The sequence below is a fragment of the Mirounga angustirostris genome, unplaced genomic scaffold (assembly GCF_029215605.1).
Source record: "Mirounga angustirostris isolate CCGP_5_RB_7025 unplaced genomic scaffold, mMirAng1.0.hap1 SCAF_18, whole genome shotgun sequence".
Taxonomy (NCBI): Eukaryota; Metazoa; Chordata; class Mammalia; order Carnivora; family Phocidae; genus Mirounga; species Mirounga angustirostris.
The window spans coordinates 94,901-383,258 of record NW_026991726.1 but is presented as its reverse complement, the minus strand read 5'-3'; the positions used below and the strand labels follow the sequence as shown (position 1 = coordinate 383,258).

At 46.6% G+C, this 288,358-nt stretch overlaps 1 protein-coding gene and 1 pseudogene across 1 annotated transcript; both read right to left on the bottom strand.

The window, feature by feature from the left end:
* Positions 1-34,567: 34,567 nt before the first annotated feature.
* On the bottom strand, positions 34,568-35,228 carry LOC135363085 (histo-blood group ABO system transferase 2-like; annotated as a pseudogene).
* A 41,559-nt stretch (positions 35,229-76,787) lies between these two features.
* On the bottom strand, positions 76,788-220,232 carry LOC135363099 (alpha-mannosidase 2-like). The gene is made up of 22 exons (XM_064583784.1): positions 220,103-220,232; positions 216,924-217,181; positions 214,442-214,586; positions 200,497-200,668; positions 181,299-181,426; positions 172,562-172,735; positions 169,632-169,818; positions 165,158-165,335; positions 159,138-159,340; positions 155,388-155,570; positions 150,966-151,080; positions 149,691-149,758; positions 131,229-131,394; positions 129,689-129,907; positions 128,806-128,928; positions 124,952-125,066; positions 111,644-111,777; positions 108,697-108,838; positions 105,867-105,997; positions 91,396-91,590; positions 81,177-81,287; positions 76,788-79,590 (listed from the first exon to the last, which is right to left on the bottom strand). Exons 2-22 carry the CDS (start codon positions 217,167-217,169, stop codon positions 79,438-79,440), a joined length of 3,288 nt encoding a protein of 1,095 aa, XP_064439854.1. The 5' UTR covers positions 217,170-217,181; positions 220,103-220,232; the 3' UTR covers positions 76,788-79,437.
* Between the last annotated feature and the right edge of the window lie 68,126 nt (positions 220,233-288,358).

The window sequence follows — 288,358 nt, the reverse complement described above, 5'->3', positions numbered from 1 at the left end:
ATCAAAGGCATCCAAATTGGCAAAGAAGAAGTCAAACTCTCACTCTTTGCAGATGATATGATACTCTATGTGGAAAACCACAAAGACTCCACCCCAAAACTGCTAGAACTCATACAGGAATTCAGTCAAGTGGCAGGATCTAAAATCAATGCACAGAAGTCAGTGGCATTCCTATACACCAACAACAAGACAGAAGAAAGAGAAATTAAGGAGTCGATCCCATTTACAATTGCACCCAAATCCATAAGATACCTAGGAATAAATCTAACCAAAGAGATAAAGGCTCTGTATTCAGAAAACTACAAAATACTCATGAAAGAAATTGAGGAAGACACAAAGAAATGGAAAAACGTTCCATGCTCATGGATTGGAAGAACAAATATTGTGAAGATGTCAATGCTACCTAGAGCAATCGACACATTCAATGCAATCCCCATCAAAATACCATCCACTTTTTTCAAAGAAATGGAACAAATAATCCTAAAATTTGTATGGAACCAGAAAAGACCCCGCATAGCCAGAGGAATGTTGAAAAAGAAAAGCAAAGCTGGCGGCATCACAGTTCCGGACTTCCAGCTCTATTACAAAGCGGTCATCAACAAGACAGTATGGTACTGGCACAAAAACAGACACATAGATCGATGGAACTGAATAGAGAACCCAGAAATGGACCCTCAACTCTATGGTCAACTCATCTTCGACAAAGCAGGAAAGAATGTCCAGTGGAACAAAGACAGTCTCTTCAACAAATGGTGTTGGGAAAATTGGATAGCCACATGCAGAAGAATGAAACTGGACCATTCCCTTACACCACATACAAAAATAGACTCCAAATGGTTGAAAGACCTCAATGTGAGACAGGAGTCCATCAAAATCCTAAAGGAGAACACAGGCAGCAACCTCTTTGACCTCAGCCGAAGCAACTTCTTCCTAGAAACATCGCCAAAGGCAAGGGAAGCAAGGGCAAAAATGAACTATTGGGACTTCATCAAGATAAAAAGCTTTTGCAAAGCAAAGGAAACAGTCAACAAAACCAAAAGACAACCGACAGAATGGGAGAAGATATTTGCAAATGACATATCAGATAAAGGGCTCGTATCTAAAATCTATAAAGGACTCATCAAACTCAACACCCAAAGAACAACGAATCCAATCAAGAAATGGGCAGAAGACATGAACAGACATTTTTCCAAAGAAGACATCCAAATGGCCAACAGACACATGAAAAAGTGCTCAATATCGCTCAGCATCAGGGAAATCCAAATCAAAACCTCAATGAGATACCACCTCACACCAGTCAGAATGGCTAAAATTAACAAGTCAGGAAACGACAGATGTTGGCGGGGATGCGGAGAAAGGGGAACCCTCCTACACTGTTGGTGGGAATGCAAGCTGGTGCAGCCACTCTGGAAAACAGGATGGAGGTTCCTCAAAAAGTTGAAAATAGAGCTACCATATGATCCAGCAATTGCACTACTGGGTATTTACCCCAAAGATACAAAAGTAGGGATCCGAAAGGTTATGTGCACCCCGAAGTTTATAGCAGCAATGTCCACAATAGCCAAACTGTGGAAAGAGCCAAGATGTCCATCGGCAGATGAATGGATAAAGAAGAAGTGGTATATATATACAATGGAATATTATGCAGCCATCAAAAGGAATGAGATCTTGCCATTTGCAACGACGTGGATGGAACTGGAGGGTATCATGTTGAGTGAAATAAGTCAAACAGAGAAAGACATGTATCATACGATCTCACTGATATGAGGAATTCTTAATTGCAGGAAACAAACTGACGGTTGCTGGAGTGGGGGGTGGGATGGGAGGGATGGGGTGACTGGGTGATAGACACTGGGGAGGGTATGTGCTCTGGTAAGCGCTGTGAATTGTGCAAGACTGTTGAATCTCAGATCTGTACCTCTGAAACAAATAATGCAATATATGTTAAGAAAAAAAGAAGAAGAAGGTAGCAGGAGGGGAAGAATGAAGTGGGGGAAATCGGAGGGGTAGACGAACCATGAAAGACGATGGACTCTGAAAAACAAACAAGGTTCTAGAGTGGAGGGGGGTGGGAGGATGGGTTAGCCTGGTGGTGGGTATTGAGGAGGGCACATTCTGCATGGAGCACTGGGTGTTATGCACAAACATTGAATCATGGAACACTTCATCTAAAACTAATGATGTAATGTATGGGGATTAACATAAGAATTAAAAAAATGTGTAGACTTGATTCATGGCCCAACGTATCATCTATTTGGATAAATATTGTAGGACCACTGGAAAATAATGTATTCTGCACTTACTATGTAATGTTCCATATATGTTAATTGAGGTCCCATTTGTTACCAGTGTTTTGTCTGCTTTTTCTATCAGATATTGAGAAAGGTATATTAAAATCTTCAAACAATGCTACTCTAGTCAACATTGCATTGGAGAATCTCCGAAGTGTTATAAGCCAAGAGAAACAAAAAGGAATAAGAATTGAGGAGCTCATTATGACTATTCACAGATAATATGATGGTGTACATAGAAAATTCAAAGTAGTCTATTAATACACTATTAGATTTAAACATGGAAAACTTGTAAATCTTAGAACCAAGGAAGCAATCCAGAAAGCAGCCAGGGGGAAGAGATTTCTTACATATGGAGAGAGGAACATCAGATTAACGTCACACCTGTCCATAGGGACCTGGCAAGCCAGAAAGGGCTGAAAAGGCATATTCACGGTACTACATGAAAACATGCAGCCAAGGATACATAGTCAGGGAAATGTTGCAAAAGAAAACTAAACCTGGGGGCATCACAATGCCTGACTTCAATCTATATTACAAATCTGTGACAGGATGGTATTGGCTCAAAAACACATAGATCAATGGAACAGAATAGAAACCCCAGAAATGGACCCTCAACTCTATGGTCAACCAATATTTGACAGATCAGGAATGAATATCCAATGGAAAAAAGACAGTCCCTCCTATAAATGGTGCTGGGAAAATTGGACAGCCACATGCAGAAGATTGAAACTCGACCATCCTCTAACATCATACACAAAGATAAACTCAAAATGAGTGAAAGACCGCAATGTGAGACAGGAGTCCATCAAAATCCTAGGGGAGAACAGAGGCAGTAACCTCTTCAACATCGGCCACAGCAACTTCTTTCAAGACACGTCTCTGAAGGCAAGGGAAACAAAAGCAAAAATGAACTTTTGGGACTTCATCAAGATAAAAAGCTTCTGCACAGCAAAGGAAACAGTCAACAAAACTAAGAGGCAACCCATGGAATGGGAGAAGATATTTGAAAATGATATTACAGATAAAGGGCTGGTATCCAGAATCTATACAAAATTTCTCACACTCAACACCCAAAATAGTAATAATACTAATACTAATAATCCAATCAAGAAATGGGCAGAAGACATGAACAGACATTTCTCCAAAAAAGACATACAAATGACTAACGTTTAACATCACTAACCATCAGGGAAATTCAAATCAAAACCACAATGAGATACCACCTCACACCGGTCAGAATGGCTAAAATGAACAAGTCAGGAAATGACAGATGTTCTGAGGATGTGGAGAAAGGGGAACCCTCTTTACACTGTTGGTGGGAATGCAAGCTGGTACAGCCACTCTGGAAAACAGTATGGAGGTTCCTCAAGATGTTAAAAATAGAACTACCCTACTACCTGACAATTGCACTACTGGGTATTTAACCCAAAGACACAGACATAGTGAAAAGAAGGGGCACCTGAACCCCAATGTTCATAGCAACAATGTCTTCAATAGCCAAACTGGGGAAGGAGCTCTGATGCCCTTCAACAGATGAATGGATAAAGATGTGGTCCATATATACAAGGGATTACTCAGCCATCAGAAAGGATAAATACCTACAATTTGCACTGACGTGGATGGAACTGGAGGGGTTATGCTAAGTGAAATAAGTCAAGCAGAGAAAGACAGTTACCATATGGTTTCACTCATATGTGGAAAATAAGGAATAGCATGGAGGACCGTAGTGGAAGGGAAGGAAAACTGAATGGGAAGAAATCAGAGAGGGAGACAAACCATGAGAGACTCTGGACTCCGGGAACCTAACTGAGGGTTACAGAAGGGAGGAGGGTGGGGGGATGGGGTATCTGGGTGATAGGAATTAAGAAGGTCACATGTTGTGACGAGCGCTGGGTGTTATATGCAAATAATGAGTCATTTAACAATACATCAAAAAATGAAGATGTACTATATGTTGGCTAATTGAGCATAATTAAATAAGTAAATAAATAAATATGCTTTCTACATGAAAAACAAATAATGGGTACAGAATTTCAGATTTGCAAATGAAATGTTCTCAAGATACGTATCACAGCACTATAAATATACGTAACACTACCGGACTTTATCCTGAAAATGTTAAAATGGCAAAATCAATGTTATGATTTTTTACAACTTTTTCCCCTTTTTTATTATGTTAATCACCATACATTACATCATTTTTCCCTGCCTACTATCTTCTTTTTTCTTAACATATAATGTATTATTTGCTTCAGAGGTACAGGTCTGTGATTCAACAGTCTTACACAAGTCACAGTGCTCGCCATAGCACATACCCTCCCCAATGTGTATCACGCAGCCGCCCCATCCCTCCCACCCCCCACCACTCCAGCAACCCTCAGTTGGTTTCCTGAGATTAAGAATTACTCACATCAGTGAGATCATATGACAGATTTTTTACAACTTTTTAAAAGTACATTCTGTAGGATTCCATTTTTATAAATATTTTATTAATTTATTTTAGAGAGAGAGAGTGTGGCACGGGAGTGGTAGGAGAGGCAGGAGGTGGAAAAGAGAATCATGAGCCCACGCTGCCCTGAACACAGACCCTACATGGGGCTCCATCCCACACCATGAGATCACATCCTGAGCCCAAATCAAGAGTCAGCGGCTTAACGGACTGAGCCACCATCCATCTCCTTGGGCATTACTGCTGTTCCATTCCCTGCTCTCTCCACCACTGCTGTGCTGAACACTCCTGAAAACACATCTGTGAAAAACCAGGCCAGAGTTTCCGGGGGTGAGTCTGAGGCCAAGCACTGCCAGGTGATGGGTGCACGTGTGGCCTGGGATGGGTGCTGCTCACTGTTCTCCCAGACAGGGGTGCCCGTCACTCTTCTCTCCAGGGGACCTGCGGGGAACCCCCATGTCCTCAGGCACCCGAGGGCCACCCGGCCCAGGAATTCACCTTCTCTAGCAGAGGACAGATGGGACTTCTTTCTCTGGCCAGGAATATGAACCCTGATCCTGGGAAAGGAGAGCTCTCCCGGACTCCTCACCCAGCCAGGCAGCTGTGGCCACGATGTATGTGATGGAGCCAGAGCGGCTGGGCCTTGGAGGGAATGAGTGCCTTAAACCAGCCTTGCGCAGGGCATGTGGGAGCAACAGCCCCTGCTTCTGGGGGAGCAGTGATGTGTGCGGAAGGAAGGAGGCTGGGGTGGAGCCTTCCAAGCCACACCACAGTCTCTCCCCTGGTCCTGAAACCAGCAGGAAGGGAGCTCCGAGAGCGGAGACGAGACTCCAGGAGGATTCCTATCCAGAGAAAGGGTGCCCTGAAGCAGCCAGCCCTACCGGCCCACAGACCATTTGCACAGGATCACCTCCTGTGCTTCCTTAGCAAGTTGTCCGTCTTCGTGTGTGGACAGTGACTGGCTGGTGCACTTCCAGAGGCAGACTAGAAACTTTTCAGTGCTTGCTCGTGGGTCAGAGGACCACCGCCCAAAGAAGCAGAGGATGTCACTCTTCCTCCGGAGCTGGGGAAGGCAGCCACCGTCCTGGAGCAGGACCGGGTCCAGGAGTGTGTTCTTTCTGAAGCGCCCCCTTTCAGTGGGCGTGGCTGTGCCTGAGAAAGGCCCACTGAGCCCCAGAGTCAGGAGCAGTGAGGGGCTGTCTCCAGCCCTGGCCCAGGATCACGACCCAAAACCATCCTGTCTTTGGGAGGACAGGTCTCCTTCAGGAGCCAGGGAGGGGACTGGCCCCTCTCCCCTCCCCAGGTCCAGGACTCCCGGGACCTGCAAGAGCTCTTCATCTGAGGAGGAGTCATGGAGAGTGTGTGTGTCTCGTCAGCCCAGCAAGTGAAAGAACCGAACCCCAACGCTCAGGTTCTAACAGCAGCAGAATTTCAATGTACCATTTTGGGGCAGCCTCCTCCCTTCTTATGTGGCCTTAGGGGACCCCAGGGAAAGTCTTTGTTCTCCTTCCGTCAGAGACAGGAGCTGGCGCCGTGTCACGGGGTCCCCACCACATCCCCATTCCTGAGGAAGAGCCACACACAGGGGCCTGGTGTCTGGAGTGTGGTCAGCCACTTCTCCTGGGCTCCCAGCCAGGGGCCTGGGGGCTGCATGGAAGGGCTGGATTGCTTTTGGGGGGAGGGGTGCTCACTGCCGACATGGCTCACCATCCCCCACTGCACTCTGCAATCCAGGTTCTGTGCCCAGCACCCCACATGTTCCTGCCATAGGAGCAATCATTCAGCATTGCCCCATTGCACAGAGGAGGAAAGTGAGGCCCAGAGAGGGGAGGTACATGGCTCCAGTCCCAGGGCTGGTCAGCAGAGAAGCTGGAAGGCCAGCCCTCCTAAGCCCCTGCTAGCCCAGCCAGAGGCTCCCTGACCTGAAAGCAAGCCCTCCCCTGCCTGCCCAGCCACACACTGGCCCCTGAGCTTCATGATGGCCTGTTCTTGGCCCTGAAGTTGTTGCTGGCCGACTAGGAGGGGGACTCCAGCTCAGGAGACAGGCTGTAGATACAGGACAGAGGGACACGTCTGAGCTAATAGGAGCCACACTCTGGTCTCCCTCCCAGAGCCTGCCCGGGAGCTGAAATCTGGGTGCCCTAGGGGCCAGCACACAACAGGGTCTGCGCTGAACAGGGAGCCATGGCCCCCAGGGAGAGTCCACTCTGCCCTCTCCCCGCTCCTGCCTGGCCTCACCTCTCCTCACTGTGGGGCTGCAGGACCCGGAATCAAGCCCCATTGAGCTGGCTCTGCTCCACCTTGTAATGAGTTTGCAGCCCCCGGAAGAGCTGGATTTCCTGGGACTGGAGGGAGGACTGGCTGCAAACAGGGACTGGGCTGGGGAGGATGCGGGCCTTGTGGAGGGTGAAGGATGGGGCAGGGGCCGGGTCCTGGGGCTGAAATCCCTGAATGCCCATGGGGTCCCTGATTACAGTAACTACCACCTTCACACTCGGGCATCCTGCTGGGGGGCCCCTCCTCCCCGGCCTCCTTCCCGCCCCTCTGACTCCAGCCACGCCTGCAGCCAGGGACAGGCTGGACCTCTGTGCCGGGTCCTGCCAGGAAGACAAGGCATAAGAGGGAGAGGAGAAGGGGAAGGGGAGGACTGATCTTCCCCCTGCCCTGACTTGGCCTCCACGGATGCCTCCAGATCCTCTGGCCCAGCCCTGCACTTAGCTGGACCCTGAGAGGGTATCTGCATTCCAGGCAAGCTGGGTGGGGGGTATTCAGTGACTTTTGCCTCCGCACATGTCCACCCCACCTGGCCTTGCACCCTAAGGCCTGCTGCCCAGGATGGGTGTGGTTGCAGGGCTCAGGGGACTTCAGGGGCACAGAGCAGTTGGCGGTGGTGAGAGAACGTGGGGGACTGGTCAGGTGCGGGGCCATGGGTCTCGCGCACATCCGCCGGAGGGCTGGGTCATGGTACAGGAGCTGTGGGCAGGTCATCTGTGCACACCTGGCCATGACACACCTGGCTGGCCCTCTCGGTGGGGAGGCCTGTGTGCCTGGTGCACCTGTCCCCCACCTACCCCTGGAGGAGCAGCCACGTTCAAGCCTTTCCATGTCGGACCCTCAGGGACAGTTGAGAACCTGGGTCAAGAGAGGCAGGGACTGGCCCAGGACAACTGGGGGTGAAGAGTCCAAGGAGCTGCTCTCCAGTCCCAATCCTCCCATGAGGTTTGCTTTGGGGGTGAGAGCCCCTCAGATCCTCGGGAAGAGCTACCCAACCCGTCCCATGTGGGGACATGACCTTGGCATCCCCAGGCACGTAGAGGCACATGCACCTGCACACCCACCCCCACACACACCACTCTGACTTCCCAGCTGGGGGTCAGAAGGAGAGGACACCCTGGGAGCGAGGTGGGTGACAGGGGGGAAAGAAGAAACAGGTTGCAGACAGCTGGGCCATGGGGCAGGGCATCAGGACTCCTGGCAAGCACCCAGATCCATAGCATGGGGAGGGGAGACAGGCCAGGCTGAGGGTCAGGGGTCCCCAAGGGGCCCAGGTTGGTTGCCAGGGCACTGGGAGAGGACAGGGTCTGGTTTCCGGTGTCCATCACCAGCCTGGGCACTTGGAAGCAGGAAGAGATACCCACCCCCAAGTCCAGAGGGGCTCCAGCACAAAGGCCTCAGCTTACTCTTCTGTCACTTGGGCTGTAGAGATGCAGTGTCCCTAGGGTCCCACAGACTTGTGGAAGAGCCTGTTGGCCCTGGATCTCCATCCCCGACCCACTGTGCTCCCATTCCTGGGAAAATGCTTTGTATTCCCTCGAGGTCCTTCAAAGCAGGGGACAGACTGGGGGCGTGGGGGCTGAGGACCTGGGTACACAGAACGTGGCAGAGCACTGACCACTAGTCTGGGGACCAAGGCCAAGACCCTCCTTGTTGCAGCCTCCGGGTCTCCATTTGGAAGAGGTTCCAGATTCACTGCTCTGGTCTGGCTGAGGAGGCCTTAGGAAGGAATGGAGCACCGGGACAGAAGAGGGAGACACGGACAAGGGAGGCTTCTGAGGTTTCTCACATCACCCCTGGAGTCCACAGATCCTGCTCCTGTGAGAGACACAGAGACAGAGACAGAAACAGAGAAGGAGACAGAGAATGAACACACGACAGAGGGAACCAGAAGAAGTCACAGACTTTCCTCCATCAGCTTGGAAATGACATCCCAGCATTTGGCCCCATTCTCTTCCTGAAAGCGCGGTCACACAGGCCATCCACCCCGGAGGGGAGGGGATTCCACAGGGATGTGTGAGCAGGATGCGGGAATGCCCGGGAACCACTGTGGGGACTGCCCAGCACATGGGCACAGACGAGGCCCCGGGGCCTGAGCCTAAACCTAATGGGAGCCCCTGGAAGTGTGCGTCACCAGAAGACAAGGTCGGAATCCTTTCATTGCAACCTTCTCACAGGGGCTGGGAACAGGCAAGAAGGGGGTGGCTTTGCCCAGACCCCAGAGCAGACCCAGGCCCCTCTGAGCTGTGCTCCATGTCCCGCCCAGCCCCTGGCTCCTCCTTGCATTGCCAAGTGTGCCACAGCCTCCTGTGATAGCAGGTCCGGAATGTATGTAGAGGTCCTACCACTGATGGCGTCCCTAGGAGTAGAAGCCAGAACACCCCACTGTGCAGATGGGGAGCCTGGGGAGGCCCTGAGAGGCAGAGCGTCTGTCCAGGGTCACAGCCCTGGGCACGCACAGGAGCCCAGTCTGAAGCCAGCTCTGTGTCCTCACAGCGGGGACACCGGCTGCACCCAGGCCTTGGGAAGGCTGTGGGGGGGCTGTGAGGGAGTCACTGTATGGATGGGGAATGGGGGGAGGGGGAGCATTGAGCAGCCGCGGGAGGGGGCCCTCGGGGGCGGGGGTCTTGTGTGAGGAGGTCGTTGGGTAAGGGGACCACAGGCACTGGTAACCTCACTTCCCTGACAACAGAGTCCAACAGAATTTGGAACCCAGGTAAGAAAGGCACCCACATTCCAGAGACAGCCCCCTGCCCAGCTCATTTCGTTGGAGATCATCCAACCATGAACATGTGGGCTTGTTGCCTCCGTAAGTCTGGATGCTGCAGGCTGAAGAAAGCCCGCCCTGCAAACGCTGGCCCCCGCTGGGGATGACCGAACAGGGCTCCCCACTGCCTCTGGCCGTTTGGCCGGAAGGCCCGAAAGGTGACACCAGGAGGCCCAGAGCCGGCCAGCAAGCCCCACAGGGTCTAATCCACCTGTCCAGCCCCAGGTCCCCTCCCCGCCGTGTGTGTGTGTGTGTGTGTGTGTGTGAAGAGGGGTCATGTGGGGTGGGCCAACGCCTTTCAAGAGCAGGCTGATGAGGGGTCAGATAACCTGTGGGCAGTTCATGTTCAAGGTCAAGGCTGGCTGGGTGGGACGGGGTGTGGGGGGCTGTGAGCTTCTGCCCAGGGTTGCTCTCGATCGCCCTGCAGGGATGGGTCATTGTCCCGCATGCAGGGCTGTGCACCCACAGGTGTGTGTCTGATATGGGAGCAGCAGGGCGACTGGGCAGGGGACAGGGAGGTTGGCCGGGCAGGACTGGGGTGCCTCCGAGCCGGCTACCCATCCCTGTCTTTGCAGACCTCCGATGAGATCGGCACGAGGCTGGCGGACACCCACTCCATGTCCGGGATCCGGAGCGGGACCCCACAGGACTCCCCTGGAGCAGGTGCTGGGGATTGCGGGGAGAGGCCTCTGACACCACCCAGACCACTGTCCCTGGTGGTCATTGACTCCATTGTGCTCCAGGAGCCGGAGCCCACGGAGGCCGAGCCTGAGGCTGAGAAGCCCGGGGCTGGGTGCCCGTGGGTGTGTGCGGAAGGGTGGGGGCTGGCCCCACAGGGAGGAGCCCTCAGAGCCTGGTGTGGGGCCTGGAGCAACGACTGGGCTTAGAGCGCCCAGCGGGTGGACTGCGGTCGGGGAGACGCCCCGGGGAGGGCTCCTTCCTGGCTGCGGCTTCTCTGGGAGGCCCTGGGCTGGGTTCTGTCTCCACGGAGAGCAGGCTCGGGCTGAGCTTTGCTCCTCTCACAGCTGCTCCACCACCTGAGGAGCTAGAGCCGGTTCCAACTCCATCGGCAGCTCTGGACGGAGGGGTGGTGGCTGCGACTTCAGCAGGAGACCAGGAGCCGGCAGGTGACCCAGCACCCGCCCACGGAGAGCCTGACGGGGGCCAGGAAGGGCCTGCTGGAGAACCTGCCTCCGGAGAGCCTGCCCCTGTGCCTGCCAGAGCCGCCGCCCCTGCGCCTGCCCCGAACTGTGGCCCTGCTCCTGCCCCCGACCCAGCTCCTGCCCTGGATCCTGACCCATCCCTACCCCTGCCAGTGCCTCGGTTCTTGCCCCTGACCCAGATACTGCACCGGTTCCTGTACGTGCCAGTGTGGCAGACCCTGTCCCTCCCCTTGCACCTGCCCCCTCCCCTCCCCCGGCTTGTGCTCCTGTTCCGGCCCCTGCCCCAACTCCTGCCACTTCCCCTGCCCCTGCCCCTGCTAGAGCCAATATCCCATCTCCTGACCCACCTCCTGCCCCTGCACCTGCCCCTTCCCCAGCACCTGCCTGTGCACCTGTTCTTGCCCCTGACCCAGCTCCTGACCCTGTACCAGCCCCTTCCCTTACCTGTGCAACTCTTCTTGCCCCTGATCCGGATCCTGACCCTGACCCAGCTCCTGCCCTGGATCCTGCCCCTTCCCTTGCCCCTGCCTGTGCGCCTATTCTTGCCCCTGACCCGGGTACTGCCCCTGCCCCTGCCTGTGGTCCTGTTCCTGTCCCTGACCCACCTCCTGCCCCTGCACCTGCCCCTTCCCCTGCCTGTGTTCCTGTTCTTGCCCCGGACCAAGCTCCTGCCCTGGATCCTGCCCCTTCCTCCTGCCCCTGCCTGTATTCCTGTTCTTGCCCTTGACACGGCTTCTGCCCCTGCAACTGTCCCTTCCCCAGCCCCTCCCTGTGCTCCTATCCTTGCCTCTGACCCAGCTCCTTCCCCTTTCCCTACCCGTTTCCCTGCCCCAGCGTGTGCGCCCATTCCTGCCCCTGGCCCACCCCCTGCCCCTGCACCTGTCCCTTCCTCTGCCTGTGTCCCTGTTCCGGCCCCTGCCAGAGCCGATGACCCTTCCACTGCCTGTGTCCCTGTTCCTGCCCCTGCCAGAGCCGATGCCCCTACCCCTGCCTGCGTCCTTGTTCCTGCCCCTGCCCCTGCCAGAGTCGATGCCCCTTCTCCTGCCAGTGTCCCTCTTCCTGCCCCTGCCAGATCCGATGCCCCTTCCCCTGCCTGCATCCCAGTTCTTGCCCCTGCCCCTGCCAGAGCTGATGCCCCTTCCCCTGCCTGTGTCCCTGTTCCTGCCCCTGCCAGAGCCAATGCCCCTCCCCGTGCCGGTGTCCCTGTTCCTGCCCCTGCCCCTGCCAGAGCCGATGCACCTTCCCCTGCCTTCCAGGGCCGCTGCCCCTTCCCCTGGCACTGCCTGTGCTCCTCTACTTGCCCCTGACCCAGCTCTTACCGTGGATCCTGCCCCTGGCCCTGCTCTTGTGTCTGGCCCTGCCCTTGCATCTGGCCCTGCCCCTCCTCCTGCTCCTGCAGGGCTCCCACAACCACATCCAGAGCCCACATCCTCACGGGGAGAGGTCCTTGTACAATTACCCTTAGCTCCATCACCCGACCCCGATGCCCCGCCAGATTGTTTCATCCCCTCCCCCTATGTTCTTTCTCTCTGGTTCGTATTAACAGTTCTATTCTCTTTCCATGTCCTATATGCTGTTTATTATTTATTTTAAATAAAATTCATTGATTTCAGTTGAACAAGTCCTGAGCATCAAGTACATTCCCAACGCTGGGCCACCACACCACAGAACATGGCTGTGGAATATCTGCTTCCCCAAAGGAGTCCCCGAACCAGAAGGCCTCCCTGGAAACCCCTAAGCTGCTTCCTCTCTCTGTTCCTTTACCTGTTCTGGAGGTTTCCTGTACGTGGGATCATACAGTATGGGCCTTTGTGTCTGCCCCCCTATTTTCAAAGGGGACTCCTTCTTTTCTGTGTTGACTTGACATAGAATTTCCCTTATTGGATGTTGAAATCCCCGATGGATTACAGATGAGATATAACCATAGAGCCCCCTTTGGTAAATATGGACACAATCTCGGGGCGGAGACCCTTGTTCCTGCTGGGACACCTCAGCCTGACCCCAGACAAGAAAGGGCTGGTTCCTCCTGTGACCCACAGAGAAACCAGGGAAATGCAGAAAGCTGGAAGACACACCCCAAAGGGCCAAAGCATTGCTCACAAGCCAAGGCCACAGAAAGGTTTCCCATGCCTCTGGTCCAAACCATGCTCCAAGTCACTGGGTTCCACAGGGACAGAGACGAAATGCATGCAAGTCCAAGGGGAGGGGGAAAGGCATGGGGGCAGTCAGAGATGCAGGAGCTCCCGGGGAAGGACTCTGGCAAAGGAAACCCTATGGAGGCAGCACTGGTCACCCTCAGACTGGCAGGTGTCTGGTCTGGGGACCAGCAGCCCTGGCGAGAACGTGAGGAAACGGAGGTCCCCGGGAGAGAAGGGTGACGGGCACCCCTGTCTGGGAGAACAGTGAGCAGCACCCATCCCAGGCCACAGGTGCACCCATCACCTAGCGTGGGCAGCTCACTCCCACCGTGTCGAAGGGAACACCGTGTCCATCAACCTCTCTTTGCAACAGAATCCATAAAGTGGAGTTTCTGGGTCAACACGTATACAGTGTTGAAGGTACAAGCCTCAATTTCCAACATCCCAGGTCTGCTTGTCCACCTTGAGCCTTGTTTGGGAAGCAGGGGTGGGGATCCCTGGGGCTGTGACCTGTGGGAGGGGTGGGGAGGGGGAGCTCTGAGTGGAGTGACCAAGGTACCCGCGGTGACCTGCGCAGCAGGGACCCTCCCGCTCCCAGCCCCTCTCCGGACCTCGTGCACGATGGCGAGGGTGTGACGGTGAAGGTGCTGGCCCTTGGCTGGCGAGTTCCCTAGCTGGTGCTGGAACTGCTCAAGCTCCAAACCGGGCTCTGATCCCAGAGGTGGCGCGAGAGCCGAAGCTGCAGCTGCCCCAGTCTCGGGAGCTGCGGCACGCATCGGGGGAGGACCTGGCTCGAGCTCTGGGGCAGGTGCTGGAGCTGAATCCCCCTCCAGAGATGATCCAGACCCGGTTCCGCACTTGGATAGGGCTCTTGAACCCACGAACGGCTTTTCTCCCCTGCCCACTTCATGGATGACAAAACTCGGGACGGTGACGGGACCGGCTACATGGGGGTAATGGCTACGGGGGGATTCAGACCAAGGATCCTGCATCCCCTTCACCACGCGCCCCACGCGGGTCGGTCCTGAGCTGCCAGACGGGGACAAGGGCCTGACCCGCTGCTCCCGGCAGCTGCCCCCAGCTGAGCAGAGACACTTGCCGGGGACCTGAAGTCCTCGTTTGACCTCTGTTCCGGCCAGCCCCACGTGAGCAGGGACCGTGCTTCCTCACCGCTGGGTCGCCAACCCCCAGAACAGTGCCTGGGAGGTGGTAGCACTTCACAGTTTAGTGAGTCAGTGGGATTCCCCCAGCAGCCCCGGCATGCGGGGTATGTTGTTACACATGAGAGGTCTGGGCCACAGACTCTTGTGTTCACGCTTTCTTCCACGCGGGCATCACCCACACCTGTGTCTGTTCGCTGGAATGCAGAAGGGACCCCCAGACACCCTCCCTGCCCTCGGAGCTCACAGCCTAACCGGTGGGTCAGCATCCCACCCACGGTCAGCAAGTGGGCGATACAGAGCTAGAGCACCTCGAGCACGAGACCTTGCACGAGCCGTGGGGCAGCTAAGATCTCGAACCATCTGACGCACCAGAACGTGCCCCGGCGCTGACTCGAGCCAGCCATGGAAGCAGCTCGAGAGCCTGAGTCAGGGCCCCGCACACTAGAGCCCCTCCAGCTCCGACCCGCAGTCCCCCTCCGGAGGCAAAATCACCTCCGGGGTGAATTCCAGAGCAGAGCCACCTCCACACCAGTTCTCCCACCCGATCCGGCACCACTGGCAGAGTGAGAGGCAGCCCGAGAACGAGAGCCAGGTCCCGAGGCAGCTCAGCGCTGCTGGGGGAGGCCGGTTTCCTCTGACAAGGCACAGGGACGGGCTGTGGGGATCAGCACAGGGTGATCCCCCTGGCAGGGTGGTGATCTTCTCTCCCCCTGCTGCTTCGGCACCATCTCGAGACGGAGAACTGGCCTCTGCCCCGGGGCCGGTCACCGCTGCAGAGTCGACGCGGCTGCAGAAGCAGCTACAGACCCAAAGCCCACTGCAGAGCTCGAGGCATTTCCATGTCCTGCTGCGGGGCCTTCGCCAGGAGCTCGGGAGCTGGAGCCACGTGTGCCCCAGTGGGAGGAAGCCCCTGGACCTACGGCTCCATCACCGACTGCAGAGCTAGAGCCAAGGCAAGACTCCGAGCTGGACCGGCTCCACAGTCAGCTCCGGCGGCACCTCCGACCTGGAACCAGCGCTGGCTCCCCCTGCAGAGCTAGGGCCAGTGGGAGCAAGACCCAATCCAGCACCAGCTACAGCCAGCTCCGGCCCCACCTCCCGGAGCAGCTGATGAGCTCCAACCAGGGCCAGTTCCAGCACCAGAGTCGGCCTGTCCTCACCAGCAAACGCATTCCTTTTCTTCTCTTTTGGCTTTGGTTTCTTTTCATGTCTCCAGGTATATTTGTAGCTTAAGATAAAATAAACTTTATCTTTTTAAACATTTCAAAGTGTGCAAACCACTGTTATCAACTCCATTTCCCATGCTGGCACCATCACCCTATCTGTCGCAGAACATTTAATGCCCTGGAGAGAAACCCCGCACCCTCTGAGCAGGCAGTCACTGGCCATTCCCCATCCCCCTGCTCCCAGGCAACCACTGATCTGGCACCTGTCATTTACCTGGGACGAATTTTTCATACACGTGGGATCATACCGTATGTGGTATTTGGGGTCTAGTTTCTTCCACTGAGTAGGATGTTTTCGAAGTTCACCCACGTGATAGCGTGTATCACTACTTCATTCCTGGCGTGGCTGAATGAATCCCATTGTATGAACAGACCACGTTGTGTTTGTCCATTCAAGTGTGGGTGCACCTGTGGGTTATTTTCATCTTTCGGTTATTGTCCAGAGTGCTGCTACAAAGACTTACGTGCAGGCTGTTTTTAGAGGGCCTGTATTCCATTCTTCTGTTTAGAGAATAAGTGGAGTTCAGCCAAATGAGAACAGTATGCTCAACGTGTGGACGACGTGCCACACCCTTTGCCACAGTGGCTCCGCCATATTACATCTCCCCCAGCAATGGAGGAGGCTTCTGTTTCCCCAGATCCTCTCCGACACTTGTTATTTCTGCTTATTCACTCGAGCCCCTCTTCCTGGGTGGGGGAAGGCATGTGACTGTGGTGTTGGCTTGCATTTCCTACGACCTCATGAAGAAAATCGCCCCATGTGCTCACTGGGTCGTCTGACTATCTTCTTTGGAGAAATGTCTATTATTTTCAGTGCGGTTGTTTAGGTTCTTAAGTTGGAGGAGTTTTGTACACATTCTAGATGCAAGACTCGTATGAGATTTGCAAGTATTTCCTACCATTCTTTGGGTTTCCTTACATCCTCTTGAGATTACCCTTTCATTCACAAAAGTTGTTAGCAACATTGAAGTCCAGTGTCTCTGTTTTCTCTGTTGTTGCTTGGGCTTCTGGTGCCATACAAGAGACACCATATTGCCAAATCCAAGGGAAAGAAGATCTGCCCCTAGGTGCTCTTAGTTTCCTTCTGAGTGTTAAGAATTATCGCTCTTAAAGTTCATTCTTGGATCCATGTGGAGTTCATTTTTTATAGGGTGGAAGGGAATGCTCTGACTTCACTCCTTCGTATGTGGATATCCGGTTTCTCAACACCGTTTGTTGGAGACACTGTTTTTGCCTCATTGAATGATCTTGGTCTCCGTGTTCGAAAACAACTGACTGTACATGTATGTATTCCTTGATTCTCAGCACTATCCCATTGATCCATATGTGTTGGTCTTCTCTGCTCATACCTTTCGGGAAATATTATAATCTCGTACAGAGTTTTTCCAATTCTAAGGATTATTTGCATAGAAGATCATGTCATATATAAATAAACATTTTCTTCTTCCGTTCCATTTGTGAGCTTTTAGTAACTAATCTTGTATAATTTCTCTGACCAAACTTCCATGACAATATGGAAATGAAGTGGTGGACATGGGCATCCTTGACTTTTTGGGGATTTTAAGGAGAAAACTCTCAGTCTTTCACCACAGAGAATGATATACATATGAGTTATTTTTCATAAATATCCTTTATCATACTTTTTAAAGAATTATTTATTTATTTATTTATTTATTTATTTATTTATTTATTTATTTAAGAGCATGCAAACCCAGGAGTGGGGAGGGGCAGAGGGAGAGAATCTCCAAGCAGACTCCCGACTGAGTGCAGAACCCTCGCTGGAGCTCAATCTGAAGACTCTTGAGATCATGACCTGAGCCCAAACCAAGAGTCGGACACTCAACCCACTGAGCCACCCAGGCACCTCTCCTTTATCACAATTTAACCTTCTATTTCTATTTTATTGAGAACACTTGTTATGAAAAGGTTTGGATTTTGTCAAAGCTTATCCTACAACAATTTACATGATCATGTTTCTTCTGGATGTGGTCTAGGACACTGATTAGCTACGTCGAACAGCCTTTGCATTCCCGGTGTAAATCACACTTGGTCATGATGTAGAGTCCTGTGAATGTGCTGCTAGATTCTGTCTGCTAGAATTCTGTTGAGGATTTTTGCCTCGCTCTTCATAATGGATTTTGGCCTGCAACTGTCTTTTCTTGTAAGGTCTTTGTCAGTCTTTGGAATCGGGACAATGCTGGCATTCTAGGGTGACGTGGGAAGTGTTCCCTCCTCTTGTACTTTTTTCAGACTTTCAGAAGGATTGGTATTCTGTCTTCTTTAAACGTGTGGGACAAATCAGCAGGGAACGCATCAGGTTCTGGACTTTTCATTCTTGGGAAGTTCTCATGACTGCTTCAGTCTATTTACTTATTATAGGTCTGCTCAGGGTTTCCATTTCTTCTGGAGTCACTTTGGTAGTTTGTGTGCTTCTCAGAATGATCTGCTTCATCTCAGGGAGCCAATTGGTTGGTATAAAGTGGTTCCATTTTTGTCTCTTTGTCAATTTTGGTAAATCTGCAAAAGAAAGAACTGTTGTTTTCACTGATTTTTCTCACGTGCTCTTCTCTTCCATGTATCTCTGCCCTAATCTTCATAGTTTCCTTTGCTCTACTAACTTTGATCTTCTCCTTCGACTGAACCAGAGGAACCTTCGAACTGTTCCAGATGCCAGCCAGCCAGAGGGCCATTGTCTAGGTCTGGGTTGTTGGGTAGAGAAGCAATACAGACTGGAGTGGATCAGGCTACCTGGGCAATTTCTACCTCACCTGGCATTCCAGGTCACCCCCAGACCGTCATTTCAGGCAGAAGCTCTCCTCCTGCCAGGCATGATGCCCAGCAACAGACTGACCTGAATTCCCATGAAGCACTCACGACTTGAGGGGCCTTCTGTGCTCTAGGAACAAGCAGACTAGGTGAATTTGGCCAAGGAGCACTGCCCATGAGCAGAAAACCTGCATAGCTCAGGGCACTGTCTTCTGTGTGCTTCCTTCACACCTTCCCATGTGTGGGTCACAGCCACCTGTGCCCATGGACACCCTAGAGCACCCATTCACCCAGGGTGTCGGATCAATGCAAAGTCAGCCCTTCAATTCTGCCACCACACCCCCAACACAACACCCAAGACCAAAAGGAGCGCTCACTCCAAGTCCTGGGACCAGCTCAGATGCAGCCCCTACCTGCGCAGCAGGGACATCGCCTACCCGCTCTGCATTCTCCTCCAGCCCGATGTAGATGTAGACGACGTTAGTGTGGGTTTTGTCCCAGGATCCCTGATGGCCAGGAAAAGGAGGTGACTGTCCCACCCTTTCTCCCTGACAGACATCCCTTCCTGGAGCCTGGGTCCCCACTCCACAGCCACAAGGGGCCAAGAAGACTCAGTCTCTAGCAGCTTCTGGGCTAGATGCTGACCACAGTTGCCTTACACAGTCTGGTGTTTCTGCTGGCCTTGCCGTTCCTCAAGTTCCGGAGTTGACCTCCCAGTCGTCGCTGGAGACCTCAGGCATCATCTCAGCCTCTGTCAGCACCTCCCCCTCCTCAGCGTCCATCACATCTGTGGCAGCCTCGGACTCACACGAGCGCCGTGTCTCGGGGTCTGCAACCACGGCTCCTCCCTGCCGCTCTCCATGCAGCAGGTGGGCGCCGCTGCCTCAACCCCATCAGCCTGGACATGAAGATCGGCACCATGTCCAAGAGCATCCTGCTGAACTGGGCACGTGGGGCGTCCCTTTGGTCTCCTGACTCAGACGTCTCTGAGTAGTGACCTCACGGGAACAGCTAGCTACTCTGACAAGAAGCCAACTCTGGACCTTCCAGGCAGCATGCCCAGGCCTGGAAGGACACAGACGACCACCACGGCCCCCACTCTACACAGGAGGAAACTGCGGCAGCCTCCTCACCTCCGGCTGGTGCTTGCTTGGTGATCCATGCTTGGGTGGGGACAATAACATGCCCACCAAGCTCCTTCTAAATCTACGATGCTTTGGCTCTGGTAAGACTGCCCGGATTGTGTCCCGTGAACCCCCCAACCCTCAGTGTCCCCTGACTCCTTGCCCAATATCCAGAGAGCCCTGCGTGATCTGGTCTAGACTTGCTCCCAGTGTGCACCCCTCAGCCCACTCCAGCCTCTGTAGGGCTTTCGTCCCCCAGGGAGCCCGGCAGGAATTTGCCCCTCAGAACCACTGCCGTCCCTCCCCATGTCCCCCATCCAGGATGGCCTCACCTCCAAGCCTGGGCTCAAAGGCTCCTTCCTCTGGCTCTTCTGTAAGCTCAGGCTTTGGGTCAGATTGACATGGGTTCAAACCCACAGCAGGGCCATGTCACAGCCCTGTGACTGGCAAGCTCCTGTGGGAACTCCTGGGACCTCCGTTTTCTACTTTGGAGATGGGGTCAGTGACTCCCACCTCAGGAGGACGGGTTGGGGTTGAAAGCAGGGAGATGAAGGTGTTTGAGTGCCGGATTTTGGGGAGAGGGGCTGCTGCCAGGAAGACAGGGGGAGGGGATGTAGAGGAGGAAAAGGCGGCCTGACCTCCTCCCTGCCACACGTGTCCCCATCACCCTCCCCTGACCCCCCCGCCATGCACTGAGACAAACACTGAAGTGGAACGTGGGGGCCAGGACGGCAGCGGGGGTATATTTCATTTCTCTCTAGTCCCCAGGTCTCCATGTCCACTCAGTCCAGCGGCCCTGCCTGGCGGGACTGGGTCTGGCCCCCGGCCTAAGAGGATGTGAGGGTCAATGAGCAGGCAGTGGAGATCGGGACACGGAGGACCAAGGCCACAGCCAGCCCCTCGGGGTTGTGCAGGCCTGCTGGCAGGTGGGGTCCCGCGCAGGCGCCGTCTGCTGGGCCGTGTGCGCCTGCGCAGGATCCACCTGCCTCCGACCCACCGTTGGTGGGAGGGCCCCGCCCACCCAGAGTGCACCTGCGCCACGTCCACCCAAAAGTTGGGAGCCGACCGGCCATGCCGAGCCACGCTAATGAAGGTCCTCCTCCAAGCCCTCATGGGACAGTCGGCAAACTGAGGGCAGGAGAGGCAGGGACTGGCCTGGGACCCACCAGCTGAGCAGAGGCTAGAGGAACAGGGAGGGTTCCAGCTTCTGAGGCCAAGCTTCACCTCGCAGGGGGTTTCCTTTGGGAACGAAGGCCCCTCAGATCTGGGGGACCCCTGCCCACACTCCCATGTGGGGCCCTCTCTTTTGGTCATCCTCGCGCGGGCACACGTACGCACAAGGCTCTCTGCCTGTGCACATGCGCGTGCACACACACACACTCACACACACACACACACACACACAAGCTCCCCATGGGCGTCCAAGGGGGCGTGCAACCTGGAGGGGACAAGGGGGAAAGAAGGAGGAGGTTGGAGGCAGCTGGGCCGTGGGCTGTGGGCATTATCTCCTGGGAACATGCCCGGGGCCGTAGCATGGGGCTCGGGGCAGACATGCCAGGCTGATGGCCAGGGCGTCCCCAAGATGCCCAAGGGCTGTCACAGGCACCCACATTCTAGAGACAGCCCCCTTCCTACTCAGTTCACTTGGCTGGAGATGCTGCAATCCTGCTGTATCCCGATGTCCCCAGGATGTGGTCTCAGCAAAGCCGACAGTGAGAGCCGTTGCCTACACTGCAGACCTGGGGTCAGGTCCCACCCCTGACACCTCTGGCCATTTGCCTGGAGGGGCCCAAAGGGAACACAGGGAGGCCAAGAGCCAGCCAGGCCAGCCAGACACCGCTGTGATCCGACCGTCCAGCCCAGCGCCCCTCTGTCTGTGTGTGTGTGTGCAGAGGTCTCGGGCAGGGTAGCCCACCCTGAGCAGGAGCAGGGTGATGAGGGGTCAGATGCCTGGTGGGTGGATCATGTTGACACCCCGGGTCAAGGCTGGCTGGGTGGGACGGGGTGTGCTGGGGCGGCCTCCTTCTCCCCAGGTTTGATCCGGAGACCTGTCGATACATGTCACTGCACCCCGGGCGCAGGGCTGTGCCCACACGGGGCTGTGTCTGATCTGGGGGCAAAAGTGGGGCTGGGCAGGAGGACGGTGAGGACGGCCGGGCAGGGCTGTGATGCCTCCGGGCCGGGCGCCGCTCACTGTCTTTGCAGAGCCCCATGGAAGAAATTGGGGACAAGCTGGTCAACAGGAGCCTCACTCGACGGCTCCCCGGCGTGGGGCACGTGCACCAGGCAGTCGGTAAGGGCTGGTGAGGACTCAGGGGGAGTGGGGGAACGAGGGCGCTCCAGGACCGGGCTCGGGGAGGGCCGCAATGGTCTCCTGCCCCGACGCCATCCGGGACACTGACGACCCGGGGTGCCACGATGGCTGTGCCCCTTACGTGGCCTGATCTCAACCCAAAGGGTCTGGGCTGCTCCCTTCACAGACACACACAAACAGACACACACGCCAAACACACACACACACCCAGTCCTTCAAACACACACACACACACACACACACACACACACCTGGTCCTTCACACACAGACACACACACCCGGTCCAGCCCCAGCCTTGGCCGGGTACAAAATCACCCTTCACTTACGTGGACGATGATCCGAACCAACTTGGATATTCTGTTGCACTTCAGGACACGGACAGAAATAGTTTTGCAATTTCTGTGTTGTGAATTGTCCCTCCTTTACCACAGATCATCCCCACCGTGAACCTGAGTGGGCCCTGCCGCTGGGGGCGAGCCAGAGGCTGTGGGCGGTCCGTGCTGACAGCCTGAGGAAGCTGGTGGAGCTGGGCCAGGCCCTCTCCTGTGGCCCCTCTTCTGGAGCACCTCCCAGAGGAACGCCTCCCCAGCCCTTCCCACACCTGCTGCTCACCAAGGTGAGCAGGGCCCCCCGTCACGCTCGGAGGCTCCCCCTCACCTGCGGGCTCTGTGTCTCGGGCCTGGCACGTCCCCTCTCCGAACCTCAGGTGTCTCCTGGGGACCCTGCGTGCCACGAGGCCAGGCCCCACACACGGGGTTGCCGTCGGGCCTGTTGGGACCGCTCCCCGACCCTGTGGCCGGCCCACGGGGAGGGTCGCCTCGGGCTGAGGCGGTTCCTCTTCACCGTGAAGGAGCTCTCTGCCCCAAGCCTCCGTGTCCTGTGTCCCGGCAAAACCGCATTCCTGGCTGTGAGGAGGTTTCAGATTCCATCTGGGGCTCCCATCCTGGGTGGAGCCAGAGCAGGGATCCCTGGGGACTGGCAGAGGGGCCCCAGAGCCACTCAGACATCTGAAAGGTGCTGGCTGGGTTTCATCGACTCCACACATGGACAGGAAGCCCCTTCTAGACATTTTCCATAATTCAGGGAACAGGGCAGACAAATGTCCCTGCCCCGCGGGCCTCTTTCTAGGTGGGGGTCTGCCACTAAGCCTAGACGACAAAGCAGAGATGGGCACATGACGTTCCGTGGGACGCTCTGCCGGCCTCCTCTACATACGGATCCCTCTGTTCTCATTGTCCGAAGGATGACGGGCCCTAGGACGAAGAAGAGCCCTTGTCTTCGAGGTGGTGAGGGAACGCGGGGGACCGGTCAGGTGCGGAGCCATGGGTCTCGTGCACATCTGCGGCAGGGCTGGATCATGGTACAGGAGCTGTGGGCAGGTCGTCTGTTCACACCTGGCCATGACACACCTGGCTGGCCCTCTCGATGGGGAGGCCTGCGTGCCTGGAGCACCTGTCCCCCACCTACTCCTGGAGGAGCAGCCACGTTCAAGCCTTTCCATGTCCGACCCTCAGGGACAGTTGGGAACCTGGGTCAAGAGAGGCAGGGCCTGGCCCAGGACAACTGAGGGGCGCAGGGTCCAAGGAGCTGCTCTCCAATCCTAGGCCAGTCTCAACCCTCCCTTGAGGTTTGCTTTGGGTGTGAGAGCCCCTCAGATCCTCGGGAAGAGCTACCCAACCCGTCCCATGTGGGGACATGACCTTGGCATCCCCAGGCACGTAGAGGCACGTGCACCTGCACACCCACCCCCCCACACACACACCCCCCCACACACACACCACTCTGAATGCCCAGCTGGGGGTCAGAAGGGGAGGACACCCTGGCAGTGAGGTGGGTGACAGGGGGAAAAGAAGAAACAGGTTGCAGACAGCTGGGCCATGGGGCAGGGCATCAGGACTCCTGGCAAGGACCCAGATCCATAGCATGGGGAGGGGAGACAGGCCAGGCTGAGGGTCAGGGGTCCCCAAGGGGCCCAGGGGGGTTGCCAGGGAACTGGGAGAGGACAGGGTCTGGGTTCCGGTGTCCATCACCACCCTGAGCACTTGGAAGCAGGAAGAGATACCCACCCCCAAGTCCAGAGGGGCTACAGGACAAAGGCCTCAGCTTACTCTTCTGTCACTTGGGCTGTAGAGATGCAGTGTCCCTAGGGTTCCACAGGCTTGTGGGAGAGCCTGTTGGCCTTCGATCTCCATCCCCGACCCCCTGTGCTCCCAGTCCTGGGAAAATGCTTTGTAGTCCCTCGAGGTCTTTCGGAGCAGGGGACAGAATGGGGGCTTGGGGGGCTGAGGACCTGGGTACGCAGAACGTGGCAGAGCACTGACCACTAGTCTGGGGACCCAGGCCAAGACCCTCCTTGTTGCAACCTCCGGGTCTCCATTTGGAAGAGGTTCCAGATTCACTGCTCTGGTCTGGGTGACAAGGCCTTAGGAAGGAATGGAGCACCAGGACAGAAGAGGGAAACACGGACAAGGGAGGCTTCTGAGGTTTCTCACATCATCCCTGGAGTCCACAGATCCTGCTCCTGTGAGAGATACAGAGAAAGAGACAGAAACAGAGAAGGAGACAGAGAATGAACACACGACAGTGGGAACCAGAAGAAGTCACAGACATTCCTCCATCAGCTTGGAAATGACATCCCAGCATTTGGCCCCATTCTCTTCCTGAGAGGCCATCCTCCCTGGAGGGGAGGGGATTCCATAGGGATCTGTGAACAGGATTCAGGGATGCTGGGAGCCACTGGGGGACTGCTCAGCACATGGGCACAGATGAGTCCCTGGGACCTGAGCCTAACCCTAATAGAAGCCCCTGGAATTCTGTGTTGTGAGAGGACAAGGTCAGAATCCGTTCATTGCAACCTTCCCACAGGGGCTAGGAACAGGCAAGAAGGGAGTGGCTTTGCCCAGACCCCAGAGCAGACCCAGGCCCCTCTGAGCTGTGCTCCATGTCCCGCCCAGCCCCGGGCTCATTCTTGAATTGCCAAGTGTGCCCCAGCCTCCTGTGATAGCAGGTCCGGAATGTATGTAGAGGTCCTACCCCTGATGGCGTCCCTAGGAGTAGAAGCCAGAACACCCCACTGTGCAGATGGGGAGCCTGGGGAGGCCCTGAGAGGCACAGGGTCTGTCCAAGGTCACAGCCCTGGGCACGCACAGGAGCCCAGTCTGAAGCCAGCTCTGTGTCCTCACAGCGGGGACACCGGCTGCACCCAGGCCTTGGGAAGGCTGTGGGGGGGCTGTGAGGGAGTCACTGTATGGATGGGGAATGGTGGGAGGGGGAGCATTGAGCAGCCGCGGGAGGGGGCCCTCGGGGGCGGGGGTCTTGTGTGAGGAGGTCGTTGGGTAAGGGGACCACATGCACTGGTGACCTCACTTCCCTGACAACAGAGTCCAACAGAATTTGGAACCCAGGTAACAAAGGCACCCACATTCCAGAGACAGCCCCCTGCCCAGCTCATTTCGTTGGAGATCATCCAACCATGAACATGTGGGCTTGCTGCCTCCCTAAGTCTGGAGGCTGCAGTCTGAAGAAAGAGCGCCCTGCAAACGCTGGCCCCCGCTGGGGATGTCCGATCAGGGCTCCCCACCGCCTCTGGCCGTTTGGCCGGAAGGCCCGAAAGGTGACACCAGGAGGCCCAGAGCCAGCCACCCAGCCCCACACGCTCTGATCTGACCTGTGCAGCCCCAGGCCCCCCTCCGTGTGTGTGTGTGTGTCTGTGCGTGTCTGTGTGTGAGTGTGCGTGTGTGTGCGTGTGGGTGTGTGTAAAGAGGGGTCATGCGGGGTGGGGCCACCCTGAGCAGGAGCAGGCTGATGAAGGGTCAGATTCCCAGTGGGCAGGTCATGTTCAAGGGCAAGGCTGGCTGTGTGGAATGGGGTGTGCGGGCGCTGCCCCTTCTACCCAGGGTTTATCCTGATAGCCCTGCAGGGATGGGTCACTGCATCCCGGGTGCAGGGCTGCGCACTCACAGGTCTGTGTCTGATCTGGGAGCAGGGGGACTGGGCAGGAGGACAGTGAGGATGGCCGGGCAGGGCTGTGATGCCTCCAGCCGGCTACCCGTCCCTGTCTTTGCAGAAGGCCACGGATGACCTCCCGAGGCGGCTGGCGGACAGGTCCTCCTCCCTGTCGGAGCGGTTGACCCCACAGTCATCCCCAAAAACAAGTGCTGGGGATTGCCGGGCAAGACCTCCAACACCACCCAGACCACTGTCCCAGGTGGTTGGTCACCGGACAGTGGTCCAGGAGCCGGACCCCACGGAGACCGAGCCCGAGGGTGAGAAGGCTGGGGCTGGGTGTTTGTGGTGTGTGGGGATGGGTCGGTGCTGGCCCCACAGGGACGAGCCCCCAGAGGCTGGTGTGGGGCCTGGAGCAAAGACTGGGCGCAGAGCATCCAGCGGGTGGACTGCAGTCGGGGAGACACCCCAGGGAGGGCTCCTTCCTGGCTGCGGCTTCTCTGGGAGGCCCTGGGCTGGGTTCTGTCTCCGCAAAGGCCCACGGAGAGCAGGCTTGGGGTGAGCTTTTCTCCTCTCTCAGCTGCTCCACCACCTGAGGAGCTAGAGCCGGCTCCAACTCCATCGGCAGCTCTGGAGGGAGGGGTGGTGCCTGCAGCGACTTCAGGAGGAGACCAGGAGCCGGCAGGTGACCCGGCACCCACCCACGGAGAGCCTGACGCGGACCAGGAAGAACTGGCACCTGCCCCTGACCCAGCTCCTGCTACTGTTCCTGCCCCTGACCCAGCTCCTGCCCTGGATCCTGCCCCTGACCCAGCTCCTGCCCTGGATCCTGCACCTGCCACTGCTCCAACCCAGCTCCTGATCCTCCTCCTACCCCTTCCCCTGCCCCTGCCAGAGCCACTGCCCCTTCCCCTGCCTGAGCTCCGGTTCCTGCTCCTTCTCCTGCTCCTCTCCCTGCCCCTGCCAGACTCCGCTGCCCCTTCCCCTGACCCTTCCTGAGCTCCTGTTCTTGTCCCTGACCCTCCTCCTGCTCATAACCCAACCCCTGCCAGACCTGCTGCCCCTTCCCCTGCCCCTGCCTGAGCTCCTGTTCCTGCTCCTTTTCCTGCTCCTGCTTCTGCCCCTTCCCCAGCATGACCTGCTGCCCCTGCCCCTGCCCCTGCCCCTGCCCCTGCCTGAGCTCCTGTTCCTGCTCCTTTTTCTGCCGCTGCCCCTGCACCTGCACCTGCCGGAGCTCCTGTTCCTGCTCCTTACCCAGGTCCTGCCCTGGATCCTGCACCTGCCATGACTGCTGATCCTGTCCCTCCCCTTGCCCCTGCCCCTAGCCCTTCTCTTACAAATGGCCCTGCCCCTGGCCCTGCTCTTACACCTGGCCCTGCCCCTAGCCCTGCCCCTATCCCAACCCCTGCCCCTACTCCTGCTCCCGCAGGGCTCCCAGAGCCACATCCAGAGCCCACAGCCCTGCGGGGAGAGCTCCTTGTACAATTGCCCTTAGTTCCATCATCGGACCCTGACGCCCCGCCAGATTGTTTCATCCCCTCCCCCTATATTCTTTCTCTCTGGTTCATATTGTTCTGGTTCATATTGTTCATTTTCATGTTCTGTATACTGTTTATTATTTGTTTTAAATAAAATTACTTGTTTTCAACTGAACATGTGATGAGCATAAGTACATTCCCAACGCTGTGCCACCACACCCCAGAACATTGCTGCGGAATATCTCATGTCCCAAAGGAGTCCCCGAACCAGAAGCCCCCCTGCCCATTTCTCCCCCAGCCCAGACCCTGGAAACCCCTAAGCTGCTTTCTCTCCCTGTTCCTTTCCCTGTTCTGGATGTTTCTGTAAGTGGAATCACGCAATAGGTGCCTTTGTGTCTGCCCACCTATTTTCAAAGGGGACTTGTTTTCGTCTGTGTTTATTTGTCATAAAATTTCCCTTATTCGATATTAAAATGCCTGATGGATTACAGATCAGATGTAATCAGAGAGGCCGCTTTAGGAATTATGGGCTGAGACCCCTGTTCCTGCTGGGACACCACAGCCTGACCCCAGACAGAACAGGGCTGGCCCCTGTGGCCCACACAGAAACCAGGGAAATGCAGAAGCTGGAAGACACACCACAAAGGGCAAAAGCATTGCTCACAACCCAAGGCCAGAGAAAGGTTTCCGATGCCTCTTGTCCAAACAACACACCAAGTCACTGGGTTCCACAAGGACAGACACCAAACGCATGCAAGTCCAAGGGGGGAGGACAGGCACGTGCAGAGTCAGAGATGAGGGAGCTCCCGGGGAAGGACTCTGGCAAAGGAAACCCTATGGAGGCAGCACTGGTCACCCTCAGACTGGCAGGTGTCTGGTCTGGGGAGAACGTGAGGAAGCGGAGATCCCCTGCAGGTACCCTGGAGAGAAGGGTGACAGGCACCCCTGTCTGGGAGAACAGTGAGCAGCACCCATCCCAGGCCACAGGTGCACCTGGCATGCTTGGCCTCTGACCAACCCCTGGAAACTCTGGCTCGGTTTTTCACAGATGTGTTTTCAGGAGTGTTTATCACAGCAGTGGTGGAGAGAGCAGGGAATGGAACAACGCTAATGCCCAAGGAGATGGATGGGATCCACAGTCCCAGTCCTCATGATAGAATGTCCTGTATCCACTGTCACATTGTCATTTGGGGCACAGGATCCGGGAAGCCCCTCCTGAGACCCCTCCTGCCACCCTGTTCCTGGGAACATTCAGAATTGGAGGAGGAGGAGGTGGAGAGGATCCAGGATAACAGAGGGCCAAGGAGAAGGAAGGTCAGCACTGGGAGGACCTGAGCCACCATCCAGGGCCGGGGCTGTCGTGCCCTCGGACCTCACCCCAAATAAGGGCTCCTGATGGATGGACCCAACTTCTGCGGTTTCCCTCCCTCCCTCCCTCTCTCTCCCTCCCTTTCTCCCATCCTCCCTCCCTCTCACTCCCTCCCTCCTTCCCCCCTTCCTCCCTCATTCAGCAGAGGACCACGGGTCCCTGCTGTGTACTGAGCAATGGGGCTTCATCAGTGAGCACCCCCCAACCCACATGATCACGTCCACTGTGGGAGGTGACAGGGGTCAGTCTCACGGCTAGGAGTGGTGATGAGCACCAAGAATCTGTTCCTGAAAACAGAGGCCAGTTACACAAAGAATGGAGAGACCCATGCTTAGCACTTCCTCTAGAAAAATCGAGTCCTGAAAAGTGATGAAGAGTGAGTATATCCTAGACTTCCTGCAGTGTGAGTTCTAATGGCAGGTACGCACTGATTCTTAGAACAAACAAAGTAAATTACCCAGTGTCGACTGGGGGGTTGTGACTAACTTTTCTGACCCAATGACAGCATTTCAGCTAACATCTCCAGGGCTTCCAAGTTGTCCCAAGGGTCTCTGCGATCCTCTGATCCTTCCATTGACCTCCTTGGGAAGCTCTGTCTTGTCGTCTTCCTTGTCTCCTGCCCCTTCTGGGACCCTTCTCTGGCCTCCCCGCCAGGGCCACCCCCACCAGGACTTCCTGTGCCCCGTGGCCTGGCGCCCGCATCCCATGGGGGTCCTGGGAGCCCGGTGCATTGTGCAAAGCCTGTGCGCTCCCTCTGGGGTCACTTGGCATCTCCCCTGCAGCTGCCTGCATCATCCTGCACTGGGTCTCCTCCAAGCGTTCTGTGAGGCCAACCTGTGTCCGTGTCACGGGCACGGAAGCGAGAGTCCAGAAGGTCCAGATGACCTGCTCCCAGTCCCAACGTGTGGAGCCTGGGCCAAGGATGGTCAGCGAGCAGAGGAGGACTTAAGCTTAGGAAGCCTGAGGGAGGACATGGCACAGTGAGCCTGCAGGAGGAGAGTGAACACCGTGGGGACCTGGCGCTCAGGCCTACTGGGAGACCACATCCCATCCTCACTGGCTCTGTCCCCAGGGCTGGAGGTCGTCCAGGTACCCACCCTCCCAGCCTGTAGGCTGCCAGTGGCTGCCAGTAGAGGAGGCACCTGGTGCAGGAGAGAGCCTTCAGAGAGGAGGGGACAGGTGCTCCCCCAGCAGCTGGAGGAACTCGGGGTATCCACCCTCCCAGGCTGCAGGCTGGCAGTGGCTGGCAGGAGAGGAGGCACCTATGCAGGAGAGAGCCCTCAGGCAGAGAGGAGGGGGCAGGTACTCCCCCAGCAGCTGGAGGAACTCAGGGTAGCCACCCTCCCAGGCTGCAGGCTGGCAGTGACTGGCAGGAGAGCAGGCACCTAGTGCAGGAGAGAGCCCTCAGGCAGAGAGGAGGGGCAGGCGCTCCCCCAGCAGCTGGAGGAACTCGGGGTAGCCACTCTCCCAGGCTGCAGGCTGGCAGTGGCTGGCAGGAAAGGAGGCAGCTGGTGCAGGAGAGAGCCCTCAGGCAGAGAGGAGGGGGCAGGTGCTCCCCCAGCAGCAGGTGCACTGGGTCGGGCTGAGGGGGCATCATTGGACAGCAGTGCCTGCAGCTGGGGTCTCCACACAGACCCTCTCCTTAGGCTCAGCACAAGCTTGTCTGGATGGCCTTTATCCCCCAAATACAAAGTCTGGTCCAGGGCCACCCCACCAAGTCCTGACTCCCAATCCTTTGTACTCAGCTCAAGTGACAAGAAATGGCCAATAGTTTAGGTGGTGTTGGGTGCACAGGGAAATTTGCTTTTCTGGCCCATGCTGTAACATTGCTGGCATTTTAAGATCTCAGGGCTCTGAATCAAAAACAGTAGGATGCCGGGGACCCCAGCTGGCTTTCTGGAAACCTACCTCTGTGCCTTCCAGCCTTCCCATCCCACCAGCTCTGCTCAGAATCCCTCCGGGCCACAGACCCACAGTCTTGGGTCCTCAGATGGCCCAGGCGACGTGCCCTCAAAAAGTGATCCCGGTGGGGCAGTAGGACACAGTGCAGATTCCAGCAAACCCCCCTCCCAGAAACTGAGGGTACCGCTGGATGAGCTGTCTGAAAACAGCCAGGTCAGGGTTCCAGGAAGACACCAGAGGCACAGGAGTCACTGAGGGGCATCTGAAGGTCAGGTACGGGTAGTCAGAGCTTCCAGGCCCTTCTTCCCTAAAGCTCCTCATTCCTCAGCCTTTCTTCCAGTGATTCTGCTCGGTTTCTATCTGCCCCAACTGTTATCCATTGCCTAGGCAGCAGAGACTCACATATGCCTTTAATGTTTTGGACAATGGATGTCCACTTCAGTACATAGCCACTTCACTACTGGGAGAGTTGGTAGAAAGCAAAAAGTCACAGAGGACTCCAAGGGTCTGGACTTGGTGTTTCCCTCTCCTGAGATGGGGACACCTGTGGGATGAGCAGGTGGCCAGCTGGTGGGGGGTGGGCAGGGACCTGACGTGGACAGATGGGGTAGGTGAGGCCCGAGGTCCCCGGGGAATGTGCCTGGCATCTGGACTGAATAGGTCTTCAAAGCTGCGGATTGGCTGGGATCATCTTCAGGCGGAGGAGGAAGGTGAGGGGAGCAGAAGGGACTGAGGAGGCTTGGCTTAGACAGGAGAGGGCTGAGACACTGCTTTGGGGGGAAAGTGGGTCAGGTCCAGGCTCACAGGGACAGACCTTGAGGCCATTGGGCTATGTGAAATAAGCCAGTCCCTAAAGGACCAATACGGGAGGACCCCACTTGTGAGGGACAGAGAGCACTCCGATTCATAGAGGTGGAAGGAGCTGCTGGGTGCCGGGGCTGGGGAGGGGAAATGGGGGGTTAGTGTCTCCTGGGTAGAAGTTCAGTTTGGGAGGATGACAAAGTTGTGGCAGTGGATGGAGGTGGCAGGTGCAAAAGAGTGAATATACTTATTGCCACAGAATTGTACCCTGAAACGTGCTTAATGGTATCAGGTGTATGTCTATTACACAATAGGAGAGTAGTGAGTCAGGAGGACGGGTCCATCGAAAGTCCCAGGAAGGCCCAAGAGCAGGGATCCTGTATCTTAGTTCTCGCTCTCATGCTCTGCGCCTTGTTGGGTGTCTAAGCTCACAGTAGCATCACTAAATGCTTGCTAAGACACAGTGCAGGCGGATGGTCCAGAGAGAGTGCACAAACCATCTGTGGGCACTGAGGAATCCCAACGGCACATGCATCCAGACTGAGTGAATGCCCACATTTCACAAACACCAGCATAAAGAGCCATTTAAAACGAAGGCAGACGCCACTCTGGAAAACACTAGGGAGGTTCCTCAAAAAGTTTAAAAAAGAGCTACCTTATGACCGAGCAATTGCACTACTGGGTATTTACCCCAAAGATACAAATGTAGGGATCCGAAGGAGCACGTGCACCCCAATGTTTATAGCAGCAATGTCCACAATAGCCAAACTATGGAAAGAGTCTAAATGTCCATCAACTGATGAATGGATAAAGAAGATGTGGTGTGTGTGTATATATATATATATATATATATATATATATATATATATATATATATACAGAGAATATTATGCACCTATCAAAAAAATGAAATCTTGCCATTTGCAACGACGTGGATGGAACTACAGTGTATTATGTTAAACAAAATAAGTCAATCAGAGAAAGACAATTATCCTATGATCTCAGTGATATGAGGAATTTGAGGAACAAGACAGAGGATCATAGGCGAAGGGAGGGAAAAATGAAACAAGACGAAACCAGAGAGAGAGACAAAACATAAGAGACTCTTAATCTCAGGAAACAAACTGAGGGTTGCTGGAGTGGAGGGGGTTGGGAGGCGTGGGGTGACTGGGTGATGGACATTGGGGACGGTATGTGCTATGGTGAGCACTGTGAATTGTATAAGACCGATGAATCAAAGACCTGTACCCCTGAAACAAATAATACATTATACGTTAATTTAAAATTCACTAAAATAATAAAAATAAAACAAAAGCAGGTGACCTCAAGCTGTATTACAAAGCTGTCATCATCAAGACAGTATGGTACTGGCACAAAACACACACATAGATCAATGGAACAGAATAGAGACCCCAGAAATGGACCCTCAACTCTATGGTCAACTAATCTTCCACAAAGCAGGAAAGAATACCCAATGGAAAAACGACAGTCTCTTCAATAAATGGTGCTGGGAAAATTAGACAGCCACATGCAGAAGAATGAAACTGGACCATTCTCTTACACCATATACAAAGGTAAACTCAAATTGGATGAAAGACCTCAATGTGACACAGGAATCCATCAAAATCCTAGAAGAGAACACAGGCAGTAACCTCTTCGACCTCAGCCACAGCAACTTCTTGCTAGACACGTCTCCAAAGGCAAGGGTAACAAAAGCAAAAATGAACCTTTGGGACTTCATCAAGATAAAAATCTTCTGCACAGCAAAGGAAACAGTCAACAAAATTAAAAGGCAAGCCATGGAATGGGAGAAGATATTTGCAAATGACATTACAGATAAAGGGCTGGCATCCAAGATCTATAAAGAACTTCTCAAACTCAACACCCAAAAAACAAATAATCCAATCAAGAAATGGGCAGAACACATGAACAGACACTTCTCCAAAGACATACAAATGGCTAACAGACACATGAAAAAATGCTTCACATCACTAGCCATCAGGGAAAAAGAAATTAAAACCACATTGAGATACCACCTTACACCACTCAGAATGGCTAAAATCAACAAGGCAGGAAACAACAAATGTTGGTGAGGATGTGGAGAAAGGGGAACCCTCTTACACTGTTGGTGGGAATGCAAGCTGGTACAGCCACTCTGAAAAACAGTATGGAGTTTCTTCAAGACGTTACAAATAGAACTACCCTACCACCAGCAATCGCACTACTGGGTATTTACCCCAAAGATACAGATGTAGTGAAAAGAAGGGGCACCTGCCCCTCAATGTTCATAGCAGCAATGTCCACAATAGACAAACTGTGGAAGGAGCCGAGATGCCCTTCACCAGACGAATGGATAAAGAAGATGAGGTATATATGTACAATAGAATATTCCTCAGCTGTCAGAAAGGATGAATACCTACCATTTACATTGACATAGATGGAACGGGAGGGGATTATGCTAAGTGAAATAAATAAATCAGAGAAAGACAATTATCATATAGTTTCACTCCTATGTGGAATGTCAGGAATAGCACAGAGGACTACAGGGGAAGGGAGGGAAAACTGAACAGGAAGAAATCAGAGAGGGAGACAAACCATGAGAGACTCTGGACTCCGGTAAACAAACTGAGGGTTACAGAAGGGAGGAGGGTGGGGGGATGGGGTAACTGGGTGACGGGTATTAAGGAGGGCACATGTTGTGATGAGAACTGGGTGTTATAGGCAACTAATGAATCACTGAACACTACATCAAAATATACTGATGTACTATATGTTGGCTAATGAATTTAAATTTAAAAAATTAAATAAAATTAATAAATAAAAAATAAATCCGCGGCAGGAAATGGAAATAACCCAGAGGGCGCCATGCTGCTGGAGGCTGAGCTAGCGGTTACGGCCAAGGCCTCTGGCGGTGAGGGCACCGGGGTTCTGAGAGGTGGCTCGGTGCACCCCTGACCCTGAAGCCCCATGGCCATGGCAACATGCAAGGACTGGGAGGGAAGACCCAGCCAGGACCCGTTCTGGCTCCATGGCTGCTACAGGGCTGTACCAGCCCCACCAGGCGGTGTCTGTTTAGAACTAGAGAGAAAACCTTTTCCCTCAATTGTTCTTTTTAAAAATGGTTGCTCAGCATCGACACAGAAAAACATCTGACATAAAACTGGAGCCGTTCACAGCTGCAAATGACCCAGAAGTGAAGAAAATGTAGTGAACGCAAAGAGAGGACGCTGTATCCCCAGGCAGGCCTCCTGTGAGCAGGTGCGGCTGGGGCACTGGACGTGCCCGTGCAGACAGTACTGGACTCCACAGTGTCCCTCGAGGGGACAGAAGTGGGAACCTGCTCTGATGGCTCTGCTGAAGTCAGCACCCCCTGCTGGAGACGGGGACAGCCCCTCATGAGTTCCGGGTGTCCTGGTGATTCTTGGGCATGGCCCAAATCTCAGCTTCTTCATGACCCGGGGCCAGCCCAGCAGCTGCACACAGGTCCTCCAGGGCCAGCCCAATAGCTGTGGGTCCCGCAGGTCCTCCAGGGACAGCACCTTGGTGGGCTTGTGGTCCAGCAGGTACCTGTTCAGGTGGCTCTTATTGTACCACATGGCCTCGATCCCATTGGCCCAGTTGACCACCATCACCTGGTGACAGGCTAAGGTCAGTTGGTGAACCTCTGGCACAACCCCCCAAAAAAGGCCCCCATGTAGTAGAAGTCACCCTTGTCCCTGGGGATGTGGGCCTGGGACTGGGACCAGCGCTCATAGCTTAAGTCCTCACGGGCCACCCAGTAGAAACCGGGGTGCAGGGTGCCAAAGAGGGGGGACAGGATCTCCATGCACACGTGGTCACAGAACTTCATGTCCACGTCCCCGCACACCATGTCATCCACCTCATAGAGGAAGCACTCCTCATAGAAGCAGCTCATGATCGCCGTGTGCTGCATGGACACATCCTGCCAGTGTGGGGCACCGCGGACCTCAAGAACCACCACCCTTCAGTGCTCCTGGAGGGGCACACGGGACACAGCAACCAGCTGGTCGGTGAAGACATAGTAGATGACCCTGTGTCCACCATGAAGTGATTCTGCAGGAACAGCTCCAGGAAGACCCCGTATCCACAGGGGCAGGGGACAGGGCAGGAAGAGGGTCACTGCCAGAGGCTGGCAGCAGGACCCCAGAGCTGGGGGTCATGGACGTGTACACCTTCTTCATGGGGACAGGCCCTGTGCTGCTTTAAGCAACAGCCACCCTGGCGTGTCCTGAGCAAGTCCACTGGCAGGGCCTCCCTACCTTCTGCTCCCAGAGATAGGGGCCATCAGCACCCCATCTTACACAGGGGAGCCTGAGGCTTAGGAGGCTGGAAACCCATGCAGCCCCACTCTCAACATGCTGGAGCCAGGAACACCCCCCTCTCCTGAGCTCCCAGGCAAACCCTGCAGGTGCCCTACCCTGGCTGAACCCCTGCAGGTTCTGTCCCCACCTGCCATGAGTTGAGCACCTTTGGGCACAGCCCGTGTTTCTATGTCCTACAGACTGCGTAGAATCAGCAGGGCCGGCCAGCTGCCCCACTTTACTTTGAGTGGGCTGTCGCTGGTCCCCAACAGAGCTGTCTCCACCCCCTATAGGGTCCTCCCTTGAAGGCTACTGGGCCTCTGGCTGACAAGGTCCATCAGTAAACCACTGGTATTTCTAGGAGGGGTCACCCTCGAACTCCCCAGATCAGGAATCAGGTTCAGCCCATGGGCAGGGAAGGGGAAAGATGACCCCTGGAAAAAGGGGGCTTGCTTAGGCCCTAGCCTTGAATCCAAGGGGGTGAGCTTCTGGGTCCAGGTCTACATCTCCCTGGCCCCCAAACATTGGAAGTCTTGTCCAAATGCCTCACATGGCTGGTCCCCCGTTGAGGGGACTACCTGCCCCTCACTGTGGGGACAGCAGCTCCCCCATTGTCAGCAAGTGTGGTGAGCCCCTCTGAGACTGATTTTTTTTAAGATTTTATTTATTTGACAGAGAAAGAGACAGCTAGAGAGGGAACACAAGGAGGGGGAGGGGGAGAGGGAGAAGCAGGCTCCCTGCTGAGCAGGGAGCCTGACATGGGACTTAATCCCAGGCCCCTGGGATCACGACCTGAGCCGAAGGCAGACGCTTAAGGACTGAGACACCCAGGCGCCCTGAGACTGGCTTTTTTACACAGGCACTAAGACTACTTCCCTGTGCCTACCCCATTCCTCGCAGGTTAGTAAATCGCTCACACAGGGAAGGTGGATACTACATTTAAATATGGGACGAGCACATCCGCCCAGCAGACATGAGTCAGGTCACCAGGGGGCAAGTAGAGGCCCAGCCAATGGGGAAAAAGCCAGACATGATGCAAGGGGAGAGAAGAGTGCTCCTGGCAGAGGGCACAGAGAATGCAAAGGATTGGAGTCAGGCCCAAGGAACATGTGGGACAACCACACAGCTTGGTGGCCCACAGAGGGGGGCTGCAGTGGGAGAGGTGAGGCTGGAGAGTACAGACAGGTGGGGAGCGGATCGCAGAGAGCCTCAAAGGTTATGTTCTGAAATGATCAATCTGGTTACCGGAGGAGAATGGTCTCTATACAGCAGAGGACAGGGAGACCCTAACCCTAACCCTAACCCTAACACTAACCCTAAACCTAACTCTAACCCCTAACCCCTAACCCCTAACCCTAACCCGTACACTAACCCGTACCCTAACCCTAACCCTACCCTAAACCGTAACCTAACCTGTACCCTAACCCTAATCCTAACCCTAACCACTAACCCCTAACCCTAACCCTAACCCGTACCCTAACCCTAACCCTCGCCCTACCCTAACCCGTACCCTAACCCGTACCCTAAACCGTTCCCTAACGCTAACCCTAACCCGTAACCTAACCCGTACCCGTACCCTAACCCTAACCCGTACCCTAACCCGAACCCTAACCTGTACCCTAATCCTAACCCGTACCCTAACCAAGCCGTACCCTAACCCGTACCCTAACCCGTACCCATACCCGTATCCTAACCCTAACCCGTACCCTAATCCTGACACTAACCCGTACCCTAACCCGTACCCTAACCCTAACCCGTTCCCTAACCCATACCCATACCCGTAACCTAACCCTAACCCGTTCCCTAACCCGTACCCGTCCCCTAACCCTAACCCTAACCCATACCCTAACCCGTACCCTAACCCTAACCCATACCCTAATCCTAACCCGTACCCTAACCAAGCCATACCCTAACCCGTACCCGTACCCGTACCCGTACCCTACCCCTAAACTGTACCCTAACCCTGACCCTAACCAGTACCCTAACCCTAACCCGTACCCTAACCCGTACCCTAACCCTAACCCGTACCCTAACCCTAACCCGTTCCCTGACCCGTACCCTAACCCATACCCGTACCCGTACCCTAACCCTAACCCGTTCCCTAACCCGTACCCTAACCTGTACCCGTACCCTAACCCATACCCTAACCCTGTATATCCTCCCCAGGGACAGCGAACAAAGTCAACACATATCTGCACACTTTGAAATGTGAACAGAAACCTGCAAACTCAGGTTCTCACAGGAGCTAAATGTTAATGACCAGGTGACAAAAAGGTGACACAGATAGCAAGTAACCAAAAGAAGATGTCATGTGTCTGTGAGCTGGCCACCTTCTCTACCTGTCGGAAGGAAGCCATGCCTGACAGGAGGGAGCCACACCTGGACCTGGTCTCTCTAGGCTGCTCTTGAGCAGAGCAGAGGATTTGCTGAGCTGGGTGTGGGTGCAGCAGGGAGAGATGGGCAGCTGGCCACAGATGTTACCTGCCAAGTACCTGTAGGACCAGCTCCCGGTCCTCAGCCAAGGTTAAGCAATACTTATGTTTAGTTACATATTTACTGTGACAGGAAAGGTGCTCAGTACTTTGAGTGACTATATTCTCTCCCTTTTTTTTTTTTAAATACACTTTATAGAGGTATGATTGACATACAAAAAGCTGTACATAATTAATGTATTCAGCTTGACCCTGACCCTAACCCTAATATCAAGTTAACATATACTCTGATTTAGAATAGAGCTCATAAATTATTTCATGATTATTAGGAGCTAGGGGATCCAAGGACCAACCTTCTTCTATCTTATTCTCCCTTGAATTTGACAGGTTGGAACACATTCTGCCACATGCTATCTGGAGAGTGGCCACGCGGGGGCAACAGGGAGTAAACATTAGGGCAAACCCGGCCACAAAGCCAATTCTTCCCTCATCCTGTAAAACCTTGCTCATTCAATGTTTACAGATCATTCTATAGAGTATTAAAAGTGTGACTTTCTGGAATTTTTTAAAAACCAAACTAATTCTTTGAAACTGCTAAAAATATAATGTTTTTAAAAATCTCAGCGTTGGTGAGCAGATGAAGACCCAGGGGCCTGGGGAAAAGCTGTTATTATTGAATATGTTCAGATCTAATTAGGAAACAAGTAGGATTTATACTCCACTTATTTTCACAAAGAATTTGTGTCAACTAACAGTACTGAACCCACACAAAATAGTGCACTTCAGAGGAAAATAAAAGGAGATTCAACAGCCTCAAGAGGCAGAGAAAGAGCCACACCCGGGAGCAAAGAAGACATACCACGGATGCTAGCCTCAGGCTGATTTGCAGCCTGTGGATCCTCTGGAGCTAGAATGCCCCCAATGCCCCTGGGGGTCGTGGGTCAAGCAGAGCTCAAACCCTGATGCTGCACTGTTGTACCTGGTGACGGGTCTCCTTGGTCACTTCCTCCATGAGCCACCCCCCACCCCCTGACTCCTCCAGCCTGCTTCTCGAAACTCCCATTCCTCTTTCTGACCCCGTTGTTTACTTTTCCCTTCACTTACATAGTATATAGTATGTTTACCTACATCCTATTCTGTCATGTAAATGTTTTTGTCATGTTCTCACTGCACTGTACTTTGCATCATCCACCCTGATGTATAATCACTTGCTGCACTGCATGACTTAATTGGGGACTGGGAACACCCTCACAGTGTCATGGGGCTAGTGTCCTGGGCAAGGTCCTCACTAAGCCGGCTCATCCTGCAGCTGTTGCACTGAAGGCCTGATCCAGGCACTGGAGCCCAGTCTGAAGTCAGCTCTGTGTCCTCACAGCGGGGACACCGGCTGCACCCAGGCCTTGGGAAGGCTGTGGGGGGGCTGTGAGGGAGTCACTGTATGGATGGGGCATGGGGGGAGGGGGAGCATTGAGCAGCCGGGGGAGGGGGCCCTCGGGGCGGGGGTCTTGTGTGAGGAGGAAGTTGGGTAAGGGGACCCCAGGCAGTGGTGACCTCACTTCCCTGACAACAGAGTCCAACAGAATTTGGAACCCAGGTAACAAAGGCACCCACATTCCAGAGACAGCCCCCTGCCCAGCTCATTTCTTTGGAGACCCTCCAACAAAAAGCATGTTCGCGTGCTGCTTCCCCAAATCTGGACGCTGCAGGCTGAAGAAAGAGCGCCCTGTAAACGCTGCCCCCCGCTGGGGATGTCCAATCAGGGCTCCCCACCGCCTCTGGCCGTTTGGCCGGAAGGCCCAAAAGGTGACACCAGGAGGCCCAGAGCCTGCCACCCAGCCCCACAGGGTCTAATCCGCCTGTGCAGCCCCAGGTCCCCTCCCCTCCGTGTGTGTGTGTGTGTGTGTGTGTGTGTGTGTGTGTGTGTGTGTGTGAGAAGAGGGGTCATGTGGGGTGGGCACACGCCATTCAAGAGCAGGCTGAGGAGGGGTCAGATAACCCGCGGGCAGGTCATGTTCAAGGTCCAGGCTGGCTGGGTGGGACGGGGTGTGGGGGGCTGTGAGCTTCTGCCCAGGGTTCCTCTCGATCGCCCTGCAGGGATGGGTCACTGTCCCGCGTGCAGGGCTGTGCACCCACAGGTGTGTGTCTGATCTGGGAGCAGCAGGGCGACTGGGCAGGGGACAGGGAGGTTGGCCGGGCAGGACTGGGATGCCTCCGGGCCGGCTACCCGTCCCTATCTTTGCAGACCTCCGATGAGATCGGCACGAGGCTGGCGGACACCCACTCCATGTCCGGGATCCGGAGCGTGACCCCACAGGACTCCCCTGGAGCAGGTGCTGGGGATTGCGGGGAGAGGCCTCCGACACCACCCAGACCACTGTCCCTGGTGGTCAGTGACTGCACTGGGCTCCAGGAGCCGGAGCCCACGGAGGCCGAGCCTGAGGCTGAGAAGCCCGGGGCTGGGTGCCCGTGGGTGTGTGCGGAAGGGTGGGGGCTGGCCCCACAGGAAAGGGCCCCCAGAGCCTGGTGTGGGGCCTGGAGCAACGACTGGGCTCAGAGCGCCCAGCGGGGGGACTGCGGTCGGGGAGACGCCCCGGGGAGGGCTCCTTCCTGGCTGCGGCTTCTCGGGGAGGCCCTGGCCTAGGTTCTGTCTCCACGGAGAGCAGGCTCGGGCTGAGCTTTTCTCCTCTCACAGCTGCTCCACCACCTGAGGAGCTAGAGCTGGTTCCAACTCCTTCGGCAGCTCTGGACAGAGGGGTGGTGGCTGCGACTTCAGCAGGAGACCAGGAGCCGGCAGGTGACCCAGCACCCGCCCACGGAGAGCCTGACGGGGGCCAGGAAGGGCCTGCTGGAGAACCTGCCTCCGGAGAGCCTGCCCCTGTGCCTGCCAGAGCCGCCGCCCCTGCGCCTGCCCCGAACTGTGGCCCTGCTCCTGCCCCCGACCCAGCTCCTGCCCTGGATCCTGACCCATCCCTACACCTGCCAGTGCCCCGGTTCTTGCCGCTGACCCAGATACTGCCCCGGTTCCTGTACGTGCCAATGCGGCAGACCCTGTCCCTCACCTTGCACCTGCCCCCTCCCCTTCCCCGGCTTGTGCTCCTATTCCGGCCCCTGCCCCAACTCCTGCCCCTTACCCTGCCCATGCCCCTGCCCCTTCGCCTACCCCTGCTAGAGCCAATGTCCCTTCTCCTGACCCACCTCCTGCCCCTGCACCTGCCCCTTCCCCAGCACCTGCCTGTGCACCTGTTCTTGCCCCTGACCCAGCTCCTGACCCTGCACCAGCCCCTTCCCTTACCTGTGCACCTCTTCTTGCCCCTGATCCGGATCCTGAACCTGACCCAGCTCCTGCCCTGGATCCTGCCCCTTCCCTTGCCCCTGTCTGTGCTCCTATTCTTGCCCCTGACCCGGGTTCTGCCCCTGCCCCTGCCTGTGGTCCTGTTCCTGTCCCTGACCCACCTCCTGCCCCTGCACCTGCCCCTTCCCCTACCTGTGTTCCTGTTCTTGCCCCGGACCCAGCTCCTGCCCTGGATCCTGCCCCTTCTCCTGCCCCTGCCTGTATTCCTCTTCTTGCCCTTGACTCGGCTTCTGCCCCTGCAACTGTCCCTTCCTCAGCCCCTCCCTGTGCTCCTATCTTTGCCTCTGACCCAGCTACTTCCCCTTTCCCTACCCGTTTCCCTGCCCCTGCGTGTGCGCCCATTCCTGCCCCTGACCCACACCCTGCCCCTGCACCTGTCCCTTCCTCTGCCTGTGTCCCTGTTCCGGCCCCTGCCAGAGCCGATGCCCCTTCGCCTGCCTGCGTCCCTGTTCCTGCCCCTGCCCATGCCAGAGCCGATGCCCCTTCCCCTACCAGTGTCCCTGTTCCTGCCCCTGCCAGAGCCGATGCCCCTTCGCCTGCCTGCGTCCCTGTTCCTGCCCCTGCCCCTGCCAGAGCCGATGCCCCTTCCCCTGCCCGTGTCCCTGTTCCTGCACATGCCAGATCCGATGCCCCTTCCCCTGCCTGAGTCCCAGTTCCGGCCCCTGCCCCTGCCAGAGCCGATGCCCCTTCCCCTGCCTGTGTCCCTGTTCCTGCCCCTGCCAGAGCCAATGCCCCTTCCCCTGCCGGTGTCCCTGTTCCTGCTCCTGCCCCTGCCAGAGCCGATGCCCCTTCCCCTGCTTTCCAGGGCCGCTGCCCCTTCCCCTGGCCCTGCCTGTGCTCCTCTACTTGTCCCTGACCCAGCTCTTACCGTGGATCCTGCCCCTGGCCCTGCTCTTGCATCTGGCCCTGCTCTTGCTTCTGGCCCTGCCCCTCATCCTGTTCCTGCAGGGCTCCCAGAACCACATCCAGAGTCCACATCCTCACGGGGAGAGCTCCTTGTACCATTCCCCTTAGCTCCATCACCCGACCCCGATGCCCCGCCAGATTGTTTCCTCCCCTCCCCCTATGTTCTTTCTCTCTGGTTCATATTAACTGTTCTATTCTCTTTCCATGTCCTATATGCTCTTTATTATTTATTTTAAATAAAATGAATTGTTTTCAGTTGAACAAGTCCTGAGGATCAAGTACATTCCCAAAGCTGGGCCACCACACCACAGAACATGGCTGTGGAATATCTGCTTCCCCAAAGGAGTCCCCGAACCAGAAGGCCTCCCTGGAAACCCCTAAGCTGCTTCCTCTCTCTGTTCCTTTACCTGTTCTGGAGGTTTCCTGTACGTGGAATCACACAGGATGGGCCTTTGTGTCTGCCCCCCTATTTTCAAAGGGGACTCCTTCTTTTCTGGGTTGACTTGACATAGAATTTCCCTTATTGGATGTTGAAATCCCTGATGGATTACAGATGAGATGTAACCATAGAGCCCCCTTTGGTAAATATGGACACAATCTCAGGGCGGAGACCCCCGTTCCTGCTGGGACACCTCAGCCTGACCCCAGACAGGAAAGGGCTGGTTCCTCCTGTGACCCAGAGAGAAACCAGGGAAATGCAGAAAGCTGGAAGACACACCCCAAAGGGCCAAAGCATTGCTCACAAGCCAAGGCCACAGAAAGGTTTCCCATGCCTCTGGTCCAAACCATGCTCCAAGTCACTGGGTTCCACAGGGACAGAGACGAAATGCATGCAAGTCCAAGAGGATGGGGACAGGCATGGGGGGAGTCACAGATGCAGGAGCTCCCTGGGAAGGACTCTGGCAAAGGAAACCCTATGGAGGCAGCACTGGTCACCCTCAGACTGGCAGGTGTCTGGTCTGGGGACCAGCAGCCCTGGCGAGAACGTGAGGAAACGGAGGTCCCCGGGAGAGAAGGGTGACGGGCACCCCTGTCTGGGAGAACAGTGAGCAGCACCCATCCCAGGCCACAGGTGCACCCATCACCTAGCGTGGGCAGCTCACTCCCACCGTGTCAAAGGGAACACCGTGTCCATCAACCTCTATTTGCAACAGAATCCATAAAGTGGAGTTTCTGGGTCAACACGTATCCAGTGTGGAAGGTACAAGCCTCAACTTCCAACATCCCAGGTCTGCTTGTCCACCTTGAGCCTTGTTTGGGAAGCAGGGGTGGGGAGCCCTGGGGCAGTGACCTGTGGGAGGGGTGGGGAGGGGGAGCTCTGAGTGGAGTGACCAAGGTACCCGGGGTGACCTGCCCAGCAGGGACCCTCCCGCCCCCAGCCCCTCTCCTGACCTCGTGCACGATGGCGAGGGTGTGACGGGGAAGGTGGTGGCCCTTGGCTGGCGAGTTCCCTAGCTGGTGCTGGAGCTGCTCAAGCTCCAAACCGGGCTCTGATCCCAGAGCTGGCGCGAGAGCCGAATCTGCAGCTGCCCCAGTCTCGGGAGCTGTGGCACGCATCGGTGGAGGACCTGGCGCGAGCTCTGGGGCAGGTGCTGGAGCTGAATCCCCCTCCAGAGATGATCCAGACCCGGTTCCACACTTGGATAGGGCTGTTGAACCCACGAACGGCTTTCCTCCCCTGCCCACTTCATGGATGACAAAACTCGGGACGGTGACGGGACCGGCTACATGGGGGAAATGGCTACGGGGGGATTCTGACCAAGGATCCTGCATCCCCTTCACCACGTGCCCCACGCGGGTCGGTCCTGAGCTGCCAGACGGGGACAAGGGCCTGAACCGCTGCTCCCGGCAGCTGCCTCCAGCTGAGCAGAGACACTTGCCGGGGACCTGAAGTCCTCGTTTGACCTCTGCTCCGGCCAGCCCCACGCGAGCAGGGACCGTGCTTCCTCACCGCTGGGTCCCCAACCCCCAGAACTGTGCCTGGGAGGTGGTAGCACTTCAAAGTTTAGTGAGTCAGTGGGATTCCCCCAGCAGCACTGTGATGCGGCGGATGTTGTTACAGATGAGAGGTCTGGGCCACAGACTCTTGTGTTCATGCTTTCTTCCACGCGGGCATCACCCACACCTGTGTCTGTTCGCTGGAACACAGAGGGGACCCCCAGACATCCTCCCTGCCCTCGGAGCTCCCAGCCTAACCGGTGGGTCAGCATCTCACCCACGGTCAGCAAGTGGGCGATACAGAGCTAGAGCACCTCGAGCACGAGACCTTGCATGAGCCGTGGGGTAGCTAAGATCTCGAACCATCTGACGCACCAGAACGTGCCCCGGCGCTGACTCGAACCAGCCGTGGAAGCAGCTCGAGAGCCTGAGCCAGGGCCCTGCACACTAGAGCCCCTCCAGCTCCGACCCGCGGTCCCCCTGCGGAGGCAAAAGCGGCTCCGGGGTGAATTCCAGAGCAGAGCCACCTCCACACCAGTTCTCCCACCCGATCCGGCACCACTGGCAGAGTGAGAGGCAGCCCGAGAACGAGAGCCAGGTCTCGAGGCAGCTCAGCGTTGCTGGGGGAGGCCGGTTTTCTCTGACAAGGCACAGGGACGGGCTGTGGGGATCAGCACAGGGTGATCCCCCTGGCAGGGTGGTGAACTTCTCTCCTCCTGCTGCTTTGGCACCATCTCGAGACAGAGAACTGGCCTCTGCCCCGGGGCCAGTCACCGCTGCAGAGTTGACGCGGCTGCAGAAGCAGCTACAGACCCAAAGCCCGCTGCAGAGCTCGAGGCATTTCCATGTCCTGCTGCGGGGCCTTCGCCAGGAGCTCGGGAGCTGGAGCCACGTGCGCCCCAGTGGCAGGAAGCCCCTGGACGTACGGCTCCATCGCCGACTGCAGAGCTAGAGCCAAGGCAAGACTCCGAGCTGGACCGGCTCCACAGTCAGCTCCGGCGGCACCTCCGACCTGGAGCCAGCGCTGGCTCCCCCTGCAGAGCTAGGGCCAGTGGGAGCAAGACCCAATCCAGCACCAGCTACAGCCAGCTCCGGCCCCACCTCCCGGGGCAGCTGATGAGCTCCAACCAGGGCCAGTTCCAGCACCAGAGTCGGCCTGTCCTCACCAGCGAACGCATTCCTTTTCTTCTCTTTTGGCTTTGGTTTCTTTTCCTGTCTCTGGGTATATTTGTAGCTTTAGATAAAATCAACTTTATTTTTTAAACATTTCAAAGTGTGCAAACCACTGTTATCAACTCCATTTCCCATGCTGGCACCATCACCCTATCTGTCCCAGAACATTTAATGCCCTGGAGAGAAACCCCGCACCCTCTGAGCAGGCAGTCACTGGCCATTCCCCATCCCCCTGCTCCCAGGCAACCACTGATCTGGCACCTGTCATTTACCTGGGACGAATTTTTCATACACGTGGGATCATACCGTATGTGATATTTGGGGTCTAGTTTCTTCCACTGAGTAGGATGTTTTCGAAGTTCACCCACGTCATAGCGTGTATCACTACTTCATTCCTCGCGTGGCTGAATGAATCCCATTGTATGAACAGACCACGTTGTTTTGTCCATTCAAGTGTGGGTGCACCTGTGGGTTGTTTTCATCTTTCGGTTATTGTCCAGAGTGCTGCTACGAAGACTTACGTGCAGGCTGTTGTTAGAGGGCCTGTATTCCATTCTTCTGTTTAGAGAATGAGTGGAGTTCGGCCAAATGAGAACAGTATGCTCAACGTGTGGACGACGTGCCACACCCTTTGCCTCAGTGGCTCCGCCATATTACATCTCCCCCAGCAATGGAGGAGGGTTCTGTTTCCCCAGATCCTCTCCGACACTTGTTATTTCTGCTTATTCACTAGAGCCCCTCTTCCTGGGTGGGGGAAGGCATGTGACTGTGGTGTTGGCTTGCATTTCCTACGATCTCATGAAGAAAATCGCCCCATGTGCTCACTGGGTCATCTGACTATCTTCTTTGGAGAAATGTCTATTATTTTCAGTGGGGTTGTTTAGCTTCTTAAGTTGGAGGAGTTTTGTACACATTCTAGATGCAAGACTCGTATGAGATTTGCAAATATTTCCTACCATTCTTTGGGTTTCTTTACATCCTCTTGAGATTACCCTTTCCTTCACAAAAGTTTTTAGCAACATTGAAGTCCAGTGTCTCTGTTTTCTCTGTTGTTGCTTGGGCTTCGGGTGCCATACAAGAGGCACCATATTGCCAAATCCAAGGGAAGGAAGATCTGCCCCTAGGTCCTCTTAGTTTCCTTCTGAGTGTTAAGAATTTCCGCTCTTAAAGTTCATTCTTGGATCCATGTGGAGTTCATTTTTTATAGGGTGGAAGGGAATGCTCTGACTTCACTCCTTCGTATGTGGATATCCGGTTTCTCAACACCGTTTGTTGGAGACACTGTTTTTGCCTCATTGACTGATCTTGGTCTCCGTGTTCGAAAACAACTGACTGTACATGTATGTATTCCTTGATTCTCAGCACTATCCCATTGATCCATATGTGTTGGTCTTCTCTGCTCATACCTTTCGGGAAATATTATAATCTTGTACAGAGTTTTTCAAATTCTTAGGATTGTTTGCATAGAAGATCATGTCATATATAAATAAACTTTTTCTTCTTCCTTTCCATTTGTGAGCTTTTAGTAACTAATCTTGTATAATTTCTCTGACCAAACTTCCATGACAATATGGAAATGAAGTAGTGGACATGGGCATCCTTGACTTTTTGGGGATTTTAAGGAGAAAACCCTCAGTCTTTCACCACAGAGAATGATATACATGTGAGTTATTTTTCATAAATATCCTTTATCATAATTTTTAAAGAATTATTTATTTATTTATTTATTTATTTATTTGAGAGCATGCAAGCCCAAGAGTGGGGAGGGGCACAGGGAGAGAATCTCCAAGCAGACTCCCGACTGAGTGCAGAACCCTCCCTGGAGCTCAATCTGAAGACTCTTGAGATCATGACCTGAGCCCAAACCAAGAGTCGGACACTCAACCCACTGAGCCACCCAGGCACCTCTCCTTTATCACAATTTAACCTTCTATTTCTATTTTATTGAGAACACTTGTTATGAAAAGGTTTGGATTTTGTCAAAGCTTATCCTACAACAATTGACATGATCATGTTTCTTCTGGATGTGGTCTAGGACACTGATTAGCTACGTTGAACAGCCTTTGCATTCCCGGTGTAAATCACACTTGATCATGATGTAGAGTCCTGTCAATGTGCTGCTAGATTCTGTCTGCTAGAATTCTGTTGAGGATTTTTGCCTCGCTCTTCATAATGGATTTTGGCCTGCAACTGTCTTTTATTGTAAGGTCTCTGTCAGTCTTTGGAATCGGGACAATGCTGGCATTCTAGGGTGACGTGGGAAGTGTTCCCTCCTCTTGTACCTTTTTCAGACTTTCAGAAGGATTGGTATTCCGTCTTCTTTAAACGTGTGGGACAAATCACCAGGGAAAGCATCAGGTTCTGGACTTTTCATTCTTGGGAAGTTCTCATGACTGCTTCAGTCTATTTACTTATTATAGGTCTGCTCAGGGTTTCCATTTCTTCTGGAGTCACTTTGGTAGTTTGTGTGCTTCTCAGAATGATCTGCTTCATCTCAGGGAGCCAATTGGTTGGTATAAAGTGGTTCCATTTCTGTCTCTTTGTCAATTTTGGTAAATCTGCTAAAGAAAGAACTGTTGTTTTCACTGATTTTTCTCACGTGCTCTTCTCTTCCATGTATCTCTGCCCTAATCTTCATAGATTCTTTGCTCTACTAACTTTGATCTTCTCCTTCGACTGAACCAGAGGAACATTCTAACCGTTCCAGATGCGAGCCAGCCAGAGGGCCTTTGTCTAGGTCTGGGTTGTTGGGTAGAGAAGCAATACAGACTGGAGTGGATCAGGCTACCTGGGCAATTTCTACCTCACCTGGCATTCCAGGTCACCCCCAGACCGTCATTTCAGGCTGAAGGTTTCCTCCTGCCAGGCATGATGCCCAGCAACAGACTGACCTGACTTCCCATGAACCACTCACGACCTTAGGGGCCTTCTGTGCTCTAGGAATAAGCTGACTAGCTGAATTTTGCCAAGGAGCACTGCCCATGAGCAGAAAACCTGCATAGCTCAGGGCACTGTCTTCTGTGTGCTTCGTGCACACCTTCCCATGTGTGGGTCACAGCCACCTGTGCCCATGGACACCCTAGAGCACCCATTCACCCAGGGTGTCGGATCAATGCAAAGTGAGCCCTTCAATTCTGCCACCGCACCCCGAACACAACACCCAAGACCAAAAGCAGCGCTCACTCCACGTCCTGGGACCAGCCATAGTTGCAGCCCCTACCTGCGCAGCAGGGACATCGCCTACCCACTCTGCATGCTCCTCCAGCCCGATGGAGATGTGCACGACATTAGTGTGGGTTTTGTCCCAGGATCCCTGATGGCCAGGAAAAGGAGGTGACTGTCCCACCCTTTCTCCCTGACAGACATCCCTTCCTGGAGCCTGGGTCCCCACTCCACAGCCACAAGGGGCCAAGAAGACTCAGTCTCTAGCGGCTTCTGGGCTAGATGCTGACCGCGGTTGCCTTACACAGTCTGGTGTTTCTGCTGGCCTTGCCGTTCCTCAAGGTCGGGAGTTGACCTCCCAGTCGTCGCTGGAGCCCTCAGGCATCATCTCAGCCTCTGTCAGCACCTCCCCCTCCTCAGCCTCCATCACATCTGTGGCAGCCTCGGACTCACACGAGCGCCGTGTCTCGGGGTCTGCAACCACGGCGCCTCGCTGCCGCTCTCCATGCAGCAGGTGAGCGCTGCTGCCTCAACCCCATCAGCCTGGACATGAAGATCGGCACCATGCCCAAGAGCATCCTGCTGAACTGGGCACGTGGGGCGTCCCTTTGGTCTCCTGACTCAGACGTCTGTGATTACTGACCTCACTGGAACAGCTAGCTACTCTGACAAGAAGCAACCTCTGGACCGTCCAGGCAGCATGCCCAGGCCTGGAAGGACGCAGACGACCACCACGGCCCCCACTCTACACAGGAGGAAACTGCGGCAGCCTCCTCACCTCCGGCTGGTGCTTGCTTGGTGATCCATGCTTGGGTGGGGACAATAACATGCCCACCAAGCTCCTTCTAAATCTACGATGCTGTGGCTCTGGTAAGACTGCCCGGATTGTGTCCCGTGAAACCCCCAACCCGCAGTGTCCCCTGACTCCTTGCCCAATATCCAGAGAGCCCTGTGTGATCTGGTCTAGACATGCTCCCCAGTGTGCACCCCTCAGCCCACTCCAGCCTCTGTAGGGCCTTCGTCCCCCAGGGAGCCCGGCAGGAATTTGCCCCTCAGAACCCCTGCCGTCCCTCCCTATGACCCCCATCCAGGATGGTATCACCTCCAAGCCTGGGCTCAAAGGCTCCTTCCTCCGGCTCCTCTGTAAGCTCAGGCTTTGGGTCAGATTGAGCTGGGTTCAAACACACAGAAGGGCCATGTCACAGCCCTGTGAATGGCAAGCTCCTGTGGGAACTCCTGGGACCTCAGTTTTCTACTTTGGAGATGGGGTCAGTGACTCCCACCTCAGGAGGATGGGTTGGGTTTGAAAGCAGGGAGATGAAGGTGTTTGAGTGCCGGATTTTGGGGAGAGGGGCTGCTGCCAGGAAGACAGGGGGAGGGGATGTAGAGGAGGAAAAGGCGGCCTGACCTCCTCCCTGCCACACGTGTCCCCATCACCCTCCCCTGAACCCCCGCCATGCACTGAGACGAACACTGAAGTGGAATGTGGGGGCCAGGACAGCAGCGGGGGTATATTTCATTTCTCTCTAGGCCCAGGTCTCCATGTCCACTCAGTCCAGCGGCCCTGCCTGGCGGGACTGGGTCTGGCCCCCGGCCTAGGAGGACGTGAGGGTCACTGAGCAGGCAGTGGAGATCGGGACACGGAGGACCAAGGCCACAGCAAGCCCCTCGGGGTTGTGCAGGCCTGCTGGCAGGTGGGGTCCCGCGCAGGCGCCGTCTGCGCGGCCGTGTGCGCCTGCGCAGGATCCACCTGCCTCCGACCCACCGTTGGTGGGAGGGCCCCGCCCACCCAGAGTGCACCTGTGCCACATCCACCCAATAGGTGGGAGCCGACCGGCCACGCCGAGCCATGCTAAGGAAGTTCCTCCTCCAAGCCCTCATGGGACAGTCGGCAAACTGAGGACAGGAGAGGCAGGGACTGGCCTGGGACCCACCAGCTGAGCAGAGGCTAGAGGAACTGGGAGGTTTCCAGCTTCTGAGGCCAAGCTTCACCTCGCAGGGCGTTTCCTTTGGGAACGAAGGCCCCTAAGATCTGGGGGACCCCTGCCCACACTCCCATGTCGGGCCTTTCTTCTGGTCATCCTCGCGTGGGCCCACGTACGCACAAGGCTCTCTCCCTGCACGCGCGCGTGCGCACACACACACATTCACACACACACACACACACACACACAAACTCCCCAGGGGCGTCCAAGGGGGCGTGGACCCTGGATGGGACAAGGGGGGAAGAAGGAGGAGGTTGGAGGCAGCTGGGCCGTGGGCTGTGGGCATTGTCTCCTGGGAACATGCCCGGGGCCGTAGCATGGGGCTCGGGGGAGACAGGCCAGGCTGGTGGCCAGGGCGTCCCCAAGATGCCTAAGGGCTGTCACAGTCACCCACATTCTAGAGACAGCCCCCTTCCTACTCAGTTCACTTGGCCAGAAATGCTGCAATCCTGCTGTATCCCGAAGTCCCCAGGATGTGGTCTCAGCAAAGCCGACAGTGAGAGCCGTTGCCTACACTGCAGACGTGGGGTCAGGACCCACCCATGACACCTCTGGCCATTTGCCTGGAGGGGCCCAAAGGGGACACAGGGAGGCCCAGATCTAGCCAGGGCAGCCAGACACCACTGTGATCCGACCGTGCAGCCCAGCGCCCCTCTGTGTGTGTGTGTGTGTGTGCAGAGGTCTCGGGCAGGGTAGCCCACCCTGAGCAGGAGCAGGGTGATGAGGGGCCAGAGGCCTGGTGGGTGGATCATGTTGACACCCCGGGTCAAGGCTGGCTGGGTGGGACGGGGTGTGCTGGTGCGGCCTCCTTCTCCCCAGGTTTGATCCGGAGCCCTGTCGATACGTGTCACTGCACCCCGGGCGCAGGACTGTGCCCGCACCGGGCTGTGTCTGATCTGGGGGCAGCACTGGGGCTGGGCAGACGGACGGTGAGGACGGCCGGGCAGGGCTGTGATGCCTCCGGGCCGGGCGCCGCTCACTGTCTTCGCAGAGCCCCATGGAAGAAATTGGGGACAAGCTGGTCAACAGGAGCCTCACTCAACAGCTCCCCCGCGTGGGGCCCGTGCAGCAGGCAGTCGGTAAGGGCTGGTGCGGGCTCAGGGGTAGTGTGGGGACGAGGGCGCTCCAGGACTGGGCTCGCGGAGGGCCGCGAGGGTCTCCTGCCCTGACGCCATCCGGGACACTGACGACCCGGGGTGCCACGACGGCTGTGCCCCTTACGTGGCCATGATCTCAAACCAAGGGGTCTGGGCTGCTCCCTTCACACGCACACACACACAGACACACACGCCAAACACACACACACACTCAGTCCTGCAAACACACACACACACACACACACACACACCTGGTCCTTCACACACAGACACACACACGCGGTCCAGCCCCAGCCTTGGCCACGTACAAAATCACCCTTCACATACGTGGAAGATGATCCGAACCAATTTGGATATTCTGTTGCACTTCAGGACACGGACAGAAATAGTTTTGCAGTTTCTGTGTTGTGAATTGTACCTCCTTTACCACAGATCAGCCCCACCGTGAACCTGAGTGGGCCCTGCCGCTGGGGGCGAGCCAGAGGCTGTGGGCGGTCCGTGCTGACAGCCTGAGGAAGCTGGTGGAGCCGGGCCAGGCCCTCTCCTGTGGCCCCTCTCCCGGAGCACCTCCCAGAGGAACGCCTCCCCAGCCCTCCCACACCTGCTGCTCACCAAGGGGAGCAGGGCCCTCAGTCCCACCCGGAGGCTCCCCCTCACCTGCGGGCTGTGTGTCTCGGGCCTGGCACTTCCCCTCTCCGAACCTCAGGTGTCTCCTGGGGACCCTGCGTACCACGAGGCCAGGCCCCACACACGGGGTTGCCTTCGGGCCTGCTGGGACCGCTCCCCGACCCTGGGGCCGGCCCACGGGGAGGGTGGCCTGGGGCTGAGTCGGTTCCTCTCCACCGTGAAGGAGCTCCCTGCCCCAAGCCTCGGTGTCCTGTGTCCCGGGCCAAGCCGCATTCCTGGCTGTGAGGACGTTTCAGATTCCATCTGGGGCTCCCATCCTGGGTGGAGCCAGAGCAGGGATCCCTGGGGGCTGGCAGAGGGGCCCCAGAGCCACTCAGACATCTGAAAGGTGCTGGCTGGGCCTCATCGACTCCACAGATGGACAGGAAGCCCCTTCTAGACATTTTCCATACTTCAGGGAACAGGGCAGACTAATGTCCCTGCCCCACGGGCCTCTTTCTAGGTGGGGGTCCGCCGCTAAGCCTAGACGACAAAGCAGAGATGGGCACATGACGTTCCGTGGGACGCCCTGCCGGCCTCCTCTACATACGGATCCCTCTGCTCTCATTTTCTGAAGGATGACGGGCCCTAGGACGAAGAAGAGCCCTTGTCTCCGAGGTGGTGAGGGAACGCGGGGGACCGGTCACGTGCGGAGCCATGGGTCTCGTGCACATCTGCCGCAGGGCTGGGTCATGGTACAGGAGCTGTGAGCAGGCCGTCTGTGCACACCTGGCCATGACACACCTGGCTGGCCCTCTCGGTGGGGAGGCCTGCGTGCTGGTGCACCTGGCCCCACCTACCCCTGGAGGAGCAGCCACGTTCAAGCCTTTCCATGTCCGACCCTCAGGGACAGTTGGGAACCTGGGTCAAGAGAGGCAGGGACTGGCCCAGGACAAATGAGGGGTGCAGAGTCCAAGGAGCTGCTCTCCAGTCCCAACCCTCCCATGAGGTTTGCTTTGGGTGTGAGAGCCCCTCAGATCCTCAGGAATAACTACCCACCCCGTCCCATGTGGGGACATGACCTTGGCATCCCCAGGCACGTAGAGGCATGTGCACCTGCACACCCACCCCCACACCCACAACCACACCCACACACACACCACTCTGACTGCCCAGCTTGGGGTCAGAAGGGGAGGACACCCTGGGAGCGAGGTGGGTGACAGGGGGGAAAGAAGAAACAGGTTGCAGACAGCTGGGCCATGGGGCAGGGCATCAGGACTCCTGGCAAGGACCCAGATCCATAGCATGGGGAGGGGAGACAGGCCAGGCTGAGGGTCAGGGGTCCCCAAGGGGCCCAGGGGGGTTGCCAGGGCACTGGGAGAGGACAGGGTCTGGGTTCCGGTGTCCATCACCAGCCTGGGCACTTGCAAGCAGGAAGAGATACCCACCCCCAAGTCCAGAGTGGCTCCAGCACAAAGGCCTCAGCTTACTCTTCTGTCACTTGGGCTGTAGAGTTGCAGTGTCCCTAGGGTCCCACAGGCTTGTGGGAGAGCCTGTTGGCCTTGGATCTCCATCCCCGACCCCCTGTGCTCCCAGGCCTGGGAAAATGCTTTGTACTCCCTCGAGGTCCTTCGGATCAGGGGACAGACTGGGGGCTTGGGGGGCTGAGGATCTGGGTACGCAGAACGTGGCAGAGCACTGACCACTAGTCTGGGGACCAAGGCCAAGACCCTCCTTGGTGCAGCCTCCGGGTCTCCATTTGGAAGAGGTTCCAGATTCACTGCTCTGGTCCGGGTGACAAGGCCTTAGGAAGGAACGGAGCCCCGGGACAGAAGAGGGAAACACGACAAGAGAGGCTTCTGAGGTTTCTCACATCACCCCTGGAGACCACAGATCCTGCTCCTGTGAGAGACACAGAGACAGAGACAGAAATAGAGAAGGAGACAGAGAATGAACACACGAGAGAGGGAACCAGAAGAAGTCACAGACTTTCCTCCATCAGGTTGAAAATGACATCCCAGCATTTGGCCCCATTCTCTTCCTGAGAGGCCATCCTCCCTGGAGGGGAGAGGATTCCATAGGGATCTGTGACCAGGATTCAGGGATGCTGGGAGGCACTGTGGGGACTGCTCAGCACATGGGCACAGATGAGTCCCTGGGACCTGAGCCTAACCCTTATCGAAGCCCCTGGAAGTCTGTGTTGTGAGAGGACAAGGTCAGAATCCGTTCATTGCAACTTTCCCACAGGGGCTGGGAACAGGCAAGAAGGGGGTGGCTTTGCCCATACCCCAGAGCAGACCCAGGCCCCTCTGAGCTGTGCTCCATGTCCCGCCCAGCCCCTGGCTCCTCCTTGCATTGCCAAGTGTGCCCCAGCCTCCTGTGATAGCAGGTCCGGAATGTATGTAGAGGTCCTACCCCTGATGGCGTCCCTAGGAGTAGAAGCCAGAACACCCCACTGTGCAGATGGGGAGCCTGGGGAGGCCCTGAGAGGCACAGGGTCTGTCCAGGGTCACAGCCCTGGGCACGCACAGGAGCCCAGTCTGAAGCCAGCTCTGTGTCCTCACAGCGGGGACACCGGCTGCACCCAGGCCTTGGGAAGGCTGTGGGGGGGCTGTGAGGGAGTCACTGTATGGATGGGGCATGGGGGGAGGGGGAGCATTGAGCAGCCGGGGGACGGGGCCCTCGGGGGTGGGGGTCTTGTGTGAGGAGGAAGTTGGGTAAGGGGACCCCACGCACTGGTGACCTCACTTCCCTGACAACAGAGTCCAACAGAATTTGGAACCCAGGTAACCAGGCACCCACATTCCAGAGACAGCCCCCTGCCCAGCTCATTTCGTTGGAGATAATCCAACCATGAACATGTGGGCTTGCTGCCTCCCTAAGTCTGGGTGCTGCAGGATGAAGAAAGCCCGCCCTGCAAACGCTGGCCCCCGCTGGGGATGTCCGATCAGGGCTCCCCACCGCCTCTGGCCGTTTGGCCGGAAGGCCCGAAAGGTGACACCCGGAGGCCCAGAGCCGGCCACCCAGCCCCACACGCTCTGATCTGACCTGTGCAGCCCCAGGCCGCCCTCCGTGTGTGTGTGTGTGCGCGTGTCTGTGTGTGAGTGTGCGTGTGTGTGCGTGTCTGTGTGTGTAAAGAGGGGTCATGCAGGGTGGGGCCACCCTGAGCAGGAGCAGGCTGATGAGGGGTCAGATTCCCAATGGGCAGGTCATGTTCAAGGTCAAGGTTGGCTGTGTGGGATGGGGTGTGCGGGCGCTGCCCCTTCTACCCAGGGTTTATCCCGATAGCCCTGCAGGGATGGGTCACTGCATCCCGGGTGCAGGGCTGTGCACTCACAGGTCTGTGTCTGATCTGGGAGCAGCAGGGGGACTGGGCAGGAGGACAGTGAGGATGGCCGGGCAGGGCTGTGATGCCTCCAGCCGGCTACCCGTCCCTGTCTTTGCAGAAGGCCACGGATGACCTCCCGAGGCGGCTGGCGGACATGCCCTCCTCCCTGACGGAGGGGTTGACCCCACAGGCATCCCCCAAAACAAGTGCTGGGGATTGCCGGGCAAGACCTCCAACACCCCCCAGACCACTGTCCCAGGTGGTTGGTCACCGGACAGTGGTCCAGGAGCCGGAGCCCACGGAGACCGAGCCCGAGGGTGAGAAGGCTGGGGCTGGGTGTTTGTGGTGTGTGGGGATGGGTCGGTGCTGGCCCCACAGGGACGAGCCCCCAGAGGCTGGTGTGGGGCCTGGAGCAACGACTGGGCTCAGAGCGCCCAGCGGGTGGACTGCGGTCGGGGAGACGCCCCGGGGAGGGCTCCTTCCTGGCTGCGGCTTCTCTGGGAGGCCCTGGGCTGGGTTCTGTCTCGGCAAAGGCCCACAGAGAGCGGGCACGGGGGTGAGCTTTTCTCCTCTCACAGCTGCTCCACCACCTGAGGAGCTAGAGCCGGCTACAACTCCATCGGCAGCTCTGGAGGGAGGGGTGGTGCCTGCAGCGACTTCAGGAGGAGACCAGGACCCGGCAGGTGACCCGGCACCCACCCACGGACAGCCTGACGCGGGCCAGGAAGAACTGGCACCTGCACCTGACCCAGCTCCTGCTACTGTTCCTGCCCCTGACCCAGCTCCTGCCCTGGATCCTGCACCTGCCACTGCTCCAACCCAGCTCCTGCCCCTCCTCCTACCCCTTCCCCTGCCCCTGCCAGAGCCACTGCCCCTTCCCCTGCCTGAGCTCCGGTTCCTGCTCCTTCTCCTGCTCCTCTCCCTGCCCCTGCCAGACTCCGCTGCCCCTTCCCCTGACCCTTCCTGAGCTCCTGTTCCTGCTCCTTTTCCTGCTCCTGCTTCTGCCCCTTCCCCTGCCAGACCTGCTGCCCCTGCCCCTGCCTGAGCTCCTGTTCCTGCTCCTTCTCCTGCTCCTGTCCCTGCCCCTGCCAGACTCGCTGCCCCTTCCCCTGCCCCTTCCTGGGCTCCTGTTCTTGTCCCTGACCCTGCTCCTGCTCATAACCCTACCCCTGCCAGACATGCTGCCCCTTCCCCTGCCCCTGCCTGAGCTCCTGTTCCTGCTCCTTTTCCTGCTCCTGTGTCTGCCCCTGCCCCTGCCTGAGTTCCTGTTCCTGCTCCTTTTCCTGCTCCTGCTTCTGCCCCTTCCCCTGCAAGACCTGCTGCCCCTGCCCCTGCCTGAGCTCCTGTTCCTGCTCCTTTTCCTGTTCCCATTTCTGCCCCTTCCCCTGCCAGACCCACTGCCCGTTCCCCTGCCCCTGCCTGAGCTCCTGTTCCTGCTCCTGCTTCTGCGCCTTCCCCTGTCCCTGCCTGAGCTCCTGTTCCTGATCCTTTTCCTGCTCCTGCTTCTGCCCCTTCCCCTGCAAGACCTGCTGCCCCTGCCCCTACCGCTGCCCCTGCCTGTGCTCCTGTTCCTGCTCCTTTTCCTGCTCCTGCTCCTGCCCCTTCCCCTGCCAGACCTGCTGCCCCTGCCCCTGCCCCTGCCTGAGCTCCTGTTCCTGCTCCTTCTGCCGCTGCCCCTGCCCCTGCGCCTGCCGGAGCTCCTGTTCCTGCTCCTTACCCAGGTCCTGCCCTAGATCCTGCACCTGCCACGACTGCTGATCCTATCCCTCCCCTTGCCCCTGCCCCTGGCCCTGCTCTTACAACTGGCCCTGCCCCTGGCCCTGCTCTTACACCTGGCCCTGCCCCTAGCCCTGCCCCTATCCCAACCCCTGCCCCTACTCCTGCTCCCGCAGGGCTCCCAGAGCCACATCCAGAGCCCACAGCCCTGCGGGGAGAGCTCCTTGTACAATTACCCTTAGGTCCATCGCCGGACCCCGACGCCCCGCCAGATTGTTTCATCCCCTCCCCCTACATTCTTTCTCTCTGGTTCATATTGTTATTTTATCTTTTCATGTTCTGTATACTGTTTGTTATTTGTTTTAAATAAAATTACTTGTTTTCAACTGAACATGTGATGAGCATAAGTACTTTCCCAACGCTGTGCCACCACACCGCAGAAGATTGCTGCAGAATATCTCATGTCTCAAAGGAGTCCCCGAACCAGAAGCCCCACTGCCCATTTCTCCCCCAGCCCAGACCCTGGAAACCCCTAAGCTGCTTTCTCTCCCTATTCTTTTACTTGTTCTGGATGTTTCTGTACGTGGAATCATGCAATAGGAGCCTTTGTGTCTGCCCACCTATTTTCAAAGGGGACTCGTTTTCTTCTGTTTATTTGTCATAAAATTTCCCTTATTCGATATTGAAATCCCCGATTGATTACAGATCAGATGTAATCAGAGAGGCCACTTTAGGAATTATGGGCACAGGGGCGCCTGGGTGGCTCAGTCGTTAAGCGTCTGCCTTCGGCTCAGGTCATGCTCCCAGGGTCCTGGGATCGAGCCCCGCATCGGGCTCCCTGCTCCGTGGGAAGCCTGCTTCTCCATCTCCCACTCCCCTTGCTTGTGTTCCCTCTCTCGCTGTGTCTCTCTCTGTCAAATAAATAAATATTTTTTTTTTAAAGGAATTATGGGCACAATCTCGGGGCAGAGACCCCTGTACCTGCTGGGACACCACAGCCTGACCCCAGACAGGAAACGGCTGGTTACTCCTGTGGCCCACACAGAAACCAGGGAAACGCACAAAGCTGGAAGACACACCACAAAGCAAGGCCAGAGAAAGGTTTCACCTGACTCTGGTCCAAACTACGCTCCAAGTCCCTGGGTTCCACAGGGATGGAGACCAAACACATGCCAGTCCAAGGGGGAGGATAGGCATGCAGGGAATATGTGTCAGAGATGTGGAGCTCCCAGGGAAGGATTCCGGCAAAGGAAACCCTATGGAGGCAGCGCTCATCACCCTCAGACTGGCAGGTGTCTGGTCTGGGGAGAACGTGAGGAAGCAGAGGTCCAATGCAGGTCCCCTGGAGGAAAGGGTGATGGGCACCCCTGTCTGGGAGAACAGTGAGCATCACCCATCCCAGGCTGCAGGTGCACCCATCACCTGGCATGCTCGGCCTCGGACTCACCCCCGGAAAATCTGGCTCGGTTTTTCACAGATCTGCTTTCAGGAGTGTTCATCACAGCGGTGGTGGAGAGAGCAGGGAATGGAACAACACTAATGCCCAAGGAGATGGATGGGATCCATGGTCCCAGTCCTCATGATAGAATGTCCTGTAGCCACTGTCACATTGTCCTTCGGGGCACAGGATCCGGGAAGCCCCTCCTGAGACTCCCTCCTGCCACCCTGTTCCTGGGAACATTGAGAATTGTTTGAGGAGGAGGTGGAGAGGATCCAGGATGACACCGGGTCCAAGGAGAAGGAAGGTCAGCACTGGGAGGACAGATGGACGTTCCCTGAGCCATCATCCAGGACCCAGGCTGTGGTGCCCTCGGACCTCACCCCAAATAATGGCTCCTGAGGTACAGATCCAGCTTCTGTGGTTTCACTCCCTCCCTCCCTACGTCATTTATTCACTCGTTCATTCCCCCCTCTCTCTCCTTCCCCTCCACTCCTCCCTTCCCTCCCCCACTCCCTCCCTCCCTGCCTCTCTGCCTCCCTCCCATCCTCCCTGCCTCCCTCCCTCCCCTCTACCCCTCCCATCCTCCCTTTCCTCCTGCCTCTCTCCCCTCCCTCTCCCCATCCTGCCTCCCTCCCATCCTCCCTTCCCTTCTCCCTCTCTCCCCTCCTTCTCTCCCATCGTCCCTCCCTCTCTCTTTCCCTCACTCCCATCCTCCCTCATTCAGCACAGGATCTGGGGTCCCTGCTGGGTACTGAGCACTGGGGCTTCATCAGTGAGCACCCCCCAACCCACATGGTCACGTCCACTGTGGGAGGTGATGGGGGGCAGTCCTCAAGGCTAGCTCTGGCGATGAGCACTAGGAATCTGCTCCTGGAAACAGGCCAGTCGCACAAAGAAAAGAATGGAGAGACCCGTGTTTAGCACCTCCTCTAGAAAAATCTCGTCCTGAAAAGTGATGAAAAGTAAGTATGTCCTAGACTTCATGCCATGTGAGTTCTAATGGCAGGTACGCACTGATTCCTAGAACGAACAAAGAGTAAATCATCCAGTGTCAACTGGGGAGTTGTGACACAATTTTTCTGACCAAATGACAGCATTTCAGCCAACATCTCCAGGGCCTCCGAGTTTCCCCAAGGGTCTCTGTGATCCTTTGATCCTTCCATCGACCTCCTTGGGAAGCTCTGTCCTGTCCTCTTCCTTGTCTCCTGCCTCTTCTGAGACCCTTCTGTGGCTTCCCCCTCCCCCACTTGCCAGGGCCGCCCTCACCAGGATTCCCCATGCCCCTTGGCTGGGCGCCCGCATCCCACACTGAGCCCCATGAGCCCAGTGCCTTCTGCAAGGCCTGTGCGCTCCCTCTGGGGTCACTTGGCATCTCCCCTTACAGCGACATGCATCGTCCTGTGCTGAGTCTCCTCTGAGCAGTCTGTGAGGCCGGCCTGTGCCCGTGTCACGGGAACAGAAGCGAGAGTCCAGAACGTCCAGATGACCCGCTCCCAGTCCCAGCGTGTGAGCCTGGGCCAAGGATGGTCCACCAGCAGAGGAGGACTCGGACCCAGGGAGCCTGAGGGAGGATGTGGCACATTGAGCCCATAGGACGAGAGTGAGCAATGTGGGGGCCTGGTGCTCAGACCTGCTGGGAGACCACATCGCACTGACTCTGTCCACAGGGCTGGAGGTTTTCAGGGTACCCACCCTCCCATGCTGCAGGCTGGCAGTGACTGGCAGGGGAGGAGGCACCTGGTGCAGGAGACAGCCCTCAGGCAGAGAGGAGGGGGCAGGCGCTCCCCCAGCAGCTGGAGGAACTCGGGGTAGCCACCCTCCCAGACTGCAGGCTGGCAGTGGCTGGCAGGAGAGGAGGCACACCTGGTGCAGGACAGAGGCCTCAGGCAGAGAAGAGGGGGCAGGCTCTCCCCCAGCAGCAGGTGCACTTGGGCAAACTGAGGGGGCATCAGGGGACAACAGTGCCTGCAGCTGAGGTCTCCACACAGACCCCCTCCTCAGCCTCAGCAGAAGCTTGTCTGGATGACCTTTGTCACCCAAACACAAAGTCTGACCCAGGACCCCCCTCAAGCCCTGACTCCCAATCCTTTCTACTCAACTCAAGTGAAAGAAATGGCCAATAGTTTAGGTGGTGTTGGGTGCCCAGGGACATTTGCTTTTCTGGCCCATGCTGTAACGTTGCTGGCATTTTAAAAATCTCAGGGCTTTGATTCAAAAACGGCAGGATGCCGGGGACCCCAGACAGCTTTCTGGAGACCAGCCTCTGGGACTTGCAGCCCTCCCATCCCACCAGCGCTCAGAATCCCACCCGCTGCTCAGAATCCCTCCAAGCCACAGACCCACAGTCTTGAGTCCTCAGATGGCCCAGGCGACGTGCCTTCAAAAAGTGATCCTGGTGGGGCTGCAGGACACACTCCGGATTCCAGCAAATCCCCCTCCCAGAAAGTGAGGGTCCCACTGGACAAACTGTCCAAAAACAGCCAGGTCAGGGTTCCAGGAAGACACCAGAGGCACAGGAGTAACTGAGGAGCATCTGAAGGCCAGGTAGGGACAGTGAGAATCTCTGGTGTTTTTGCCTAGGGGCAGCTCCGGTCCCCCTAAACCCTCAGTGGAATGGCTTTACTGGGGGCACTGGGGGGGAACCATGCCTGGAGGACCCGTGGCTCCACTGTCCGAGGTCGCCGACTTGATCAGTGCACAGGTGGGGAAAACTGGCCACACCCCGAAGAATTTCTAGAAACAGTAGCCATCTCAGTGGTAGCTGACCTGGGAGGTCAACCTTTCAGCTGCCTGAGGTGAGATTGAGCCACAGACCAGCACACTAGCCAGAAATGGAAGAAGGAGAACCAGTTCTTCATTTCATAGTTTCTAAGTCACCGGTTTGTTCCTACGGTTAGTATATTTTGCATCCTGGGAAATCTCTGTCTGTCTAAGGTCTTGAAACTGTTCTCCTCATGTTCTCTGCTGGAGAGGTTCTTGCAAAATCTCTGGTTTATAGGTAAAAATCATCTGGAATTGACTTTGGTTGGCACACCCATGCTGGGAAAAGGATGAAGCTTCCCCAAAATACTAAAAATAGAACTCCCGTATGATCCCACTATCAGGTAGACCTTTTCAGGAAATAAAGTCAGTTTCTCGAAGTAAGATCTGCATTCTCCCACCCAATCTCCCTGAGGAGGGGCGGCCACCCTTAGCGACCCTCCCCTTGAGGCAGGTGCCTCCCTGGACAAGGGGCTACCCCAGGGCTGGAAGGTCTCCACAGCAGCACATCCAATGTCCTGGATACTAGGAGACAGAGTACAGCACCAGGCCAGTGAGGGTCAGGACACACTACCCCAAATATGGCACCTTGGCAAAATAAATACAGAAGCTAAAAGAACTTTTGCATAGAGCAAAGCAAGAAGGTCTCTCTGACCCCCAGCCATCAGCGCTTTTTCCCTTAAGCAGGTCAGAAGACTCCCATGTGGAACTTTCTCGCCCCGGACCACAGGGATGACGTGCTTATCACCAGAGTCAAGGAATTTAGGACCACGGGGTCTATACAAACACACCCGGTTAAATGAACCCTTATCTTCCTAGTTACTTCTTTACTGTTTACGAGCCCTAGTCCAAACCCCTGCGTCTGTCAATTCTTCACACACTGACTGCTTCTTTGTCTAAAAGGTAGAAGAGCTGTCTGCTCCAGTCACCTCTGCTGGTCTTCATGGTCTTGTGAGGCTCCCACCAAAGCAATCAATACATTTTGCTGGCTTTTCTCCTGTTCATCTGTCTTTGTCAATTTCCAGACTCAGCCGGGGACCTTAACAGGGTTGAGGAAAACTTTTTCCTCTCTTGCAGCACTGGGGGCAGGGGGTGGGGAGTCAGGAAAACCCATCCCATCTCCCTGGCTTTGGTTAAAACCGACCTCTGCTGGGAAGCAGCACAGGACTGTGCACGGCTGGGGGAGCCAGAGAGAGGCACGTGGAACATGTAGGAGCTACCGGACCCCCAGCCGGGGGACTTGGCCCCAGTGACAAGTCCATGGTGTGATTATGAATATTATAATGGAAGCATCCTGAACATCAGACCTTCCCCACTCCAGGCCTCATGATTGCTGCTCGTTGTAGTTGCTACTGTTGGCTTAGTGACTTTTCTGAACTCACTTTGTCAAGTCTGTATTCTTTGCTGTGTGTGGTCACTGAATCCCTGTGCTGTTAACTCAGTGGTCAGCCAGTGGCTGGGCAGAGAGGTCACCCCTGTTTCCGAGCTATGGGCTACAGACTGGAAGTCCCCACAACCTCCTCTTCAGGTTTGAATAATCTGCTCCAGTGGCTCATGGAACTCAGAGAAACATGTTACTTACTAGATGACCAATTCATTAAAAGGACAGAACTCAGAGCCAGGCAGCTGGAATCGATGAGCAGGGCAAGGTGTGTAGAAGAAGCTCGGGGCTCCCCCGCTCTCTGAGTTAAAGAGGCCTTTGCCCACCTCCACTCTGACCTTCGTCTGTACTTCCTAACTGATGACGTCCTTCCTTCGGGCTCATCTGTTAACTCAAGTGAAAGACCCGGTGGGCACCAAAATGTCTCCTCAAGTAATAACCACTGCTGATCTCCTGGTGATTCTTGGGCACAGCCATGAACCTCAGCTTCTTCATGATGGGGCGCAGCCCAGCAGCTGTGGATACCACAGGTCCTCCAGGGGCAGCCCAGCAGCTGTGTGTCCCACAGGTCCTCTAGGGGACAGCCCAGCAGCTGAGGGTCCCATGGGTCCTCTGGGGACAGCACCTTAATGGGCTTATGGCCCAGCAAGTACCTGTTTAGGTGGCTCTCATTGTGCCACACAGCCTCAATCCCAGTGGCCAGGTTGACCCCCATTGCCTGGTGACAGGCCAAGGTCAGTCGGTGAACCTCTACCACCGACCCCCCAAAAAAGGTCCTCATGTAGTAAAAGTCGCCCTTGTCCCTGGGGATGTGTGCCTGGGACTGTGGCCAATGCTCGTAGCTGAAGTCCTTGTGGGGTGCCTGGTAGAAACCGGGGTGCAGGGTGCCAAAGAGGGGGGACAAGATCTCCATACTCACGTGGTCGCAGAACTTCATATCCACCTCTGTGCATACCAGGTAGTCCACCTCACGGAGGAAGTGTGGAATTATTCTTAGAAAATATATTGTAAGCCCTCAGGAGTGATTGTGGAAGCAGCTGAAAGGTCAACAGCGTTCCTGTTCTCAGACTATTGAACGCAAGGGCCCAGTAGGAGCAGGATCCCATGATCCCCAGGGGCAGGGCACAGGTTAGGAGCTAGGAAAGAATGTAACCCTCAGGTCCCCTTTCTGCACCTGGTGCTTGCTAGCACAAACATCCTGCTTTTCCCTTATCCCATGACTGCCTCCCTGAGCGCCTGCCCCTAGGGGAGGGTGCAGGACTGCTTTACAGCTTCAGGATACTTGCCATCCCTTTGTCCTCCTTTCCCACGCTTTGAGGCAACTGCCCTTGCTTTTCTGATAAAAAAATGAAATAGGGCGCCTGGGTGGCTCAGTTGGTTAAGCGACTGCCTTCGGCTCAGGTCGTGATCCTGGAGTCCCGGGATCGAGTCCCGCATCGGGCTCCCTGCTCGGCAGGGAGTCTGCTTCTCCCTCTGACCCTCCTCCCTCTCATGCTCTCTGTCTCTCATTCTCTCTCTCTCTCAAATAAATAAATAAATAAATAATTAAAAAAAAAAAAATGAAATAAAAGAAGAGGCAGCCCTGCATGGTCACTCAGCTGCTGGGCTGCCCCCATCATGAAGAAGCTGAGATTCATGGCTGTGCCCAAGAATCACACATGTTTCTCTGAGTTCCATGAGCCACTGGAGCAGATTATCCAAACCTGAAGGGGAGGTTGTGGGGACTTCCAACTCATGGCAGGTGGGGACAGAACCTTCAGGGGGTCAGCCAGGGGAGGGGACCCGCAGGGTTTGCCCGGGAGCTCAGCACAGGGGGAGTGTTCCTGGCTCCAACATGCTGACTGTGGGGCTGCATGGGTCACAGGGTCACCTACCCTAACCCTAACCCTTAACCCTAACCCCTAACCCAACCCTAACTCTAATCAAACATCATGCTCAATTTAGAGGACTGACAGCTCTACTCTGAAATCACAAACAAGTCCATCATGCTGGCTTTCACTCATTGCTCAGTATCGTACTGGAAGTTCTACCCAGAATGATAAGGCAAGAAATCCACATGTGAAAGAAAACAGTAGAACTACGTCTATTCAGAGACCAGAGATGACATCATCTTATATAGAGAGCTTCCTAAACAATCAACAAAAAATGATTACAGCCAGTTAATATCAACACACAAAAATCTCTCTTATTTGTATACATTAGCCATGAATCATCCAAAAAATAATTTAAGAAAACAATTCCAATTTAGGGAACATTAACATTGACAAAATACTCAGGAATAGATGTAATCAAGGTGCAAGGCTTGTACACTGAAAATTACAAAACATTGCTGAAAGAAAGGGAAACCTAAATAAATCTGAGGACCCCATGGTGATGAAAAGGCATACTATTGATAAGATGGCAATAGTACACAATGCAATGTGGAAATTCATGTGTTCCCGAGGAAATTCACAAAGGCCTTTGGAAAGAAATGCACAAGCTAATCCTAACAGTCATATGGAATTTTAAGGGACCACAAAATAGTCAAAACAATCTTGAAAAAGAAAATCAAAGGTGAAAGGTCATACTTCCAAAGTTCAAATATTAATACAAAGCAACAGTAAATAAAACATTGTGATACTGTCATAAAGGTAGCATTCACCCTGAAACAAATAATACCTTATATGTTAATTAGTTGAATTTAAATTTAAAACGTTTTTAAAAATAAATAAATAAAATAATTTTTTTAAAAAGATATGCATACAGATCAGTGGGATTTAACTGACAGCCCAGAAATAAACCCCTTCATCTATGGTCCACTGAATTTTGACAAGGGTGGCAACATTACACTGGGGGAGAGAATGGTCTTTTCAACAAAGGGTGCTAGACAATTGACTATCCATGTACAGAGAGATGAAATTGGACCCTTACCTCACACCACATATAAACATTAACTCAAAATAAATTAAAGGCTTAAATGTGAGAGGTAAAACTATAAACTCTAGAAGAAATAAATGGGGATAAATCTTCATAAGCTTGGATCTAGCAATGCTTTTAGATCTGACACCAAAGCATAAGAAAGGAAAGGAAAAAATAGATAAAATAATATCCTCAAAATTAAAAATCTGTTCTGGGTGCCTGGGTGGCTCAGTTGGTTAAGCGTCCGACTCTTAATTTTGGCTCAGATCATGATCTCAGGGTCATGAGATCGAGCCCACGTCAGGCTCCACACTGAGTGTGGGGCCTGCTTAAGATTCTCTCTCCTTCTCCCTCTGCCCCTGACCACTCGCACACTCTCTCTCACTCACTCTTAAAAAAGAAATGTAAAAAAAAATAAAAATCTGTACATCATAAGATACTATCTGGAAAGTGAAAAGAAAGCCCCCAGAATGGAAGAAAATATTTGTACATTATCTATCTAATAAGAGTCTGTTGCCCAGAATATATAAAGAGCTTTTACAACTCCTCAGCAAAAAGACAACCCATTTTTTAAAATAGACAAAGGACTTGGATAGACCTTCCTCCAAAGAAATCATACAAATGGTGAATAGCACATGAATAGATGTTAAGCATCCTTAGTCTTTATGGAAATGAAGATTTAAACCAGTTAGATGTCCTTTTACACACGATAGAATCGCTATAATCAAGAAAACTAAAATAACAGATTTTGGAAAGGATGTTGAGAAACTGAAATCCTTACACCTTGCTTGTAAAAAATGGTGAGTCTACGTATAAAATATTTTGGCATTTACTCAAATAGATCAAAGTAGAATTACCATATGGTTCAACAATTACACTCCTAGATGTATATCCCCAAAATTGAAAACACTGATACAAACAAAAATGTACAGAAATATTCGTAGCAGCAGTGTTCACAATAGGCAAAACCCAGAAACTATGCAAATGTCCATCAATGGGGAAAGGATAAACAAAATGAGGTAGATCCATAACTGGCAATCTTGTTCTGCCCTATGAAGGAATGAAGTAAAATGGTTCATTTGTAGAAAAAAATAGGGTGTCTCCTCAAAATATTGAACGCAGAATTCCACTGCAGCCTATATGCCCCCCAAAACTGAAAGTACAAGTACCCTTATTCAGAGCAGCAATTTTCACAACAGCCAAAAGGTGGAAGCAACCCAAGTGCCCACTGACGGATGAATGGATAAACAAAATGTGGCATATACAGTGTGGAACTCGATTCGGCCTTAAAAACGAAGGGAGTTCTGACACAGGCTACAACACGGACTGACCCTGGAAGTCGTTTCGCTGACTGAAATCAGCCAGTCACAGGAGGACAGATACTGTGTGATCCCACTTACAGGAAGTATCCTGAGACACGAAGTAGAATGTGGCTGCAGGGGCTGAGGGGAAGGGCAATGGGGAGCTGGCGTCTCAGGCACAGAGTCCCCCTCGCGGAGAAGGAAAGAGTGCTGGAGGATGAGGGACAACCGCGCAACTCGGCTGAGGCCAGAGAACTGTGCACCTGCAATGTTGTAAGTGGTCGATATTATTATGTTTAGTCGCAGTGAAAAGATGAATGAGGGACTGAGGCAGGTCACAGCGTGGGTGGACACTGAAAACAGCCGCAGGGACAGAAGCCAGACAGGAAAGGCCAGATTGCAACCAGCTTGCTCTTTACATCCGCCAAGGTTACCCGCATAAGGCAACGTGTCGGGAGCAGGTCCAGAGGAAGAAAACCGGACGCGAGGGGAAAAGGACGCTTCAGACAGTGGGGCAGGTGGTGACCGTGGAAGCGGGCCTGCGGGCTGGGTTGCAGTGTGGACACCGGATGATCTCCGCACTTAGGGTCCTGTGCCGGTTCCGCGGGACGGCGTCCCTGTTCGGGGTCCAAGGCACCCAAGCGCCCCGTGTGAGGTGGTGAATGTGCTGAGCCAACGACAGCTGGGGGCCTGAGTGCGGAGACCAAGCGTTTGTGCCGCTGGGACAGGCTCGCCGCAGTCGGTGACTCTTCCGAACACCCACGTCAGCACCTCCCAGAGAAGCAGAGACGCCAACCTCCGTGACGGAGCCGGAGCCCCACCCAGATCCTGACCGCGTGGACGCGGGAAGGAGCCCGCAGGGCCGAGGCCCGGGGAGCATGAGCCCCGCGGCGGGTGTCCCCTCCCTGCCTGCAGACTGTCTGAGCAGCCCCAGGAACCGAATCCGAGTGGCCCAGAAACACAGACCCCGGGACCTCGGAGCGGATCCAAGCTCAGGAAGGGGAGACCCGCCAGCCCCGCGCCCAGCCCCGCGCGGGACCCCACGGCAGCGCACACAAAGCCCCGCATCTACACAGCGCGCCCTTCCCCAGCGGGGCCCCGGGAGCTCGCACCCCCCGCCCCCCCGGCAGTCCCCGCTCAGGCGGCTTCTCCTCACCTTCTCCTCCCCGGGGGGTCCTGACGCGGCCGGACTCCTGTCAGCGTGGACGCCGCCCCACGTCCTCCCGAAGTCTCCACAGCGGGTCCGGAGGAGGCCCGGCTCCTATCAGCGTGGCCGCGGCCCCACGTCCTACCGAAGTCTCCACAGCGGGTCCTGACGCGGCCCGGACTCCCGTCAGCGTGGACGCGGCCCCACGTCCTCCCGAAGGCTCCACAGCGGGTCCTGACGCGGCCCGGACTCCCGTCAGCGTGGACGCGGCCCCACGTCCTCCCGGAGTCTCCACAGCGGGTCCTGAGGAGGCCCGGCTGCCGTCAGCGTGGACGCGGACCCACGTCCTCCCGAAGTCTCCACAGCGGGTCCTGACGAGGCCGGACTCCTGTCAGTGTGGAAGCGGCCCCACGTCCTCCCGAAGTCTCCACAGCGGGTCCGGAGGAGACCCAGCTCCGGTCAGCGTGGACGCGGACCCACGTCCTCCCGAAGCCTGGGCGTCAGCACAGTGGGTTCTGCGGCTTTGGAACGCCGGTCCGCGCCCCGAGGAGAAGGGCTGAGCGCGCATGCCCCGCAGGGTCTCGGAGCGGGACTCGGGCGCCCCCTGCGGGAGGCGGGGGCAGTGCAGGATGCGGTGCCCGCAGTTCAGCCGAGGCACCTGTCCTGGGGTCCAGCTGAATCCATTACATTTTGGAAATTCGAACTGAAATGGAGTCCCATTGTCCCCGACTTCTCCAGAAATAGAAACAATTAATTAGAAACCATACGGAATTAAGTGAAATGCAGACACAGGCTTTACAACTTACAGCAAAATTCATTCAAAACTGTAGATAAATTTAAAATGTAAAACTATCAAAATAAAGGGGACGCCTGGGTGGCTCCGTCGGTTAAGCGTCTGCCTTCGGCTCAGGTCGTGATCCCAGGGTCCTGGGATCCAGCCCCGCTTCGGGGTCCTTGCTCAGCAGGGAGCCTGCTTCTCCCCTGCCTGCTGTTCCCCCTGCTTGAGCTTGCTCTCTCTCTTTCTCTCTCCCTCTGCTAAAATAGCTTTTTGCAAACCAGAAAGAAGTGTTTAGGACACCTTCTAATTTGGAAACTTGGCAGTGTGGCTTTAATTAGTAGATCAGAAAAAAGATTTCTTAGGAGGTGGAGTGACTTTTCCAAGGTCCCATGGCCACTTTTTACAGGCTCCCAGTCTAGTGCTCTTTCCACTACTGATACATTTTCCATTCTCCCTCTTTTTTTAAAAAAATATTTTACTTATTTATTTATTTGAGAGATAGAGAGAGCATGCACACAAGTGGGGCGAGGGAGAAGGCGAGAGAATCTTGAGCAGACTCCACACTGATTGCGGAGCCCAACGTGGGGCTTGATCCCACGACCCTGAGATCATGACCTGAGTCAAAACCAAGAGTCTCTCACTCAACCGACTGAGCCACCCAGGCACCCCATCCATTCTCTTGTAACTAAAATACTCCCTGGAGTGACAGCTCTAGGGATTCTACACCAAGTGGACTCTATGCTTTCTCTAAAGGACCATTAGTAAATATTTTCAGCTTTGGGGGCCATATGGTCTCTGTTACAACTGTTCAACTCTGTCTGTGTAGCCGTACAGCAGCCATGGAAAATATGTAAACAAACGGCATCACTATGTTCCAATAATACTTTAATTACAAAAACAGGCAGTGGGCTAGCTTTGGCCTGTGGACTGTAGTTCTCAGGCCCCTATATAGACTAAGGTTGGAGTCCAGTTTCATTAACCCTCACTTTCGTGTTCTGTAAAAAGGGTATAATAATCAGTATAGCTGTATAGGTTGGTTGTAAGGCTTCAATGATGTGAGTAGGTCATCTGTTTATAGCACCTGGCACATAACACTCAATAAATGTTGGCAATTATTATTAGTATTATTATTATTTAAAGACTTTATTTATCTATTTGAGAGAGAGAGAGAGAGCTTGAGTGAGGGGATTGGGGGGCAGAGGGAGAGGGAGAAGCAGACTCCCTGCTGAGTAGGGAGTCCAACATGGGGCTCAATCCCAGAACCCCAAGATCATGACCTGAGATGAAGACACTTAACCAACTGAGCCACCCAGGTGCCCCTTTTATTTTTTTTTTAATTTCACTACAGTTAACATACTGTTATATTAATTTCAGGTATACAGTATAGTAACTCAACAATTGTATACATTACTCAGTGCTCATCATGATAAGTATACTCAATCTCTTTCACCTATTTCACCCATTCACCCCTATTATTATTTTTTATTATTATTTTGCCACTAGTTTACTTTTTACCATACCTTCCAAAAAAAGGAAGAGAAACAAAGGAATCAACATTTAGTGATCTTTCTTTTTCCCTTGCCCCACACAAACCAAAATGTGCCCACTGCCATGAGCCCCCCACTGCTTCACGGACATTATCGGGTAGCTGATCATCACAATCACACAGATGGTAACATCACACTCTGAGCTCCCAGGGCTCCGTATGCCTCAGATAGACAGTGTGTCTTCTATTTGGAACCCTGGTAAGTTCTGAGCTCCAACAGCCTCCTGGCTCCCTGACACCAGGTGCTCAAATAGGTAGTTTCTTTTAAAATATTGAACAGCTTTCACTTTCACTGTTTATTTCTAGAGATTTTAATGAAGCCAGGTGCATAGTTTCAAAGACCAGTCGTTTTTGCTGGTGCCACCCTGCCCCTTTTGTTCCCTTCTCATTCGAGATTTTGTACTTCACAGAGCTCCATCTTTCCAGTGCTTGTGAAAGCTACAGGAACTGGGGCTTCAGCTTTGTTGAAACCTTACTCATCTCTCCTCATGCAAATAGGGTGGGATTCAGGATAAGGTGGGCTATCTTTCACCTGCTGTAGTTTTTACTGAATTATAAAACTTCATCATTATTACATTTCAATGACACAGGCCCCAGAGATTGCATTATGACAAGGTTCTACTAAACTTTAAAATACTAAACCCTTTTAAAGCTGAAAGTATTTAATAATGTGTCTCATTAATTCTTTAACCTCTTATCTAGGTGACAAATATTCCTGAATTTATGGTTGACAAATTAAACCCTAGAGACAGTCCTGAAGTAGATTGACTGTAAACTAATGAAATACCCTGTAAAATTGTTCTGTCCAAGCTTGGATTCGACACTGGAAGTCTTCACTGTATCATTGCCACGGAGCTCTGAAGTCAACACGTTCATATATAAGAAATATCCATTTCATAATTGCCTTAATGCACCAGAGCATGGCTCCAATAAAAGTATCACAAAATCAGGGCGCCTGGGTGGCTCAGTTGGTTAAGCGACTGCCTTCAACTCAGGTCATGATCCCAGGGTCCTGGGATCGAGTCCCGCATTGGGCTCCCTGCTCTGCGGGGAGCCTGCTTCTCCCTCTCCCACTCCCCCTGCTTGTGTTCCCTCTCTTGTTCTGTCTCTCTCTGTCAAATAAATAAATAAAATCTTAAAAAAAAAAGTATCACAAAATCAGAGATACAGGTGTCCTTTTCTTCACAATTTTGGCAACTATGTGACATTGCATTAAAGTTTCCTGAAAATGACACACGTGTTTCTTTCCTTTCACTTTCTTCAATGTGCCAACAGATCAACCTTCATGGGCACACTACCACATATCCGTCCTCTTCGGTGGGGTCCAAAGCTTAGATACACATTACAGAGGGTCTTTAAATTCAGCAAAGACACTTCCAGTCTAACTTCCAGTGATTTCCCTTCATGAAACTTCCGCCAGATTTGAGATAACTACTTTTGGTGCCGTTCGTGCCTTGCCACCTCCTCTCCCACACCTGGTAGGTGATATGCGTCCATCCTTCCGGGCTCAGCTCAGAGCCTCCCACCTCCCTGCTGTCCCTCTGCATCACTCGGGGCAGAAGCCAACTCTCCTTCCCCTGTATCCAAATATCCATCACCCGTGCAGTCAGCGCTGAGGTGACTCCCTTGCTCTCTGATCGTATGGCTTCTTGACTCCATACAGGACTTCTTCTCTCCTTTACTAGACCACAGGGTAAGATTATTAAAATCCTTTTCCCTCGGAGCCTAGCACAGGTACCCTGCCCAAATGACAACTTCAGTTAATGTTTATTGAAAGCTCAGTGCAAAATCTAAAACAGATTACCTTCAGGCTCTATTAAGGGGAGCCCCATAAATTAAATGGGATTAATTTGTAGTTTTTACCTAAGAAAATAGATTTTAACTTCAAAGTAATCTTATTAACTGCACTTAAAAAATCCATTTAGGAAGACAAATGAATGAATCAAATTGTTTTCCTTGAAAACTCACTTCCATACAGGCAGCCCAGAATGATTTCAGTCCTGCGTGTGGCAAGGAAATCTGTCTCAAGAAAAGCAAGTGCTCTGATCTTTTGCTCCAGAGGGGAGTTTTGGACCAAAACAAAGACCTTGCTGAAACTTCAGATCATGCTTTGAAAGCCAACCAACGAAGGCTACCTTTGGTTTAGTGAAGAGTTTTATACATCCAGACCCTAGAGACACATCTTGCTTGGTAGCAACGCTACTCAGATTTGGGACCAGAAAATGAGCCCCAAGGCTAAGCTTGTGAATAAAAAAATTGGGAAGCTATATGGAGCATGGGAGCCAAGAACACTAGGCTCCATCCAAAGCCCTTAAAATATGCCCTTTTAAACAGCACTCTTCCAATTTCCCTCCTTTGCCTGTTCGGAGATTCAGAAATTCACTTATAATCTTTCAATGATAGACATTTATTGGGAAAAAATATTAAAATATTTAAAGCGTTAGCTGGCGTACTTCAAAGGAGCTAGTCCCATTGACTCGTTGTTCCCACCCCAACCCCTTGGTCCTTTTCTCCTCTGCCTTCCAGATTTTGTTTGACATTTGGAAGGTTCATCTCGGTACACAGGAGCCAGCCCCAATCCCACACTTGAAGTGAATCTGACTCTGTGCCAAAGGAACTTTGCAATCTTTGGGCAAGTTGCTAGTACACACATCCTTAACTCACTTATCATTTTTTAAAAACCTTCTTCTTCCTTACATTTGAAAAAAATTCCTTCACGATATAATGAATTAAACACAATTTTATTAAACATATTGAGCAAAATATGCAAGGTGGTGGGAGCAGCAGGGACAACGTAAGAGGATGTGTTCTGAGGAACCTACTACGACCGAGTCTTAGTTGTGCAAGTACACACGCCCCCGTCCAGGAAAGTACCTAACGGAGAAAGCACAGCACTGGGGCAGTGGTGAGAACCACCAGTTTAAGTGTTTTTAGCTCTTTCTAACAAAACACTAAGCTCAAATGGCTTAAACATTTAGCAAGGTGGCATTATTTCACATCACGAGAAGGTTGGAGTTGGTTCATTCAGCTGCTCAATATCATCAGGGACCCAGGCTCTACTCATTTTTGACTTGGTCGTCTAGTTGACTTTTGTCCTCAGGCTTGCCACCGCAAGGTTGCAAAAGTGGCTGCAGCAGCCCAAGCATCAACACTTACACCAATACTACCTTTAAACATTGCGCTCTGAGGGTAAGATGCTCCCTCCTTCTGAAGAGGAAGGAGGCCTCCCCCAGGAGTCCCCAACTGACTTCCCGTTGGCCAAAATTGTGTCACATGCCAATTCCTAAATTCATCATCCAGCCTGGAGAAGAAAATTCTCATGACTAATTTAGATCAAGAACAATTCACATCCTGAAGCTCCTGGGTATCTGATTATGAATAAAATCAGGGTTTATTAGCATGGAAGGCAGAGGGGCAATGACTGGTCATTAAGCAACGACAGTATCTTCCATAAGGAGGTCACATACTTCAGGGAGATTAGGAATGCAGTTTGAAACCTCTATACTTTAATTTCTGGTAATGGGAACTTCCTGAAGGCTTTTGAGCAGGAAAATAACATGAGCAGATTAAGATGTAAGGGATTTGGAAAAATTGTAATTCTGAAAATTATAATTCTTGTTTCACAACATTTACTGGTGGTACACATATTTTCATTCATTTATTGAACAAATATCTTCCGAACGCCTGCTGTTCCAAGTGTGAGGATGCAATGCTGAATAAATGCTGGGGTTCTTGCCTTCAGGAGAGCTTATATTCTGGTGGGGAAGGCAAACTACATCATTTCAAATTTGACTCTGTTTAAGCAGAAAGGAAGCAGTGTAATAAAAATACTCAGTGAGGGAGTGGAGGTGGGACTGGTTTAAATTGGCTGGTCAAGGAAGATTCTTGAGAAGATGATGCTTGAATTAAACCAGAATAATAAGGTGCCTGCCAGGGGAGGATTTGAGAGCAAGTTTGAAGCAGAAGGAACAAGTACAAAGCCCCCAAGAGGGATAATCTTGGCATGTTAGAGACCCATAAGGATCCTAGACAACAGTCAGAAGGGGGCGTGGTGGGAGATAAAGCTGATTTGGGTCGGGAAAGGATTTCTTAAACACCCTCGCCCCCTTCTCAGAGTTGAGATTGAGGAGAAGGACACGGACCAAGCCAGGCACGGCTTCTGGCCATGGTGAAAGGTTGTATGTTATTCCAGGTGTAACGGGAAACACCCAGTTTTCAAGAGGGAAGATATTTTTCAAATTTTACTTTCTTTTATTTTCTGGCTTCTGTGTGAAAAAAGAGAGACATAAGGGGCAGGAGCCCTCTTACAACTCTTTTGTAAGGCAGAGTCCCAGGTGCACGAAGGTGACTTGGAATTGGGTGGCAGTGGGACAAGCAGACAGGTATTGTGGGATGCTTCCTAGAGACTGTGAGGTATAGGAGTTAGAGTCAAGAGCTACTTGGAAAAGTTCGGTAAGAGCAGAGAGAAATTACTCCCTGGGAATGTTCTAGGCCAGTGCTTTAGTGTGCATGTGAATCCTCTAGGGATCTTTGTAAAGTGCAGATTGTGACTCGGGAGGTCTGAGGTGGGGCCTGGGATTCTGCTTGTCTAACCAGTTTCCAGGTGATGTCACAGCTTCTGGTCTGAGAACCACACTCAGTAGCAGGATTCTAGCACAAGTGACCTTAACTTACATATTTGGTTGTATTTCCTACTACTGTCCTGTGCATACCATGTACAGACCGGTACTGAAACAGTGGCTACATGTTGCTAAATTTAATTAAGCTAAAATAAGACATTCAGTTCCTTAGTTGCACTACTACACCTCAAATGCTCAAAGCCACAGGTGGCTAGTGGCTGCTCTATGGGACAGCCCATGGATGACGAACTTGCCCTTATTAAAGAAAGTTTTACTGGGTGGCGCTGCTCCAGGCAGAGGAAACTATTTCTAGTTCTCTACGCCTCCTGTTACCATCTTTCCTTATTCTGTCTTTTCCAAGGAACACACCTGTTGTCTCTGTTCGAATCAAATGCATCTTTTAAGAACTGTCTCAAATCTGTGTCTTCTACGGAACTTTCCTGGAACTGAAACTGGGTGAGCTGCTTCCTTCCGATCTGCGTATTTGGTTTTTCTCCGCGATGTGTTTCTACTGTATTTTGTCCACCTCGTATTCAAGGTCCCCAGCCCTTTTCTCTGGTTGTAGAACCCCATCTTCTATGGGTGTGCACGTTGTGGGGGGGGGGACTATTTCTCGCTCACGCGATTCCGCGGGATTCATGTGAGCCGAACGCCGCCCTCACCACGGTCATTAGCACATGAGCCAGAGGAAGCGATGTCAGTGCCAGGACATTGGCTGAATAATTAAGGGTGCTTTCTCAGCGGGGCACCCAGGAGACGAGGACAGATCCTGGACGACGTCATCTCGTGCTTGGCTCTGCCTGTCTCTGGAGCTCCATCGACCCTCGACCGTTCCTTACCGGGAACAATCCATCTCCTCGTTCCGCTTCAGCCGGGGCCTTGCTGACGCTCGGCCACCCCCCGTCCAGCCGCCCGTTCAGCCGGCCAGTCGCGCTCGCGCTCCCTTGGTTGCCGCTCACGGGTTCGCGGGAGTCCGCGAGCAGATACCTACCGAAACTACGTGTTTCTTTACAAGTCTTGATAGCCAAATTATTTTGATGTGTTGATAATCAAATGTGATGGAGCCAAACACAATTTTCCTTATATGCTGATGAGATGCTTATGGAGAGTTCTCTCCCAAGTTTTTAGCTTGGCACATGCATACTACAAATTGACTAGCCTCTGTACTACGTCACCCAAAACAAGCCCAAACTCCCCAGTTAGCACGTTCTCACTTGCCTGGCTAACCCACAGGATCCTCCGGCGTTTTTGTCCTTCAGCCGCCCCACCTCCCGCCTTTGAAGGAAGTCTCTGAAAGCCACCGCCCTGGGCGCCGGGTGGGGCCGGCGGGGTGCCTCCAGATCCTGCTCGCCCTCCTGATCAGCTCACGGGAAACTTCTTGGCTACCTGTGTTGTCTTCCTCTCACTACTGTCCTGTAATATATGGAATCTGACCAGACCCTGCTCCTCCAATTGGCTCAGAAGGCCCCACAGGTACCACACTGTCCGGAAGGTTCCCACACCCCAAACTCAAAGGTGGCCACAAACCCAGATGAACTCATCACCACCCCCGCCTGCCACTTGCTCTCTAAAACTGTATTTCCCAGCTAGCACTGGGTAGAAGGTGGAGTGATTCATTCTTGAAGGAACAAAGAACAGACCCTCACTCTTCCACCCTACCCCTCAAAATGGACTAATTCTTGTTGTTTACAAAATAAGACTTAAGCAGCACTCTGGAGGACTACGTACATGGTAAGATTTATCTTTTATTAGAGATCTTATATTACATATTCCCAAAAAGATATAAAACCTTCCAAGAGAAAAATATCAAAACCTATTTGATTCCAAGATAAGCAACATAATCAAAATGAAAGCAAAGATTTTCTTCCAAAGGAATGTGAAAACATTTCGACACAAGTACAACAAAGACATGGGAAGGTAATTAAAATGTTTCACAACACATTTTATAGCATTTTATTTTAATCAGTATTTGAAGAAAACAAGAATGCCGAGTTCTCAAACACTGCAGGTAAAAAGCTCAAATTACCAAAAAAAAAAAAAAAAATCACAGGAATGACCTACTCGCTCAACCGAACATCTGCAGTAACAAATGTAATAAAACCCAAGCAAACAAATATGCCACCGAGATCACAACTGAAATGTATGGTTTTTAGGTGTGCCAGAGACACTAAATTAATCAGTTCGTGACCGCAACCCAAAGCAAAAGCATCCTCTCCTCATTTCCCTGATGATTTATTCTAAAAATAAAAAGCAGAAATTTGCTGGTTTAAAGAGAATTTCTGCTTTACCTGTGAACGGTGGCAACACACACTAAGACCCCGACTGACATGGGACAGATCCATCTCAAACAACCAGAAGTGGCAAAACCACTGTTATTGCATCAAGATTTTTTATTTCAACTGATCAGAATTTCCACAATGATTAAGCACACCCACTTAACCACAGAACACAGTGAACTCCCAAAGGAAGGTTTTACATTTAAGATGCAATGAAAATACTGATCTTATTCCTGGGATTTGCTTCTGGCAATCTTAACATCTATAGATGTCCACAAAAAGGAAGTGCTTTGTTTTTTTTTTTTTTCTTTTAGTTGTTTATCCCCCAAAATGAGGAAGGAAACTTACAGTACATGTTTATTGCATGACATTACTCCCTTATAATATCTTCATCAACACCAGTATTGTTTCCTTAATTATTAAAGGCGAAAAAAATTTATGAACTTAACATAACTTAGCAATAATTGTAGGAGCTGCATCTTGGTAAAAAAAAAAAAAAAAAAAGGATGATCATCAGACTACCTGGTGAAACAGAAATTAGGTTTCAACTTCTCTATAAAGATGCTGGAATGGCAGGAGGTAAAAGGAAGTTTAAAGTCAGAGAATACTAAATTTATTAGGTAACACAAAGAGAATTTTCAAAAGTGTACATACTCAGTGAATCCTTTCTATCCTAAAACTGAATATTCTAAATGTTTCTAATGTTGCTTCAGTGTTAATGTCATGTTAATCATGATCCCAAATAAATTTTATCAAAAGTACTGTAATGGCACATAGGCTTGGAACTTCACTTTGAGGTTAGCACGTACAAAAGTTTGGAATTCACTCAACACACATGTTCTTTAATAAAAGAAATCAGGATGAGCTACCTATAAGTGGATTTCAAAACAGGGTCCCTTTTAAAGCATTCTTTCATAGAGTTACCTCCTGTGAAATGGAAACAGTGTATGGATTTTGCATGTCACAAAATCCTTGCTTCAAGCTGCCATCTTCTTGGCAGCAGCGGATTTTAATGAACAGTAGTTTTTCTTCCTTGTTTTGTTTTCTGACATCTCAGTACATTCAAATAGTCAAAATGTTTAGAATAACATCACCACAAATTTAATGAAACAGATCAGAATGTGGCCAGCATTGTCAGGCAAAACCGATAACACTTTACGTGTCATAGAAAGTACCCACCTCCTCCCCACCCCCGCCCTCTCCCCCTTCCTCAGTCATATGGACACCAAAAGATTTAACAAGACTTATAAAAAAATAAGGCACATTTATTTTGATATGGTTATTTTTAAAATAGAAAACCCCTCTCCGAACATCTGTATTCAAATGAGCTGTGTAAAAAGACACCTTGTGGTACCTAAAAGAGGTTATGGTACCTATGGGATTGCTTTTTCTATCTTAGTGACAATGGAATAAATTGCACCTATCCCACATTGTCAAGTAATGAAAATATGCCTCTTTTTCTACTATTGAATGATTCAAAATCTGCTATTTCTGGAAATACAAAGAGTGAGAAGGGAGGGGTCAAGTGGTACATTAGAAAAAGGTGTGAAGATCAATGATGTACAGATATCATAAGGGTTGATGGATTGCACTTTTCCACATATTTCAATACACAAAATTTTTCGAATGCGTATGAACGATTGCAACCATTTTGGCCATTAGCTTTTACCCTTCAGCTTTTTATTCCATTTTGGTAAAAATGGGTATTTTTGTAAAACGAATGAAGGATCAGCAACATGAATACTTATAACAATCTCTTCACAACTCCCGACACAGATATAGTTAGTTAGCATTTAACCTGAGATACAATCTGTGGAGAGGTTGTTTTAGACATTTCTTCCTTCATTGTTGCATCGATTCATACTGATGGTGGTGATTCATGGATGGAACTTAAAGAAAAACTGGCTATAGCATGGCTTTTTTTTTTTTTCTTTCTGTACTAGTAAAAAAAAAAAAATAATAATAATAATTATAATAACAATCACAGAATTCATGTCCTCACAGTAGCCAGAAGCTAAAATAATGTGCTTCCTTATTGCACGTCAAACCAAGAAGTGTATAAAAGACAATGCTTCCCAATCCAAATTTGAAAGCCAGGTTCATCTCAACTGGATTCGGAATGTGCTGATTTCCATGGGACTCAAGTTGATCTCACTTATATTTCGGGCGTCTGGAGGTGAATGCATCAAGGATAATGACGAAGGTATGAGACTTGCAACAGTAAACATGCTAAAAAGCTTCTGTACCAAAATCTAGAAAATAAATGATAAAAAAAATTGCACAGTTAGGTCAACTTTGAAGAAAGATTAGTAGCACATCTATATATTTATTCAGTGGAAAATAGTAGGAGAGTAAAACAGTGTATTTGAAGTTTCCTTTTAATGATAAAAAGAGGAAGAGGAAGGAGATTAGATACAGCTATGCGAGCCTGGACACACAGACCACCCTGGGAGGGACACCTAGGAGAAGTGTAACCAGGAGAGGACAGCTCACTCTACATTCTTCTTCTGAATTTCTTGAGAACTTATCACGTGCAGGGGCCACTTTTTCAATAAAAGAAAACACATCTATGAGCCAGCAAGCTTTAAAAACATCCGTATCCTCTTACACCCAACATTTACACCTAACAGTTGTCGTTCTTCTTGTTCCCAAAGAGCTGAGAGAAAGGACACAGGCTCCTCATGTCAGTGAGTCCCATTTTCAGGGTTGGGGGGTTGCTGAGAAAGTACTACCCTCACCCCATGTCTCTCTGGACCATATAATCCCCTTAAAACTTGACGCCTTAATGTCTATATACAAATGCTTACAACCAAGTACACTCACATCATCAGTAATAAGGTAAAGCGTAAATATCATGAAAAACAAACCCCAAACCATCAGTGCTTTCTTCGCACCAATTCCACGGAGGGCATGATACGAGAAATGAAGAAGCTTATCTGCCTAAGTGGATTTTGACCCCCTACCATATTGTCTTTTCTCTCCTTTTCAGACCCTATGCACATTCTAGTTGGTAGGGTTGGAAATGAATCTCTTAAGTCTGATCTACAGGTTATCTGTGAGGTTTTGGAGAAGAGCTGGGTCAGCTGAGCTGCCCCGTGGGACAGACCTGCCTGTGTGCCATCCAGCTGTCTTCTCTGAGCACAACCTGCTCAGAGCCAGAGGCAGAAGGCTGGAGGTTCATTTCCTTCCAAGGAGAGCCTGAGGGAACTATCAGAAAGACGAGCTCAAAGGAGACAGAAAAACTGGGCAGCCGGCAGGTCAGCCTGAAGACCTGTTTGGCTGGCACAGTGAGGACTCCTATGCAAATCTGTCTTGATCAGGAGATCTAGACCCTCATTTCCCCTGGGACAACAACTGACTGGAGCTAAGTAAGGTTGCTTCGGGGCCGTGGTGAAACTCCCCGACTGGCCAGTGTCACCACTTCCCTACCCCACCCCACCCCACCTTTAGTTATTATAAAACCTGCTTTTGCCCCTCTGAGACTTCATGGACCTAGATCCTACATGAGCATGTGTGAGAGAGGAGGGAATATTGGGGGATGGGGGGCGGGGAGAGGATGTTTTGTCGGCTGGCAACGGAAGGCCTAGGAATGGAGGAGAATGTTGCCCCTACACGTGCCCATGTTCCAGACGTGCATTTTGATGCTGACAAGGAGAAGAGATCGAAGGTTGAGAAAGTGCTTTCTTAAGATGGAGAGACTTGAGCTAAATTACAGCAGCTGAGGGGAATGAGTCCACGAAGAGGCAATGAAACGTTATCTTATTGTCAGAATGATTAGCAGAAAGCAAGGATTTCAAAGCACATGAAATCAACAAGCAAAAACCACTTTTCAGCTCACCTTTCCCTGGGTTGTGGAACAAAGCAGCCCCGTGTCTCTGCTCGAGAAGTGGCAGTCAAACCCCTTCCTGTGGAGGATCAAGGCTGCCTCATCGGAATGCTTGCCATCCACCTGCAGATGAGCATAGAGTGACAAGACGCCACAGCGACATTAAGGCAAATAGCGACACCACTGTATACTCCACTGTTTTAAAGTCAGCGTCCCCAAACCAAAAATGCTCACTTTATTTAGCAGTGAAGCCAGGAAAATTCATTTCCCCTCCAGTCCCACGTTCACTGTCACACCTGCTACATCCCCTCTACCTCCCCCACAAGGAGGCAGGTGACAATATGTTTTAAGTCACCTCATGCCCTGGTTTCTGGCACAGTCCCCAAGGACCTGCGTGTCCTTTTGTCTACATGCCACATACTGTTTTATCAAAGTTTCTTCAAATAAAGCATTTACTTTTTTTAATTTAAATTCAATTACTTAACATATAATGTATTACTGGTTTCATGTCTAGGTAGAGGTCAGTGATTCATCAGTCTTATATAATACCCAGTGCTCATTACATCACGTGCCCTCCTAAATGTCTATCACCCAGTTACCCCATTCCTGTAACCCCTCCCCTCCAGCAACCCTCAGTTTGTTCCCTATGATTAAGAGTCTCTTATGGTTTGTCTCCCTCTCTGGTTTTGTCTTGTTTTATTTTTTCCTCCCTTCCCCTATGACCCTGTTTTGTTTCTTAAATTCCACATACGAGTGAGATTATATATGATAATTGTCTTTCTCTGACTGACTTATTTCGCTTAGCATAATACCCTCTAGTTCCACCCACGTCGTTGCAAAGGGGCAAATAAAGCATTTAATTTTTATTTATTTGGTTTTTAACATACACGCCAGCTGAATAAAGTGTACCTGAATTTAGTCCTTATCTGGTCATTGAATGATGTATCATCCATCTCAAAACTGAAACACACTTCTTTATTGAATGCTAATTTTTGCTAATTGCATTAACATTTTTAATCTTTAATGCACTGGTTCATTATTTTTATATAAAAGACATTTAAATTGAGTTAGTTATGCTTATCACTTGCTAGGCCAACCACATTTATTAGCTTGACGTATCATTTAAATTCACATTACAGAAGCTATTCTTCTTGTGCAAAGAGAAAAATACGAAACATGACAAGTCAGCTACAGGGATCAATATATACTTTCTTGCAGTAAAATTTCTTGCATCCATTTAAGTAAAGATGCCAGGAGTGCTCTGAATATTTTAAGTTACAATTCTCTTAATAAATTTTATGTTTCCTCAAGGGGGGAGACGCTTCTGATAATAAGCAAAATAAATTAAGAATCCTTGGACGAATTAAGAAAGGGACAGCTATTCAAAGGAGTTCAGTGTGCTCAGCACTGACCTGTGATGAAAATGATCCCTTTTTCTCCTCTGTGGCCACCGATACGAATATGTCCAAGTTCTTAATCATCTTCACTGGGGGATATGATTTTTAAATGTGCCACAGAGACATCTTTTCTGAGGAGGAGCTGTCAGCATTCTCACCACTGATTTGACTTTAATGTGCCTCAACAATTTAAAGCTGGCCTCACCTCGGATTCTTGGCTGGAATAACCTGCTTTATGATATTTCACACTGGTATTCTGCAGTGGTACTGCTAAGATTTTGTTTGAAGGGAGAGGAAAAAGTCATTTAAGGAATTCTGAGTCATCACAGGACCAACATGATACACATAGCAAGTTTAAATCATATGACAATGTTTTCTAATAAAATTTCAAGGTGGGGCGCCTGGGTGGCTCAGTTGGTTAAGCGACTGCCTTCGGCTCAGGTCATGATCCTGGAGTCCGGGATCGAGTCCCGCATCAGGCTCCCTGCTCGGCAGGGGGTCTGCTTCCCCCTCTGCCCTCTTCCCTCTCGTGCTCTCTGTCTCTCATTCTCTCTCTCTCAAATAAATAAATAAAATCTTTAAAAAAATTAAAAAATAAAAAAAATAAAATTTCAAGGTGTTTCACACAGTCCCAAAAGAGCATGAAAAGAGCATAGTAAAAAAAAAAAAAAAAAAAAAAAAAATCCTTCATTTATGACATACATAAGGTCTCCAGAAGGACAAGGACAAGTCTCTCGTGTGCTAAGTGTATAGGCTTGGAATAGTTACTGATCACCTAAGCATCAGTTTCTTTGCCTATAAAATGGACCTAATGCAGGTTTCCCCTCTTCATGGAGTCATGGCGTCTAGTAAGACGTTGAAAATACGAGGTATGGTGGCTTAGCTTATAGGACAGAATGTGTTGGTGTAGAAGCTACAGAAAATGGATCAGAACCTGGGCTGGGAGTCAGGCAGCTCGACATCTAGATCCTAGCTCTGCAATTTCCTAGATGCTTTTAGCAAAACCTGGTTTCTCCTGTAGCATAAAATGGAGATGAAATTCAATTGTGTAACAGAGACTCAGCCCAGTGTCTGCAGCAGAGGAAGCCCTTGGTACATTTTAGCCATTATTCTTTCTGTCATTGTAATCTATCAGATAAGTACTGGTGATTATTTTCCCAATAGCTCACTTAATTTTTTATTCACAAATTTTCTTTAGTGACATTATAACTCTGTAGCTGAGGAATCAGAGACCCTCCAAACTGTATGTCAACAATTATGCATCAAAATCATAACATAACAAAATCATGACTAAGTCCCAATTCAGATTCACTATTTACATGGTCTATTGATGAGGCTCTTTTAAAAGCACTTATCATTATAACCTGAAGCATTTAGCCATTTTAACTCACTAAACCATCCTTACAAAACCACCAGACAGCAGGCTTTGTGAAAATTCCTGCAACACATCTGCTCTTGAAATAATGAATGTGTGAGGCCTTTACCAGACTGGAGGTGATAATAAAAAAAAAAAGCAAAAGGAAGCATCTTTGGAATTTTGCCATTAGTTTTACAAGAGATTTAAACAATGCAAAAGTAGAAATTGAAGTCATAAAGAGTAATTTTCACTGATGGAAAAATGTTACACTTTCTCTAAAAACCAAAACTGCATCACTTTCGTAAGGACCAGAACACCAACTGAAATAGCAATCATCTTGTCCAAGTTTTTAAAAATTAAATATTCATGAAAGTATCAGTTTTCAAGCAAAAATACCTGAGGCAAAGCAGCAGTTTTTCAGTTTCAAAGTCTGTCTCGTCATTTTATTTCCAAGAAAACTGTTTTTCAAAGTAGGGAAACTGTGAATTTAACTTGAATATGCATGCAAGAAAACAGATACCTTCACAAAAAAGATGCTGTTCACTCGAGGAGAGTAAACAGACTCTGAAAGACCTGTTTTTATATTCATTAATGTATGAGTACTATCCGGACCTCAGATCACATTTGAGACTGAATCCCCTCGGGAAGGCCTGGGTGTTCCGAAGTCACTTGGAGAATCCACCGCAGAACTTACTTCCAGGGGATAAAGCAACCTGTGGCTCTGAGGCTAAGCAGGGCCCGGGAGGTTTCTCTGGCAACGGGGTGGGGTGGGGGGGCACGGAAGATGGTGCGGCTGGCAGAACGACGCCATCAAGGCTAGAAGAAGCTGGACTGGGGGCAAAACACACGAACCAGTCCTGTGTCTGCAGATACGTCATTTAACCTCTCAGAACTCAGAAAACTCGGGAGACTCGTGAAGCGCCCCTCTGAGGATCAAGTCCCAACCACAGTGACAGTAACAGTAATCGCAGCTAACACTTTTTGAGCACTTGCCGTGTGTGGGACCCTGTACAGAATACTTCTCACGGAAGAACTCAATTCATCTCATAACAGCCTTTGAAACAGTGGAGGTGGTATACAAGTTTGTATTATTATATTTAAGTGCACATGAACATCGCAATCATGAAGCATGCCTTCTCATAGTCAACTAGCAATGATCACTGACCGACCCTACATTAGTCCTTCATGACCTTTCCCACAGATGGTGGATCCTTCTGAGGGTGTCCCATCATAACTGAGTGGTCAAGAGAAAAACAGGCAGAGCATTCCCTAACATTTTCAGCACTCTCACTCCCCTTTGTTTCCATACAAGAGGAGTAGAAGGTTCTGGGCGGGGATCTGGAGTCAACATGCTGGGGTGCGCCTCTCAGCACACCATTTACTGGCTGCATGACCTGGGAAAGCTACCTACCATCTTTAGGTCAGCTAGTTTCCTCTTCTGTAACAGGGGGGCACAATATTGCCTACCTTCACAGTACTGCTGGGAGAGCTAAATAAGGCTCTCTTTACAAAGAAAACACTCAGCATAATGCCCGGCACACAATTTTAGGTATCTTATTAACTTTTCAAAAAATATATACGGAATACAAGTCAAGGTGACATCGAGATTTACTTTGGGAATAAAATTCAACCTCCAATTTATTAAAAAAAAAGTGCCTACATTTTATTTCATTTTTAGCAACAATCACCACTGCTCATGACTGAACTCTCACTGTTGACAACCTTCATTCGTCACGCACTCAGTGCTTAGTACGTGCCAGATACTGTTCTAAGTGCTCTACAAACATTAACTCATTTGATCCCTAGGACACCTCTGAGGTGTGTCCTGTTATCATGGCCACGTTGCGAATGAGGCAAATGGGAGAATGAGGGGCTGTGTGCTAAGCAAACTGGCCGGTAAGCACAGGTGATGTGCTCAAACAAAGGCAGCGGGACTCCAAAGTGCTCTACTAGCTTCGCCCCCCTGCCTTCACGCTAGCTATGGACTGGCGCTCAAGGACACCTGCTAGGAGGGGAAAGAGAAAGATCACTTTTAATGTAACAGAAGAAAAGGCTATAACCCGAAGGAGCTCACTCTCTGATCTGAGCTTAGAAAAAGGGAGTATTTAATCCAAGGTTCCAGCAGCCTAAAACCACGACTTATCAGAACATACATTAGTTGAGAAAGGAAGGCATGGACACTGTCATTTCCACCCACCCGCCCCATTTTAAACGGGATTTAAAGCCATTCTGAAAATCATATATGCACACGGCAGTGTCCCATAAGCAGAGCAGCAGGCAAGTGTCCCTCCATCGACATGGGTGAGAACCCAGAAGAGAGAGCTGTGGCCGTCCCATCTCACACCAAAAGAAATCTGACTTGCTCATCAATAAGGTGAGCTTCACAGATAAGCACACTCCTGGAAACTGTAGTCAACGTTATGTGTGCACCCTTTTTTTCTGTGGAAGAGAGAAGCCATAACTTCGACTAGATTCCCTAAGAGAAATGTGTCTCTATCCTCCTCAAAGAATGTCTAAGGTCCATACAAATTAAGGCATGGCTAAACAGCTGGTGGAGAAATTTCTCCAACCTGCCCAGATTCCTTGAAAATGCCGACTGACATCCATCTTTCCCTGTATTCTGGCAACTGGAAAGGTGGGAAAACTGCACACTGCATTTTAAGTCCTGAGACAGGAAGTAACCAGTAGGAATTCATTTTCCAGGGCATTCATTAAAATGTCCAATAACAGTTATCCTGTTTCGATCAACAAGATAAGATGACAGAAAGAACAGAGAAGGTGAAGGGCTGTACAACGAGGAAATTTTCTCCACAATTTTCACCTTTCCAGAAGCCAGGGAGATTAATAAAGCACCGATCAATTCTTCTAAGAAAGGCAAAATGAAGTAAAAACCTTAAACTGCCTCTTATAAGAAAAGGGGGTGTGTAAACAAGTGGAGAGAGAAAATCTTATTCAGTAAGTGGTGATGTTGAAATGATAATATTTAACTATTTGCAAGAAATCAGAATAAAATGTCAGAGATAGAGCTAAATGTAATACACAGAGAGAGAAGTAGATACAGATATAAAGATACATATCTATAAATGAATTAAATAAAAATACATCTGAACATAAAAGAGGTGGAAATAATCTGGGGGAAAGAAAAAGGTTGAACAACGTATCATTGTGCAAAACATCAAGGCATCATGGCTCCATGAAGCCTTTAATTAAATGGCTTAATCAAATTCCTTCTGGTCCCTGGAATGTCTGCATTCCAGGCTGAAGCTATCTCTCCAGCCTACAGAACCCTGACCGATGATCCATGCCCCTGTGAGATTCTCCCAGCATCCTCTCTACCAAGACTCCCTTCCCCCCTAATCAATACCCTTTCCTGAGGATGGCATGGTTTTCCTGTTCCCGACCACTTCACTGGTGCTCCTGTTCCCCAGCTTTCAAGCCTTTACAGAATCTTCTTTTTAATATCTCAAGCTTCTGACAGTACAAGAAAAGGAGATGGTAAAGAGAAGAGAGGGGGGCCGATCCTCCAGGAGGAGAAGGCTGACAGTTCACTGCTAGACGGGACTTCACTGGCACACCCGGCGGTGCTGCGAGGCAGGGTTTAAGAGATGCCTGCTCCCATCGTCCTCTGACTGCAACTAGATGACATGCAATCAGTTTTTTCCAAAAACATATAAAATAAGAGCAACATATGCTTATATAAAACCATAAACTCATCTACCAATACAGAATAATTCCTGAAAAACTGGACTCTGAGGAACAGATTTAGTAACTCTTAAGAAGTCAAACGCCACCCTCTGAGGCCCTGTACAGCACCCAGATTCAGAAAACCTGCATGTGGGCCCTAATTCTGCCATGTACCACTGTGTAATTTTATCTTAGTCATTTAATTTCTAACTTTTACTTTCCCAACTTAGTCAATGGAGATAACAGTAATTTCTAGAATCATGAGAGTTTTTGAAAATTACTGATTCCTAAGTTGCCCCACCCCAGACCTAGGGAATCAGAATATCAGAGATGGGGAAATTTGTAAGTCTTCTCTATTTCAAAATCTCCCTGGTGTGATCTGGACACATAGGACTCTGAGGACTGGTAGCTGGAAATGCTGCAGCACCTTGATGGGTTAGCAACACCTCCAACCCTACCTTGCCTCTCTCACTGTTGCTCGAGTCCATAACCCCTTTCTCCCTGAGGAGTCAGGCTGCCCATGTGACGTTTAGAACTTGAGGAACCATCAGACGGTGACCCGGGAGCTGGGCAAGCAGGGGCCTCCTCCATCCCGCTGCCGACGAGGAGGTGCGGCAGAAACAAAGACATGCCTCCATCGTGTGAAGGTGGTTCTCAGACATGTTTCTTGTGGGAGGTGGTAGTTAGGAAAATGCTTACTTACATACAGGCCAGTGGAGACCCTGGTCTGGCTTGGAAGCTAAGAGCTATGTTCACACTACTTCAATGGGAAAAATGCTTTGCAACCTCCAGAGGAACAATTCATTATTATATGTTTGGAGCTGCCAGTACACAGAAATAGGGATACAATCCAAAATGCTGAGGTCTGGTTTCTGGATTTCTTCCAAGTGATTTTTGTCTTCTTTTAGTGTAACCATGAAATTACACTTGACACCTTTTTAAGTACCGAGCTTTCTTTGATTCAATACCTACGTCAGCTTCTTTCAATGATTATTTTCCTATTATCAGAGGTTAAGGGACAGAATGCAATTCTTTAAAGAAGTGATTTTGAATGGACAAATCAATCCCCTTGGATTACCGGTGAGCTTTTAACCAACTGTTAGAAATATGTGCTAAGAGTCAAAGACTAACACAGGAACTGGCACTGATTGATAGGATAAAGTAAAACAGCCCCCAATAATACCGACTTCTGATCATGTGCCAGTGTGCTAGTTATGGTTACACATAATATTTCAGCCTTTATTCTTCCTGGTCAAATTGTTAAATTGCTTTCTATTTCCTCTGCTAAAACCCTAGTTTGCACCTGAGCCGGCAAGTACCATAAGCACCATCAGGACAACGTATGTTTATAAAGCACTTCTGTTTCCAAAGGGCTTTCACAAGCATTAGTTTATGTGTTGCTCACAACAGACCCGCAGCAGGCAGATCTGATATCAGCCCCATTTTATAACGGGCAGCTGAGTCGGCACTCAGCCAGCCATCAGGGAGTGGAGGTGGGCCACCTGTTGAAGGGTGTGAGGAACAAGGGGAAGCCAAGCGGACATAGTGAGTGGAGACCAGACCACACGGAGCCGAATTCTTCAGAGTGTGAACCAACTGAATAGCAACATTCATTGACTCCAGACAACTGGATCTGCTTCCAGAAAACAATCATGGGAAAGAGTCATCTAGAAACGAGGCTAAGGAACAGTGGCCGCCATGTGCCCCAGAAGCCTTCAGATCCTTAGGTTGCTAATGTCCTCTACCATCATGCCCAGAGGTGGCAACCTGAGGCTCAGCGTCTTTAGTACCACCCCCCCATCCCCTCATTCCCTTTGGCTTATGAATTAATGAGAGGAAAAGCTCAGGGAGGCTATCCATCGCTGGTGTGTTCTTTCCATGAGTCAAAAAGTTGACCCACAAAAGACTAGCAGAATCCTAGAAACAGAGCTCATGAGATTCGCTCAATCAGCAAATTGTTGCTGAGCCCCTTCTATGTGCAACCATTCTTCTAGGCAACAGGATGCAGCAAGGAATCAAAGAAAAGACCAGCTCACATGGAGCTTCTATTCTCACCATGGCACCCACGTTTAGGCCTTTCTACTTGCTTGTAACTCTTCCTGGACCACTCTACCCCCAGAAATCTGCATGAGTCACTTACTCTCTAACCTCCTTCAGATTTTTACTCCATTAACACCCTTTCTGCAAGGTCCTCTTCCAACCACACTATGCAAACTCGCATCATCTTCCAGAACCATCCTTCCCTATTTTCCCTAACACTTATCACCATCTAACACATTATATGTTTCTCTTATTTTTTCTTATTTTTCTCCTCCCACCAGAATCCATGCTTCAGGAACGCAGGGGTGATTGTCTGGTTTGCTCATGACAGTATCCCTAGTGCCTTTAGCTATAACTGGCACGTAGTAGGCATGAAATAAATCCTGGTTCGTTCGCATGATCAAACAAGGCTTTTGACACATGCAGATATGCGCAGGCCTCCTGTGTTCACCTGTATTCATTATCATAAGCCTCATGGATATTCCTACATAGGCCTAAGTTCCTTCTCTTGGTCATACAGTTTTAAAAGCCCTATATGTCCCAATTTGCAGGCATTTATCCTTACTTTACTTGGTTTGCTTTAGTTCTTTGTGCTTAAACGAAACATTTTTCTCTTCTTATGTGGTCTTCAACATGAGCATTCTCTTCTTTTCATACTCAGACCATTTATTACATTCCCTGCAGAATTCCTAAGCACTTAAGACTATTTGTAGCTACACATATGTCAATTCACAATATCACAAAACAGCTCTACAAAAGATAAAAATGATGTCAAATGTCTAATTTTTATTCTTTTCAAATGCAATCTCTGACTTTAAAAGTAGGCATACATGTAAACAAAAGCAGTCTAACTGAATTAAAATTCCAAATCTAATAAAACCTTCCCCTCTCTTCCTCTAGTATATCTTTGGATGTCTCTAAATAGTTGGGTTTCTCAATGCAAACATCTGAGTTGCAGTGATTTTCAAGAGAAAGATATGAATGTACAAGGCCTCTGATACAGAAATAATTAAATGCTATGCTTCTTAATTCTCTAACTCCTCAAGAAACACTGGCTAACAAGGAGAAATGAATGGAAAATGCCAGAAGAGCTGATCTTACGGCCTGTTCTCCCACCTACTATAATGTGACCCCAGGGCCAGTTTTTGCTTTCTTATCTGTACAAAGATAATATACCCTGACCTTCTCACCACATAGAACTTTTCCGGGAATAACATAAATTAGTAGTGGGATGTGCTCTAAACTACACAGCAACAGTCAAATGAAAGGTAGAATGATTTTGCCTAAAGGCCAAGTCCTCTTAACGGCTCCTTGAGGCGCAGTAAAACCCACAGTACAGTTGACCCTTGAGCTGTGCAGGGGGTTAGGGGCGATGATCCCCCTCCCCCGAGTCAAAAATCCGCATGACTCTGACTCTCCCAAAACATAACGACTAATAGCCTACTCTTGGTTGGAAGCCTTACTGATAACATGAACAGTTGATCAGCACACATTTTGTATGTTATATGTATGTTACACTGTATTCTTATAATAAAAGAAGCTAGAGAAAAGATGATGTTAAGAAAATCATAAGGAAGAGAAAATACATTTTCAGTCCTGTAGTGTGTTTATGGGAAACAATCTGTGTAAGTGGACCAGTGCAATTCCAGCTCATGCTGTTCAAGGGTCAGCTGCAGTTCTTTCTGCTTCTCATCCCCTTATATCAAATACATCACAAAAAAGTAATTCTTTATAGATACATTTTGGGATATACCTTTGACTGTATTGTCCTCAGATTAACGAGATGAATGTCACAAGGCAAAGATGACAGTAACGGAGAGAATTCACCTAGCAGCTGAAGGGTGGGCACGGGGATCTTTTCTGTCATTGTAAAGACAGGATGATTCAGGAAAGAGGAAGTTATGTGGCTAACGAGAGAAGGATAACTGACTGACTTCTTTTCTTCTTCCTATCAAGAAAAAACAGGGGGGGCGGAGCAAGATGGCGGAGGAGTAGGAGACCTGGATTTTGTCTCCTCTCAGGAATTCAGCTGGATAGGGATCAAACCATTCTGAACACCTACAAACCCAACAGGAGATCAAAGAAAAGAAGAGCAACAACTCTCTGAACAGAAAAGCGACCACTTTCTGGAAGGTAGGACGTGCGGAGAAGTGAATCCGAGGCGATATTCGGAAGGATAGACGGCGGGGGAGGGGCCTCCGTCGGCCGCTTCTGGCAAGTGATAGAGCCGCGGAGCACAAAATCGGAACTTTTAAAAGTGCTCCGCCGAGGGACGTCACTCTGGTGGCTAAGCGGGGGGTGGAACCCTCCGGGACAGTGTGGTCTCAGGACCCTCGGGGTCACAGAAAGACCGGGGGTGCCCGAGTGTGGCAGAGCTCCCAGGGATCGGAGCAGGGAAGCCGGCGGCAGAGGCGGAGCCCAGGCGCGGGCTCTCAGCTCGGGGTGGCCATAAACCGTGATCCGCGGCCCAGTCGGGCCCCTGCTCCTCCAGCAGGGACCCCACAAGCGGCAGATCCGGGGAGACTCACCTTCCTCCCCCGGGAGGAGCCGCGCGGGAGTGCACCGCAGGGATCTGCTGGGTTTGAAGACTCCAGACCGGGTCGGGTGCCAGAGATAGAAACGCGCGGTCACAGGCCGGTTGAGCACGGAGTGCAGCCGGAGACCGGGGAGACGGGAGTGACTGATGGCTTTTCTCTGGGGGCTCACTGAGGAGTGGGCCCGAGTTCTCGGCTCCTCTGGGGCGGAGATTGGGAGGCCGCCATCTTCACTCTCCGCCTCCAAAGCTGTGCGGAAAGCTCGCAGGGAACAAAAGCCCCGGAGAGCAAACCCGAGCAGATGACTTAGCCGGGAGGGGGCAAGGGCGGGGCAATTCCGCCTCTGGCAGAGACATTTGGAAACCACGGCAACAGGCCCCTCCCCAGAAGATCGGCGAGAACAGCCAGCCAAGACCAAGTTTACCGATCAATGAGAATGGCAGAACTCCAGCGCTAGGGGACTACTGCACATAGAATTCACGGCTTTTTTACCATGATTCCTTAGTCTTTTAAAGTTAATTTTTTTTAACTGTCTTTTTGTCTTTTTATTTCTTTTTGAATTTTTCTTTTTCCCTTTTTCAAACAACATCTTATCAATCCCTTTTTTTAAAAAAAAAATTTATTTTTCATTTTTAGAGTCATATTCTATCCCTTCATAGTAGTTACCCATATATTTGGCTTATATATATAAGTTGTTCTCTCTTTAAAATTTTGAGATAGTTTCTTCTAACAGATTAAAATATACACTAAATCTCTAGTATATGGTGTTTTCTATTCCCCTGCCTGATCACATCCTCTCCCTTTTTTTTTCTTTTTCTTTTTTCTTTTTTTAAATCCTCTTTCTTTTTTCAAACAACTTCTTATCAATTCCTTTTATAAAATTTTTTATAATTTCCATTTTTACAGTCATTTTCCATCCCTTCATCATATCAACCCTTATTTTTGTACATATATGTTTTTCTTTCTTTAAAATTTTGGGAGACACTTTCTTCTAAAAGACCAAAACACACCCCTAATCTAGTGTGTGGCACTGATCTATATACCATATAGATCATATTTGATCACATTCTGGTTTTTCTTTTGTTGTTGTTGTTTTTTTTTGTTTGTTTTTGTTTTTATCTTTATCTTTTTCTTTTTTTTTCTTTTTCTTTTTTCTCTCTTTCCCCTTCTTATCCCACTGCTTCAGGTCTTTTCTGATTTGTTTAGAGTATATTTTCTGGGGACGTGGTTACTCTGCTAGCATTTTGTTCTCTCATTAATCTATTCTCCTCTGCACAAAATGACGAGACGGAAAAAATCACCTCAACAAAAAGAACAAGAGGCAGTACCGACTGCCAGGGACCTACTCAATACGGACATTAGTACGATGTCAGATCTAGAGTTCAGAATCATCACTTTAAAGATACTAGCTGGGCTTGAAAAAAATATGGAAGTTATTAGAGAAACTCTTTCTGAAGAAGTAAAAGAGCTAAAATCCAACCAAGTAGAAATCAAAAAGGATATTAATGAGGTGCAATCAAAAATGGGGGCGCTAACTGCTAGAATAAATGAGGCAGAAGAGAGAATCAGTAATATAGAAGATGAAATGCTGGAAAATAAAGAAGCTGAGAAAAAGAGAGATAAACAACTACTGGATCATGAGGGCAGAATTCGAGAGATAAGTGATACCATAAGACGAAACAACATTAGAATAATTGGGATCCCAGAAGAAGAAGAAAGAGAGAGAGGGGCAGAAGGTATAATGGAGCAAATTATAGCAGAGAACTTCCCTAATTTGGGGAAAGAAACAGGCATGAAAATCCAGGAAGCACAGAGAACCCCTCTCAAAATCAATAAAAATAGGTCAACTCCCCGACATATAATAGTAAAACTTACGAGTCTCAGAGACAAAGAGAAAATCCTGAAAGCAGCTCGGGAGAAGAGATATGTAACCTACAATGGTAGAAACATTAGATTGGCAACAGACCTATCCACAGAGACCTGGCAGGCCAGAAAGGACTGGCAGGATATATTCAGAGCACTAAATGAGAAAAATATGCAGCCAAGAATACTCTATCCAGCTAGGCTGTCATTGAAAATTGAAGGAGAGATAAAAAGCTTCCAGGACAAACAAAAACTAAAGGAATTTGCAAACACAAAACCAGCCCTACAGGAAATCTTGAAAGGGGTCCTCTAAGCAAAGAGAGACCCTAAAAGCAACATAGACCAGAAAGGAACACAGACAATATACGGTAACAGTCACCTTACAGGCAACACAATGGCACTAAATTCCTATCTTTCAATAGTTACCTTGAATGTAAATGGGCTAAATGCCCCAATCAAAAGACACAGGCTAACAGACTGGATTAAAAAACAAGATCCATCGATATGCTGTCTGCAAGAGACTCATTTTAGAACCAAAGACACCCCCAGATTGAAAGTGAGGGGGTGGAAAACAATTTACCATGCTAATGGACACCAAAAGAAAGCTGGGGTGGCAATCCTTATATAAGACAAATTAGATTTTAAACCAAAGACTGTAATAAGAGATGAGGAAGGACACTATATCATACTTAAAGGATCTATCCAACAAGAAGATCTAACAATTGTAAATATCTATGCCCCTAACATGGGAGCAGCCAATTATATAAGGCAATTAATAACAAAAGCAAAGAAACACATCAACAACAATACAATAATAGTGGGGGACTTTAACATCCCCCTCACTGAAATGGACAGATCATCTAAGCAAAAGATCAACAAGGAAATAAAGACTTTAAATGACACACTGGACCAAATGGACTTCACAGATATATTCAGAACATTCCACCCCAAAGCAACGGAATACACATTCTTCTCTAGTGCCCATGGAACATTCTCCAGAATCGATCACATCCTAGGTCATAAATCAGGTCTCAACCGGTACCAAAAGATTGGGATCTTTCCCTGCCTATTTTCAGACCACAATGCTTTGAAACTAGAACTCAATCCCAAGAGGAAAGTCGGAAAGAATTCAAATACATGGAGGCTAAAGAGCATCCTACTGAAGAATGAATGGGTCAACCAGGAAATTAAAGAAGAATTAAAAAAATACATGGAAACCAATGAAAATGAAAACACAACTGTTCAAAATCTTTGGGATGCAGCAAAGGCAGTCCTAAGAGGAAAGTATATAACAATACAAGCCTTTCTCAAGAAACAAGAAAGGTCTCAAGTACACAACCTAACCCTACACCTAAAGGAGCTGGAGAAAGAACAGCAAATAAAACCTAAACCCAGCAGGAGAAGAGAAATGATAAAGATCAGAGCAGAAATCAATGAAATAGAAACTAAAAGAACAGTAGAACAGATCAACAAAACTAGGAGCTGGTTCTTTGAAAGAATTAACAAGATTGATAAACCCCTGGCCAGACTTATCAAAAAGAGAAATGACCCAAATCAACAAAATCATGAATGAAAGAGGAGAGATCACAACCAACACCAAAGAAATACAAACAATTATAAGAACATATTATGAGCAACTCTATGCCAGCAAATTAGGTAACCTGGAAGAGATGGATGCATTCCTAGAGATGGATCAACTACCAAAACTGACCCAGGAAGAAATAGAAAACCTGAACAGACCTATAACCACTAAGGAAATTGAAGCAGTCATCAAAAATCTCCCAACAAACAAAAGCCCAGGGCCAGATGGCTTCCCAGGGGAATTCTACCAAACATTTCAAGAAGAATTAATACCTATTCTTCTGAAACTGTTCCAAAAAATCGAAACGGAAGGAAAACTTCCAAACTCATTTTATGAGGCCAGCATTACCTTGATCCCCAAACCAGACAAAGACCCCATCAAAAAGGAGAATTACAGACCAATATCCCTGATGAACATGGATGCAAAAATTCTCACCAAAATACTAGCCAATAGGATCCAACAGTACATTAAAAGGATTATTCACCATGACCAAGTGGGATTTATCCCTGGGCTGCAAGGTTGGTTCAACATCCGCAAATCAATCAATGTGATACAGTACATTAACAAAGGAAAGAACAAGAATCATATGATCCTCTCAATAGATGCAGAAAAAGCTTTTGACAAAGTACAGCATCCTTTCTTGATCAAAACTCTTCAGAGTATAGGGATAGAGGGTACATACCTCAATATCATAAAAGCCATCTATGAAAAACCTACAGCAAATATTATTCTCAATGGGGAAAAACTGAGAGCTTTCCCCCTAAGGTCAGGAACACGGCAGGGATGTCCACTATCACCACTGCTATTCAACATAGTATTGGAAGTCCTAGCCACAGCAATCAGACAACAAAAAGAAATCAAAGGCATCCAAATTGGCAAAGAAGAAGTGAAACTCTCACTCTTTGCAGATGATATGATCCTTTATGTGGAAAACCCAAAAGACTCCACCCCAAAACTGCTAGAACTCATACAGGAATTCAGTCAAGTGGCAGGATCTAAAATCAATGCACAGAAGTCAGTGGCATTCCTATACACCAACAACAAGACAGAAGAAAGAGAAATTAAGGAGTCGATCCCATTTACAATTGCACCCAAAACCATAAGATACCTAGGAATAAATCTAACCACAGAGACAAAGGATCTGTACTCAGAAAACTATAAAATACTCATGAAAGAAATTGAGGAAGACACAAAGAAATGGAAAAACGTTCCATGCTCATGGATTGGAAGAACAAATATTGTGAAGATGTCAATGCTACCTAGAGCAATCTACACATTCAATGCAATCCCCATCAAAATACCATCCACTTTTTTCAAAGAAATGGAACAAATAATCCTAAAATTTGTATGGAACCAGAAAAGACCCCGCATAGCCAGAGGAATATTGAAAAAGAAAAGCAAAGCCGGTGGCATCACAATTCCGGACTTCAAGCTCTATTACAAAGCTGTCATCATCAAGACAGCATGGTACTGGCACAAAAACAGACACATAGATCAATGGAATAGAATAGAGAGCCCAGAAATGGACCCTCAACTCTATGGTCAACTAATCTTCGACAAAGCAGGAAAGAATGTCCAATGGCACAAAGACAGTCTCTTCAACAAATGGTGTTGGGAAAATTGGATAGACACATGCAGAAGAATGAAACTGGACCACTTCCTTACACCACACATAAAAATAGACTCCAAATGGCTGAAAGACCTCAATGTGAGACAGGAGTCCATCAAAATCCTAAAGGAGAACACAGGCAACAACCTCTTTGACCTCAGCCGAAGCAACTTCTTCCTAGAAACATCGCCAAAGGCAAGGGAAGCAAGGGCAAAAATGAACTATTGGGACTTCATCAAGATAAAAAGCTTTTGCAAAGCAAAGGAAACAGTTATGAAAACCAAAAGACAACCGACAGAATGGGAGAAGATATTTGCAAATGACATATCAGATAAAGGGCTAGTATCCAAAATCTATAAAGAACTCATCAAACTCAACACCCAAAGAACAAAGAATCCAATTAAGAAATGGGCAGAAGACATGAACAGACATTTTTCCAAAGAAGACATCCAAATGGCCAACAGACACATGAAAAAGTGCTCAATATCGCTCGGCATCAGGGAAATCCAAATCAAAACCTCAATGAGATATCACCTCACACCAGTCAGAATGGCTAAAATTAACAAGTCAGGAAACGACAGATGTTGGCGGGGATGCGGAGAAAGGGGAACCCTCCTACACTGTTGGTGGGAATGCAAACTGGTGCAGCCACTCTGGAAAACTGTATGGAGGTTCCTCAAAAAGTTGAAAATAGAGCTACCATATGATCCAGCAATTGCACTACTGGGTATTTACACCAAAGCTACAAAAGTAGGGATCCGAAGGGGTACGTGCACCCCGATGTTTATAGCAGCAATGTCCACAATAGCCAAACTGTGGAAAGAGCCAAGATGTCCATCGATAGATGAATGGATAAAGAAGATGTGGTATATATATACAATGGAATATTATGCAGCCATCAAAAGGAATGAGATCTTGCCATTTGCAACGACGTGGATGGAACTGGAGGGTATTATGTTGAGTGAAATAAGTCAAACAGAGAAAGACATGTATCATATGATCTCACTGATATGAGGAATTCTTAATCGCAGGAAACAAACTGAGTGTTGTTGGAGTGGGGGGTGGGGTGGGAGGGATGGGGGGACTGGGTGATAGACACTGGGGAGTGTATGTGCTCTGGTAAGCGCTGTGAATTGTGCAAGACTGTTGAATCTCAGATCTGTACCTTTGAAACAAATAATGCAATATATGTTAAGAAAAAAAAAAAGAAGAAGAAGAAGGTAGCGGGAGGGGAAGAATGAAGCGGGGGAAATCGGAGGGGTAGACGAACCATGAGAGATGATGGACTCTGAAAAACAAACAGGGTTCTAGAGGGGAGGGGGGTGGGAGGATGGGTTAGCCTGGTGGTGGGTATGTAGGAGGGCACATTCTGCATGGAGCACTGGGTGTTGTGCAGAAACAATGAATCATGGAACACTTCATCTAAAACTAATGTTGTAATGTCAGGGGATTAACATAAGAATAAAAAAATTAAAAAAAAAGAGAAAACAGAAATGCTTAAGTGTTATATATATATATATATGCAGTTTTCACAATATTAATGGAATTACCTGACAGGGTTTAAATAGAAAAGAAATATAAACAAAAACAAATATTTTAATTTTATATTTTGTAAATAACAGTCTTAGCCAACACAGAGATTACCAAGTCCATTTGTAAGCAATACAAGAAAATGAACAGTGTCCACCTAACTCATGTTTAGAAAGGTCTTTTTTCCATTGCTTTAGTACTAAAAATCCTGATAACATTTTCCAAAAATCATTTTAGGACAAGGCATAACATTTTTTGGAAACTCTTTCTCAACCTACCACAAAATTCTTAAATAGATGGGCTGGAATATTCACACATCTTGCACATCATCAAATGTGATCTCTTCTCCCTCAGGTTTTACCCACCATATACTCATGGTTTCATTTATACACTCAACTAGACCATAACATCTTGTGATCTGAAGCTATGCTCCATACATGTTACCCAATGACAGGATTTTTTGGGGAAAAACTCTCAAAATAAATAAGGTTTTTAAAATAACACAAGGAGTATACCTATATCATCTGTTAAATTTGGTAAATCACTACCACTGAACTGAAACTGTTAAATTATGTTATATAATAGTTAGTACATATTTACCTAGTACACAATTATTCAGTAGAATTTAAAAGTACTTTAGTCATTGCTATGGTATATACTTAAAGACAAGTGGTTCTGCATGTTCAAACATTAAACAAGTCTGCCAGGGCTGGCAATAGGCATATGGTAGATGACACACTTAATTAACTAAATCGATGACTAAGTAGAATCTTAACCAATAATGCCTAAGGTATAAGAGCACACAGAGAAAAACACTAAGAAGAGAAAATAATTTATGTGGAAAGTTTTTTTGATCAACAGTGACATGTGGAACAAATTTAATTTTGTATCTTATTTTTAAACTGTCCATTTCACTGATATCCTCTGATTTTGCATCCTTTCTGCAATACAGGGCTCAAATAAAAGGCTTGGCTACTTATCTGGCCGAAAAGGTAGGATTTATAGGAGATACGGGGCTTAAAATTCAGAATGTCAGATTAGCACTGAACAGAGGGTATTGAGCAAAGAGTGACAAGCATCTTGCCAGCAGCGAACTGTAGATGTCATTACAATTCAGACTATGGAGAAAGAAAAAAAAATAAAGGCAGTAGAGGGACAGTGCATACTGAGATACTGACACAAGGTCTAAATGACTTGTAAATAAAATATGCACCCATCCCACACTTTTTTTAAAAGAAAGATTAAAAAAGCATATATAATAATATTCACCAACAATACTGAAATTTAATGCATGTTGTTGAATACTGAGGGAACAGTTTCAACTGGAAACTTTAAATGTACTCCAAGATCAAAGGACTTCATAATCTAGGTCAGGATTGCTGACAAAATCACTTTTCAATAATAAAAGATAAAAGATCCCAACAGAAAAGAAGACACCTGCCGTATCAGAATCAGAAGGCATTAAGTCCATTCTAGGTCAAGTAACATTCAGAGAAAGCTCTCTGGCTTTGTTCTATGCTCTTGGAGGAATCCCTGGACACTTCAGTGAATAGGTGGGATACTTCTTGATGGATTATGTATACCTTTCAAACAGTAATGTGCATATATACTCTTCCTCCCAACCACACCAGTTCCCTTGACTCTCAGTGCCCCCCTGCAACCTACCATACATAAAAATGGCTTGGGGAGCTTTAAACATAGATCCCCGAACCCTAACCCAAATCTACTTAATCAGAATTTCCAGGGGTGAGCCCTAGGAAGCCAAAGCTTAACAGCCCCCAGAGTGAATCTCAAATCTCGGTCAGTCTGACACAGCTCTGTGGACACGTGCTGGGAACCATCACCCCAGACATCCTCCCAACCTTGTAGAAGAAACCGCTGCCTTTGCAATCAAATGTCTGAGTCTCATCCTTTAACTAGTTTTGGATTAAGAAAATGATTCAGACTCAGAAACATGTTAATGCTAAGTCTCGTCAAAGGAAACAATATCATGACTGTAAGTGCTTCGAGAATTCAAGAACTGTGCCATTTACTGTCCTAAGCAGGATAAGGGAGAGAAGTTTAGGGAAGATTTGTGGTTCAGAGCTATAAAAGCACCACGAACAAATAACGCTGCTGGAAGCTGGCCAGGCAGGGTGGGACAAAATCTCACAGAAGGTTCCATGATTCATGCACTTTCTTAACATGTTTATAGCAACGAGGGGCTCGACAAGATATTTAGCTGGTGAATTATCACCTTTTGATTAATCTCCTGGAAAGGTAATCTTTTAACTGTAACCTTTATGATAAACCCAAAGCTTATAACACATGTTTGCTATAGGAAATTTTAAGCTGTAAATGAATTCTCCAGCCTTGCAGTACTAATATTCTACTCTAAACATTATTTGGTTCCTTGTGGGTTGGAAGGCTTCAAGCTGTTCAGATCTAGCTTTCTCCTTGCATTCTGTATGAAATTATAAAGAGTTTATAGCACATTCTGATCCAAACCACAAGAAGTTGAGATCTCCATTGGGTTCCAGCCCTTATTTTATAAATCAGAACTTCCTGCTAGGCTCCATGGTGTCCTTCATGAAGCCCATTTAAGTTATCTGATCCCTAAACATCAAAGGTTTCCATCCATCTACAGCAAAACTTGCTAAATAAATTATCTAAGACAATAAGAGATGATATTTTGAGTCACTTTGGCTTATTCAGTATGACCTGATACATGGTGAGAACTTGATAAATGTTTTTTTTAAACTTAATCTATCAACAAGTAAATGTAATATAAATAAAGGAGAGAAAAATACAGTAGGAGAAAGGATGTGGTAAAAAGAGACAGAAGAAATAATTGATGAAAATTAATGAATCATAAGATTTAGAAATATATCTCATTTAGCGCAGAGGTGAAGCCTGGTGATCTGTGAGCTAAATCTGCCTACAGATAGGTTTTGATAGGTCTGCATGGTATTAAAAAGTTGTCTGTTTTTTGGCCAACTCTCAAAAAAGAAAAAAAATCCAGGAGATTTCACAGTGAAATTGTCAACAACAACAAAAAAACTCCCTAAAACAGGTAACTTTTTTTTTTTTAACCCAAAACACTGGAAACCCAAGTCACCCTGGGCCCCCATATTCCCTCAAGTGCAGCTGAGTTGTAGCTCCTTGGTGGGATGTGTCCTCACTCATCACAGACCTGGGGTCACCTCACTTACGCGTTTGCCCTTAAACCTGACCAACCTCCCTCATGCCATCACTTTTCTGAGTCCTGTCAGCATTTGAGCTTTTCATCTGATCTCTCCTAGCTCCTTTTCCTGACATGTAAAGAACTGGTATCCACAGGTAAAATGACACAACTGTAATACCTGAACACTTCCCAGCACTTCTAATTCCTGGTTCAATGCCCTCTACCTATAGCAGTCTTCAGCAGGAAGGGATAGGGAGTAAGTGTCAAAGAAACAAAACCTAAAGGGTCAATGCCAAAGAGACAATTCCCACTTTCCGCTTCCATTGGTCATTACACACGGATGATAGTCCACCTCACATAGCTACAGTAACCCACTGGGCATCTGCACATCTCACAGCAATTATCATTCCAGTCCTTGTTCTCACTGCCTCTCTGCAGAACACTCACGAACAGGATTCGGTTCCACTTAGTCACCCAGATAACTCCTCCCAGAGGCTCTGGCAGGCTGAAGACTTTCTACTAAAATGCCTTCCTGTACAGAGACTGTCTCCTCACCATGGTTCCTACCATCGACATCTTAAACATGAGAGTCTGAGTTGAAAATAAAAACACTTTCTGCAAAGTTTAAGTTATAGGAGATGGAACATTCCTTAATCAAATGCCTTTTTAATCAATTGCACTAGAAATTAAAATGTATTTTCTCTTCTCTAGTTCATTTTTTATTTAAAAGAAACTATTGATTTAAGTCCAAGAATCTATAGTTGAGCAAAAAGAAAAATTTAACCAACATAGGATTATACAAACACTGGATCAAATTTCAATCAATTACTATCCAAGGAGTTTTGAATGGGAATAAACAAATTATTTCACTTCTAAGTGAAAGCTTTATAGATCTGACATGAAAATGCTTATTGCCATAGTTAATAGAAGCTTTGCAAATTAGTGTCTATATAGAGAGAAAAAAAAAAATCATAAAAGCCAGAGACATTTTCGGGAGGAGAAAAAGACAGTAGCTGCCAGCACTCAGACAATGATTTTCCTGTGCAGTTTTAGTCCTCAAATTAAGCTATCTTGTCAGTAATTGATTTAAACCATGAGTCCCAAGAACTGGTTTAAATCTTGACATCTAAAAATGGATATTAAAATCTTTTTTCCTAAAAGATTCTAGATACTGAAAGAATTCTTGGCTTTAATGAGCTGTTGCCATTTCATTCAATCAACCAGTGTTTTATTTATAGAATAGCTACCATAGGCAAGGAGCCCTGTGGGGTACATAAAAATGAAGCAGACAAGTCCCTGGAATGGAGCAGGGGAAGAGAACATGCCGAGTATGACAAGGCAGTAAGCAGGGGCTGGGATAAATGCGGTGGCACCATGCGCTATTACAGCTCACTCATTTATGCATTTGTGCATTCATTCATGCAACACATATCGGGTGCTTCCTCTACCAGGAACAATTCTAGAAGCAGAGGAACATGGCCCCCACTCTCATGAAGTTATGGTCCAAAAGAGGAGAGAGACAATGATCAAATATAATCACATCTATGCACGGAGGACAGATGCGCAATTCTGAGGAGGCACTGAGGATGGTGATCTGGCCTGGTCAAGAAAAAGCAGTTGACCAAGGCAGCTTTGGCCTGAACTATTATGAAGAGTTCCCTGGGCACAGAATGAAACCACAAATGCAAAGGTGCTGTGGGCCCCAGGTGCGTAGGGAGCACTTGGGACTGAAAGAAAACTAGTGGGCCTAGAGCAGAAATAACACGAGTCATGCTGGATGAAGCTGGGGGACAGGCAGGGCCCAGATCATGAGGGGCTCTTCAGGCCATGGGAAGGATTTTGGCTTTTATTAGGAGAGCAATGAGAAGACACCTGAGGGTTAAGAAGGGAGCAGTGAGGTCAGATTGAATTTTGAAAAGATGAATCACTTTGCTTACTTGATTTGAGAACAAATATGGCAGGAAAAGAAGAGCAGAATGATTCAGGAAACACATGATGTTTGTTTAGATAATGGTGGTCAAAATAAGCGAGTTTATAGATTTGAAATATTTAGGCAATAAGATAGTCAACACTGGTGATCATTGTTTTAAGAAAGGGGCAGGCAAAGGAGAAGTATCAATGAGAGATGACTGCTATGTATGTGGCACTGGATGGAAGGTGGTACTAGTCCCCAAGAGAGCAAACACTAGAAAAGAGCAGGTCTGGGGGGAAGGGAAGAGAGATCATGAGAGTGATCATGGATATGTCGGGTCTGAATAGCAGGATGCAGCTAGGTAGATGGGTCTGCAGGTAAGAGGTGAAATATATGTGTGGGTTTCATCTGCGTAGAGGTGGTCACCAAAGCCACAGGAGTAGGAGAGATTGCAGAGGGAGAACATATAAAACGAGAAAAGGAGAAGGCGTGGGGCCAACCCTTGAGGACTCTGACATTTAATGGCTTAATAACCATCAGAGAGATAAAGAACCCCTTGAGAGCTAGGAGGAAAACCAGATGAGCATGGCACCACGGAAGCCCTGGCTAGACTGTCTTCTAAGAAGTGACATGGTCAGTGTCGAATGCTGCTGCAAGGTGAAGTAAGATGGTGGATCTCGTGACACTGGCAAGGGTGTGTGTGTGGTGGGGGAAGCTAAAGCAAATCCGAAATGAGTTGAGTGTGACACGGAAGCAATGAAATAAACCCATCTTCCAAAGCGGCTCAACTGGGTGTGGAAGACAGGACGGGAGAGCAGGGCAAATGGACATGAGTCTGTGTGGAGGTTGTTTTTGGTATGTATGTATGTATGTATGTATGTATGTATGTATTTATTAAAGATTTTATTTATTTTTTAGAGAGCGAGCGAGCGAGAAACAGCATGAGAGGGGAGAGGGTCAGAGGGAGAAGTAGGCTCCCCGCTGAGCCGGGAGCCTGATGTGGGACTCGATCCCAGGACCCTGGGATCATGACTCGAGCCGAAGGCAGACGCTTAACCATCTGAGCCACCCAGGCGCCCTTGGTTTTTATTTTTAATAGGAGAAAATGAAGAGTGTCTAAAAGCCTGCAGAAAGGGTTTCTTTCCTAGGGAAATGTCAGCTATGAAGGGCAGAGAGAGGGAAGGAGGATGATGATGCTGAGGAGGGCGCTGGGGTACGTTGCAAGGACAAGTGGAGGTACTGGCCTGGGAGGAAAGGAAGGTAAAAATGTCTCTATTGCAACATGAGGGAAGAAGGAAAGGGTGGGAGGAGATGGTTGATACCCAGAACAGAGAGCCCTGTCAGATGTGAAGTCGATGGTGAGGCCACCAGCTAAAAAGAGTAGAAAAGATCTGAAATGGATCAGTGAAGAAAGAAGGAGAGCAGAGTGAGAAAAAAAGGGCTGTGTACAGATCATCTGAGGTGGGAAATCAGTAAAGCACGGAGGACTGTGATGATGACTTTTGTGTAGCCTTGAAGAGGCGTATTGTCATGTTGGTTTACATCCAACTGAGCTTTAGCCAGATTTTTTTAATGGAATGCTGAGGTTTTGTCTTGAGAAATGAAAACTGAGCAAGAAGATAGACAAGTAAATCCATTTTCAATTGAGGAGTCTAAGACTAGAATAAGCACACTAAGGTTTCCCATAAATTTTACTAATCAAACTTAATCTAAGTATGTGATTAAGTTCTATTCTTAAATTCAACTCTTATTTTCTTTCAAAATAATCTCAGAAAATCTCACCCAAACTGATTCTTTAACATTTTACATCTACATAATAAGGAAAAATAAAAAATAAGATGACCTACATGCAAATCTGACATATGTGTAACTGAAGTTCTCTTTTTTGTCAATATAGGCTACACCTATTATAAAGATATCTCAATCCTGGGAACTGAAAATCATAAAAAAAGTGGACAGTCATAATTTCAAATTTTGGGTGGCAAAGAACAAACAACATCAGAACGTATGAGTTATTATTTTTTTTCCTACCGTATTCACACTTCTTTTTTCCAGTAGTAGTCGAAATAAATTAGCTGTTACCTTGTTATCATGGACACCTTGCTCAAGGCCGCGATTATCATCTTGCATGAGTCTTCGATCCATGATAACTTCAATCTGACCTAACAAACAAACAAACAAACTGGCCAGAGTTATTTAATACAAACATCCAGTGACAATCACATAAGTTTAGGCACGGTCCTGATTTAAGCCAAGGAGACAGATCCATATAGCCCAAAGTACCAAGGGCTTTCTCAAAACAGCTAGGATAAATGCAAAAAACAGGACTTTATTTCCGTTCTTCTTCATAAATGTCTGGTAAAATTTGGTAAGAAATTTAAAAATGAGACAGATCAAAACTTAAGTGAAATTTAAAAAGAATTAATCTGAAGAGTAAATTATGTCCTCTAAAATTTTTAGTGGTAGCACCTGGAATTTAAAAACATTTACGAGGTTCATTAGGAAACATACATCACACCTGGAGTAACAAGGCAACTACAGATGTGTAGAATCTAAAAAGGATTTGAAAGACTAAGCGTTTTGGTTACTTGGTATCTGGTGATTCTCTGAAGAAACCCCAGGATTTGGAGACACCCAGCACGTACCCCCTTCCCTCCCTGGTATTAAGTTAGTGGCATCAACTATCCTCTCTCCTCTAGTTCAAGAAGAGGTCATATTTGGTTCCTTCATTGGCTGTGCAGTAATTCCACACCTCCTCTAGGTTAAGTTGTAAGCTAAGAATTAGGCTATGAGACTACAAACCAAAAAACCCTATCCAAAACAAAGCAAAAAACCACCCAGAGCCACAGTCATATATTTACACTAAAAAAAAACCTAGTCATACATAAAAATATATGCATATTCATCCATCCACTCATTCACATTTGTTACAGTACTAAATGATCTTTTGGCATAAAAGAGCAATACATAAAATATTTTAATAACTATTATTTTTACACAGTCAATCCAACTCTGTTTAGTTCTTTCTTCTCAATTTAGGTACCCAGTACATAAAACTGCCAGTGATGGTCAGAATTTTCGTTGTTACTACCTCCATATTTATTTTAGAACACAACTGTCTAGAATGTGCTCCTCAGGCACTGGGACGAATTGGCCATCTAGAGCTTGATCATGTCACACCCAAATGAGTACATCAATCTCTTGGCAGTTTCTCTCTTCTCCCTGCCTCCAAATGTTAGCCCTCATAATATGTGACACTCAGTAAATCTCCTGGGCTGTACTCAAATTGTTCTTCTGTTTGTAGGTACTGAAATGCTAGGGTGCTTGGATGCCTGTAGCAGGGGCACCTGGGCCAGGTGTGACTCTTGAGCCCCCCATTTTTAAACGTTGCCTTAAATTCTCAAAGCTGGGTCCTTAAATAGGGAACTAGACATTAGGACTGGAGCAATCATGGAGTAGACAGTTATGTCACTTCCCTTGACAAAGGCAAGCTGAGAAATAAAGCTCCTCTGTCCCTAAACCACATTTAGGAATTTTATGTGAAGTTGTCCAATCTATAAATAGTTGACTTAATTTTTTAAAAATCAGAACATATGGAGTGCCTGGGTGGCTCAGTCATTAAGCGGCTGCCTTCAGCTCAGGTCATGGTCCCGGGGTCCTGGGATCGAGCCCCATATTGTGCTCCCTGCTCCCTGGGAAGCCTGCTTCTCCCTCTCCCACTCCCCCTGCTTATGTTCCCTCTCTCGTTGTCTCTCTCTTTCTCTGTCAAATAAATGAATAAAATCTCCAAAAAAAAATAAAAATAAAAACATAAAAAATTCCAGACTCCTGGGCTCTTCAGAAGCAGAAAAATTTGGCAATCCTGGGCCCCTTTCCTCATGGTGACAACAACCTGGCGCTGAGCAGCGGCTGCCCCACCGTTCACTGGGAATGGTGTGCCCCAGTTTGCCGAAGCCCCACCACTCCCCGCTGCATCCCTGATGTGAGGCCATTATTATTTTTCTAACAGCGTTAATGTCTTTATGGCATCATCCCATGAGTCTGTGTAATGAAAGCCACAAAAGAAGATGAGTAGTATGCTTTTTTGTGTGGGTGGACATATGGAATGTATGTATATGCCCAATTAAAAAAGTGGGTTTGGGGCAAAGGGTACGTCAGGTACCTGCACACCTTTATTATCTGCCTGGCTCCTTAAGACATTTGTCTTAGCAACTCTTAATATGTAAGAAAGAAGAGCAATTTGACTACATATAAATGATAATGAAAAAATATGTATTATAAAGGACATACGCCTCTCCATAGAAGGTTTTATAAAAATTAATCTGTGTTTACGATTTATTTTCTCTTTCCATCTTGTTCTATCTTTTGGAATCCTTAAAGTTGTGTCTGTCACCTCTTTATCTGCCTAGCTGTATCATTGCAACTCCCTTTCTTCTTTCGGGTAGAAGTGCCCTAGAACGATACGATTCAGAGAAGCACCTAGGTTTGAACTGTTACGTCCCGCCTTTGCGAACTTAGGCAACTCTGGGAATTTCTAACTTTTACCCCAGCTCCCTCTCCTCTTTGGCTTCTGGGAGAGTTTCCACAGCCATTCCATTATGACAATGACAGAGGCTTGTGCAAACAATGAGCTATCAGGAGAGAAAAATTATCTTTAAGAAGCCATGGTTTCATGGAACTTTAGGTCCCTCATTCTTCATCAGAAGATTGAAGAAATACATTATTTTATGTTATTCTCACAAAACCAAAATTAACTAATAGCTGGTGTCTGAAGATGATAATTAATAATATGACCAACAGAAAAATTATACATTTGGAACTGAAACTTGTAAGAGCAAAAAAGAATCCAAACAACACGCACCACTTTTCAAACTTGAAACCCCTAAAGACTGAGCTGAGAGTAATGTCAAGCAATGCTTGGTGTCCTGTATATAGGCCATTGTGGTCATCGGATAGACATTTGCTTGAAGAGGCAATTTGCTCATCGTCATTCTGGGCTGAATCTATAAGACCAAACAGTTCACTTTAAAAAAAAGAAATCAAGGGATATTTACAGATGTACTTTAAAAAATTAGTACTGACTACAGATGACGTTTCTTCCAAAAAGAAAAAGGTATAGCTTCCTTTCTTGTTCAAAGGAAGAGCTAATTTAGGAATTAAAACATTCTTTCAAACAATATGAAAAAAAAAAATAAGGAGGATCTTAGAAAACTTTTAGGTGAGAAAGGTAGAACTCATCCAGGTTCTTAAAATAGGCATTCCTATTTAAATTCAGAATAAAAATCCTTAACAAAAGTCTTCTAGCTTTCCAATATTTGCATAAAACAAATTATAAAGGTATCAAGTATTCATTTCTCATCTAAATCTAACATACTGCTTTTGTAATGAATGCTAAGCATAATAGCTCTCTATCCCCTTTCAAAAAATCTCTCTTATAATTCTTGAATCAGTTTTAATAAATACCACAGATCCCCTTATCAAATCCTCTAACATATTACATTAAAATAATCAAATTAATATTTATATTTAAAAACTCTTCAGTGCTTATTCTTCCTGTTTAGTGTCAATGTAGGTAGTTCCATATTTTAACTTTTCTTGGTCCGGTATGTGAATGCATGAAATACATTATTTTATTTTTTGACCGAAAATTCACTAAGCTGGTTGGGGCTGAGGAGAGTCCCTCAAACCTCAGGAGGAAACATCAAATAGAGACTTTGTTATGAGGTATCTTATTCACACCACATAAAAATGACATCTCTCCTGTTCAGCTCATGCAAGTGTGACATGACACTCAAGAAGAAAAGGAGTACAAAGTTAATGTAATAGTATTGAGTGCCCATTATAATGAGACAAAGTACGGGCTTTCACAAATATGATCTTTAATCTTTACAACAACCCTGTAGTGCATCCTTTAACTTACTGGTTGTACTTAATAGTGTCCCCCAAATTCATGGTCATCCATAACCTGTGAATGTGATTTTGTTCTGAAATAGGATCTCTACAGACATAAGGTATAGTGGATTAGGGTGGGCTCTAATCCAAGGGCTGGTGTCCTTCTAAGCGGGAAACCTGGACACGAAAGGACACACACGGCAACACAAGGAGAATACGACAGGGACTCTGGGACAGCAGAGGCAGACAGTGGAGTGATGGGTCTACAAGCCCATCAGAAGCCCCAACAGGCAAGGAAGAGTATTTCCCTAGAGCCTCTGGAGGGAGTGTGGCCCTGAAGACATCTTGATTTGGGACTTCTGGTGTCCAGAACTATGACAGAATAAATTCTTGTTGTTCTAAGCCACCCATTTTGTGGTAATTTGTATCACAGGCCCAGGAAATTATGAACCTGAAGAAACAACTGCAAAATGTTAAAAAAAAAAAAAAGAAAGAAAGAAAAAAGAAGAGAGAGTTTCAAAGAATTTTCCATTTCTCCTTTCCAATCTGGATCTTCCCAATCAAATTAACTTGTATACTCACTGAAAAGGACATTCACACTGTCATGACTATAGGGCTGCCACCCTCACTCCCTACCTGTTGGTCTAGATTTCTAGTTTTGCTCAAGGACTACTCTTTCCAAGGCTTAAAAAATGGCCTATTTTAGAAGCAGAAATATTTAGGTCATAAATTTAGAAATTTAGAAGTTTAGAAATAATATTTTCCCATTTATTCAAATGCTCGATCCTTGAAAAGAAAATTCACATGTTTATTCACTTTTACTAAGTTTTTTTCATTCATGTATACACCCACACATACAAATAATTGCTTTTGTAAGATTTTAAGAAAAGAGTTTCTTTTGTACACAAGGAAAATGAATCACCATAAAGTCAGGGCTTCATTTGAAAACCAAACAGCTGTGGTAGAATTAACATGTAAATTCAAAGTGTATAATGCAATTTTTATGCTTTGGAAAAGGTTTAAATTTAACCTTTGCAGGAAATTGTAGAAGAGAAAATTATCACAACCCCTTCCACTCATCCCAGTTGAAAATCAGACAAAGTAAAAGCATTTGTTGTGAAATTATTTCTATTCATAGCCAGAAATTTCTAAAATGCTAATGTCTCAAAAACATGCTAATGTTTTTAGTGGTAGTATTTCAAAGCTATGTTGTCACACACATATACTCTGAATATAGAAATTTATGTAACAATCAAAAGAGCCCTATTAAATTAGAGAGCTAACAATCTGAAAAAGATTGAGTCAATTTTCTCATTACTATTTCAAACTATTTTGTGAACATTTTGATTAAATACATACCTGCCCACATTTCTATATATGTGCTTGTATTTCTTTGTCTATGTATATGTACACAAGTGTGTGCATAAAGGTAAATACACATACATTATTGATAAAAAGAGGGAAAGAGCTTTCCTGAAATTTAAAAGAGCCCATTATTACATTATACATTTAAAAGTATATATGTAATAAATTAAATACACACATACCATTTCTTTATGAGGGGAAAAATACATACTCCACCAATCCCTAATTATGTTTCCTTTCTATTAAACAAATTCAGATATATTTTGGTGTCAAGGCATTTAACATGCAAATGGTCACCAAATCTGCCTTTGAAAAAACTACCTCCGTAAATCAGATGCTCTACAAACCAATCTCTCAAATATCTGTTCTAACTTTGGACATCTGGTTGAATATAGAACCTATAAGTACCTGTTAAAATTCAGTTTTCCTTTAGAAATAATTTGTAAACTTAAGCATATTTTTCAAAGGATCCAAAATTAACTGGCCCACTACCATATATAAAAGTTACACACTAACACAGCTATTACTTAGACATTTTAAGGGAAAATTACCTGATATCCATTCAGGTCAGTATAAAATTTGTTTTGACTGTTTATGCTAGAAGAAATTCTCATTGCAATCTCACGGTTATGTTCTTTTCGGATGTCCACGATATTGGACACTTCCACAGACTGTCCGTCTGTTCCTAAATTTAAAAGAATATATATGTTAATAGAAATTGATTGCTCCACTTTTCTTATACTGTACAGAACTTCCAGAGTGACATACATTTTCCCGTTTTCTATTCCTATCTTCACCATTTTTCATGCTAACTGTGCCACCGTTCACCTTTTTCTTTCTTTTCTTTCTTTCTTTTTTTTTTTTTACACTGTCAGACAGTAGAAAACATTTACTCCAGAGAACATGTAACTCAACAGAAGGATGAAGAGCTTGGGATGAGATAAACGCAGATGAAATATAAGATGCAAATGATTCTCCAATGAGTTCTGGAGGGAAAAGAGAACTTTAAATGAGAAAAGGTTAGCCCACTCCAGGCCAGGCCGCCTGTCACGTGTACGGCCATTCTCCAACAGAGCCATGTGAGCCTACTTCTTCATGGCTCGCCTTCCGTGCTGGAAATCTGAAGCAGTGAGATCTACACTCTGTTGGTTCGAGAGACAGTCTATTACTGCCCATGATCTATAATCTAGGAAAAGAGACACGAGATCCAATGAGATGCTTTATGGCTAAAATGGATATTATCATATTAGTATTTGTGGAGTATAATCTGGACAGCTCCCCAGAAGTTAAATCAATTTTTTTTAAGATTTTATTTATTTATTTGACAGAGAGAGACAGCGAGAGAGGGAACACAAGCAGGGGGAGTGGGAGAGGGAGAAGCAGGCTTCCCGCCGAGCAGGGAGTCCGATGCGGGGCTCGATCCCAGGACCCTGGGATCCTGACCTGAGCAGAAGGCAGCCGCTTAACCGACTGAGCCACCCAGGTGCCCCAAGTTAAATCAATTTTAATTGAGTTTGGTATCTCTTAGGACCCCTTGTTATGGAGTGATTCATTTTGTCCTTTGCTATATAAAGCAGAGGACAGCTTGAAGAAGTCCCATATGTATCAAACATTTATTTTTTTGGATAAGCCTAAACTTTTCACTAATTTCTATCTGTCATGCCACCCTAACTATATCTTCTGGTCCTGAGTGAAGCCTTGGGTCTATTTCCGAGACGGAGAGGGGAGTTATGGAGAAATCCAACACTCCTAATACAGACTGAGTATGTAGAAGAGATACTGGATCTTCTACAAAAGAGCAATCAGGAAAGCAAGCAATCAAAGGAAGAAAGACTGGCCCTATCCTATTTCATACGGCAGAAGGTTTTTAAGGTTCTAAGAGCCCTGGACACGTACCTGCAGTTGTCAGTCGTTACCCACCAGGCCTCACACACACTCTGTCACAGCGTGCTGATCACCAGGACACTCTTTAGACAAAGAAGGCTATGTAAAGAGAAATGGGGAGTGGGAGAAGGGAGTAAGGAGGACTTTTTCTGGAAGCCAAGAAGAATCCCCAGGGCTTAGAGAAGATGAAAGCAAACAGTTAAAGGAAGGAAGTTTGAATCGGTGGGACTGGTGGAAAATAATGAAAATGCAGCTAGCTGAGGCACTATAGGTTTATGTGAGAAGTACACCGGAAATTGTAAGACATCAACAGTAATATGCTGACAATACTAAATGGGCAGAAGCCTCCATCAACAGATTTTTCAGAATTCTCACAGAAGTTCTTTTCTGGGAGATGTTACTCCTCCAACTCGACAACCTCAGTCAGAGATGACTTCAGTTTCTTACTATGTTCATAAAGCTGTGATGAGCAGTATGACCTCATGTGTGGGGGAAGAAGGTCCTTTTCTTTTCCCTCCCACTTTATGGCCAGTCTGAACCACTAACCAGTAAAATATACATATAACTTTCCTTCTGACAATTACCAGATAACTGACCCAAATAGCTTCACTACTACTGGGAAGTTAAAAGAAAACAAAAATCGCATCCACTGATGCCAGAACAATGGTGTTTTCTTTGACTAGGAAATGTATTACTTTCGATGCAAACTTTCCTTTCAGTAGGTTTATGTCAACCCCAATATCTTTCAAAGCCAATGAAATGTATATGGAATTCTAACAGACAAGCTTCCACAAATGAACCAAAGATGCCAAAAAACACAAAATACAGCATAGGGATGAAGTCCCCCATGAAGCATTCAGGCAAACACCTCATCTACTGGAGGCACTCGTGGCTGTTTGGCACCACGTCCGTTTTCTCCTCTCTAGACTGGATATTCTCCCAGGGGGTCAATAGAGTACATGAAATGAAATAAAGTCTTTACAAAGGAGAGTGTCATTAATTTCAAGTCACGTATCTCTGGAAAACATTTACAAAAAACATGCTTCAAGAAAAAATAAATAATTTCACATTACCTCTGGCAATAATAAATTATTTCTGTTGAGAAAATGATCTTTCTTGAGCTCAGTATTATGCTCAGATCCGGTTGTGGCAACAAATGCTTAAGTCTCCTTTAAAAGGAGCCTCGATGTCCATTCACAGTTCAGCAAGACATCTGTGCCAGGACAGGCTTTTAAAGTAAGATCAAACCTAATACACTTATTATGAACAAACCAAATAAATCTTGTAATGGTAATCAAAGCAAGGAGGTATCCCTGAGTCATCAAAGGTAATTTATTACTTTTTAAAGAAGAATCTATGTGAGGGGGATAAAGGACTGCTACCTTTTCCTACTCTAGGTCAAGAATTCCCTAAAGTGTGCCATTCCCAAAGAAGCTCATGGGATTGAGGGGAGAACTCCCTGGGAAGCATGGGTATGAACCGATCGGTCTCAGTGACCTGCAGAATCTTTGCAGCAAAAGGTTCTTTTACCAAATTGGTTCCACCTGGGCATGGATGGCCAGGAATTTCTAAGCCCCTCTGGTTTTTCTTCAGTCCTGGGAAAGAAAACAGCTCCTACCTAACAAGCGTAGTCCGAAGAGTTATGTCATTGATAAAGACAGAGAATTAAGAACTCCCTTGCTGCTAACACCTCACCCTCTGTCCCCAGAAAGAGAGAATGGAGATTATTTATCTTTATTAACAGAGGCAATGCAAGGTAAAAACAGAGCAAGTCCACAGGTGGAAAGCCATCATAGAGAAGCGGAAAGAGTCTTGCAGAACTCTGAAGTTTTGTTTGTTTTTTTTTTTCTCCTCCCTGGAGCCTGTTAGCTCCTTACAGATTGTCTTACACACCATCTCTGCATTCCAGTTTTTAACAATAATTTGGGGATGTAGTAGGTGCTGAATCACCATTAAAGAGAATGAGTTAAGATGTGAGAGGCTGCCCTTCATGATGCAGAAGTCAGCTGACATGGGAGGAAAGCAAACTAGGCCATGGACAGAGTTTAAATAGAAAGAAAGGAATAAGTACTTAGATTTTGAGCAAACACATGCATGTTAGAATGTAAGCTCCTCAAGCACTGGGACCATGTCTTATTTATCTTTATGCTCCCAGCACATAATAGGCAGATAGTGTTTGCTGAGTAACGGGCAGCAGCTACATGGAAGAATCAGCCAACAATTACTGAGTCCTCGCTATGTACCATATGCCCCGCCATATGCTTTACATACAGTAACTCATTCAATCCTGACCCTAAGCCTAGGAGAACATACCTTGCCCCAGATCACAAGGCTGACAGAACCAGCACTAAGCCTCTCGGCCATCATGTCTCACTGGCAAATTGACCACTAGAGAATGTTAAAGTTACTTTGGGACCATGGATTGGAGAAGCTTTGCAGTGACTCTAAGTAGAAAGGAGACCTCCAGGTTATTTTTTAAGAAAGGGAGAGGGTACTGATCTGGGATGATATGCTGCAAGTGCTACCTAAAGGAGACAAATACATTATCAGTAAAATAAAATAAAAATAATAAAAAATAATTATGGGACAGGCTTGCCAGAATACAAAACTTCTTCAAAACAATCCGAAATCTTTTCTTTAAAAATGTCACGGTCACTTTAGAAGCCAATAAAGTAATATATACTAATTAAAGACACTGTGATCTCACGTATTTACCTAAGATGAACACTAATCACAAGCACAAGCATGTTCACTGTGCACTGGTGCCAAGGGTAGAAACATGGGGAAACAGGCTAGATGCCCACCAACAGACAAATGAATAATAAAACCAGTACATCCACGTTTTGGACTGCTCTGTAGCAAATGAATGAGGTAGCTCTCTGCCCCGGCAAAGAAAGATATCTGATGCAAGAGGTGAATGGAGCATTTGTACAGTGTGATGAACTTTTTGCTAAAACCAAACACAATACTATACCTTTCTGCAGATATGCATGCAAGAGAGGTGTGTGTGAGAGAGAGAGAGGAGATAGAGAGAGAGAATGCAAGTGATCCGAGGGTGCACACAGGTATCTGATTACCTCTCTTGAGTAGTGGATAGGGACCACGCACAGATTCTAGAGGGATTTTACATTATATACATATACTATAATGTGTGACACTTTTGTCAAAAGAGTATACATATATATTATTTGTATACATAAAAATTATTATCTTTTTTATTCTATTTTTTTTTTTAGATTTTATTTATTTGACAGAGAAAGACACAGCAAGAGAAGGAACACAAGCAGGCAGAGTGGGAGAGGGAGAAGCAGGCTTCCCGCTGAGCAGGGAGCACGATACGGGGCTCGATCCCAGGACCCCGGGACCATGACCTGAGCCGAAGGCAGACGCTTAACAACTGAGCCACCCAGGTGCCCCCGAACTTACCCAACTTAACCAGGAGTTGACTCTTAGGGTTATTAACTAATACACACTGCTTCACTCAACACATAAACGACAATTCTCACAACAATGATAAATTTAGTAGGACAATATGGAGATGATGTTTCTAAAAAAGCAAATATTATCATTTTTAAAAACTGTACTCATATCTGAAAGTACCAAGAATAAAAATGGTAATAACTCCCATAACTAGATGACCTTTTTGTCCATGTTGACTTATTCAACTTGCCTATCCATTGTAAGATCTAATTTATCCTCTGAGGTACTTGCTGATTTCCAGGTCTGTAAATGTTCATATTGACTATTTCTCCACAAGTGAAAATTTTAACATCTGCTTTCATGAATATAAATTTGAGTAAATTTCATTCCAAGTCTTGAATTTAAGAAAATGATGATGCACCACTTCGTTTCATTTCTAAAGCACTTGATAAATAACTACTACGACTTATTGATCAACTTATCATGAGCAAGGCACTAGTCTACATATTTTAGGCTTTTCATTTCAGTAATTCTTAAAATGACACAAAAGTAAATGCATAATAGGAAAAGTAGAGCATTTTGATTCCATGGATTGCAATTTTTGGTTAAAGATGACACAAATTAACTACAATATACTTGAAGACCTAGTAATAGAAAAAAACACACAATAACACTGAAAGCTGTCTTTTTTTTTTTTTTGTCCTATTAAGCATTGATTTTAAGAAACAATAGGTTTGGGACGCCTGGGTGGCTCAGTCGTTAAGCGTCTGCCTTCGGCTCAGGTCATGATCCCAGGGTCCTGGGATCGAGTCCCGCATCAGGCTCCCTGCTCCTTGGGAGCCTGCTTCTCCCTCTGCCTCTGCCTCTCTCTCTCTATCTCTCATGAATAAATGAATAGAATCTTAAAAAAAAAAAAAAGGAAACAATAGGTTTTTTGGAAGCTCTCTCTTGGAGGGAATACAACATCTACATCAGTAACATTTTTTTTAAATCCAAAACAGACAAGATCTAACGAAAGCACTTCCATGGGGAGTGAATAAAAGAGCTCACAACACTGTAGAGCTTTCCTGTTCCCTTCCCAACGATCCAAGCTGGGGCTGGTCCAGGACAAGCGAGGGAAGAATGCTAGAATACTCATAATGGTCTGTTCGCATACTCTCCACACTGACAGTCACTCTGAACTTGCCTACTTCCCGCTCTCCCAAACATGCTCCTTTCCAAGGTAGCTTAATGCAGGAAGCCTGGATTCTGTGTACTCTTACTTCTCAAGTTGATCTTGCTATGGAGGCAAGCAGTTCTTCCTTGTTTTTTTCTTTTTTTTTTTTTTAAATCACACTTTTACCGTTCCTTCTCTTGAATTAACAAAAAAGAATCAGTAGCATACCACTCATTCATCCTAACTCCAGTGGACGCTGAACAGAGACAATTTGCAATACTGGTGTTTGGTTGAACTTTAAAGGCTGGGTAACAAATATTTTCCAAAACATGTGATTTTCTATTGTTTGCCTTCAACAAAACTGAAGGTGTATCTAATCAATTTGTCAGGCAGTAGATCATTAAAAATAATTGATTGAAACTCAAGTTTGACAATAGACAATTCTGTGATTTATGGACCATAACTCATAAGGAGTTCAAGGGACTGAATGACATTCTTATAATAGAACTCCTTCCATTCCCACCTATTTATGGTAACATCATTTTTTGGCCTTACCTTTATAAAAACAAAAATCAAGAAGAAAATCGATGCTGAAACCTATCTCATTCTAGCAATAAGTAACATTCACCAATGGATACATGAACATATGGGGATACAAAGGGTAGAAACGATTCATCCACTGAGCAAAAAGTTTCCTATAAGTTCATGAAATAAATGACCAAAATGGCAATATACAGGAGGCAGACGCTTAACGACTGAGCCACCCAGGTGCCCCTATACAGGGACTGTTTTGATCAACTGTATACTACTAATAATCTTTATAACTCAATCCAGAAAAAAATTAATACTTACTTTTAGGATGATAGAATTTTTAAACTTAATATACACATACATATGTATTTCATAAGAGTAATGAAAGGTTGATGAATAACAAGACTCTCAAGCATAAAAATATTACATTAAGATAAAATTCTGTGGAAGTAGAATGGAAATACGAGTTCAAGGAGAAAATAAGGATGTGAAATTTGACTGTTAAAGATCTTATTCAGGCCTTTTTAAAAATGCATGATTTGGAAATCAAATTGCTACTCACTGGATATGCTTATTTTAAAATGTCAATATTTATTATATTCCAGAAAAAAAACATCTGCAATTCTTTAAATGTATAAAAACTAGATGCCAACTTAAATATATGTAATAGTTTTTCAAATTCTAATAGGAACAAAGGAGTCTGATTAAAAAAAACCCCACTTCACGCTTTCTAATGTTCTTTCCCTCCTTTCTGCCTATATAAATGACATTTCTCTAAGACATAGCATCTCAACAGCTCACTTTCTTTATCAAATCTTCCCCAACACCCCCAACCCTCAATGGCTACTGTCTTTTGTAACACTTATGTCTAATTCATCTGGCCCACATCCTCTTTTTTTTTTTTTTTTAAGTAGACTCCACACCCAGCACGGAGCCCAATGTGGGGCTTGAACTCACAACCCCTAAGATCAAGACCTGAGCTGAGATCAAGAGTCAGACGCCTAACCGATGGAGCCACCCAGGTGCCCAAAGCCTACACAACCTCTTAAGGAGACACAACACTTAATATGTGCCAGGCTTTATGTATATTAACTCAGTTAATCTTCCAACACTTCTGTGAGGTGGATTCTATTATTGTCACCTTTTTCAGTATGACAAAACCAAGGACAGAGAGGTAATAACTTGTGCAAGGTCAAGCAGCTAGCTAGTAAGAGGCAGAGCTGGGATAGGAGCTGGAGATGACATGCAGGTACGTGGACTCTGGAGTCTGAGCTCTTAACCACCATACTCCCCCTATATTTCCCATCCCCCTGCCCTTCATCTGAGTTTAGTACAACACTTATTTGTGGGGGAGGATGCTTCCCTGCTAAGAAGCTATGCTTTCAACACAGCAGCTGCTGTCAACGAGCCCCCAAGATAACCTCTGAGTTCTCAATTTGTGTAGCCAGAATGTGCTTATAGTCCCTTAAAATAACCTCCTCTTTCATGCCTGTAGGGAATAATCAGATTCAACACATAGCTACTTATTTCAATTTTTAAAAGTTCCAATTAACAGGAAAGAAAAATCCTTAGCAGTCAATTGCATATTATGGTATTCCAAAAATGTCTGAATTACCTAAGTCTGCCTAGCCATAACTTACTTAATGCTTTTTACTCTTAAACTAAATATGGAACGCAGTCCTGGGAAAAAATGAGAGATTGATTGCAAACCATTTTAATATCCTCATGAATCTTTTCATGGGAATAAAAACAACTTCAGTGAAGCTCTGAGACCTTGTTTACAAGGAGGAGGACTCCAGGGATGGAAGGCCCAGATTCAACCATCCTTAGAAGATGAATTTAGGAGCAAGGAGTTAAGCACAACAGAGACTTTATGTAATACTAAGTTTTGTGAAGACTCTTTAATGGTTATACCTAATTGGCCATCTATCTAGTCTTTCTACAGTTTAAGAAACTGAGTCCGTAAGAAATCTAAGGACAAACTCAAGGTCACTGGTTGGCTTCAAGGCACAACTGAGGATTCAGACCTCTAATTCCCAGTGTGATTCTCTTATGTGTTTAACTAGATGGAGTTCATTTTGACTTTCTAAAAGTCAAGGGTCATGTTATGAATCCAATCACATTACATATTCAAAACAGAGAAAAACTAAGCGACCTCTTTTTGAATGCTAAATGTGCCCATGCAAGGAAATTACTCAGTCATTGCAGCCAAAGGAAAGTCTTTTCTTCCATACTTTTTGATGGCAGTTCATTACATTTTACCTCCAGGCTACTTGCTTTCTTTTAGCAAGATCCATTACATATAGTACTTTCATAGTATGTTGGTGGAAAATAGGCAAAAGTATTGCATTTAGATATTTCTCTTAAGGGTTGAAACATGGTTTGCACACATACTCATTCATTCACAAACACCCGCCTAGGAGAACGTAGTCCTGGGGCGGAGAGGCGGGGGGAAGCTTGAAGGTATATATTTTAACCGATCTGGAACCTGAACCTTGTGCTAGTGAAAATGTACAGGACACACTGGTAACCCATAGCAACCTCATTCTTCAAAGTAGCTGTTGATGTCAAAAAACTAGGGCACCAAAGTCTAATAATTACAACTCCAAAGACAAATGAAGCCACAGCTAGCAAATGTCACTTACTGATCATGATGTCACTGCAAGGTATGCACTTGTTGTGATGAAACATATATAACGTAAGGGGATACAGGGGCTTCTGCCTGTATCACATTCTATCTTCCAAATCAAGATTAACAAAGAAAAGCTAAAGTAGCCTTAGTGACACGAAAAGCTTCAATTTAATTAAAGATGATTATAGTGCAAGAAAAATTAATCCTCATTTCTCCCATCTTTTCCTCCAGAAAAATGTTATTTTCTACAAACTAAATATAATCTTTGAAAAATTAAAAAAAAAAATAGTTCCAAAAGGGCATTTCATTAAATTATGGGTGCTACAAAATGGATTTCTTATTTAACCTGATAGAAGGTGATACATTGTGTTGCATTAGAACTCTTTCAAATCCCTCTGATCTTGTAGAGCTTTTAAAGCTAGTGAGCACAAGATTTCCTCTAATTTAATATTTCTAGAAACGTTTTGAATGTAATGTTTGAACAATAATGAAAAGAAACACAAGAGTGTTTTTTAATAGCTTAAATGATGTTAAGAGAGGACTCTAAACTGCACCTCTGACCATTTTCAGAATCTGGAGAGAACACAAATAGACACTAAAACTTAAATATAAAACACCAAGAAAAAAACAAAAAACAAAAAAACAAAGTTGGTTGAACCTACGCCTCCCAACTCAGTTTGTTGCAAAATCAATGATGACCACACAGTTTTTATAATCTGGGAAGTGCTGTTTGATTTCTGTTCTTGCTTTTGTTTTCTCTCAAAGCTTAATTGGAGCCAAAGGTTACTTTGGGGGAGAAAACGGTCAAAGAGTAACTAAAATAGAGACTGAGGAATTTAAGGATACTTTATCAGGTTTGTATTACTTTAGTTTTTTTAAAAGAATATTTCAAGTAAACTGAATTTGAAACATTTAATATAGACTCTCAATAAAGACAGATATTCCATAATATCAACTCTTTCTGTTTCTTTATCCTTGTTGCTGAGAGGTAATAAAATCTTTTGTATAATTAATGGTTTAGTAACCTAATACCATTATAGTACCTAATCATAAAATATTAATAGTTTCTCTCCCCCAAGCCCCATTTTTTCTGGCTCATAAATTTGGTACTAACAACAAACAGGCTCTATTCATTAATACTCATCCGAATAACTGCATCTGGTCAGTTTATTTAAAGGGGGCACAATTAGCATACATCCAAAGACAATTTAGAAAGTTAAATTTGAAAGTAGGTATTTACGTTCTTTCAAGAAATATTAAACACAAGCCACTCGACAAAAGCATGGAAGTTGGCTGATGTTTTCTCTACACCTAAGACGAAAAGCTACATCCTGTCCATGGATTTTGATCAATCGCCCAGATACCTGGTTTACATGAGGCCGAAGTTTAAAACACCGAAGAGCTTTCAAGTATTTCACAGTATGGCTGCTTTGGTGCAGCATAACCAGACCCCATTCAGGCACTTTGAACTCGTCGACATCCAAACACCCTGAAGACCTCACATCTCTTCCTTAGGTTTTGACCAGTGATTTAATTAAAACCCCAATGAGCCGGGATCCAGACAACCTGAGCCTTCATGCACCGGTATGTGAAAGAAAACGACAGATGGAGGGAGGTCAGGAAGGCGACTGAGAAGAGGCTCTCTCTCCACAACGGGGCTTATTTTTTCCAAGAGGGAGATTTGTTGAGAGGGGCTCAGATACAAACATAGAAGGATGTATAGTTTGAATGAAAGCCTTTCAGGTGAACTGGTATCTCCATCTCCCACCGATTGCTTTCATGTTGGAAAAAAACAAAAAATATAAACACTCTGGGCTTGAGAGAGCAAAAATAAAGATCGCTATGTCACTTCGAATGGTTATACACGCTGGTTTCAGGTTCAATCCAAGCCAAGAACAGTAAAACCCATCTGGAGAAGCACTCTAAGTTAACTTCACGTTATACCTAACTTATTTATCTGTCGTTTCCCACCAACTTCTGAAGCTTTCTGCTTTCAAGCTACAGAAATCTCATCCAAATGCTTCACCCTGTTTATTCCACCCATTGTGACATCCAGAGGCAATTCGAGGTCTGTATTCTTATTTTATTATTATTATTTTTGTTATGCTAATACTCTAAGCGTCCAGTTGAGAACAACTTCTCTTTCTTAACTGACCAATCCACTGGCATTGTCACCTTGGAGGGCTGGGAGGCAGTTAAATCTTGGTGGTTCCTGGTTCTGCAAAGGGGCTACTAGTCAGCCATTGGGCATTTTGGACTGCTTAGCTGGGGAGAAGGAAAGAGGAGAAAAGAAAAGCTTTTAGGGCCTGGTAAATGCATGTTTGTTGGGTTGAGTACACAGGCAAGTCAGAGCCTATTAATTTCCAAATCAACCACTGGGATATGACGGCAAACTAAGCTTATAGTCACAGCAGCAGAAGAGGGCCCTCTAATTTACGGAAACCATCCTCTGTGATGAGCTCCAGATCCCCTGGACAACCTGCGAAAACTCTGAGGCTGCAATGATGGTGACAGACTCATTTAAACAAAAAGAAAAGCAATTAAGCAAACGGACTTGACTGAGAAGTAGGAATTCTCTGGCGAGCTGCTTCAGCATGAACTCTGTCACACAGCCTACCTCCTAAGTAGACCTAAGGAAAAACAACAGTAAACCATGCTTGATGACACAGGCCTGGGCCAAAGTGGGGGCCATGCTGTACTCAAGGAAGAAACATTCCATTACAAGCAACAGTTTTTTAAGCAAATCTAAAAGCAGATAAGCACATCTCCTGTGTGATGGGGATGCTACTTTCTACCCATAAAATGAAACCTCTGGCCGTAGCTGAAGGTATAATTTTAGAGCTCTCAGAGATGTTGAACAATGGCTTATGCAAGAGTAGAAAAGGATGGTCAAAAATATTGTTTCTGGCTTACCAGAGATTTTAGAAAACTCAATAAAACTCAATAAAAGATTATTTCAGACTTTCTTGTAGGTAGCAAAGTGAACATTCCCTGAACACAGTACCCTTTGCTTCCCCACAAAACCCAAAAAGCAAACAGCGCCTGCCCATATATTTTATCATTAGTTTTCAAACGCTTTATTATCTACTGGTATAAAGATTCAAGGAAACAATATTTCCTTTTCTAACTTTTTCAGCCTAGCTAACAGCAAAGAAGAATCTAAAGTGGCATTTTTATGAGGTCCTTTTCTAAGAGAGTTGATACCATGGTTAAGTGGTCTGGTTACTAGGATTAAATTTGTGGTTGGAAAAGTACTCCATTCTAAAAAAAGTGAATTCAACATGAACCAACATAAATGTGCAACTCTGAGGGTGTCTGGGAGCCACGGCTCCATCCAAATCCTAAGGAAGGACAAGAACCACTGCCCATGGTTAAGTCCCTAAGAGGATTAAAAGCCTATTTACTGTCACTTGGTTGATAAAGATGCTGCTCATCAGTCCCATCCTAAAAGCAATAAACAATCGCCCGATTTTATACTCTCCCAGGTAAAGACTTGTAAACAGAAAGAACTAGTAACGAACGTTTTTCTTAAAAGAAAGTTAAATTCCAGTAACACCTGCTATTGTAATACATTCCATATTTAAGGCAGGCCATATGTGGGGGGGGTGTGTGCATGTCAGAGACGGTCAATGATCTACTAACTGAAAGCCGTAATTGACAGAATTCCCATTTTGTAAAATTAAAACAACAACAAAAAACCCCACTGTTTTTAGATCTTAGAAATAAAGATTCCAATTAATGAACTCATGACCAAGACAAATATTATGAGACGTAAGAGGAGATATATATAGGGAAAGAACATACATATGTAGAGTTAAATGTTTTACCATTTCTGATTATCAAAAGGCTAAGTATATTTTTAAACCACACAGTGAGTATAATGACAAGTTTAGGAAAGACCACCATAAATACCATGTTCAAAAACCAATTGCTCCATGAGAGGCGATGGACTCTGAGAAACAAACTGAGGGTTCTAGAGGGGAGGGGGTGGGGGGATGAGTGAGCCTGGTGATGGGTATTAAAGAGGGCACGTACTGCATGGAGCACTGGGTGTTATGCACAAACAACGAATCATGGAACACTTCATCTAAAACTAGTGATGTAATGTATGGTGATTAACATAACATAACAAAAAAAAACCCACACAAAAAACCAATTGCTAGTTTATTAAAAATGACACACAAAGAATTCCAGAACCAGAGTACATGTTTCACAGCTATTGCTTTGTTTTCTTACCTTGGATGTTGTACAGTCGGACCCTATGGGTAACATGTTCCAAAAAGCAAGTCACGTCTGAGTAAAACCTTCCACGTTGCACTCTGACAAAGGGCAGTGTTGTGTAAACATAAGGCTGAGGAGGAAATGACATTTTTAAGAAAAAATTTCAGCTTTTAACTTTTCCAAGGGATGTTTATTATCATTTCCCAAATGGCAAATACATACCACCTGATATTTGCAATCTCAAGTGAAAACAAAACCTTACAAGGTATCAGAACAGGCGCATGCTATAAAAATGGAGTATAAGGTTTTTCATTAGACAAAAAGTGCTGAAAATAGAAAATAAAAATGTTTACAACTTGACTGGCCTAGGTGATCTACAAACATTCCCTCCCAGCTATAAAAATTTCTAATTAAAACCCTTCTATATTGTCCATGTGCTATTTATTAGAAATACCATTCATTCTACAGCAGTGACATTTTCCCAGGCAAACGTTTATTATAACCGTGGCCCCCTAATGTTCAGGGGTCGGGCAGGTGGCAAGGATGACCACAGGGAGTCATCTAAGCAAACAGAAAGCAGGATTCAGAGAATTGCTTAATCACACTTAGGTTTACTAGTCTATAAAACACACTGCCCTTTTACTAGAAAGAACTGAATATAAAGCAAATTTACAAACTTGAAAAAACTATGGCAACCACTGGTTTAAGGTTCGTCATTTCGAATCTAGTTGTCAAGAAAAATCAGGAACAGAACATACTTCTGTGACATAGGAACACATTGAAAGCATTTATGAAGAATTATATTTTCTCTTTTTTTTTGAAGGAATTATATTTTCTTAAGCATTACAGGCTGCAGAAGCTCAACAATGGCATGACGAGCTAGGCTTGCATTGCGAACTACTTAAGTAGCATCAGATTTTCAGACCTGTGAAATTTTCTTCCAAATGTACCTCTCTGGTTCTAGAAAAAATATTCTGAAATTAATATAATGCATTAAGAGTTTACAAAGTTCTTGGACCTAATTTTACCATATAGCTAAAAAGTAAGGGAAGAACATGAAAGCTGGCATGGGGATTTCTGGGCTCCTACCTGTTTCTGATGCACCCACCTGCCTCCCTGATAGTCTTTTATTTTCTCTTTGTAAATATATGATAATTCTCTTGGTTTTTTAATTTAATATTAGAGCTATTTAAAGATAGAATAATTTTAAATAAATTAGTCACAATTGCCCATGCATAATATTCCAGAAGTATTGTTATTTTTCATTTTTTCTTTGGTATAAGAACAGTCAATCAAAACCAAATTCCTGGGGTGCCTGGGTGACTCAGTCGGTTAAGCGTCTGCCTTTGGCTGGGGTTATGATCCCAGGTTCCTGGAATCAAGCCCCACGTCGGTCTCCCTGCTGAGCAGGGAGCCTGCTTCTCCGTCTCCCTCTGCTGCTCCCCTTGCTTGTGCCCTCTCTCTGACTCTCTCTCTCAAATAAATAAATAAAAATCTTAAAAAAAAAAAAAAACAACCCAAAACCCAAATTCTTGTCCAAGTGAGAACAGACTGATACAGCTTATACTTAGGATCCACTACCCTTCCTAGAACGGCTACTATGAGCTGTAGTTTACCTTTAATTCCTCACTGATTAAAAAAAAAAAATCGAAACAACAAAAAACTAGACTCCTTAGAACGGTCAATGCTATTCTTTAAAATCTATTATTTGGGGCGCCTGGGTGGCTCAGTCATTAAGCGTCTGCCTTCAGCTCAGGTCATGGTCCCGGGGTGCTGGGATCGAGCCCCGCATCGGGCTCCCTGCTCAGCGAGAAGCCTGCTTCTCCCTCTCCCACCCCTGCTGCTTGTGTTCCTTCTCTCTCTGTGTCTCTCTCTGTCAAATAAATAAATAAAATCTTTAAAAAAATAAAATAAAATAAAATCTATTATTTGATTTCGGTTAACAGGTTTTTCGAAATTGAAGAACAACAGTAACTTCTGCAGGAGACAGGTTTCTAGGCAACAAAATATGGAGAATATTTAACTTATCTTGAAGTAGAGAAAACCTATATAAGTAGAAAAGCAAAGGAAGATGTTCTAAAGAAAAAAATACAGAACTGACTACACAAAAATTAAAAAAAAATACTATAACAGCATAACATAATTAAATTAAATGACACACTGATGGAACATTTTGCAGTATATAGGAAAAAGGATTAATTTTTACCATATATAAAGAATGCTTATAGATCCGTAAGTCATACCAGTAGAAAAATGGTCAAAGAACTTATATATGAAACTCACAAAAGATATAGGAGAGAGAAATAAATGTATGAAGTTTAGCTTCCCTAATAATCACAAAAACTTAACAGTAAAATATTTTTCACCCATTATTATAGGTAAAGCTTTTGATATGACTGATTCTCAGTGCTTGGAGTGGTATATTAGAGAGCTACTCTCAAAAATGCTGGTGGGAGCGAATATTTATGCAGTCACTTTACAGGACAGAGAAATAGTATGTATCAAGTCTTTTTTTTTTTTTAAAGGTTTTATTTATTTGACAGAGAGAAACACAGCTAGAGAGGGAACACAAGCAGGGGGAATGGGAGAGGGAGAAGCAGGCTCCCCGCAGAGCAGGGAGCCTGATGCGGGGCTCCATCCCAGGACCCTGGGACCAGGACCTGAGCCGAAGGCAGATGCTTAACAACTGAGCCACCCAGGCGCCCCAGTATGTATCAAGTCTTTTTTTTTTTAAAGATTTTATTTATTTATTTGAGAGAGAGAGAATGAAAGACAGAGAGCAGGAGAGGGAGGAGGGTCAGAGGGAGAAGCAGACTCCCCGCCGAGCAGGGAGCCCGATGCGGGACTCGATCCCGGAACTCCAGGATCATGACCTGAGTCGAAGGCAGACGCTTAACCATCTGAGCCACCCAGGCGCCCCTGTATCAAGTCTTAAAGGCCTCATCCACTGACACAAAATAACTCTTCTAGAAAGTTATTCTCAGGAAATAATCATCACTGCATAAAAAGAATGCTACAAAGAAAGCTTATCACAATGTTACAGTAGTGAAGTATTGGGAGAAAATCTACATATGCAACAATAGGAAATTCTTTTTTTTTTTTTTTTACATATATATACATTTTTGTGTGTGTGAAAACATTTAAGTTCTACTCTCTCAGCATATCATATAATATGGTGTTATCAACTACAGTCACCATGTTAGACATTGGACCCTCAGACCTTTAATCACAACAGTATATATTAAAAATGTGTTTTCGAAGAATATACCATTTGATTGTGAGCACTGTCACAACAGTGAAAATGGGGGAGAAAGGGATATGCATAGTAAGACAATAAAAAATACATCAAAATGTTGGCAGTGGTTTGCATGGCCTTTGGAATAGTTGGTAAATTTTATTGTTTTCTTCAGTTTTCTGCATTTTCAAAAATGTGCCAAAATTTGTATATATTATTACACCTTTACAGTCAAGGGGAGGGAAAATTTTTTTTGTTTTTTAAAGTGCTGAAAGTTAAGGAGAAAAATGGCCCACTGGACAATTTATTTTTCTCCTATGGCTAGATAATTTGTCTCTGTATATGTGCTGTGCCACACAGAACACCACAACAGCACCTGAACCCTCCAACAAATCTGGCTTCTTTCCATGGAGAGCAACTGTTCATTGTAGCACCTTAATGAATTCCAACCCTGAAAAATTATTTGTTTACCTAACACTCACGACTACCGATTGCCAAGTGTCAATAAGGAAATATAATAGTGGAACCAACTCATCTATACCTAACAGATGACAAAATAATGAGATGAACTTATTTTTTTCTTCATTACTCTTTCAATAAATGCTTATTCACAGCTCAGTTCATTGGCACTTACCTTGGCTTCCCCATCAGGTAAGAAGAGGTAGGCACCACTTTTGTCCTTTTTACTGGTGGTTCCATACCATGAAAATTGCACTTTTACTTCATGATGTTTACTGTCTTCTTTACTTATCATTTCCTAAGGATAAAAACAATGTTTAAAAGCAACTTACTATATTAAGATTTTAATGATGTTGCATCTGGTTCCATGTATATGTTGATTAAAAAAAAAAACACCAAAAAACCTCAAGACAGACAGAAAAATGCTAACATTCAGCCTCTAATGTTCACGATTCTTGGATGAACACCCAAAATCTTATATTTAAAAGTATACTTTTATAGCTAATACTTAGAATTTAAAACTTTCACAATAGAAACAAAAAGAACACACTTCATTAAGGAAGAAAGAGATACACAAATTAAGAGATGTGGACCAGTGCTTCTCAAACTTTCTGTACTGAAGAAGCAGGTTTATTTTTTTATTTCCAGTATGCATGGACCAATATTTTTGTGAAGTACAATAAGAGTGAATTACTAGAAAAATTAAATTTAAAGTGATATACCAAATATACACTCAAATTTTTTATTATTAGATTCAGTAGGCATAAATTTATTGTGTCATTGTGCTTTCAGTGTTTCCACAAACATTTTTCTCAACCATTACAGCTTCTATACTTATCTTGTGGACCAGTAACAGTTCACGGAGCAGCACCACCCACAGACCACCCTTGTTAGGAGCAAGTGGTCACAGTGGACCACATATATCAGATACATATAGCTCATCCATCCTTTCTCCCAGAGTATTTGCATCGACTTTCCCCCCTCTGCATACATAATCTGCACATATTATAATAAAAGTGATAAGCCTTCCATGAATTTGGAAACTATTCAGAACATACCTCCAAAAGCCCAGACTGATCAAACCGAAGTTTAACAAAGGAGTTCTCTAGAGTTATATCTTCTTCAGTACTTTTTACATTCTTCATGTTGAAAATTCCTTTATCTTTTACGTTACCATTATGCAGCACATACTCAGCTAAATGTGGGTCTGAACTTGCTGATTCCAAAATTCTATACACTTTCAGTCCGAGTGGTGGCATCTGCACTAGGAAGGAGATCTTTAAAAGACAGAGGAGAGAATTTTTTTAAAGAGAAATGCAATCTACTGAAAGAAAAGGATTTATACATCTAGTAAGAACAACAACAAAAAAACTACCGTATTTTAAAAAGAATTTAATACTCTAAAGATGTTTTGAGAATTTATGGGTAGAGTATCCACATTTCCGTTTATCCAGGGAATCTAATAACTTCAGGTTGGTAGGACTATCAAAGGCATGAATGCTTTCATTCAATATATGAAATTATACGAGCAACCTCAATTGTCCTCTGGTGCTCTTAATGGATGCTCAGAGGAGAAAATGCTTCATGAAGGTAGGAGCTTTAGGTGAACAACAATTTTTCCTAATTATCAGGACCCTTTTTATACTATGGTTTCAAGTACATTAAAAATAAAAGTGGTAAATGTAATACTATAAATATTAGGCAGGCTAACAGTGGCCATCGAATGCCTGGGGTCCAGCAGACAATGCACAAAGCACAGAGGATGCACACACACTGTAAGTCGTGACCTCTGCCTTCTAGGAGCTATTCCTCCCTTTTCTAGATAGGCTGTTTCCTGTAACATCTGACCAAAACTTCTATTATCTTCTCCTTTCTAACTAAAGGATTATGAATTTATGAAAGCAGCCAGCAATGGCTTTTAACAAGCAAAGTAATTCTCATTTAGAGTTCCTAGCTTTTGGCTGCGTCTTCAGAAGTACAGTTTAATTTGCACTCGAGACTCCAAGAATTCAACTTTTCTAGTGATGCGGGGGTCCAGTTTAATATTACTTTAAGAAATTTTCTCCAAAAATGTCTATTACTTCAGGCCAGGCTTTCCACAGTTGTATCTCAGGTAAAAAGCACCTTCCTCTATTTTAGGAAGTCCTTCTTTTATGGTGTGTCACGTCACCTTTGCAATGAAACGCTGAAAGGACCTAAGTTATTTAGAAAAGGTGTTATTCATCTCAACTTCAGTGTGCATAATTGTTACTGAATTGAGTTAAACAAAGAATTTCAAAATTTTTTAGGTAATGATGACTTCATTACTTCAGGAAAAAGTTCCAATACTTACAAAGATATACAATATACATGCTAATAACATACTAATAATAACATGTGATATACACACTAAAGAAGATATTAGTATTCTAGGAAACACAGGATCTCTTTTCCTTTAGTGTCATTTAACTGGTCAGTTAAATCCCCTGGTATCCACAACTTTAACCACTTCACATACACCAATGTGATGACTCAAAGGGAGCAGGGATACATATATAAACTACATACTGGCTATGCTTTTTTAATGGTGACTCTTTAAGTTCTATGGCGAAAACGTACCTCATAGGCTGTCTGTGAAATAGTAGTTGCTGTATTCCAAACTGCACTCATCTGAATTTCCACAGGCTTTCTGGAAGCAGAAGACACTTGTGCTGTGGGGGAACTCACATAGACTGAGACCACTGAGATTCGGTCTTGTTCTGAAGGATTACAGACCACAAGATACCTGCAAAAACGGCTGCTTCACTACTCGGGTCTTAAAACAGTATTTCTACTTCTTTTACACTATGTGTAAAGACTCAGCTTGTAGACATAGAGTCAACACACGGAGAGGACTTATAAGGAACACATTCTGGTAAAATTTTTGGAGAACACGCAATTTCATCACAAATAACACACACTACAAAGGGTAATGAAATAATGATTCACTTTCTAAGAATAAAATGTTATACAAATGGAAGACATTAATAGAACTATAATAAAGTTATTTCCATGGCCCAGAAAATGACCTATATAACACATGGTTTTATTAGCCTTTCTAAAATAATCAGCTTGATCCAACTAATCTCCTGATCCCTGCCTAAGCTCGCTGAGTAAGAAAACACATACATTGCCTATTTGTACTTTAGCCACAATTAATTTCAATTAAAATCCTGACATTCATTTTAGACCACTAAAAGACAACAAAAATGTATGGCTATCCATGCAGAATCACACATTTATTTTATATACATGGGGTCCTTATTCCCCAAGAGAGTTGGTTCTGGAAAAAAGATCATTTCAAGTAGCTCCACTTAAAAAGGGTGTTAAAATTTTATACAAATAGTGCTAAAAAAGATTTGACTGGGCCTAGCTAGAAAAAGGACAACACACACTATTAAAATAAGTTTAGACAATTATTTAAAACTACATGCAATTCTTAGAATGAGCAAAAAAATGAATGAACTGGAGTTTCTGGCAGACTTTTTCCAACAATATTTTATATTAGCACATTATGACACCTTCACGCATTTAATTTTTATAGGATGGTTTTAAACATAACTACATTTGTAAACAATATTCAAGGACTTCATCATTTTTCCTAAAGTCCTCTTCTTAATTTCTTTGATATTCAAAGAATTCTTAGTTGGAGATCCTCACTGTTTCATGGCTTTGCCTGTGAGCAGAAATGTTCTAGACCATCATATCACAGACTTCATGAAACAGAGTCTTTGAAAGATTTATGATTTTACTTTATGATCAATTCGAATCAGATTATCTTCAAATAAATCAAAAGATATTTCAAAGAGGATGTTTGAATAATATAACTCACTGATTCATTAGTGAATATTTTCTTGATTGAAATATTTTGGTTTCCTATACAATTTTGTAACTGCAGGACCACAGAACTGAATAGTCAAATAGCAACCCCATCTCCCCCTGACCCATAGCAGCTACATCAAAGATGGCAGACACCAGCTAGTATTGTGTATTTAGTGCATTAGAAAGCGTAGTCATGCTCTTTTATTCTACGTGTGTTCTGTGTATTTCAATTGCATTGCAAATCGCATAAGAAGTAAAACTAATACTTGCAGTGGTCAAAACTAAAGTGAAGGACAACAGGAAAACACAAAAGAAAAGAGCGAGCATGTAGCATAAAATCTATAAAATGTTTGACTTATAAAGGGTTTATCGGGAGAAGCTCTTATGATAGAAATGGTATTCTGAGATACCAAAAGCGACAACACAGCAATAAAAATGTCTCTAATTCCTAATGGCTTATAGTATGCATCAGGATCACACAACCTAGCTTACACCACTTATGTTCACCGAGATTCCATAGATGTGCGAAAGAAGAGTGGCTGAAGCTGTGTAGTCAAAAACGTATTTACAAAGGACACTGAAGTCTTGACATACTGGGTAAAACCCTATTTTATCCACAGAAGCAATTCTAAAGAATAGTGAGGGCAATGCTAACAGACTTACCTGAAGGATCTGCCAACCTATTGGTGCCCTCCTACTGCCCTCTACCAGAGCTTACGTGTCACCTGACTTGTCCCATCACAAACACACCTGGAGAATCACAACTGCCAGGATTCATTGTTACCAGCAAGACAATACTATATTCCTAATGTGCAACGTGGAGAAGAAAAACAGTTGAGGATCACCTATCCTCAGCACCAAAGATGTTTAAGCCAGCATCCCAGAAATGAGTGATTTACTGCTTAACCCCATGTTCCCAGAGGCTTAGAGATAATATGGTCTGAAGACTCGGGCCAGTATCCTGATTCTGCAGAAGCCCTGAGGCACATCCAGGTACTGAGCCTAGAATTCCTACTGGCAGGTTTGTTGGATGCTCTACTACACAGGTCTAGTCATAAGGGCTCTGATAATAAAATGTAACATGTGCCCAACCAATAAATTAGGTAATAAGCATCCAGAACACAGATTCCTTCCCGTGTCCCATAGGGGAAAAAGATTCACATTTAAAGCAAATAATAATTTTAACCATACATTTAGTTTTATATAATATTAAATCACTTTTTATAATAAGCTGTGAACTAGGTTCTGTTTTGTTTCATTTTAGTAGCTAATTAGTATGAGTCCTAATTAGTATGTGACTCTGACACACACATTAGTATGTGATCCCGACTTTTTCAGGATCGGGATACCTTCACTAAAATCCTTTTCCTTGTTCCTCTTGTAGTGCATGCTTTATTAATCTGCATTTAGAAGGAAAAAAAAATCTGGTTCAGAAGAACAGAAGACTTTGAAATACGCCATATCACTTCAGTCTATGCTGTGAACTGCTTTGAGTTAATTAGCTCTGTCTCAGCAATTTCAGAAGACATGATGGACACGGGGAGGAAAGAAGAGAGAGAACAGAGGACTGAGTGTGCAAGAAACCAGAAAACAAAACAAAACAGAACAGCTAAGGACTCTCATTTAATCATCACTTCCCCCCTGCCCAACCCTAATACAAATCACTTTTTAAAATGACTCGTAGTCCAGATATTTACTTTCTCTCTTTCGTGGTGCATTACACAGTTCCAACTAACGGGGGGAAAACCTCTGGCATTACAGCAATAACAGAAGAGGATCATTTAAGATTTGCATTACCTGGCAGATACAGCAAAACTAACGTCAGCTTTTCTTTGCCACTATCTCATCTCCTTTCCCAAGTTTTTCTTAAGTTCTACCAAGTTATGCATTTCCAAATATCATAACTGGAAATGATTATAATCCTTCCCAGATTACAGTTGGTAGTCCCCATGCTAACTCTGCCTTCACAGTGTAACAAAATATCTCATCATAATCCAACACACAGAGGGCACACATTTTTCCTCTCCATCTTCTGCACTCTCCCAATTATGATCCTTGATGAGGTAATTGCAAGATGTTGGAAGCAACAAACAAAATCGCTTTGATTTCATTAGACAAACCACACAACTAAAACACCTTGTATAAACTTAATTCACTGTATAATAATCTGACAACAAACTAGAACCACACAGCTAGTTAAGAAAGTTTGATTTAAAGTATAAACAATAAAAAGGCAATTAAAACACAGACTAACCAGGCAATTTAGCAGGTGTTCACTGAACACATAACTACTTTGCCATTGCTTTTCAAGAAATAAAACTTAAAACTATCATTTTAAATGCAGTCTGTTCAGCCACTTCCACAGATAAAATCTAAAGCTAATAAAATCTAAAATAATTTTGTACCTAGGAACAAAATCACAGTAGACTAATTATAAGGGCCTGGGAAGGAAGATTCTTTTCAAGTTCACATAAAATTGATGAAAAGAATGATTTAAGATATCATGCCCTGAAAGCACTAAGGAGACAAACTCTGACCACGTTGTAAATCTTTCAGAAATCAGTATGTGAGAATGATGGTCGCCTACTGATAAATATTTTCTTCAAACTTCTAGGTGACAGTAAAAATGTATATATAATAAATACAGTTATATTATTTAAAGCTGCCTATCATAAACTTTAAACTGCCTAACACAAAACCATAAAAAGTATTTTTTCAGGAGGTGCAAGAAAGGAATAAGAATTTCTTTTTTAATTCTGATAACGAGGAAGCCTAATGAATATTCAAGAAGCTAGATCACTAGTAGACAAGCAGAATCAAGGAAAGGACTCTTATAAAGAAGAAAAGTTAGCACTTAAATACCTCTGTGCTTCGGGAATGTGGTACAGAGGGTGAAAAGTCAGCACCAGTTGACTTGCAAAAATTTCTTGAAAGACAGACATTTTTCAGTTTTTGGAAGGGATGGGAAGCTGGACAAAGAGGAAAAGTTGAGGCACTTAAGCATGATGCTAGTAACAATCCAATGCAAGTCAGAAGAGTTATGGTGCTTTCTCCTGTACTGTGCCTTTATTAGGGAATTTGCTAATTACTTTAAACTAATTATTTCATAATTCTTCCAAACCTTTATTATATAGCTCTACAGTCTCTATCTGCAAAATCTGAAAAATTCTGAAAATCAGGTTTTTTCAAAACTCATTTGGTGGCAAAACCTAAACTGAACTGACATGAAGCCACATAAAATTATTTATTCCACTTGATCTTTTAATATTCAGAAATTTTAAATTATTTAATGAGCCCTGTCCCAGACTGAAATATTTATGTAATAATATGCCATATATGCATATTATGTTCCTAGAAAATAAAAATTCTGAATTCACAAAAGATTTCAGGTAAAGGATTGAGGATTTTATTTAAAGGTAGGCTATACAAGCAGTCCAAGGCATAGACTTCTTATAGAAGACACCCTATCTGTGGTTCTGAACAAGAAAGAAAAAGAAAAAAACAAAAAACAAACAAACAAAAAAAAACACAAGAAATGAAAGGGGAAGGAGAACATGAACATATCCCAGCACAGTGCGACAAAGGCAGGAACACAAAATAAATCTGTCACTGAATGGCTGACTATCTGAACCAAGGAATAAGTATCTTTTAACATGACCCTAAATAGGTCACTAAGAAACAGTAAACATTTAAGAATATTTTCTTTATATATGAATACCCCAAATCCCAACAGGACATATATGCTTTTACTTTATCTCTATCCCAATTCTTAATTTTACAATATCTAATTATGTTTTGGTTTTAGAATAAATGGAAAATCTGTTTCTTTAATAATTGTGTTAGATATGATTTTACTACCTAACTGGTAGGAGAGTCTTGAGAACAGGATTTTAAGAAGCTTCTAGCATCCAGGACTGATTTATTCAGCACAGACCTGTTTCCACAGTGTGCAGAATACAACTCCAGTCTGAGAGGAAGAGGGCAGGGAAGAGTAGTCCATGATCAGAAAATATGGTAGCTGGCCTGAGTCGTCTAGTTAATGAACCTAATGAGTAGATAATGCTAGTTGCCTACCCAATAGCCATTCCCATATTCTCCTTTCCTGACAGAAACTCAATTTTACTCAGGAAGACAGTAATCGTACCTTTAAAAAAAAAAAAAAGCCCTTGATTCTCCATGCTTGTGGCTACGTGACACAGTTCTGGCCAATGAAATATAATTAGAATTCAGCAAGTGGAGCTTCCCAGAGAATTATTGTATCCTCAATTTAATAAAAGTCAGCAGACTCAAGTGGCATAACTTTCATCCTTTGCTCCTCCTACCCCTTCCTGGCTGGAACACAATGCAATGTCTGGAGAACCAGGCACAATCTTGAAACCATGAGAACCACCACAGGCTAATGCAGAGCTGAGAGGTAAAAGGGGCCTGGTCCTTTCATGACCTCATGGAACACATCACAAGGCCTGGACTACCTACTACTTTGAAACTTGGTTTCTTGGGAAGCCAATGTAGCACGCTTTTTGTTACATGCAGTTGAATGCAATCTGAAGCGAAACACTATACCCACAACAAATTATACTGAAGTACCCAAAACTCCTATTGATCTTAAAAGAAGGTAATACTGAATGCAAGATGATTCTCCTAAAGCAAAAATTTTCCCATAAAGATTGATCACTACAAACATACTTTTCCTCAGAGGGATGCTTAGTTTTAAATCTGTCCTTAACTGCCTATCAATTACTACATGTAACTTCTCATAATTGTCACCTTCTCTACCACAATTTTTAATGATCAATCAGCAAACATCTCTTGTATACCAAGTACTTCTTATTTCATTCAACCATTCATAACTTCTTTAATTCAGGCGAGTCTTCTTTATTTTCTCCATGGAATGTGAAAGGCAGATTTCATAAAAACTTAAGCTAAGCCTCAGAATTTACCAATCCTATGCTCTTTATTACAAAATACATGCTAGCACAGGCATCTTCTTTAACTTTATATAGAATTTTATGAACATAGTTTATTTGACCAATTCCTCGATGGTTATTATTGAACATTTAAGTCTTTTAAAGTATTTTTTCAGATGATAAAGCTGAGAGAAAGGTTTTGCCCACAGTTCTCTTCATCTCTACACAGGATCGATTTTTTCCAGTGCAATGCCTAGTTTGAACGCTCCTGGCACGTATTACTGGGTTACTTTCTAGACAGACTGCTAGGTGTCATGTAAGAATGATGAATAAGACCCAACCTATGCCTTCACGGGGTTTATAGCAAGCATCTTCATAGGAATATTATACATGTGCTATGTGGGACAACAGTGGTTAGACACACAGTCCCATGGGAGCATACAAGAACGACACCTAATATGACTCAAGTATACTGGAAAAAGTTTCCAGAGAATGTAACACTTAAGCTGAGTCCTAAACGATAACCAGGGGTCAATCAGGCAAAGAGAGTGTGTGTGTGTGTGTGCGTGCGTGCCTGGGGATGTGCTGGTAGGGGGTTTTTGTTTTGTTTCCAGGCAGCAAAGGTCTAGAAGTAAGAGAACATGGTATGTTAAGAGAACTGATAGTTGAAGGGCTGAAACACAGAGTGCAGGCTGGGGTAATGTGAAAGATGATGCTAGAGAAACCAAAATGTAGACACATAATTCAAGTTAAAGAGTCTGTAAGTTTAGCCTTAGGGCAGTGGGCAAAAGAAGAGTTTTGAGCAGCTGAAACATCATGGCTAGTATCCGTTAAATGCCTACTAAGTACCAGATTCTACACTATAAAATTCATATACGTAACCTTATTTAATTCCTCCAACAAATGTATGAGGGAGGGACGGACACCTGTTACAAGAGTGTCGCCATCACTCAGGGGAGAGACAGTAGCAACCTAAAGGAGGGCACTGGTACTGAAGTTAAGGAGAAGCGGACAAAACTGTGATACGTTTAGGAAGTAGAATGAAAAGACCTGGTATTTGTTTGGGTACAAGGAGAAAGTGAAAGAGACAGAGATGAGCAGGGACTGAAGGGGACACTAATGAAAAACTGCAATGCATGATCACTCAAAAATTGAGGCCCAGGTAACTGGATGATGCTGCTGAAATTTTATTAAGGAGCTCAGGACCACAGAATATTTGAGTAGAGAGTAGGAATCCGGTTTTATTTTTAATTTAAAAAATTTTTTTAAGAAAAGATTTTATTTATTTGACAGAGAGAGAGCACACACACACACACACACACACAAGCAGAGGGAGAGGGAGAAGCAGGCTTCCTGCTGAGCAGGGAGCCCAATGTGGGGCTTGATCCCAGGACCTTGGGATCATGACCTGAGCCCAAGGCAGACGCTTAATGACTGAGGCACCCAGGCGCCCCAGGAGTTCAGTTTTATACGCACTGAAATGGAGGTACAGGTGGACCATCCCGATGGAGCTACCTATCTGGCCTGTGGGCAGAACTTGGCCAACTTTTCTCAGAAGAGATATGGATGTGGTGAGTCACCAGTACATGGACAATAAATGAAGGCAACTGAGTAGGAAATATCACTCTCACCAGGAGCTTTTATCTTTTAAATCTTCCTGAGGCAAAACAATTACTTATTTAAGATCTCTTATATGCTCTTGACTCTCCACCTCTTTTAGATGTTAACATAATCTGAAGTCACAGATCTATATTCCTGTAGCTTTTTCTACAGTACATACCTAGCTTCAGTTCCGGTAACCAAATTTCCAGTCATGATCTGCATTTCACGATGTCTCATTATTTTCAAGGCCTTCTTACTTTTGATTCAAATATTAGTCAGCTGAGTTGACTTTATCAAGAAAATATTCAAAAAGAAGAGTACCCATGGTTCATTTTGTGTTTTCATATTTGAAAATGTCTTTTATTGTTGCTTTCACATACAAAAGATAACTGTGAGTATAAAATGATTTAAAAACTCTATAGTCTTCTCATTACAGAGAAGAAACCTAAGTCTGTTTAGCTTTTGTTCCATATTACACAGTATATATCTTTCTGCTTGGGTACTTCTACAATATGTCCCTTTCCTTTTAATTGGACTAAGTTACCAAGACATAACAGGAGTGACCCTCTTTTCATTTGTATTACCCAGAACTTAACCCTTTTATCTATAAAGTCAGACCTTCTCAGCTCAGAAAACTTTCCATCAGTTCTGTCTTTGATCATTGTCTCTGCTCCATTTTTTTCTCCTGAAGAAAATCACTGTCTTTTGTTTAAATCTTACCCTGCATACCAATCATCTTCTCTCCTGTTGTTTCCACTCCTCTTCCTTTTCTCTGCATTCTTGCAAAGCATCTCATGGGTTTTTTTCTTTCGTGTCACTGGACACTCTTTCACAATGTCGGCCTCACTCTTCAGTATCACTTGTAAAGATGCTCACTCATCGCGCCCCCACCAATAACCTTCCCTTTTGTCCCTTCCCCGTATCATCTCACCAGTTTTTCATCTCGGCTCTTTGTTTCCCGTTTCAGATTTCTTAGAGATCATGACTCAAATTTTTTGAGAACTCCAAAGAGGTTTTTTTGTAATGTTTTCCTGGTCTCTGTAATAAATCATTTTAAAAGGTAAATTGTTCTTCTGAGTCTTCATGTAGCGCTACTTTCTGTCGTTCTGTAGAGCCTTTGCAAAGGTTTGCTAGGATAACTTTCCCTTTACTTACCCTCACAGAAGCAGATATCCAGACCCTGTGTATGCTAAAGGTACTCTTGGTCTTTATTTTGGCATTAAAGCCCTCTCTTACCTAGAGTTAGTTTATTTGACGAGTATTTGGCAAGGGATTCAAAAGCAAGGGATTTGCCAGGGGATTCAAAAGCAAGGTAGTTCCCTGCCATCATGGAGCTAATATTTTAGCAAGGGAGACAGACAGCAAGAAATAAATAAATTAAATAACCAGTTTGTTAATAATGCCTAAAGGAGGGGAAGAAAAATGCAGTGATGGAGAAGAGTAAGTTATATAATATATAAAATATATAATAAGGAATGTAAGTCCACATGCATAGAGCCAGCCTGATTGCAAAGGTCCAAAGGGCTACCATCCAAGGTGGCTATGCCTGTATATTCATTGTTTTATGCCAACTCTGGTGAACAAATGGAGGGATTCTTTCTTCAGCAAAGACTATCATGGGTATCCTTCTGGCCCATGCCACTGTCAATAGTAATTTCCTTGAACGGATACTTCCCTAGGTCAGTGCTCTACCATCAGTTCCCCACTTGTTTCTGCCTATTTTATTTCTTTTTTTTTTTTTATTTCATTATGTAATGTTAATCACCATACATTACATCATTAGTTTTTGATGTAGCATTCCACGATTCATTATTTGCGTATTAACACCCAGTGCTCCATTCAGTACGTGCCCTCTTTAATACCCATCACCAGGCTAACCCATTCTCCCACCTCCCTCCCCTCTAGAACCCTCAGTTTGTTTCTTAGAGTCCATAGTCTCTCATGGTTCATCTCCCCCTCCGGTTCCCCCCTCCCCCTTCATTTTTCCCTTCCTTCTATCTTTTCTCTCTCTCTCTTTTTTTAACATATAATGTATTATTTGTTCCAGAGGTACAGGTCTGTGATTCAACAGCCTTACACAATTCACAGCGCTCACCATAGCACATACCCTCCACAATGTTTATCACCCAGCCCCCCATCCCTCCCACCCCTCACCACTCCAGCAAACCTCAGTTTGTTTCCTGAGATTAAGAATTCCTCATATCAGTGAGATCATATGATACATGTCTTTCTCTGATTGACTTATTTCGCTTAGCATAATACCCTCTGGTTCCATCCACGTCGTTGCAAATGGCAAGATATTTTTTTTGATGGCTGCATAATATTCCATTGTGTGTGTGTATGTGTGTATATGTGTGTGTGTGTATATACACACACACACACACACATATATACCATTTCTTCTTTAACCATTCATCTATTGATGGACATCTTGGCTCCTTCCATAGTTTGGTTATTGTGGACACTGCTGCTATAAACATCCGGGTGCACGTACCCCTTCGGATCACCTCATTTGTATCTTTGGGGTAAATACCCAGTAGTGCAATTGCTGGGTCGTACGGCAGCTCTATTTTCAACTTTTTGAAGAACCTCCATACTGTTTTCCAGAGTGGCTGCACCTGCCTATTTTATTTCTGTCAGATTCAGTCTCCAAATTGGTTGTGAAATACAGACACAATGGAAGCCCTCTTTTAAGTGTGATTAAGGCTGGCAATAGACCTATTAACTGAAAGAGATAAAGTTGACTTGAAAGTTAAAGTTTAAGTAGTACAATTTTAAGTTACACACATATGACTTAATAATTCATGTTTTCATATATGTTTTATATATACTTATATATATATATAACATTTCCTAATCTATTGATATTAAGAGCAAAGCTTCTGGTTTAACTATGGGACTACTAACTGGAGTCCTGTGTCATATTTTCTGCATAACCATGCATGTGATTAATCATGTATGGTTTCCAGATTAGGTTTTTCTAAAGCAGACCAAGAATTTCACCACTTGAAAAAATATTAAGCCATATGAGTACAGACTGCTTCTACATCTTTATGACTTCTTCCCAATTTTTTTTAGGCATCTCACCAGTGACTCACATTTGTTGAAAATTTCTAAAGAACCCAACTTCATTTAAAAAAAAAACAATCTTTTGTATAATTCATCAGTTCAATAAAAATTAATCAAATTGTGTAAGAAAAATAACAAGAACAACTGATCTGGGAATAAATAATTGTTTCATGATAATCATACAATTCAATGGAAAGACCAGAGGGAGAGAATTGTACCAGTTTCCCTAGCTAGTGGCCTGTTAGGGACAAGGTCAGGCTATCATGGGCACAGAAAAGGAATGGAGTGAATCAGTTGATCTAGTTGGCCAATTAAATGGAGATTGGTTAACAGAAATCTTAGGAAGAGAGAATGAAAAGAATAGTTACTTTATCTCCTTAACAGCCTCAAAAAAGTAGCCCTGTCCCTGTATTAAAATATTAGTTCTCTGTTCTAGGTGGTAGGTACACAAATTTCAAAGCTTTGGGGGTAGACATTATAAAAAGGAAAAGGAATCAATCTCCACACCTGCTTCTAGAGACCTGCAATGTAGCTATTATTTCTAACTGTTTACCACTGGTCAGTGAGTAATTGTATTTTCCAGTCCAGTTGATCAACTTTATAGTTTGTGGATATCTTAAATTGTGGCAATAGGCTGACTGTCAAACCAAGATTTGGTGTTCCTCTGATTGTTGATCATCATCTTTGTTTTCGTGAGTTTTAATAGGAAATTGAGAGAGTCAGTCTCAGAGTCCCTAGTCTGCCATCACATAAAACAAAGTGTCAACTTTTTTGTTTTTTCATAGAATAGGCGTTATTCATCTAAGTCAATGTAAGGCTGAAACAGTATTTCTGGAATTAATACTCATCATTTCTGATATCATAAAATAAATAGAAATGTTAAGGGTAGGGAGACTGTTGTGGGAAAGGTAGGGCCTTTTCTATTCTCTCCCCCAGAGACCTTTATATCTCCTTGGAAAAAGTCAGGCAAAAGACAAGCCTGCGAATGACCGATTTAGAATGGCAAACACCAGATAAGATTATTTGATGTTGTGATCCAGACATGATTGCTCTAAAACTAGTTATAACATAAAATTAACTAATATATCATGTTGAAAGTATCCCCAACTCCCTAGGAAGTTTTTGGTTACTTAAAGTAATGTACTATATTCTACTCAAGTCTTTTGGGTGAGACATCCTTTCTAAAAATATCCCACATTACACACAGGCTGAAACGTGTTTCTGGATAATTGGAGAACCGGTCACAATCTATATCTTGAAACAAGTCAAAATGAATAAAATGTAACTCAGATGCAACATAGATGAAAACACACAAACACCTTTCACAAGCAAGAAATACTTAAACAAAAAAGCATCTCAGAGGAGAGTTTAGGAACGCCTTCAAAACCAGTAATGAGCATTAACTCTTAAATAGACTATGCTATTAATACCCAGACAGACCTCTACTAGACTAGAACTCAGTTTTTTATTTTTAAGAGTCTCCAGTACTCTCAGTTAACAATTGCCCCATTAAAGGAAAAGTTCTAAAGTCTCTCATAATAACAGAACCTGCAGAGGATCCAGAGAGTCAAATCCTAGTCAAATCATGTATTCTATTATTACTTTAAATTCCCTTGGGATAATGTTAAAAGGCAGCCCTTCATTATCAAGGACAGAAACCCTCAATCTCTGTGACTTTGTACATTTGTTTTTCTGCTAACTAATGTGAAGACATTTCTGTACTAGTTTTCTAGTGCATGACAAGATTTGAGCTCACACTGTTACGATCCATGAGCAATAAAGCACAGTTCTTACACTACTCATCACAGTTATCACTGCTAACACTGTTCCAGCTCCCCCAAGAAAAACCACCAGGTACAAAGTAAGGTGCATCGTGACGTTCACAGCTCTCTCAGGAGACGCCACGTGCTCAGATTAGAACCACTTTCGTTCAAGTAGCGGAATCTCAGCTCAGTTCTTGAGCTATAAATGACTCTACCAGGTCTATATTATAATAAATAACACTGCCAGAATCTGAATGGTGAGAATTCCATTTCCCTAGAAATTCCACTCCAAACAATAACTGTACGGCTGTGAATTTGGTTACTTCATTTAAAACTTACGTTTAAACAACTGGTAGGAAGATTAGATACAGTGTGATTTGGTCTAAAAATACACTGATGATATGGTAACAGATGAAAAAATGATTTAAAGTCTTGAATGCCATTACACTAATAGATAATTACTGTGAGAAGAATGGTTTGTGATAACAACATTAAAAACACAAAATGCAGAATCAGGCAAATACTCTAAGTCAGCAACAACAGAAAGTCTTGTGTGTAAAAACTGATCTGATCAGCAATGTCCACAGTACCCAAAACACGGAAAGAGCCCCAATGTCCACTCACTGATGAATGAATAAAGAAGATGTGTATGTATATATACATACATACACACAGTGGAATATTACTCAGCCATCAAAAAGAATGAAATCTTGCCATTTGCAACAATGTGGATGGAACTAGAGTGTATTACGCTAAGTGAAATAAGTTAGTCAGAGAAAGACAAATACCATGATTTTACTAATATCTAGAATTTAAGAAACAAAACTGATGAACATAGGGGAAGGGAAGGAAAAATAAAATAAGATAAAAACAGAGAAGGAGGCAAGTCACAAGAGATGCTTAACTACCGGGAACAAACTGAGGGTTGCTGGAGGGGACGTGGGGGGGATGGGGTAACTGTGTGATGGGCATTAAAGAGGGCACTTGATGTAATGAGCATTGGGTGTTATAGGCAACTGATCAATCACTAAATACTACCTCTGAAACTAATAATAAACTGTATGTTAACTAACTTCAATTTAAATAAAATCTAAAAAAGAAAAAAAGTCATCTGATCAAGTCAACTCATTTAGATATTTGGGAGTATCTTTTGAACCCACCCATTCTAAAGAGCCTTCAAGAAAGCAATCTCAACAAAGGTAATTCTGTAAGAATGCAATGATGCTGAGAGGCAACCTAAAATTTTTCAGGTCCCATGGTATGAAACTCTATAATCTCCAATGAACAGTTATCCAAATGTTGAGCAAATTCAAAGCTTTGAGTTGTTATTTATTTTTGCTTGTAGTATTATTTAGTGTATTCAGAAGCCCTCTGGCATCCAAACTCCAAATACTAGATGAAAGAACTATTTGGAGAGAAGATATACCAGGATACCACATCTTCACGTAGAATGTCTACGCATATCTGGTGTCTGAAGTTTAATAGTCTCTTCAATCAGTAATTAATTGTATTTCAACAAGTCTTTATTCAATTCTTACTATGTTGACTGCAATTCCACAGGCATGGTGGGAGAAATAAATAAAAGAAATAGTTCCTACTGTCAAGGAGTTTACAGTCTAGCAGAATTAACTTCAAATAATTATTATACTGAGAGAAATAAGAAAACATCAATTCCCAGTTACATGATTGAGTCATTTTGGATCTGATTTAGATGAAAATTTGAGGCCAGTACCATAATGGGATGGCACTTTGGCATCATGGGAGGAGGTGGAATATTGTGCACATGGTGAATTGTATGTGAATTGTAGTGGCCAGTGGATAAACTGTGGTAGACCGTCTCCAAAGATGACTGCCATCATTCCCTTCAAGTCATGGAGAATAATTCCCTCCCCCTGAATCTTGGCTGACGCTAGTGACTTGCTTCACTAAGAATGTAGTGGAAAGGACCTTCTAGGAGTTCTGAGGCTAGGTCCTAGAAGCCTTGCTGCTTCCACCCAGGTGTCTTTCTTGCGTTCCGCTATGGGTAGATTCCTGTGACAGCTACATGCAATAAATTAGGGGCAGAGAGAAACTGAAGACAGAAGAGCAGGAAGTCATTGCAGTAGTTCAAGTAAAACATTTAAAAAAAAAATCATAATAGAGGCCTTAAAACCAGAAAGTAATAGGAAGACAGGAGACGAAGAATGTCAGAGATGAGCAGAGGGGAAAATCCAAAACACTTTCCAGCTGATGAAACTTAAAAGAACAAGAAAAGGTAGAAGTCAAAGTGGGTTCTAGAGGCTAGAAAATTTATGACTTGTTCAGGGTGTCCTAACTCTTAACTCTTAATTGTACCTGCTTTCCATATAAAGACTATTTTTCAGCACCTAGACAACCAAAAAGAGAATGATGCTATTAATAAAGATTAGGATCCAAAAAGAAAGCACACGTGGAGAAAACAAGAGGAAATTAAATTAGAGGTGCTGGGCAGCCATCCAGGAAGAACCATTACAACAAGCACATGACAATGGAGGTACTGAGTGCCTTTTCTGGAACTGAGTACTTTTAATATCTGTTTGATACTCTAAAGTCACCCAAGCCCCAAAAACAAGGACTTCTTTTGTGTCTCCACATGGTTGGTGGTTTCATTTGAAGTTAATCCCTTCTTTTTTCTGGCCAAAAATCCCTTACCAATAAATGCCTTGTTAAACATTAAAAGCACTTAATGGTAAATTTGTAATGGGTTTGAATAAATTGCTCTCAAACTAAAAGTTTTCTACTTGAAAAGTTAAATTTTCAGATTTACAGAAGTTTCAGATTTTAGTTGTATACTCCATGGCATTTCAAATTATCCACATTTAAAAAACAAAGTTCCTTCACACGTTGTCAAAACACATGATTTGGCGTCCTGGGCTGCGGTGATATTTGCTTCCATCCTGCCTCAAGTACTAAACACTGAAAGGAGACTGAAATCCCTGCCTGTCCTAGGAGTTTACCTTCCATCCTCTATGTCCTCCACGTCCCTAATCCTGTAAATCTTTGTACTACAGTTTTTTTTTTTTTACAATTGGGCCTTGGAGGAAAAGAAACACCTCGGTACATTAAAGGATTATTTAAGGCTAGAAAATTTATGACTTGTTCAGGGTGCCCTAACTTTTAACTCTCAATTATACCTTCTTTCCACATAAAGACTATGAATGCATATACTATAGAGCTTACCCAACCTTGTGAACTCAATCAGGCTCACAGATATGTACCACATCCCCATGAGCAGATTAGCCACTCCTTTTTAAAGACTCCCAAACTAACTTATGTTAGGTTATAGCTATAACTAATGTTGCCAAACAGCATGATCAAATTCATTTACATGTATTATTGAAATTGTGTGAGTTAGGGGCACCTGGCTGGCTCAGTCATTAAGTGTCCGCCTTTGGCTTGGGTTGTGATCCCAGGGTCCTGGGATTGAGCCCCACATCGGGCTCCCTGCTCAGCGGGAGGCCTGCTTCTCCCTCTCCCACTCTCTCTGCTTGTGTTCCCTGTCTTGCTGTGTCTCTCTCTGTCAAATAAATAAAAACTTAAAAAAAAATAGCTATGAAATTGTGTGAGTTAGATCAGTATTTCTCAGACTTTTCACATAACTCCTTAAAGACTCTTTAGACATTTTTTGTTAATCATCCCCCCATACCATTTTAATACACTTAAAAGTATATCTGTTATTGTACTATTGAGTACTATTTTTATGCTTTATATATTTAAAAAAATACTTTTTTTCAAACTCCCCAAGAACCAATTTTTACCCTCCTAAGGAGGATGTCTCTCTCACTGAGAATGCATGTTTTATTTAGATTAATAAATTGTTGCTCAAACAAGAATTATTCTTATCGCCAAAATAATGCTAAGCCTTAGATCATTATATAGGGACTCATGAAGAACATGAGAAAGACTCATGACCATACTCCTGAAACTTTCAACTTCAAGACTGAGAAGTGCAATGATATCACTTTCAGTATCTGCTAAATAAAACTATGAAATTCTTCCATTTTAAAGGCCACTGTCATTCCTCCATTCTTCTCTGATTTTGTTGAGAGATCAGCTCAGATTATTTGTGGCTAACAAGTAAAATATAGATTTTAAAACCAGAACTATAAGTAGTTCTATTCATGAGGTCCTCAAGTACAAAACAGATAATAAAGATACAAATAAGAACTTGACAATCCTAAGTACTCCCAATTCACCTAACTACAGAAACAGTAGTAGCACTGACATTTGGTAGAAAAGAACTGTGAAGGAGTAATATTAAGATGAAGAACACTATTTAAATACAAACTGTTTAAAAGGAAATATCAGAAAGCAATCATTTTACTAATAGTCCCCAAAATGCTATTTACGTTGATGTATAATTAAAACTCCTCAATATTAAAGCTCAAAATATATTTCTTCTTAGTTAATACACCTGGATCTCCTTTCTTCCTCCAGCATAAGTAGAGCTAAAATACCACTTACTCCTGGCTAAAGCAAGGACAATAGAGGAAGAAGAAAAGCCATAGGGTTTGTAACCCATTAGGGCTCCATCCCACCCACCCTACCATTCACCCAGAGGAAGACTAATGGGGTGGGGAAGGGGCATAAATTATTTATAGCAAGCATAAGGCATTCTTACAGTCAGCAGAAACAAAGATCTTCCCCTACCAAAATAGAAAAAGGGGGATTATGCCTAATACCAGAGTTTATTAGGGGCAAAATAGTTAAGGAACAGCCACACAACCTCAACTACATCAAAATATTACATATTTTAAGACAAAGAAAACATTTTGTAATGGGAGTATCATTACTCTCTTATGACTTGGCAACCTGAAAGCTGTTAAGCCTGCAACAGGACTTCAAAGTTGAGACTTAAACTGTCTTTTCCAGTTAATCCCTTCTTTTTCTGGCCAAAAGAAAGAAATGTAGGATTTCTTTACCATTACTTTAGTGATACTTTAGTGTTACTAAAAAATACCTGTCTTCTTGTTCTAAGGTATGAGCTGTATACATTTTTAAGTCTCTACTTCCTGAAGAGATTTAGCAAACTAAGGCTTTATTTTCTGAGTAACCAAAATGTCAATTTTATTAGCAATTGTAAATTTTCTGTAATACTTTGATTCCATTTATTTTAAAATAATTCTAATAAAGAATACCTAAAATCATGAATTATCCTTTACAATTATTTTTTTATCCTACAATTTGTACATACTAAATTTCTCAATTTAGATAGCAAAAAGTTATATTATATAAGAATATAGTGTGTATCTGGGGATAGTGGGTACTGACCTAGTGATATTTGGTCATTTAAAACAGAAGACTTGGTTAAATGATTACCAATAAAAACACAAAACATTTCTTTATAAATCAGAGGCAGCCACCAATTAATCGCCCCATTTTCAGGTCAACTGAACACCCTTCCCATTTGCCTTAACATAAATCCACAATGCCAAAATGAGACAGTCTGGCCAGCACAATGACAGTTATCTAGTAAGCAATTTATAGTAGGAACTTTTCATAATTAAGTTTCTTCCTTCATTTTAAAAATGGGATCGGGGATCAATGAAAAGATAAGTTAACAAAGGGTTAAGAAAAAACATAATCATAAATCATATTTATGATCCCATACCAAATATCTGTAAAAAAATAGTTGTAATTGTTCATTCAGCAATTAATGTATCAAACACTGTGTTAACTATTAACATTGAACATGACAGTCATGGGAGAAAAATCCATTTCTTCAAAAAATTTTTTTAAATTAATAAATTTATTAAACAAAATACTGCCTCAAAGTATATCCTGGCGAGGGAAAAGAAACATGAAAAGCAAAAAAGTCAAGTCAGAACAGTAGCAAAGTGTATGAGAAATTATGTATTTACCTTGGCTCTGCACTCAGTGTTATTACAGTTTTTTGTGGTAGAGAACCTTGTGAGTTTTGTTTCAAATCCTGTAAAAATAAACAAAAATTTTTTATTTTACTTTTAAAACTTAAGTTTCAAAACTAGCTATGTAATAGTACTTACAAAAATCCTAAAAAGGACACAATGGTGTCCTCCTTCTAGCTACATAAAGGTCCATCAAAGTTCAAAATAAGTAATTCTTGTGTGTGTGCATTTTTATGGGTGTGTCTTTAGACTTCAGTACGGCATGTGTTACACGGACTACTAGAGTCCAGTTAGGAACCAAGTAAATCAAAGTTCTAAAGATCATTTTGCAAAAAGTTTCACTATTTTACCTTTGTATCACAGGTTTCATATCCTTAAGCAATGTATGTCCATTTATTGGATTTTTTACTTCAACATGAAAATATGTAACCATAATTTGATTGCAAACATCAGTATATGAAAATACTGAACTTACTATCTCTGATTCCAGATGTGTAAGTTCCAATTACATGCAAAATTTCAAAGCCTATGGCTCACAATAGACTCTAATGATAAAATATTACAGTTTTAAAACATCTGAGTTGCCAAATCGAAGTCTAAAGAGGTTTGCAATCCCCCATTTTTCCCACTGTTCTTCCTTGCTGCTGAAGAGTATATTCTTCCTCTCAGAGTATGTTCTGTTTTATTGGCTCCCCTGATCCTAACCACGATACAAGCCAAGGCAGGAATCATCCCATCTAACAGATAAATGAATGAGGGCTCACAGATGTTAAGCAGCTTTTTCAGGCCCATGCAATCAGGTACAGAGGTGGGGCTAATAGCTAGTCTTTAATTCCTCAACTGCTCCTCTGCTGTTACACACATCTGAGCACTGCTCACAGCGCTCCATGGGCTCATCCTGAAACCAGAAGACAATTCAGGGGCTTCTAATCAAAGCCAAGCAAAATAACTAATTACAGCGTCTAGTTACCTTACAGTACCATATTAATAGTGTTCTCAAAGCTGTATGTTCCACATAATGAAGTTCATTAGTTTTCATGCTTAGATTTAGTCAGAACAAAATATACACCATAAATCAAATACAGACACACTTACAGGAAAGAAGAACACATAGGTATTTCATATAAAATGATGCAAATTCTTTCAAATCATGTATAAGGAAATCACTATTTTTCAAGGTTTCTTTTCACTCAGCTTCTCACCCCCTTTTCTGAATCAAGAACAAAAGAATCACACATTTTTATGATAATATAAAAGGTAGCAACTAACCATGTCTAGGAGGTTATCAAAAGAGTAAGAGTTGTACGAGGTTTTGTCCTTCAAAATAAGAAGTAGTGCAGAATATCCAATTATCTTCTTCAAATTCGTTAATGAATGAAAGAGTCTGTGAACCAAAAATTATTACTGGTCTGAGAAGCAATTCAAACATCAGTATACAATATTTTCAGTTTCTTTAATAATGGCCAAACCACCATCATCCTGTATTCACAAAGTGAAACCTATAATGAAGCTATAATGAACGGACTCTTCTTTGCCCAGAACTAAGTACTTAGGAAAAAAAAGTTAGTCAAAAGATTTCACTAATAAGGATTCATTTAAAATAGAAAACTTTCTGTATACACCTGAAACGTGTAAACTTAATCAAACTACCGATACTTTCTACAAGTATCATGCCAAATACTAAGAATATTCAACATGATCACTCCAATAGCTTTAAGGCTTTGTTACCAAAAAAGTGATTTGGTCCTTTACTTTAGAGAATTCTTTAACAAATGTTGAAACAGCAAAAGAAAGCATGAGATTAACTGTCACTCACAAGAATATTCGTTCAGTATACATACTTCAAAAAACTCAAATTCCTGAAAACTTCAAATAAATATTTTGTTGACTTTAGTTTCATGTTCTTGTTCAAAAAAAGAGAAAGTTTTCACAGGTCTGGATAATGAAATTGTCTTTCTCCTTGTTACTTTTCTTGGTCATTAAAATTGTTAATTGTATTCCAATTGTACTTTTATGTCTGAGGAACCAAAGAGATGCGTATGAATCAACCTACTCAAGATCAATTCTGGAATATAATATTGGTACAATATCAACTATTGCTGAAGCACTACACGTGGGAAAAGAATTTGAAGGTTTTTTTTTTTCAAGTTCCATCTTGTTTATTTAAACCTTTATAGAACAGGTAACCCTAAGTAAAGCCACTGAAGAAATCTGTCGAAAAACTTGGCTAAACATGCTTTCAATCAGCCATTGAATCTATTATGTTTATAGAGTGATTATATTATTTTCCCCAATACAGGACGCAATTTTGGACCTACATGTTAAGAACATTTTTGTTGGCATGCAACGACAAAAAAATGTTTAAGAGAATTAAAAATAACTTCTTTTTGCAGAACACTGAGATTACTTTCAAAGATGTAAGTGATCACAATCAGTAAGTTAATTAACTATGCAAATGTGTTATACATACATAGTGTTAAAGTCTTCTGCATGTGAGTTCAGGCCATCATCCAGCTAAGTTTCTTAGTCTATTCAAATGTTTTCCTAGGTGATAACAAGTGTTTTCACCAGACTAAAAGACAATATGAGTGACTACAATTCAGTTATAGGAACAAGCCCCTCGATTTAAGTTTATTTTTATCTATATGGCAATCTTTATTAGGCTGTCAGAACCTGAAGAATAAAAGTCATGTTCCACTCCCCTGCTTGTGTTCCCTCTCTCACTGTCTCTCTCTCTGTGAAATAAATCTTTAAAAAAAAAAAAAAAAAAAGAAGGGGCGCCTGGGTGGCTCAGTTGTTAAGCGTCTGCCTTCGGCTCAGGTCATGATCCCAGGGTCCTGGGATCGAGCCCCGCATCAGGCTCCCTGCTCAGCGGGAAGCCTGCTTCTCCCTCTCCCACTCCCCCTGCTTGTGTTCCCTCTCTCACTGTCTCTTTCTCTGTGAAATAAATAAATAAAATCTTTAAAAAAAAAAAAGTCATGTGCTCCATCAGCTAAAACCTTATATGTATTACAGTGCACTGGAGCTTAAACTGAGGGAATGCCACACATCAATGTTTGTATCCTAAAGGCACATGCACAGTCTTCTAACGAGGTAAGCACTAAGAACTGGTAGTGTATTCCCCAAATGCTTTCTCAGGATGCATAAAGCCATTCTGTTTAAAGCAAAACAAGACTAAACACAGTAAATAAGTTTGGGAAACATTGGGTAAAGCAAAATTTTAATGTTTCAACAATTCATCATTGTGGGATTTCCCAGAGCCTCTAATTTTCTAACATGCCCGTATTTTATTATCACTGAACCGGACCATCACTTAGAAATCACAGTTTTCTACTCTGGTATCATTACTACTGTTTCAGGCAGATACTATCATGTTTGTCAGTGAAGTTTGATCTATACATATGGGCCCTCATACTTACCCTTTGTTCATTTTTTTCTCCTACCTACCTTAACTACAACATAGAAATAGGCAGAATTCTAAATATTTCTGTAACTGATCTCATTACCATTTCTTCTCTTACACATAGCCCCATTATCCACTTTTAGGCTGAACATCCATCACAAACACTGTCCCCCTCTAATTCATTTTTTCATGCCATGTTTAGAATTAACCTTCAAATAGCCATGATGTATTCTTGTTCTCCAGGTGATAATTATATAAACATTCAATCTACTGTTGAGAGCAGTACTCTAAGTAAGAATCACCTTTAGATGGCAGAAGAGAAAGCTAGAAGGGTCTGGACCCCTGTCGGCACTGTAGAGCTGCTATACCTGAACTGGGGACCTGCAGACTTCTTCCACGTGGCATAAAAATAAGTAGGATAGGATTTATTCAGTTTTAAGTTGTTATTACTAGCAGCCAAATGCAATCCTTAACTCATACACTTGTTCACAGGGACACTTCTGCCAACATTTGAATAAACAGTCAACAGTCTAAGAACAAGAGAGCACCCAATGCTAGCTGCCTCTTTGTTTATAACTCTCTAACTTGTGTTTTGAAATTTCCTACTTAAAATGTCTATGCTAATGACTTGATAATTGTGTATGACTTCTCAATGAAGTGTGAAGTGCTCGCAAAGCAAATTTACAAATGTCAAGTATAATTTGAGAATTATTGTCTTTTTTCTCTAAGATGCAATTTTGTATGGTGATGTTTTTATAAGCTAAAAGCATAACCAAACATATGGAGGAACTAATGACAGCCCTTCTGGAAAGGTTATGAGATAGAAAATGTTCAGTTGCAAAAACTCAATGACCTGTACCCAAGTCTCTTTCAATATGGCAGCCAGAGAGAGAGCAGGTAGACAGTATAGGAGAATGACTTCTTCATTTCCTCTTAGGAACTCTTTTCTGAATATAAGCCTCACTTTTAAATTCAATAAACCAAGAAGACAGGAGCAGGTGAAAAGGAAAAAAATGGAGGATCTGACCTTATTTTAAAAAATGCCTTCTGTGGGAGAAAAACCAATTATCATTATCAGCCAATGAATGTTTTCCATTTTAAGCCCAGCTCAACCTCAACAGATGCCAAATACATTTGCCACAAGAAAACTGAGAAGATATTCAAGATGCTACCATGAATATATTTTCAAGGATTCAAGTCAACTAATGAAACCTCAAGAATTTGTTTTTCAAATATCTAGAAAGGCAGTCAAAATACTATAACTAAAATTTTAATTAACACTTATAATGATTAGTGATATCAGTTGTGGATCAATCTGTAATGTTGACTTTATATGTTGTATACACTTTTAACATATGGGAGAGAGCATTTATTAAAAAAAGAGGTTCACTTCTTAAATCTGTATTATAAGAAAATCAGAGCACACTTTAACAATTTTAAAATATTATTGAAGTACACCATTTTTGATAGGAAAAAAATCTGGAAGAAATAATAACTAAGCCATAATGAAATAATAGTCAAAACTCCTTCCCCAACATAGGAATCTCCTCTACAATGATCCTAATGAATGGTTACCCAAACTAGGGCATGATGATGGAAATCTCACTATCACAAAAGGTAAGCCTTTTGATTATTGGGAAGCACTATTTACAAAGTCTCCTGCTGTTCTGAGCTAAAGCCTGTACTCACTGTTTCCAATCCTGCAATGTGAAAATAACTGAGCTTCCCCTCCCTCACTCATCTCACAGACCTTCTAAGAGTTGAAGATGGTTTTGATATCAATACCCAAGCCAACCCTTCTCATCCCAATTCCTTATATCATCTATATATGTCAAAGTTTCTAGGTTCTTCTACTTCCTGGCTAAACTCTAGGCTGAGAACAACTGGATATGAAATAGGATGAAATTAAACTGCTATACAATCAAGTATGGCTCTTTATCTCCTTGGATTATAGCTATGATTTATTTGATACCAAATCCCTGGTCAACAAGGTAACCCCAATTACCACATTATACTTGGGAGAAAACAGAATCAGCTTTATAATAATGTTTTACTACTCCATTTGCAGAAATGCACTGCAATAAAAAGTTAGGACAGCTAGTACATTCTCAATACAATTCTTGAAAAATGCTTTGAATATTGATGTTGTTTTTCTATAGCAATACTTATAAGGGATGTCATTATTGATATGGTCTGATGTACATTAACAATTTCATCAAAGATATAAGCCTGTGACCCAAAATTAAAAAAAAAATTGTTTTATAATCACTTTTTAATAATTATATTACCTGGTACCATAATCCACAACCACCCAATCTTTTGCAGTTCCTGTGATAGCATCATGATGTTGAAACAGTCCCAAATTTCTTCTGGCTTCTGTCAGTGCCATGTAATGGGATGATGAAAGAAATTTACTTATCTTGTATTTCTGAGCTTGTTTCAGGGCGAAACAGTAAAGAATTTCAGCAGCCCTAATTGTATAAAACAGTCATTAATTCTTATTTCAAAACAAACATTTACTATTTAAAATATGTGGTACTGATACAATTTTTAAATGCATTTTTTAAAAAATCCACATTTCAAAGTCAAACAGAGAAAGACATGTATCATATGATCTCACTGATATGAGGAATTCTTAATCGCAGGAAACAAACTGAGTGTTGTTGGAGTGGGGGTTGGGGTGGGAGGGATGGGGGGACTGGGTGATAGACACTGGGGAGGGTATGTGCTCTGGTAAGCGCTGTGAATTGTGCAAGACTGTTGAATCTCAGATCTGTACCTCTGAAACAAATAATGCAATATATGTTAAGGAAAAAAAAAGAAGAAGAAGAAGGTAGCGGGAGGGGAAGAATGAAGCGGGGGAAATAGGAGGGGTAGACGAACCATGAGAGACGATGGACTCTGAAAAACAAACAGGGTTCTAGAGGGGAGGGGGGTGGGAGGATGGGTTAGCCTGGTGGTGGGTATTGAGGAGGGCACATTCTGCATGGAGCACTGGGTGTTATGCACAAACAATGAATCATGGAACACTTCATCTAAAACTAATGTTGTAATGTATGGGGATTAACATAAGAATAAAAAAAAGAAAAAAAAAATCCACATTTCAGCACAATTGATAAAAAAGATATTGATAATAAACATTCCTATAAAACCATCTAGGTATCCATCTAATATATCTAGATTATCAATCATCAGAGAACATCATGTCTAAATTGATATAAAGGGCGCTTGTTCTAGATGGTCCTGGAAAGAAGCCAGTACCCACTGGCAGCGAGACAGGTATACTTATGTATAACATAGTGAAAAAAAAAAAAAAAAGCTCGAAACAGCAGTAAAAAGTGGATAATGGTTGCTGCCCTTTCTTTTCTCCAAGATCAGCCCAGACACATACCAGGAACTTCATCACCAGAAAGCCATTCACTCTCACATACATACATTAAAGGAGAGACGGTGCAGAAATGGTCACATGAGTGGGAGACTAACAGTGAAGGAGAGGCAGAAAGCGATGGCCTGACAGCTCAGTGACAACAGCTAGTCTCTGTGCTGAATGAGAACATTCGACAACTAGAGGGAAAGTAACAATATAAACTGAAAGGTGATAAAACATATGCTGTCGCTTCTCGTTTATTTTAAAGAAAAAACACTTGGGCTTACGAGTAGTTTTTGAGCAAGAATATGGGGACTTATCATTTTCATGCTTTATTTTTTTCATCAGAGGATATGGTTCAAGACAGGTTTCGAAAAAGTTCTTTAAAAAAGAGATATGGCTTGGGGTGCCTGGGTGGCTCAGTCGTTAAGCGTCTGCCCTCAGCTGAGGTCATGGTCCCAGGATCCTGGGATCGAGCCCCACATGGGGCTCCCTGCTCAGCGAGAAGCCTGCTTCTCCCTCCCCCACTCCCCCTGCTGTGTTCCCTCTCTCTCTGTGTCTCTCTCTGTCAAATAAATAAATAAAATCTTTAAAAATAAATAAATAAAATCTTAAAAAAAAAAAAGAGATGGCTTGATGAAGTAAAAAGTTTAAGAAGGTTCTTTATGCCAAACATATTAAGAAGGATGGAGAGAAAACCAAGGCAGCTTGAAAATGTATCACAATATAAGGAAAAGGATAAATTTAAAGTACTCAAAAAAAAAAAAGAATTGTTTTAAATTTTGAAATAATTAGAAGATACTAAATAATCTCTGCCTTTAAATTCTAATCTTTCTAAAATTCATGGCAGGAGAAACACTAAGTTTGAATTAAAGAAATTGTGTATATATGTTCATCTATACCCATAGCACATATTCCTGGCTTTGCAAAGAGTACCTATACATATAGATATCCCAAAATGTAAAAAGGGGGTTTAAAAAATATTTTCTTCTTTATACTCTTCTATCCTATCCAAATGTTTTACAAATGAGCATCAAGATGAAATATCTATAATCAGACAATAAACTTATTTTCAAGTAAGTTGATTACATTTTGAAATTTGTCATTATTATATGGTTTTTTGTCATTTTATTTTAAAGCAGAATTTTCAAAATATATTATTACTCACACTAAGTACTTCACCTTAAATATGTTCAATAAATTAAAATTGAATCAATATTTGTAACTCTTTGTCACTAAAAAATAGTTGACACTTTTAAAAAAGTGCAGTAGTCCAAAAGAATCTCTACATTACTTAGTACTTTCTCTGTTTTTATCATAGGTAGTTTAGAGTAACATAATAGAGAATTAATATTCTATTGGGCAAGAATGCATCAATCTCTCTAATATAGAAATACTATTTTATTACAAATACAGGAATATGTATCCATCTGGCACATTTGTGAATATCCCAAAAAAAAGGCAAAGATCAGGCTTTTGAAATAATGCTGACAGCATGAAACAGTAAAAATAAAAAAAAAACACACTACTATACCAAAGTACAACTCTGGGAGAAATTCATGATCTTTATAAAAGGGCTTTCCAAAATGTACTATTTCTACCAGTACGGAGAAGAAGGTAGATATAACATGACTTTTTATTTTTAATACTGAGATTCATCATGAAAATTAATCATCATGAATTCATGATCTGAACTAAGCTGAAAGTGAACTCATCACGAAAATGAATTAAGCTCCCACGCTACACACACATAGAGAGAGCCCCAGGAGTCCCCAGGGTGGTTCATCCTTACCAAAAAGCAACAGGACCCACAAAGATAGCTACTAGCCACGTGTGATTATTTATTTACATTTAAATCAACTCAAATTAAAGGAAATTAAGAGTTCACTTCCTCAGCCACACTGGTCACATTTCAAGTGCTCAACAGTTACATGTGGCAAGTGGCCATACTAAACAGTGCAGAAAACAGAAACAGAAGATTTCTACCACTGCAGAAAGTTCTGTTGGACAGTGACTGAAAGTTCTACTGGACAACGCTGGTTAGAGCGTTTTTGTTTTCTCCTGACTTTTCTGCTTTCTCCCTGTCACTATGCTTTTTCAGCCAATCACTCTGCCGCCATCAGTTCTCATCTCTTTCAAGTTTTGCTCTTCTAAGCAGAGAATCACACCTATAGAACTATGTTTCAATAAATAAGAACTGAGGTGGAGCCTCTGAAGTTCTCCCACATATAAAATGCATTAGTTTTAGATTGTGTACTTTGAGGCCCACATTTTAGCCACAGAGAGGCCCTGTTTGTTCCTTGTGACCCTTGCTTGTTTCCAGCAATTTAGTCTGTCTGGCTACTGACCTGCAGACACACATAACAATGCCACTGGATATTATCACGGTGTGCAAACAATACCAGTAATTAATTAGAAACATATAAAACATAAGATACAAGAGAAAGTCTAATCAGATAAACTGCTTTTTTCAGAACAAAAGCCCATATAATAATCTGATTATGCACTAGAGACATAGCTCTGATTGCATTAAAATTTCACAATTACATTAAACACATCCCAATACTGCATACATGTTGTATATTATGCAAAACTCTATGCTATGCTATGTGCTATGATCACATAAAAAAGGTGAATAATTAATGTAGCTTTCTAAACGTAAATTTTGTACCTTAGATGGGATTCCAATATCCTATCCATTCGTTTGTAGAAGGGTCTGGATGTAAAGTAGCCGCTCCAGTAATGATCGTCTCGGTCAGCATAAGTGAAAAAATCTCCACTTAGAACAGGGGACATGGATTGGCTATTCTTTCTAATGGTTACATCTTCTTTATCCAGTGCATCAAAATAATCTGATAAAGTCCCAAACTGTATCTAATAAAAAAAAAAGTGACACTTATTCATCTCTACCTTAAAATTACTTCTAGCACTAAAAGGAAAAGTTAACAGTAAATATTTAAGATGCGCTTTCCAGTTAAGATGAAATTCTAGCTCAGATTTTACAAAACTCAAAAGCAGGGGGAAAAATATACAGTAGCTCTTTCACTTGCATCAGGTCCCAAATTAAACTAAAATAAAACTTACACCCCTAAGGGGTTAGAAGAACTACTGAGATATACAAATCTGTGGATCTGAAAACACCTTACCAATCTCCAGAATTTCAAAGTGTGCAAGGGTCAGGGAATAGAATAATTCAGAGATGAATAAAAGATGGGAGGAAGCAGCAAAAATAAAACATTTACATACAGTTTGGTTAACCATTAAGTATTTTCATATGTCATATGCACATACACACCCCTGGCCTCCCCATCCCCCTTGCTTGAGCTCTCATAAGGGAGACTTTAAGAACAGCAGGTCATTAAAAAAATGGACTTTCTCTACCAGCAGGTAACATTGAATAGAAGTAAAACACAAAGAGTGACAAGAACTGCAAGGTTGACTGCTCAAATGAAAAGGTCTTTTGACTAATGATTTAAATTAACAGAACATAAATCCATTTTTATGAGCCCAAGCTATTCCATAAATCAAAGGAAAAAAGAAGTATTATACCACACCATGTAAACAGATATTAAAAGGCAGTGTTTTTAGAGATAAACAGAGAATTTAACAGGGAATGTATTTCTTTGAATATTAAGATGCTATTTTTGTTGTTTCCTACCACACACAGATACACACACACACACACACACAGATACTAAAAGCTACTTTAATTCAATGTGGCAGAAAAATAATTAAGAGCAGTTAAAAACAGGGGTGCCTGGGTGGCTCAGTCATTAAGCATCTGCCTTTGGCTCAGGTCATGGTCCCAGGGTCCTGGGATCAAGCCCCACATCGGGCTCCCTGCTCTGCAGGAAGCCTGCTTCTCCCTCTCCCACTCCCCCTTCTTGTGTTCTCTCTCTAGCTGTGTCTCTGTCAAATAAATAAAATCTTAAGAAAAAAAAAAAAAGAGTAGTTAAAAACAGTGAGTAGCACTCTAGAAGAGTGGTTAAGAACAGCACAGAACCTGGATCCAGATAGCATTGGTTTGAATTCCATCTCTACCATTTACCTAACAATGTGGTTTTGAGCATATTTATATATTGTCTCTGTGTCTGTGTTACAGCTAATAGGGTTCTAAGTAAAATGCTTAGAAACACAACTGGGAATAATGGTCTAAGTTTTAGCTATCATTTTTCTATTGCAAAGGCAAAATTTCAGCTGGAAACATGATGATATTAGTAAGACAAATAGAAGTTATCATGTACCTGTGACACAATAAATTTTATAACAGCAAAATAGATAATTATTTCTAAATCCTTATGTTTACATCACAGAAAAGCAATTTTCAACAATATTACCTTGTCTTATCTTGGCTTCACCAAATACAATGTATCTTGGGCAAGTTAATATATTTGTGCCTCAGTTTCCTCATCTCTAATGGGGATAATTATAGTACCTACCAGAAAATGTTCAGAGAATTAAATAAGTTAACTAAAGTGAAGCACTTTAAAAAGTTAATAGCAGGGGTGCCTGGATGGCCCAGTTGGTTAAGCACCTGACTCTTGGTTCCAGCTCAGGTCATGATCTCGGGGTCATAAGATCGAGCCCCACATTGGGCTCTGTGCTGGGCATGGAGCCTGCTTAAGATTCTCTCTCTCCCTTTCCCCATCCCCACGCCCCCGCACCCCCAAAGTGCATGCTCTCTCTCTAAAAGAAAACGTTAATAGCAAATAGTAAGTACTCAAAAATTAAGTGTTATTTATTACTCACTTAACACATTCTAAGAAGCAGAATATAAGTGTGTGTGTGTATAACCATGAGGGTCACAAATGCAAAGAAATACAGCATTAACTTCAGGCCCAATAGTACAGACAAGCTCAGGGAAGTATACTGATAAAAGTAAAAAATTTTCAACAATCTAAATTTCTGACTCACTTTCTCATCTATATAAAAAGGGATTTCTATGAGATAACAAAAATTCCCTTCATTTTCAGATTTTAGGGAACTGTGGCATGCTACAGAGTTAATATTAACAACAAAGTATACCCTTTTAGAATATTGTAACTAATTTTTGGTATTAGCCAAGATGAAAGTATTTCCTTCTTGGCAATTGCCCCAGGCAAAGTTCATTTAAGTAGCCTGGTGAGCATTCTCACAAATTTAATTCAATCTCAAAGGACTGATATATAATCCTGTATCTATCCTAGAGTAGTTTCAAAAGAAATTATTTAAGAGTGAATTTTTCTATAGTCTCTTGGTAGCTCAAAGTACGTATTCCAAATAACCAAAAAAAAAAGTAGATGTTTTTTACTTCAAAAGGCAACAAATTATATCTTTAACATAACCTTAATCTTAAACATAATCAAACTCCTCTATCAGAGCAACATATGAGAAAAATACATAAATTGTTAAATAAGTGATGACCAATGGGAAACTGACTGGCTTGGTTGGTACAATGTCAATTTTTAGCCATCTAAATTCAATTGCTTACTTGGGTTTTTCCTTTCATTAAAAGAAAATAATAAACTGAAGCTTCTGGCTTGGACAAAATAACTTCAAACATCCTACAGAGAACAGATACTAGATAAACCACAGAGAGAAAAAAAGCTTTTGTTTGAAGGTATCTAAGGACAATCAAAGCAGCCAACACTTGAGTGACAAAAATTCCAGAAAGAAAGGAAATGCATGAAGGTTACTGGGTACAAGGTTAGAATGCAAAAGTCAACTGTATTTTTATACATGGAATATACCACATTCATGGATGGCCTAATATTTGTAAAGAAGTTAACGGTACTCAAATTGATCTATAGGTTCAATGCAATGCCAATCAAAATTCCAACTTTTTTTGGTAGAAATTTAAAAATTGATCTTAAACCTATACAGAACTATAAAGAAAACCAATGCAATCTTGAGAAGGAAAACAAAATTAGAAGACTTATGCTATCAGAAATTAAGATCCATTCTAAAACTATAGTAATTAAGACAGTCCGAGACTAAATAGACAAAATTGAATAGAGTCTATACAAGAGCCACACAAATAGTTTCACTCAAAATTAATGAAAAAGATGATGCTGCAGTAAAGTGGGCACACTGGTCTTTTCAATAAATGGTGGTAGATACCCATATGGGCAAAAATGCACCTCGATCCCTGTCTTCATACAATTCACAAAAAAATCAATTCCAAACAGATTACAGACCTAAATATTGAAGGTAAAACAATAAAGCTTCTGGAGGACAGCTTCATAGGAAGCGTATTTTCATAATTATGGGGTATAAACAAAAATTTCTTAAGCAGAACATGACATGGAAAGGAAAATACTATTATATTAGATTTAATTAAAACAAAGAATTTCTGTTTATCAAAAGACAGCATTAAGAAAGAAATTAAAAAACAGGCTCACATAGTGGGAGACAATATTTGTATAACTTTTATCTGAAGGAAGACTCAAACCAAAATATATAAAAGAGTTATAAATGGTACAAAATAAACAGACAACCCAATTTAAGGAAAAGTCATCAAAAGATTTAAATAGTCACTTCACAAAAGAGGATACCTAAATGGCAATAAACTTATGAAAAGAGGTTCAATTCATTAACTACCAGGGAAATATAAAATAAAACCATCATATCGATCATAAAAATTAAAAATGAAAAAAAAATCCTAACAAAAAATCTGAGTAAGGAAGTACAGCAACTGAAATTGTCATACAATGCAACGACTAGTGCATCTATTTTGGGATACCATTTGGCAATATCTACTGAAGTTGAACATGTGCATACCCATGACCAAAAATTTCTATCCCATTTTATACCCACATAAATTCACATACATGTATATAAAAACATGCACAAAATATTCAAAATGGCTTTATTTGTAATACACAAAAACTGGAAACAACCCAAATGTCCATCAATAATACAATGGACAAATTGTGATGTATTTATCAAATGGATATTAAAGATAATATACAGTATTAAAATTGAATATACTGTGGGGCGCCTGGATGGCTCAGTTGGTTAAGAAATCCAACTCTTGATTTTGGTTCAGGTCATGATCTCAGGGTCATGAGAATGAGCTTCACATTGGGCTCCGCACTCAGTACAGAGTCTGCTTGAGAGTCTCTCTCTCCCCTCCCCCTGCCCCCCCCCCCCCGCTCATTCAAATCATTGCCAAATCTTACAAAAGTAACCTTATTTTCCCTTCTATCATCATGGTTAGTGTTTTTTCTTTTGAAATGATACAAGAAGGAAATCTTAAGTATGTGACCCTGAGACCATGACCTGAACCAAAATCAAGAGTTGGATGCTTTTTAAAGTGACTTTACAAATTGCCCTACTGGGCAAAGAAGGAAATAGGTAAAATACAAAAATCAGTACTTTAATTCTTTAGAATGAGTGGTAGATCCTTTTATGGATCTCAAAACCATTCACTAGGAAGATGTACTTAGGGATAAAATACCCATCTGCATATGCCATCCCCTAAGTAAATGTTTGTGTATCAGCTTCATCTTTGAGGAGATTATAGAGATGATTTAAACATAGACCTAAAGTTCATAATTTGGTAGAAATTCAGTTGTAAGTATCTTGAATACACCTGGCATTTTATTTAAGTTTATTTAACTATTTAATATTATTTACATTTACTTAATAAACTTGAATTCTCCCTACATAAAATGTGACCTATCATCAGCTTTCTAATTTCCTAAACAGTAACATCTCTTCCTTTCTGTAGTATTTCCACAAATATTCTACTGTCTCATAGGTTAGTATGTGAATATAATAAACACATTGGGTAATTTTCTCATATAGGGTCTAATATAGGACTCTTGTTTGAATCCTGACTCATGAAACATATGCTTTAAAAAAAATGCCTGTATGTGATCAGGAAAATCTGAATCTATCTGGATATATGATAATATTGAATTATTGTTAATTTTTTAGATATAATAGTGGCATTATGATTGTATTTTTAAACAGAGTCCTTATCATTTAGATACATAATGAAATGGTTACAGATGAAACTACATGACTACTATTTCCTCCAAAATAATCCCTGGGAGAGGGTGAGAGAGGACAGTGAGGCACAGCTGAAGTGAGAGTGACCTCGAGTTGATCAATGTGGTAGCTGAGCTATGGATATGGGGAGGCAGGGGTCAGGGGAAGGGTACTTAAGTTGTTCTCAAAACTTTAGGGTACATTCAAAATTTTCCAAAAGGGGAAAAAAAAAAGAGAGAAAGAACTACAGGTAAATGATTAATTTTGGAAGTCTTCTCAACTAAGAAAGATGCTAGTGTATTCTCTGGACACAAGACATTAATTTGCAAAATTCATGACACGTTCATCTGCATTGCCCGTCACATTACTAAAATCACAAGGATGCAGCCGTCAGAGAAACAAACTTTTGATGCTGGTAGAAAAACAGGACATCACTGAAAACTGAAGATCACAACTTAGTAGGTGCATATTTACAACTACATAAAAGTAAAGTCTCTTTAATGCTGTAGGAATGGGGGGAAAGGGACAACTTCAGAAATGCAACTATAGTACTAGATAATTTTCCTCTTTAAGAACTACACTCTTACATACAAACTACATATTCTAGGAAATATTGGGATGTGGGACAAAGAAACTAAGGCTGTTGTGTTTTAGCCTCATTTAATAATGAAGGCTCAACTTCAAATACAGTATCATAATTAAATATTTTCAAATTACCTTAACATTATACTCAGGATGAGAATTCATATAATCAAAAAGCAGCTGATAATTCTTATACTGATGATCCCATTCTATGCGTTCACAGTAGCGAAAATCATCTCCTAGTGGGGCCAGGACAACTGTAGTACGGAAGAGCTTTGACTTCTTTCGGTACTGATCTAGAAGCATCTCAGCCCTACAAAAGAAAAAGGAAAATAAGAACAGTACTAAGAAAAGGACAATGGGGCAACTCATTAAAAAGTGTATTATGTTAAAAGAAATTGTTGTATACTTTACCTGTATTCTAGGTTAGTATGATTTATAAGGCAGATTTTTTAAAACTACTATACTAATTTTCATTATCCACTTAAAATATTCATAAATTTTGGGGTGCCTGGGTGGCGCAGTTGGTTGAGCATCCAGGCTTTTGGTTTTGGCTCAGTCATGGTCTCTAAGTCATGAAATCAAGCCCCACATTAGGTCCTGTGCTCAGCGCAGAGTCTGCTTGGGATTCTTTCTCGCTCTCCTTCTGCCCCTCCCCTCTGCTCTTTCTCTCTAAAATGGATAAATAAATCTTCTAAAAAATATATTCATAAATTCTTACCAGAGAGAAAAACCCACAGGTTTCCAATGGATTATCCTTAGAGAAATAAAGTCACATACCAACTTTGACATAAAATTACTGGGAACATCAATGGCCTCCTGAAGCCCGGCCATAGACACTGGATCCCAGATTGCCTGTATTTTAAAATAATTTAGTCCAAGAAGACAATAAGGATTTCTTATCTATATAAACTTTGAAGTTGGCTTTGACTCAAGATGCCTTTCTCTAATTTGATCTAAACTTGCCTGATTACACATAAAAAAATTAATAGTTTGAATGAAACCAATTATAGAACCTGATTTCCTCTTCAAACAGAAGAAAAACAACTCACTTAACACCTGCCATCAATAAACTGGATATCTGTCAGTGTCCTTCTCAGGGCTGATCAACAGATAAAGTTTTGGAGATCAAATAGCTTTTTTGATTTCTACCTTCCTCAGATCTAACCCATGAGTCCAAAGGTCAGCTAAATACTAAATGTGCTGATGTGTTTTTATATTTCATATTATTCTAGTATTCTGCAGAAAACCTTTGGGGTTGAACTGCTGAATGCTGAACCGGGGTACCATTTGAGGAAGTCTAGGAATACAAAGTATTTAAGAGGAATGGCTTATAAAAATGAAATTAAATAAGCGGATGAAGAACTCAGAGTAGTTCTCTATGTTTGTAATGCCAAGCTTAAGAAATCAGTGATAAATGACTAATGTGCTTTTTACCCAGTATTCCAATTTTCATTTCTAGGGTTATCGAGAAGTTCCAATTCACAATATAAAAACTTACGAAAGAAACTCAAAGACCATCAATAATGGAACGAAGTATTTTATAGAATTAAAAACATTTAACTAAATTTAGAAATTCACATGATCTTTTTATACTGATAGTCTCTGAAACTGCTTTGCAAATATTAAATTATTAGCAAAATTCAATAACTTGGTGAGTAAAATATAACCATAATGTTCTTACATAACATAGTTTTCTGAGATTAGCGTTCAGTAGAGTACTTAATTTTTACTAATAATTTACTAATATTCCACACTTAACCAAAAATAACCTTGGATTATTAGTTATAATTAAAAAAATACATGTCTAATGAGACTAATCAAATAGAAAGAAAAATAAGAGAAAAAAACCAAACATATAAATCAGATATGAGAAAGATACACTATGACTGAGCATCCAATCGGATTCCCCTAGGCAACCAGCATAGAAAAGGATAAGTGATCATTTAAATGAATGCCAAGGTTTACTACTAGATATACCGTATCTTGTGTGTATATGCATATGACACATAAGAGGAAAGAATCACAAACATTAAGTGTGAGTCTTCCATTCAGCATCTGTCCTAACTCCCAAGCTCCTGCTCAGAAGGTGTCAACACGGAATTCAAGAGACCAATCTACACTACCTGGTAGAGAGTGGATATTCACTAAATACATTGTACACTAATGCCAAATGAAATGACCGATATCACACTTGAAGATGTGCAGCAGCAATCTGCTCTTCACTCCTACCAGTTAGAAATGTCAACTTAACTAGAACAAAGAAAAAAAATTTCCTAGAACATCCTGTATCATTTGACACACAAATCACCATCATATGTAAAATACTTGTATGAGAACAAAAACTCAATGTGATAAAGAATGGTACCTCTTTATTTGCGAAGTAGAGGAACCTGCTGAACTAAACAGTACCAATTTTATCACCTGTAAATTGTAGTTAAATTTCATTTTCTTTAGGGTATTAAAAATCACGTGCCACTAAGCTGGAATGCCCGTGTTTGCTCTCCATTAATCACAAAGTAAAAAGGACGGTGATATCTGGATGTGAAGTAACCAGTAAAGATTTCAAGAATTATAAGAAGTTTTTTAAAAAATCTACAGAAGTATTAAATAGACTCTTTCATCTCTATGCCCCCAGGTGCCTGGAAATCACTTGCAGATTCACTGGAACTGACTGAGCACAAGGTATGTTCCCGGGGGGCAATCTTTGTAGTGTCAGATGGGACACAGCAAAAGGATTACACAAAATAGCTTCCCCCCTCCAATAATGCACTTTAAACAGGTACTCTCAGCAACACCCAAGAAAAGAAAAAGAGGAGCCTCACAAGGTCTTTGGTGCACTGGGAGTCCCCAATTAAAGCATCTGGTTACCTTCAAAGAAATTCCCTATCTCTGACCCCCTGAGCTACAGAAGAGCGTATGCTGCCTAGCTCTATACCTTTTGCCACATAATACACTGGATTATTCTCCTCCGCCTAACTAACCTAAGCCCAGAAAGCACGCCATTCACTCTTCCTCACTGATCTTCACTGCTGTAGGAACCAATAAAATGAAACCAGGTTGATCCCTAATCTCGGGACAGTTTTTCAAAATAACTATAAAAATCAGATTTTGCTGGAAGCGATCTATGTTAAAGGCTGCCATGTTAAAATACTTTTGTGTGTGCCAGAGTGAGAGACCCTCAATGAAATATTTTATGGCCACAAGGACTGACTCAAGGCAGAGACTCAATCTCACCTTCTCCTTCCAGTTTTTAAAGAAGCAATTTTTAAAATAAATAGACTTGATAGTGCACAGTGCAAAGATCTTACTTTATTTAAAAGGCTTTATCATTGTGCTTCGAAACCACCTGGGGGCATGGTTATGTTGGCACCCTATTCTCATTTTGTTGGGCTGGAGATTTTTTGAAAGCTCCCTGGGTAATTTGGGCAGCCATGCTTGGTAACTACCGACCTGCCTCATCCTTGCCCATTTAACCCTCCTGTGGAACGCAGGATGCCTGGCTTCTTCTTAGCAATTCACACGAGCGTGGAGTTCCCAAAAACCATCAAACTTACAAATGGCAAAAAAAAATTGCACATAATTATTGTTATACAATTAGTGTACACAATATGATGAGTTTAAAAATATTCCTACACTCGTGTTGCCATCATGTTATTGAAAATTTTTTAAGGATAACATGTACAAGAACCTAGGCAGAGTAGGTTTTCAGAAACCAGAAATTCCAGGGTCTTAAAAACAGTTAATGAATGTTGTGGTTTGCAGAATTTATGGCTGTCATCCTACTTTAACTGTTTATAGCTACCCCCCTCACTCTCAAAAATCTCCTCATGTGTTTAATAAATAACATGATCGATCTAAAAAAATAAAATAAAAGCCTGTATCATTTTTCTGCCAGAGGTGAGTGGTTTATATTGCAACACAATGTTTTATTTAAAGGCATTATACACCAGTAATTTTTAAGTGAAGAAATTAAACTTTAAAAGCAAACAAATGACAAGTATAGGTAATGAGATGCTTCCGTCATGAGCATAATTTTCTTCCTAAAAAAAATGTTTCATCCCTTTTTTATTTAAGTAATTATCTTTAAGTATAAATATTCCTAATTAAAAATTGTCTGCAAGTCAAAAATATCAGAATGATCGAAAGAGTGTATTCATCAGAGCTGGGCAGCATCCACTATTATTGAAATTGTATTAAAAGAACAGATAATTATACTCTTTATGTGTTCCATTTCAATAAACCTGTTTTTGCAGTTGGGTTGCTTTTCTTACCAATGTATACAATAGAGACCAGAAGTTTTATTATCAACTAAAGTATGTGAGATCAATCAAAAGCAGCAGAAGGCTTTTATAATGAGGGCAAAGGAGAGGGTAATAACAGACTGTTATAGGTTCTCCATTGTATATTGATCAACTGTTGTTCATTTTCCATTAAGTTATAACACATAAAAGGCACAGTCAAAGCTCTGCATTTTTAAGTTGCTTTAGATCTGGTTGAATAAGTACCTTGAGCATGGATAATGTTGGCTACTGAACCCTTTAGCAAAGAGCAGCAGAGTTGTTGCTTTGCTCAAGATGCTGTCTTAATGAAATGCATATTTTCATACCTCTTTTGGACATTTCCAAGATGTATTGTTTCTGGGGGGACTCCCCAGGGACAACCAAATCTGCCTCCGGGAAGCCGTTTAAAATCAAACTGGCAGCATATTTTAGGATCAGGTCCACACGTACGAGGGATGTCATAGCTGTAGAAAGGCATCATGTGGCAAAAAATATCTGTGCCAGATCCCAGATCTAAAATAAAGAGCCAACAGACAAACCTGGATTTATAAATTGTGTTTTCCCAAAACTGTTCAAAATGCCAGTACTTTCTACATATATAATGCAAGCTCCACCCTAAATCTACAACCTACTTAACTACTACTCATACATAAACTCCAGTGGCATTTAAAGACCACCAGCCTGAAGGAAGAGACTCACATCTCAGTCTCTCTCTACCTCCTCTATCTAAACTGAGCAGAGACCCATCACGGACCAGCGTGTGCTGGCCTGGAAAGATACAAACGAACAGAAGCAAAAGTTATCCCTGGCTCATCCAAAAATATGGGCTGTGTCCATCCCTGGCTGCCAGCTCCTTGCAACATCTGTCCCCACATCAGTAACGGGACACACTGGGGAAGACCATGACACTAGCCGCAGAGGAAAGGAGAGAAGGAGAGAGGAAGAGAATAAAAGGAGGAAAGGAAGAAGTAGGGAGGCTTGTGAGAATGCTGGGCAAATTCCTATCTATTTCTCGCTGTGAGGAGAAGAAAGGGCAACCGGAAGAGTTCACAGAGTCTCCCCGTTGTTCACCAATGAAGAGCCACCAGGACTTTTCACCAAGAAAGCAGCACAGGACAAGGGGAAGTACTTCTTAAAACCAAAACAAACAAACAAACAAACAAACAAACCCAAGAATAAAAATGAAGCAAACAAAAAATATACTGAAAGGGAGCACTGGTTCCTGATGCAGAACTGTCTTTAATTAAATGCCCAATGCCAGCAAGTGTTGTTATCACTGCCCTTGAGAGGTCAGAAGCCTACCACCCAGTGATGGAGGACTTGAGCAAGGGTTAAAAATGGTTACCTTTTAGGCTCCTGACCTGTAAATACCTCTCCCTCTTTATTTATAAAGTGTGGATTTCTACTTTTCAGCAATGGGTTATGTGATGCTTTTATGACAAAGACAGACACAACAACGAAAACAAAAAAGCAACACGCACGTTTTGAAAAATGAAAATACCTCCTTCATTAAGAACCAGAACACACAAAGAAGCTCAAATGAGTTCCAAAGCATAATTTTGAAGCAACATGTTCAAATCTATCTGGTAAGTGCTAACATATTCCAGTTCTATCTCGTGCTCCATTTAGTTACCAGCTCTTTTCCAAAATTTAAAGCTTTTATAATTTGTATATTTTTGTGCTGTCAGTTGCTTCACTGAATCACACTCGAGTGTGACATCACGGATCTGGTCACTAATGCTTGCTAACCGCACAGAGGCCCTCGGTGACAACTCCTCTTCCCTTCTCCGGTAGATCAAAGACACTCAACAGCCCCACCCCTTCGCCTCAGCCATACTATTTAGCAGCTCATTTACACGTTTCAGTTTATCTGCTGCTGTTGGTCTTGTCTTTCATCAAATTAAGACTATAATTTCCTGATAGGCAAGGAAGTTTTCTGTATTTCTTCCAAGCATGGTATTAAGTACATAAAAGTACTCAGTACTTTCTTGCTGATTGGTATTTATGGGCAATTTGAATGTAGGCAATACTGTTAAGTAGGGCCTCTTCAAATTAACAATCCCTTTTTTTTAATTAATATGCTCTTTGCATTTGATCAAACTATACAGGATATAACCCCCTACAAGTTCTCGTTTTCCCTACAGGTTTTAATTTCCAGAATAAAAAATTATATAGTTAATTTCTTTCCTTATTGAAAAAACAGCAGTACGTATCAGGAAGTTACTGTCTAGATTTACAAACGATTTTTTGAAAACACTTAAGGGGGGATCTAACTTACACAGGAAAACAAGTATGATGCAATGCAGTAATTTCTGAACATTGTTTTAGCAATGAAACCCTTTTTGTGGATGAAATCTTACAGAAAGCCCAGTACCGGGAAAGCAGTGAATGGCAGGGGCTTAAAAGCCTGGGCTTCTGAACTACACAAAGCTGGATTCAGATCTCGCCTCTGTACCTACTACCTGTACGACTTTGGCAAAAGGCTTCACAGCTCTAAGCATCCATTTCTTCACCATTTAAGAGGGATAATGAGAGAAGAGAAGATAAAGGATAAAGATCTAGTGAGAGAGCAGATATAAAGCATACAGTACAATGCATGGCCCAGAATAAAGAACTCAATAAAGAAAAAGAAATAATAAGGTATTCTGAATTAAATGGGGGTTGGGAAAGGCAAAAACCTCTCAAGAAGCCTAAATCTTGTCTCCTTCCCACCCCTCAGCAAAGAGCTGTAGAAGTATGACCTTGGGAACACCTGTGCACCCACAGAATACAGCGTGAAAACAAGCAGGACGGGTAATAGGAGGGCTGTTCAGGAGGACAGGATTAATGGTTTAAAAGGCAATTCTTACTAGATGCAGAGACAGGAAAGACAGAAGGAGGAAACACAGGCTGAATGTGAAATAAAGGACTGGATATAAGTTCTCACACATGTTCAACTTTGTGATAAAACAAGTCCTTTTCAAAACAGAAGCATGTAAAAGCATTATTTGCAAAAGACTAATTCCTTACATTTATTTACTTCCTTTAGGCATAAAAAAGAATCCACGGTGTTCTATAGATAAATATCCTCACCACTGCTTAAGAGAATCTTAACACCAATACACTGGGAAAAAAATCGTAAGAACGTATATCTTGAAGCAACCTAATTTTCAAGACTGACACTCTGAATAAAGCCCGTAACAGGAGGAGTTCATAACCCTTATGAAATAACATCTAGGTCAAGTGAGATCTTCCACTTTCATCACACCCTACGCACCCCAATTCTGTCTCCAAAAAAATTCCAGCGTTTTATGCAATGCAAAATGTTTTTTAACTGCATAATGAGCTCTCTGAATAAGCATGTGAGAAAATCCGGCGCGTTTGAGGAGATAAGCCATTGTTGGTGAATGTCCAAAAGGATCAATAGACCAACCGGACCGAGGTTTCACTCCTGTCGATAAAGAAAATAAGTGTTATTTTTTTAACTGATAATGAAACGAAAAGAAGTCACAATCCATTCAGAGCCATCAGAGTTCTATGGTATTCTGGGTCTGAGGACAAGGCATCTGCCCAGCATTCCCCTTGAGCATACGTTCCCAGCAGGGCTCCCAGACGGGAGGATGCTGCCCCTGCCATGTCTTCTTCCCAGGCAGAGGAATCGCACTAGAGGTTAATCAACCGGCACTGAAATCAGCACTCTGCCATCTCATAGACACTAGAAAGCTCCTGCCATTTAGTGGAGCTAGAGAAACAAACAGGACCTAGCCCCCATCCTTCTAAGACCTCACAGTCTTGTTTTCCTTTGAGGTGGATAACCCAGCAACTTGCTATGTAATAAGGAAAAGTAAGCTAACTTATTTCAACCTGGACTCCTCAATCCCAATGTTAAGGAATTTTCAGGCTGTCTTTCATACCTCACAATAGCTTCAAATCATCTTTTTATACAGTAGCAGAAGTGACCAAAATAACTGCACCATATTTCATTAAATCTTAGTGAAATATAATAAAATTGTAATATAATATAATGCTCGTACTTTCTCTCTACCCAGAAAGGATTAATGGAATTTTTCACAATTGACTAACAGCAACTGTTAAGAGCCATTGACTAAAGATATAGCTCAATTTCACATAGGGTACAATGTAAAAAATAAACATAATAAATGTAAAGACTGGAATTAATGAAAGAAGACTAGTAATCTGGCATTATACAAATCTGATCTTTTATTTATTCAGGATACTCAAAAGCAAACTTGTACATGCAACCTATAGAAATCTATAGACGTAGTATTACTATGTGCATTTTTTTCAAACACCTGGTTAGCACTTCCATATACCTAGACTATGAGAGGTTCTAGGATTACAAAAATGAGTTTATCTTGATCCTGACTGCACAGAATATCATGCAAATAGGTGTAACACAGAGTATCAGAATATGGAGGGGAGGGAAGAAGTCTGTGGAACAATCTTGAAGATGAACACAGAGCTGGGAAGCCAGCAAAGGAGACTGAGGAGAAAAAGTCAGAACTCTCAGAGGACCAAGAATATGTGTCAAAACTCAAAGAACTGACCACATATTTTTGTTTTTCACATATGTAATTCACCTCTAAAAACTGTAAAGAAACCTTTTTTAAAAATATTTTATTTATTTGAGAGAGAGAGAGAGGGAGAGATCACGAGCAGGGGGGAGGGGTAAAGGGTGAAGCAAGACTCCCTGCTGAGCAGGGAGCCTGATGCAGAACTTGAACACAGGACCCTGGGCCAAAGGCAGATGCTTAACTGACTGAGCCACCCAATTTAGCTCATATTTCTGTGCTGTCAGTTGTTTCACTGAATCACACTCAATTTAGTATTTTTGGTTTTTTGTGGTGGTATGGTTTAACAATTCTGGAACTACTTTTCATGTATTCTAAGGTTGAGCAAATTAAGACCAGGGAGCCAGGGTTCACACTGTTAAGGAACTACCAAATATGTAAATGTGGGAGAGCAGAATGTACTTTAGAACCCTGACTTGAAATAGGAGGTATCAGCACTAACTTACAGTTTTGTAACACACACCCACACCCACACCCATTTTCTAGCTCTGCCCCAGGAGGGCCTAGATACAGTAACACCTCAGGACCAATGAGCACACCTTAGCTTCTAGATGATGACTTCTAAACACTATGCTATATTAAAAATAACCTTAAAGAAATGGCTCATCCCAGGACGGTGGCTGGGAAAATACAAAATAAGCCCGGAACATATACTTACAGCATAAAGTAAAGAAATGGTCAAAGAATCATCGGAACATATTAAAATAACTCAGGAGATAGCCTGTAGGGGCTTCCACTATCCAAATGTGTGACAATTGGGGCATCAAAATAAACAATGATAGTACTGGGTTATAACCCATTGAATAAAATAAGAAGCCACGAGATCCATGAGCCCTAAATAAAAAGAAAATAAAAAAAGAAATAGGAAATAAAGGAAAACAAAAAGGAAAGGTGTATTCCTTTCAGTAGAATGCCAACTAATAATTATAGAAGGAATGACAGAATTAGAAAACCATCAATGGATCCTAAAAGTACAACAGGCAAGTTTGATGAGGAATAGGATATTTAGCTAATCTCAATGTGTCCCCCACAAATAAGTTATTAATTAAAGAAGAAAGATGTAACAGTACAGCAAAGAAACTTAAGAGACCCAAATTAAGCAACTGACCAAGGCTAGCAGCACCAGTATTAGAACAGGGAGACATCATGTGCCTCCTGACAGGATGCACTGAGGCCAACAGAACATCACTGCAGTGATATTCGAGCAAAAGAAGTAGATTGGTTTAGGGGCGCCTGGGTGGCTCAGTCGGTTAAGCGACTGCCTTCAGCTCAGGTCATGAACCCAGGATCCTGGGATCGAGTCCCACATCAGGCTCCCTGCTCAGCGGGGAGCCTGCTTCTCCCTCTCCCTGCCACTCCCCCTGCTTGTGCTCTCTATCTCTCTGACAAATAAATAAAATCTTTAAAAAGAAAAAAAAGTAGATTGGTTTAGGTTAGGAAGGAGGGAAGAAGGGAGGGAAAGAAGGAAAGCGGGAAGGAGGGAAAGAAGGAGGGAGGGAAGGAAGGAAAAACAACCTGAAGCTAATCGTGAGGAAATGGACATACTCAAATAAAAGGACTTCCTACAACAAAGTCCTTCACTCCTCAAAAATATCAAGGTCAAGAAATTTTTAAAAAAGGCTGAGGAGCTAGCTGTTCCAGATTAAAGGAGACTGAAGAGATGCGATAACTAAATGCAACACATGAGCATGGTTGGATCCTGGACTTAAAGGGAAAAAAAAAAAGCACCTTTTATTAAAAAAAAAAAAATGCTATTGAGAATTTGAATATAGCCTATGAATTTGATTACAGTATTATATCACTGCTAACATTCTGGATTTGGTAACTTTCTTCTGGTTATATAAGAAAATGTCCTTTTTTTTAATTTAACTTTTTTTAATTTTGTTATGTTAATCACCATACATTATATCATCAGTTTTTGATGTAGTGTTCCATCATTCATTGTTTGCATATAACACCCAGTGCTCCATTCAATACGTGCCCTCTTTAATACCCATCACCAGGCTAACCCATCCCCCCACCCCCTCCCCTCTAGAACCCTCAGTTTGTTTCTCAGAGTCCATAGTCTCTCCTGGTTCGTCTCCCCCTCCATTCCCCCCCCTTCATTTTTCCCTTCCTGCTATCTTCTTTTATTTTGACATATAATGTATTATTTGTTTCAGAGGTACAGGTCTGTGATTCAACAGTCTTACACAATTCACAGCACTCACCATAGCACACACCCTCCCCAAAGTCTATCACCCAGCCACCCCATCCCTCCCACCCCCTACCACTCCAGCAACCCTCAGTTTGTTTCCTGAGATTAAGAAGAAAATGTCCTTATTTTCTTAGAAAACACACAATGAAGTATTGGACGATAAAGAAAGAAGATGCCTCCAACTTACTGTCAAATAGTTCAGAAAAACATGCATTATGAATCTAAGTACAGGACATATGAAAGAGCCCTTCCCAGCTGTCATGCAGCTTTTTATAAGTTTGAAATTATATCAAAATTAAGTTATAAAATAATAAAGGATTGCAATGTCCCAAATAACAAGGGCGGAATTAGCTTACAAGTGAGAGTAAAAATCACCATCAAATTCTACAGTGATGTCAGATTTTAGCAACGTTAGGGATGTTTTCCCTATCAAACTCACATGATCCACAGGAGCAGCAACCTAGCTGCAGTGGACTTAAGAGTCCCTGGGAGGTGATGATACAGAAAAGGAAGAATGTAAACCATATTTTTTAAAACTCTGACATGAAAGGAGGTGAGAGCTAGGCAGAGACCTAGAAAGGACCGCAGTATCCCACTAGGGTTTTCCTTGGTATGGTAAGTACTGTTTTAAAAGGGGTAAGGGGCAAATTTAGGTAAAAGCGCAGCATAAAAAAGCGCCAAAGTTTTATAAAGGGTATGTTTGCCAATAATACCAGGAAAGATCATGAAAAAGATTTTGTGCCATCAAGCAAGATTATCAAAATACATAATAAAGTAAAAATTGTTAGGAAAAATGACAAGAAATGGTCATTAAAAAGAATAAAATACACCCCTCAATTTTTGACAAACCTAACAGACTTAAAAATTAGAACAGAAGTAATATGAATAATATAATTAGTCACTGGATTATTCCAAGTACATTTAATATTAAAGCTTAAGAAAAGTCAGGGAACAGTTAGAAAAACAGGTATTTTGGGCAAAAGACAATGTTGGTAACTCAAACTTCAAAAAGTTTATGATATTTTGGGTAAAAGATAATCTTAATAACTCAAACTTCAAAAGGTTTATAATGATCATATTTGCATAACAGAGGTCACAAAGGCAGAAATTAACAAAAAACAGAACAATTTAAAAAGCATTCCATGACCAAATATAAAGTATCCAAAACAACATGCTGTTGTTCTAAATTGCTTAAAAAACAAAACAGAACATGAATTTACAAAATGCAGCCAAAGCTACAAAAAGATATTCCATTTCTCAAATGTGTCCATTATCTAAATGTAAGAGCTAAAAACCATAAAGTTCCTAGGTAAAAACCACAAAGTAAATCCTATGACCTTAGGTGAGACAATGGTTTCTTAGCTGTGACATCAAAACACAAGTGACAAAAGAAAAACTAAAATGGACTTCATCAAAATCAAAGCTTTTGTGCATCAGAGGACACCTTCATGAAACTGAAAAACAACCCACAGAATGGAAAAAAGTATTGGCAAATCATTGTCTGACAAGAAACTAGCGTCAAGAATATACAAAGAACTCTTACAAGTCAACAATAAAAAGACAAAGAACCCAAATGTAAAAATAGCCAAATAATTTGAACAGACATTTCTCCAAAGAAGATATATAAATAGCCAATACACACATGAAAAAACGTTTAACATCATTAGTCTTTAGGGAAATGCAAGTCAAAGCCACAATGAGGGACCATTTCATACACACTAGCATGGCTAAAATAAAAAAGACAATAACAAATGTTGCACATGTAGAGGAATTAGAAATCTCATACATTGCTGGGGGGGAATGTAAAATGGTGCAGCCATTATGGAAAACAATTAGGCAGCTCCTCAAAATGCTAAACACAGAGCTACCATATGACCCAGCAATTCCATTCCTAGGTATAAACTCAGAAGAAATGAAAACATATGTCCTCACGAAAACTTACGCTAGTGTGGGGTAGGGGGATGGGGTAATTGGACAGTGGTCATTAAGGAGGGCACTTGATGTAATGAGCACTGGGTGTTATATGCAAGTGATGAATCACTAAATTCTACCCCTGAAACTAATAATACACTATATGTTAACTAATTGAATTTAAATTAAAAAAATATATTTGCTGGGGAAAAAAAAACAAAAAACAAACAAACAAACAAAACCTTACACAAGTGTGTATAGCAGCATTATTCACAGTAGCCAAAAAGGGGAACACTCTAAATGTCTAGCAACTGAAAAAAGGAGAAACAACTGTGGTCTTTCCAAACAAAATAGTATTATTCAGCTATAAAAAGGAATGAAGCACTGATACATGCTACAACATGAATGAACTTGAAAACATCGTGCCAAGTAAAAGAAGCCAGTTATAAAGGCCATATTGTATGATTCGGTGTATGTAAAATGTCCAGAAGAGTCAAATCCATCCACACAGAAAGCAGGTGAGAGGGCTCCTGGGTGATTAGTCGGTTAAGCGTCCAACTCTTATTTAGGCTCAGGTCACGATCTTAGGGTCCTGAGATTGAGCCCCATGTCAGGCTCTGTACTCAGTGGGGAGTCTTACTTGGATTCTCTCTCTCCCTCTGCCCTTCCTCTGCCCCCCCCCACACTCTCTCCTGTCTCTAAAATACATGAATACATCTTAAAAAAAAAAAAAAAGTAGATTTGTGGTGGCATGGGCCTGGGGCAGGGAAGGGTGGAGTCAAGAAAGGAGTGTGACTATTAATGGGTAAGAGATTTCTTTTGGGGATGTTGAAAATGTTCTAATAGAGGGTGGCAACGGTTGCACAACTCTGTGAACAGACTAAAAACTACTGAGTTGTATACTTTAGGTGGATAAATTTTATGATATTGGAGACAACACAATTTTAAGAAGAAAATTTATGCTGAGCAAAAACTGATGGATCCAAAGGAGTCAGTCCATATATATGAAGTCCTGAAACAGGCAAAAATAATCTACAGTGATAGAAATCAGAGAGCAGTTGGCTGCAGGAGAGTTGAGGAGGATGAGGGAACTTTCGGGGGTGATGAAAAAGTGGCTTAACTGGGTATATATATTTGCCAAAACTAGAACTCTATAGTTAAGATTTGCATGTTGCACTGCATAGAACTTATATGTCAATAAAAGCTAAACATAAAGAAAAAAATCCCCAAACTGAAGTTTATAAAAGAAATATTCCTGGTTTAGAACATAATTATTTAAGAAAAGTGGCACTGTGTAGGGGGTCCCTAAGTCTGCCACCCCCATTTAGTGAGCTGTTAAGAAAATGTACAGGACTCGGCATATGGTCATACCCACAGCTATGACTTATTACAGTGAAAGGACACAATGCAAAATCCACAAAGGGAAAAGGCACAGGGGGCACAGTGTCCACGGGAAACCAAGCACAAGCTTCTAACAGTCCTTTCCCTATGGAGTCACAAAGGATGGGTTCAATCCCTCCATGTTGTGACAACTGAAACAACTGTGACAAAAGTGAAATGCTATCAAACAAGGAAGCTCCTGAAGAGACTCAGCGTTCAGGGTATTTGTTGGGGGCTGGTCATGGAGGCATCCTCAGCCTAGCAGTACATATTAAGATTCTGGACTTCCAGAAGGAAAAGAACTCAATACATGATCACAGTAGCATCTGTGATTAGCATAAACTACATTGTTTTTACACAGTTTAAACACAGTGAAACAATTCCACAGTATCTGTGTGGTAAGGATAGATGTTTTTTATTGGACTTACTTCTTGGCATTTCTATTTTTTTCCTATTTAAAATTTTTTTCTGTGTTAGAGATAAAATCCCTGCCATCCCCATTCATTCTTTCTTTATATTTTGGAATAATTCAAACTTAAAAGAAAAGGTTTAAGAAAAATATGAAGAACTCCCATAAACTCCTCCACCAGATTTACCAATTATTAACATATTTGCTTTACTTTTTCTTTTGCCATATCATTGGTGTGATTGTTGTTGTTATTAGAATAAGCTGCAGATATCACGCCTGTACACAAAAAAGAGATAACACAGGGGGTCTGAAAGTGCTATCTTTAGAAAGGTCTTGCTTGGAAGGTTTGCCCTTGGCTGGTGTCTGGGGACCTGGATTTCCTAAATGCTACAAAATTGTACTCAGATATGAAATATTTGAAAAGAATTACATACCACGTTGCAGGATGCAAATACTAGGTACTGCAAAGATTTAAATGAGTCCCATGTTCTTACCAGTTGTATTGAACACCTGGTTTTATCAGGGCAGTGTCCTCTTCCCCATGTCTTGTGGTAACAAGATCCCTCTTTCCCATGGAGGACCTATTCACATGGTTCCAGTAGAGCGGACCATGCCTTCCACAAACCCCTCTCCCGCATGACCATTTCCAATAAACTGACTAGGGCTTGATGATTTCAGCCTCTACACCTCTGGCCACAGAAACTGGCTCAGAGTTATGCACTTAATCCAAAGTGAGACAATTAGGTAAGACATTAAGAAAAACTTCTACTGATTAGACTGGGAAGATGAGAATCCTAGTTGCCTATGGCCCTCTTACTCACCATGTGAAGAGAACCAGGAGAAGACTAAGGCCATGCAAAAATAAGCAGAGCCAAGTGGAGCCTGGGTGGCTCAGTCGACTGAACATCCGATTCTTGATTTCAGCTGAGGTTATGATCTCAGGGTTGTGAGATCAAGCCCCGAGTAGGGCTCCATGCTGGGCATGGAGACTGCTTCAGATTCTCTCTTTCCCTTTCCCTCTGCCCCTCCCCACCCTCTATCTCTCTCATAAATAAATAAATAAGCAAGCAAGCAAGCAGAGCCAAAAGAGATAGTGTCCAAACAATATAATCCAACTTTACCTGAACCTACCGTACCTCTTGAATTCTCAATGACAAAACTAATACCTTCCTTTTGTTCTTCTTTTTCTTTGGCAAGTAAATTAGGTTTTTGCCTCTTCTAACCAACAGTCTTAACTAATATAAAATTAAAATCCCAATGGGATACTGTTAGAAGAAAATTATTCTAAAAATTAATAAAAACAGTACACAAAATAATAGATTACAAAGTAGATGACACTAAAAATGACCACATTATATTTATGCAACTTAGCTTATGATGGAGGAAACATCATAAATTAATGAAGGATAAAAAAAATACTGGGAAAATCAGTTATTTAAAAAAATAAAATAGAGCCTCATCTCATGTTCCCCAAAATTAATTGCCCAAAGTAGTCCAAATGAAGGAAAAAGACGTCAATACATACCTAGATTTTTTTCCAGCCACTGATGTCCTTCAATTAGTTGGTCAATTAAGGCAAAATAATGTGGAGCAGCTTCATCAGGCATAACCCAGCCACCTGTCACAATTTCAAACTGACCATTCTGTAGCAAACTAGAGAGAAAATAAATATAGGAGTTTACAATAACATATACAAGAAAAGTTCAAATAAAAGATTTAAAATAGCATAAACATCAGGGACAGCCCTTAAGCAAGTATAAACATTACTTACATGAGTTACTAAAAAAGTTTTTTAAACCAGGGAATAAATTTCAACTTTGGGGCCCTGGTGATAAAACATCCTTAGTGAAGCGTGTGTATGTGACCCTTCCTTCCTAGGCAAAGCCTCTGCAGGTCACTTTGGAAGTTCCTTTTCATAAGGTTATAATCTCCCAGACAACTTCAAAGATCCTGATGTCAGGAGACACATCTGATTTATTTCTGAATCTTACAAAGCACCTAGCAAGGTGCTTTACTTGCAGTATGTCCTGAATGTTTACTGGAGGGCTGTCGTTTTAAGCATGATATTTGTTTCAATATACCTATATTGAATATCAATATTCATTTTAGTCCTTCTGACAATGGTAAGTTAATCATGCAAACTACACAAAAGTAATAATAATAAAGGTAAAGCCAGTAAATAACATATGCCTCTGGGAATACAGAAAACATCATAAAGCACTTTGCTCCAGATTCAGTTAAAATGTGTCTATATAGTTTATTTTACATTACTGAGTGAAAAGCTCTAACATTACCATTATCTGTCCATTGGGTACTCCTTTGCCATAATGCCATACAAGGTAACTAGATTCCCCACCCCTGGAACAACTGAATTGTTACAAGAAGATCCCTTCCTCCAAAAAAAAAACAAAATCGCAGACTATTAAAAATTTGAAGAAGTACCTGAGGAAGTATAGAGGTCAAGAATTTAAGCAAACACCTTAAATGCCATAGACTTGTCAGTCTGCAGTAAGATGGCTTGAGAAATTGTGTAGAATTCCAGAAAGAAAAGCAGCTTTAATAAGGATACACATCACCGGATACCTACCCTGAACAGCCGAATACCAAGCCAAATTTTGTTAAAGCAGCCCAGAGGCATAGAAGATAAACGTTTTCCTACAAAGCCTATAACAGAATCCACTACATTAACACAACATCTGATTTATTCAAACATGTGCATAACCATACAACCAGTGAGAGAGTGGATAATGGACACAAATTTTAAAAATGAATGAATAATTCCTTGTATAAAATTTTTAAATGTTAATTTAATCCTGTATTGCCATGGGAATCACCAACTAACATAATTTCACATGGACACTATGATGGCTCATTATAGTGCCTAAAAAAACCCAAATGTCCAGTCAAACCTTAGATTCTCAGAGGCCCAAATCAAGAACTTAACAATATACAAACTGGGAATCTCCAAAAACAAAACAAAACAAAAAACCCACATTTCTTTAAGAACACAACTAAATCCAAGGCTATTTTATCCTATTCTTACTGTCAAACTGCTTCCAGTCAGTTCTCTTTCTTATCTTTCTGGTGATTGCCAGATTTAGCCACACTCTGGAGGCCTTGGCCCAGACCCAGCTCTTAAGTCTTATGACCAGTACGTGGAAGCCTGAGACGTCAGGACAGATCTGGGATTTAAACTCTGGCCATCAATATAGAAACGTGGCTCCTTATCTCAGCACTCCAGTAAAGAGATCTTTTGGAAAATTTCAGAAATAAATTGGTCAAAACAAAGTCTTTGCTGCTTCTGAACAGTTAATAGAAATTACAGATTAAGAAGTCTAAAAATTAAAATTTTAAAAAAAAAAACACTCCAATGATGGAATTTCTCATCTCAGTTTTATTTTGCTACATGATCCCTATCCCCAGGCATGAATGGACTCCAAGAAACAGCTAAGTGAGCAAAGAATGATACCTACTATATACATTAACTAATTTCCCCAGGTCCATTTGTAAACAATCTATCCCTTCCTCCTCCCCATGATGCCCCAGATGTCTGTGATCAGTATTGAGTTCTTATTCGAATGCAATGCTTATCTTAAAGACTGACTTGTCAATTTGGGGAAGGCATGAAAAGCCTCCCATGCATTAAAATGTTTTCCACGATCTTTTTTACCTACTTATTTTCTTCTCTCCTATTTTTCCCAAACTGATTGGTCCCAGGTGTCCTCATGTCTCAGCCCAAATAAAACCTGCCCAGAGAAATCTCCCTGAGCACCCAACCTAAATCAGTTCTCCCACCATACTACCACACTCTCACACGACAGCATTTATCACCAACCAGAATTACCTTGTTCCGTTTCCATGTATGTCTCCTCCCTCTCCCTCCTCAACCCCACCCGCCATGAGAGCAGAATGTAAGCTCCCAGAGAGCAGGGACTAGCACCTGCTGTTTTTTTTTTTTTAATTTTTTATTTATTTATTTGAGAGAGAGAATGAGATAGAGAGAGCATGAGAGGGAGGAGGGTCAGAGGGAGAAGCAGACTCCCTGCCGAGCAGGGAGCCTGATGTGGGACTCGATCCCGGACTCCAGGATCATGACCTGAGCCGAAGGCAGTCGCTCAACTGACTGAGCCACCCAGGCGCCCTAGCACCTGCTGTTTTGCTCACTTATCCACACCCAGCACTGAGAAGTGTGTGTGGCATGTAAGGGGCACTCTGACAGTTGTGAGATAAATGATGAATGACTGAACGAGACTCTCGGCTCAAAGTCAGTATTGACAGAAAGTTTTAGATTAGATGAAGCTCACAGACATATGCAAAATAAACTGGACAGAAAGGGGCCAGGTGGAAAGGGGTCTGAACAATCTGGGTGTGAGGTGGTACGACCCAGAATATGAAAGTGGTGGGGCCCCCGGGTGGCTCAGTCAGATGAGTGTCCGTCTTCGGCTCAGGTCATGACCTCAGGGTCCTGGGATCAAGCACCGTGTCGGGCTCCCTGCTCATAGGGGAGTCTGCTTCTCCCTCTGCCCCTCTCCCATTGCTCCTGCTTGCTTGCTTGCTCTCTCTCTCTCAGAGAAATAAATAAAATCTTTTTAAAAAATATGAAAGTGGTAGGAAATATGGAAGAGGAAGGAGAGAAAGGAGGTGTCTCATGAAAACTCATCCATGGGAATTGGGCAATGACTGGCAATAGAACAAAGGACGAAAGCACGTATGTCTTGGGTGTTAATTCCTGGTGTCTAACGGCACCGTAGTGTGACACACACAGTGGAGGTGAGAAGGGAGGTCACTTTGGGATCATAAATATAAATTTGGATAAGGCTGTCCGATAGGATGGTGAGACACCCCAAAGGAGCTAACCGAAGATGAAAAGTTCAAGAAAAGAGGCTGATAGAAAAATTAAGCTTGGAGGGACTAAAACAAAGAGGAAACAGAGAAGCTAGGAGGTGAGGAGAAAACAATCAAAAGGAGAGTCAAGGACCAAGCAGAAGGAAAATATAAAAGGAAATAGAGGCAATAAGAAATGTGAAAGATAAAAAGAATAAATCTGTGCAAACAGCCTGAAACATTCTAGAAAACAGTAATGAGGTGCAACCTACGCTCCCACTTGGTAAAAGGCATTTTTACAGTTAAAAAGCTACCATGTAATTGCGACTTACTCAGAAAAGGACACATTGGTGGACCAGAATATAAAGCTGAGAAATAAATTTTTTAAATATTTATATGATTAAAATAGCAAATTACATTACTGGAAAAGAATGGGATATAGTTTTATTTATAAAAGCTTCACTCAGAGGGATTTAAAACAAACTTGTAAGAAAGCCAAGTTATTATGTCATATAAGCCAAAAGACTGATACTTTGAAAGAGCATGCTCATATAGGTTTTTAAGAAAAACTATATGAATAGGTCACAACAGGCATGAATGTCACAGTCGCAGGCCAGAAAGGACACAGGTTTTAGCTTTTCGTAGGATAGTGTCTCTAACCAAGCAGAAGAAAAACCAAACGGAAAAAAAAAAACAAAAAAAAAAAAACATGATATGAAGTACGAAGCAATATAACAATGACTAGACACCTGGCCAAACAATCAGGTTGGTGAGTACTCCTATTCCACTGAACTGCCTGGTTTTCCTAGTCTATACATAAGAATGGTGAAAACCAGATGATAAACTGGAAGACTCCTAGAGGCAGGAAGGTGTGGTCTTATATTAAATATTCACTGCGTTAGGCAAAAACACTCCCCAAAACCAAAACCAAACCAAACCAGAAACCCACACACAGCAGTTGCAGAAGAGAGAAGGGCACAAAATTCCCATGTATATGCCTGTATTCTAGAATATATGCAGTTAAGTATCTCATGAATGACAGAAAAACAAAAAAGGTCCAAAGAAACACGAGGAAAACATTAACCTGATGATTGAGAAACACAGCAATGATCTTCATCATTTAGTAACAAGTACAAAAAGTAGAACTGCCAGTCTACAGAAACACCACCTCAGGAAAGACTTAGAAAAATATTTATAAGCAATAATAGAAAGGCTATGGTAGCCTACAAAAAGGTGGCTTTTTTATTTATATATATATTATTTATATATAATATATAAAATAAATATATATTAAATATATATTATATATTAAGTATATATTATTTATATATTTATAAATTGCCACTGTTAGCAACATGATGAAAATAAAATTAAGACAGACCGCAACTGTATATTTGAGACTTTGATTTTTTTTTTTTTTAAATCAAGCAATGGGAAGTACCTACAGCTACAGAAAAAGTCACTTAGAATACAGGTGCTTCCAATGTCCATGCACTTAGTGCTCAACAAGCAAAACTGAGCTATTTCTCTGGCCCAGAGGAATACAAAATCGAAAAAGACATGCCCACTCCATCGGATCTATTCATCGTTTCTGCCAAGAGACTGGCTTCTGGCAAAATTTTTGCATGTACACTTTTCCTCGTATTTCCTAATAAACATGAGATCTAGAAACAAAAGTGAAAAGACAGGGAAAGGGAGGGAAAGAGAAGAATATAGACATACAGAAAATAGGAAACCAGGCATTAACTTCAACATTAACAACACTCCTGTTTCACTTTTTCAAATGGCTGACTTGTAACCACTGGTAACAGCATTACACATTTCTGTTTCTACTATTTCATTGCCTAGGAATTTGGTATAATAAGCTTAACAAAATAACCGATCAAAATTAGGCTTAGCATATCTGTCACAGCTCAATTTGCCTAAGATGCAGAATTTACACTTAAGAATGTCCTTGCTGACCACACGAAGCTGCAAATCATTTTCTCTGAGTGTCACTTTTTCCCCTCTGTAGACTCATCACACATTTGGAACTTGGTCACACATAGAAAGATAGACTCAAAGAGCTTTTTTCCCTAATGCGGAAATGGTTACAGATAACTTAGTAGTAAAAAATGCATCATTTAGCCAGCTTCAAAGAACCACAAATTAATTTCACATGAGAAAACGAATTGAATTTGTAATCACACATCTGGGGAAATATGAAATAATATAAGATGATGTACAGGGATTCATTCTTAAATAAAAATTTAGTTACGTGGAAAATTCAAAAGATGGAGGCTCCCAACAAATCAATTAATAGCCTAAAAACATTTGCTTATCACGTGCCTGATTCATACGCCTTTCATGGGAAGTACCTAATATATGAGAACAAAAATAAAACCTGTTTTAAGACCCCTCACAGAATACTAATTGGGGATATTCATCGTATACTTCTGAATATTGTTGACGCCTGTCTTTAAAACTATAGTACACGAGGGGGCGCCTGGGTGGCACAGCTGGCTGAGCATCTGACTTGGGTTTCAGCTCAGGTCATGATCTCAGGGTGGCGAGATCGAGACCCAGGTCAGGCTCTGATCTCAGTGCAGAGTCTACTACAGATTCTCTCTCTCTCCCCCTTCTTCTGCCCCTCCCCCTGCTCACACATTCTCTCTTTCTAAAATAAATTATATAAAGATTTAGAACGTGAGGGACAGATGGCAAATGTGTTCTCTCATCATTCCTTCCTCACTTCATTCCAGCCACACTCCTTTCATTTCACTGTCCACGCGCTCTCTGCCTGGCATCTTTTCCCTCCCAACACCTGCCTCACCGGCTCTTGTGGATCCACCTGGAGCCTTTCCTAGCCACCACATCTCGTCTAAAGCTCAGCCACCTATACAGTTATCTGTCATAAAGCCCAAAACTTTCCTTTTATAACATTTATCACAAAACTTAATTACACACTATATGTTTACTGTCTTTCTCCCTCCATAGACTGTAAGCTCCGTGAGGGCAGGAGTCACACCTAGTTTCCTCACCATTTAACACTCAGGGTTCCTATTAAAAAGGATACCAATAACTCAAAAGACAAGTGAACAAAGAATATGCAGCATATATTTCAGAAATGATGGCCTCCTAAAAATGAAAAGAAATTTAGCCTCACTCATAAGGAAATGCAAATTAAAACTTCAAGATGTCACTTTTATTTATCATATTGGAAAGATCAAAAAGTTGTGTAACATACTATGAGGTCAAAGATGTATGGAAATCGGTATTGTTACACATTTCTGGCAGTAACTATCAAATTGTAAAATGCATATACACTTTTATACATGTTCATTCAAATTAAGTCAAAAAATAAAGTATAAAAATAAACAGAAGCATTATACACACTAAATATAAAGATACATTCCATGCATTCACAAAAGACCAGAAATAAAACTACATGGTCACCCACTGGGAAGAGTCAAAAAAATAGATTTTTATACTGTCTTTAAAAAGAAGGGCTCGTCTTTCCTGAAAGGTTCTCCAAGATATATTAAGATTGAAAAGCATGGTACAATATCCATTAGGATGGAAATTAGATTAAAAAAAAAACAGCAAATAGGTGTCAAGGATGCAGAGCTATTGAACATTGTGGGTGGCAATGTAAAGGGGTACAGTTGCTGTGGAAAATATGAGGGGTCCTGCAAAAATTCAAACATAGAATTACTACATATCCAGCAATTCCACTTCTGGATATACACACAAAAGAATTAAAAGCTGGGACTTGAACAGATATTTGAACACCTAGGTTCACAGCAGTATTATTCACAATAGCCAAAAGATAGAAACAACCCAAATGTCCAATGATGGATGAATGGATAAGTAAAATGTGGTATATTCATGCAATAAAATATTATTATTCAGCCTTAAAAAAGGAAGGGAATTCTGATACATGCTTCAGCATGGATGAACCCTGAAGACTTTGTGCTAAGTGAAATCAAAGCGAGACACGTATTATTCCATTCATATGAGGTACCTAAAGTAGTCAAACTTACAGAAACAGAAAGTAGAATGGTGATGCCAGAGGCAGGACGGGGAAGGTGAATGGCAAGTTATTGTGTAACAGGTACGGTTACAGTTTGAGATCATGAAAAAGTTCTAGAGACAGATGATAGTTATGACTGCACAGCAATGTGAATGTACTTAATGCAATCAAATGGTACAAATAAAATCAGTAAGATGCTAAGTTTTACGTTATGAATATTTTACAATAAAAAAAGATTCATTCAGAAAAAGATCAGCACAATGTGTGTGCCATGCTATCATTTGCATAATAAACATGTATTTGCACACAGGTATATGTACATATGTTTTCCTGTATATCTATAATAGAGTTCACAGCAGCTGCATTCTGTGGGAAGAACTAGATGGCAAAGAGACAAGAGTGGTTCATCTCTTACCTTTCACTGTGTACCCTTTATACACTTGGGACTTACATTAACACATTAATTAAATGAAAAATTTTTTCTAAACTATAAATATTATACCGATTTCTCCTAAACATTGAAAACTAACATAGCTATAGCATAAAATAATCATGAAATGTTATTTAAGAATATTTCCAATATTAGATGGCTCAATTAATCTTTTTTTTTTTTTAAGATTTTATTGATGTGAGCGAGAGAGAGAGAGAAGGGGGGTAGAGAGCATGAGCGGGGGAAGAGGGAGAGGGAGAGGGAGAAGCAGACTCCCCACTGAGCAGGAAGCCTGACACGGGCCCAGGACCCTGGGATCATGACCCGAGGCAAAGGCAGATGCTTAACTGACTGAGCCACCCAAGGACCCCCATTTCTGTTAAGTTTTAATAAGAGGATATTCTTTATGCAAACTGGTGCAGTTTGCATAACAGTATGGAGTATCCTCAAAAAGTTAAAAATAGGACTACCCTACAACCCAGCACTGCACTAGGCATTTACCCAAAGGATACAAAAATACTAATTCAAAGGGATACATGTACCCCAAAGTTTACAGCACTATTATCAACAACAGCCAAATTATGGAAAGACCCTAAATGTCCATTGACTAATGGATAAAGCCGTCATATATATATGTATATATATACATAATGGAATATTAGCCATAAAAAAGAATGAAATCTGTCTCAAATAAATAAATAAAATCTTTAAAAAAAAAAAGAAAAAAGAAAACAAAAAAAAAGAGGATCGTCTTTAAATATTTCACTGTATAGTGAATATTACTTCATTCTATCATTTTCCAAAACAAATTAATAAAATGCTCATTCATAATGAATCAAAATATATATGAGATTAAAGAATAAAATTCAAAAATTTATTCACTATCTTGCTATAAATGCATAAGGGGTTATGGTAGGCACAGTTTTTGACCAACTTCTTTTACTTAATACTATACCAGTGCACACCTTTCCATGTTAATAAACAGACCTATCATCATGTTTATGGCTGTACTGTATTTAAAGGACTTTTGAGATATCAACACACAATACACGTGTGTTTGGTTTGATCAGTCTTGACAAGTGTTTATACCCCTGTAATCACCACCAAAAACAAGATATGGACTATTTCCATTAACTCAGAGAGTTCCTTCATGCCCCTTTCCAATTATCTCCCGCCTCAATTGCTCCAAAAGAGAAAGACATTCTTACTTCATTTCTATCATAATAGATAGGTTTAGCTACTCTTAGACTTCATCAAGTAAAATTACACAATATTTATTATTCTGTCAGGCTTTTTTTGCTTAACACGTTTATTAGATTCATCCATCTTACCATGTATTTCAGTAATTCATTCTTTTTCACTGCTGAGCAGTAATTCCACTGCACGAATATGCCTTTTTTCATCTATTATCTCGCTGATGGACATTTGAACTGTTTCCAGTGTGAAATCACCATGAAAATGTCTAAACAAGTCTTTTTGTGAGCATGTTTTTATTTCTCTTAGGTAAATTCCTAGCAGGGGGCTCCTAGGTCTCATTATGTATGTGTTACTTTGGAAAACTTTGGTGGCTTTTCAGAAAGCAATTGTCCCATTTTATATCCCCACTAGCAATATGAGAGTTCCAGTTGCTGCACATTCTTGTCAACTCTTGGTGTTGTCAGGCTTTTTGATTGTAGCTATTCTAAAGGGTTTGGGATAGAATCTTGCAGTAGTTATAATCTGCATCTCCTTGATGACCAGACATTAACCAGCCCGAGCACACACACCTTCCTCCTCACTGCTGAAGCCTCATAAACTTCTTCTGGGTGTTTGAACATGCCAAGCTCTTGCTAATAATCCCTGGCCCATAATCACAATTCTGCTCTCATAACCTGGAATTCCTTCCCCACCCCCTACGTAACTGGCTAATTATAACCCCTTTCAGGTTTCAGCCTGAATACCACCTGCTTCAGGAAGCCTCCCAAGACACCCTTCTTGCTTCCATAGAAGCAAACACTTTATTGTGATACTAAGTTTTTTCCCCTTATTTTATTATTTTATTTATTTTTATTTTTTATTTTATTATGTTATGTTAATCACCAAAATTACATCATTAGTTTTTGATGTAGAGTTCCATGATTCATTGTTTGCCTGTAACACCCGGTGCTCCATTTAGTACGTGCCCTCTTTAATACCCATCACCAGGCTAACACATCCCCCCACCCCCCTCCCCTCTAGAACCCTCAGTTTGTTTCTCAGAGTCCATAGTCTCTCATGGTTCATCTCCCCCTACGGTTTCCCCCCTTCATTTTTCCCTTCCTGCTTTTTTTTTTTTAAACATACAATGTATTATTTGTTGGAGGTACAGCTCTGTGATTCAACAGTCTTACACAATTCACAGCACTCACCATAGCACATACATCCCCAATGTCTATCACCCAGCCACTCCATCCCTCCCACCCCCCACTACTCCAGCAACCCTCAGTTTGTTTCCTGAGATTGAGAATTCCTCATATCAGTGAGATCATATAATTATCTTTCTCTGATTGACTTATTTCGCTTAGCATAATACCCTCCAGTTCAATCCACGTCATTGCAAATGGCAAGATCTCATTCCTTTTGATGGCTGCATAATATTCCATTGTATATATATACACCACTTCTTTATCCATTCATCTGTCGATGGGCATCTTGGCTCTTGCCACAGTTTGGCTATTGTGGACACTGCTGCTATAATCACTGGGGTGCACGTACCCCTTTGGATCCCTACATTTGTATCTTTGGGGTAAATACCCAACAGTGCAATTGCTGGGTCATAAGGCAGCTCTATTTTCAACTTTTTGAGGAACCTCCATACTGTTTTCCAGAGTGGCTGCACCAGCTTGCCTTCCCACCAACAGTGTAGGAGGGTTCCCCTTTCTCCGCATCCCCGCCAACATCTGTCATTTCCTGACTTGTTAATTTTAGCCATTCTGACTGGTGTGAGGTGGTATCTCATTGAGATTTTGATTTGGATTTCCCTGCTGCCAAGCAATGTTGAGCATTTTTTCATGTGTCTGTTGGCCATCTGGATATCTTCTTTGGAAAAATGTCTGTTCATGTCTTCTGCCCATTTCTTGACTGGATCATTTGTTCTTTGGGTGTTGAGTTTGATAAGTTCTTTATACATTTTGGATACTAGCCCTTTATCTGATATGTCATTTGCAAATATCTTTTCCCATTCTGTTGGTTGTCTTTTGGTTTTGTTGACTGTTTCTTTTGCTACTATCAGGTCTGTCTTCCTCATCTCCTGTATCCCCGGAGTCTAGCACAGTATTTGTTGAATGAATGATGGAGTAAATAAGGGAAGGCTTCAGAAATAAGGTAATATTTCAGCTGAGTCTTGAAAAATGAGTAAGACTGAGATTATCCATTGCACAAAAGGAAAAAAAAAATTCTAAGCTCAACTCGTGGGCAAATTCCTAAACAAGAAATAACATGTGTCTGAGGACACCCACACAGCTCAGCAGGGCTAAGAATAGACTGTGAGGCAGGAAGTGATCAGAGGGAAGGATGGACAAGTAGGGAGGAATCAGAGCAAGAGCCACTGTGTGCCAGACAAGAGATGGGTCTGTACCTTTTGACACTGAAGCATCACTGAAGTGTTTTAAAGTCAAGAAGTGACATGGACAGAATGATACATTAGAAACCTAACTCTGTGGGAGAAATGGAGGACACCTGGAAGAGACAGAGCTAGACACAGGAAGACCAGCTGGAGGTTTTCATAATAGCAGGAAACACAGAGTAATGGGCCTGGAACTGGGGTCCAGAGCACAGAAATACTAAAGAGGAGTAAGTGACAAGGCTTAGGGGACTGACTGGATTTGGCCTGAATGGCAGATGGAAAAGGCAGAGCACACAATACTTAACAGCACTGATTCTGGGGCCAGGCTGCCTGGCTCTGGTCTTCATGACCTATTCACTAGCTGGAGAATCTTAGGTGCGTTCCTTTACACCCCTGCCTCAGTTTCCTCATAAGGAAACTCAACTCATCTTAACTCCTAAGAAAGCTATAGGACTGACTGGATAAATACATGTAAGTGCTTACAACATGCCTGGTATACGTTAAGCACTCAGGAAGTGTTAGCTGTTACTATTGTCATTAAATAGGGAAAAAAGAAGTTGAGGTTGGCACTCTAGATCTGGAAGCAGCCCAAACACCTAGTAATTAAAATAACAGTGTGGATGAGCCTGCAGGATGAAGAGGAGAAGCAAGGGGTACGACCCCACAGGCGAGAAAGGGACATGGAGGAAGTGAGCAGAGGAGGAAACTGAGGGGATGAAAAAGGCATGCTCAGCAAGGCAGGAAGAGAAACAGGAGACAAACAGCTCTGGGTCAGAGAAGACAAGAAAGAAAGAATTTCAAGGACAGTGAAGTGGTCAGTGTTGACGCTGCAAAGAAAGCCTTCAGGGGGACGGCGCCAACATCCAGTGGATGGAGCAGCTGAGAAGCCCCTCGTGGCTTGTGCCAGTATCCGTGAGGTAGACAGAAGCCAGCAGCCGGAGTGGCTGAGGGGTGGCAGCTGCACAAAGCTGCCTCATTGGAAATAAACTGGGAGTGGAGGAAGTGGGGTGAAATACATCTTCAAATACACATATGCTGCTGCTTCAACTATGAGAACTAAGATTATTTTAGACACCGGCGATTTGCTTTGACTCCTTTGATTAAATGCTATGTATCTTTAGCCTCTAAACTCAGTCCAAATCTGCAATTTGCTCTGAACATCACAAGACACACTGTAACTTCTTATTGCTCTGCAAATTTCACAGCAGCCTTCAGTCAAGTACCGTAAAATTTGACCTGTATAAAATGTATGATAAATTAACCTGTATGAGAACTTTAAAAGTACATTTTTATAGTGAAACCTGAAATGCACATCAATAAGTTTGAATTTGTATTATTTAAGAAAGTGATCTCAACCATTTCTCTGATTTCTTTTTTTTTTTAAAGATTTTATTTATTTATTTGACAGAGAGATAGTGAGAGAGCACAAGCAGGGGGAGCGGCTGGCAGGCAGAGGGAGAGGGAGAAGCAGGCTCTCCACTGAGCAGGGAGCCGGATGTGGGGCTCGATCCCAGGACCCCAGGATCATGACCTGAGCCGAAGGCAGCCGCTTAACCAACTGAGCCACCCAGGTGCCCCCATTTCTCTGATTTCAATAAGCAAACAGATAGTTAAGAAAATAGGGTACAAGGTTCACTTAAATATAAACCTAGGAAAAAAGATGTAAGAGAATGACAGATTAGAAATTTTCCATTCTTGGGGCACCTGAGTGGCTCAGTCTGTTAAACATCTGCCTTCAGCTCAGTCATGATCCTGGGGTCCTGGGATCAAGTCCCACATTGGGCTCCCTGCTCAACGGGGAGCCTGCTTCTCCCTCTCCTTCTGCCCCTTCCCCCTTCCAGCTAGTGCTCTCTCTCTCATGCATGCACTCTCTCTCAAACAAATAATCTTAAAAAAAAAAAAAAAAAAGATTGTGCATTCTTGGCAAAGCAATGAAACCCAGCAATGTGTTGAAGATAAAATATTTTCATTAACCATCACTTCAATAACCATTCACTGATGATACCTTTCCTCCCCACACACATATGAAGCCTTATTTCATACCAAAATGTCCACACAGAAGCTGGTCAAGACTTCGGTGAACACAAACTGTTCTAGGTTCCAACAACTCATTAAGCTTCTTCACTGAACACCAGTCTCAACAGCAAGAGCACATGCACCGTAAAAACTGTTTCAGTGTCTCAGTGCCCAGAGAGAAAAAAATAAGTATGTAATATGCTGGGTGCTAGTCAAAAGAAATGCTAAGGTTAATGTTTCAGCTGCTTGATTCTGAATAAGGATTCACATTTTGATGTATTATAAACATCATGCAGTATTTAACTGCATTTAGCTGAAGAATATTCAAATATGAAGCCTAAAAAGTAAAAAGAATGTTAACATCCTAGTCATTTTCAAAAATAAAACAAGCCTAGACAGAAAATGTGTTGATTATTTAATGGGAGGAAGTTTCTTTTAAATCCACTGGATATGTGTTACAAGTAGGCACCATGACTATAATTGATTAAATTACTTTGAATCACACACACACACACACACACACACACACACAAAAGGCTAGATGTTGTTTGCATGGATCTCCCTTTAGTTAACTAGATTCTCATTTTTAAAAGCTTATAGAGCTGAAGACTGCTGCCACAGGGGGTGAGAATCAAACAAGTCACTGCTAGAATAGATTATGGGGATCATTTGAGTTATGTTTCTGTTAAGTTCCCACAATCAATTGGTATTCTTCAGGGACAATAAAAGCTTACATGGAACTCTGCTGGAATTAACAGGTTCTGTTCTGCAATAGATAGCTTGCAAATTTAGGTACAGACATAGAATCCATAGACTCATCTTCAAAAAGGAAAAAATAAGCCACTGCATAAGCATTATACTAGCAGTCAAAAAAATTCTATCAGTTAACACCACTTAGTACAAGCTCAGAATTTTAAATACTGAAAGCACACCTGTACATCTATTAATTTTTCCCCAAAACATACATTTAGGCAAGAAATACTAAGAATGTTATATTTAAGTAAGTAGGGGAAAAAATGCTATGACCCTAATTCCACAGATAAATGTAATAAGTGAATAAAAGTGTATGATGATGCCAAGAAGGGAGAAAACTCTGACAAAGCTTGACCAGAAACAAAACTCATTTGCCTTAACTTTGCTATAAAAAACAATGTTTTCTTTGGGACTCCTAGGTGGCTCAATCAGTTAAGCGTCTGACTTTGGTTCAGGTCATGATCTCAGGGTTCTGGGATTGAGCTTGTCAGGCTCCCCACTCAGCAGAGGGGTCTGCTTGTCCCTCTCCCTCTGCCCCTCCATTTGTGCTCTATCTCTCCCTCAAATAAATATAAAATCTTAAAACAAAACAAAACAAAAAGAACAAAAAAACAAAAACAATATTTTCTTCAAGCAAAATGGTATCATCAAGATCAGGCCTATATTCCAGAATATTTCCCACTGCCAAAAGAGCATCTGTCAAAAGAAGTTTAAGACAATGAATTGAGCATTAGATTCTCATTTGTATTCCCACTCCTTACCACATCTTACCATTTTCTATCCTTAATCTTAGGTTGAATCCCATGAAATTGCTATTTTTGTACATCAAAAATGGTGAAATACCGGCAATTTCATACAGCTCAACGTAAGTAAAATGGCCAACAGAGCAGAAAAAGAGAGAGAGATATGCACCCAGCTAGAATAAGGAGAAGGGGACTATCCTCATGCTATAAAATTGGCGGTGGTTCTGACAGATACTACATAGATGAAACTAAAATAATTCAAGTATTAACTTGCCATCATCCTACAAGAAAAATCAACATGGAGTCTCAAATCATAAAGAGAAAGGACTCTGAGAGATTTGGGCAACAGCCCCTAATTTGGAGGGCCAAGGACTGAAGCAAAGCTGTATCTTGGGACAGACACTAATCACTATCTCCATACTTCAACCTGAGGGCTCTTTGAGAGCTCATCCTACAGAGAAGCCTCTCAACCCCAAGGTCCTTACTGCTGCAGAGGGTAGCTCCCTAATGCAGCCATCCTGGGAGGAAACAAGCATGGCCTCACCTTACGAAAAGCAGCAGGCAGCAAGCCCACTTTCCTTCGGAGGTAGCTGGACTCTAGTCTCCTATACTCTTGTGAAGCAGGACCTTCAGACAGGCCAAAGCTCTTACTTGGCTTACACGTCACAAAAGAGAAAGCTGAATGGAGAAAGCTAATCCTGGCCTCCACAGCTTCACCCAGCAGAGAACAAACACTTCATAAATCTCCCCATCTTCCCACAGCCCCAGCTACTCTCTTCCCCTCGGCCATTCCTTTTCATGACAGGGACATATTCTCCAGCTGCTGGGTCCCTGATGCTCATGCAATCTTTCAGAATCCAGCTCTCCAACAAAGGATCTGAGGGGGAATAGATCAGCTAGCTTTCTTGTTTGCCAACAACACCCGCCGACTCCAGAGAGGAAATGCACTGGGAGACTCTCCTGGACACACAAAACTGAGGACTACAAGTCCAAGCTTAACGAAGGGCTGGAAGAAAACGAGAGGACATGCTACAGGGATCACAGGGACCATGTCCCAGGACAGGAAGAGTATTATGAACGCACCAGGGCTGTGAGGGATGACCTGCAACCTTCCCTCTACGTCTGCCTCCCTTGCTTCCTTTTGTCCACCCTCGTTTCACTTTCTAACGACTCAGAATGCTGGGCAGTAATACACTGATTAGCCGAGCTCAGGTCATAGCTGGCTTGTCTGACCTGAGGCAGGAAGATGGAGGATCTGACATGTGTGAGAGGCCATTTCCCAAAAGGAAACCAGGGGGAATGGACGCTGGCCAGTCAATATGAACTAACACCCACAGCAAGGAAACAAAGTATTTAGTTAGAACAGGAAGGAATTGAGGCCAGTTACACTCTCTGTTTTGGGACAAATTCTAGGTGTATATACATCTGTTATTGTTCAAGGATGAATAAAAAAGACAAAAATACTTGGACTTACAGGGTACCATATAAAGAATGCAGAACTGAGGGGTAAAAAACAAACAAGCAAACAAAAACAGTTAAAACCAAAGCCAGAAAAGAACATGTTTCATACCCTCAAAGAACTGAATCTGAAGTGGGGGAAAAAAAGAACCCTTAAGAAAAATCTTTAAGAAAATCTTTAAAACCCTTAAGAAAAATCTCCCAAACACAGTAAATATAACAAAGAAATCAAAAATGCATGTGGAAAAGTGAGACTCAATAACTAGAAAATTTAATCCCCAGAGAAAATAAAAACAGTATATAGTAAGGGCAGAACACATAAGCCGAAGATATGTTTGAATTGACAGATGGAAAGTTTAATAATAAGTTATACCTAGATACACGGTCAAAATTTAGAATTTCATGGATAAAATTTTAAAAATCCTAAAAATGTCTGAGCGGGGAAGTGGAGGGGAAGGTTATCTTCACTGAAGCAATACATTAAAAAGCTTTTTTAAGAAAGAAAGCATATATTTTACAGTTAAATTCTTTTATTAAAAGAAAAAAAAAAAAGGATGACTTCGGAACTAAAGTTCTACACTGAGTGTCCAAGAGAAAGATTCAAAGTGACAAAAACTAAAATAACAAGAGCTTTTAATATTTATTAAGGACTTAAAATATGCCAGGCATTGGGCTAAGCATTTATTTGTATTCATTCAATCTTCATAAAAACCAAATAAAATAGGTCCCAATATTATCCTCACTAGACAAAGAAAATGAGACACAGAGAGGTTAGATAATTTGCCCAAAGTTCACACAATAGATGGGAGTTGCCAGAATTTGAACCCAGGTAGCCTCATTCCAGGGCCTAACCATTTGAACTACTATTCTAAATGAATTCCCTCTAATGTAAAAAGGGCACAGAGATCAGGCAAATCCAAACAAACTACAAGTGAGTGGTAGTTATAGTAATTTTAGTTATTAAAAGGAGAAAAGATAATTATTTGTCAGTGGTGAGAGTTAGAATTTATGATCAAGAAAAAGAAATACTCAGCTCACGAGTGTCCAAACCTCGTCGCTCTTGCCCCATTGGAGATATCCATTGGGGCAGTTGCAGAATGCATGACCGAATGAGCTAGTAAGCAAAGATCGGGCACAAACCCTTATGTACTAAATTTAAAAAGTAATAAAATCCCTAAAAATAAAAGGGAGCTGACAGGGGAACAGTGGCAAAAAAAATAGGTATAGTCATTTCTGCTATAAATGCTTGTTTCAAAAAAATTTATTCCAAAGTGAATGATTATATCAGGGAGCAAATTTTGTATTGCTTAAGTGAAATTTTGTCCCTGAGAAACAGAAGTGAAGAAGGCAGAAAACTGCACCCAGTTGAACCCAGCCACATAGGGATACACAAGACACACACACACACACCCTCCAAGGTCTACCAGTTACTTCAATTCACTGTCTGTGTTCACAATCATCCACATATGCCAAAAAACTTCCTGTCAGATTTCAGATAACCCACTTTCTACCATTTTGCACTAACTCAAAGTCTGTACACTTTCTGACATCCACGTCTACAAGTATAAACTTCAGGTCTTTTATTGTAGCATTTATGTTATTTCTAACCACCTAACATACATAAATCTCTACCAGCATCTTTATTAGGTTCCCATCTCTTCTGTGTGTGTGCGTGCGTGTGTGTGTGTATCACTAACAAAGTTTTTGAATGCTGTGCCCTATCAAGAAAAAGAAAAAAAAAGGTCTGATGGATAATGATGGAAAACCAAATCCCTCCAAATTATCTTTAAATTAGTTTGTGTCAATTTCCATCAAAATCCTTTTCTTTTTTGATACGGTAGAAAGAATTTAACAAATTAATTCTAAAGCTCCTTGGGAAAATTAAGTGGTCACTCATTAAAAGAATTTTTCAGCAAAGAAAGACAAAGGGAGATTTAAATTGCCCATTAATGAAACAGATCTTAAAGCCACGACAATCAGAGTCAAGCAGAAAAGTCCATGAAAGAGGTCAGAAAACCCAGAAATCAATGCATATTTAAATACAACAAAGATGGCACTTCAAATAAGTAGGAAAAAAACCAGACAATTTACATCTCAGGGCAGCAGCAGAGCACAGCATGGGAGGGAAGAGCCTGTGGGGCTGGACAGGCGGCCCCGGATGGCACGCCAGCGAGGCGCGTCCCAGCTGGGTGACCCCGGACAACCGGTGTCTTTATCTGTAAAACGAGGACAGTCATTGTACCTACTTCACAGGACTGCTGCGAGGATTATCAGTTATCATTTGTGAAGTGCTCAGAACAGGCATTAAAACAGGAAGTGCTATATGTGTGATATTAAATAAATAAAAGAAAGCAATTCATGCTATGATAATCCTTAAACTCTTGGGAGCAGAAGGGAGGGACACATAGGGAACAGATTCTCTCATCATACCACACTGAGAAAATATGCAACATTATCAGTAATCAAAAATCCAAATTAAAATATTTCAACCATCGAATCGGTCAAAGTTTTAGAAAAAAATTATACTGGTGGCCAACTAGGCAGAGACATTGGTACAATTCTATATGAAAGATAGAAGAATACTCTGAAACAATCTTTCCAAGGGTCACTTTGATTATATGCTTCAAAAACCATTTAAAATATTAAGCCCCTTTGACCTAATAATTCAATCTCCGGGACAAAGTTGGAACATAAGGACTTCAACAGAAAAGTTTCAAGTCACTTTTTCAGAGATGAACTAGAATCAGGGAAAAAAGGATGTGAAGAAATATTTTAGTTTCAGATATAAGGCTAAGAATTTTTACCTTCTAAAAATTCAAGTCTTGTTTCACTGTATAATTAATGTTTAATATTACCAAATTGCAAAAACAAAAAAACAAACAAAAAAACACTTTTAAAACAAACCTTTTAACAGCATCCTTCTTCAGCTTATCTATAGTATCCCACCACTTTGAAAGGTAAGAAATCTCAGACCACATAAATTTTCTCCGTGAGTCTTCTTTCAGCTTGATGACCATGTTATTAAAAATATACTGAGTCATCTCTCTAAAGTAGTCATCAAAAGTCTTCAACCAACCTAAATCAAGACACAAATATACAACAAAGGTCTGATTCATATGTCTGATTTCAACTCAGTCACATTCCATTGCATCACCTTTGGATACCCTTAGATGTTTCATTCATATTAAGACACATTTAAAAATTTCAGAAATGTTTCAAGTGGTGAAATTCCATTTCAATGGATACGAAACTCAAAAAGTCACTAATGACAAAACACTCTGAAAACTGCACAAATTCAGATAGAAATGAGGGAAAAAATGAGAAAAAATGACCTGAGGCCCAAAAGCATTTATTTATGCTTAGTAATTATAGTATTGAATTCAATTATTTATAATTTATCTCTAATTTAAGGAATTTGCTTTAATTCTAAAAATCTGAACAGCGTTAACAAGCTGGCAGTACTACTCATAATGTAATGAAAACTGTATCCCTTCATACCACATCTGAAACTCCCTACCCATTTTAGTAAGTTAAATTAAGAAAAAGAAAAGTATAAACTATATCTAAAAGTCAGCAGCAAAGCAGTAAGGTAATTAATAGCACTATTATGAATACAGAGAAGTAGAATTCTGCCAAGAACGGGCATTAGTTTCCAAAGGCTGTAAATTATTCCATTTTTTGGAAGCACAAATTGACACTAATCAAACAACACAAGTGTATACATGTATGTCAAGTCTTTTTCAAAAGAAAATTGTAGATACTGAGGACTTAGTTCTCAGACTTTTCTCAAATATCCTGGAAGTTTTATCTAAAGATATTTGCAATTTCACTATAAAGAAACATCTTTTTATAAGATTCTATTTATTTGACAGAGAGAGAGAAAGAGAGCACAAGCAGGGGGAGTGGCAGGCAGAGGGAGAAGCAGACGCCCCGCTGAACAGGGAGCCTGACACGGGACTCGAATCCAGGACCCTGGGATCATGACCTGAGCTGAAGGCAGACGCTTAACTGACTGAGCCACCCAGGTGCCCCATCCCTATAAAGAAACATTTTTAACAAGACCCATAGGTCCAAGCATAGCCCTATCTGGCAGAGCATTAAAGCAACATGATGAGCTGCTGAGGCAAAATCATACCCAGCTATCTATTGGCCACATGGACCTTCCAAAGAACAACCTCTTATCCATGAAATCTTATAGAGAGATAGGAGTTTCTATACATCCAGGCTAAACTACTGCTCTATTTTTTCCAAACCTCAAACATGTGGGGAGACTAAACTATTAAGGGGTCAACTGGTTAGTTCTTTTGTTTATAATTAATATCTGAAATATACTGTATAAGCTGGAAGATAATAAAATGTGCTAGGGCAGAGAAGACAATGCAACTGTTTTGACAATGTAAATATGAGCTTCTGAAAAGGGCACTGACACTCTGTATTTCTCCCTTTTGCTTTAACTAAAATCTATTCATTCATTCCATAGTTATTTAGTGAGCATGTACAAAGCGACAGGTATGAAGCCAGAAGCCAAAGAGGAATTCAGTGTAAAATATTCTTTACGAGGACTTTCTTGATCTGGGACACCTTTAAGTTATTTTTAAAGTCACCAAAGAATACTACATGGATAGTTTAACTTTTCCATGTTTAAATAAAAAGCCTATCTATATAGAAAATTCAAAGATAGCTCATGAAATAGTGGTTTGCAAAGAATCCCATCTTGCTTGGCAAAGGTACAAACTTGGGACTCCTGCCCCAGACCGCAAAGCCAAGATCCACATCTGGATTCCCAAGGACAAGCAAAGAAAAGCCAACCTACGCCTAGCATGCTCCAACTCGCTGCTAATGCTGACCATGCCAACATCCAAGACAAAAAAACATCAGGTGCTCAGACCAGAGTCCAGGATATAACACAGGATTTGATAAATGTTAGTTGCTATTATTATTATCACCTTCATCAGTCTTTAATGGACCCTTCCCCATCTCTACAATCAAAACAGGTGAAAGAGGAAATAAAAGATATTTCTAACAACTAAATTTTGAAAAGGGCACATTTATTTAAAACATTTAAATAAACTGTTCCACATCTTAAACATATTGGTAATCCAAAACTTTGGTTTGCAAAGAATTCATTCTATGCCCCTATTAAGGGCTGAATTGTGTCCCCTCAAAATTCCTATGTTGAAATCCTAAACCTCAATACCTCAGAATGCAACTGTATCTGGAGACAGGGTCTTTCAAGAGGTGATTAAGGTATAATAAGGTCATGAAGGTGGGCCCTAATCCAATATGTCCTTACAAGAAAAAGCAATTAGGACACAGACATACACAGAGGGAAGACCATGCGAAGACAGGGGGCTATCTGCAAGCCAAGATGAGAGGCCTTCAGAAGAAACCAACACTGCTGACACCTTGATTTTGGACTTGCAGCTTCCATAACTGTAAGGAAATAAATTTCTGTTGCTTAAGCCACCCAGTCTGTAGTACTTTGGGATGGCAACCCTAGCAAACTAATTTAGCCCTAGAAAAAATCAGTGTTATTACCATCCGAAAAACAAAGATTGCACTGTGGGGAGAATTTATTTTACCAAGGACCATTATAATATTTAATTTAACATGTATCTACCTCCATATTGCAAGACTGAGCTAAAATCAAATGTTTGGAAGTGACCTCTCCTTCTGCATCATGCTCTTATTATACATGTGCAGTGAGGACCATGTAAATTCCTGAAATGGCTCTGTGCAAATTATTGTCTTTAAGACATCACACATAGGTGTTTTACCTAAATTTTAACAAAGGTCAAAACTAAGCCCTAATTATTTGGCTATTAACTCAATAAAAGAAAAGAGCTATTAACAATGGAATGACTCCAAAATTAATTTAATAATAAAACTCTAGTAATCTAGCATAGAAAGCAAATTTAGAAGAAACTGTCTTTATGAAGCTGAATAAGTAACAGGGTTTTTTTTTTCTTTTTTAAGTACAATTACTTGTTTTCATCAGTTATAATTTGTTATTAGCTAAGACCCTTTCAAAGAATAGTTTATCATAGGAGTTTTCATAAAGAAATCACAGTGACTGATTAATCCATGTTGCCTTCAACACTTCATTTGCCCTTCAACAATCATGCAGAAAATATGTCAAAGATATTTACGTGAGCCAAAATACATGCTGAGATGTCAACTTCAAAGCCTTCCATAAAACTCATCTATAATAGATACTAATATCACTAAAATATAACACAATTAATGAAGAATGAACTAAAAGATAGCCTCTTGCAGCTTTCAATATTGAGTAATATAACAGTAAATTAGCTTTTATTGCTCTTATACAATAATCAAGTATTCCCTTTTACACTGAATTGGCTCTTTCTTTTCCTCAATTACTGTAAAACTACAATTGTATATTAACATAAGACCAATCAGAAAGACAGTATTTTATGAAAAGTTGTATGGGATGATTTTTTGTGACATAAAATTATATTCCTACCTCTGGATTTAATAATCCTAGGACATTGAGTTGCAAACTGATTTACTTAAGTGGTCAATTCACAGCCTTTTTCTTTCCCTTGAATACACTTGGAAATTGAACCAGGGCTAGAATAGCACGAAGAATACCTTTCCATTTACTCTTTTTCCCCTCTAACAACACTTCAACCCATAAAACAGCTAGTCACCATTTTTAAGTAAGTGGGGAAATATCTAAAACAAAGAATACATAATTAGAAGTTCTTTAAAGCAGGCATAACTCCAAGTTTGCTATCACTATTTTATCATAAAAAATTTTAAGTTTTAAAATATAAAGCCTAATAAAGTTGACAACCCAATGCTTATTTTAAATGCTTGTGAACAATTAAGCACCTCGTAATTGTTCACTGACAAAACACTATTTTTTAAAATTTGACTCTTGATCTTGTTTCAAAATCTAAAGACTTTGTGGCACTCTGATCCTCTCAAGGAACACTCAGTTTTATTTGGTTCAAGAGCATACACAGCACCAATTTCGCACTTGGGCAAGGGGATCCCTTCCTGAGCCCTGGTCACTTGAGGGATCTTCCTATTCGTCCTCTGACCACATTCTTTTCACACAATAAATTCCCAAAGCAAAGAACCTGCCCACCCAGAGCCTGCCCTGACTTGCCCTGACCTGCCCTTCTGAGTACCAGGGCCCAGAAATCTGTGTTCAAACAGCCTCAAGCCAGTTTCTAGAGCCCACCAAGGGCCTTCTATAGGTTTTTCTATAGGGAAGTCGACCTGCAGGTGGTAACCTCCCTAGCCTGAGCAATGGGCAGGGGGAATGCAGTTTGCAGGGGTGTGGGAAGAGTGCTGGGGTGTCTGCAAAGGAGGGCCTGGTTTAGGACAGGGCCATTTCTGGGAGACAGGGCTGGGCTACTATAGGCTGGCTCTTCCCACATGCACCAACACATTCCAGTAGAGAACTGGAGCCTGATCGATCTCAACCCACACATGGCCTTCCTGATAATGGTGCTATTTCTCAAGGCAGGATGAAAAGACCTATCCTTATTTAGCAATGTATCAGTTTGATCTATAACTTTTAAATGTTTATACAAAGGGCCTGAGGACCTCCAGGTATTTCTGCCCCAATTCCTACAAATTTGAGAACCTATAACCCGAACTTCAAAGCATTGAATTCTCATGAAGCCAGCACCTAGTATGAAGCCTACACCATCAAGAATTCAGTAAGTATGTGATAGATGAATGAAATGCACGGCCAAAAGGATAGGGGAAAAAAGGTATATGAAATATAAATACGAATTTATTACTCCAACTGGAAATGAAACCAAAAGGAAAAGACATTGCACACATACACAATTAGCTCTAATGCATTCATTGTCTGTTCTGATGCTAACCTAATAATCTTTGGTCATTATCTCTTAAGGTTCTATTTTATATTTAAAAAAGCTCTGTCAGCCCTAAGATAATTTAAAACACACATCCTCTCGGGGGCGCCTGGGTGGCTCAGTTGGTTAAGCGACTGCCTTCGGCTCAGGTCATGATCCTAGAGTCCCGGGATCGAGTCCCGCATCGGACTCCCTGCTCAGCGGGAGTCTGCTTCTCCCTCTCCCGCTCCCCCCTCTTGTGCTCTTTCTCTCTCTCACTCTCTCTCTCAAATAAATAAATAAAATCTTTAAAAAATAAATAAATAAAAATAAATAAAAAATAAATAAATAAAACACACATCCCCTCAAATCATTGCTACACTGTTGTGATTTTAACTGCTACAATAATGATTTTTTTAATGATTACATTTATTCTACTCAAAGTTAAATAGGTACTGAATGTTAAGAGAGCATAGTAAATTTTGAATCAAAAATAATTATATCCAGATAATAAACATGTAAAAACTATAACTTAAGCTTCAGGTTACTTCTGTTTTAACATAATAGTCTCAAATTAAGAAACAAATATAAAGGTTTATAAAATAAGAAAGCTTCTTTATTTTAGTAATGAAGTTATTGTCTATCAACATATGATCAACAGGTTTCTTCCATCACTTGTCAAATCCTTCCATAGTTGACTGCAATAGCCACTCTTACACTTAAGGTATCACGCACCATCTTAACTGGTATTATCATAACTCAAATCCACTGCTGATTAATTTTAATTCCAACATTTCCATTATAAGTCAAGCTTGTTTCCCCCTGCCCTGATAAACTGTGAAAGAGTTTTCACCAACGTCTTGTTCCAGTTTATTCATTCAAACACAAACCAAGCCTCTAATAAGGCAAAGCAATAAAGCTAATCAATGAAAACAGATTCCACAGTGGAAATATGAGCGAAATGCCGTGGGAATATAGAAGTGGTGGATTCCTACCAGGAGGACAGAAGAGAGATTCTTAGAATAGTCATCATCTGGATAGAGGAAAAAGGTGGTAGTTCCCAAACAGAAGGAAGAGCATGTGGAAAACACACAAAACCACAAAGGTCTGTGTCAGTTTCAGGGAGAAGGCAGGTGGGTATGGCTGCGTGGCAGCTTACACGCTGGGAGTACAGAGAGCAATAAAAACAGAAGTGGGGGTCAGATCACCGAAAATCTTCTAAACTGTTTTTGGTTCTTGCTGAAAATCTAGGAGGAAGGAAGTTAAGGTCTTTTGATCTGTGCTTTCAAAAATGAGTGTGCTGTGAGTGTAAAGGATAGACGAAGATGGTAAAGTAGAAAACAGGAAATGAGGCCACTGCAAAAATTCTGCTGGAAAACGTTTATGACACCAAGGAGGCAAAATGAAGAGAAGATGCTAACTGACTGAAGCTCCCGAGAGACGAGAGAGAGACTCAAAGATGAAGCTGAGGTTTTCCAAAGACCTGTGAGTCTTTGGAAACCTAGAAGCCTGCTGAATCCTATAAATGCTTCTGAACTCAGGTTTCCAGAATCACCTCACCTTTTTCCCAGGTGATTCAGTGTCATCTAATAGTTTTCAAAGCATATCAGCTTCACGTCCACGAAGCTGTTTGAGATACAGCACTTTTTGAACCCGTGTAAGATGCCCTCACTGGAAATTCTATCCCACACCATGGGAGCCATCTGCATTACCGTTAGGACAGCTGGGGTTTTGTTCACCCTGCAGCTGTATGTATAATGTCCAATTGTGACCCCTTACTACATTGCTTTTCTAAATGCCCTTTAAAAGACCTGCATACCTCGATATTTAACACCTGCCATTGTGAGATCAACCTCCACAATAATTTCTAAATCTGGGCTAAAGTTACTTCCCTCCCTTGTTAAGGACTCCATCCATGAGCATCAATTCACACCGAGTAGGACACTTTAGGCCTACTACGTCTTCCCCAAACAGGGCTTAGTGGTCTGAAAAAATGAAAAGTGTCTATAATATGAAAGAAACCATTAGAAGTAAAAGTAAAAGTGACTTCCTTCGAGGAGTTACTCTTAGGATATGAGGCTATTTAGCCTTACGGTCAGGGCAAATGTGGGGCAAATTATCAGTTTCTAAAAGAAACCATTTAAAAGCTGGAAAATACTGCTTCTAAATGACTTGCTAATTGTAAAATATGCAGCAATGAGGAAAACCACTCACCATCTCATGTACTCAAGTAGTATTTAAGGACAGGAACATCCATTTCAATAAGGATAGACCAGAAGGAAAAAAGGATGGGAAACAGTGTGGTGAGGTGTCTACTTTTGCAAGATAGTTCATAAAATGTTTTATATGATTAATCATACTAAAGTGGATGACATCTAACACGGAAACACTTAGAAGACCTTCTTCCTAGAAGCTCTGCCTGTGGTTTCAGAAGTATTACCTTCCAGAAACAATACTAAATAGTGGTTACAAGTCCGAGTCCAGAGCTTGGGTTCAAGCCCAGCCCTGCCACCAACACATTACGTGGACTCTCTTCTGCCTCAGTTTTCTCATCTGTGACATAAGGGTAATAATAGGACTTTTGTCATAAAGTGGCTGAGAGCAGTAATGGATTTAATACGTGAAGAGAACAGTGCCTGAAACAGTAAAGTCTCATAAGCAGTAGCAATTATTTGTATAACTGGCACATCGGTGAGCTCTGAAGCACCCAGACTGGACAGACAGACAAAAGTAACCAAAACAGGAGGGTGGGGACATGTCTGATGATCACCTACATCTCTAGGTGCTACTTGATGTATATGCTCCTAAGGAATGCAGTCCAGTGAGAGCCGCAACGATCAGCACTCTCCCCCTGAAAAAGAACCTCAATACACCAATTTGAGAGATCGCTTAAAAAGATAATTCTAAAGTGCTGTGTAAACATTTAACTCTTAATGCCAGTGTTTTCTTAATTAAGATTGCCAGATAAAATACAGGATGCCAAGTTAAATTTGAATTCCAGATAAATAATGAATAAATGTTTACTGTGTGATCCATATGATATTTAGAACACACACTAAAAAAATTATCGTTTATTGGAAATGTAAACTTAACTTACATTTTTTTTTTTATAAAGTTAAATCTGACAACTCAAGGGGCTCCTGGATGGAAAAGTCGGTGAAGCATCGGACTCTTGGTTTTGGCTCAGGTCATGATCTCAGGGTCCTGAGAGATCAAGCCCTGAGTCAGGATCTGCGCTCAGCGGGGATTCGGCTTGGGATTTTCTCTCTCTCCCTCTGCCCCTCCCCCTGCTCGAGCACTCTCTAAAATAAATAAATAAAATCTTTTTTTATAAAGATTTTATTTATTTATTTGAGAGAGAGAGAATGAGAGAGAGAAAGCACATGAGAGGGGGGAGGGTCAGAGGGAGAAGCAGACTCCCTGCCGAGCAGGGAGTCCGATGTGGGACTCGATCCCGGGACTCCAGGATCATGACCTGAGCCGAAGGCAGTGGCTTAACCAACTGAGCCACCCAGGCGCCCAACACATTTCTTTTCTTTTTTTAAAGATTTTATTTATTTATTTGAGAGAGAGAATGAGATAGAGAGAGAGAGCATGAGAGGGGGGAGGGTCAGAGAGACAGGGAGACTCCCTGATGAGCAGGGAGCCCGACGTGGGACTTGATCCCGGGACTCCAGGATCATAACCCGAGCGGAAGGCAGTCGCTTAACCAACTGAGCCACCCAGGCGCCCACAAATAAAATCTTTAAAAAAAAAATCTGGCAACTCTATTAACAACCCAAGGTTCAGATAAATGTGTCAAATTAGTTAACGCCCATAAAGCAAGAAAATCATTTGAACTAAATAAAATATCTTGAGAAGCAGCATGGTAAGTAGAAAGAACAGAGATCTCAGAATTAGGCAAATCTGAGCTTTAATTCGCCATCCTGTGCCAATTTATAACTGATGGATCTCGAAGACATTAGTATACCGACCCTAGCCTCACTGTCTTCACCTGGTAAATGGGGTTTAATTTACCAGTTTTAAGGGTTGCAGAATGGATTACATGAAGCAACACACACTTAACACTCCCCTGATACAAGACAGGCAATGAATACCAGTTCTCACTCAGTTCTTCTTCATGCATTTTAGCTCCAGAAACTCAAATTTCCCATCACAGTGGCCAAAACCGAAGAACTCATTTTATCCCTCAATTATTAAACAGAACAAAGTGCTCCGCAAACTGTGCCCACAAACACATGGCCCTCTCCTGACCATCTCCTTCCACTCAGCAGGTTCCTTTGGCAGATGGAGTTGCAAGTCTCCCCTGCTTTCACCCACTGGGTGTTACCCAACTATGGCTGACCAGAACTCTTTTCTTCTGATTGTGCTGAACAATACATGAGCAGAAAACCTTTAAAATAATGCCACACTGCGATTTCCTCACGTTTTTGTTCTCTCTCGCTTTTTCTTTTTTTTTTTTTAAGAAAAAGGGCACACAGGGGCACCTACATGGTTCAGACGATTAAGGGTGACTCTTAATTTTGGCTCAGGTTGTGATCTCGGGGTCGTGAGACTGAGCCCCAAGTCTGGCTCTGCGTTCAGCAGGGAGTCTGCTGGGATTCTCTCTCCCTCTCCCCTCATCCCACTTATATCACTCTCTCTAAAATAAATAAATAAATCTTCAAAAAAAAAAAAGAATAAGGGTACATACACTCATTTCAAATTATCATATAATGCTAAATGCAAAATTCTGTTTCCTTAATTTAAAAAAAAGTGAAAAATCCTACTCACTCATTTGAATCAATAAAAACTCTGTAAAACAACTGCAAATGCACAAAATAAAATGATTTTCCACTGTGGCTCTTGTGCCTAGGTCTCTCTGATTCAGAGTCATACCACATGGGGGATTATTTTCTAATGTTCATCTTACAAATTGCTTAACTAACAATATGCGGTCCAACTTTCCATTTAGTATACCTTATCTACTCTCTACACACTGTGACTTTTTTGAAGGAAAATTAACTAAATATTTTGGCAGTTTAAGTAGTGGGAAGGAAAGAATTAAGATTGTAGATACAAAGGTGCTGTTTTAATCAGCTTATTAAATATAACATGAACATGTATCAATCAACTAACATTTAATTTCATGGTCTATGATTCAAAACTTTTCAAAAGTGTAACAGTACAAAGTTATCAGCATTTACTTAACAATTCCTTTCCAATTTTGTTTTAACTCATGTAAACCATACAAAATACTGTATGACAATTGTTACATGTCCTCATAGACTGGAAGAAGGCATGATTAGGAATTAAAATACGAAACATAATTTGAAATTTATCTGTCTTGTGAGATATCAGAACTCGATCCAAAAAGAAAAACACCTACATATATAAAAACACAGCCACAGAATTCCTAAAGTTAGGGAACTCAGTATAGGAATCTTTCATAAGTCTATTTCAAACATTCCTATCCCCAACAGACAAAACTCCGATGAAACAAACCACTAAGCTAAAGTTTGTTTTAAACTGTTGCTGCAGAAAATGCAAACAAATCTCTATAAATCTCATTTAGAAAGTAAACCGCCTAACTGCACATTCATTTAGGAGTATTATACAAAGATTTCCCATTACAGAGTCACATTTTGACTCGGAATGTTTGCGCACACACTTATCTCTTTTCTTCCACTGAAAAAGAGGTTTCTTCATGATCTGAATGATTTACTTCTTCACAGAATGATTTAGCTTACCTAAACTCTACTTTTGTGAAGGAGCGGTGAAAATTATCAAGAAAAGCCAGCGGTTCTGTTCTCTATTTTGCTGGTAGCAAAAATCGCTATCGCTTTCGCTTTCAAAAAGTCCATGGGGGAGCCTGGGTGGCTCAGTCATTAAGCATCTGCCTTCGGCTCAGGTCATGATCCCGGGGTCCTGGAATCGAGCCCCACATTGGGCTCCCTGCTCGGCGGGAAGCCCGCTTCTCCCTCTCCCACTCCCCCTGCTTGTGTTCCCTCTCTCACTGTCTCTCTCTGTCAAATAAATAAATAAAATCTTTAAAAAATAAAAAAAAATAAAAGGTCAGTGTCAGACTATTATTTCTTCCTCAAGTGGAGGAGGGCCTGAGGGTAAGGGTCATTAACATCTTTTACTAAGACAAAAAGACTCAACTCTGGCTGCTAAGATACCAACAGACAGATTCACTTAGAGCAGTCAGGACCAATGATTAGAGAAATCTCCCCACGGAACAACACGTTAACTACAGCGGGAACCCCTAAGGCAAACAAACAAAATCTCAAAGGCATAGGTAATCCCTGCCCTTGAAGAGCTTCATATCATCTGCTGTTTGTATTTAAAATTACAAAGCACATTTTAATTTTTTTTTTTTTTTAAGGAACAGAAATAAGACAACAGGAAGAAGAGATGGAGGGAAGCTAAAGAAATGTGAATGTCAAGGTCCAATGTTTCATCTGAGTCTGCAGAATCACATTCCCTGGTTCACTATTTTATTGAACCGAATGAGTCAGTACCAGGTGCTGCTGACTCTTCTGGGCATTAGTGACCTGCTGGTTATAAGACAAAGTGTGAGCCCTCACTGAGCTTGCATTCTAGTGAGGAGACAAAGCAGAAGTGCTGTAAACGTTGACATCTCTGCCTGTGTGCAAGTATGGAAGGTTCAAGAAGCTTCAGGGGGGCATGGAGACAGGTCGGGAAGGCCTCGTCTCTATTTAGCGATTACTATATGCCACGTGTTGGGCTAGGCAATGAGACAGACTGAACAGGAGGCACATGTTCTCTGTCCCTTGAGTGTACTCAGGTGGGAGGTCCAGGTAAAGTAACACGGAATTCTTGTGGTGCCACTTACTGCCCCTGGAAGTCTGACAAGTTGGTAACGCCTTCATCAGGAATAGTGGCACTCACCTTCTAGGGTTGTTTTGAGCACTCAACGTTTATAAAACATTTGGCACACTGCCTGGTAAACCACAAATTTTATTATTACAGTTAAGCGTGCGTGTTCTAGAATTACAAGAAATGAGTGGTGGAAACTGAGGATGGCAGAAAAGGGGAAGAGACAATAAAAGTCTTTAAAAAATCTAAAAGGTTGGAGAAATGGGTTCACATGAGGACTTGCAAGACATACTGCAAAGTGTATTGACGACCCTATAAGAAACTGGATACAATGGAATCACATCACACACCCAATTAAGAGACAAGAAATGAACTGGCAGAGAAGAAAGGAGAGAACAATTTAAATACTACAGGGGCTCTGCCACCATTTCACTCAATAAGGGGATATTTCAGAGTGAATGAGATTTACAGAGAAAATCAATCATCTGTAGTCCTACAGGCAAACTCAGATCCCACGTATCAAGTGTGAGCACCTCACCTCACTGTTAAGTGTAGATATAAACAAAGACCTGTTTTTCAGTACACATACCCTACATGCAAATGTACTATTTAATCTGGCATACAAGTAAGTAAATAGCTAAAGGAATTTTATTTACGTGTGATTTTCATCACCTTTTGTATTTACTTGATAACTAACTCCTGCTTTAAGATGATCTACCATATGATCTGCATTTGACAGACACACAAATGTGCCCAAAGGACTTGGGGCCAGTATACAGCCAAGCCAGGATGCCTGCCTCATTCTGCCTGGCTCCAGATCCCTGCAGTCTTTCCATGATGCCTGGCCATCGGAGTTTGGATTTGAAGGGACAGGCTAAGATTAAGGAGGAAGAAGATGCAAAACATTTAAGAGGAAAGGTTAATAAGATGGATGGGTATTTGTAAGAAAAGATAAAGACATTAAGACCAAAGACAGAGAAACCAAGTCAGAAGCTGGTGTGACATATGCTCATCACAAATTTCCAAAATAATATTGATTTCACATATTTCAGACCTCTGTGCATACTGAATTTTGAAGTTTTATGGAAATTCAAACATTTCAGCATCCAAACTGTCCGAGTACCTTTCACATCCAAAGCAGCACACGTGTGTACGCACACACAGACACACACAACTTCACCAAATCATGTGTCCATCCAGACCTAAAGCAACAAGTTCTACTGTCTTAGAAACAGAAGGGAACATATGCCAATAAATCAATGGGAAAGGATATAAGTCAGAGATAAATGAATGCTGGGAGTAAAGAAAAAAACCTTCAAAGTACTAGGTGAATAATGGTGCCTCTGATTAGTAATGATGAAATGGAAAAATTGAGAAAAGTAACAAATAGAAGTGTAAGTCAGTCCTCAAAGGAAGTCTTTTGAAGTACATTCCCCAAAAAATTCTGCAACAGAATTCATGAAGTATTTACTCTGTGCCAGTGTACTCACACTAACAAATCTATACATTGAATCATATTTCCCACTGTAATTTTAGCAATTCTCCCTTACCTTGGAGGAAAAGGTCTCCAGCCCCAATAAATAACAAAAGCTGTCATATGAAATAATAACAATAATGATAATGACAGGAGTTACTGGGGCCATGCATCACGCTTTTACAACTCATCTTATAAAGTAGATACTTTATTCTGATTCTACCCGCGAAAATACTTACTTTCACATTCTGTAACTTGCGTAAAGTTGTCTCACACCATGGGGTTGGGACTCCACACTCATGTCCACCTGACCAAGGCTCTTAACCACTTTACATTGCTTTTCCATTTTAAAGATTCAAACGTTCCCATGAGAATTCTGCATTTTTTAGTGCACAGTTTATGAACACAAAATAATTCTCCCACGCAGTATTTTACAAGAAGTAACTACGATGAACAGTCAGCACCTTAAGTGAATTCAACTTTTCATCCCCAAAACAAAGACCTTCTTGTGTTTATTACTACTTCACATCGCACAAGTACTATCCATGAATGGCACATAAATTGATAAAAACTCAAAATAAAAGGAATACGTTGCTGGAACAAGTCAGCAAATAGTGTCTCAAAAACTTGAGAAATCAGCTCTACCAGATTCTCGTTAAAATACTCTGTGTGTACAGGGGCTTAATAACCTGTAGTTTTTTTGAAGTGTAAATTTTACCTGGGTCATTATGGGAATGAGGCACCACAAAGACTTGAAGGGGCTTAGAGTCCCATTCATTAAATAAATAGCTAATGTCAAATCCTTGTTTCCAAACTCCACCATCTGGATTGTCAAAAGGAATTAGACTGTAAACATCCAACATCTAAAAATACAAAAGACAAAATATAGGGGAAAAAAGAGTAAATTTAACCATGTATTACCATTTTTAATTTGAACTTAATGTTGGAAAATATTTGCTCAAAGCTAGTCACTGTGTATGTATTTTACTAGATAAAACTATTTCTGTAGACATTAACTGAACAGTTTAAGGCAGAAAACATTTAATTACCATTCAAATTCTTAAAATGCTACTGTGTTACTTAACTATCCTGATAAATAAGCCCCTCCTCCATCTGCTTCTAATGAAAAATAATTTCATTCAATTCCTTCTTGCCCTGCTTTTCTTCTAATACATTTTAGTGGAAACTGATAGGAACTAAACAGCAAAGAAAAAATTTCTTGATGAAATGTGATTATGACCAAATATTTCAGCATTTTCACAAGCAATACTGATGATTTTTTTTACTTTGAGTTGTCTTTATTTTACAATTAATCACATATATTTTAAAATCTGTATCTGAATGGAAATGCATCTACAGCTGTTCCTTCATTTAGCAAATGTTATGTTCACCTTTTTCATTCTAAAACTAAAACTACAACTGAGTGAATGAGGCATAATCATGTAAAAATGGAAATTTTTAAATGTTCAAATGCTCTCTATGTTTCCAATGTAGTAGTCTGAGGTAATAATCTTTTTGGACACAAAGGAAAAAATATTGCAGAAAAAAAAAAAAAAAACCTAAAAGCTGGTATTTTTCATATCCTCTATAATACTAAATGTGACAAAGAACCCAAAACCGATTTTACCAAAATTTGACTTTGGTAAAATTTAAATTATGTAAAAATTATATATAAAATTTTAATTACATAAAAATCACTATATATTATAAAATATATAAGCGGGTTACAAAGAAACTTAAAGATACCGAGCAAATTATGTAAAAAGTGAATGCAAAGTATTTTAAGGCAACAACATATCTCTCACTTCAGAATGTATGACTTTAATAAATAAAATAAAATGCTCCCAAGGATGAGTCAATAAAGGGAACCAGCTGGAAAGGAGGATGTGTTAACAGTCTCTGTTATTCCTTCTGGTTCTTTCTCCGGCCCTGCAGCTCGCCCTGTACCCCACTGCCTCGTTCTGCCTGCCTTCTGGGGTTCTTCAGCAATACGGCTGTTTCTGTCCAGCCCAGATTTAACAACCCCCTCCAAAAAGAGTTTTGTTGTTCTCCTTTAAAAGGTACTTATTTAAAACCTATACGAAGCCAAGACTCACAAAAATAGATATACCTTCACAGCACAGAATCCTGATAGTGTGGGAACCTGACCACACACTAGTTGATAAGATTATGGGCACAAGGCTTGGCCAACTCTGTCTCCAGCTGCTGGCTTGGTCTGTGAGCCACGGGCTTCAAGATCCTATCACATTCTCTGTCCCCAGAAGTTAGTAGAAACATCTACTCCAAAGCAAGGCCAGAGCCAACCCATTTTGTCCAACAAAATTAAATTAAATTAAATTAAATTAATTGACGAGTACAGACTCGTCACCAAGTTTGAGCTCAGGTCTAAGGTACAGGTTAAACACAGCTCTCTGCTAACTGGCAGAACAGAGCACATTTGACACACCTTAAATTTAAGAAAAGCAGAAGTCCTTTCTTATCCTAGTTTACAACTCCACCACCCTCTAGAAAAGCGCTATCCAAGAGAAACAGAATGCAAGGCAAATCCGTAATTTTTTTAATTAATTACTTAAATTAATCCAATATACTCATAATATTATCTCCACATATATATAAAATGAAACAAAGTATTTTGTATTCGTTTTCATAGTAAGTCTTCAACACTTAGAACACATCTCAATTCAAACTAGCCACATTTCAAGCGCTCAGGAGCCACACGTGGACAGTGACTTTCATACTGAACAGCACAGCTCTAGAATATTTCCCTTCCCTCTCTCACAAAGAGATATTCAGCAGAAGGTATCGAACCCTACACTGTGTGAAACCTATAATGTATAAAAGATATATCGTGAGAATAAGGCTTTTCTTATACTCTTAATAGGAAGATAAGAAAATCTCTTTGGTCAAATTTAAACAAACCTCTAAAAGTCTTCATCTACTAGACAAAATAAGACCTAAAAAGCATACAAAAAGGCCATAATCACAAAGTATAAAATAATAAAAAAAATAATTAGGGAAATAAAGAATTACAGAATTTTATCACTAAAAACAACTTTAATGGTCATGTGACTAATCCACTTTACAAAAACAGAAACTAGAATCCAGAGTTTAAGCAACTTACTAAGTTAAAACAGACACCAGATCAAAAAAGAAAGAAAAGCAAGAAAATCCCAATGATCATTAACGAATGCATACATTACCTGCACATCTGAATTCCGACTTCCACTTTGCAAAGCGAACGAACAGTCTTCAGGGTCCACTACAAGGGACAACTGTTTTGATGGCAGAAGAGGTGCGCCAGCACCTTGGCTGAAATTGCCTTGTGAACTTTTTGGACCATCCTCCACAGACTCACTCAAATTGATGACCCAGTCTCTAATGTTTGAGATGATCTCATTATTCTCAGCTAGCAAACACTCCAAATGGTCTATTTTTTCTTGCAACATTGAGAGCTGGCCCTACAATAAAAAAGAAAAAGGCAGCTATATGAAACTCTAATATAGCTCTGCTGGGGCACACACATTTTTTTTTTTAAATTATGTGCTTGCCCAAGAGGGCAGCCATTCACCCTTCACTTTCCACTTTTATAAGTGGGACCACAAAAAGCGTGGACTGCTGGCAGTGTTGAAACACCAATTTACAACAAAAAATCTCCGTGGCTGCAATCTTTGTTTAATCATATTTTAAAATGTGCAAGAGAAAAACCAAAAATATTTTGGGATATATTTCCTATTGCCCCCAAACCCAATCCTAAAAGATCTGTTGAGTTCTCTATAATAGCTAAGTATAACATATTATGTTCAGGTATGAAATTTTAAATTTTAGTTAACTGATTCTAGTTACTTGAAAGGGTCAAAAAGTATGAACCTGAAAAAAATCATTCCATTGTAGTAACCCTAGTGGACAATCCTAAATAAGAAATATCATCTACAGGAAAATCAATTAGTCAACCCTCAATTAGCCACATGCATGAAAAGTAACCACGCTATAGGTCACGTAGACTGCTTCTCCTACATTGTGTGACTTTAAGGGTTTTTTTTTCTTTTAAGATTTTATTTATTTGACAGAGAGAAAGCTAGAGACAGAGCAGGAGTGGAGGGGGAGGGGCAGGGAGCCTGATGTGGGGCTTGATCCCAGGACCCTGGGATCAAAACCTAAGCTGAAGGCAGACCCTTAACCGACTGAGCCACCCAGGTGCCCCAACTTTAAGGTTTTTTAATTGATCCTCACATTAAGAGGCTTGTCATCTTTATAACATAAACCTTGTTGTAGAGAGTAGTATTTCAGCTTATGAGAGCAAGGACAATCTTTGTCTTGTTCATTCCTATATATAGGGCCTTAAATACGTGGTAAATACTTAAATATCTGTCCCATGGCCCTTATATTTCTGGAACTGAACAATAATTCTTTAGTGAGCACCCACTGTACCAGGCAAATGCTACATGCTGGGAAGACAGATACACATAAGATATGGGTCCATACCTGAACACAAAAAGTGGCACTCTCACAAGCAACAGCCTACCCAAAGTCCACACTAGGGTTTAATAAAATAACTCTATGCCCAGCGAACAAATAACTCTGGACACCCAAAAACAAAAGTTCTATCACCAGTAAATAACAGGAAGACAGAAAGAAGAAGGAATGAAGTAACAGGAAGACAGTAAGAAAGAGGAAGTGAAAAAAAACACCTGAATGTCCAAAGGTAAAGAACTGGTCAAATGGTACATCTATATCATGGAAATGTTTTCAGTCACTGAAAATTTAGAAATATTAATTCCTTAAAAACAGAAATACATGAATCACAGACCTGTACCCCTGAAACAAATAATGTATTATGTTAATTAAAAAAAAACAGAAATATATGGGAAGGTACTTTCAGAAGATACAGTAGAGAAAAAGTTTAAAAAGCATGCATAAAAAAATAGTAATTTGGTATCATCCTTTTGGAAAAAAAAATTATGGAAGACCATAATCAAGATGGTAAAAACTGGTCACGGCATTCACAGGGAGTCCCCAAACCTCACACGGGCCAGTGCCCGCAAACCTCCTAAGGCAGTCCACCTTGGCACCACTCGGATCCAGGAGCGTCACAGGGGTCACCACTGGAAGAACATCTCTAGGATTCTGCCTGCTTCCTTTTGTGGAAATTTACAAGAGGAAGGTTGACCCGATCTTGAGGCCACAGTGGTCAGGGCCCCGCCGACTAGAGCCCCTCCAGCTCCGACCCGCGGTCCCCCTCCGGAGGCAAAAGCAGCTCCGGGGTGAATTCCAGAGCAGAGCCACCTCCACACCAGTTCTCCCACCCGATCCGGCACCACTGGCAGAGTGAGAGGCAGCCCGAGAACGAGAGCCAGGTCTCGAGGCAGCTCAGCGCTGCTGGGGGAGGCCGGTTTCCTCTGACAAGGCACAGGGACGGGCTGTGCTGGGGCGGCCTCCTTCTCCCCAGGGTTGATCCGGAGCCCTGTCGATACATGTCACTGCACCCCGGGCGCAGGGCTGTGCCCGCACGGGGCTGTGTCTGATCTGGGGGCAGCAGTGGGGCTGGGCAGGAGGACGGTGAGGACGGCCGGGCAGGGCTGTGATGCCTCCGGGCCGGGCGCCGCTCACTGTCTTCACAGAGCCCCATGGAAGAAATTGGGGACAAGCTGGTCAACAGGAGCCTCACTCGACGGCTCCCCGGCATGGGGCACGTGCACCAAGCAGTCGGTAAGGGCTGGTGCGGGCTCAGGGGGAGTGTGGGGACGAGGGCGCTCAAGGACCAGGCTCGGGGAGGGCCGGGAGTGTCTCCTGCCCCGACGCCATCCGGGACACTGACGACCCGGGGTGCCACGACGGCTGTGCCCCTTACATGGCCATGACCTCAACCCAAGGGGTCTGGGCTGCTCCCTTCACAGACACACACAAACAGACACACACGCCAAACACACACACACACCCAGTCCTTCAAACACACACACACACACACACACACCTGGTCCTTCACACACAGACACACACACCCGGTCCAGCCCCAGCCTTGGCCACGTACAAAATCACGCTTCACATACGTGGAAGATGATCCGAACCAATTTGGATATTCTGTGGCACTTCAGGACACGGACAGAAATAGTTTTGCAATTTCTGTGTTGTGAATTGTCCCTCCTTTATCCACAGATCAGCCCCACCATGAACCTGAGTGGTCCCTGCCGCTGGGGGCGAGCCAGAGGCTGTGGGCGGTCCGTGCTGACAGCCTGAGGAAGCTGGTGGAGCCGGGCCAGGCCCTCTCCTGTGGCCCCTCTCCCGGAGCACCTCCCAGAGGAACGCCTCCCCAGCCCTTCCCACACCTGCTGCTCACCAAGGTGAGCAGGGCCCCCCGTCCCGCCCGGAGGCTCCCCCTCACCTGCGGGCTGTGTGTCTCGGGCCTGGCACGTCCCCTCTCCGAACCTCAGGTGTCTCCTGGGGACCCTGCATGCCACGAGGCCAGGCCCCACACACGGGGTGCCGTCGGGCCTGTTGGGACCGTTCCCCGACCCTGGCCGGCCCACGGGCAGGGTCGCCTGGGGCTGAGGCGGTTCCTCACCGTGACGGTGCTCTCTGCCCCAAGCCTCCGTGTCCTGTGTCCCGGGCAAAGCCGCATTCCTGGCTGTGAGGAGGTTTCAGATTCCATCTGGGGCTCCCATCCTGGGTGGAGCCAGAGCAGGGATCCCTGGGGGCTGGCAGAGGGGCCCCACAGCCACTCAGACATCTGAAAGGTGCTGGCTGGGCTTCATCGACTCCACACATGGACAGGAAGCCCCTTCTAGACATTTTCCATAATTCAGGGAACAGGGCAGACAAATGTCCCTGCCCCGCAGGCCTCTTTCTAGGTGGGGGTCCGCCACTAAGCCTAGACGACAAAGCAGAGATGGGCACACGATGTTGCGTGGGACGCCCTGCCGGCCACCTCTACATACGGATCCCTCTGCTCTCATTGTCCAAAGGATGACGGGCCCTAGGAGGAAGAAGAGCCCTTGTCTCCAAGGTGGTGAGGGAACGCGGGGGACCGGTCAGGTGCGGAGCCATGGGTCTCGTGCACATCTGCCGCAGGGCTGGGTCATGGTCCAGGAGCTGTGGGCAGGTCGTCTCTGCACACCTGGCCATGACACACCTGACTGGCCCTCTCGGTGGGGAGGCCTGCGTGCACCTGTCCCCCTACCCCTGGAGGAGCAGCCACGTTCAAGCCTTTCCATGTCCGACCTTCAGGGACAGTTGGGAACCTGGGTCAAGAGAGGCAGGGACTGGCCCAGGACAAATGAGGGGTGCAGAGTCCAAGGAGCTGCTCTCCAGTCCCAACCCTCCCATGAGGTTTGCTTTGGGGGTGAGAGCCCCTCAGATCCTCAGGAATAGCTACCCACCCCGTCCCATGTGGGGACATGACCTTGGCATCCCCAGGCACGTAGAGGCACATGCACCTGCACACCCACCCCCACACCCACACACACACCACTCTGACTGCCCAGCTGGGGGTCAGAAGGGGAGGAAACCCTGGGAGCGATGTGGGTGACAGGGGGGAAACAGGTTGCAGACAGCTGGGCCATGGGGCAGGGCATCAGGACTCCTGGCAAGGACCCAGATCCATAGCATGGGGAGGGGAGACAGGCCAGGCTGAGGGTCAGGGGTCCCCAAGAGGCCCAGGGCGGTTGCCAGGGCACTGGGAGAGGACAGGGTCTGGGTTCCGGTGTCCATCACCAGCCTGGGCACTTGGAAGCAGGAAGAGATACCCACCCCCAAGTCCAGAGGGGCTCCAGCACAAAGGCCTCAGCTTACTCTTCTGTCACTTGGGCTGTAGAGATGCAGTGTCCCTAGGGTCCCACAGGCTTGTGGGAGAGCCTGTTGGCCTTCGATCTCCATCCCCGACCCACTGTGCCCCCAGTCCTGGGAAAATGCTTTGTACTCCCTCGAGGTCCTTCGGAGCAGAGGACAGACTGGGGGCTTGGGGGGCTGAGGACCTGGGTACGCAGAACTTGGCAGAGCACTGACCACTAGTCTGGGGACCAAGGCCAAGACCCTCCTTGTTGCAGCCTCTGGGTCTCCATTTGGAAGAGGTTCCAGATTCACTGCTCTGGTCCGGGTGACAAGGCCTTAGGAAGGAACGGAGCACCGGGACAGAAGAGGGAAACAGGGACAAGGGAGGCTTCTGAGGTTTCTCACATCACCCCTGGAGTCCACAGATCCTGCTCCTGTGAGAGACACAGAGACAGAGACAGAAACAGAGAAGTAGACAGAGAATGAACACACGACAGTGGGAACCAGAAGAAGTCACAGACTTTCCTCCATCAGCTTGGAAATGACATCCCAGCATTTGGCCCCATTCTCTTCCTGAGAGTGCGGTCACACAGGCCATCCACCCCGGAGGGGAGGGGATTCCACAGGGATGTGTGAGCAGGATGCGGGAATGCCCGGGAACCACTGTGGGGACTGCCCAGCACGTGGGCGCAGACGAGGCCCCGGGGCCTGAGCCTAAACCTAATGGGAGCCCCTGGAAGTGTGCGTCACCAGAGGACAAGGTCGGAATCAGTTCATTGCAACCTTCCCACAGGGGCTGGGAACAGGCAAGAAGGGGGTGGCTTTGCCCAGACCCCAGAGCAGACCCAGGCCCCTCTGAGCTGTGCTCCATGTCCCGCCCAGCCCCTGGCTCATCCTTGCATTGCCAAGTGTGCCCCAGCCTCCTGTGAGAGCAGGTCCGGAATGTATGTAGAGGTCCTACCCCTGATGGCTTCCCTAGGAGTAGAAGCCAGAACACCCCACTGTGCAGATGGGGAGCCTGGGGAGGCCCTGAGAGGCACAGGGTCTGTCCAGGGTCACAGCCCTGGGCACGCAGGGAAGCCCAGTCTGAAGCCAGCTCTGTGTCCTCACAGCGGGGACACTGGCTGCACCCAGGCCTTGGGAAGGCTGTGGGGGGGCTGTGAGGAAGTCACTGTATGGATGGGGCATGGGGGGAGGGGGAGCATTGAGCAGCCGGGGGAGGGGGCCCTCGGGCGGGGGTCTTGTGTGAGGAGGAAGTTGGGTAAGGGGACCCCAGGCAGTGGTGACCTCACTTCCCGGACAACAGAGCCCAACAGAATTTGGAACCCCGGTAACCAGGCACCCACATTCCAGAGACAGCCCCCTGCCCAGCTCATTTCTTTGGAGACCCTCCAACAAAAAGCATGTTCGGGTGCTGCTTCCCCAAATCTGGACGCTGTAGGCTGAAGAAAGAGCGCCCTGCAAACGCTGTCCCCCGCTGGGGATGTCGAATCAGGGCTCCCCACAGCCTCTGGCCATTTGGCCAGAAGGACAGAAAGGTGACACCAGGAGGCCCAGAGCCTGCCACCCAGCCCCACACGCTCTGATCTGCCTGTGGAGCCCCAGGCCCCCCTCCGTGTGTGTGTGTCTGTGCGTGTCTGTGTGTGAGTGTGCGTGTGCGTGCGTGTGTGTCTGTGTGTGTGTGTGTGTAAAGAGGGGTCATGCAGGGTGGGGCCACCCTGAGCAGGAACAGGCTGATGAGGGGTCAGATTCCCAGTGGGCAGGTCATGTTCAAGGTCAAGGCTGGCTGTGTGGGATGGGGTGTGGGGGCGCTGCCCCTTCTACCCAGGGTTTATCCCGATAGCCCTGCAGGGATGGGTCAGTGCATCCCGGGTGCAGGGCTGTGCACTCACAGGTCTGTGTCTGATCTGGGAGCAGCAGGGGGACTGGGCAGGAGGACAGTGAGGATGGCCGGGCAGGGCTGTGATGCCTCCCGCCGGCTACCCGTCCCTGTCTTTGCAGAAGGCCACGGATGACCTCCCGAGGCGGCTGGCGGACAGGCCCTCCTCCCTGACGGAGGGGTTGACCCCACAGGCATCCCCAAAAACAAGTGCTGGGGATTGCCGGGCAAGACCTCCAACACCCCCCAGACCACTGTCCCAGGTGGTTGGTCACCGGACAGTGGTCCAGGAGCCGGAGCCCACGGAGACCGAGCCCGAGGGTGCGAAGGCTGGGGCTGGGTGTTTGTGGTGTGTGGGGATGGGTCAGTGCTGGCCCCACAGGGACGAGCCCCCAGAGGCTGGTGTGGGGCTTGGAGCAAAGACTGGGCGCAGAGCATCCAGCGGGTGGACTGCAGTCGGGGAGACACCCCAGGGAGGGCTCCTTCCTGGCTGCGGCTTCTCTGGGAGGCCCTGGGCTGGGTTCTCTCTCCACAAAGGCCCACGGAGAGCGGGCTCGGGGTGAGCTTTTCTCCTCTCACAGCTGCCCCACCACCTGAGGAGCTAGAGCCAGTTCCAACTACATCGGCAGCTCTGGACGGAGTGGTGGTGCCTGCAGCGACCTCAGGAGGAGACCAGGAGACGGCAGGTGACCCGGCACCCACCCACGGACAGCCTGACGTGGACCAGGAAGAACTTGCACCTGCCCCAGACCCAGCTCCTGCTACTGTTCCTGCCCCTGACCCAGCTCCTGCCCTGGATCCTGCCCCTGACCCAGCTCCTGCGCTGGATCCTGCACCTGCCACTGCTCCAACCCAGCTCCTGATCCTCCTCCTACCCCTTCCCCTGCCCCTGCCAGAGCCACTGCCCCTTCCCCTGCCTGAGCTCCGGTTCCTGCTCCTTCTCCTGCTCCTCTCCCTGCCCCTGCCAGACTCCGCTGCCCCTTCCCCTGACCCTTCCTGAGCTCCTGTTCTTGTCCCTGACCCTGCTCCTGCTCATAACCCTACCCCTGCCAGACCTGCTGCCCCTTCCCCTGCCCCTGCCTGAGCTCCTGTTCCTGCTCCTTTTCCTGCTCCTGCTTCTGCCCCTTCCCCTGCCAGACCTGCTGCCCCTGCCCCTGCGCCTGCCGGAGCTCCTGTTCCTGCTCCTTACCCAGGTCCTGCCCTAGATCCTGCACCTGCCACGACTGCTGATCCTATCCCTCCCCTTGCCCCTGCCCCTGGTCCTGCTCTTACACCTGGCCCTGCCCCTGGCCCTGCCCCTATCCCAACCCCTGCCCCTACTCCTGCTCCCGCAGGGCTCCCAGAGCCACATCCAGAGCCCACAGCCCTGCGGGGAGAGCTCCTTGTACAATTACCCTTAGGTCCATCGCCGGACCCCGACGCCCCGCCAGATTGTTTCATCCCCTCCCCCTATGTTCTTTCTCTCTGGTTCATATTGTTCTAGTTCATATTGTTCATTTTCATGTTCTGTATACTGTTTATTATTTGTTTTAAATAAAACTACTTGTTTTCAACTGAACATGTGATGAGCATAAGTACATTCCCAATGCTGTGCCACCACACCCCAGAAGATTGCTGCGGAATATCTCATGTCTCAAAGGAGTCCCCGAACCAGAAGCCCCCCTGCCCATTTCGCCCCCAGCCCAGACCCTGGAAACCCCTAAGCTGCTTTCTCTCCCTATTCTTTTACTTGTTCTGGATGTTTCTGTACATGGAATCATGCAATAGGAGCCTTTGTGTCTGCCCACTTATTTTCAAAGGGGACTCGTTTTCTTCTGTTTGTCATAAAATTTCCCTTATTCGATATTGAAATCCCCGATTGATTACAGATCAGATGTAATCAGAGAGGCCACTTTAGGAATTATGGGCACAGGGGCGCCTGGGTGGCTCATTCGTTAAGCATCTGCCTTCGGCTCAGGTCATGATCTCAGGGTCCTGGGATCGAGCCCCGCATTGGGCTCCCTGCTCCATGGGAACCCTGCTTCTCCCTCTCCCACTCCCCCTGCTCGTGATCTCTCTCCCTCTCACTCTCTCTCTCTCCCTCTCACTCTCTCTCCTTTTTTTCAAAAAGGAATTATGGGCACAATCTCGGGGCAGAGACCCCTGTACCTGCTGGGACACCACAGCCTGACCCCAGACTGGAAACGGCTGGTTACTCCTGTGGCCCACACAGAAACCAGGGAAACGCAGAAAGCTGGAAGACACACCACAAAGCAAGGCCAGAGAAAGGTTTCACCTGACTCTGGTACAAACCACGCTCCAAGTCACTGGGTTCCACAGGGATGGAGACCAAACACATGCCAGTCCAAGGGGGAGGATAGGCATGCAGGGAATATGTGTCAGAGATGTGGAGCTCCCGGGGAAGGATTCCGGCAAAGGAAACCCTATGGAGGCAGCGCTCATCACCCTCAGACTGGCAGGTGTCTGGTCTGGGGAGAACGTGAGGAAGTGGAGGTCCAATGCAGGTCCCCTGGAGGAAAGGGTGACGGGCACCCCTGTCTGGGAGAACAGTGAGCATCACCCATCCCAGGCTGCAGGTGCACCCATCACCTGGCATGCTCGGCCTCGGACTCACCCCCGGAAACTCTGGCTCGGTTTTTCACAGATCTGCTTTCAGGAGTGTTCATCACAGCGGTGGTGGAGAGAGCAGGGAATGGAACAACGCTAATGCACAAGGAGATGGATGGGATCCATGGTCCCAGTCCTCATGATAGAATGCCCTGTAGCTACTGTCACGTTGTCCTTCGGGGCACAGGATCCGGGAAGCCCCTCCTGAGACCCCTCCTGCCACCCTGTTCCTGGGAACATTGAGAATTGTTTGAGGAGGAGGTGGAGAGGATCCAGGATGACACCGGGTCCAAGGAGAAGGAAGGTCAGCACTGGGAGGACAGATGGACGTGCCCTGAGCCACCATCCAGGACCCAGGCTGTGATGCCCTCGGACCTCACCCCAAATAATGGCTCCTGAGGTACAGATCCAGCTTCTGTGGTTTCACTCCCTCCCTCCCTACGTCATTTATTCACTCATTCATTCCCCCCTCTCTCTCCTTCCCCACCACTCCTCCCTTCCCTCCCCCACTCCCTCCCTCCCTGCCTCTCTGCCTCCCTCCCATCCTCCCTGCCTCCCTCCCTCCCCTCTACCCCTCCCATCCTCCCTTTCCTCCTGCCTTTCTCCCCTCCCCCTCCCCATCCTGCCTCCCTCCCATCCTCCCTTCCCTTCTCCCTCTCTCCCCTCCTTCTCTCCCATCGTCCGTCCCTCTCTCTTTCCCTCACTCCCATCCTCCCTCATTCAGCACAGGATCTGGGGTCCCTGCTGGGTACTGAGCACTGGGGCTTCATCAGTGAGCACCCCCCAACCCACATGGTCACGTCCACTGTGGGAGGTGATGGGGGGCAGTCCTCACGGCTAGCTCTGGCGATGAGCACTAGGAATCTGCTCCTGGAAACAGGCCAGTCGCACAAAGAAAAGAATGGAGAGACCCGTGTTTAGCACCTCCTCTAGAAAAATCTCGTCCTGAAAAGTGATGAAAAGTAAGTATGTCCTAGACTTCATGCCATGTGAGTTCTAATGGCAGGTACGCACTGATTCCTAGAACCAACAAAGAGTAAATCATCCAGTGTCAACTGGGGAGTTGTGACACAATTTTTCTGACCAAATGACAGCATTTCAGCCAACATCTCCAGGGCCTCCGCGTTTCCCCAAGGGTCTCTGTGATCCTTTGATCCTTCCATCGACCTCCTTGGGAAGCTCTGTCCTGTCCTCTTCCTTGTCTCCTGCCTCTTCTGAGACCCTTCTGTGGCTTCCCCCTCCCCCACTTGCCAGGGCCGCCCTCACCAGGATTCCCCATGCCCCTTGGCTGGGCGCCCGCATCCCACACTGAGCCCCATGAGCCCAGCGCCTTCTGCAAGGCCTGTGCGCTCACTCTGGGGTCACTTGGCATCTCCCCTTACAGCGACCTGCATCGTCCTGTGCTGAGTCTCCTCTGAGCAGTCTGTGAGGCCGGCCTGTGCCCGTGTCACGGGAACAGAAGCGAGAGTCCAGAACGTCCAGACGACCCGCTCCCAGTCCCAGCGTGTGGAGCCTGGGCCAAGGATGGTCCACGAGCAGAGGAGGACTCGGACCCAGGGAGCCTGAGGGAGGATGTGGCACATTGAGCCCATAGGACGAGAGTGAGCAATGTGGGGGCCTGGTGCTCAGACGTGCTGGGAGACCACATTGCACTGACTCTGTCCACAGGGCTGGAGGTTTTCAGGGTATCCACCCTCCCATGCTGCAGGCTGGCAGTGACTGGCAGGGGAGGAGGCACCTGGTGCAGGATACACCCTCAGGCAGAGAGGAGGGGGCAGGCGCTCCCCCAGCAGCTGGAGGAACTCGGGATAGCCACTTTCCCAGGCTGCAGCCTGGCAGTGGCTGGCAGGAGAGGAGGCACCTGGTGTGAGAGAGAGCCCTCAGGCAGAGAGGAGGGGGCAGGCGCTCCCCCAGCAGCTGCAGGAACTCGGGGTAGCCACCCTCCCACCCTCCCAGGCTGCAGGCTGGCAGTGACTGGCAGGGGAGGAGGCACACCTCCTGCAGGAGAGAGCCCTCAGGCAGAGAGGAGGGGGCAGGCTCTCCCCCAGCAGCAGGTGCACTGGGTCGGGCTGAGGGGGCATCATTGGACAGCAGTGCCTGCAGCTGGGGTCTCCACACAGAACCCCTCCTCAGCCTCAGCACAAGCTTGTCCGGATGACCTTTGTCCCCCAAACACAAAGTCTGACCCAGGACCCCCCTCAAGCCCTGACTCCCAATCCTTTCTACTCAACTCAAGTGACAAGAAATGGCCAATAGTTTAGGTGGTGTTGGGTGCACAGGGACATTTGCTTTTCTGGCCCATGCTGTAACGTTGCTGGCATTTTAAAGATCTCAGGGCTTTGATTCAAAAACGGCAGGATGCCGGGGACCCCAGACAGCTTCCTGGAAACCTGCCTCTGGGCCTTGCAGCCCTCCCATCCCACCAGCGCTCAGAATCCCACCAGCTGCTCAGAATCCCTCCAAGCCACAGACCCACAGTCTTGAGTCCTCAGATGGCCCAGGCGACGTGCCTTCAAAAAGTGATCCCGGTGGGGCTGCAGGACACACTGCGGATTCCAGCAAATCCCTCTCCCAGAAAGTGAGGGTACCACTGGACAAACTGTCCAAAACCAGCCAGGTCAGGGTTCCAGGAAGACACCAGAGGCACAGGAGTAACTGAGGAGCATCTGAGGGCCAGGTAGGGACAGTGAGAATCTCTGGTGTTTTTGCCTAGGGGCAGCTCCGGTCCCCCTAAACCCTCAGTGGAATGGCTTTACTGGGGCATTGGGGGAGAACCATGCCTGGAGGACCCGTGGCTCCACTGTCCGAGGTCGCCGACTTGATCAGTGCACAGGTGGGGAAAACCGGCCACACCCCGAAGAATTTCTAGAAACAGTAGCCATCTCAGTGGTAGCTGACCTGGGAGGTCAACCTTTCAGCTGCCTGAGGTGAGATCGAGGCACAGACCAGCACACTAGCCAGAAATGGAAGAAGGAGAACCAGTTCTTCATTTCATAGTTTCTAAGTCACCGGTTTGTTCCTACGGTTAGTATATTTTGCATCCTGGGAAATCTCTGCCTGTTTAAGGTCTTGAAACTGTTCTCCTCATGTTCTCTGCTGGAGAGGTTCTTGCAAAATCTCTGGTTTATAGGTAAAAATCATCTGGAATTGACTTTGATTGGCACACCCATGCTGGGAAAAGGATGAAGCTTCCCCAAAATACTAAAAAAAGAACTCCCGTATGATCCCACTATCAGGTAGACCTTTTCAGGAAATAAAGTCAGTTTCTCGAAGTAAGATCTGCATTCTCCCACCCAATCTCCCTGAGGAGGGGCGGCCACCCTTAGCGACCCTCCCCTTGAGGCAGGTGCCTCCCTGGACAAGGGGCTACCCCAGGGCTGGAAGGTCTCCACAGCAGCACATCCAATGTCCTGGATACTAGGAGGCAGAGTACAGCACCAGGCCAGTGAGGGTCAGGACACACGACCCCAAATATGGCACCTTGGCAAAATAAATACAGAAGCTAAAAGAACTTTTGCATAGAGCAAAGCAAGAAGGTCTCTCTGACCCCCAGCCATCAGCCCTTTTTCCCTTAAGCAGGTCAGAAGACTGCCATGTGGAACTTTCTCGCCCCGGACCACAGAGATGACGTGCTTATCACCAGAGTCAAGGAATTTAGGACCACGGGGTCTATACACACACACCTGGTTAAACTAACCCTTATCTTCCTAGTTACTTCTTTACCGTTTACGAGCCCTAGTCCAAACCCCTGCGTCTGTCGATTCTTCACACACTTACTGCTTCTTTGTCTAAAAGGTAGAAGAGCTGTCTGCTCCAGTCACCTCTGCTGGTCTTCATGGTCTTGTGAGGCTCCCACCAAAGCAATCCATACATTTTGCTTGCTTTTCTCCTGTTCATCTGTCTTTGTCAATTTCCAGACTCAGCCGGGGACCTTAACAGGGTTGAGGAAAACTTTTTCCTCTCTTGCAGCTCTGTGGGGCAGGGGTTGGGGAGTCAGGAAAACCTATCCCATCTTCCTGGCTTTGGATAAAACCGACCTCTGCTGGGAAGCAGCATAGGACTGTGCACGGCTGGGGGAGCCAGAGAGAGGCACGTGGAATATGTAGGAGCTCCCTGACCCCCAGCCGGGGGACTTGGCCCCAGTGACAAGTCCAGGGTGTGATTATGAATATTATAATGGAAGCATCCTGAACATCAGACCTTCCCCACTCCAGGCTTCATGATTGCTGCTCGTTGTAGTTGCTACTGTTGGCTTAGTGCTTTTCTGAACTAACTTTGTCAAGTCTGTATTCTTTGCTGTGTGTGGCCACTGAATCCCTGTGCTGTTAACTCAGTGGTCAGCCAGTGTCTGGGCAGAGAGGTCACCCCTGTTTCCGAGCTATGGGCTACAGACTGGAAGTCCCCACAACCTCCTCTTCAGGTTTGAATAATCTGCTCCAGTGGCTCATGGAACTCAGAGAAACATGTTACTTACTAGATGACCAGTTCATTAAAAGGACAGAACTCAGAGCCAGGCAGCTGGAATCGATGAGCAGGGCAAGGTGTGTAGAAGAAGCTCGGGGCTCCCCCGCTCTCTGAGTTAAAGAGGCCTTTGCCCACCTCCACTCTGACCTTCGTCTGTACTTCCTAACTGATGACGTCCTTCCTTCGGGCTCATCTGTTAACTCAAGTGAAAGACCTGGTGGGCACCAAAATGACTCCTCAAGTAATAACCACTGCTGATGTCCTGGTGATTCTTGGGCACAGCCATGAATCTCAGCTTCTTCATGATGGGGTGCAGCCCAGCAGCTGTGGATCCCACAGGTCCTCCAGGGGCAGCCCAGCAGCTGTGGGTCCAACAGGTACTCTCGGGGACAGCCCAGCAGCTGAGGGTCCCACGGGTCCTCTGGGGACAGCACCTTAATGGGCTTATGGTCCAGCAAGTACCTGTTCAGGTGGCTCTCATTGTGCCACACAGCCTCAATCCCAGTGGCCAGGTTGACCCCCATTGCCTGGTGACAGGCCAAGGTCAGTTGGTCCTCTACCACCGACCCCACAAAAAAGGTCCTCATGTAGTAAAAGTCGCCCTTGTCCCTGGGGATGTGTGCCTGGGACTGTGGCCAATGCTCGTAGCTGAAGTCCTTGCGGGCTGCCTGGTAGAAACCGGGGTGCAGGGTGCCGAAGAGGGGGGACAGGATCTCCATACTCACGTGGTCGCAGAACTTCATGTCCACCTCTGTGCATACCAGGTAGTCCACCTCACGGAGGAAGTGTGGTATTATTCTTAGAAAATATATTGTAAGCCCTCAGGAGTGATTGTGGAAGCAGCTGAAAGGTCAACAGCGTTCCTGTTCTCAGACTATTGAACGCAAGGGCCCAGTAGGAGCAGTATCCCATGATCCCCAGGGGTAGGGCACAGGTTAGGAGCTAGGAAAGAATGTAACCCTCAGGTCCCCTTTCTGCACCTGGTGCTTGCTAGCACAAACATCCCGCTTTTCCCTTATCCCATGACTGCCTCCCTGAGTGCCTGCCCCTAGGGGAGGGTGCAGGACTGCTTTACCGCTTCAGGATACTTGCCATCCCTTTGTCCTCCTCTCCCACGCTTTGAGGCAACTGCCCTTGCTTTTCTGATAAAAAAATGAAATAAAAGCAGAGGCAGCCCTGCATGGTCACTCAGCTGCTGGGCTGCCCCCCATCATGAAGAAGCTGAGATTCATGGCTGCCCAAGAATCACACATGTTTCTCTGAGTTCCATGAGCCACTGGAGCAGATTAGCCAAACCTGAAGAGGAGGTTGTGGGGAATTCCAACTCATGGCAGGTGGGGACAGAACCTTCAGTGGGTTAGCCAGGGGAGGGGACCTGCAGGGTTTGCCCGGGAGCTCAGCACAGGGGGAGTGTTCCTGGCTCCAACATGCTGACTGTGGGGCTGCATGGGTCACAGGGTCACCTACCCTAACCCTAACCCGTTCTTGCAACTTTCTTCTACATATGAAATTACACCAAAATAAAAGGTTTAAGACGTCACGTGCATCGTCATGTGCGTGATCTGACCCCAGCGCCCTCAGCAGCTCAGCGTTAAGAGAACGAGAGGCCTCCCTTCCTGTCCCTGGAAGAAGACACCTGGAATCACGCGAAGGAGGGAAAGCAGGCCTGGGGAAGAGGAGAGCGACACATTTTTACCGCACATCCTCTGCTGCCACGTGACTGTCTTACGTGTGCGTGAGCAAATCAATCAGGAAAATGAAAACGCAGAAACTCGCGGGAAGGAACACTTCTGCACCCACAAGGGGAGCAGCATCCTCAGGGACGCGGCCTATCCTTCAGCTCCATGCTCGCTCCGCCTCCGCCCGCCTCCCTGCTGGGCAGCCCAGCCGCGTGCCTCACGCGCCACCTGCTGGCGGGGCGGGGCACTGCGGCCGAGGCGCGCCAGCCCTCCGTGCCACCCTGGCACCCACCCTCCACCATGCGTGATCTCGTGACCGCGGCCACATCCCACCTTCCGGAGAGCCCCCGCAGCCAGCAAGATGCCCGATGCAGCGTGGCACTCCGCAAAGATGAGACGTACCGAGGAAAGGACGCAGCTTCGAGGGGAAGCCCAGCAAATGGACTTGGAGGCGAGCACCCGCCTCAGAGCCTGGTGGCAGAGCAGCCCCGCGGCCATGGTGACCCCCGAGAACCACACTGCTGACTGTACGGCCCCCTGCTGGCCCGCCCACCCCAGCCCCGCCTGGGCTCCCAGGGTGTTCACGGCCTATCCCACACTTTACACCAAGGAAGGTGTAAAGTCAGCAGCACTCAGGACCCCGGTCACCAGCTCTGTGTCCCCACGAAGACTCTGAAAAGCAGGGACACCAAGCTGGCCAGTCCTGTGGAGCAAACCAGTTCAGCCCCAAGAAGCCAAAGGAGTTCAATCGGAGCATTAAAAAATAGAACAGAACAGAAAATACCGGATCAATGGCCCCGGAAGCCCATGACCAACACACAGCTGAGGTAAACCTCAAGGACAAATGGCTCATCTCTGTGACTCGCGCAGGACGGCACAAACACATTGTCCTCTGACAAAGTAAACCACACGTGGGGGCGCAGGTGCATGTGCCCTCCGCCGGCGGGGGACTCACCGAGGTCTGTGTTCGGGCCGGCAAGGAGCTGCTTGAACTTGTCGAGCCGGGAGGCCTCTCGTTCACTTAACGCTGAGCTGCTGAGGGCGCTGGGGTCAGACGTGCCACCCACGGCGGCCGCCACCGAGTGCGGGAGAGACTGGGACCGCTGCAGAGGAGCAGTGTCGCCGGCGCTGTCTGGGGAGAGAGCGCGCAGGGGGTGAGGATGGCCTCCTGCCCCCCCCCCCATGGCCCTGTTCCCCAGTAAGAAGGCTCCCACCCGCACCACCTGCCCTTCGGGAACGCCACCGTGCCACAGCCATCCCCTCCTCCCGTAACCGGCCAGTGCAGACCCGCGTGACCGGGGCAATAAAGTGAAACTAGTGAACACCCAAGAAGCCCACTGGCCTTATTGGTAGAGCGTTACTCCCTGGGAAAACAGACGTGCCTCACACAAAAGCAAAACGACAACCAGAAAACTCCAGACCCCCCCCGGCTCCCCCACTGCTAGCAGGCCTGCCCAGGTGACACAACCCAAGGATCTGCTGGTGCCTGTGGGGCTCACCTGGGCCTGAGCACAGAAGGAAGCCACCGAGCCACACGTGGAGGAGCATGAAGCCCACAAAGGCACTGCACCCCTTGGATCTCCCCAAGCCCCATGAGGGAGGCGGGCAGGGACCATCACCAAGAGAAAGCACAGGAAGCTAGAGCGCATGCAAGCAGGGGAGGGGCAGCAGGCTGCAGGCCTGCCCAGCACCCCCCGCCCCAGGGCACCACCTACCACCACGCACAAAGGCCCACCGACAGGGACACACAGGGCCGAAGTGAAACTGTGCGTTAAATCCAGGAACCCGGACCAGGAAGAGCCACAGAAAAAAGCCCAAGGCCCAACACCCACTCAGAAAGAGCCCCCAGGGACCAACGAGGGGCCCACAGGAACAGGCAGCACCAGGCTGTACACCCCCAGGTCTAAATACCCTTGGTCACATCTCCCAGAAATGAAATTTAAAGTAGAGGAAAAAACCAACTCCAGGAGATGGGGCGGGAACCAAACAAAGTGAAGAAAACATGCCGGCTCCTGGCCGCCGCTGTCAGACTCCCACCGACCCCCTCCTTCCCGCAGAGCTGACTCATTACCCTAAAATCGAGGCCCGGAAAGGCTTCACACAGAAACCCTCAGGCTACAGAGGAGCAGTGTCTGGCCCAGTTAAGCTTCCAGAAAAGCCTGGAGAGGTGGGCATCGAGGTGAGGGCAAGTCCCAGCCCCTCCGCAGGGCTGACCCCTCGCTTGCAGGAGGTGTCCCCACCGGCCTGCCCTCCGGGAAGCCCGGGGCAGCGATGCTCAGACCCCCTCCTCCCCGCCCTCAGAATCTGCCACTCCGCTGTGCGTCATGATTCCTCAGGAAAGACGATGGGCGGGAGGAGGGATTCCTCGTTCTAACGCGGAACCAAACGTGCTGAGTTTTACTTCTCCGCCATCTTAGAGAGCATCCCTGTGATTTACTCCGACATGTAAGGACCACGTCGTCCTGAGCAGAGCACACATCCGGTCCCCCTCTAAGATGGGACGGGCAGGGTTTGCAAGGCACAGTGATGCCCCCTGCCCCCCGAGGAAGCAGGAAGGTCAACAGCAGGTCTCCCTGCTACTGTAAGTGGAAAACACATCAGTGTCCCCCTCCGGGGCAGCCAGTGTCCACCCAGGACCCACTTGCAGCTCAGTCCCCATCAGCGATGGACAGTCCTCCCCAGCCACGCCCACTGAGCCCTTCGCAGCCAAAGGCGCAGGCTCCCCATTACGCCAGCGGCACCCTAGACCAAGCAGAGGGCATCTGACTTCAGATACAAAGGTACAGATACCTCAGACGCTGATTAAGAAAGTCAGGACAGTCGAAAGGTAAGCAGGAGGCGCGGGGAAGGCCAGCCGGAGACCCCTGCTGCAGCATCCCGGAACTTTCAGGCTGCCATCTACCCAGGGCTGAAGGCCAAAGGCGAGGGCAGCCAGCAGGCCCTGTGGATGCTGCGTGGGGCGATGTAAGCTCCCACGGTGGCGCACCATAAAGGGACAGGAACCGACACAATGCCGGCAGTGGGAAGGGCAGGCAGCACTCTGATCAAACTGGGCCCCGTGAAACACAGCATCCAGGCCCCAGAAACACAACTCCGCTCCGAGGAGCACAGTCACATGAAATGGCACTCACAGGTCCCTCACCTCAACAGAGGCCTGGCCTGGCCCTGGGCCGTGGGGCCGGTGCAGGGACAAGAGTGGGGCAGAACATGGAGGAGGGGAGAGCCCGCGGTCACCAGGCCCTGAAGACACCTCAGTTTAGCTCAGCAACATTCACGTAATGACACAGGACCCCAAAGGGAAACAAAGGTAATGGGACATGGTCCCTGCCTTGGGGGAACTTGCAAACCACGTAGATGAGGTGTGCAGTCAGCCAGCCCAGCCCACCCGGCACCTCCCCTCGGCTGGGATGGCCCCACCTCCTAAGCCTGGAGCCTCACCCTACCGGTAACCTTAGAGACATCACCTCCTACCTGAAGCCTTCCCTGACACGTCCTGGCCCTCCTCAACAAGACTGAACTGGGACTTCTACCCGTGGGTGCTTCTGGGTCCTGTCCATCACTCCAAGGCTCCATTCCACCCAGGGAGGTGAAAGACTCAGATCCTTGTGTTCCCCACTAGACTGCCTGCCAGTCAACACATCTGCGCCGGGCCCAGCCCAGTAAGAATGAGGGCTGACGTGGTCGTCTTAGCGCCAACACCGAGTAAGCCATCCCCACGACTAACAGCCCACCAAGGGAACTGAACACAGGCCCACGAGTTCTGCGCACCACTGCCAGCCACCCGTGGGGTCGGCTCCCTGAGAGGCCACCTCGGGCTCCAGAGCGGCCCTCTCCCCCTTGGCACTGTGCACGGTCGGGCCAGAGAGTCCCCTGGGGGCCAGGCACCCTGGTCTCTGCCCACTTCATGCCAGGAGCACACACTCCCTGCCCCAGATGTTAACAGGAAAGGTCCTAACACAGGACCTCATGTCCCCTGGGGGCGGCATCACCAGCGAAGAGGCCCTGCTCTCTGTGGGGAGGTCAGCAGCTAGCAGCAGGCCCTGGCCTCAGACGCCCTGGACTTGAACCCTACTCCACCGCTCAGCATGCTGGGCGAGCCACGTGACCTCCCTATACCTCCCCCGTAAGCTCTCTCCTAGACTGGCTGCAGAGTCAGAGGGATCTGTTCATGACGAGGGCCCGAGACAGTCTCTGCCCCACAGTAAGCGATGGACAAACACTAGCTGCTATCATGAAATGAACTGCTCACAAAAAGCCTGCTCAGAAAGCAAAGGAAATATGGTTGATGCGCAAGCGGGTGGAGGCAGAAGGCAAGCACAGTAATCGGCCCCTTCCCCAGCATGAGCCGCTTGGGGCATCCTTCACCTGGCTTTTACAGGAGGAGGCCACCCCAAGGCTCCCCACCCTGGCAGGATGCAGCCCAACGGCATACCTGGCCATGGGATGAATGCTGTGAGGCCCCAAAGTCCATATGCGCAAGTCCTTCCCCAGACGGGAAGGTGTTAGGAAGAAGGGTCTCAGGTTTAGAGGAAGTCAGGAGGGTGGGGTCCCCTGATGGGATCGGTGCTCCTGAGGAGTCACGAGACAGCCTGTTTCCCCTCTCTAGTCTCCCCCATGTTGGGATACTGTGAGAAGGCAGCTGTCTGCGCCCCGAAGAGAGCCAGGACCCAACCGTGTTGGCCGCCTGACCTGACTTCCAGCCTCCAGAACTAGGAGACCTAACTTTCTGCTGCTCGTGCACCATCGGCCTGTGGTGCTCTTTGCAGCAGCCCCACGGCCTGAGAGAACAGGAGCCTGCCCGCTCAGCCGAGATGGGCCCCCACCTCTACGGGTGCTGAGGCCCGCCCCCCACCAACTGCTCAGATGGCAGGTGTCACAGAGGCTCTACCCAGGCCCCAGAGGCGTGGGGCACAGCAGAGGGCAGAGGAATCCGGGGCACCTGCCAACTTGAACAGGCACCCAGGCTGAGGGCACTGCCCGGCCGGGGCGCGCAGGCGGTAATCGGCATAGGATGCGTCAGTCTCGGGGAACCCCGACCCACTCGCAGAAGCCCTAACCAGATTTTCATTTTTAAACTCAAATACTTTGAAGTTCAGCCTATTTTGGAGAAAAATAGTTCAGATTCCAATATGAAAACTGGTCAAAGGAACTAATTCACAGCGTTCTCACCTAGGAAGACGTGGGATGTTCCAAACATTAGTCAGCTCCCGGGAAGGGTTTCTGAAAACTAGACAGGGGGATGGACGCCAGCTCCGTGGTCCCAGCAGGGCAAGCTGAGGCTGCCCGATGCCCTCTTCTCTCCTCTGTAAACAAGGGGCAGTCCCCCTGACCCCCAGAGACCCTGGGAGAGGGAGGCCGTGAGTCCGCCGCGGTGCAGGCCGGCCCCTCTGCCACCAGCTCCCCACGCCTCACTGCCTCACCTCACTGATGCTCACGTGTCACCTTCTCAGGAGGGCATCTGGACGCTCTGACTGAAGATTACGCCCCAGGTCCAGGCTGCTGTCGCCACCTCCCACCTCTGTCTCGACCCAGGGCGCTTGTCTCCTCCCCGCACGCTCCAGGCCTCCTTACTGACCCAACGTGTAGGTCGGTGCTTGTCCCCCTCACCAGAACACACACTCCAGGCCAGGGACTTCCTGGGGGCACCCCAAGCCCTAAGAGTCTGACCCATCACAGAGGCTCATCAAATACTGTGTTGTTTTGCATCATAGACACCCCCAAAAACAAAAAGCAAAGCTACTGAGAGCCGTCTCCAGAAAGGCTACTGAGCACCAGGCACGGGGTACAAGACATGCGCTGATCGCATCCTTGAGTTTATGACCTGGAGGCAGTCATTCCACACCCCAGACTCTGCCCCCTACAGACTCTGAGCCACGTGCAGGTGTCCCGGCGGGGGAGGGGGTGTCATTGGAAGCTGCCGGAGGAGGTGCAGCCTCTGAACGTGCAGTTGGCCTGGCCCCTGAGCTGGAAATGTCCCCCTGGGACAACCGGGGCACACTTAGAAGGGAGACACAGTCCCCTGGGGCCTGCTGCTCACTGTGGGCCTCTCACAGCCAGGCCACGAAAGCCACACACCACACCCTCCACCCGGAGGAGAGAAGCACTCAGCTGGGGACACAAAGAAAAGTCTGCGGCTTCTCCTGCCTGGGAAGGCCTGTGGGCACGTGGATCACAACCTCAAGGTCTTTCAAGGGCACGAGCTCCTGTGGCAAAGAGGATGGAACGCCCGCTAACCTCCCGCACCGAGAGGCCTCCAGCCCCTCTCCCTCGCAGCACTGCCCGTCATCTCCTCGCGCCCCCGCCCACCTGCAGGACAGGATGTGTGGCTCTTGCTGACGGACTTCACCAGCCGGAGGTCCCCGCTCGGGGCCGAAGGAGGCTCTGCCGAAGGCTGTGGCTCCTGCTCGGGGCCCGGCGCCTCCTGCGGCTTGCGGCGCTCCTGCCGCTGGCTGTGGTTGCGCAGGATGCGGTGGCCCGTCTCCATGACCACGTCGGTGTTCAGGCTCTCGGCTGCCACGGCCAGGAGCCCGTCATCGTCCTCGCCGGCATCCCAGGCGTCGCTGGTGTTGCTCTCAAACTCCGGGAAGGTGCTGATGCTCTTGGCCTTCACGGGTGTGGCGGGCGCCTTGGGCGCGGCCTTGAGCAAGCTGCAAAGCAAAGGCAGACTTCAGCTGTCCCCTCGGAGGCTGGAGCGGACTCACCCCACGACCGGTCAGAAAGGAGCCCATGGATGAAAGGTGCACATTCAAGCTTCCAGTGTCAACTGAGCTGAGGGTGAAGAGCAAGCACAACCCAAAGAGGCATCCGAGAGAGGACTCCTGGGGCACCCAGGGGGCTCAGTCGGTTAAATGTCTGCCTCGGCTCAGGTTGTGATCCCGGGGTCCTGGGATCGAGCCCCACATCGGACTCCCTGCTCGGTGGGGAGTCTGCTTCTCCCTCGCCCCCCTCCCTACCCCCCCACTCTTGTGCTCTCGCTCTCTTTCTCAAATAAATAATCCTAAAAAAAAAAACAGAAGAGGACTCCTAGGATTCGGGGGCAGGAAGGAGAGGCTCTCGAGGGGCAGTACCGCTGAGCAGTCTCTGCTCAGTGACAGAAGCCACTCAGGAAGAACCCCAGCACCGCAGTCACGGCATTCACAGGGAGCCCCCAAACCTCACACGGGCCAGTGCCCGCAACCCTCCTAAGGCAGCAGTGGGGGCGGCGGGGGCAGGAGCGGCTGTCCTTCGGCGTGCAGACGCGACACAGCACCACTAGAGCAAGAGCCCCCGCGGGGGGCCCAGTGACACCCGCCAGCACGGGCGGGGGGCCACACCAGCCCCCTGCGTGGCTCTGGTGGAGGAGCCAGACACAGGGGCAAAGCGTGCAGTGGAGGGCAAGGGAAGTGAGCTGACCACCGAGAACAGGCCCGGGGCCAGGCCCTCCCGTCAGCTAAGGGGGTGCCAGCTTCGTGCTCTCCTCCACTTTGGGCTGGGCTTCCTCCTCTGCCCTTGTCCGGAGGACCAGTCGTGCGAGGCCCTGGCGCGTGTCTGCTCGAGGGAAGACCACGCTGCTCCCCTCAGGACCCCGAGGAGGCCGGCGGGTCACCAGGACGCCCAGGCGCGTGCGTGATGCAGCATGACCACAGGCCTCACTTACGTGCCGTGTAACAGTGGGTCGAAGGGGGGGTGCTGGGCGCCGTACACATGCTGGATGCTGTTTAAAAAGAAAGGAAAACCGATTAGCTTCTCTCCAGCTCCCTCAAGAGCCCACACTAACTCGGGAAAAGGACCAGTTCCCAGTAACCTACACGCCTGAGCAGCAACTCTCCCTCAGCTGCCACGGGTCCCGAGGGCCCGTCTGGAAGGGATGAATGGCGCCACACAGGTCCACGCCACACACACAACGGGGCATTCAGCCTGCCGGGCAAATGGGCCTCAGCCCAGGGAGCCGCAGCCCTGACTGCATCGGCAGGGCCTCAGGCGCCGCTGCCGACGAGGCTGCTGGGAGCTGGGAGCCACTCAGCATCGCCCAGTTCCAGCAGCCTCTGCTCCCGGACCGTGTGCCAGCGGCAGGACTACGAACTAATGCTGAAATGCCCGTCTGGAAATTCCCATCTGCTGCCATTTCGTCAAAGACAGAATGCAGAATCACAAAAAGAAGATAAATGTGTTTTTTAAAGACTTAATGATTTTATTATAAAAGTTTTCTGGGGGCGCCCGGGGGGCTCAGTCGGTTAAGCGTCTGCCTTCAGGTCAGGTCATGATCCCAGGGTCCTGGGATCGAGCCCCACATCGAGCTCCCTGCTCCGCGGGAAGCCTGCTTCTCCCTCTCCCACTGCTGCTCCCCCACTCGTGCCCTCTCTCTCTCTCTCTCTCCCTCTCTAATAAGTAAAATATTTTTTAAAAAGATAAAAATTAAATTTAAAAATAAAGTCTTCTGTTCATCAGAGTAAACTTGGAAAACAGATGGAAACAAAACAGCCCCCGTGGCAGACACCAGGGCGGTCCACTGAGTGGCCGCACCCGCACCCCTTCCTCGGCGGGGGCGTCCAGCCAGGGGAGGCCCTGTGACCCAGCGCAGCTCAGTCACCAGCAGTGTGGGCCCTTCCTCATCTGCCTGGAACACACATATGAGGCCTAGAGGTTCCCCAGCCTCATGCCACCATGAGAAATGAGCAGGAGATATCAACCACCCGAGAACGCGGGCACGGCAGGAAGATGAGAAAGAGCACGGGTCTCGGGGGCACTGCAGCCCTGCCAACACCTTCATCTTAGCCCAGCACCAGAACTATAAGACAGCAAGTGTGTATTATAAGCCAATAGGGTTATGCTGATTTGTTACAGCAGCAGCAGAAAACCAAAAGAGAACAGAATGGTGACAGACAGGTGACAAAGCCATCCTCTTGGCTTAGGGAAGCTTAAAGGTCTCTGTGGTTAAGTCAACATCACTTTTATGCGTTACACGGGGCTCTCCTTTGAGGACTCTACTTAAAAAGGCCCACCCCCAACTGTCTTAGTCCATCCCGGCTGCTATAACAAAAATACCACGCATGTGGCAGCTTATAAACAAAGACATTTATTCCCCACAGTTCTGGAGGCTGCAAGTCCAAGATCAAGGTGCTGGCAGATTTGGTATCTGGTGAGGGCCTCAGCTGGTGCCTTCTGCTGCGTCCCCACCCGGTGGAAGAGGCAGGGAAGCTCTCTGGGGTCTTTTTTATAAAGGCTCTAATCCCACCATGGGGGACTCCAGCCTCAGGACCTCCTCACTCCCTCAAAACCCCCACCTCCTAACACCCTCAGTCTGGTGGTTAGGGCTTCCTGTGAGTTTTGAGAGCGCACGAACATTCAGCCCAGCCGACTTACTGAGATGGCATAAATCTCCAACTGTGTCCTAGTTCCACACTTGTGTGGTTTTATTTTTTACCCTTGAGTATTGAGTCACCTAGAATTTATTTTATTTTGCTACAGACTGTAGAAAACTTTTTTTTTTCTTTTGACAGAGAGAGAGAGAGCGATAGCAGGAACACAAGCAGTGGGAGTGGGAGTGGGAGAAGGAGGCTCCCCGCCGAGCAGGGAGCCTGATGTGGGGCTCGATCCCAGGACCCTGATATCATGACCTGAGCCGAAGGCAAACGCTTAAGGATTGAGCCACCCAGGCGCCTGCAGAAAACTTTTTTAAAAAATAATCCACTGCTCCAATGACATTGGTTAAAAACCTATCCTATTCCCTACTGGTTTGCGGACACTGTCTTCAATACGCAGGAGATTACTCTATGCTGGGGCATTTTTTCAGTTTTCCATTCATTCCTCCATGTCTGTGCCTGTGACACAACATTTTAATTACAGAAAATGTTCCCTTTTATATCCTAAAATGTTTCAGCAAAATTTAACGGACATTCGATAGCCCCCACGTTGCGACGGGGTTATGAGGAGTACGAGGCAGGCAAAGACAAGCAAACTGGACTCCAAACTCGCACGAACCTTTAAGTTTACCTACAAAAATAAAAAAAAAAATGAATTGGCGTTTATAATGTTCTTGGACAACAAAAACATGGTAAACTGGAATATTATTCAGTGAAATAGTCATCAGCTAAAAAATTAAGTGCTAGCTCACGCTGTAACACGGAAGAACCTTGAAACCATCACGCTACGCGTGGGAAGCCAGTCATGAAAAAACACCTATTCTGGGGCGCCGGGGTGGCTCAGCCGTTGGACGTCTGCCTTCGGCTCAGGTCATGATCCCGCGGTCCTGGGATCGAGCCCCACGTCGGGCTCTCTGCTCGGCGGGAGGCCTGCTTCTCCCTCTCCCACTCCCCCTGCTTGTTCCTGCTCTCACTAACACTCCCTCTCTGTCAAATAAATAAAAATCCTTAAAAAAAAAACACCTATTCTATGATCTCACTGACATGAAATGTCTAGAAGGGAGACAGAAGGGAGACTAGTGGTTGCCTGGGGTGGAGGATGGGAGATTGGGGTGACAGCAGAAGACTACAGGGCTTCTTCCTGAGGGGACAAACATATTCTAACGTTGACTGTGGCGACGGATACACCGCAGTACCACTGACTTTCACCCCTTAAATGAGGGAATGGTGTTGTACGTGAATTTTAATGGGTGAACTATTATTATATGTGAGTCTCAATGAAGATGTAAGTTTTTAAAGGCAGCACAGTTTCCACCTGGTTCTCTTGGGTTCTCTCTTGGAACCCAGCCACCAGGCTTTGAAGAAGCCCCCATGTAAGCACTAGAACCAACAGCTTCAAGGGGGTGTCCCAGCTGATGACGGCCGGCATCAACCTCGACAGGCGTGAGTCACCAGCCTTCTTCTGATTTCCCTCCCAGCCTCTGAACCTTCCCAGTGACACCATGGAAAAGAGACCAGTCTGACCCACAGAATCCAGGAGGGTTTGGGGGTTTGTTGTCATTGTTGGAAAGAAAGAGTATCAGCCCACGGAGGTCATGCACAACCCCTCTGTCGTGGTCCCTTTCCAGAAATCTCTTGGAGGCTTCCCCGACCTTGGTAGAAGGTTTCCTGTTTTAAGAACCAAAGGGCCTGGGTAATTGCTCTAGGCTTTAGCTTCCTCGTCTCGGAAATGGGAATAAGAACGTGTAAGAAATGAGACAGCCATAAATGGCAGCAGCTTGACTACCGCCAAGTGACCTACAGACAGCATTCACCGGCACTATGCACCTACCTTGCTGGCTTGCACCCTTCCCTTATGTCTCAGTACACGAATATGGCTCAAAACCAGCAGGCAGTGGGCCTCTGCCCTCTATGTGCAAGGCATTTCCATGGGTCTTGCAGTGTTACCACACGCTGCAGGCCCCTTGCCTCCCAGGAAAGCGCCAGTGCATTAATTCTTCATGGGCACACCACTTGTGTTTATTGAGCAGAAAATGTTCCAGCAAAGTTCAAGCTCAGACTAAAAGGCATTTCATTTTATCTTATTAAAATTGCATTTTTATCTGGTCTTGCATAGCCAAAAAGAAAAACAGGCTTCAGCTAAAGCCATTTTAAAAGAATAAGTAGCACATCATGAAATCTTTCTTTAAAAAATATGTTCACCAATAAACTTTTTAATGAATTGTACTGCTTAAAAACACCACAGTAACTCATTGCTTTAAAGAGGACCCCAGTGATTCCTCACAAAAAGCAGATACACACGACATAATGCCACTTCTAGGCACACGCCATGAAAACCCCTTGTGTAAGGACGCAGAAGGCAGGTTCAGCGATGTCGCTAACGCTAAAAAGAAAAAAAAATTTTAAGAAAAACTTTTATCCATCATCAACTGAAGAATGAATTCACATTATCCCTTTGTCCATTATCAACTGAGTAACAAATAAAGGAACAAATGAGGAACATACACCTATAATGGAATACTAACCACAATGAAAATGAAGGAACTACAAGAACCAAGATCAGTGAACTTACAAACCTACCACTGAAGAGTAACTTGAATATGCACAGTATGATGTCATCTATAAGAAGTTTTTAAAACGAGAAAATGAAACTATCTACCATGTCAGATACATACATGGTGGTCAAAACTCCCAGCTCATGATGGTGATGAAAACAAACGGAGAATAGGATGGGAGCGGAGGGCTGGGGGTGGAGGGGACTCTGGGGCCGGGAAGAGGATGCAACGGCTTCAACTCCGAAGAGCCAAAGTGCGCAAACAGTCCCGAGGCCCATCGGTGGGTGACCAGGCACACGCCGGAATATACCGTCAGCTTCCAACAAGGAATGAAGGGCTGACAGCCGCTCCCACGTGGATGAAACCTGGAAACATCACGCGCAGCGAAAGGAACCAGTCACGAAGACCACATTCATATGATCCCACACGCATGAATAAGCACATGTCCAGAATAAGCAAGTCTACAGAAACAGAAAGCAGATGAGTGGCAGCCAGGGGCTGGGGAGGAGGGACTGGGGAGTCACGGCTGGTGAGGCAAATGCTCTAAAATTGACTATGGTGATGATCGTCCAACTCCACAGACTAAAAACACTGAACTGTACACTTTAAGTGATTGAAATAGAGATCAGGTAAATGACGTCTCCACAAAGATGCTGAAAGGAAGGGAGGAAAGGGGGAGGGAGGGAGGGAGGGAGGGAGGGAGGGGGAGAGGGGGAAGAAGCAGGAGGGTCTCCTCCCTGACCGGGTGTCCGGGAAGGTGGCTGTGCCGCGGGGGGCGAAGGCTGGAGCAAGGCAGCCCTTCTGCACCAGCCACCCGGCTGACCTTTAAACAGGTCCGAGTCTACCTCTGCAGCCCCGAATGACAGAAGTCCCTAATGCCACCAGCCCAGAACAAAACATATTAGTAGCTTCAAGTGAAGATGACAGACATGATATCACCCCTGAACTAAGACCACGAAACTTCAGAAGGATTCATTGGTTATCAGCAGGCCAACAGTGGGGACCACAGCTACATTTTCTGGGCGGGCGGGTCTCCATCCTGTATATAGTATACGTAGTGTATAGCGTTAGCGACCACACAACTGGGTGGCCGGGAAGGACTCTCAGATGGAAGAACAAATGCATGAGAACTCACGATGAGTCATGGACCCAACCCTGTGGCCCCACAGAGGTTCCCATCCAGCTGAGAGGGAGGCGCCCAGACCAAGGACCGCACCCCACAGGGCAGCCCAGGGACAGGCAGGTGGAGAGATGCCCCCCAGGATGGCTCCCGGAAGAGGACCCCCCGACAATAGCCCCTGAGTTCTCAACAGAGCATACCCCTCCTGCATGAGGCACAGGGAGTCACCCCTGCAACGCCCCCACCAGGAAGGGGAAGGCAGGCGACAGAGACAGTAAAGCTGAGATTCACCACAAGCAGGAGGTGGGAGCGAGGGGCGCCCCAGGCAGAGGGGGTCACAGATGAGGACAGGCTGGAGACACGGGTCAGCTGGGGGAGGCCCACAGAAGAGAGACGGGGGCCCCTGAACAATCACCGCTGGCTCCTCAGGACTCTGCTCCACCACCTTTACAACTCAGGCAGGGAAAGTATAATAAAAACCAGAATCTAAGGCTGTCTGAGTGCCCACTTGTGGATGGCCAAGTGCTCAAGCCTGGTCCCCCTTGGAGAGCCCCCTTCATTCGGCAGACACTGGCTGCGCACCTGCTGCAGGCAGCGGCACCGGAGCTGGAGAGACGCCAGGGAGCCAGGGACACAGGGACAACCCCTGCCCGCCCCCAGCTCCCACGATGGCAGGCGATCATCTGAACACAGGTGAGCAGAGCAGCGGGAGAAGCAAGAGGGCGATTCTCTCCCGCATGTCCTGGCAAACATGTCTCTGGTCTAACTAGGACGCCCCACCACCAAGGCCCTGGCTTGGCAACAAAACTGACGAGCCAGGGGCCAGGATGGCTCTCTGTTCCTCAGTGAAAGGCTGGAGTAGCAGGGCTGCTTTCAGCCCTGAGACAGTGAAGCGTGAGAGGAAGGGAAAGTACGGAAAAGAAGTGTCCTAAGCACCTAAAAGGAAACCAAGAACCTATGCCGGTTTAGGATGAAGTGCTCACGCGCAGCTCGGGCGCGGGGCATCAGTGGGCAGGTCGGGAGCCCCCGCCGCGGCCACCACCTCCCCAGCCACCAGCCTCCCCGGCCGGGCTCACAAACCATGCTGCGCCCCCTCTGCGCTCAACATGCTTTTCTGAAATATGAACTCAATTAGCGACTGATTTACCATTAGGCTCGCTCTAACACACAGCGATGTTCCCCAGGTTTATAAAATATTCAGAAGAAGTAAGTTTTCCAAGGAAATTAACTTTAGAGGGCTTCAGAGGAAAATGCGTGAAACACCATTATCACCACAGCAAACAATTCCATCGTCCCTCCACCCACAGCAGAGTCTGGAGCTCTCGGCCCCCGCGGAGCCAGCTGCAGGCACACGTGGCCCCACGGACCCAGACTGGAGCACCTCTCGAGCTGTCCCAGCAATGACACCCGCGCCACCCCACCCGGCACTGCCGCTCAGCCTGTCCCACACGCTCTTGGCCGTCCAGTGCCCCCACGGGGCCAGAGCTCCCCGTGAAAGGGACAGGATTTGTCTCCTGTCGTGCTCCTTGGGGCCCCCAGAACCCAGCAGAGACTCGGGCAGTTGTTGAGTCGATCAGCAGGTTGCTCCATGGACAGTCTCTTGGAATAGATCTTGGAAATGAGCATGTTTACAAAAAAGTGCTCCTCCACATGAGAAGAGGAACGTGTGAACTCACAGATACAGGGGACAGGCTGGTGGCTGCCTGATGTGGGGGGAGTCAGGCAAAAGGGTGAAGGTGGGCAGGAGGCACAAACTTAAATAAGTCCTGGGGAAGTGATGTGGGCAGCACGGTGACTACAGTTGGTAACACGGTGTCGCAGACTTGACCGCAGCTGACAGAGAAGATCTCACAAGTTCTCACCAGAAGAAAAGCAATCTGAACCTTGTGTGGTAGTGGAGGTTAAGGACAGGCTGTGGTGATCATCTCACAAGATATACACGTATCAAATCATCACACTGTCGCCCAAAACTCATACAATGTTCTACGTCCACGAGACCTCAACCCAGACAAAAGTGATGGGTGTGTATTATGGAAAACAGAAGATACGATGAGTAGGAAGAAAGGAGGCTTTGGAATCAGCAGGGAAAGTGTATACCGTGGTGGCCAGCCACCCACAAGTCCCACCTTCCCTCAATCCTCCTGCCCTCGTCTGGCCTCCAGACGCACCTCGTCCAGCCCTCCCGACCTTGCTCTCCATCCCCCCATGCCACCGCACCCCCTTTCCTGCCGGCCTGTCCAGGGGCTCCTCAGACTGTTCTGCACATTCCTGACCTCCACACCCCACAGCCGAGGCCCCAGCCCTGCCTTCTTCCCACTTCACGGGAAACCACGCTATTTCCTGATGCTCCTGACCGTCTCTAGGTAAAGGGTTCTCAAACCGCTGCCTCTGGGGCACCACTGGCAACTCAGCCACACGCTCCCCTCCTCACATTAACGGGTCCACTACGGAAGTCAGCTCTGCCCCAGTTGCCACACCTCATGCCCACTTCTCACAGTGTCCAGCCCCGGGACAACCCCCACGGATCAGGCAGAAGACTAACGAGGGCACCCTGCCTCCTGCACCCCCCCACGCCCCTCTGCCACCAGCAGCTCCTGGCCCTCCTGGGCCGCTAACGTCTGTGGCGTCAAAACCCACCTGCTATCCCCACCACCCTGGATCGGGGCTCGGTCTCTCCTCCTGCCCAGGTCACCAACTCCCTCCATGACCTAATCTCCATGAATGGCAATCCAGGAGCCCAAGGGCCCCCCTCCCCTCCTCCCTGAAGCATGCCACCCACATTCAGCCAATCTCCACGTCCTCCTAAACCCTGAACCACTTCCCACATCTCCACCCTCCCCTCTGTCACTGTCCCACACGGCTGCCTCTGGTTCTGGTCTCGGCTCTGCCAGTCAGGGGACAGCTTCACTCCCCAGCTCAAAGTCTGCAAGGTCTTCCTGTCGCCCTTGGGGAACAACTGGAACCTTCCCTGTTCCTCTCCCGCCCCTCCCCACACCAAGACCCCTGCTTGGGGCCAGCGCTGGCCTCCAGCCCACCCCGTCTGAACGCCCAGCCCCCTCGGTCAGGTCCCTGCTAGCAACGCTCTTCTCTCCTGCTCACCTTTTCCTCGGCCGGGCCTTCATGCAGCCACTCGGCTGCCACACAGGCCCGCCCCGGGCCCTGTCTACAGAACACCCCCACAACCAAGTACGGACCTATAGGAACGGACGGTCCTTCAAGGTCCAGTTTGAGGTCACCCCCACCCTCCTCCACCAGCATCTCCCGTCCCTCACCCACGCTGCCCCACGAACTGGGAGCGCCCCCCAGACTGCCCTGCAGGGGCCCAGGCCAGCAAACTTTAGGGCCTGTTGTGCACACAGAAGGCATCCAATAAATGCTTGAGACATTTAATGCTTCTTCGTTATACAAATATTTGAATGATTGAGCCTTTTACACGTGAAGGAGTTAAGTTCCACAGGACAGAGCACACTCTCTCAGAACCCAACAGGAGAGAGCCCTCTGATCAGCTCCTGCATTTCCCTTGCCTGACCCATCCCAACTGAGCCACTGAAAATCAGGCGGGTCTCTGAATCCACATTTGGTCTGGAAATAAAATGCCACACAGCTCCAGTGAGTGGTTTTGGAACAGAAAACTAATCCAAGAAAGAGCACAATCCTAAAGAGAAAACAAAACGGGGCCCAGAGCCACGCCACGGCGGCCCGACCCGAGGCACTACCAGCTCGCCCGGCAGACGGCCCGGCAGACGGCTACTGTCGGCGGAGGCAGGCCTATGTGCTCCTTCCCCACCCCATCAAACTGCCCAGCGCCCCCGACAGGAGGAGGAAAATGTTTTTCTCCTCCCAGAGCCGGCCTGAATTCTGAAAGCAGCGTGGCCAGAGGCCCCCTTTAGATCCCCACGCCGACAGCCCAACACATCGTCCCACCAACTGGCTGGCCTCACCCCCTGCAAACAAGTTCACTGGAAAAACTAGAGAACCCCGTGTATCAACACCCTCAAACGGACCGCCCCCTGCCTCCAATGTCCACAGTGGCGCCGAGGGACCCGTCCCCTTTCCAAGGCCCTGCACTTTGCCCTGCTCTCCACGCACATCATGCCCAGTGCCCCGTGACATTCCCAGTCACCCTGCGGAGGGCTTTCCGTGAAGGATCAGGAGCTCATCCAGAAGACAGGAATTAAGCGCTGTTTGTCTCCCCTGGGCATAAGCCTTAGAGCCAGCAAGGCTTATTCTTTTAGTTTAGTACAAAGGTTCACTGAAAGAAGGGTCCTTTCAAAACTGGAGCAAGGTATACGCGGGAACAGGTGGAGAGCTGCTCCACGGCACATTTGAGAAGCGTACCGAGGGGGGCTGGCCACGAGCAGCATGGCCAAGCTCAAGTGCAGAGGCTGTGTGAGAAGGAAGACAGCAGACGACAGACATGCCAGCCGGGGCAGTGGGCACACACCAGCGCCGGCGAACTGCAGACCCCCAGAGGATGGATGCCAGGACGGGCAAGAACACCCAGGAGGGTCCCCAGGGAACAGAGCTAATGCCGTCGGGGACCCAGAAGTGTCCAGCTCTGCCCTGAACTAGCATGCCTGGGCTCAGAGGCGGCTCACTCGCTTAGGAGCCGCGGGCCTGGGACAGACGCAAGCTCGGCAGCACCGTCTGGGCAGACGGGAGCACACTCGGGCAGGGCTGCCACAGGGCCTGGTGCGCGGGCTCCCCGGCCGGCTGTGCGAGCCCCGGCAACAGCATCTGCAGCCCTTAATTCACGTGACTGCAGGCGGTCCACACTGTACTAACCACTGACGATCACGGGCACCTACCTCTGTGACCCTCAGCACTCAGGCTGGAATTGCCATGTTAACCCCCAGAAAAGAGGAAACAGCATTTCAGAATGGGGGAACACAAAGACTAGGGATACTCAAAATGAAAGTCCCCCAAGCCCAGGGCCCCACAGACGGGAAGAACCCAGGCTGCCCCATTCCCTCTGGGCCTCCCAGAGCCAGCTCTGCCACCCACCCACAGCCCAGGCTTCTGGGTCTGCAAACCCCCGGCCGCAGGGAGGGCCGACGGCGCGGCGCGTGTCAGGACCCCGGCAGGAGAGAAGCAGTCTCGAGCGTGCAGTGTCACAACAAGGCCCACAGTGCCTCGTCCGGGGTGTGGCACAAAACCCTGCCCCAGGACGTCTGTCCGCAGCCTCGCTCGGCATTGTCTGCGCTCCCAGGGCCCGGCACAGGGCCATCCCAACACCCGGCTGTCTGCAGGACCCCCGGCGGACCCGTGCTGCACCCCGAAGGGCCTGCAGGGCCAGACTCCAAACTGCACACGTCTGAGCACCAGGAAGCTGAGGAGCGGTTAGAGACAGAGCTGCTGGAGAGGCCGGGGTGGGGCGGGTGTCCCATACTGGCCCCGGTCACTGCGCCACCGTCCTCCTCCGTGCTGCACGCAGGCAGGGCTAGCCCAGGGCAGTCTGGGGAACAGAGAAACAGACGTAGGCTCCCAGGGCACTTTGACTCGTTCCCACCCGTGACCTCCGACCATGTCTTCACAGCCCTCGGGGAATGGAATACTTCCCCCTGCTCTCAGTTAAAAAAAAAAAAAAATGTTTAATCAAAATCATCAGGGATTTATTTATTTTAATCATTTCTGTCCTCACTTAAGATTAACCCATAAGAGTCTAGACTTGCTACATTAGAAAAATATGTAAAAGAGAAAAAACATGATTCACATCAAGTTCATTTTTCAAAATGTTTCCAGACCAGCTAAAAAGGCATTTAGTAACATCAAACAGGACCACCAAGAAACAAACAAGCAAGAGGAACTGTGTGCATAGCAAACCACCCCCACCCCCACCCCCGGTGCTTCCAAGGCGCTGGCACAGTAAGACCAACTCCACTTACAGACGGAGCCCAGAGAGACCCGCTCGCACAGGACACAAAGACCCACCCGAGAGACTCCCGGGCTCCTCGCAACACGGGAAGAGAGGAATAAGCAGGCACTCCGTCCAAACAGCCACTTCAAAAATACAAGCAAGGAAACAAACAGGTTTCTGAAAACGCAAGAGCAAGCTGGTCAGGGCAGCAGATCCGAGCTTCCGGAAAAAGAGGCAGGGCCTCCACCTGGTTCCTGGACCCAAGGAGACAGGAGGAAGAGCCCTCCCAGTGCTGTTCCAGTCCTTCGGGACTAAATGCACTTTGCAGAGGTGGGCGGTGAGGGGCCAGCCCACCCGGGAAGACGGAAGCAGGTGCCCTGTCCACATTCAAGGGCAAGACTCTGCAGGGTCAGGTGCGGAGGGCTACCCACAACCCTTCCCATCCAACATCCCTCCCACACATTCCTCCAACCTTCCTCCTCCCACTTCAGGGTTTTTCTGTGGCTGCTCTAACGGTCCTCCACACACAGCCTGAAACGCACTTATTATCTTAAAGTCTGGAGGTCAGAGTCCAAGGCAGTTCTCACGGGACTAAAGTGTAGGTGTTGGCCACTGCACTCATTTCTGGACACTCTGGGGAGAGTCCACGTCCTGCTCATGCAGGCTGTTGGCAGAATCCAGTTTCCTGTGGTTGCAGGACCGAGGTTCCCGCCGGCTGCAAGCAGAAGGCCACTCCAAATGCTGGAGGCCACCGCACCCCCCGGCTCATGGCCCCTGCCTCCACTTTCAGAGCCAGCGACAAGACAAGCGTTCATCTGCTGTTGATTCTGACCACTTTTAAGCGCTCACTCCATTCTACTGGACCCACCAGGCCACCCAGGAAAAGGTACCACCTCAGGGTCAGCAGATCTGCACCTTCCACTCTTTGGCCATGTGGTCTGGTTCCAGGTTCCAGGGATAAGGATGCAGACATCTTTGGGGTTCATCATTCTGCAACCACGCCCCATCCCTCAGGCCAGAACCCTGGTGATCACCACCCTTCAGTGCTTCGTTGCGGCCCTTTTCTATGGCCTTCCAAGCCCTGCCCGCCTCCCACCCCTCTTCTCACAAGGCTCCCCTCCTGCCGTCCTCCTCCCCAGCCCCAGGGTCCCCGCAGCACCCTTCCCCTGCCAGGAGTGCTCTGACGCCCACCCCGCATCTCCGCATCTGTGCATCTCTGTGGGCTGGCTCCCTCTCCACCTACAGGTCTCAGGTCAGGCATGACCTCTTCTGGAAGGGCATGGCCTTCCATCGACGCAGGGTCCTGTGCTTCTGCCAACGCCCCCAGATGATGACCTTCGAAGAACATACCAATGTGCTTACCGTCTCCCTCACCCCAGCAGCCTCTGAGAGCCACATCTCTTGGCTCTGCATTCAGCACGGGACCTGGCACACAGAATGCGTTCTGAACGAATGAATTGTCCCCCCAACAAGTCCTCCCCTCAGCTGATGAGTGATGGCGGCCTGTTACAGTGACGGTGGAGCTCATGTCTCACCGGCTCGGAGACTCCTCGGGCTGTGACCGCTAGAAGCTGAAAGCTGTCGGAGCCACAACACCGTCAGCTGTCTTCTCCTCCAGCTCCACCCCAAGCATCCACAGCCTTGCCGATTCAATCTGGGCCCTTCCTGCCTCCATCCCGCTCACAAACGTCGCCCTCCACAGGCCCCACCGCCCGCACGGCCTCCTGTGCGCAGCGCTCGCGGCCCCGGCGGACCCACGCCGGAGGGCCGCCTGCGCTCGCACCGCGGTGGGCGGTGACTTCGTCCTGCCACTGACAGCTAAGTGTGGCAAGAGTGCCACCCACAACTGCAGAGGGCAGCCGCCCCTCGGAGCCAAGTGGGTCGCTGGCCCAAGAGAGACCCAGCCCCAGAGAGTCACAGACTGAACGCGTCCTGATCCCCACCACCCGCCCTCTGATTCTTGCAGCACCACCATCCTCTCTCACCGGGACGTTCACCACAGCCTCCGAACTGGTCTCCCTGTGTCCGTCCTTCCCTCCCAGCCCCTAACCTGCCATCCACCCAGAGGCCAAAGGGATCCTGCCACACCTCTGCCGAGACCCTCCAAAGCGCTCCCCCGTCAGAATAAGAGACCGAAAGCCCACGTCTTTCCACTGTGACCACAAGGCCCGCCCCACCAGCTTCCGGACCTCGTGCCCCAGGACTCTCCCCCTCCTCCCTTGGCTCCAGTCACCAGGCCCCCCGCTCTTCTCGAGCACACCGCTGTCGCTCCCAACCGGGGGCTTTCCACTGGCCCTCTGCCCAGACCACTGTCCTCCCAGCCACCCAGGGGGCCTGTTCGCTCCCCTCCTGTGAGTCCTGCTCAAATGTTACCTCCTCTGTGAGACCTTCTCTGGCCACCTTATCACCGGGAAACCCTCCGCACTCAACACGCCTCCCAATCCCAATTCTCTGCTTGAGGTTTCAATAACAGGATAACAGTTCCCACCTTCTCGGGGGTAACTCTCTTCTTAACTTAGTCATGGTCTCTATTCTCTGCCCCTCCAGCTCCGCAGTAAGCTCTGAGACAGCATTGGTTCTGAGCTGTTTTGTTCACTGGTCTATCTCTAGCCCCTGGAACTGTTATTGGCACCAAGAGTTGGTTAAACAAATATCTACTGAATGAATGAATTTTCAAACTCTCAAAGCTCCTCCAAGAGGCCCTCTCTCGTGCTCATCAAAGAGAATCGGACCAGACCGAACAAATATGTGCCTGGAGATCTCAGCCACTTAGGTCTCATCCAGCTTCAGCAGGTTACACTGGCAGAAACTGATGGCCCCAGGGGTGACATGACCTGGTGAAAGTCACACAGAGATTAATAGAAAAAAAAAGGCTGAAACCCAGACCACAGAACCAAGTCAGAGGTGCTTCCACCACATCACACATCCTGCTTCATCCAGAAGTTTCTAAGAAAGCCCCAGCCAAATAGACAACCTAAGGACCAGCGTGAATAGAGGAGGGGGGGCTACTGGCAAGACCACCTCTCATGCAGTGTGAGACCCTGGCCAAATCACCTACTAGAGATACACCAGTGACACAGTTTTTCTGGTAAGACTCCATAATTTAAAAGATGATGGCAGGGCGCCTGGGTGGCTCAGTCGGTTAAGCGACTGCCTTCGGCTCAGGTCATGATCCTGGAGTCCTGGGATCGAGTCCCGCATTGGGCTCCCTGCTCGGCGGGGAGTCTGTTTCTCCCTCTGACCCTCCCCCTTCTCATGCTCTTTCTCTCTTAAATAAATAAAATCATGGGGCACCTGGTGGCTCAGTTGGTTAAGCGACTGCCTTCTGCTCGGGTCATGATCCTGGAGTCCCGGGATCGAGTCCCGCATCGGGCTCCCTGCTCGGCAGGGAGTCTGCTTCTCCCTCTGACCCTTCCCCTCTCATGCTCTCTGTCTCCCATTCTCTCTCTCAGATAAATAAATAAAATCTTAAAAAAAAAAAAAAAGATACCAGTCACTGGACTAGCACTCACCCTAACCCAGTATGACCTCATTTTAGCTGAATCACATCTGCAAAGATGCTACGTCCCAATAAAGTCACACTCGCAGGCTTCCAGATAGACATGAATGGGGGCAGGGGGCCACTACTGAATCCAATACAAAGACAAATTACCAAGAGATAGTCCTCAATCCAAATGTTTACTCACCATTATAACTCCATATTGCAGCTCGACTATCCTCAGAGCTCAGCTGGTTAAGAATCAGAGTTTATTTAGACTGAGGAAGAACCAAAACCTCAAGACCTAAAGGCAACACACAGAAGTTCTACTGCCATGTGGCTCGTTTTCCCCGGGGTCTATGTTCTGGAGCATCTGTCTCTGTCACTATTGGGACCTCCTATTCTCCGCCATTCCAGAATTTCCGCATCACCTTGGACCCTGACATTGGTTTTGAAGAAAGCTCTTTTCTTCCTCAATCATGCACAACCCTGTGGCGTGAAGCAGGATCTCTGGCCGCCTCTGCTGATCCCCTCGAAAGTCAGCGTGTCTGAGCAGTCAGTAACTCACTCCTACGAATTCCCCAAATCACTCTGAAAACTGAATGCTTCTGACCGAACACAGTGAATTCCAAAGTTTACAATTCTACCACTCCACCCATAGTGTCTCTTATGCAACACTTAGAATAAGCTGTGTTTATAAATGATTCTACATGGAATTATTTTAATGCCACAATTCCTAATTTTCAGTATTCAGACATTAGTTTGCAAACAGAATAAACCGTGTTTAGAAATCTTGACATCTGGGGCGCCTGGGTGGCTCAGTCGGTTGGGCGACTGCCTTCGGCTCGGGTCATGATCCTGGAGTCCCGGGATCGAGTCCCGCATCGGGCTCCCTGCTCCGCGGGGAGTCTGCTTCTGCCTCTGACCCTCCCCCTCTCACGCTCTCTCTCTTTCTCTCTCAAATAAATAAATAAAATCTTTAAAAAAAGAAAAAGAAATCTTGACATCTGGGGCGCCTGGGTGGCTCAATTGGTTGGGCGACTGCCTTCGGCTCAGGTCATAATCCTGGAGTCCTGGGATTGAGTCCCGAATCGGGCTCCCTGCTCGGCGGGGAGCCTGCTTCTCCCTCTGACCCTCCCCCCTCTCTCTCATTCTCTCTCTCTCAAATAAATAAATAAAATCTTTAAAAAAAGAAAAGAAATCCTCAGTGTGGGGGCGCCTGGGTTGCTCAGTCGGTTGGGCGACTGCCTTTGGCTCGGGTCACGATCCTGGAGTCCCGGGATCGGGTCCCGCATCGGGCTCCCTGCTCGGCGGGGGGTCTGCTTCTCCCTCCGGCCCTCCCCCCTCTCATGTGCGCTCTCTCATTCTCTCTCTCAAATAAACAAATAAAATCTTTAAAAAAGAAAAAGAAAACTTGACATCCGTTTCTCTCTAATCTACGTTCGCCAGGCACTGTCCACGCACTGTCTTCACCTTCCCCGGGGCGCGGGCCGGGGATCAGCCGCACGCTGATCAGGACTTTGGAGCCGAACAGCTTCCAGGGTGCACCCGGGTCATTGCACGCACTTCATTTTTTGTTTAATTTCTTTTTCTTAATTCGCTTCCTGCTGCGGACTCAAGAAAGGAGTTGGTTTTGCGGCCGGAAGGTGGGGTACGTGGAAATTCACAGGGAGGCTCAAATCCACCGGAGCGAGTCCTCGAGCTCGAGGCCAAACGCAGCCGAGCGCGGGAGGGACAAGAAGGCCATTCAAGTGGGTCCCACTGCCGCGCCCCCCTGGAGAGGCGATCGCCCGGCAAGCGCAGCCGAGCGCGGGAGGGACAAGAAGGCCATTCAAGGGGGTCCCACCGCCGCGCCCCCCGGAGAGGCGATCGCCCGGCAAGCGCAGCCCGCGCGGCCAGCGGGCCAGGTCCGCACTCCCCGAACCCTTCGCAGCGCGACCCGAGTCGGTCCCCTTGGGCTTCCCAGGGCGCCCAGGATGTCACCAAGGAGAGCCTGCGGCCTCGGAAAGCCTCGCGACCAGCTGCTCCTCCTCCCTTCAAGCCTCGGTCTGCGCGCAGCCCCCGTCACCGCCCAGACCCTGCGCTCGAGCCCCCCGGCCCCCCAACGTCCCTCTCGTCCCCAGCAGCCCTCTCGCAGCCCAGGTCACCCCTCCCCAGACCCCCGACTCCACCCGCAGCCCCGCGGGCCCCCGCGCCCGCCCGACCTCCGAGCCCTGACCCCGACCCGGCCTCCCCGTCACACCCACCTGCCCGGGACTTCGCCGTTGCTGCGCCTCCAGAACCGCTTCTGGGCCCCGTCGCCGGCCATGGCCCCTCCTCCTCCACCTGCCCGGGACTTCGCCGTTGCTGCGCCTCCAGAACCGCTTCCGGGCCCCGTCGCCGGGCACGGCCCCTCCTCCTCCCTCAGGCCCGCGGCCCGACACCTCGAGCGTGGCCGGCCAGGCCCGGCGGCCCTCTCCTGCACCCCGAGCGGGCCCGCAACGGCCCCCGGACGCCCGAGCCCAGCGCCCAGAGGCTCTTCCGCCTGCTCCCGGAAGTCCCGCCTCCGCGCGCCCGGAAGTCCCGCCTCCGCCCAGGCGCGCCGGACGCAAGGCGCGGGCGTGACGGCATTAGGGGCGACGCTGGGGAGGGGGTGTGGCGGCTGCGGGGCGGGCGGCGGGGGTCCGTGTGTCGGCGGCTGGCTGGGGCCCCCGTCCGGCTCTGTGCTCTGCCGCCGGGCGAGGCGGCGGGAGGGCCCGGGGCGCGCGGAGGCAGCGAGGGGCAGCGGGGTCGGCGGAGCGGTGGGGGCGCCTGGGGGTCGCGGAACCCGGCGCAGGAAGCCCCCGGCAGGGTTTTCGAAGAGTCGGCACGAAACGGAGCGGAGAGAGTCCGTCTACACTGGTGGGGCGCCGGGCGGCTCTGTCGGCCCGCCGTCTGCCTTGGACTTGGGTCGTGACCCCAGGGCCCTGGGCTCGAGCCCCGTCGGGCCCCCCGCTCGGCGGGGAGACTCTGCTTCCCCCTCCGCCTGCCCCTTCCCGGCTGGTGCCCTCGCTCGCTCGAGAGCTCGCTCGAGTGAGTGAAATCTTTGAAAAGAGCGAGTCTGCGTTGGTTACGTGGTGAAATGACAGCTGCTGAAGTTATTTTTCGGTGTTTCGGTGTTTGCTTCTTTTAACTCGACGTAGCCAATGAAGATGTGGGGTGACGTGCGTGACTGGCGCTGGATTTCTCTTGGTCGCGGACCCGGACCGAGAAGCCAGGTCCTGGCCTTTCCCGACTGCAGGACAGTCTAACTTCGGGAGTCTGTGGACGCACCTCTGCCAGTTCTCTCGTGAGACAAGAATTGGGCTGCGTGTGTAAGTGTGCCCGTGCCCCTCGCTTACTGATGGGTAGCACTGATGGAGTTCTTGCCCCACGCAAGGTCTGCGCCGGGTTCTTTACATCAGTATGTCAGCTGTATGCCCACCACCCCCAAAGGCTGCCCCTCCCGGGAGAGCAGAATGGCTCGCTCACCTCTCGGACACCAAATTTTATGCCCTTTCCACAGGTCCTTGCACCCACCCTGCAACATTTACCCGACTGTTTTTATGATCTCTGTGTCCACAGGTAGCTTGTGAGATCCTGCTCAGTGGGGCCTAGGTCTTCTGCCTCTGCAAGTGTGTGTTGGATGAATGACAACCATGGGAACTCTCCAGGGACCCCCTTTTGTCACCATAGAAACTCCAGGAATCTTCTCTTTGGTGTGATCTTAATGGATCCTTGGTGATCCCCAGCTGACATACCCTCACTAGATCCTCAGGGCTCCTTTGTTCATAGCCTGATGAGCTCTTCCGGGATCCTGTCCTTACATGACCTCAGGGAATCTCCAGAGATCTTCCAATAAAGTTTCAGTGGATCCGCAGGGACTCCCTCCTGACACAGCCTCAGGCAGTCTCCCGGGATTCTCTCCTAGTGGAGCTCAGGAAGGCCCCAGGGACCTCTTCCCAATATACAGCCCCGAGGCCTCAGAAATCCTCTCAGAGACTGGCTCCTAACAGCCTCCGGGGTCCCCTGTGGACATCACTGGGGACCTCAGGGGTTCTGTGCAGCTCTTCTGGCTCATTGCAAGAATCAGCGAGGTGACGGAGCAAGATGGCGGAGGAGTAGGAGACCTGGATTTCGTCTCCTCTCAGGAATTCAGCTGGATAGGGATCAAACAGTTCTGAACACCTACAAACTCAACAGGAGATTGAAGAAAAGAAGAGCAACAACTTTCTGATCAGAAAAGCGACCACTTTCTGGAAGGTAGGACGTGCGGAGAAGTGAATCGTGGCGATATTCGGGAGGATAGATGGCGAGGGAGGGGCCTCCGTCGGCCGCTTCAGGCAAGTGATAGAGCCACGGAGCACAAAACCGGAACTTTTACAAGTCTGCTCCGCTGAGGGACGTCACTCTCGTGGCTAAGCGGGGGGTGGAACCCTCCGGGACAGTGTGGTCTCAGGACCCTCGGAGTCACAGAAAGACCGGGGGTGCCTGAGTGTGGCAGAACTCCCAGGTAATGGAGCAGGGAAGCCGGCTGCAGAGGCGGAGCCCAGGCGAGGGCCTTCAGCTCAGAGTGGCCATAAACCGTGATCCGCGGCCCAGTCGGGCACCTGCTCCTCCAGCAGGGACCCGACAAGCAGCAGATCCGGGGAGACTCCCCTTCGTCCCCCGGGAGGAGCAGCACGGAGCGCACCGCAGGGATCTGCTGGGTTTGGAGACTCCACACACAGTCGGGTGCGAGAGATAGAAATGCGCGGTCACAGGCCGGGCGAGCCCGGTGTGTGGCCGGAGAGCGGGGAGACGGGAGTGACTGACGGCTTTTCTCTGGGGGTTCACTGAGGAGGGGGCCCCGAGTTCTCGGCTCCTCTGGGGCGGAGATTGGGAGGCCGCCATTTTCACTCTCCGCCTCCAAAGCTGTACGGAAAGCTCGCAGGGAACAAAAGGCCCGGAGGGCAAACCCAAGCAACTTACTTAGCCGGGAGGGGGCAAGGGCGGGGCAATTCCACCTCCGGCAGAGACATTTGGAAACCACGGCAACAGGCCCCTCCCCAGAAGATCAGCGAGAACGGCCAGCCAAAACCAAGTTTACCGATCAATGAGAACGGCAGAACTCCAGCGCTAGGGGAGTACTGCACATAGAATTCATGGCTTTTTTACCATGATTCTTTAGTCTTTCAAAGTTAATTTTTTTTAACTGTCTTTTTTTCTCTTTTTTTTTTTTTGAATTTTTCTTTTTCCCTTTTTCAACCAACATCTTATCAATCCCTTTAAAAAAAAAAACATTTTTATTTTTCATTTTTAGAGTCATATTCTATCCCTTCATAGTAGTTACCGCTATTTTTGGCATATATATAAGTTGTTCTCTCTTTAAAATTTTAAGATAGTTTCTTCTAACAGATTAAAATATACCCTAAATCTCTAGTATATGGTGCTTTCTATTCGCCTGCCTGATCACATCCTCTCCCTTTTTTTTTTCTCTTTCTCTTTTTTCTTTTTTTAAATTCTCTTCTTTCTTTTTTCAAACAACTTCTTATCAATTCCTTTTATAACATTTTTTATAATTTCCATTTTTACAGTCATATTCCATCCCTTCATCATATCAACCCTTATTTTTGTACATATATAAGTTTTTCTTTCTTTAAAATTTTGGGAGGCACTTCTAAAAGACCAAAATACAACCCAAATCTAGTGTGTGGCACTGATCTATATACCATATAGATCATATTTGATCATTTTCTGGTTTTCCTTTTGTTGTTGTTGTTTCGTTTTGTTTGTTTTTGTTTTTATCTTTATCTTTTTTTTTCTTTTTCTTTTTTCTCTCTTTCCATTTCTTTTTCCACTGCTTCAGGTCTTTTCTGATTTGTTTAAAGTATATTTTCTGGGGACGTGGTTATTCTGCTAGCATTTTGTTCTCTCATTAATCTATTCTCCTCTGCACAAAATGACAAGACGGAAAAAATCACTGCAACAAAAAGAACAAGAGGTAGTACCGACTGCCAGGGACCTACTCAATACGGACATTAGTACGATGTCAGATCTAGAGTTCAGAATCATCACTTTAAAGATACTAGCTGGACTTGAAAAAAATATGGAAGTTATTAGAGAAACGCTTTCTGGAGAAGTAAAAGAGCTAAAATCCAACCAAGTAGAAATTAAAAAGGCTATTAATGAGGTGCAATAAAAAATGGGGGCGCTAACTGCTAGAATAAATGAGGCAGAAGAGAGAATCAGTAATATAGAAGATCAAATGATGGAAAATAAAGAAGCTGAGAAAAAGAGAGATAAACAACTACTGGATCACGAGGGCAGAATTCAAAAGATAAGCGATACCATAAGACGAAACAACATTAGAATAATTGGGATCCCAGAAGAAGAAGAAAGAGAGAGAGGGGCAGAAGGTGTAATGGAGCAAATTATAGCAGAGAACTTCCCTAATTTGGGGAAAGAAACAAGCATGAAAATTCAGGAAGCACAGAGAACCCCTCTCAAAATCAATAAAAATAGGTCAACTCCCCGACATCTAATAGTAAAACTTACGAGTCTCATAGACAAAGAGAAAATCCTGAAAGCAGCTCGGGAGAAGAGATATGTAACCTACAATGGTAGAAACATTAGATTGGCAACAGACCTATCCACAGAGACCTGGCAGGCCAGAAAGGACTGGCAGGATATATTCAGAGCACTGAATGAGAAAAATATGCAGCCAAGAATACTCTATCCAGCTAGGCTGTCATTGAAAATTGAAGGAGAGATAAAAAGCTTCCAGGACAAACAAAAACTAAAGGAATTTGCAAACACAAAACCAGCCCTACAGGAAATCTTGAAAGGGGTCCTCTAAGCAAAGAGAGACCCTAAAAGCAACATAGACCAGAAAGGAACACAGACAATATATGGTAACAGTCACCTTACAGGCAATACAATGGCACTAAATTCCTATCTTTCAATAGTTAACCTGAATGTAAATGGGCTAAACGTCCCAATCAAAAGACACAGGCTAACAGACTGGATTAAAAAACAAGACCCATCGATATGCTGTCTGCAAGAGACTCATTTTAGAACCAAAGACACCCCCAGATTGAAAGTGAGGGGGTGGAAAACCATTTACCATGCTAATGGACACCAAAAGAAAGCTGGGGTGGCAATCCTTATATCAGACAAATTAGATTTTAAATCAAAGACTGTAATAAGAGATGAGGAAGGACACTATATCATACTTAAAGGATCAATCCAACAAGAAGATCTAACAATTGTAAATATCTATGCCCCTAACATGGGAGCAGCCAATTACATAAGGCAATTAATAACAAAAGCAAAGAAACACATCGACAACAATACAATAATACTGGGGGACTTTAACACCCCCCTCACTGAAATGGACAGATCGTGTAAGCAAAAGATCAACAAGGAAATAAAGACTTTAAATGACACACTGGACCAAATGGACTTTACAGACATATTCAGAACATTCCACCCCAAAGCAACGGAATACACATTCTTCTCTAGTGCCAATGGAACATTCTCCAGAATAGATCACATCCTAGGTCATAAATCAGGTCTCAACCGGTACCAAAAGATTGGGATCATTCCCTGCCTATTTTCAGACCACAATGCTTTGAAACTAGAACTCAATCACAAGAGGAAAGTTGGAAAGAACTCAAATACATGGAGGCTAAGGAGCATCCTACTGAAGAATGAATGGGTCAACCAGGAAATTAAAGAAGAATTAAAAAAATAGATGGAAACCAATGAAAATGAAAACACAACTGTTCAAAATCTTTGGGATGCAGCAAAGGCAGTCCTAAGAGGAAAGTATATAGCAATACAAGCCTTTCTCAAGAAACAAGAAAGGTCTCAAGTACACAACCTAACCCTACACCTAAAGGAGCTGGAGAAAGAACAGCAAACAAAGCCTAAACCCAGCAGGAGAAGAGAAATCATAAAGATCAGAGCAGAAATCAATGAAATAGAAACTAAAAGAACAGTAGAACAGATCAACGAAACTAGGAGCTGGTTCTTTGAAAGAATTAACAAGATTGATAAACCCCTGGCCGGACTTATCAAAAAGAGAAGAGAAATGACCCAAATCAACAAAATCATGAATGAAAGAGGAGAGATCACAACCAACACCAAAGAAATACAAACAATTATAAGAACATATTATGAGCAACTCTATGGCAGCAAATTAGATAACCTGGAAGAGATGGATGCATTCCTAGAGATGTATCGACTACCAAAACTGAACCAGGATGAAATAGAAAACCTGAACAGACCTATAACCACTAAGGAAATGGAAGCAGTCATCAAAAATCTCCCAAAAAAACAAAAGCCCAGGGCCAGATGGCTTCCCAGGGGAATTCTACCAAACATTTCAAGAAGAATTAATACCTATTCTTCTGAAACTATTCCAAAAAATAGAAACGGAAGGAAAACTTCCAAACTCATTTTATGAGGCCAGCATTACCTTGATCCCAAAACCAGACAAAGACCCCATCAAAAAGGAGAATTACAGACCAATATCCCTGATGAACATGGATGCAAAAATTCTCACCAAAATACTAGCCAATAGGATCCTACAGTATATTAAAAGGATTATTCACCATGACCAAGTGGGATTTATCCCTGGGCTGCAAGGTTGGTTCAACATCCGCAAATCAATCAATGTGATACAATACATTAACAAAAGAAAGAACAAGAATCATAGGATCCTCTCAATAGATGCAGAAAAAGCTGACAAAGTACAGCATCCTTTCTTGAACAAAACTCTTCAGAGTATAGGGATAGAGGGTACATACCTCAATATCATAAAAGCCATCTATGAAAAACCTACAGCAAATATTATTCTCAATGGGGAAAAACTGAGAGTTTTCCCCCTAAGGTCAGGAATGCGGCAGGGATGTCTACTATCACCACTCCTATTCAACATAGTATTGGAAGTCCTAGCCACAGCAATCAGACAACAAAAAGAAATCAAAGGCATCCAAATTGGCAAAGAAGAAGTCAAACTCTCACTCTTTGCAGATATGATACTTTATGTGGAAAACCCAAAAGACTCCACCCCAAAACTGCTAGAACTCATACAGGAATTCAGTAAAGTGGCAGGATATAAAATCAATGCACAGAAGTCAGTGGCTTTCCTATACACCAACAACAAGACAGAAGAAAGCGAAATTAAGGAATCCATCCCATTTACAATTGCACCCAAAACCATAAGATACCTATGAATAAATCTAACCAAAGACACAAAGGATCTATACTCAGAAAACTATAAAATACTCATGAAAGAATTTGAGGAAGACACAAAGAAATGGAAAAACGTTCCATGCTCATGGATTGGAAGAACAAATATTGTGAAGATGTCAATGCTACCTAGAGCAATCTACACATTCAATGCAATCCCCATCAAAATACCATCCACTTTTTTCAAAGAAATGGAACAAATAATCCTAAAATTTGTATGGAACCAGAAAAGACCCCGCATAGCCAGAGGAATATTGAAAAAGAAAAGCAAAGCCGGCGGCATCACAATTCCGGACTTCCAGCTGTATTACAAAGCTGTCATCATCAAGACGGCATGGTACTGGCACAAAAACAGACACATAGATCAATGGAACAGAATAGAGAGCCCAGAAATGGACCCTCAACTCTATGGTCAACTAATCTTCGACAAAGCAGGAAAGACTATCCAGTGGAACAAAGACAGTCTCTTCAACAACTGGTGTCGGAAAAATTGGATAGCCACATGCAGAAGAATGAAACTGGACCATTTCCTTACATCACACACAAAAATAGACTCCAAATTGTTGAAAGACCTCAATGTAAGACAGGAGTCCATCAAAATCCTAAAGGAGAACACAGGCAGCAACCTCTTTGACCTCAGCCGAAGCAACTTCTTCCTAGAAACATCGCCAAAGGCAAGGGAAGCAAGGGCAAAAATGAACTATTGGGACTTCATCAAGATAAAAAGCTTTTGCAAAGCAAAGGAAACAGTCAACAAAACCAAAAGACAACCGACAGAATGGGAGAAGATATTTGCAAATGACATATCAGATAAAGGGCTAGTATCCAAAATCTATAAAGAACTCATCAAACTCAACACCCAAAGAACAAAGAATCCAATCAAGAAATGGGCAGAAGACATGAACAGATATTTTTCCAAAGAAGACATCCAAATGGCCAACAGACACATGAAAAAGTGCTCAATATCGCTCGGCATCAGGGAAATCCAAATCAAAACCTCAATGAGATACCACCTCACACCAGTCAGAATGGCTAAAATTAACACGTCGGGAAATGACAGATGTTGGCGGGGATGCGGAGAAAGGGGAACCCTCCTACACTGTTGGTGGGAATGCAAGCTGGGGCAGCCACTCTGGAAAACTGTATGGAGATTCCTCAAAAAGTAGAAAATAGAGCTACCATATGATCCAGCAATTGCACTACTGGGTATTTACCCCAAAGATACAAAAGTAGGAATCCGAAGGGGTACGTGCACCCCGATGTTTATAGCAGCAATGTCCACAATAGCCAAACTGTGGAAAGAGCCAAGATGTCCATCGACAGATGAATGGATAAAGAAGATGTGGTATATATACAATGGAATAGTATGCAGCCATCAAAAGGAATGAGATCTTGCCATTTGCAATTACGTGGATGGAACTGGAGGGTATTATATTGAGTGAAATAAGTCAAAAAGAGAAAGACATGTATCATATGATTTCACTGATATGAGGAATTCTTAATCGCAGGAATCAAACTGAGGGTTGTTGGAGTGGGGTGTGGGGTGGGAGGGATGGGGTGACTGGGTGATAGACACTGGGGAGTGTATGTGCTCTGGTAAGCGCTGTGAATTGTGCAAGACTGTTGAATCTCAGATCTTTACCTCTGAAACAAATAATGCAATATATGTTAAGAAAAAAAAAAGAAGAAGGTAGCAGGAGGGGAAGAATGAAGCGGGGGAAATCGGAGGGGGAGACGAACCATGAGAGACGATGGACTCTGAAAAACAAACAGGGTTCTAGAGGGGAGGGGGGTGGGAGGATGGGTTAGCCTGGTGGTGGGTATTGAGGAGGGCACATTCTGCATGGAGCACTGGGTGTTGTGCACACACAATGAATCATGGAACACTTCATCTAAAACTAATGATGTAATGTATGGGGATTAACATAAGAATAAAAAAAAAAAAAAAAAAAAAGAATCAGCGAGGTGACAGCAGGACCGAAGATGATGGAAGTAGAGTTCACAGAGAAAAAATGGACAGTAGTTAGTGACTGGCTGGATGCAATTATAGCATCTTAGATCGGTTGTCCCTATAGCTTGAGGATGCTTTCCTGCCTCAGGTCTCCTGGGGGAAGGAGCAAGACTGACACCAAGATTGATGAAGGCTTCAGGACCCACTGAGCAAAGAGTTAGTAGTGCCAATCAGAAACAGGAGAGCAAGGGGTCAGCCTGTTTGCAGCCTACGTTTATGATTGGTTTAGGATGACTTGGGTCAAGGTCACGGATGTAAGACCTCAGCCAAGCACGAGGTTAGAGGACAGATTAGTCTCCAGACAAGGAGATGGGAGGATCTGCCAGGGCAAAGTCACAGGAATAGGTCAGCATCATGGCAACATAATCAAAACACAAAGCCAAGAAGAAACAATCCCCAGAAATGGATTTTGGCTGGGGAGCTTGGTAAGGATAGGATGTAAAAGGAGCGTTTGGTACAAGGCCAGGTGTATAAACTGAGTATAACATATGTACAGTCTAGGAATGGGATCTCTGCAGGCATCAAACAGGACAGATGCATGAACCAGAACGAATGAGTGGAGCACTTTGTATTTATTTGTGCAACAAATAATTTTTAAAAGATTTGTTTATTTATTTGAGAGAGGGCATGGGGGATGGTGGCAGATGAGGAGGGAGAGGAAGAAGCCAACTCCCCGCTGAGCGCGCAGAGCCCACACAGGGCTCAAACCTATGACCCCGAGATAATGACCTGAACCAAAATCAAGAGTCAGAAGTTCAACAGACTAAACCACCCAGGCACCCCTGTGCAACAAATAATTTTTTTTAATTTATTTGAGAGAGAGAGAGAGCACGAGAGGGGGAGGGGGGAAAGGGAGAGGGAGAAGCAAACTCCCCGCTGAGCTGGTAGCCTGACGCAGGGCCCGATGCCAGTACCCCAGGATCATGACCTGAGCCAAAGGAAATGCTTAATGAGCTGCCCAGGTGCCCCAACAAACAAGAAGGTCACTTTCACTAAGATTTAAGCTAATGGAAATTAAATCCAAGGACATGCCATTTCACACATGACAGATGGGCTAAAACTTAAAAATCTGTCAATGCCAAAATTGACAAGGATGTGGATTTGTGAGCGGTGCAGAATGAACTGATTCACTCATGGTGGGAGTATAAATTGATTTAGTGATTCTCAACAGCCATCTAGCAATTTCTAGTAGTTAAGGATGCATATACTCTACAACCCAGCAATTCCACCCTTGGTGTGTACCCTAGAGCAGCTTGCCCAAGTGTGCAAAGACAAGAACATTCACTGCAACATTCTGCTTTTGCTGGCAGCGGGGAAGGTCATCAAGTCATCTCTAGGAGAATTGGTAAATGATACATAGCTATCCAATAGGATGCTATATGGTAACAAAATGAATAAATTAGTTACATATATCAACACAAATGATTTTCACAAGGTTAAATGAAAAAAAGTTGAATATGGATGCATGCACTATTTGATCCCATTCTTTTTTTTTTTTTTTAAGATTTTATTTATTCATTTGACAGAGAGAGAGAGAGACACAACGAGAGAGGAAACACCAGCAGGGGGAGTGGGAGAGGGAGAAGCAGGCTTCCCCCGGAGGAGGGAGCCAGATGTGGGGCTCGATCCCAGGACCCTGGGATCATGACCTGAGCCGAAGGCAGATGCTTAACGGCTGAGCCACCCAGGCGCCCCTAATTCCATTCTTTTAGAGTAAAAAAGAATGCTAAACACTAAATTCAGGAGAGTGGTTGCCTCTGGGTATTGGTGGGGACTTTGATCAGTAAGTAAGGAAGTCAAGGGGCTTCAGTTTTTTGATTATGCTTTATTTCTGATGGCCGAGGGAATGCATGCTGCTGTTGTTCTATTATTTATGACTTCTCCCATGTATAAAATGTTTGATTACGGAGCTCTTACTGCTGTGTCTGTGAGCACACTCTTGGAAAAGAATGAGACAATGAATGAGCAGCATTCACTGAGAGGCGTGGAGGGGTCGGGACAATTGATGAGACCTGTGACTGTAGTTTAAGGCGAGCGGGCAAGATGGGACAAAATGCAAGGAGTGGCTCCAGGGAGAGGGAGCATCACAGCTGCAGCAGGGAGACAAAGATTGGAGCGCTGGGTAACAGGGGAGTCTTGGGCATGGCTGATCCTTGCGTGCAGGCAGCTTCTTGGGGAGGAGAGGTTGAACGGTGAGGGGCCACCTGGAGAGAGGTCCTGAATTGAGACCAGAGGGTGGAGCCTTTGCACTGTGCACAAACCAGTCATTGCACGGCTGCCCCCTGGGAGGGGGGCCCTGCAGCTGCAGGCAGCTCCTCAGAGGGACTTCTCTGAGCCATCAGCAGCTAGCACTCCCGGCCACGGAGGAAATGAGAGCCTTTGTCCCAAGGAGCGCATCTGGGCAGCACACTGTAGCGCTGACTGCAGTCCACCTTGGCACCACTCGGATCCAGGAGCGTCACAGGGGTCACCACTGGAAGAATATCTCTAGGATTCTGCCTGATTCCTTTTGTGGAAATTTACAAGAGGAAGGTTGCCCCGATCTTGGAGCCACAGCGGTCAGGGCCCCGCAGACTAGAGCCCCTCCAGCTCCGACCCGCGGTCCCCCTCCGGAGGCAAAAGCAGCTCCGGGGTGAATTCCAGAGCAGAGCCACCTCCACACCAGTTCTCCCACCCGATCCGGCACCACTGGCAGAGTGAGAGGCAGCCCGAGAACAAGAGCCAGGTCTCGAGGCAGCTCAGCGCTGCTGGGGGAGGCCGGTTTCCTCCGACAAGGCACAGGGACGGGCTGTGGGGATCAGCACAGGGTGATCACCCTGGCAGGGTGGTGGTCTTCTCTCCTCCTGCTCCTTCCGCACCATCTCGAGACAGAGAACTGGCCTCTGCCCCGGGGCCGGTCACCGCTGCAGAGTCGACGCGGCTGCAGAAGCAGCTACAGACCCAAAGCCCGCTGCAGAGCTCGAGGCATTTCCATGTCCTGCTGCGGGGCCTTCGCCAGGAGCTCGGGAGCTGGAGCCACGTGCGCCACAGTGGGAGGAAGCCCCTGGACCTACGGCTCCATCGCCGACTGCAGAGCTAGAGCCAAGGCAAGACTCCGAGCTGGACCGGCTCCACAGTCAGGTCCGGCGGCACCTCCGACCTGGTGCCAGCGCTGGCTCCCCCTGCAGAGCTAGGGCCAGTGGGAGAAAGACCCCATCCAGCACCAGCTACAGCCAGCTCCGGCCCCACCTCCCGGAGCAGCTGATGAGCTCCAACCAGGGCCAGTTCCAGCACCAGAGTCGGCCTGTCCTCACCAGCGAACGCATTCCTTTTCTTCTCTTTTGGCTTTGGTTTCTTTTCATGTCTCCAGGTATATTTGGAGCTTAAGATAAAATAAACTTTATCTTTTTAAACATTTCAAAGTGTGCAAACCACTGTTATCAACTCCATTTCCCGTGCTGGCACCATCACCCTATCTAGTCCCAGAACATTTAGTGCCCTGGACAGAAACCCCGCACCCTATGAGCAAGCAGTCACTGGCCATTCCCCATCCCCCTGCTCCCAGGCAACCACTGATCTGGCTCCTGTCATTTACCTGGGACGAATTTTTCATACACGTGGGATCATACCGTATGTGGTATTTGGGGTCTAGTTTCTTCCACTGAGTAGGATGTTTTCGAAGCTCACCCACGTGATAGCGTGTATCACTACTTCATTCCTGGCGTGGCTGAATGAATCCCATTGTATGAACAGACCAGGTTGTTTTGTCCATTCAAGTGTGGGTGCACCTGTGGGTTGTTTTCATCTTTCGGTTATTGTCCAGAGTGCTGCTACGAAGACTTACGTGCAGGCTCTTGTTAGAGGGCCTGCATTCCATTCTTCTGTTTAGAGAATGAGTGGAGTTCGGGCAAATGAGAACAGTATGCTCAACGTGTGGACGACGTGCCACACCCTTTGCCACAGTGGCTCCGCCATATTACATCTCCCCCAGCAATGAAGGAGGTTTCTGTTTCCCCAGATCCTCTCCGACACTTGTTATTTCTGCTTATTCACTAGAGCCCCTCTTCCTGGGTGGGGGAAGGCATGTGACTGTTGTGTTGGCTTGCATTTCCTACGACCTCATGAAGAAAATCGCCCCATGTGCTCACTGGGTCGTCTGACTATCTTCTTTGGAGAAATGTCTATTATTTTCAGTGGGGTTGTTTAGGTTCTTAAGTTGGAGGAGTTTTGTACACATTCTAGATGCAAGACTCGTATGAGATTTGCAAATATTTCCTACCATTCTTTGGGTTTCCTTACATCCTCTTGAGATTACCCTTTCATTCACAAAAGTTCTTAGCAACGTTGAAGTCCAGTGTCTCTGTTTTCTCTGTTGTTGCTTGGGCTTCGGGTGCCATACAAGAGACACCATATTGCCAAATCCAAGGGAAGGAAGATCTGCCCCTAGGTGCTCTTAGTTTCCTTCTGTGTGTTATGAATTTTCGCTCTTAAAGTTCATTCTTGGATCCATGTGGAGTTCATTTTTTATAGGGTGGAAGGGAATGCTCTGACTTCACTCCTTCGTATGTGGATATCCGGTTTCTCAACACCGTTTGTTGGAGACACTGTTTTTGCCTCATTGAATGATCTTGGTCTCCGTGTTCGAAAACAACTGACTGTACATGTATGTATTCCTTGATTCTCAGCACTATCCCATTGATCCATATGTGTTGGTCTTCTCTGCTCATACCTTTCGGGAAATATTATAATCTCGTACAGAGTTTTTCAAATTCTTAGGATTATTTGCATAGAAGATCATGTCCTATATAAATAAACTTTCTCTTCTTCCTTTCCATTTGTGAGCTTTTAGTAACTAATCTTGTATAATTTCTCTGACCAAACTTCCATGACAATATGGAAATGAAGTGGTGGACATGGGCATCCTTGACTTTTTGGGGATTTTAAGGAGAAAACTCTCAGTCTTTCACCACAGAGAATGATATACATATGAGTTATTTTTCATAAATATCCTTTATCATAATTTTTAAAGAATTATTTATTTATTTATTTATTTATTTATTTGAGAGCATGCAAACCCAGGAGTGGGAAGGGGCAGAGGGAGAGAATCTCCAAGCAGACTCCCGACTGAGTGCAGAACCCTCCCTGGAGCTCAATCTGAAGACTCTTGAGATCATGACCTGAGCCCAAACCAAGAGTCGGACACTCAACCCACTGCACCACCCAGGCACCTCTCTTTTATCACAATTTAACCTTCTATTTCTATTTTATTGAGAACACTTGTTATGAAAAGGTTTGGATTTTGTCAAAGCTTATCCTACAACAATTGACATGATCATGTTTCTTCTGGATGTGGTCTAGGACACTGATTAGCTACGTCGAACGGCCTTTGCATTCCCGGTGTAAATCACACTTGGTCATGATGTAGAGTCCTGTGAATGTGCTGCTAGATTCTGTCTGCTAGAATTCTGTTGAGGATTTTTGCCTCGCTCTTCATAATGGATTTTGGCCTGCAACTGTCTTTTCTTGTAAGGTCTTTGTCAGTCTTTGGAATCGGGACAAAGCTGGCATTCTAGGGTGACGTGGGAAGTGTTCCCTCCTCGTGTACTTTTTACAGACTTTCAGAAGGATTGGTATTCTGTCTTCTTTAAACGTGTGGGACAAATCACCAGGGAAAGCATCAGGTTCTGGACTTTTCATTCTTGGGAATTTCTCATGACTGCTTCAGTCTATTTACTTATTATAGGTCTGCTCAGGGTTTCCATTTCTTCTGGAGTCACTTTGGTAGTTTGTGTGCTTCTCAGAATGATCTGCTTCATCTCAGGGAGCCAATTGGTTGGTATCAAGTGGTTCCATTTTTGTCTCTTTGTCAATTTTCGTAAATCTGCAAAAGAAAGAACTGTTGTTTTCACTGATTTTTCTCACGTGCTCTTCTCTTCCATGTATCTCTGCCCTAATCTTCCTAGTTTCCTTTGCTCTACTAACTTTGATCTTCTCCTTCGACTGAACCAGAGGAACATTCTAACGGTTCCAGATGCCAGCCAGCCAGAGGGCCTTTGTCTAGGTCTGGGTTGTTGTGTAGAGAAGCAATACAGACTGGAATGGATCAGGGTACCTGGGCAATTTCTACCTCACCTGGCATTCCAGGTCACCCCCAGACCGTCATTTCAGGCTGAAGCTCTCCTCCTGCCAGGCATGATGCCCAGCAACAGACTGACCTGACTTCCCATGAACCACTCACGACCTGAGGGGCCTTCTGTGCTCTAGGAACAAGCAGACTAGCTGGATTTTGCCAAGGAGCACTGCCCATGAGCAGAAAACCTGCATAGCTCAGGGCACTGTCTTCTGTGTGCTTCCTTCACACCTTCCCATGTGTGGGTCACAGCCACCTGTGCCCATGGACACCCTAGAGCACCCATTCACCCAGGGTGTCGGATCAATGCAAAGTCAGCCCTTCAATTCTGCCACCACACCCCCAACACAACACCCAAGACCAAAAGGAGCGCTCACTCCAAGTCCTGGGACCAGCTCAGATGCAGCCCCTACCTGCGCAGCAGGGACATCGCCTACCCGCTCTGCATGCTCCTCTAGCCCGATGTAGATGTGCAGGACATAAGTGTGGGTTTGGTCCCAGGATCCCTGATGGCCAGGAAAAGGAGGAGACTGTCCCACCCTTTCTCCCTGAGAGACATCCCTTCCTGGAGCCTGGGTCCCCACTCCACAGCCACAAGGGGCCAAGAAGACTCAGTCTCTAGCAGCTTCTGGGCTAGATGCTGACCGGGGTTGCCTTACACAGTCTGGTGTTTCTGCTGGCCTTGCCGTTCCTCAAGTTCCGGAGTTGATCTCCCAGTCGTCGCTGGAGATCTCAGGCATCATCTCAGCCTCTGTCAGCACGTCCCCCTCCTCAGCCTCCATCACATCTGTGGCGGCCTCGGACCTACACGAGCGCCATGCCTCGGGGTCTGCAACCACGGCTCCTCGCTGCCGCTCTCCATGCAGCAGGTGGGCACTGCTGCCTCAACCCCATCAGCCTGGACATGAAGATCGGCACCATGTCCAAGAGCATCCTGTTGAACTGGGCACGTGGGGCGTCCCTTTGGTCCCCTGACTGAAACATCTCTGAGTACTGACCTCACTGGAACAGCTAGCTACTCTGACAAGAAGCCACCTCTGGACCTTCCAGGCAGCATGCCCAGGCCTGGAAGGACGCAGACGACAACCACGGCCCCCACTCTACACAGGAGGAAACTGCGGCAGCCTCCTCACCTCGGGCTGGTGCTTGCTTGGTGATCCATGCTTGGGTGGGGACAAAAACATGCCCACCAAGCTCCTTCTAAATCTACGATGCTGTGGCTCTGGTAAGACTGCCCGGATTGTGTCCCGTGAAACCCCCAACCCGCAGTGTCCCCTGACTCCTTGCCCAATATCCAGAGAGCCCTGCGTGATCTGGTCTAGACATGCTCCCCAGTGTGCACCCCTCAGCCCACTCCAGCCTCTGTAGGGCCTTCATCCCCCAGGGAGCCCGGCAGGAATTTGCCACTCAGAACCCCTGCCGTCCCTCCCTATGACCCCCATCCAGGATGGTCTCACCTCCAAGCCTGGGCTCAAAGGCTCCTTCCTCCGGCTCCTCTGTAAGCTCAGGCTTTGGGTCAGATTGAGCTGGGTTCAAACCCACAGCAGGGCCATGTCACAGCCCTGTGACTGGCAAGCTCCTGTGGGAACTCCTGGGACCTCTGTTTTCTACTTTGGAGATGGGGTCAGTGTCTCCCACCTCAGGAGGATGGGTTGGGGTTGAAAGCAGGGAGATGAAGGTGTTTGAGTGCCGGATTTTGGCGAGAGGGGCTGCTGCCAGGAAGACAGGGGGAGGGGATGTAGAGGAGGAAAAGGCGGCCTGACCTCCTCCCTGCCACACGTGTCCCCATCAGCCTCCCCTGAACCCCCGCCATGCACTGAGACGAACACTGAAGTGGAACGTGGGGGCCAGGATGGCAGCGGGGGTATATTTCATTTCTCTCTAGTCCCCAGGTCTCCATGTCCACTCAGTCCAGCGGCCCTGCCTGGCGGGACTGGGACTGGCTCCCAGCCTAAGAGGACAATGAGGGTCACTGAGCAGGCAGTGAAGATTGGGACACGGAGGACCAAGGCCACAGCCAGCCCCTCGGGGTTGTGCAGGCCTGCTGGCAGGTGGGGTCCCGCGCAGGCGCTGTCTGCTGGGCCGTGTGCGCCTGCGCAGGATCCACATGCCTCCGACCCACCGTTGGTGGGAGGGCCCCGCCCACCCAGAGTGCACCTGCGCCACGTCCACCCAAAAGGAGGGAGCTGACCGGCCACGCCGAGCCACGATAATGAAGTTCCTCCTCCAAGCCTTCATGGGACAGTCGGCAAACTGAGGGCAGGAGAGGCAGGGACTGGCCTGGGACCCACCAGCTGAGCAGAGGCTACAGGAACAGGGAGGGTTCCAGCTTCCGAGGCCAAGCTCCACCTCGCAGGGCGTTTCCTTTGGGAACCAAGGCCCCTAAGATCTGGGGGACCCCTGCCCACACTCCCATGTGGGGCCCTTTCCTCTGGTCATCCTCGCGCGGGCAAACGTACGCACAAGGCTCTCTGCATGCGCGCACGTGTGCGCGCACACACACACTCACACACACAAACACACACAAACTCCCCAGGGGCGTCCAAGGGGGCGTGGACCCTGGAGGGGACAAGAGGGAAAGAAGGAGGAGGTTGGAGGCAGCTGGGCCGTGGGCTGGGGGCATTGTCTCCTGGGAACATGCCCGGGGCCATAGCATGGGGTTCGGGGGAGACATGCCAGGCTGATGGCCAGGGCGTCCCCAAGATGCCCAAGGGCTGTCACAGGCACCCACATTCTAGAGACAGCCCCCTTCCTACTCAGTTCACTTGGCTGGAGATGCTGCAATCCTGCTGTATCCCGATGTCCCCTGGATGTGGTCTCAGCAAAGCCTACAGTGAGAGCCGTTGCCTCCACTGCAGACCTGGGGTCAGGTCCCACCCCTGACACCTCTGGCCATTTGCCTGGAGGGGCCCAAAGGGAACACAGGGAGGCCCAGAGCCAGCCAGGCCAGCAAGACACCGCTGTGATCCGACCGTGCAGCCCAGTGCCCCTCTGTGTGTGTGTGTGTGTGTGTGCAGAGGTCTCGGGCAGGGTAGCCCACCCTGAGCAGGAGCAGGGTGATGAGGGGCCAGATGCCTGGTGGGTGGATCATGTTGACACCCCGGGTCAAGGCTGGCTGGGTGGGACGGGGTGTGCTGGGCGGCCTCCTTCTCCCCAGGTTTGATCCGGAGCCCTGTCGATACATGTCACTGCACCCCGGGGGCAGGGCTGTGCCCGCACGGGGCATTGTCTGATCTGGGGGCAGCAGTGGGCCTGGGCAGGAGGATGGTGAGGACGGCCGGGCAGGGCTGTGATGCCTCCGAGCCGGGCGCCGCTCACTGTCTTTGCAGAGCCCCATGGAAGAAATTGGGGACAAGCTGGTCAACAGGAGCCTCACTCGACAGCTCCCCGGCATGGGGCACCTGCACCAGGCAGTCGGTAAGGGCTGGTGCGGGCTCAGGGGGAGAGTGGGGACGAGGGCGCTACAGGATCGGGCTCGGGGAGGGCCGCGAGGGTCTCCTGCCCCGACGCCATCCGGGACACTGGCGACCCGGTGTGCCACGACGGCTGTGCCCCTTACATGGCCATGATCTCAACCCAAGGGGTCTGGGCTGCTCCCTTCAAAGACACACACAAACAGACACACACGCCAAACACACACACACACACCCAGTCCTTCAAACACACACACACACACACACACACACACCTGGTCCTTCACACACAGACACACACACCCGGTCCAGCCCCAGCCTTGGCCATGTACAAAATCACCCTTCACATACGTAGAAGACGATCCGAACCAATTTGGATATTCTGTTGCACTTCAGGACACGGACAGAAATAGTTTTGCAATTTCTGTGTTGTGAATTGTCCCTCCTTTACCACAGATCAGCCCCACCGTGAACCTGAGTGGGCCTTGCTGCTGGGGGCGAGCCAGAGGCTGTGGGCGGTCCGTGCTGACAGCCTGAGGAAGCTGGTGGAGCCGGGCCAGGCCCTCTCCTGTGGCCCCTCTCCCGGAGCACCTCCCAGAGGAACGCCTCCCCAGCCCTTCCCACACCTGCTGCTCACCAAGGTGAGCAGGGCCCCCTGTCCCGCCCAGAGGCTCCCCCTCACCTGCGGGCTGTGTGTCTCGGGCCTGGCACGTCCCCTCTCCGAACCTCAGGTGTCTCCTGGGGACCCTGCCTGCCACGAGGCCAGGCCCCACACACGGGGTTGCCGTCAGGCCAGTTGGGACCGCTCCTGACCCTGTGGTCGGCCCACGGGGAGGGTCACCTGGGGCTGAGGCGGTTCCTCTTCACCGTGAAGGACCTCTCTGCCACAAGCCTCGGTGTCCTGTGTCCCGGGCAAAGCCGCATTCCTGGCTGTGAGGAGGTTTCAGATTCCATCTGGGGTTCCCATCCTGGGTGGAGCCAGAGCAGGGATCCCTGGGGGCTGGCAGAGGGGCCCCAGAGCCACTCAGACATCTGAAAGGTGCTGGCTGGGCTTCATCGACTCCACACATGGACAGGAAGCCCCTTCTAGACATTTCCCATAATTCAGGGAACAGGGCAGACAAATGTCCCTGTCCCACGGGCCTCTTTCTAGGTGGGGGTCCGCCACTAAACCTAGACGACAAAGCAGAGATGGGCACACGACGTTCCGTGGGACGCCCTGCCGGCCTCCTCCACATACGGATCCCTCTGCTCTCATTGTCCGAAGGATGACAGGCCCTAGGACGAAGAAGAACCCTTGTCTCCGAGGTAGTGAGGGAACGCAGGGGACCGGTCAGGTGCGGAGCCATGGGTCTCGTGCACACCCGCCGCAGGGCTGGGTCATGATCCAGGAGCTGTGGTCAGGTCGTCTGTGCACACCTGGCCATGACACACCTGGCTGGCCCTCTCGGTGGGGAGGCCTGCGTGCCTGGTGCACCTGTCCCCCACCTACCCCTGGAGGAGCAGCCACGTTCAAGCCTTTCCATGTCCGACCCTCAGGGACAGTTGGGAACCTGGGTCAAGAGAGGCAGGGACTGGCCCAGGACAACTGAGGGGTGCAGAGTCCAAGGAGCTGCTCTCCAATCCTAGGCCAGTCCCACCCTCCCATAAGGTTTGCTTTGGGGGTGAGAGCCCCTCAGATCCTCGGGAAGAGCTACCCACCCCGTCCCATGTGGGGACATGACCTTGGCATCCCCAGGCACGTAGATGCACGTGCACTTGCACACCCACCCCCACACACACACCCACCCCCACACACACACCACTCTGACTGCCCAGCTGGGGGTCAGAAGGGGAGGACACCCTGGGAGTGAGGTGGGTGACAGGGGAGGAAGAAGAAACAGGTGACAAACAGCTGGGCCATGGGGCAGGGCATCAGGACTCCTGGCAAGGACCCAGATCCATAGCATGGGGAGGGGAGACAGGCAAGGCTGAGGGTCACGGGTCCCCAAGGGGCCCAGGGGGGTTCCCAGGGCACTGGGAGAGGACAGGGTCTGGGTTCCGGTGTTCCTCACCAGCCTGGGCACTTGGAAGCAGGAAGAGATACCCACCCCCAAGTCCAGAGGGGCTCCAGCACAAAGGCCTCACCTTACTCTTCTGTCCCTTGGGCTGTAGAGATGCAGTGTCCCTAGGGTCCCACAGGCTTGTGGGAGAGCCTGTTGGCCTTGGATCTCCATCCCTGACCCCCTGTGCTCCCAGTCCTGGGAAAATGCTTTGTAGTCCCTCGAGGTCCTTCGGAGCAGGGGACAGACTGGGGGCTTGGGGGTCTGAGGACCTGGGTACGCAGAACGTGGCAGAGCACTGACCACTAGTCTGGGGACCATGGCCAAGACCCTCCTTGTTGCAGCCTCCGGGTCTCCATTTGGAAGAGGTTCCAGATTCACTGCTCTGGTCCGGGTGACAAGGCCTTAGGAAGGAATGGAGCACCGGGACAGAAGAGGGAAACACGGACAAGGGAGGCTTCTGAGGTTTCTCACATCACCCCTGGAGTCCACAGATCCTGCTCCTGTGAGAGACACAGAGACAGAGACAGAAACAGAGAAGGAGACAGAGAATGAACACACGACAGAGGGAACCAGAAGAAGTCACAGACTTTCCTCCTTCAGCTTGGAAATGACATCCCAGCATTTGGCCCCATTCTCTTCCTGAGAGCGCGGTCACACAGGCCATCCACCCCGGAGGGAAGGGGATTCCACAGGGATGTGTGAGGAGGATGCGGGAATGCCCGGGAACCACTGTGGGGACTGCCCAGCACATGGGCGCAGACGAGGCCCCGGGGCCTGAGCCTAAACCTAATGGGAGCCCCTGGAAGTGTGCGTCACCAGAGGACAAGGTCGGAATCCGTTCATTGCAACCTTCCCACAGGGGCTGGGAACAGGCAAGAAGGGGGTGGCTTTGCCCAGACCCCAGAGCAGACCCAGGCCCCTCTGAGCTGTGCTCCATGCCCCGCCCAGCCCCTGGCTCCTCCTTGCATTGCCAAGTGTGCCGCAGCCTCCTGTGATAGCACGTCCGGAATGAATGTAGAGGTCCTACCCCTGAAGGCGTCCCTAGGAGTAGAAGCCAGAACACCCCACTGTGCAGATGGGGAGCCTGGGGAGGCCCTGAGAGGCACAGGGTCTGTCCAGGGTCACAGCCCTGGGCACGCAGGGGAGCCCAGTCTGAAGCCAGTTCTGTGTCCTCACAGCGGGGACACCAGCTGCACCCAGGCCTGGGAAGGCTGTGGGGGGGCTGTGAGGTAGTCACTGTATGGATGGGGCATGGGGGGAGGGGGAGCATTGAGCAGCCGCGGGAGGGGGCCCTCGGGGGCGGGGGTCTTGTGTGAGGAGGAAGTTGGGTAAGGGGACCCCAGGCACTGGTGACCTCACTTCCCTGACAACAGAGTCCAATTTGGAACCCAGGTAACAAAGGCACCCACATTCCAGAGACAGCCCCCTGCCCAGCTCATTTCGTTGGAGATCATCCAACCATGAACATGTGGGCTTGTTGCCTCCCTAAGTCTGGATGCTGCAGGCTGAAGAAAGCCCGCCCTGCAAACGCTGGCCCCCGCTGGGGATGTCCGATCAGGGCTCCCCACCGCCTCTGGCCGGTTGGCCGGAAGGCCCGAAAGGTGACACCAGGAGGCCCAGAGCCGGCCAGCAAGCCCCACACGGTCTAATCCACCTGTGCAGCCCCAGGTCCCCTCCCCTCCGTGTGTGTGTGTGTGTGTGTGTGTGTGTGTGTGTTTGTGAAGAGGGGTCATGTGGGGTGGGCCAATGCCATTCAAGAGCAGGCTGATGAGGAGTCAGATAACCCGTGGGCAGGTCATGTTCAAGGTCAAGGCTGGCTGGGTGGGACGGGGTGTGGGGGGCTGTGAGCCTCTGCCCAGGGTTTCTCTCGATCGCCCTGCAGGGATGGGTCATTGTCCTGCGTTCAGGGCTGTGCACCCACAGGTGTGTGTCTGATCTGGGAGCAGCAGGGTGACTGGGCAGGGGACAGGGAGGTTGGCCGGGCAGGACTGGGATGCCTCCGGGCCGGCTACCCGTCCCTGTCTTTGCAGACCTCCGATGAGATTGGCACGAGGCTGGCGGACCCCCACTCCATGTCCGGAATCCGGAGCGTGACCCCACAGGACTCCCCTGGAGCAGGTGCTGGGGATTGCGGGGAGAAGCCTCCGACACCACCCAGACCACTCTCCCTGGTGGTCATTCACTGCATTGTGCTCCAGGAGCCGGAGCCCACGGAGCCGAGCCTGAGGCTGAGAAGCCCGGGGCTGGGTGCCCGTGGGTTTGTGCGGAAGGGTGGGGGCTTGCCCCACAGGGAGGTGCCCCCAGAGCCTGGTGTGGGGCCTGGAGCAACGACTGGGCTCAGAGCGCCCAGCGGGTGGACTGCGGTCGGGGAGACGCCCCGGGGAGGGCTCATTCCTGGCTGCGGCTTCTCTGGGAGGCCCTGGGCTGGGTTCTGTCTCCACGGAGAGCAGGCTCAGGCTGAGCTTTTCTCCTCTCACAGCTGCTCCACCACCTGAGGAGGTAGAGCCGGTTCCAACTCCATCGGCAGCTCTGGACGGAGGGGTGGTGGCTGCGACTTCAGCAGGAGACCAGGAGCCGGCAGGTGACCCAGCACCTGCCCACGGAGACCCTGACAGGGGCCAGGAAGGGCCTGCTGGACAACCTGCCTCTGGAGAGCCTGCCCCTGTGCCTGCCCCTGTGCCTGCCAGAGACAGCGCCCCTGCGCCTGCCCCGAACTGTGGACCTGCTCCTGCCCCCTACCCAGCTCCTGCCCTGGATCCTGACCCATCCCTACCCCTGCCAGTGCCCCGGTTCTTGCCCCTGACCCAGATACTCCCCCAGTTCCTGTACCTTCCAATGCGGCAGACCCTGTCCCTCCCCTTGCACCTGCCCCCTCCCCTCCCCCGGCTTGTGCTCCTGTTCCGGCCCCTGCCCCAACTCCTGCCCCTGCCCCTGCCCCTGCCCCTGCTAGAGCCAATGTCCCTTCTCCTGACCCACCTCCTGCCCCTGCACCTGCCCCTTCCCCAGCACCTGCCTGTGCACCTATTCTTGCCCCTGACCCAGCTCCTGACCCTGCACCAGCCCCTTCCCTTACCTGTGCACCTCTTCTTGCCCCTGATCCGGAATCTGACCCTGAGGCAGCTCCTGCCCTGGATCCTGCCCCTTCCTTTGATCCTGCCTGTGCTCCTATTCTTGCCCATGAACCGGGTTCTGCCCCTGCCCCTGCCTGTGGTCCTGTTCCTGTTCCTGACCCACCTCCTGCCCCTGCACCTGCCCCTTCCCCTACCTCTGTTCCTGTTCTTGCCCCGGACCCAGCTCCTGCCCTGGATCCTGCCCCTTCTCCTGCCCCTGCCTGTATTCCTGTTCTTGCCCTTGACTCGGCTTCTGCCCCTGCCACTGTCCCTTAGCCAGCCCCTCCCTGTGCTCCTATCTTTGCCTCTGACCCAGCTCCTTCCCCTTTCCCTACCAGTTTCCCTGCCCCTGCGTGTGCGCCCATTCCTGCCCCTGGCCCACCCCCTGCCCTTGCACCTGTCCCTTCCTCTGCCTGTGTCCCTGTTCCTGCCCCTGCCAGATCCGATGCCCCTTCCCCTGCCTGCGTCCCAGTTCCTGCCCCTGCCCCTGCCAGAGCCGATGCCCCTTCCCCTGCCAGTGTCCCTGTTCCTGCCCCTGCCCCTGCCAGAGCTGATGCCCCTTCCCCTGTCTGTGTCCCTGTTCCTGCCCCTGCCAGAGCCAATGCCCCTCCCCGTGCCGGTGTCCCTGTTCCTGCCCCTGCCCCTGCCAGAGCCGATGCCCCTTCCCCTGCTTTCCAGGGCCGCTGCCCCTTCCCATGGCCCTGCCTGTATTCCTGTTCTTGCCCTTGACTCGCCTTCTGCCCCTGCAACTGTCCCTTCCCCAGCCCCTCCCTGTGCTCCTATCCTTGCCTCTGACCCAGCTCCTTCCCCTTTCCCTACCCATTTCCCTGCCCCTTCGTATGTGCCCCTTCCTGGCCGGACGCACCCCCTTCCTCTGCACCTGTCCCTTCCTCTTGCTGTTTCCCTGTTCCGGCCCGTGCCAGAGCCGATGCCCCTTCCCCTGCCTGCATCACTGTTCCTACCCCTGCCACTGCCAGAGCTGATGCCCGTTCCCCTGCCGGCATCCCTGTTCCGGCCCCTGACCCTGCCAGAGCCCATGCACCTTCCCCTGCCTGCGTCCCTGTTCCTGCCCCTGCCAGAGCCGATGCCCCTTCCCCTGCCTGCGTCCCTGTTCCTGCCCTTGCCCCTGCCAGAGCCGATGCCCCTTCCCCTGCTTTCCAGGGCCGCTGCCCCTTCCCCTGGGCCTCCCTGTGCTCCTCTACTTGCCCCTGATCCAGCTCTTACCGTGGATCCTGCCCCTGGCCCTGCTCTTGCGTCTGGCCCTGCTCTTGCATCTGGCCCTGCCCCTCCTCCTGCTCCTGCAGGGCTCCCAGAACCACATCCAGAGCCCACATCCTCACGGGGAGAGCTCCTTGTACCATTACCCTTAGCTCCATCACCCGACCCCAATGCCCCGCCAGATTGTTTCATCCCCTCCCCCTATGTTCTTTCTCTCTGGTTCGTATTAACTGTTCTAGTCTCTTTCCATGTCCTATATGCTGTTTATTATTTATTTTAAATAAAATTCATTGTTTTTAGATGAACAAGTCCTGAGCATCAAGTACATTCCCAACGCTGGGCCACCACACCACAGAACATGGCTGTGGAATATCTGCTTCCCCAAAGGAGTCCCCGAACCAGAAGGCCTCCCTGGAAACCCCTAAGCTGCTCCGTCTCTCTGTTCCTTTATCTGTTCTGGATGTTTCCTGTACGTGGAATCCCACAGTATGGGCCTTTGTTTCTGCCCCCCTATTTTCAAAGGGGACTCCTTCTTTTCTGTGTTGACTTGACATAGAATTTCCCTTATTGGATGTTGAAATCCCTGATGGATTACAGAGGAAATGGAACCATAGAGCCCCCTTTGGTAAATATGGACACAATCTCGGGGCCGAGACCCCTGTTCCTGCTGGGACACCTCAGCCTGACCCCAGACAGGAAAGGGCTGGTTCCTCCTGTGACGCACAGAGAAACCAGGGAAATGCAGAAAGCTGGAAGACGCACCCCAAAGGGCCAAAGCATTGCTCACAACCCAAGGCCACAGAAAGGTTTCCCATGCCTCTGGTCCAAACCATGCTCCAAGTCACTGGGGTCCACAGGGACAGAGACGAAATGCATGCAAGTCCAAGGGGAGGGGTCAGCCATGGGGGGAGTCAGAGATGCAGGAGCTCCCGGGGAAGGACTCTGGCAAAGGAAACCCTATGGAGGCAGCCCTCGTCACCCTCAGACTGGCAGGTGTCTGGTCTGGGGACCAGCAGCCCTGGCGAGAACGTGAGGAAACGGAGGTCCCCGGGAGTAAAGGGTGACGGGCACCCCTGTCTGGGAGAACAGTGAGCAGCACCCATCCCAGGCCACGGGTGCACCCATCACCTAGCGTGGGCAGCTCACTCCCACCGTGTCGAAGGGAACACCGTGTCCATCAACCTCTATTTGCAACAGAATCCATAAAGTGGAGTTTCTGGGTCAACACGTATCCAGTGTTGAAGGTACAAGCCTCAATTTCCAACATCCCAGGTCTGCTTGTCCACCTTGAGCCTTGTTTGGGAAGCAGGGGTGGGGATCCCTGGGGCTGTGACCTGTGGGAGGGGTGGGGAGGGGGAGCTCTGAGTGGAGTGACCAAGGTACCTGGGGTGACCTGCCCAGCAGGGATCCTCCCGCCCTCAGCCCCTCTCCTGGCCTCGTGCACGATGGCGAGGGTGTGACGGTGAAGGTGCTGGCCCTTGGATGGCGAGTTCCCTAGCTGGTGCTGGAGCTGCTCAAGCTCCAAACCGGGCTCTGATCACAGAGTTGGCGCGAGAGCCGAAGCTGCAGCTGCCCCAGTCTCGGGAGCTGCGGCACGCATCGGTGGAGGACCTGGCTCGAGCTCTGGGGCAGGTGCTGGAGCTGAATCCCCCTCCAGAGATGATCCAGACCCGGTTCCGCACTTGGATAGGGCTCTTGAACCCACGAACGGCTTTCCTCCCCTGCCCACTTCATGGATGACAAAACTCGGGACGGTGACGGGACCGGCTCCATGGGGGTAATGGCTACGGGGGGATTCAGACCAAGGATCCTGCAACCCCTTCACCACGCGCCCCACGCGGGTCGGTCCTGAGCTGCCAGACTGGGACAAGGGCCTGACCCGCTGCTCCCGGCAGCTGCCCCCAGCTGAGCAGAGACACTTGCCGGGGACCTGAAGTCCTCGTTGAACCTCTGCTCCGGACAGCCCCACGCGAGCAGGGACCGTGCTTCCTCACCGCTGGGTCCCCAACCCCCAGAACAGTGCCTGGGAGGTGGTAGGACTTCAAAGTTTAGTGAGTCGGTGAGATTCCCCCAGCAGCACCGTTATGCGGCGGATGTTGTTACAGAGGAGAGGTCTGGGCCACAGACTCTTGTGTTCACGCTTTCTTCCACGCGGGCATCACCCACACCTGGGTCTGTTCGCTGGAACGCAGAGGGGACCCCCAGACACCCTCCCTGCCCTCGGAGCTCCCAGCCTAACCGGTGGGTCAGCATCTCACCCACGGTCAGCAAGTGGGCGTTCCAGAGCTAGAGCACCTCGAGCACGAGACCTTGCACGAGCCGTGGGGCAGCTAAGATCTCGAACCATCTGACGCACCAGAACGTGCCCCGGCGCTGACTCGAGCCAGCCGTGGAAGCAGCTCGAGAGCCTGAGCCAGGGCCCCGCACACTAGAGCCCCTCCAGCTCCGACCCGCGGTCCCTCTCCGGAGGCAAAAGCAGCTCCGGGGTGAATTCCAGAGCAGAGCCACCTCCACACCAGTTCTCCCACCTGATCCGGCACCACTGGCAGAGTGAGAGGCAGCCCGAGAACGAGAGCCAGGTCTCGAGGCAGCTCAGCGCTGCTGGGGGAGGCCGGTTTCCTCTGACAAGGCACAGGGACGGGCTGTGGGGATCAGCACAGGGTGATCACCCTGGCAGGGTGGTGATCTTCTCTCCTCCTGCTGCTTCGGCACCATCTCAAGACAGAGAACTGGCCTCTGCCCCGGGGCCGGTCACCGCTGCAGAGTCGACGCGGCTGCAGAAGCAGCCACAGACCCAAAGCCCGCTGCAGAGCTCGAGGCATTTCCATGTCCTGCTGCGGGGCCTTCGCCAGGAGCTCGGGAGCTGGAGCCACGTGCGCCCCAGTGGGAGGAAGCCCCTGGACCTACGGCTCCATCGCCGACTGCAGAGCTAGAGCCAAGGCAAGACTCCGAGCTGGACCGGCTCCACAGTCAGCTCCGGCGGCACCTCCGACCTGGAGCCAGCGCTGGCTCCCCCTGCAGAGCTAGGGCCAGTGGGAGCAAGACCCAATCCAACACCAGCTACAGCCAGCTCCGGCCTCACTTCCCGGAGCAGCTGATGAGCTCCAACCAGGGCCAGTTCCAGCACCAGAGTCGGCCTGTCCTCACCAGCGAACGCATTCCTTTTCTTCTCTTTTGGCTTTGGTTTCTTTTCCTGTCTCCAGGTATATTTGTAGCTTAAGATAAAATAAACTTTATCTTTTTAAACATTTCAAAGTGTGCAAACCACTGTTATCAACTCCATTTCCCATGCTGGCACCATCACCCTATCTAGTCCCAGAACATTTAATGCCCTGGAGAGAAACCCCACACCCTCTGAGCAGGCAGGCACTGGCCATTCCCCATCCCCCTGCTCCCAGGCAACCACTGATCTGGCATCTGTCATTTACCTGGGACGAATTTTTCATACACGTGGGATCATACCGTATGTGGTATTTGGGGTCTAGTTTCTTCCACTGAGTAGGATGTTTTCGAAGTTCACCCACGTGATAGCGTGTATCACTACTTCATTCCTGGCGTGGCTGAATGAATCCCATTGTATGAACAGACCACGTTGTGTGTGTCCATTCAAGTGTGGGTGCACCTGTGGGTTGTTTTCATCTTTCGGTTATTGTCCAGAGTGCTGCTACGAAGACTTACGTGCAGGCTCTTGTTAGAGGGCCTGCATTCCATTCTTCTGTTTAGAGAATGAGTGGAGTTCGGCCAAATGAGAACAGTATGCTCAACGTGTGGACGACGTGCCACACCCTTTGCCACAGTGGCTCTGCCATATTACATCTCCCCCAGCAATGGAGGAGGGTTCTGTTTCCCCAGATCCTCTCCGACACTTCTTATTACTGCTTATTCACTAGAGCCCCTCCTCCTGGTTGGGGGAAGGCATGTCACTGTGGTGTTGGCTTGCATTTCCTACGATCTCATGAGGAAAATCCCCCCATGTGCTCACTGGGTCGTCTGACTATCTTCTTTGGAGAAAAGTGTATTATTTTCAGTGGGGTTGTTTAGGTTCTTAAGTTGGAGGGGTTTTGTACACATTCTAGATGCAAGACTCGTATGAGATTTGCAAATATTTCCTACCATTCTTTGGGTTTCTTTACATTCTCTTGAGATTACCCTTTCATTCACAAAAGTTTTTAGCAACGTTGAAGTCCAGTGTCTCTGTTTTCTCTGTTGTTGCTTGGGCTTCGGGTGCCATACAAGAGACACCATATTGCCAAATCCAAGGGAAGGAAGATCTGCCCCCAGGTGCTCTTAGTTTCCTTCTGAGTGTTAAGAATTTTCACTGTTAAAGTTCATTCTTGGATCCATGTGGAGTTCATTTTTTATAGGGTGGAAGGGAATGCTCTGACTTCACTCCTTCGTATGTGCATATCCGGTTTCTCAACACCGTTTGTTGGAGACACTGTTTTTGCCTCATTGACTGATCTTGGTCTCCGTGTTCGAAAACAACTGACTGTACATGTATGTATTCCTTGATTCTCAGCACTATCCCATTGATCCATATGTGTTGGTCTTCTCTGCTCATACCTTTCGGGAAATATTATAATCTCGTACAGAGTTTTTCAAATTCTTAGGATTATTTGCATAGAAGATCATGTCCTATATAAGTAAACTTTTTCTTCTTCCTTTCCATTTGTGAGCTTTTAGTAACTAATCTTGTATAATTTCTCTGACCAAACTTCCATGACAATATTGAAATGAAGTGGTGGACATGGGCATCCTTGACTTTTTGGGGATTTTAAGGAGAAAACTCTCAGTCTTTCACCACAGAGAATGATATACATATGAGTGATTTTTCATAAATATCCTTTATCATAATTTTTAAAGTTATTTATTTATTTATTTATTTATTTATTTGAGAGCATGCAAGCCCAAGAGTGGGGAGGGGCAGAGGGAGAGAATCTCCAAGCAGACTCCCGACTGAGTGCAGAACCCTCCCTGGAGCTCAATCTGAAGACTCTTGAGATCATGACCTGAGCCCAAACCAAGAGTCGGACACTCAACCCACTGAGCCACCCAGGCACCTCTCCTTTATCACAATTTAACCTTCTATTTCTATTTTATTGAGAACACTTGTTATGAAAAGGTTTGGATTTTGTCAAAGCTTATCCTACAACAATTGACATGATCATGTTTCTTCTGGATGTGGTCTAGGACACTGATTAGCTACGTTGAACAGCCTTTGCATTCCCGGTGTAAATCACACTTGGTCATGATGTAGAGTCCTGTCAATGTGCTGCTAGATTCTGTCTGCTCGAATTCTGTTGAGGATTTTTGCCTCGCTCTTCATAATGGATTTTGGCCTGCAACTGTCTTTTCTTGTAAGGTCTTTGTCAGTCTTTGGAATCGGGACAATGCTGGCATTCTAGGGTGACGTGGGAAGTGTTCCCTCCTCTTGTACTTTTTTCAGACTTTCAGAAGGATTGGTATTCTGTCTTCTTTAAACGTGTGGGACAGATCACCAGGGAAAGCATCAGGTTCTGGACTTTTCATTCTTGGGAAGTTCTCATGACTGCTTCAGTCTATTTACTTATTAGAGGTCTGCTCAGGGTTTCCATTTCTTCTGGAGTCACATTGGTAGTTTGTGTGCTTCTCAGAATGATCTGCTTCATCTCAGGGAGCCCATTGGTTGGTATAAAGTGGTTCCATTTTTGTCTCTTTGTCCATTTTGGTAAATCTGCAAAAGAAAGAACAGTTGTTTTCACTGATTTTTCTCACGTGCTCTCCTCTTCCATGTATCTCTGCCCTAATCTTCATAGATTCCTTTGCTCTACTAACTTTGATCTTCTCCTTCGACTGAACCAGAGGAACATTCTAACCATTCCAGATGCCAGGCAGCCAGAGGGCCTTTGTCTAGGTCTGGGTTGTTGGGTAGAGAAGCAATACAGACTGGAGTGGATCAGGCTACCTGGGCAATTTCTACCTCACCTGGCATTCCAGGTCACCCCCAGACCGTCATTTCAGGCTGAAGCTCTCCTCCGGCCAGGCATGATGCCCAGCAACAGACTGACCTGACTTCCCATGAACCACTCACGACCTGAGGGGCCTTCTGTGCTCTAGGAACAAGCAGACTAGCTGAATTTTGCCAAGGAGCACTGCCCATGAGCAGAAAACCTGCATAGCTCAGGGCACTGTCTTCTGTGTGCTTCCTTCACACCTTCCCATGTGTGGGTCACAGCCACCTGTGCCCATGGACACCCTAGAGCACCCATTCACCCAGGGTGTCGGATCAATGCAAAGTCAGCCCTTCAATTCTTCCACCACACCCCCAACACAACACCCAAGACCAAAAGGAGCGCTCACTCCAAGTCCTGGGACCAGCTCAGATGCAGCCCCTACCTGCGCAGCAGGGACATCGCCTACCCGCTCTGCACGCACCTCCAGCCCGATGGAGATGTGCACGACATTAGTGTGGGTTTTGTCCCAGGATCCCTGATGGCCAGGAAAAGGAGGTGACTGTCCCACCCTTTCTCCCTGACAGACATCCCTTCCTGGACCCTGGGTCCCCACTCCACAGCCACAAGGGGCCAAGAAGACTCAGTCTCTAGCAGCTTCTGGGCTAGAGGCTGACCGCGGTTGCCTTACACAGTCTGGTGTTTCTGCTGGCCTTGCCGTTCCTCAAGTTCCGGAGTTGACCTCCCAGTCGTCGCTGGAGCCCTCAGGCATCATCACAGCCTCTGTCAGCACCTCCCCCTCCTCAGCCTCCATCACATCT

Excerpts from the sequence above, each read along its gene's own strand:
- LOC135363099 (XM_064583784.1), bottom strand. The coding sequence starts at position 217,169 with ATGTTGCAAGAAAAAATAGACCATTTGGAGTGTTTGCTAGCTGAGAAT. Across the intron at positions 172,736-181,298 it reads GTGGCTGGAAAAAAATCTAG|GAGTGAAACCTCGGTCCGGT; the intron begins GTATGTATTGAC and ends CTTTATCGACAG. Across the intron at positions 131,395-149,690 it reads ACACTGAGTGCAGAGCCAAG|GTATCTTGTGGTCTGTAATC; the intron begins GTAAATACATAA and ends CCGTTTTTGCAG.